Raw genomic sequence first — 288,358 nt, 5'->3', positions numbered from 1 at the left:
CAAGGTAACCCAGCCCCCCCTGCCAAGGTAACCCCCCCCCCCGCCAAGGTAACCCCCCCACCCTGCCAAGGTACCCCCCCTGCCAAGGTAACCCAGCCCCCCCCCAAGGTAACCCCCCCGCCAAGGTAACCCCCCACCCTGCCAAGGTACCCCCCTGCCAAGGTAACCCAGCCCCCCTCCTTCCTGCCAAGGTAACCCAGCCCTCCCCCCTGCCAAGGTAACCCAGCCCCCCCTGCCAAGGTAACCCAGCCCCCCTGCCAAGGTAACCCAGCCCCCCTGCCAAGGTAAGCCCCCCCTGCCAAGGTAACCCCCCGCCAAGGTAACCCAGCCCCCCCCCCCGCCAAGGTAACCCAGCCCTCCCCTGCCAAGGTAACCCAGCCCTTCCCCCCCCGCCAAGGTAACCCAGCCCTTCCCCCCTGCCAAGGTAACCCAGCCCCTCCCCCCCTGCCAAGGTAACCCAGCCCCCCACCCTGCCAAGGTAAACCCCCCTGCCAAGGTAACCCAGCCCCTCCCCCCCTGCCAAGGTAACCCAGCCCCTCCCCCCCTGCCAAGGTAACCCAGCTCCTCCCCCCCCCGCCAAGGTAATATGTTGTATTTTTTGTATACTCAAATCTTTATAGTTTTATCACAAAATAAAAAAATGTTTGTAGAATGCTGTGCCTCCTCGTGCCAGTAAGACTTCTTTATCAAAGGTATGCGTACAGCTCAGCCCCAACAACACTGAGTGAACGGCTTTTAATTCACAATCTGACTGCAGACAGTCAGAGAAACTACAAACAGATAGAGATATCCTTACTCTATATCTCCACCACCGGCAGGTAGTGGATGTCACTCACATTACAAAATCCTACCAGTGGTTGGAGGCAGGATTGAATGACAGCACTGAGGCACTAATCCTAGCAGCTAAGGAACAGGCACTCAGCACCAGATCAATAAAAGTGGGGATCTACCACACCAGCCAAGGCCCAAGGTACAGACTGTGCAAGGAGGCCTCTGAGACAATCCAGCACCTAGTAGCCGGATGCAAGATGTTGGTATGAACAGTATACACAGAGAGGCACAGCCAAGTGGCTGGGATTGTGTACTAAACAGGGCTCGAGTCCTGCAGGAACGCGTGGGAACGGCGTTCCTGCACTTTTCCCACAGCAGGAACGCCGTTCCCATTACTAGTCCTGCAGGACCCAGGGCTGGCACAAGCGGCTGCCAGAGCAGGGGGAGCACAAATCCGAATCCCCTGCCTCTGACTGGGGACTCGGATTTTTAAACTCACCTCTCCCCCTGCAGTCAGTGGAGTCGTCCGGCCTCTCCTGATGATGTCAGTAGGAGGGGGCGTGACTTTCTCTGCTCCTCACAGAGACCGCTGGGGAGCAGAGGAAGCCACGCCCCCTCCTCCTGACATCAGGCACTTTAGTTTTTTTTTTTTTGTCCCTTTCCCCAGTCCCTGTCCCCCTCTTCAGGCCCTGTCTCCCTCCTCAGTCCCTGTCTCCCTCCTCAGTCCTGTCTCCCTCCTCAGTCCCTGTCTCCCTCCTCAGTCCCTGTCTCCCTCCTCAGGCCCTGTCTCCCTCCCCAGTCCCTGTCTCCCTCCTCAGTCCCTGTCTCCCTCCTCAGTCCCTGTCTCCCTCCTCAGTCCCTGTCTCCCTCCTCAGTCCCTGTCTCCCTCCTCAGTCCCTGTCTCCCTCCTCAGGCCCTGTCTCCCTCCTCAGGCCCTGTCTCCCTCCTCAGGCCCTGTCTCCCTCCTCAGGCCCTGTCTCCCTCCTCAGGCCCTGTCTCCCTGTCCCCCTCCTCAGTCCCTGTCCCCCTCCTCAGTCCCTGTCTCCCTCCTCAGGCCCTGTCTCCCTCCTCAGGCCCTGTCTCCCTCCTCAGGCCCTGTCCCCCTCCTCAGGCCCTGTCCCCCTCCTCAGGCCCTGTCCCCCCTCCTCAGTCCCTGTCCCCCCTCCTCAGTCCCTGTCCCCCCTCCTCAGTCCCTGTCCCCCCTCCTCAGTCCCTGTCCCCCCTCCTCAGTCCCTGTCCCCCCTCCTCAGTCCCTGTCCCCCCTCCTCAGTCCCTGTCCCCCCTCCTCAGTCCCTGTCCCCCCTCCCAGTCCCTGTCTCCCACCTCAGTCCCTGTCTCCCACCTCAGTCCCTGTCTCCCACCTCAGTCCCTGTCTCCCACCTCAGTCCCTGTCCCCCTATTTAAGGCCCTGTCCCCCCTCCTCAGTCCCTGTCCCCCCTCCTCAGTCCCTGTCCCCCCTCCTCAGTCCCTGTCCCCCCTCCTCAGTCCCTGTCCCCCCTCCTCAGTCCCTGTCTCCCACCTCAGTCCCTGTCTCCCACCTCAGTCCCTGTCCCCCTATTTAAGGCCCTGTCCCCCCTCCTCAGTCCCTGTCTCCCTCCTTAGTCCCTTTCCCCAGTCCCTGTCCTCCTCCTCAAGCCCTATCCCCTTACTCGGTCCCTGTCCCCCTCCTCAGTCCCTGTCCCCGTATTTAAGGCCCTGTCCCCCCTCCTCAGTCCCTGTCCTCCCACCTCAGTCCCTGTCTCCCACCTCAGTCCCTGTCTCCCTCCTCAGTCCCTGTCCCCCTATTTAAGGTCCTGTCCCCCCTCCTCAGTCCCTGTCCCCCTCCTCAGTCCCTGTCCCCCTCCTCAGTCCCTGTCCCCCTCCTCAGTCCCTGTCCCCCCTCCTCAGTCCCTGTCCCCCATCTCCAGCCCCTGCTCCCCTCCTCAGCCTCTGTCCCCCTCCTCAGCCTCTGTCCCCCTCCTCAGCCTCTGTCCCCCTCCTCAGCCCCTGTCCCCCTCCTCAGCCCATGGCCCCTTCCTCAGCCCATGCCCCCCCTCCTCCTAAGCTCCTGTCCCTCTTCCTCAGCCCTGCCACCTTCCTCAGCCCATGGCCCCTTCCTCAGCCCCTGTCCACCTTACTCAGCCCCGTGCTCTTACTCAGCCCCTGCATACGAACATCAGCCCCTGTCCCTCTTCCTCAGCCCCTGTCCCTCTTCCTCAGCCCCTGTCCCACTTCCTCAGCCCCTGTCCCTCTTCCTCAGCCCCTGTCCACCTTACTCAGCCCCGTGCTCTTACTCAGCCCCTGCATACGAACATCAGCCCCTGTCCCTCTTCCTCAGCCCCTGTCCCTCTTCCTCAGCCCCTGTCCCTCTTCCTCAGCCTCTGTCCCTCTTCCTCAGCCCCTGTCCCTCTTCCTCAGCCCCTGTCCCTCTTCCTCAGCCCCTGTCCCTCTTCCTCAGCCCCTGTCCCTCTTCCTCAGCCCCTGTCCCTCTTCCTCAGCCCCTGTCCCTCTTCCTCAGCCCCTGTCCCTCTTCCTCAGCCCCTGTCCCTCTTCCTCAGCCCCTGTCCCCCTTCCTCAGCCCCTGTCCCCCTTCCTCAGCCCCTGTCCCCCTTCCTCAGCCCCTGTCCCCCTTCCTCAGCCCCTGTCCCCCTCGCGGGCCCATGCCCCCCTCCTCAGCCCCTGCCCCCATCCTCCCCCTCCTCAGCCCCTCAGTTCCTGTTCCTGTCCCTTTTCCTCCGCTCCTGTCCCTTTTCCTCCGCTCCTGTCCCTTTTCCTCCGCTCCTGTCCCTTTTCCTCCGCTCCTGTCCCTTTTCCTCCGCTCCTGTCCCTTTTCCTCCGCTCCTGTCCCTTTTCCTCCGCTCCTGTCCCTTTTCCTCCGCTCCTGTCCCTTTTCCTCCGCTCCTGTCCCTTTTCCTCCGCTCCTGTCCCTTTTCCTCCGCTCCTGTCCCTTTCCTCCGCTCCTGTCCCTTTCCTCCGCTCCTGTCCCTTTCCTCCGCTCCTGTCCCTTTCCTCCGCTCCTGTCCCTTACCTCAGCCCATGCCCCCCCTCTTCAGCCCCGTGCCCTTACTCAGCCCCTGCATACAAGCGTATCATTTTTGGGGGGGTGAGGGGGGGGGGGGGGCGGGGAGTGGATCTTGGGTGAGTTCCTGCACTTTTTTACCCAGGACTTGACCCCTGGTACTAAACCTTCTGCATCAAATATGGGCTGGTCCTGCCTCAGTCCAGATGTGGGATACCACAAAGGGTAGTGGAGAATGACAGGGCTAAGATACCGTTGGACTTTCAGCTAAGATACTGCGCAGAACCCTCAAACTCCCAGACAGAACCCGAGCGTGAGGAATACAAAATATATATATACCAGCCAGAAGGGGAGAGAAAATCTATCTATCATAAACAAATAGAAAAACATATGTATGTGAATGTAAAATATATAAACTGAAATCTTTATCTATATCTATAACCAGAGGGCTGCTCTCACCTGAACATGCATACATGTGGTGCTGCTGGGCCAATTAATACAATACACAAGACCCAGCACACTCACTCACCCGCTAAACAGCAACTTCAAAGCTCACAGATTTTATTAGGTTTTTTTTTTTTTTTTTAACACCTAATCTAGGCAGAAATAATGGGAATTTAGTTACGCTATATGATCATACATTGCATAAATCTGTGAGCGTTGAAGTTGCTGTTTAGTGAGTGCTCGCTGGATCTCGTATATTGTATGAATTGGCCCCAGGAGCCCCCATTTATACCAGAATTGGGCAGTATCTGCTAAACCAACAGAAAGCAATAAATAACATGGCGTATAACTGTGTGGATCATCGTACAATTCCAATGGAGTAAAATAATACCTTATATATAGTTCCCCTCAAAGGGTTTTGTCTTCTGGATATTTTCATGTCGGCTGAAGATAATCTCAAGAGAGGAAATAAAATTGTAGTGCAAATAGAGTAAGTAGTAAAAACAATTTATTGACTTACAGATAGGTTTAAAATAGTGGATGTAATAATTCAAAGTCACCACGAGGCGTCCTACGCGTTTCGATCGTGTTAAGGACTTCCTCAGGGACGTCACACTGTCAGGTTACAAACCTGACCGTGTGACATCCCCGAGGAAGTAACCTAACTGTGTCAAGTCCCCAAGGAAGTAACCTGACAGTGTGACGTCCCCGAGGAAGTAATCTGACAGTGTCAAGTCCCTGAGGAAGTAACCTGATTGTGTGGAGTCCCTTAGGAAGTAATCTGACAGTGTCAAGTCCCCGAGGAAGTAACCTGACAGTGTCAAGTCCCTGAGGAAGTAACCTGACAGTGTCAAGTCACTGAGGAAGTAACCTGACAGTGTCAAGTACCCGAGGAAGTAACCTGATAGTGTCAAGTACCCGAGGAAGTAACCTGACAGTGTCAAGTACCCGAGGAAGTAACCTGACAGTGTCAAGTCCCCGAGGAAGTAACCTGACAGTGTCAAGTACCCGAGGAAGTAACCTGACAGTGTCAAGTCCCCGAGGAAGTAACCTGACAGTGTCAAGTCCCCGAGGAAGTAACCTGACAGTGTCAAGTCCCCGAGGAAGTAACCTGACAGTGTCAAGTCCCCGAGGAAGTAACCTGACAGTGTCAAGTCCCCGAGGAAGTAACCTGACAGTGTCAAGTCCCCGAGGAAGTAACCTGACAGTGTCAAGTCCCCGAGGAAGTAACCTGACAGTGTCAAGTCCCCGAGGAAGTAACCTGACAGTGTCAAGTCACTGAGGAAGTAACCTGACAGTGTCAAGTCACTGAGGAAGTAACCTGACAGTGTCAAGTCACTGAGGAAGTAACCTGACAGTGTCAAGTCACTGAGGAAGTAACCTGACCGTGTCAAGTCCCTGAGGAAGTAACCTGACCGTGTCAAGTCCCTGAGGAAGTAACCTGACAGTGTCAAGTCCCTGAGGAAGTAACCTGACAGTGTCAAGTCCCTGAGGAAGTAACCTGACAGTGTCAAGTCACTGAGGAAGTAACCTGACAGTGTCAAGTCACTGAGGAAGTAACCTGACAGTGTCAAGTCACAGTGGAAGTAACCTGACAGTGTCAAGTCACTGAGGAAGTAACCTGACAGTGTCAAGTCACTGAGGAAGTAACCTGACAGTGTCAAGTCCCTGAGGAAGTAACCTGACAGTGTCAAGTCCCTGAGGAAGTAACCTGACAGTGTCAAGTCCCTGAGGAAGTAACCTGACAGTGTCAAGTCCCTGAGGAAGTAACCTGACAGTGTCAAGTCCCTGAGGAAGTAACCTGACAGTGTCAAGTCCCTGAGGAAGTAACCTGACAGTGTCAAGTCACTGAGGAAGTAACCTGATTGTGTGGAGTCCCTTAGGAAGTCCCTAACACAGACGAAATGAGTAGAACACCTAGTGGTGACTTTGAATTACTATTACACTACCATATTTATCTTTCTACAGTGTACCCAAAGGTGGGAGTGCGCCCAGTGTACCCAGAGCATAGGGTGCATCCAGTGTACCCAGAGCATAGGGTGCATCCAGTGTACCCAGAGCATAGGGGGTGCGCCCAGTGTACCCAGAGGAGGGAGTGAGCCTACTTTACCCAGAGGCATGGGGGTGCCCACTCTACCCAGAGGCATGGGGGTGCCCACTCTACCCAGATGCATGGGGGCACCCACTGTACCCAGAGGGGGGAGTGCGCCCACTGTACAAAGGGTGTGCCCTTTGTACCCAGAGGAGAGACTGTGCCTAGTGTACCCAGAGGTGGAGAGGTACCTAGTGTTCCCAGAGAAGGGGTGTGCTTTTTGTTCCCGAAGGAGGGAGGGCGCCCTTTGTACCCAGAGGAGGGTTCATGTCCAGTGTTCCCATGGTAATGGTCTGTCCAGTAGAGGGAGGGAGTGAGAATACCTACTGTATCCATAGGAGGAAGAGTACACAGTGTTTCCTAAGCAGGGACTGTGGCCAATGTATCCAGGGGAGGCATTGTGCCCAGTGTACCCAGGACAGGGTGTCCAAAGCCCAGAGTATCCAAAGCAAGCAGGGTGCCAGTGTGCCCAGAATAGGGAGTGTACCCCATGTAGCCACAGGAGGGAGTACGCCCAGTGATTCCTAGTATGTGTACTCTCTGGGATTATATAGCACAGTGTGTGACTTTACCTGGTGTTTGTGGCATGATGTTTGATGGAAAGCTCACTGATTATATATGTTGTGGAAAGCAGGAAGTGATTCTGTGTGTAATTAAAGTTCTATTCTATCCGATTTACTGGGGGAAGCAATGTGCATGGAAAGTTTCTCATTCTGTGTTTCCATTTCCAGCCAGTGTTTGATTACGATAATGTGGAGCACTGGATTAAGGTAAGTGACTATATAAACACTATTGTCTACCAATAAGCACCGTACAGGAGACTATGATGTAAAATGCAGATTTTATGCTCCCTTGTGGTTTGTCTTCCAGTTTTCTTTCAAGTGTATGGGCATTTTATGTTTTTTATGCCATCTGTTATTTTGAAGGGACGTTCCAGTCTCCTAAAACACCTAAGCTTGCTGAAATGCTTTACATGTGCAGAGTGTGACCTCTATTTTTCATTGTAGAAAAAGTGCAGATTTCAATACAAATTGCCACTGTTATAAATGAACCTGGTTACGCCCCATAGCTGTCAATCAGACAGCACGTCCTGTTACTTCCTGGTTTGGTTTGCTTAGTGTACATAAACTCAAGAGGCAGCAATTGCTCAGAACACCTGCTTTATAAAGACTTCTTCTTGAGCTGCATTACAAAGGCTGTAATTGGACGGCCACAGAAAGTGTGGGCGGGGTTAGAATGGGAGGGATTGCAAAGGCAGCAGACAAGAGATGTGCAGCTAATACAAGCTGTTTTTAGATATACCCCAATGAAAAAAATGCATAATTAAATATGTGCATGTTTTAGGTTGCATGGGGTATATCTACTAAATAGGGATTTTTATTTATTTTTATTTAAACAAGCCACATTTTTGGGCATGTCACCACAACTCTCCACATTAATGAATAAACCCACCTTAGCGCAGTACTTCCTACTGCAGTGCTGCTTCTCGTGATTTTACTTGTGACCTTTTCCTATGGGGAAAATTAGTGGGAGAATTAAAGTGACTTTGAACTGCATAACTTTAATCCTTGTCTTGCATTTTGTAAAATCCATGGAGTTTGAATTGACAACCAGCTTGCAAGGATAATGGAAAAAAAATAACTTGAAAAAATATATCCAGGTGACCTGGAGGTCATTTCCAGATGTCCATTAATTGCATACTTTGTGCCGTCCAGCTGTGAGCTCCAGATAAAATCCCTGTTTCTATAATGATGCCATGTTTACTTTGATTCACTGACTCTCTAATATCTCCATTTCCCTGCAGAGAGTTGAACAGGCCTCAGAGTTTGCCGTGTCTGAAGTATTCTCGGCTAAGAAGACTTTCCAGCGTGGGCAGAAAGCCATGCGTCCTGCCTTGGACCTCGAGTCAGTGGATCAGCTTCACGACCACGATGACGCTTATGCTGAAGGTACAGTGACGATAAATAGAGACTTCAGAACGTTCACTATTTGAGTATGTCCCCAGTTACCATTTCTTGGGGCGTCTAGGTCAGAGCTATTGTGTACATCGAATCATTTCACTTCTGCATTATCCACCCTGACGTGGCCAGCAATGATAGCCGCTATACAGGTTTCCATGGAACAGATGTATCTTATTATCTTAGCAGCAACTGAGGGATTGGATTTGGGAGTCAGGAGAACTGGAAATACTGCACCCAAATACTCATCTACCATAACCACTACACTAAGCTGCATTGGTAATCCTTAACATGTCACAAAATAGAAATCTCCCACCCTATTTGTCTGTCCCTCCCAGTATTCCGTGTTTCTATTATTGCTCAATATTACTGCTGTACACGATCTCTTGACTACAAGAGAAAGCTGAACGTTTCAAAAACTCCCACAAACCTTGCGGTGTCCAGAAAGCGATGTTTGCTTGATATGTTAAACAGTGCCATAAACAGTCAGTGAACAACAGACACTTCTACTACGAAAAGCATTAAATCGATCAACATCTGGCATTGGCACACTGATGCTGGTTATCAGATTGAATTATTAATCCATTTTATTAGTATTATTATTATTGTTATAATTTGATTTTATATAGCACCAGACACACGAGGTGAAGCAGGCCTTGCTGAAACAAGCTTGCAATCTGGAGCCCCTAGAAGCTCTCTGTCTGATAGTCACTGGAAGCATTGAAACTGCAAAATGTAAACAGCGACGTTTCTCCGAAATGACTCTGTTTACTAGGCTGCACATACGCTGCAAATTACTGCACCGACATAAAGGGATTTTGTTGCTTAGACTTTCCCCTTAAAAGCTATTCCGATGACAGACACTAGATGGTGCTAACATTCCACTATTAATTTTAGTAGACATGTTTTTCGATTTGTTTGATTACGCTAGTAACATTTTATATCTATTTATCTGATTCTTACTATTGTCGATCAACTCCATCTTTTATCCTCTATCACATTGGGGAAAAGTTATTATTATTTTTATTTACTCGATGGGCTGAGATCAGTCTTTTATTTTATGTAATGTTGATTGTACACCAGTCAGACTGTACCCCATACCTTTATATGTAATAGCAAAAAGATGGAGTACGGACTTTGGACATGCAGTAATCTGTCAGAAACGTGATCTGTGCGGCTTTTCTCTCTCAGCCCAGGACCTGCTGAGCGAATGGATGGGCACCAAGCTGAAGATGGAGTTGGTCAGTGAGGACGAGGAAGACTCTGACATTGTCCGTGCCCAGATAAACCCTCCTCAGCAACCCCAGCCAGACTTTGTCAAATACAACAGGTTTGACGGTAGGAACCCTCCAAGCACATGTAACGTAAACGACATGATGAGGCATCATGGGAAATGTAGATCCCTATACAAGCAATGCTAAAAGCCGATGCTCTATATTTAAAAAGAATAAGAAGTGCAGCGTAAGTTATGGGGTTTTGTTAATTAAGATAGAAATTGTGGATAATTTAATAGCCAAAGTGAAAGCATTGCCCATGTTGGAGATTTTACCGGCTCACATATTCTCTAGTGTTTCTCTAGGCACAATAACCACCCCAGCTTATTGAAGTGGTTATGGTGCTAGAATATTGTCCTCTTTGGATGGCTGCACATTTTGTACCTGTGGTTGTTTTGCTTCCTATCGATTACTGATTATATTTTGCCGATTTTATTCTAGATCTCTATGAATATCTGGAGCAGGAAGCAGAGAGTACAACGGCTCAGGATTTCCTGCAGGATCTACTCCAAAAACAAGTGGTGGATTCTGGGATCCTAGAAAACCTAATGAGAGACCAGAACTGCAAGAAGCAGCGAGACCCAAGACTTACGATAGAGTTGCGGCACCAACAGGTGTGTTCTTTGTTTTGTGTCACCATTCACAGGTAGAGAAGGTCTGTTAGAACTCATTGTATTGAATCCTCAGTCTGCTTATCATAATGGCGGTTGGGTTACAGGTATGAAAAGACCGGCTGAACTGCGAGATCTGATGGGACAGGATCTAATAACCTCAATATCACAGGATGTAAATGGAATCTAGCAAAGAGATACTGCTATTGGAGCAATGTGAGCAGGAGAAATATGTTAAACTACCTGGCACCTTGCTGCCATCTCCCACTTCCAAGGAGGGGTCATGTCTAAAGATAAAAGACCCCAGAAAGCCCGTTCCATGGTTTAAACACTGCCCTAGGTTTCCCTGGGAAGGTACATATCTGGCCGCACCATGTCACCTCTTATCATTCATCAAAAGATATTTAGAAGCACCCGCCTCTATTTGCTCATGCAAGCGTTTCTTGAGAAGTGGCTAAAGGTTGTGTTTACATGCATAGCTCACTTTATATATCCCATTAGTCTTTATGGGATAAGTATTTATCACATGCTCTGTAAATTGAGCTGTGAATTGAATCTGTATAGGGAATATAATTCAATCTAACATCACCCTTTCATCCTACTTATAGGTATAAAAGATACTCCTGTGTTCTCTAGAAATATTGTTATTCATATCTTACTAGCTCTTAGATTTCAGATAGTAAAAAGAAAACTGGAAAAAGAACATTAAAAAAAATGGTTTGTTCAATTGGAGTATCAGGCTCTTATAGAGAAATGTTTCTTCCTAAATAATGATATTAACCTAAAATGATATCACAATCTCTGGTCTCCATGGGGGGGGGGAGGGGGGGGGGGGGGGGGGGGAGGAGGACCAATATAGAAAACAAAGTTTTAGGAATATAGATCTGCTTGTTCCCCCTGGTTTGAATGCGATGAGTGAATGTAATTCATTGTGAAAAAATACACGTCATTAATTTAATGGGTTTATTTTTGTTAGTTTTTTTGTATGACATTTTGTCTTTGTATATTCTCTAAAATGTCAGAAATAAAGAATTTAAAAAAAGGAAGTTTAAAGTTTTTAATTATTTCTGAATAGTCTCTTTTATTGTGTGTGTGTGTCTATATATATATATAAATAAACCTGTGAAATATAGGTTCTTACAGAGTAAACCCGATACGATAGGTAGATTTTGCTCTATATATTATAGTCTGCTTTTCTACTGTCCTGTATCTGGCTATGAAACATTAAACTATGGGGGAGTTTCTAGATCTGTAATATTTAGGAATTCTTCATAGAGAAATCCAAGCATCGCTCATTGTGATCTCACTGGTTCCAAACCTCAGCATGTATCCCTGGTCAATGTCCATGTTTGGAGCCTTAACATCTATTTTATAGGTAAAGGAGAACCGGGACAAGCGTCAGAAAGAGCAGGAGAAGAAAAGGCAAGAAAAAGCCTTAAAGAAAGCTGCAATGGCCCAGGCTCAGGTGATGGTCCAGGAAGAATCCAAGCAGAAGGCCATGAAGATCAAGAAAGAAGAGGAGGAAATCCAGAAGATGGTGGTGAAGCTCCGGAAGGATATGACTGAGCGCAGGAAGGCCATGGATGAGGTTAGGAAAATGTAAGTGGGGAAGAGGCCATGGCCACTCAGAAATACCTGAACAAAACATGTCTTTAATGGGCAAAGCTGTATGAAGGGCTCGTTTTGTAGCTTGGGATTTAACAATGTCCGTTTATGATGGTACATCAAAAGCCAGGAGAATACCGCTTATACCACAACCACATTGTCACTGTTAATGAAAGGTGTGCTATCATTACTCTAGAATCTGGCAAAGTGTATTCTCACTGCTTCGGAATGTTGACACATATTATCATAGCTCCAACATTTAGTACATTGTCACCTCTACAGATTATTTTGATGCACACGATCAGCAATTCAGAGACTGGTGATGCACATTGTCACTGCCCCACAGTATGTATTGGCAGCATTGTTGTCAGGGATTGAAACATAACCTATTGCTTGGCTGCTGCAGATAAACTGTTAAAGAATCTTGCTGTCTCCTGTATTGTATCAATTATAGTGATTGACGAAGTCATGATTATATCAATAATTTTGATGATATTCAGTTATATTATTATGATGTTTCTCCTCTGGATTTTGATTCAGTGAGTGGAAGAAGAAGGAGATTGAAAGCAGCAGGAAGCTCCAGGAGAGGATGGAGACCCAGCGGGACACCCAGAAAGAGGAGGACGAGAGGAGAAAGCTGCAGAAACAGTCCAGGATTAAGGATCTGCTGGGTCAGGTGTACGCGGAGAACCGCAGGGTATGTTCTATTAAGACAGTGTTTAACCCCTTAAGGACCAAACTTCTGGAATAAAAGGGAATCATGACATGTCACACACGTCATGTGTCCTTAAGGGGTTAAAGTAAGTAACTGGCTGCCAGCAGGTTATAAAACGCCAGTAAGCATATTGATAGATGGATTTATTAAACATGGTATTGTGGAAAGTTGGAGAATTCCAGTTATGTCCATTGTCAACTGGTGTGAACTGGAGGCTCACATCCCCAAAAGGCAGACTGTGCTTACCACAGTCATTGAGAAATCTTTCACTTTGGGATGTGAACATGCTGCGTAGAACCTGTATCACAGAACAGTCGCACGTGATCCTGACGTTGTAGCTTCAGTCTGGTTTCAGCCTGTAGAAGGCAAGTCAACACATACAAACTCTGTAACCTACCCAACAAATATCCACCTCTCTCACTTATTATAAGAATTAATATGGAAAATCCATTGGTACTCTATGCCAGTCTTTGTTTTACATTGTTGGAGTTTACTAAATAACAAAATGATTTTGCATATATAGTAGACTGACCGCCTTGCTAAGGATCTGATAGATGCTTAAAATGGACCCGTCACTGTCTTGTTCATGCAATGCTGATGTGTTCTGTTCCCCCCTCAGTGCCTCCAAAAGAGTTTCTCTGGCTGGTATAAATTGGTCTTGGAGCGCCGGTTGAAGATGGGGAAATCCAGGGCTCTTGCTGACTGGAAGTGTCAGCTGCGAGTATTCAGAGCTTGGAGAGACTATGTGTGGGCCAAAAAGCTGGAAGCGGAGACCCAGAAGATGGAGATGGACCTGAGAGATCAGAATAGGTACTGCAAGGTGGTCATGTGGGCATGGGTCTTGGTGGGGTACGTTGGGATTGACATTGAGGCTCCCCGGTAGAACCCAAGGGTGAGTGTACTAGAGCAGAGCTCAGTGAAGGAATAGGACAATGTGAGGGCCTCCTTGCAGTGTGGGTTTCTTCTATGCAATATATTGAGGAACATATGTGGTTGGACATTGTTTACCTTGGTAGGGTTTTGGATTGCATGTTGGGGTGTGGGGAATGGTATTTACCTAAAAGACATGTGATTCCACCAGTTTCATTAGTGACCACTGTCATTGATTGTTTGTTCCAGGAAGCAGCAGCTGGCAGTGGAAAGCTACCGCAAGCGGATCCTGCGGCATTGCTTTGTGGATTGGCAGCTGTGGTGTCGAGCAGAGAAAGACAAGAGAGAACTGGAAGCTCAGAAAGAGGAGACAAAGCGGAAGATGGCGGCCTTGCTGGAAGCAGCCTCCTCTTTAGTGACTCCAAAAGACACCAGTGCAAATCAGAGGGATGTGGGGAGATCTTCATCCAGGGAGCTAAAGGTGAGGACAGAGCTGTGTAACAGTGTGATACGTCGTGACCCGTCACATTAGAGGAGGTCATGGGGTCACGGAGGATCATATCTGTCCCAAGCTTATACAGTAATGTTAATATTCTATAATAACAATTAGCTCCTGTTTCAGGGTGTCCGCTTTACTCATGGAGTGGAATCTGACGGAACTTTGGGATTTTATATCCTATGTAGTGTAATAGTTTGTGAAATTTGGAGCCATTAAAATAATCCTGCCTTATTACCCCCTCCCCATCATTAATACCGAGGCTGCCAGCGTCCTTAATGAGTGGAACTATTCCTGCAACATATCACCATCAGACAGAACTTCAAAGAACCAATGGTTTATAAATGGAAAAATTAAATGCACGTAGCAGTGGAGTGAAATGCGATGTTTATTTTTTATTTATGATACATGTTGTTTTATCCTGTACTCAGAGCTCGAGTGCACATCATGCAGGACATCTCTCACTGACACTCACTCTCATTATCCAATATAGGTTTCCATTGAATCATTTGCAAATGATTAAATGTTTTTGAATAAGCTTTTAAAAGGATATTTTTTTCGAAAATATAAAAAAATATAGCATATAATAAAATAACACATCAAAACATATTAAAATATTTTTCTATGGGGCGGGGCCGGACCCTGGAACTCAGCGGCAGCCATTTCTGAAAGCTCCTGCCCTGAGACCCGAAAAAGCACGAAAATCAGGCAATTTCCACCCACTCTTACTGATTTGCTCGACAGAAGCACGCAGAGGAATACCCCTGCTCTCCACCGACACCCGCCCGTTACTGATCTAACTCGGGTAAGGGCTACACAAGCACCCCAGGCCTACATCCCACGCCAACAATGGTAGACCTGGCCCAACTGGAGAACCTAGAAGGGGTCTGTATGCCCCAACGGAACCACCCTGACTACTGAGCAGTAACATAGATGTGACGCCGCAACAACCCTGAGTTGGCACGGATCTCGGCCCCGCTCCCCCCCTAGGCCGGTGGGGGGTTATCCCGGCCACCAGTTTAATACGCTCACTATGACCGACACACATTGCCCTCGTTGCTGGCCCTATATCCATCTTGAGCCTGTCAGCCCCATTCAGCAAGAAACGATCTGTACTACACCAGCACTCTGAGGACGAGGGGGGTGCCGGAGGCACTGCGCACGGGCAGCAGGGCCTGCCATGCAACTACCGCGACACCCAGGTGCTAGACTGCCATGAAGTCTGTGCTCCGGGTCTGTGCTGGGCTGGGACTGTGGAGCCGTCACATCCAGGTTTAGAGGGGGACCTGGAGAAACTTGTCCCCAAAGCCGTGAGCCATGGGGTGCCGGAAAGCGAAGGCCTCCGACAGACCGGTAGCCGTGAGGACCGCCGATGCCGGCCCTCAGCAGCCGGAGATGGGAGAGACACTCGACAACCCACATCTCACCCAGCTGGGGACCCTGGGCACAGTGGGGGTGCAGGGGACGACCGGTGCATGGACTTAAGTGGGGGGGGTCCTGTGGACTGGGAAGCTTCCGAGTGCCCGCTGGGCCAGGGGACCCTCGGCTGGAGGCCTGGCACAGCCAAGAGGGCCGCGGACGAGTGGCTGGTGGCCCTGGAGTGGCCCGTGGAGGTGGGTGAGTCTGGTACCCTGCCTGAGTGCGCCCCACCTGCTGCTCCCCCTGCTGAGCATGAACAGGACACAGGCACGAAGGAAAGATCACTGTACATACCATTTTAACACTTGTTTTAACTACCCTAGCCCCCCTTTTTTACTTTGGCGAGTCTGAACGCCTGGAGACACGTGCACTGGAACAGACCCAAGGGAGCATGGAGACAACTCACTCCGGAGCTCACACAAGGGCCTTCACGTACTCCCTACACCCTACTCTTGACTCAACCGAGAGTCCTGAACTTAACTTTACTTTCAAATTTTTATTTTTTTTTAGAGATCCACAGGTCACACTTCCTGAGGCGAGGCAATCCCAGGGCCTGAGTTGTTGGAATAATGTGTAGGAATAGAAGCTCTGTTAATATGTGTATCTATGTTGTTTTTTGTTTTTCTTTGTTGTTCCTGTTATCTAAGCCGCCATGACCCAGCTAATTCACCTACCAACACACTAATCTGTAACGTTGAACCATAAGGGCCCACATAGCCTTCTCACTTATACCTAAGCCCTACCACCCTAGGCCCTCACACACTAGCCGCCTTAACCTATCACTACACCAACTAGTAGGGCTATAAAGCACAGGAATGTACAGTCTCGCTTCCACTTTAAGAACATTATAGATTGGTAAGCTAGGACCATCAAACCTATATAATGCCTTCTCTTGCCATCCCGACACTGCTATACAGCTAGGCTGGGTCTCGAGCGATTGGATAGTACTACCTTTCCGCTGCATCACATGCAGAAACTGGAGAAGTATAATTACACTCTCTTAAGCTGTTTTATTATTTTAGCCATTACTTTTGATATATACCTGCTTCATTTATGTGTCTACCCTTTAGAAGATTAACTATAATATGTACGGCTTGTTTTGACATAACCAATTGCAGACGACTGTTATGGATCACTGAAATTAGTATATGCGTTAGTCGTGTCTAACTTGTTTTGGATAATTTTAGGCTACTACTGTCTAGCACAAGAATCTGAACCACACCTTAACCAGCTACTCCAGATGACATATATTTAGTCTACGCTCCATGATACTAGCTTACGTAACTTTGTGACATATCACTATGCTTCACCATGCAATTGTTCAGACCTATGTTATTCTAGGCCCAGGCCGTGTGTATGGAATCCAGGTAATGCTTGTCTCGTATTAGTGTAGCTGTGAGGATCTTTGAGGTCCCAGCATGTTACTAGCAGTTAAAGGAAAAGTACAGTATGACTGTAAGGCTCCTGGGAGAGCATGACTCTGTCCCTTTATTGATATAATGACTGTGTTCGTCATTGCACAACCCGGCCCAGTTATAGTGACACAGCTGTACACACCAGGGATTTCTCCATTTCATTCAGTTTAATTTGTAAAGAACTGAAAAAGGATTTGCACATTTAAGTATATTTTTCACTCTCCTATTTTTCTTGTTTGTTTGTTTTTTTGGGCATAAAACTTGCAATTCACTGTATCACAATCCCAGATGATGAATCAACACCATTTATTTAAACTATCCCTTGCTCCCCAATGATTACTTTGATAAGTACCTTTCTCAGTGCCGCCATGTGGTGGGATATCTGTAAAAAGTGAGTATTCAAATCGAGGCTCGCACTGAGCTAATCTAGTATCGGAATCACCGGGGGACATGTGTCAAGGGGACAAAGCTGTAAAAATGTGTCAATCAGTAATTGAATGTTCCTAGTATTCTGCTGGTGTCCGTGGCAATTGTTTCTCTCTTAGAATTTTGGACCACTTTGTTTATCATAGGACTGGGCTAAGTCTCCCACTTACTTCCTTGATCTATTGTGTTGAATATAAATTGTAACAGAGAGAAAAAAACGTCAACACTCTAATGTCTTTGTAGGTTGAAGAGAATAATGGATCAGAGAATGGGCAAAAAACCCCGGGAGACGTAAACAAGAACATACCTGGTCAATCACCCAACGTCCCTAAACATGCATGGCAAATCACACGGAAACATGCAGAACTGAGCTCCGAGGAGCTGGACCAACTCCCTCTACAATCCTCCAAGAACACCCCCGGGCTCCAGAGGGGCCCCAACAAAAAGGCCCCTAATTACGGTGAGTTTTTTGAGAACCGACATACCTTCCAGCAACAGCTGATAGAGGAACAGAGGCAGCAGCTCCAAGAGCAAAAGGACATGATCCTGGGGTTAATGGAGAACCAGAGACTGATTATATCGAGGCAGGAAGCTGCAAGAGCCACTACCTTCACCACAGAGCTGTCCAGTAAGGGGACCACCAGGAAAGGGAACAACCAGGGGGCAGAAGGACCCCCAGCCTTGAACCCAGGTCCTCCCAGGTACAGTTTGTGTTTCAGTTTATTTTCATTGTGACTGCAGCATCAACCAATCATCGGATTTAAATTATATATGGAAGATAATCGGGTATTTTAAAAAAAAAATGTATTTGTGGAGGTTTGGGTGAATAAGGCACGTGGCGGGGGGGTGAATAATCTATTGACTATTACAGTCTGACAATCACAGCTCAAAAAATTCTAAACCTGAAGTGCTTTAGAGGTTTGTTCTGTGGAGCAGGCACTTCATGTAAAATGAGGGAAGGATGAAAACCCTTCAAATCCAGGACAGAACTTCAAGAATCGGCTCCAATGGTTACGAGTCATTCACAATGACTCGTAACATTAACACCTTACCCAGATTTACCATGGAAAGAATGATGTTTTTAAATTAAAAAATGGTTGGGAGGAATCACTCGGCTAGCCAATACATTTCTAATTATTCTGACAGTACAGAGAGTTGACTGTCTCAGACCGTTTGTGATCCTGTGTATGAAGCCAGTTGGGTATCCCATCCAGCACCTCTCGGTGGGATGAGTGAGGGTGTGAGAAAGATACAGTTTTCAAAGATGGTTGTTTGACAAACAAGTCTTATTATTTGTGGCAGACATGTGGCATTCTCTTAATAATTGTGCCACCAAGAGTTTTGTTTAATGAGTGGTAGAATGAAGATGTATCTCCGTCAGTGCTCTGTTTTACTCCATTGGTGAATGTCCTGTATGTTTCATGATTGTGTTTTCACAGTGTTTCATGTCCGTCTGTCCATCTTGGAAAAACAAACACTAGGGCATCACCAAGCACCGTGTCTACAGCAAGGAGTTTCACTGTGCCCACAATATCCCCTCATCCCGCGGTCAAAGGTACAGCTTAGAGGGCGATTGCAATGTTACCTACAACAAGATAGAACTCATGTGAACCCTGGTTCTTAAAGGAGAAATAGAAGTGATTACAGAATCCAGGCTGACTCACATGCACTTTATTAAGGAGCTTTTTCTTAAATTGCAAGGGTTTAGTTTAGGTTACATAGAAAACCTTTGTCCTTTAGATTATTATTATTATTATTATTATTATTATTGGTATTTATATAGCGACAGCTTATTCCGCATCGCTTTACGATAAAAGGGGAATTTACCAAATTAGACAATAGGTTAAAGGGACTACAAGCTGGCTCATGTGCCTTATGTTTGTAGAGTGGGTCCTTTAGAAACAAAGTTCAGATTTCAATAGAAATAAATGATCTCGGTATAGGATTGGAAGGTAGGGCTCTCTGAGAGCTCATTAGATCACATTTGGAGATGTCCTTAGAAATAAAGATGCTTGGCTGTAGCTGAGCAGCTGTATTTACTTTATGTGGGTATATTGCATCCAGTCACGATTACATTCAGCCGTCATTTAGGGAATATGCCAGAAAATGCTGGTTTCCTTACAAACTGTTTGACCCTTTATATTCTGTTATATCCGCTGTGTTACAACAATGGTATTTGATCTCTACCCTATAATTACAGATAATTTATTAAGTATTTCAATGTGTACTGTAAATATTTTATTATATATATTCCCTACTATATCTTTATTATTTAGATAAACCTGAACAGCAATCTACAAGAGAAATTGCTAGTTTGCCCTAATTGTATTCAGTTGCTACACGTCCCAAATAAATATTACCTTTATTTTTTACTACAGAAGATTAGATACCTGATGTAGCGATGCCCACCGGACCTTGGTAGCTTAAAGCAATGACATATGGCAGAATTGCAATACTACAGAACTGGGAATATCTTGCATAAGAACTCTATGGGGGAGATTTATCAGAGTGTCCTAATTAGTAAAGTGGGGAAGAATTCTAAAAGTGGAAAAATCACCATGGAAACAAGTGAAGGAACCTTACAGTGGTGATTGCTCCACCTTTCAGATCACAACATAATACACTGTGAGAAGTCTTGTCTTTCTCTCTCGTTGATCCTAGATCCCAAGTTATTTAGTGGATTACACATATTTGGTCAATCTTCCCCGGGATTGAGAGTGCACTCAGTATTTGTATTTTACCCTTTTAGCAATGGAAGAGAGAGCAGCGCAGAGATTGGAAAGGAAGAGAGAACTTGAGGAAACAAGACGGCGACGGGAGGAGGAAAAACTGGTGAGAATCCTATCTCAGCCAGCACTACGTTTATAGGGACCTGCTATCAGGAGAGTTCTCAGCCTGGTGGTCCTACACATCCATGTCTTTTCTGTGTACTTTAACAGAATACCGCAGGTCATGGGGGTGGGGGGTGGAGTTATGGCAGAGGGACATTTTTCTTCTTCTTCTTCAAAAACCATTTAACCGTCAGGTTGGATCAGTATGTTTAATTGCCTGATGCTCCAGTAAGACGTATGGATTCCATTTTATTGGCTGATAAATCTCGAGCTATAAAATACACGTAATCCGTAAAAATATTTTATATGAAACAAAAGACAAGGAAAAAGGGAAAAGAATGGATTTTAGAGCTTGTAAAGAGGGATGTTAGCCTCCAGTGGACACAAAGAGAGTGCAAAGCACTTAACGTTTATTCACAATGACTCGTAACATTTCTAGTAAATATAAAAATAGAAATTCTTATTAAATGAAACATAGTCTAGCAATAACTAGATTTGATTATAAAAAAAACAAACTATCAGACGTCAAAAAGTAATAAATAAATAACCAGCACTACCTAATAATCTAATTGTATAGTGCTTCCAAATCTTCGCAACCGCTGTTAGCTGGTCATCCACCAGGGGGAGGCCTCACACCTTGACAAGTCTGAAATATAGGTTAGCCTTATAGTCTATACCTGTCTATTGGATTACGAGTGAGCTGCAGTTTACTGTTTTGCCACAAGATGGCTCACAAGATACTGTCTGGAACATCCCAAAGTACTGAAACAAAGTGCCAGATGGCCGTTACCTGTCAAACCCTATGTGAGACCAAAACTAAAGCTGGCCCTCTGTACTTGCTGGCTGCTTGCACCTTGAGAATGCAGGAGGTAATGCGGACCCCTGACGCACATTTCATGGAGTAACAGAGATCGTCAGGTGTAATGGCAGCTCTGGTCCTCGCTGAAAGCTAGAGTCGTATTGTGGGTCTCACATCTTATTTTGTAATTAAACTTGGAGTCTTGTTGAACATGACACGGGAAACAGACATATTTAAGACATAATAGCTGAATTTTCAAGTTTGAGCATTTTGGCCTTAAATTTACAATCCCGCCTGTTTTCCACAAATTTGCAGTTTTGTGAATAAACCCTGAAAATATGTACAGTGGGCCGATTTGGTAGCCAAGAGTGAGTTTGACCAGTATTTGTGTATTAAAAAATAAATAAATTAGAAAACCTAATACACTGCGAGAAGTTTTGTCTTACTCTCTCGTTGATCCCAAGTTATGTACTGAATTACACATCATCCTTATATATTATTGTGTCAGTTTTCACATTAATGTATTTGTGATAAATGATCGCAATAATTCTTATTTCCCGCAGGCCCAGCTTAAAGCGGCAGAAGAAGAGCGTCTGCAGAGGGAGGCCGATGAAAGGGAGGCCCAATTAGAAAGGAAAAAAGAAGAGAAAAGACTACAGAAACAGGTGCCATTTACTGCCCAGGAATTCTCAGCAAACCCATCACCCAGAGCTAATGGTGGTCACACACTCAGTAAATAAACAGAACTCCAGGGGAGATCCCCTGTAAGAAATGGTAGTGCCGAAACCCCGATCCAAAAGGGATCACCCCATCAAAATATAAAACCAGAGTCCCTTAGATGGTGACACTGTATCCATGGGCAGTAGATGGTGCTGGACTAATCCAATACGAAAATACCACATCACCCCACGTGCTGTCATCCATGAAATATCCACAACCTAAATCATAAATGGTGCATCTTTATTACATAAAGTTCCATATGACATCAAAACAGCAGAGAACCTCACAAATTGCCAAAATCCAGAATAAATAATTAACATCCCACAAAAAATAATCACCAGTCCAAAAATATAAGTTTCTGCAGTTTGAATTTATTGTATATTTTTTATTATTGTCCTGATCGCTCTGCAACGCCCTATTTACCGTCTGATTCCCCAGAGGGAGCAGGAGAAGCAGATGAGGCTGCAGAAGGAGCAGGGGATGCAGGAGAAAGCCAGGGCCCACTATGATAAGACCCTGCTGAGGCACAGAGGCTTGGAACCCTGGAAGAAGCTGATGGCAAAATCCCGACTGGCCATGGAGGTAATAATACAATCCAGCCAATTAACATATTATCAGCCATACTTGGCCGCCATCTTCCTTAGATGTAAACAATTTAACTTGATGTTTTACATGCAGCATGCGGAGGGACATCACAGCTCAGTAATTGTGAGAGGTTGTCTGGTGGGCTGGCATCAAGCAACGAAGGACATTTTGTCCAGTAAAGTCTCCCGTGCCGATGAATTGTGGACATCAATACTGTTACGGAGAAGCTTCCGACAATGGATTAAGGTGGGTTGGGTTTCAAACACAGTAATCGATAAAGATCTTATTCTGCCAGTCCTGAAGAAAGTTAGAAATAAACAAAACAATCTTTCTTTTCAGTCGTGAATTCTGTCCAATGTAGGTGTATTAGTGAGATAGCTCGTCAGATTGTGTCCCAGCATCTATTTCTCTCCATTCTCAGCAAGCAGAGCCTTGCATCCTACCAGGGTGGATATAATAAGTGATATTAAGCTGGGTAATAAAATTATCTAATCACCAGGACATATTGGAAAACTGACTGTTAAATTATACAGCATTATTGTTACTCTGATTCCAGTGAAACGTGTACTCAGGGGGTTCTAATAGATTTATTTTACCTTGTGTTTAACCTGTCCTGTTCTGGAATTCGGACGGCAATCTTCATATCAATGCATTATGGTGTCTGATGAATATTATACTAAAACCCAAGTAGAGGGAGATTGCAAAATCTTCTCCAGTTCAGCTTTATACGGGGGTAACACTTCTACATGTAACAGATTTTTCATAGATCCATTTTCTTAGATTTGTATTTCAGTAACAAGGGAGTCCTTCACACATCACTGAGGATTATCCACTAAACAATGAATGATAGTAAAGTGAAAAATAATTAGAAAATGTAACGCTAAAATAGCCAAGCTGTGGCTATACATGAGTTGGAGACTTTTTCCAAATCGTCTTTTTTCCTAGATTTGCAATTTGTTTTCCAATTCCCTGTAATTTGGTGAATAAAACCCAAAGAGGTTAACAAGGTTGTTTGGGGGTTTTGTATGAGAGTTAAAGGGTTCAGGAATCGTGTTTTGAGCAGCATGGAAGCCAGCCACCCTTGGTTCTGCAATGATAGTATTCATGTGTCCACAGTACAAGGACTACCTGTCCATCCTGGAAGACCGAGCAGAGAGGCACCATGTGACCATGCTCCGCAGGAAGGTTTTTGTGGCATGGCTGGACTTGGTCCAAGAAGAGAAGATGGCATTATGGGAAAAGCAGAGGATTGCAGCGGAGCATAACCAGAGGTAGGTACTTATTATCTACAGAAAGAGTTCATGGTTTATGCTCAAACGTTTCTTACATTTACACAAAATAAACAGATCTTAGAATTCTCTTTGAATTTGGATAAAACGCAAGAAACAAACTACATTGTTCAGTTTATGTTGACCCTACCTTGCATATGCTGTATTGTGATCTTATCATTGGTAGGCTTCTCAATACGTTTATATCAGAACATAAGGAATTTCTGCATAAGCAACAAATACATTTTAAAGGAACATACTAACATTGAAGGGACACTATAGGCACCAAAACAACTTAAGCCTAATGAAGCAGTTTTGGTGTATAGATCATGCCCCTGCAGTCTCACTTATTAGTCCTCTGCTATTTAGGAGTTAAATCACTTTGTTTATGCAGCCCTAGTCACACCTCCCTGCATTTGACTTACACAGCCTTCCTAAACACTTCCTGAAAAGAGTCATCTAATGTTTACACTTCCTTTATTGCATGGTATGTTTAATTTAGAATTTCTTGTAACCTGAACTGTTAATAGCTTCCAAGACCCTGCAGGAGCCTCCTGTATGTAATTAAAATTCAATTTACAGAACAGGAGATAAAAAAAAAAAAACCTTTTAAAGTAAATTCCATCTAATTGGAAAAACAAACAAACATTTTTTGTTCATGCAGGCTGTGTCAGAGAGGTGTGGATGGGACTACACAGACAGAAACAAAAGTGATTTAACTTTTAAATGGCAGAGAATTGAGTAGTGAGACTTCAGAGGCATGATCTATACACAAAAACTGCTTCTTTAAGCTAAAGTTGTTTTGGTGACTATAGTGTCACTTTATATACATGCTCCTCTACTAGCTACAAAACCATACAATACACAGTGACCAGGGCTAGATTCTACTGGCTGAGAAACTGTAGAGTACAAGGTGACCAGGGCAAGACTCTGTTGGTTGATAAACCATAGAGTACACAGTGACCAGGGCACGACTCTACCTTCTGAGAAATAATAGAGAACACAGTGATGAGGGCTAGACTCTACCTTCTGAGAAACCATAGGGTACATACTGACTAGGGCTAGACTCTACCTTCTGAGAAACCATAGGGTACACAGTGACCAGAGCTAGAGTCTACCTTCTGGGAAATAATAGAGAACACATTGACAAGTGCTAGACTCTACCTTCTGAGAAACCATAGACTACATACTGACCAGGGTTAGATTCTACCTTCTGAGAAACCATAGACTACATACTGACCAGGGCTAGACTCTACCATCTAAGAAATCATAGAGTACATACTGACAAGGGCTAGGCTCTACCTCTGAGAAACCATAGACTACATACTGACCAGGGCTAGACTCTACCTGCTGAGAAAGCATAGGCTACACAGTGACCAGAGCTAGACTCTACCTTCTGAGAAATAATAGAGAACACAGTGATGAGGGCTAGAACTCTACCATCTAAGAAATCATAGAGTACATACTGACCAGGGCTAGGCCCTACCTCTGAGAAACCATAGACTACATACTGACCAGGGCTAGACTCTACCTGCTGAGAAACCATAGAGTACACCGTGACCAGGGCTAGACTCTACCTGCTGAGAAACCATAGGGTACACAGTGTCCAGGGCTAGACTCTACCTGCTGAGAAACCATAGGGTACACTGTGACCAGGGCTAGACTCTACCTGCTGAGAAACCATAGACTACATGGTGACCAGGGTTAGACTCTGTTGGGGCTGTGAAACCTTAGAGTACACTGTGACCCGGGCTTAACTCTGCCTGCTGAAGATCTATAGAAAGGGTTAGACTCTGAGAAAGGGCTGAGAAACCATAGTGAGGTGCAATGAAGAGGGCTAAACCCTGGCCACTGAGGTACCATAGTGAAGTGCAGTAAACTGCATCCTACCTGCTGAGGAAACCTAGAGAGCTGCAGAGATCAGGGCGAGAATCAACCTGCTGAGGAACCATAGTGAGTTCAGGTGATCATGCCTGCCACTACAATCCCCTTATTTGTGAAGTCAGCACTGATTTACCCAATAGTTATTTTGATTGGCAAAACAACCTACGAGTGTACTGATCACGAATCATTGCTGTCTGCTCACTTATCTTTCAGGCGAATACTGCTGACAGCATTCAGAACATGGAGAAAGTTTCCAAAGTTAATGCGAGAACTGAAGTTGAAGGAGGAACGAAGAGAACTGTTAAGGAAGAAAGTGGCAGAAATTCTACCTGATTTTAGGGCATGAGCAGCAGTACCTGCCACGTAGTCTCTCGATAGGCCAAGGCAAGCTAAACCCCTTTCTCACTAGGACAAGGCAGGTTGGCCCTCTCTTTCTCTGCTGGTATGGGTTGGCATTCCCTTGCTTGGCCAGCTGAGCTGGGCCCTCTCTCCAGGCCAGTCCGTGAGAACTTCATTTCCTCTGGGCTATTTCAATATACAACAGCCCTTAATCTCTGGACATAGCACACTACATTTCCTATGTCTCTCTTATCTGAGAAGTAGAATATATGGTGGGGTATGGACTCGGCCTGTGAACCACAGCAGGATCTCTGATTAGATGGTTTTTTAAACCTTGCGGAAAGCCAGATATCCCTGGTATAGAATCCGTTGGTCTCACGGCAGGAGTACTTTGAATAGAAAAAATTTAAAACTCTAATTGTTCAGGGTGTAATGAGGGCTTTATAACCCATGTGTTTTTGTACAGGTGTCTGATATATTATAAGTAAACTCTTTATATTATTTCCTCTTTAATGGTTTTCCATTTTGTACACCTGTCAGATATGATATGATATGGATTGATTAATTAAGACCTAAACACAAAGCACTTTACAAAATATATTGTAAGAATGGACCGTTTTATAAAGGTGAACCGGATAGTGATCTGACACACTTTACATAGAAAACTCTTTGAGGTGGTAGTGGTGGGTATTAGGAATCCAATGTTATCACCCATAATACCGGTTCCTGTGTATTACTATGTGTAGAATGAGTTGTGCTTTTCACAGTTAATCTGCACTGAGCCCACCATGTCTGCTTTATCGTGGGATTTTATTTAAATTCACTATTATATAAAGTCTGTAAAGGGTCTAATGGGGGCACTATTGAATCACAAAATATTTATTTATTTTTTAGGTAACAGTAAGATACAGTATTTGATGATTTGTAACTAGAATAACAGCAGCCGTGCAAGTCTCCGCTAGATGTGAGCTTATCAAACAATCGTGTAAAGTTGCAGAGTGTTATGCGTATTACAGATCTGCACTGCAATACAATGCATTGTTACATGCAGAGTGTGATAGTATCACAGAGCTCCACAGCATTAAAACTCACAATGATATGCAGTGTGTATGCGTTTATCACAAAGAGCTACAGTAATAAAACTCACAGAAATATGCAGGGTGTATGCATTTATCACAGAGCTTCAGAGTAATAACACGAAGTATCACAGAGCTTCTCAGTAATATGCAGTGTGTATGAGTATCACAGAGCTTCACGGTAATACAACTCTCAGTAATATGCATGGGGTAGGAGTATCACAGAGCTTCTCAGTAATATGCAGTGTGTATGAGTATCACAGAGCTTCTCACTAATAAAACTCAGTAATATGCAAGGAGTAGGAGTATCACAGAGCTTCACAGTAATAAAACTCTCAGTAATATGCAGTGTGTATGAGTGTATCACAGAGCTCCACAGGAATAGAACAGGGGAGCATTTCCCCAGCACCTCCATATAGTACGGATCTTATTTTGTATCAAACAATATGTGCACCAGCATTCTCCTAGTCACCATGACTGCTGTTGTGAATCCGGTCATGTGATCAGTAACAAGGGATGGGATACAGATGGCTGAGTATTGGTTTCATGTTCAGGGGAATAGAATTTCTGTCCCGGATACACCGCCTGCCAGAATCCTAATATAGACTGGTAGCGGGTATCTGCAAAAATGAATCCAATGTAGACTAAAAATAAATCTCCTGTAAATATATCTTGCAAGATTTCAAAGCTAAGTCAGCAAGTGCACAGCTTGGTACATACTGGGATCTATAAAAATTTACTACTGAGCAAGAAATTACTAGTGTGCAGGATATCACTACTGAGCAAGAAATTACTAGTGTGCAGGATATCACTACTGAGCAAGAAATTACTAGTGCGCTGGATATCACTACTGAGCAAGAAATTACTAGGGCGCTGGATATCACTACTGAGCAAGAAATTACTAGTGTGCAGGATATCACTACTGAGCAAGAAATTACTAGGGCGCTGGATATCACTACTGAGCAAATAATTACTAGTGCGCAGGATATCACTACTGAGCAAGAAATTACTAGGGCGCTGGATATCACTACTGAGCAAGAAATTACTAGGGCGCTGGATATCACTACTGAGCAAATAATTACTAGGGCGCTGGATATCACTACTGAGCAAATAATTACTAGTGCGCTGGATATCACTACTGAGCAAGAAATTACTAGGGCGCTGGATATCACTACTGAGCAAATAATTACTAGTGCGCTGGATATCACTACTGAGCAAGAAATTACTAGTGCGCTGGATATCACTACTGAGCAAGAAATTACTAGTGCGCTGGATATCACTACTGAGCAAATAATTACTAGTGCGCTGGATATCACTACTGAGCAAGAAATTACTAGGGCGCTGGATATCACTACTGAGCAAGAAATTACTAGTGCGCTGGATATCACTACCGAGCAAATAATTACTAGTGCGCTGGATATCACTAGTGTGTAGGATATAACTACTGAGCAAGAAATCACTATTGTGCAGGATAACACTAATCCGCAGGATATCACTACTGAGCAAGAAATCACAACTGATCATTGTAAGGGTTGGACCAATTTGACTTCATGGAAAATGGCAGAACGAGGAAGCAAGGACAATGCTTGTGAAATGGTGGCCACTAAGAAGCTGCATTTTGGTGGCAATTTAATTACTATTGCCGTGATACTAAAACCATGTGTTCAGGAATTTGGGATTGTGCACAGGCAACTATATTTTTTGGTTTTGTAGATAGATTTCGGCTGATGAATACTTTAAGCTGATCAACATAAGTGCGGTGAATATTAAATTAATTCACCATAAATAGACCCTGATGTGTGCTTTTTTTTATAGTGAATCAATAAAATAGATTAGCATAGTACTTTAAAGGGACTCTATAGTCACCAAAACCTTAGCTAATGAAGCAGTTTTAGTGTATAGATCATTCCCCTGCAGTCTCACTGCTCTATTCTCTGCCATTTAGGAGTTAAATCACTTTGTTTCTGTTTATGCAGCCCTAGCCACACCTCCCCTGGCTGTGGCTCACACACCCTGCATGAAAACAAAATGGTTTAATTTTTAAGCACGTGGAACTTAAACATTTTATCTGCTGCTCTTTAAATTGAACTTTCATTACATACAAGAGGCTTCTGCAGTATCTAGCAAGCTATTAACAGAGCAGGAGATAAGAAATCCTAAGTCAAACAGAATCTGTAAAGTGTAAACATTAGATGACTCTTTACAGGGAGTAGTTAGGCAGGCTGAACAAGTCACATGCAGGGAGGTGTGGCTAGGGCTGTATAAACAAAGGGATTTAACTCCTAAACGGCAGAGAATTGAGCAGTGAAACCTGAGAGGCATGATCTATACACCAAAACTGCTTCATTAAGCTAAAGTTGTTCAGGTGACTATAGTGTCCCAAAACTACTTAATTAAGCTAAAGGTGTTTTAGTGACTAGTGTCCCTATAAGTAAAGTTTCTGAATATGTGACACATTGTCCACGAATGCTGTAATTCTCTCACATATAATCCCTCAAAGCATTAAGAACCCTTATGTATGATATTGTCCCATATCTAGTCACCGTCACCCTGTGTATTGCCCATATAAATACTGTTGTATTGCCCCCTTTGAACATACATACAGACACACAATCACGCTTCCCCTTTCTGCCTTTTTTTCCACAACTCCTACAATCACACACTGAATTCAGAAAGACCGTGTCCTCTGCTGGAGATCCTACTGCCAGTTTATCTATATCTGTTCAGACACTTAAAACAGAAAGTTGGTCTTTCTAACCATAAAACCATTTATTTGAGTTCAGTGCCAGGAAAGATGCGGACTACTACTTATAAGTGCTGTTTGTGCAGGTAGGACCTTCAGCAGAGACCCAGGAGCCAATCTGCCTGCATTCAACTCACACAGATTCCTGGACTGTAATTGCATCACCTGCTGCCAAGCCTTAGAAAGGCCACATATTCCCAATGCAAGTGGTTTGTACGTGTATTGTGTATCTATGAATCTGGGATGGAGCAGGGTACATTTTGCTATGAAGGTCTTAAATGGAGTGCAAACCAGACAAACCAGACACATACCACCTGGAAGGGAAGTCAAGGAAGGATTAATAAGTCCCTAGAACTGCAGTATACTCCAACACGGCATTAAATATTGAAGCCCAGAACAGACATTCCTTTCAACAAGATGCGTTAGTACAAAAAATTATTCATATAACGCAAACTGAATTAAAAATATATATAAATAAATATTGCACAAATAATTTGATTGATAATTTGATTTTATTACGCCAGCACAAAGCACCAGCTAGGCAACGTTTTGGCTCTTCATCAAGTGAAGTGATCTCATTGGCTGAGGACAATTTAGCAGTTTCTATATACACAACATGTGACAGGAAGGGACACAATGCAGCATAAATACAAACTCAGATTTCATAGATCAGGGTTTCCAGCTGGCCGTGTCGCAGTCAGTGTCTGGGTTTCAGGGACAGCGACTCGCCGGTATATTCACAAGACATTACAGTCCCCATTTCATGCTGCCGGTGCTGGGTCCAGACCTAGACCCCTTGGTACCACACGGCATCATGTCCTAGCTGAAATGTAGCATTATGACTTTATTCATGAGAAGCAGGTCTGGATTTAATGCTTAGTAGGAGCTCAGTGACCTGTATGCATTATACATACTATTCTCAAATACAAGCTAGATTAACCTTTTTATTTTTTTGTTGCTATGTTCCCATCCACAAATCTCTCTCTATAACTGTACCCCAATATACATGTCATGTCTAATAATTGTACACCCCAATCTATTTCACACTGACCTCATCTCATATTACGTGTCCTCTCGGACTCTGCAAACTCTTACTCTACACCTACTGTATATCTAATTTATATAAAATTAATAACATACAAATTATACCAATGACAATCTACTTTACCTGCTAGATAAAATGTACTCTAATTATACAGTACAATGAGCAGCAATCTAGCTCCATACAGAACCACTCATTGGGAGTATAACCTGGAGAGGAGACTGGCTGTGAAAGAGAATTTAATTATTTCATTTTGGGGGAGGGAGATGAATATAACATGGGATGTATGGCATAAATGGGGAGAATTTTTAACATTGGATTAAATTTGGCACATCTGGTCATTTTGAATTTGTGGGATCAAATTGTGCAAATTAGTTGAAAATTCATATGGGATTAAATTGCAAATGAAATGGCAGATATGGTAAAAGTACCAAATGAAACACGTAGAATGAGATGTGGCAAGGAGGGTAGCAGGCGGAGCTCGTATATTAAGATAGACGCACACACACAGTCTGAGTTTTCACGGATTCCAGGATGGAAAAAATAAATCAAACTTTTGGTCACCACCCTGCAAACCCTCATTATCTCTGGTTTCTGAATGCCTCTATTTACTATGTGGCTCATAGCATAGTAACTTTCCTAATATACCATCACCCAATACAGCAGCACTGTACATCTCTCCTTATGGTCACAATTATCCCTGGCTATCAGCGTAGGGGGTTTCACTTCCCAGGGCAGTGATAACTAGACTTGATACCAAAGATTTCTGGGGACAATGTGCAGCACAGTTCTGGGATCTCCTTGCACCATTGTGATATTTACCAGAGCCACCATATGCCATTATATACAGCTTGTCCTTTTACCGTCCTTGACACGACATAATGCATAATCCTGACTTTACCCCCCCAAGCATGGCTTACCTCCATTCAACTGTAGGATCCTAGCTGGGGGGCCCAAATGCCCTTCTCCTGTCCCCAAGAAAGATTCTAGTGAACAGTGTCACACAGTTATTCACTCCTGTGCGTGTGTAAACAGGAATGCAAAGCACAGTATACATTTCAGGTCAAAATAGCCCAAATGGACAAAGCCTGGGTTTTTCAATCCAATTAGTATGGCTGTTTGCTTAATAAATAAATGGCCGCAAAATCTTTGCAAGTGAAAAAACTAATATAAAATGTAGTCAGTTTGAAGAAACACATTTCACTCCTTTTTAAAAGAAGTCTTATGCGAAGTTTGGCAGTTATCAGCAGGAATAGGTTAAAAACAAAACCTCAAATATTACCACCCCCTTTTCCAGCAACAGAAATGTCTCTAGAGCAATAAAACTGATCCAATCTACATCTCCAGAGCTTCACACAAGGTGATCAGCTTTAACTCAAATAGTCTATGAAAATCAAAAGTATAAAGTTTTAATAAAAATTACAAAACTGGTTATTTATACAATGCGCAGTATAACGGTCTAAGACACAGAAGGTTTTGTCGCCTCATCCCATGTGAATAAGGCACTCTGATTCGGTTATGATAATGTGATTCACGCTCTATACAATGTCTGTCACGTCGTACCGCGCAGTGTGAGACTCAAGCGACAAGAAGTGCAGCCAGTTCTGGAAGAATCCATGATTGTATCTTCCTGTATCTACTACCAGGCCTCCCAATATCCGCCTCCCAGTCTTCTCCCGCAGGGCAATGCGAGCCTCCCTCTCTGTGATGTTGTAGCTGATGTTTAGTAGCTGAATAAGCAGAACGTAGGCCATGCCAGCCGTGACGATGGTACAGTACCACACACAGGTGAAGGCAAAAGAAGAGCTGGGTGGAAGCATACAGGCAGAAATTATAAACGGCCCGGTCAAATTAAAGGAATGGGACCAACATTTTAACACAGCAGAATCTATTTTATAAACTCCCAGTGCAGCAAATGTTCGTGATATCTCCCTGCTTACCTGCACTTATATTGAAATAGGTTTAATCCTTTCCCCACAGTTATATGCTGCATACGCTGTGCGTACTACCCCATCTCCTGCCATTATCTGTATTCTGCATACACTGTGCGTACTACCCCATCTCCTGCCATTATCTGTATTCTGCATACGCTGTGCGTACTACCCCATCTCCTGCCATTATCTGTATTCTGCATACGCTGTGCGTACTACCCCATCTCCTGCCATTATCTGTATTCTGCATACGCTGTGCGTACTACCCCATCTCCTGCCATTATCTGTATTCTGCATACGCTGTGCATACTACCCCATCTCCTGCCATTATCTGTATGCTGCATACGCTGTGCGTACTACCCCATCTCCTGCCATTATCTGTATTCTGCATACACTGTGCGTACTACCCCATCGCCTGCCATTATCTGTATGCTGCATACACTGTGCGTACTACCCCATCTCCTGCCATTATCTGTATTCTGCATACACTGTGCGTACTACCCCATTTCCTGCCATTATCTGTATTCTGCATACGCTGTGCGTACTACCCCATCTCCTGCCATTATCTGTATTCTGCATACACTGTGCGTACTACCCCATCTCCTGCCATTATCTGTATTCTGCATACACTGTGCGTACTACCCCATCTCCTGCCATTATCTGTATTCTGCATACACTGTGCGTACTACCCCATCTCCTGCCATTATCTGTATTCTGCATACACTGTGCGTACTACCCCATCTCCTGCCATTATCTGTATTCTGCATATACTGTGCGTACTACCCCATCTCCTGCCATTATCTGTATTCTGCATACGCTGTGCGTACTACCCCATCTCCTGCCATTATCTGTATTCTGCATACGCTGTGCGTACTACCCCATCTCCTGCCATTATCTGTATTCTGCATACGCTGTGCGTACTACTCCATCTCCTGCCATTATCTGTATGCTGCATACACTGTGCGTACTACCCCATCTCCTGCCATTATCTGTATTCTGCATACGCTGTGCGTACTACCCCATCTCCTGCCATTATCTGTATTCTGCATACGCTGTGCGTACTACCCCATCTCCTGCCATTATCTGTATTCTGCATACACTGTGCGTACTACCCCATCTCCTGCCATTATCTGTATTCTGCATAGATGACGTCCTGCCACTTACCTGTATTTTACTTGCAGTACACTAGCTCTCCTGCACCTTTATATTGCATATCCTGCATGCTGTATCCAAGCTCCTACCCTCTTACCTGTAGTCTGCATACAGTGCAGCTACTCTGCCTTGCCTGCATTCTGCATGCTATGTTCTAACTCCTCGCTGTCTTTATTCTGCATGCTATGTTCTAACTCCTCCCTGCCTATATTTTGCATGCAATGTTTTAGCTCCTCCCTGCCTATATTCTGCATACACTGCATGCAATATGTTCTAGCTCCTCCCCCTTGCCTGCATGCAATATCTTCTAGCTCCTCCCCTGCCTATATTCTGCATGCAATATGTTCTAGCTCCTCCCCCTTCCCCCGCATGCAATATGTTTTAGCTCCTCCCCCTTACCTGTATTCTCCATACACTGCAGGCCACATTCCAGCTCCCCCGCTACCTGTACTCTGCATGCCACAGTGCTTGGCCCATTTCCCACATAAACTATGTACAGTACAGTGTACCCCTTACCTGTTTTCCGCACACACAGTCTCCCATATTAGACACCTTCTTACCTGTATTCCGCATACACCCCTGGGCAGTATAACAGGGCAGTGAAAATACTCTGACCCCTGCAGATCATTCTCAGTGTCACTGTGATGCCGTATATGGAGGTGAACTGAAACAGGAGGAGAAGCAGGATGAAGAACTTGTGATTCTGTTCCCCGATGCAATTATTAATCCTGCAACATATAGAAGACAAGGCTTTTTTAATTCATAAAGTGGCTGTTTGTAAAGCTCTAGTTTGTGTTGTATGGTTGTGTGCGGATCCAACTGATGTACCCTCTGTTATGGTCAATATCAGCCAGACTTGCTCAGGTGTGTGTTACCTCATTTGGTGGGCTGGTATCCCTCTTTTAATTTAGTCAGCCTGACAGACTGGCCTTTAAAAGGGGGCCTCTCTCCCAGCCAATCAAAACAGCCCAGCAGTAAGAAACCCAGTCAATGCATTCATGGAGATGGGGATGGAGGTATACAGATATTACGGCCCGTGTAGAATGGCTTAGACACCCATGACAGATAGTTTATAATCACTCTATGTCTGAGCACAGAGAGAGGCAGTTCTCATCACACAGGCCATCCAATGCTCCCAGGGTAAACAACTGGTTAAAGTCAAATGCATGCTGGGAATAGTAGTTTCTAAAGGCAAGATACAGGATACCTAGCTACAAATGGTTTACTAAAAACAAATTGCTGAACCATTTAAAAAGAAACAAGTCTGAAAATCCCTCTCTTTTTCTTTGAAAGCTTTACTGGCGAGGACCTACCACACGCAGTGATGATCCATCCGGCGAACGCACGCTCCGCAGATCCTGCAATGGCCGCTGCGTGGGGGTTTTATGAGCTGGCAGGTGTTACACCAGTTCTTCTCAGGGATTTGACTCTCTCCATATAACAGAGCAATGTCTTCCTTCAAACTCGCGCTTCTAACTGACTGGAAGCCGTTGGCCAGTTCATGGCTAGCCTCAGGCTTTATTGAAGTGGTCTTTTCGCTTCTAATGAGGTAGCCAGGGTCTTGTTTCGCTTTAACTAGAAATAGAATGGTCAGCAGCAAGCCGCAGCTAATCACGGAGAAATGGCCCCATCCGATGTTACTTTTATAAAACATCTCCTGCACAAACGTGTAATACATGTATCCCAGAGAGAACAAGGCCAGGCTCAGGAACAGAAGGGTCTTGCCCTTACGCTGGTGAGTGAGGTGGTAATACCATATCACCAGCACCGGGAGGGAGGTCAGGATAACCACAGCCAGCAGAATATGGAGTGCGGCAATGTGCAGGCAGATCGGTAGCAGGAGCAGCGGGGGAATAAGGCTCACATCAACTTTCTTGGCCCCACGAATCCACGGAACTCGGAAACGGTCCGCTGCCGTCTCCACAGCACGGGCCCAGACCTGCGGCTCTGAGGGCTTGCACATAATCCATCTGTAAACAAAAGAATATTCCACAAATACTAATGGATAAAGAAAGGAAGAAAAAAAAATTCCCAGGATTCCCTGCTAAGTCACACAGCTGCCTACTCATTTATTCATTTTCCACAATGCTGACTTACCCGTCACAGGCTTCGTCCAGATCCGCGCAATCACACAGACAGGCTGCCAGGTGGCTCCGCTGCCCATTCTGGTTAATATACTCGCAGCAGCACAGGCCATCCTCGTGCTCACTCTCAGACCGCGACTTCCTCTTCGCTTTTCCGCCCATTTTCGCTCGGATTCTTACTATACGTGGACGGTCTCGATGAGTCCCCTGCCTCCTGCCATGTTTATCACAATAGCGTTTTCTTCCAGACACAGCCTAGAAGTGACAAAGAGAGAAGGCATAAAGTGCGCCACGCCACACGCAAGCGTGTCAGTCTCTGCAGGATTACAATATAGAAGAAAAAAACAACTTATGGAAAATCTACAAATTTGCCCTTTTTCCTGATCTACCTACTGTGTGTAGTTGGGTGAATCCAACGTTTATTTACTGCAATAGATAATAGCCAGGAAGAGTAAATTGCAGTAAGGATGAATATTTCTCTTATTACTATAGTTTAAAGAAACAATACTGTGATTTACAATATATACAAAGCCAGTCGGTCTCTAGAATAACTACCTCTTAATACATCATATCACATCCAGCTATACTGTATTCCTGGCTTCAGTATACTTCCAGGATCACTTCGGGTCAGTCGACACTCAATACTCTCCACTGTGGTTTAAGGACTGTGTGAAATAATTGTATTCACAAGGAGTGGGGAGGGAGGGGCAGGCGGAGAAATCATTAAGATAATGTTCTATAGACAGACAATTATGTAAACCTAGAAAAAGGGATATTCACTAAACTCTGAATTGTACTCAATTAAAGCACAGATTGCAAAATTGAGGCAAAAATAATTGAGCTGCCACTAGTGCTAGATTGGAGATTGTTTTTCTAGATTATCAATTTTTCCCATTTGAATTTCAGTTCCGTCCAATTCAGTGAATAGTTTTGTGAACACTATATTATACGGGCTTTGTGCAAACAGAAACCACCATTTATACAATATAGGTTCACTTTGACTCAAAAAACTTTAGCATTAATGGACGGAGAAGGACATTTACGTCAGGAAACCCCCCAAAGCCTCTGCATGTCCCCCTTAGGATCCAAAACTATCCAAGTAATATAAAGCATTGAACATCACTCAAATCAAACAGAAACAAACAGCCTTGTTCCTTGAGCTGATGGACAAAGACACTGAGATAAGGTCTTAAAGAGACACCTTATTGTCTACTCATAAACTCAGCCCCCCTGCCCCAAGTCTACCTCGGGTCTCTCTGTGCCCCTGCAACACCCGGCCTCTCTGCCCTAGTGCTACCCCCTGCCCTAATGCAACCCCCGGCCTCTTTGCCCCCCTACCCTAGTGCTACCCCCTTCCCTACTGCTACCCCCTGCATCCTTGCCCGCAGGTGACCACCCTGCCTTGCTCCTCCCCTGCCTCTCTCCCCCAGTGGGTACACTTCATCTCTCTCATCCCTTCCCCTGGGTTACTCCCTGACCATGTCCTTTATACCCCAACGTTCTCTTTGTCTCTCCACCCTCACCCTGGGTTACCCTATTCCCCTCAAAAGATACCCACTACTTACATGCACCCCATCTTTTTAATCTATACCTCTGTGGACCCCATGGCAACCCCCAGTCTATGTCCTACCTGTACCCCTGTGTCTGTCACCCAGCAGCCTGGTGTCTCTATGTTCCCTGTCAAACTAATCTCCTGCCCCCTAGGTACTTGCTGGCTCTGTCTCCCCTGGTTACCTGCTGGCTCTGTCTCCCCTGGTTACCTGCTGGCTCTGTCTCCCCTGGTTACCTGCTGGCTCTGTCTCCCCTGGTTACCTGCTGGCTCTGTCTCCCCTGGTTACCTGCTGGCTCTGTCTCCCCTGGTTACCTGCTGGCTCTGTCTCCCCTGGTTACCTGCTGGCTCTGTCTCCCCTGGTTACCTGCTGGCTCTGTCTCCCCTGGTTACCTGCTGGCTCTATGTCCCCTGGTTACCTGCTGGCTCTGTCTCCCCTGGTTACCTGCTGGCTCTGTCTCCCCTGGTTACCTGCTGGCTCTGTCTCCCCTGGTTACCTGCTGGCTCTGTCTCCCCTGGTTACCTGCTGGCTCTGTCTCCCCTGGTTACCTGCTGGCTCTGTCTCCCCTGGTTACCTGCTGGCTCTGTGTCCCCTGGTTACCTGCTGGCTCTATGTCTCCCAGTCCCCTGGTTACCATGGTTACCTGCTGGCTCTATGTCTCCCAGTCCCCTGGTTACCATGGTTACCTGCTGGCTCCATGTCTCTCTCCATGCTGCTCTCTGCTTTCCAGTGTTTTCCTGAATGAGAAGCTGGGAGTTTTTACTTCCTGCTTCTGGCCCCACCCCGTGACGTCATGAGCGTGCAGCCTGTTAACTCTGTGTTTACCAGCTTGTCCCCTGTCACACTGTGCCCCCAGTGCCCTGTCACACTGTGCCCCCTATCCCCCCCCCGTCACACTGTGCCCCCCTATCCCCCTGTGCCCCCTAACCCCTGTCACACTGTGCCCCCTATCCCCCTGTCACACTGTGCCCCCCTATCCCCCTGTGCCCCCTAACCCCTGTCACACTGTGCCCCCTATCCCCCTGTCACACTGTGCCCCCCTGTCACACTGTGCCCCCTATCCCCCCTGCCACACTGTGCCCCCCTATCCCCCTGTCACACTGTGCCCCCTATCACACTGTGCCCCCTATCCCCCTGTCACACTGTGCCCCCTCTCTCCCTGTTACACTGTGCCCCCTGTCACACTGTGCCCCCTATCCCCCCCCCGTCACACTGTGCCCCCATCCCCCCTGCCACACTGTGCCCCCTATCCCCCGTCACACTGTGCCCCCTATCACACTGTGCCCCCTATCCCCCTGTCACACTGTGCCCCCTCTCTCCCTGTCACACTGTGCCCCCTATCCCCCTGTCACACTGTGCCCCCTAACCCCCCCGTCACACTGTGCCCCCTATCCCCCTGTCACACTGTGCCCACTATCCCCTGTCAAACTGTGCCCCCTATCCCCCCCTGTCACACTGTGCCCCCTATCCCCCCTGTCACACTGTGCCCCCTACCCCCCTGTCACACTGTGCCCCCTATCCCCCCTGTCACACTGTGCCCCCTATCCCCCCTGTCACACTGTGCCCCCTATCCCCCTATCCCCCTGTCACACTGTGCCCCCTATCCCCCCTGTCACACTGTGCCCCCTATCCCCCTGTCACACTGTGCCCACTATCCCCTGTCACACTGCCCCCATTCCCTGTGCCCACTATCCCCTGTCACACTGTCCCCCATTCCCTGTGCCCACTATCCCCTGTCACACTGTCCCCCATTCCCTGTGCCCACTATCCCCTGTCACTGTCACACTGCCCCCCATCCCCTGTGCCCACTATCCCCTGTCACACTGTCCTCCATTCCCTGTGCCCACTATCCCCTGTCACACTGTCCCCCATCCCCTGTGCCCACTATCCCGTCACACTGTCCCCCATCCCCTGTGCCCACTACCCCTGTCACACTGCCCCCCCATTCCCTGTGCCCACTATCCCCTGTCACTGTCACACTGCCCCCCATTCCCTGTTCCCACTATACCCTGTCTTTGCCCTCCCTAAGCTCCTGTCTGGGCTTCACTTCCTGGGTGATGTGTTCGGTATCTGTGCCCACTGCCCCCAGCCCAGGCTGTCACAGTCACATACATGACAGCTCAGCCCTAACCTTGGGATACAGCACACCGCTGGCTGGCTAAGTATGATGGGAGCGGCGGCAGCACACGGCCGGCTGCCTACAATATATAACAGGACAGCCCTCGGTACTGAATGGGTTAAAATGGATTTTGCACATTGTAACCTGTAGGGGGAGGGTGTGAGCTCTAAAATGGGAAATTCTATAACTGCTGCAGTGGTTATGGTGCCAGGAATCCCCTGATACCATCCCATGGTAAGTAGTCAAACTGCATGGTATGGGATGACACTTACCTGAGCCCCTCAACAGGCACAGCTGTGTGGTTTTCTCATTCAATAGCTTCCAAGTGTCTCTAATTAGGAGAGACAGTCTCTATTTTAGACCCAAACCCCCCTGTCCCTTCTTTTCTAGGAGCTCCATCCCAGTAATGTGTCTGAGTGTATAACAGAGCTCCACAGCAATTATACTCCCAGTAATGTGTCTGAGTGTATAACAGAGCTCCACAGCAATAATACTCCCAGTAATGTGTCTGAGTGTATAACAGAGCTTCACAGTAATAATACTCCCAGTAATGTGTCTGAGTGTATAACAGAGCTCCACAGCAATAATACTCCCAGTAATGTGTCTGAGTGTATAACAGAGCTCCACAGCAATAATACTCCCAGTAATGTGTATGGATGTATAACAGAGCTCCACAGCAATAATACTCCCAGTAATGTGTATGAATGTATAACAGAGCTCCACAGCAATAATACTCCCAGTAATGTTGATACCGGAGAAACTGACGGAAGCCAAGCACAGAGAGATGGACACAGGTTTCTTCAGGAAGGAAGAGATTCTTTATTGGATCACCGATCGGGACTCAGAGGGACTAATGTCACCAAAATACAGCAAGTTCTGAGCCCCGGACAATAGTGCAGGCTCCTTATATAGGCACATAACTCCTCCCATATTAAGCTCCACCCGCACATTCTCTTGACCAATCAATACAAATAATAATTAACTTCCTGCTTGACCACATGGCCTGTCCAGCACAATGGAGGAGGGGAATACTATATCCTGTATTCTTGCACATGCTCCGTACACTACTGATCGTATCTTGCCTCGTGCAACCAACTGATCGATACGTCAGCATATGCACGTACACATGCCACGTGGTAATCTCGGCCTACTAAATTTATTTTTACCGAGATTCCACCACATTCCCCCCTTTGATGCCTCTTGATATTTCACAATTACTTGAGGCATCACTTAACCTTAGTTTGCATACACCACAAGTTACCTTGAACCAGACCAGACTTATCTTATGATGTGAATCTTCAACACTCATCTTCCTGCATTGGTTCTCCCTGATCTAGAGCCTTATATTTATAAATTGCCATTATCTGTGCAGCAGCCTTCCTTTCTGCTATATTTTCTATCAGGCTTTGCACAGACCTAACTACTAAGGGTATAAGACACGGCAGGAGTAGACACAACATTAAAATCAGTAGGACTCCACCTACCACTGCCTTAAGCCCTCCAAACCACTCATACCAGCTACCAAACCAACTGCTTGGATTATACCCTTTCCATACCAGAGTAGGCACATGCGCTAGTTTAACCATATGGCTAGTAAGCTCAGCTATTGCTTGCCCTTCGTCATCTATTTGAAGACAGCAATTGCTCAGGTTAAACTTCCCACATACACCTCCCTCTACTGCCAAAAGGTAATCCAAGGCTAATCTATTTTGGTATACTGCTGTCCTCATCCTGGTATTATGCTTCGCTAGAAGATTGAGCGCTTGTGATGTCTCGTTAGTAATGATCTCAACCACCGCCTGTAATCTTATAATACGGTTGAGCATATAAATTGGGGTTCTATAACCAAAGGTACCGTCCTCTGCCCACGTGGCTGGCCCATAGTAATCTCTAATACGCTGGGGAGGCCATTCATTATCTTCCCAGGCGCCTATCTCTATGGGTCCCCTTTTCTTCCTATGATTCACATCATACACTTTAACACCTAAAGTCTCACCTGTTTCAATAGGTAACAAGAAGAAGGATGGTTTGAGCATACCCAACACACATGCCCCTTCCCAGTCCTGTGGCAACTCCGAATAGGCTTTCTTACCACAGATCCAGTACAAATTTGCTGGGGCTCTCCAGGTAGATGTGATGGATAGGTCAAACCACACATCCTTTAAATTGGTGTAATTAGCAAACGGGTTAGATGGTTCTGAGACATTTGAAGCCGACCACCAAGTTGTATTCTTCGTATCATCATCATAAGCTTTTTGCCCTAGACAAGTTAATTCTCCTACAGAAGTATTATACATCATTCCTTTCCTTGCTATGCAAACATAACCTATGATGGAGGTCTTTAATCTCCACTCAGATTTACCTCTTACACTCATATGATAATCGGCTTGTGTAGATATTAATTGGTCAACTGCCTCAGAACCGGACATTACCTCCTTTGTTTCCCAAGGCCATTGGTCTCCCATGTTAGTACTTCCACACACATAGCAGTTGGTAACATTAAGACTACCGGCAATACTTTCGGCTAAATCAATGAACAGGTTTTTAGCATTATGGGGGATCTTATTATCTATGCTCATCTCTTCATAAAAGGAATGGTATACTTGATGAGTTTGGGAGGATACCGTATCAGTCTCTATCCCTATAAACAATACTGTCCCAGGATCTAAACCCGTCCCATATATTTGAAACCCAAATAAATTACCATATTTATCTAAGAACTTGTCGGGGTTATTTATAAGTATATGGACTGGATTGCATTCCATAGACTTACAATATGGGCTGGTAGGCAACTTAGTCACAATCATGTCCTTGTCTACTGTCTGTCCCCAAGTTGCCCACCCCACACAAGACCAATATGGGCAAAAGTTATAATCTCTATTTGGGCATCTAGGACTCACATATTTATTTTTACTACTGGGACAAATATATTTATCGTTAGACCCATACGTCCTCTCCCATCTAAGATCCCCACATACATTCCACGGCTTTCTACCACTTGATATCGCCTTACACGCATCAAATAGCAGAACACCCGAAGAATGTACGGATTCTAATACCGTCTTATTAATTAGGGTCCCCTGAGGATCTCCATTCCTGAGAGTCAACCAAATTGTACGAGGTTGATACTCTGGACTGAAGCACTTAGGTTCTCCTACTCCTAAATGGCACACACTATATTCTATATTTAGGTATCTACATCTTGATACATCTCCTTTACACTCGTATTGTGAATGCCAAATTAGGGTTTGGGAAATATGGTTACCTGTTCTTGTAGTCTTAATGCATACCTCACAGCTAGGAGTGTCGGTACCTCTACCTTCCTGAATATAAAAATACACATAAATAAACATTATCATAAACACATCTTTCGTCGTCATCCTCAGTCTTCGTCCGTGCGAAGGCACCTCAGCTTCCAGGATGTAAGGGCTGCAGGGAATGGAGTTCTGCTCGTCTTCACAGGGGTCCCTTCGAGACTTTTCCTGGCTTATACACTATACGTCGGTGAGCGGACAGGCTTTATTATGGCCTTCTCACTCACTTACCAAATCTCTGAAACAATAAAATTTGTTATCCACAAAGTTCCTCGTCACTCCGACTGAGTCGTGCGTTTTAACCGGATCTTGCAGGGATTCTCTGGATCTGCTGTAACTTGCCAAGAATCGACTGCTGCTGGTTTAACCCTGGAGTGATGTATCCACGGAGTCACTTCGGCTACTTTTATCGCTGTAGGGGTAGACAAAAGAACAACATAAGGACCTCTCCACTTGGGCCCTAACGGTACATTATTCCACTCTTTAATCCACACTTGGTCTCCTGGGTGGTAACTATGAACTGGGGGATAAATATTCACAGGTAATCTATCTTGTACCCATTTCTGTACCTCCTCCATAGTCTTACCCAACTCTACAATCTGCTGCCGAGTAATTCCTTCTCCCAACTGACTCAAATCCCCCCTTAAGTTACCAAGTACGGGAGGTGGTCGCCCATACATGATTTCAAAAGGAGAGAGGCCCATCCTTCTGGTAGGTGTACTGCGGATTCGCAATAGAGCTATGGGTAAGAGAACGTTCCACTTAAGTTGGGTTTCCTGACACATTTTAGCCAACTGATTCTTAATAGTTCTATTCATTCTCTCTACCTTACCAGAACTCTGGGGTCTATATGCCGTATGAAGCCTCCACTTTATACCAAGCATATGAGTCAGTTGTTGTAGGCACTGATGAACAAAAGCTGGACCATTGTCCGATCCTATAGAGCAGGGTAGTCCATATCGGGGTATTATTTCTCGTAACAGGAATCTCACAACTTCTCCTGCTTTCTCCGTACGAGTAGGACATGCTTCTACCCAGCCTGAATAGGTACACACAACTACCAGCAGGTAGCGATGTCCACCAGATTTAGGCATCACTGTATAGTCAATTTGTAAATCGGACATGGGGAGTCCCCCCATAAACTGGACTCCAGGTGGCTTTACTGGTCCTTGCCTTGCATTATTTTTAGCACACGTTACACATCTTCGTACAATGGCCTGAGTCAAGTTGGACAATCTTGGTATGTAGAAATGTTTTCTGAGAGATTCTTCTGTGCTGTCTCTCCCAGAATGTGTCCTGTTGTGATAGTTTTGGACAATTTCTACCGCTAGTGATGCTGGAATGACTATTCTTCCATCTTCTAACTGATACCATTGGTTCTCCAAATACTTTCCAGGTTCAGTCTTTAACCACTCCTCTTCTTGAGCTGTATGAACTGGAGTCCATTGAGACAGTGGAGTTGGTATAAGAGCAGCTATATGCCCCACATACTCCTGTCTTCCCGATTGAGCGGCACGCTTAGCTGCACTATCTGCCATCCGATTTCCTTTGGTTACATCACCATCTCCTCTCAGATGCGCTCGACAATGTATAATACCGACTTCTCTCGGCTCCCACACTGCTTCCAATAGTTGTAGGATTTCAGCTGCATACTTGATTTCTTTGCCTTCTGAATTCAATAGTCTCTTTCTTTATACAAAGCTCCGTGGGCATGAGTGGTTAAAAACGCATACTTGGGGGCGGAGCCAAGCAGCGGACCAGAGCAGACGCACTTACCCGCAGCTCCGAGGCACGCCACGACTAAATCGATAATACCGCGAAAACAAGTGCAGTAACCGGGATACAAACACCCCCAAAAGGTAGAGGAGGTGTACGCGAACAGGCGGATGCCATTCGTTTTTCCCGCGACCGACAAAACTCGGCGCCGAGGCCCTCGGGCCTACCAAGTAGGCGGCCTGCGCTTGCAAAGCGACCCGTACTGGCTCGGAGTGGGCCTGGAGAGGGAAACAGCCTTTGAGTGCAGCGGCCAAACTTCTCTGAACGGAGCTATGGTGCGCAAATCACAGAAAGCCAGCCAGCCCTCAAACAGGGACGGTCAGGACATCAGCCAGATGCTGACCCCCAGGACCAGGGAAGCAACCCCCCCAGGCCCCTCCGACCAACCTGCCGCAAAGCTCTTTATGCCGGAGGCCCCGGCGATTGCTGATGGACACGCTCCGTCTACTAAACAGGACATTTATAACCTACTAGTGCACATCCAGCAATCGTTTTCAACAGAGCTCAAATCTGTGCAGAATGAGGTCCAAGCAGTGACAACCAGGGTCTTACAGTCTGAAGGGGAAATCACATGCCTGAAACAAGGCATGGACACCATCAACGATTCTGTGCAACTCCTTCAAACAGCGCAAGTACATCAAGGCATCAGGCTGGCCCAACTGGAGGATAGAGAGCGGAACAGGAATATCAAAATCCGCTGAGTGGCGGACACACTCCCACCTGAGGAACTCCCCCACCTTGTCAGACGCCTAGTCTCCTCCATCTTGCCCGCAAAAGACGCGAAACTCATAGCCTTCGATGGTATGTACCGCATAGCGAAATCTTCACAAGCCCCAGCTAAGGCCCCGCGAGACATTATTCTTTGTTGCCAGACCCTTGCCGACAAGAACAGGCTCCTCAACGCAGTAAGGGGCAAGACCCCATTACAATTTGAACAACACACCCTTAAATTTTTCCAGGACCTCAGCAGGGCCACCCTGCTTTGGCGAAAATCGATGCAGTCAATCACGAAAACCCTGCAAGGGGCTGGACTCCCGTACAGGTGGTCTTTCCCCAGAGCCCTCACAGTCACCAAAAATGGACAGACTTTCAAGGCAACGGAACCCTCGGAGGAGGCAGCGTTTCTACAGGCGCTTGGACTACAGGCCCAGACTAGCACGGAGGGGGCAAACCACTCATGGGACGCCTCCAGAATACACCCTTTCGTACCCAGCGGCACCGGCGACTCGGTGGCCTGAACCGTACCGGGACTTAAATCTATGTTCCTTTTGATTTACTTTGACATTTACTGTTTTACACTGTTTACTGATACTACATCGACCGTTTAACTTTTAAGTATCTGAAAAGTGTAATGTCTTGCCTTCTTGCTGAATGTCACAATTAGAATACTAGAGCTGAGATCCCCTGGTTATATTACTGAACCGTACCGAGACTTAAATCTATGTTATATTCCTTTTGATTTACTTTAACATTTACTGTTTTACATTGTTTCCCGATACTACATCGACCGTTTAACTTTCAAGCATATGAAAAGTGTAACGTCTTGCCTTCTTGAAGAATGTCATAATTAGAATACTAGAGCTGAGATCCCCTGGTTATATTACTTTGAGACCCCCCACATACGCCACTAATCGACAACAGGGCTCAGACATACAAAGTGACGATCACGCCCACCCCCCCATGGCCCCAAAGGTTAGGGGGCACCTATACCACTAGTAGGAGTTACACCCTATACCCCTGAACAATCTCGGTCTGCCTAGACCATTTAGTAGACCTAGATATCTAACGTTGACAACCTACCACTCGAAACTCCTATATGAAACTAGCCATCACCTAGATGTATAAAATGAAAAAAGGGGCTACCTCCTAAAGGACAACACAACACATGTATAACCACATTGTTCAAAATACCTAATGTCTTTTACATTGTCTAACTGTAATGTATCACCCGAACAAAATAAAGAATTTTAAAAAAAAACAAAAAAAAAAACGCATACTTGGAGTCCGTGTAGATGTTCACTCTTAAACCTTCAGCCAATTGTAACGCTCGTGTCAGTGCTATCAATTCTGCCTTTTGTGCTGATGTTCCTTTTGCCAGTGGCCGAGCTTCTATCACCTTGTCTATTGTTGTTACTGCATATCCTGCATAGTGGATCCCTCCTTTCACATAACTACTGCCGTCGGTGTAATATTGAACATCGGGGTTCTGGATGGGAAAATCACGAAGATCGGGTCTACTTGAAAATACTTCATCCATTACTTCCAAACAATCATGTTGACTTTCAGTAGGTTGTGGCAAAAGGGTAGCTGGATTTAAGGTGTTTACAGTCTCTAAATGCACTCTTGGGTTTTCACACAACATTGCTTGATACTTGGTCATACGGCTGTTACTAAACCAATGATTTCCTTTGTAATCCAACAACGTCTGTACTGCATGTGGGACTCGTACATAAAGTTCTTGACCCAGAGTGAGTTTATCGGCTTCAGCTACTAGCAGGGCGGCTGCAGCTACAGCTCTTAGACAAGGTGGAAGTCCGCTGGCCACTGCATCCAGTTGCATAGACATGTAGGCAACAGGTCTTTGCCATGATCCCAAGTACTGTGTCAATACTCCCACAGCCATTCTTCTTTGCTCATGTACATACAGATAGAATGGTCGTGTGTGATCAGGTAGACCTAATGCTGGGGCACTCATCAAAGCCTTCTTCACATCTTCAAATGCCGTTTGCTGTTCTTGAGTCCATAAGAAGGGGTCGTGCTCTGTACCTTTGATAGCTGCATACAGAGGTTTTGCCAGTATCGCGTATCTGGGAATCCATATCCTACAGAAGCCTGCTGCCCCCAAGAATTCTCGCACTTGTCTTCTATTCTTGGGTATCGGTATTTGGCACACAGCTTCCTTTCTCTCTGGCCCCATAATTCTTTGACCTTCAGAGATATGGAATCCCAGATATTTGACAGTTGGCAAACACAACTGAGCCTTCTTTCTAGACACCTTGTATCCTGCCTTCCAGAGAATGTGTAGTAGATCGTGCGTTGCTTGCTGACATATTTCCTTTGTAACTGCTGCTATCAACAAGTCATCTACATATTGTAACAATACACACTCTCCTGGGATGGACTCGAAATCCAATAAATCTTGACTTAGAGCTGAACCAAATAGGGTAGGTGAATTTTTAAACCCTTGGGGCAGTCTTGTCCAGGTCATTTGGCGTTTTGAGCCCGTTACAGCGTTTTCCCATTGGAAAGCGAAGATACATTGACTTTCTGCGGCAATTCTGAGGCAAAAGAAGGCATCTTTGAGGTCCAAGACTGTAAAATAAGTAGCCCCGCCCGGAATTAAAGCAAGCAGGTTATATGGATTGGGCACAACTGGATGTATACTAACAACCGCATCATTGACTGCTCTCAAGTCCTGCACAGGTCGATACTCATCTGTACCGGGCTTTTGAACAGGCAGCAATGGGGTGTTCCAGGGGGAAGTACAGAATTTTAGGATACCATACCGTATGAACTTATCCAGATAAGATTGGATGTTCTTCTTAGCCTTCTGCGGGATGTGATATTGTCTTAGGCTCACTGGATAAACCCCAAGTTTTAGTTCGATTTTAATAGGTGGAATATTGCGGGCCAGTCCTGGTGGGTTGTTCTCTGCCCAAACTCCTGGTATGTTGAATAAGGATTCATCACTCCTAGGGTTTTGGCTAGTCAACGCTGTATAAAGTCGCCACTATTCTTCCTTTGGTACGGATAATGTCATAATACCTGAAGGTCCATTAAACTTTAAGGATGTTGTTCCATTTGGTAGGAACGTAATCTGCGCTTGTAACTTAGATAGCATATCACGTCCCAGCAATTGGACTGGACATTCAGGCATATAAAGGAATTTATGTTTTACTACGTGGCCTCCCAATGTACAGAGTCGACTTTTAAGAACCGGTTTTGCAGCACTTCTTCCAGTTGCTCCTATTACAGTAATAGTTCTTCCAGATGGAGGAGCAACTAGATCAGTCACCACCGAATGTTCAGCACCAGTGTCGATCATGAACACACTCCTTTTTCCCCCTATTGATACATCGACCATAGGCTCCGGGGGATGGAGCCCGGTCGGTATCAATAGTCCTCCATGACCGTGTCAGCCAATCCTACAAAGTCCCTTCCTTCTCTATCGCGGGACCTTTGCGCTGCTGGATAGTACCTATCTTCCCTTACACTTCCTCTGTTCCCATTACTCCCTCTATTACCATTGCTCCCTCCGGGGCCTCCTCTACCTCTCGCTCTGCCTCTAAAGTTTCCATAACCTCTCTCATACTGTTCTCTTCGCGGACACTCATTTCTCCAATGCCCTTCTTCCCTACAGTATGCGCACTGATTTCTACTCAGAGGTTCCTCATTCCACTTACTATCGCCTCTATCTGTTCCCCGTCTATCTACGCCTGCGATCGCTACCGCTAGCATATCTGCCTTTCTACGCATCTTGCGCTCTTCCTCTTTCTTTGTCTCTGTTTCCCTGTTCATATATACTTTATTCGCTACCTCCATTAGTTGGGTAATAGACATACCTGCGAACCCTTCTAACTTTTGTAGCTTGCGCTTAATATCTCCGTAAGCTTGGCTGACAAAGGCGGAGTTCACCATTCGGGAATTATCTGCGTCTTCCGGATTAAAGGGGGTATACAAGCGGTATGCCTCCAATAATCGGTCATAAAAGACACTGGGCGCTTCATCACTTTTCTGAATCACCTCAACTGTCTTCGACATGTTAATAGCTTTCTTCCCTCCGGCTTTCATGCCAGCAATTATAGCGTCTCTATAGGCTCTGAGTTGAACCATATCTGCGCCATTTACATTCCAATCGGGATCGGTATTAGGGTAATGTATTGCGGCCCATGCTGCTGGATTGGCTTGATTCAAAGCACGGGCTCTATCCTCTAGCGCTTTAATGGCCGCTTGATTAATCCTTGTCCTTTCCTCATTATTGAACAATGTCATTAATAACTGCTGGCAATCAGCCCATGTCGGGTTATGTGTCTGAACTATCGAGGTGAACAGATCGGTCATAGCTTGTGGTTTCTCAGTGTACGAGGAATTGTGGGTCTTCCAATTCAAGAGATCGGTAGTCGTGAACGGGACATATACGAAGACTGGGTCAGCATGTGCCATTTGACCTGCGGCATCGATATAGGCTGACCCAGGATTCAGACGAAGAGGCATCTGATAATGTTTTAATTGTTGGGTACCGGTCAGTTGTCGGGTTAGTATGGGGCTACGTGGAGGGGCGTCAGTTAGAGGTTCCAGTCGGGGGGAAATAGGGCATGAGGATGTGGGAGCTTGATTTGGGGAAAAGTTAGTAAATAGAATACTCCCAGCCGAGCTAGAAGAAGCTTGACCGGAAGTTTGAAGTGGCGCCAAATCAGGATATTTAGATCTAAGGGGGGTTGGTTCTGGTTCCGGAAGGGGAGGTTTAATACGAGGGGGGGTGGATTCTGTACTAGAGGAGGAAGCGGAAGTGGATGAGGGCAATGAGGGGAGGGGTATAGAACTTCCTGCATTCGCGTTACCTCTTCCTGTAGGGAAGTAAGGGGGCGGCAAAGGGATCTCGGACTCAGGGGGCGTGTCCAAAATGGGCCTAACCACCGTCCTAGTGGACAAACAAGTCCTGGCCACCATGAGGCGACATTGCTCCTCGTGGCATATCTGAATCCATTTTGGCGAGTCGTTTACGGCCTGTCTCCAACAATCAATATATGGAAACTGTCCGTAAAGTTCAGGCCTACCTGACACAGCCACGTATACACGCTGTATCAGGGTTGGATCCAAACTACCACGTGGCGGCCATGCCGCAACCAAAGTAGGCCACTCCCTAGTGCACAAAGTAACCAAACGTACAGGAGACATTTTAACCCCAAAATCACATGTTTTGAATCCCTTTTTAAAATTCTTTACCATACAACCTAAGGGATCCGGAATCGTTGACTCCGACGCGCCCATACTTATCAATGGAACGTTGTTGACAACGAATACTATGCACGCGTACTATTCAACAGTCACACCCGTTTCCTCTGGCAACAGCACCACGTGGTACGGTTACCAAGTGAAACGTACACAATAACACAATAAACACTCAGGGAATTCCCGTACACACACAGCTGTTACACCAGTCACTAGATAATCAATATTATGCCCTTTGGCGAAACTATACAGTCACCCACGCTATAATTCTCTATATATGAATTACCCATCTATAACACACCCCAGTAACATCGTCTTTTACAAATAGCGGTTACAGTACGGTTAGCATAGGTCAAAGCACAATTTAAGGTCACAATACAATTATTAGTGGTTATGGTGTTAAACATGCAATAGACGACAATGATTAGTACTTATATACAGTGTCAGTAAATATACAGGATTATGGTACCGTGCACTATGATACAGCAACACACTATTAACACTCTCGCTAGACGGCTGAGCTCGCGCTATCTAACAAGATATACACTTTACTAACAATCTTTAACACATTTACAATTCCCAACTAAACTATTGGCCAGTACCTTGAATGGACTACCTAAAACTATCTACATCCGTTTTGGTTAGCCACACTGCCCAAGCACCACATATAGCGAACTAGAGGACCGAATTTACACAGACGCCTCTTAGTCGATTACTCTATCAAAAATCTAGTGGGTTCCAAATTTACACGCCTTCCCACTTAGCCAAGATAGGTTGAGAGCTAGCGAACCGAATTTACACAGACGCCGCTTAGTCTCCCGGTCCCTCCGACCTAGCGAACAAAATATACACCCTAGAACGCTAGTCTAGACAAGACACCGGTGTCCGGCTAGGGCTATTTACACCAGAACCCCACCTGACTAACCAAATCAAACGGTCTTACTAAAGAGCGTTCGATTGAGCGGTGCGCCTTCGCTCCTTCCCTACGACAGAGGGGGCAGATTCCATACACAATTCAAACCCCTTATGGGCCTACCGCACAATCGGTATACCCCTAGTGGGTCTGCCGTCTAAAACAGCAGTTGTCTTACCTCCTCGTTCCTGAACCTGAGTTCACACTCATCGACGGGGACACCCCAGCACTTCTTACGTAGAGGCCGATGATCTCCTGGACAACAGACCAGTGGCGCCGAGACGAAGGGAGGTCCACGCAGAAGTTCAGGGGTGCAGCCGTAGAGAACGTGGGCAAAGATAGACCGTCTCACGCCTCTGCCTCTCAGCTACCGTTGAACGATGAGCTTCCCGGCCAATGCACCAAATGATACCGGAGAAACTGACGGAAGCCAAGCACAGAGAGATGGACACAGGTTTCTTCAGGAAGGAAGAGATTCTTTATTGGATCACCGATCGGGACTCAGAGGGACTAATGTCACCAAAATACAGCAAGTTCTGAGCCCCGGACAATAGTGCAGGCTCCTTATATAGGCACATAACTCCTCCCATATTAAGCTCCACCCGCACATTCTCTTGACCAATCAATACAAATAAGAATTAACTTCCTGCTTGACCACATGGCCTGTCCAGCACAATGGAGGAGGGGAATACTATATCCTGTATTCTTGCACATGCTCCGTACACTACTGATCGTATCTTGCCTCGTGCAACCAACTGATCGATACGTCAGCATATGCACGTACACATGCCACGTGGTAATCTCGGCCTACTAAATTTATTTTTACCGAGATTCCACCACAATGTGTCTGAGTGTGTAACAGAGCTCCACAGCAATAATACTCCCAGTAATGTGTCTGAGTGTATAACAGAGCTTCACAGCAATAATATTCCCAGTAATGTGTCTGAGTGTGTAACAGAGCTCCACAGCAATAATACTCCCAGTAATGTGTCTGAGTGTATAAGAGAGCTCCACAGCATTAATACTCCCAGTAATGTGTCTTTAAGGGCAGAGGCAATTGAACAAGTTCTGAACCAAAACAAAACCCAGAATTTGAGTAATACGATATGTCTGTTCAACAATAATTTCCCTCTTTTTTATTATATATCATTTTGTTCAGGAGAAAAAGAGCTTAAAATTCACATGAAATATTTATATATGAAACATAAAATATGAATAAACTCTAAAACAATTTCTGAGCAATTAAGATTAAGATTATCCATTAAGGCTCCACATATTGCTATTATGACATTATGTCACATTTAGGAGCCCCACAGGAGCCCGGATCCGGGTGCATTCTTAGGGAAATGGTCATTGTCGCCCCACGGGGTATATACGACACATCCCATGTGAATCCCAAATATTTCCAACATCCCCCCCTATCGGGCCCTGCCGTAACGGATTGAGTCCCACCATCCCCCACAGAGAGGCGCTTAGGTTTCGACTTGTGGACACGACTGAGTCTCCGTCAAGTGTAGCGCCAACTCCTTGTACATAAGATGTTACAACACTGTTTATATGTATATAGTTTGTGTTTTCTCCCTCCCACCTCAACCCTCACAACTGTTGACTACTTAACCAAGCAGACGCTCCTCCATACAAAAAAATGTTACCAATTACTCTACTATGATGGCGCCACTTAAACTAATGTCCTTTAATGTGAGGGGACTCAACACCCCTGAAAAACGCAGTATGCTTGCACAGGAAATAGCCAGACAGAAAGCCGACATTATCTTTATTCAGGAAACGCACTACAGGGGTGACATACAACCTAGGATTCGGTCTAAACATATTCAACAATCCTATCATAGCAACTATGGGAAAAGCAAATCTAGAGGGGTAGCGATTTTGGTAAACACTAGGGCAGCTCTCACTGACACTACCGTGAAAGCGGACCCGGGAGGGAGGTTCTTGTTCGTTAAGGGGAAGTGTCAAGGCACGCTATTAACATTGGCTAATATATACGCACCGAATACAGATCAGGGCTCCTTCGCTAGGTCATGCTTAAACAAACTAGAGGGCTTCGCAGAGGGAGTGGTGGTTGTGGGAGGTGACTGGAACATGGTAATAGACCACTCGATGGAAAGCTCCACCCACTCCACAGACAAACGACGACATCAACGTACCCTTCTAGCAAATGCATTGTATGCACACCAGCTAATGGACTGCTTGCGCATAACACATCCACAAGACAGGGAATAGTCCTTCTACTCCCACACCGCCCTAAGTTACTCCAGAATTGATATGTTCCACATTAACCACAAATCTCTTCCCATGTTAACGGAGGCGAGTATAGGTACATCACTTGGTCGGATCATGCTCCGATCTTCCTGACTCTCTCCCTGCACGACACCACTGACTGTAGCCCACAATGGCGACTCAATGAGACCCTCCTGGATGATCCGAGAGTACTCGAGGATCTACAGGTGTCCTTACGAAACTACTTCATTAGTTACTACTTAGGGGACTCCTGATCAAGTGGGGATCCAGAATCAAAAAAGAACGTGCACATACACTGACCACCCTAACGACAGCCATACAAAAGCAGGAAACACTACACAAACAGAACCCCACACCGGAAATCTTTCCTAGACTGACAGATCTCAGAATAGAACTTAGATCCCTTCTCTCCCTTTACGCATATAGGGCAACCCAGCTAACAAGAAGTTCCTTCTATGCCCACGTTAACAAGAGCGGTAAACTATTGGCAAAGGTGCTAAAATCCAAACACCAGAAATCCTTTATAGCCTATGTTAAAGACAGCCAGGGGACTCAATGCAACACCACTACTGACATAGCGAAAGCCTTTCGTGGATTCTATCATAATCTCTACAACCTCCCACCACCTACAGGTACAACTCTCGACCTGGCAAACATGCCAGCTCACAAAACTCTCCCCGACACACCATCCACTTATCCACAACACACTCCAAACCTGGAGCCTGGACATAGAGAGAACTGGGGACTGTCCCCAGGACTATCCCCGCTCTTCCCCTTGGCGAATAACCCAGACTTCCAGGATGGCCACGGCAGCAGTACCCTATCCCAACTCACTTGAAACCCATGCCCAGATTTAGCATTTTAGAATTCTGACAGCAGACAACCCGCCCACATTAAAGCCCTGCCCCAAGCCAGCCTGTCGACAGACAATGTTGGAAGTTATGGCTCGGGCCCAATTGACCCATTTCCTAACCCGCTCGGTTCTCCCGAACTGGACGCACAGACCCAAAACGCCATTTGAACTCCTATGCACACAGGGAAACAAAACCAAGAGACCCTCTCAGCCATTTATCGCCTCCTCCAATCTGAAACTGGTAACCTACCCACACATCCATTTCAGCGTAAATGGATGAAGGAGCTTCATATACACATGTCATCTGCAGACTGGACGCACATTATGGGATCAGGGATGAAAGCCCCACTTAGTATAGCCCGTAAAGAGACATTCTATAAAAGGATTACTAGGTGGTATAGAACCCCAGCACTACTGCATACCTACTGGCCCACAATCAGCGACCGATGCTGGAGATGTGAAGAGGCACAAGGGAACATGGAACATATGCGGTGGGGATGCAAGAAGATAGCTCCGTTCTGGACTCAAATCCTTACCGACATTAAGACACTAATACCCCTGAGGACACAATTATCTCCCTCACAAATCCTCCTAGGGTGGCCCTGGTCCCAATTAGACACTTATAAACAACGCCTACTGAACATCCTTCTAGGAGAGGCCAATGCCCTCATACCTAGACATTGGCGTCAAATTAGGATCCCCACAAGGGAACAGTGGGTTCAACAAGTAGAAAGGACCAGGGAAATGGAAGACGTACATTGGGCAACCCAGGGTAAGAGGGACAAGTACTCAAAAACCTGGGAACCATGGCTTCATTACTGGAGGATCTCCCCCACGACACCGCCACTCACGACCACCAGCGACTAGAGAACTAATTATACAGCGCTAAATTGTATGATAGGCCACACTGCATTGGTTAACGATCTCTACACACTTCCTAGCGTAGTAGCAACAGGTTTCCCCACGCCCTATCCCCTTACCCCTGCATCTACCCTCATACTCAAGTCTCTCCCCCCCGCCCCCCCTTCCGACAACCTTTGTAATGCTGAAACATGACGACGGTACACTGGGGATATGCTGACGCTGTTCTTTGATCATTTTAATAACAATGTATAAATCTGTGCAACCCCACTATGTACAACTTATTTATGTCCCTCCTTCTTCTGTACCCCTTGTTTTGATGATTCCACTTGGAACTTGAAAACTCAATAAAAACGAAATTAAACAAAAAAAGATTAAGATTATTCTGCGTGGCCTTTTAACAGTGCATGTCATAAGCTTTTACTACAAAAAAAAACGAATGTATTTGTATTAAGCAATGTCTCATGAATCCAGCTGTACCCCATGTATGGGCTTTATGGGGTTTTGGAAGGTTACAGGTCAAACATAGACATTTCAGTCTTCATATCTGGAAATTTGAGCGGGTGATTTTCTGTGGCCTTTTACGGAGTATGGCACCCTGGGTAATGACATTTCCACCATGATGTCATTCCAGAGTAACCCAAGGGACGTATTTTTAGATGTTTGGTCCAGAAACTCGATCACAAATGCCGGCCCCATTCAGTGGTCATGTTTTGTTTTGTGTGTGTTTTTTTTCACACATGAAATCCTTTTTAACAGGAAATTTCGTAATCCTGATTTTAAAAAATGTGACCATAAAGAAAAATATGAATAGTACCAAGGTACTTACCAGCCTTATCAGATGGATCCAGGGTCAATGCTGTCATCACCACTGAAAGGGTTACAATTGACTTTCTAATTTTCCAACACTTTTTGACCTTTTAGCGCAGTTTAGCAATGATCTTGTTGAGTCTCTCACTTCAGATCAAAGTGCGGAGAAGACAGAGTTAGAGACAATGTCTCAGCCAAAGTTACAAATCATTGGCTGAGACATTGTAGCAGCGACCGTGCAGACAGCCTGTGCAGTTTGGAAAAGGAAAGGCTAAAACGGTGCTACGCCACCTTAACGGCGTTTGAGGCCGCCACTACCTGCAGGGCAGTATTGCTCACCGTAACGACGTTAAAGGGTTAAACTATAATAAATGTGTATAGATATTAGTTTGTGTAAATACGATACATTGTTATTGTTCTAAATTACATTTTAGTTATATAGTTATTAGTAAGTCACCTACAATTTTCAGAACAGCCCCGCCCCTGGCCAACCCCTCCACTCACACCAAGAACAGCCCCACCACTGGCCAACCCCTCCACTCACACCAAGAACAGCCCACCACTGGCCAACCCCTCCACCCACACCAAGAACAGCCCCCCTTCCTGGCCAACCCCTCCACTCACACCAAGAACAGCCCACCACTGGCCAACCCCTCCACCCACACCAAGAACAGCCCCCCCCCCTGGACAACCCCTCCACTCACACCAAGAACAGCCCCACCACTGGCCAAACCCCACTCACACCAAGAACAGCCCCACCACTGGCCAACCCCCCACTCACACCAAGAACAGCCCCACCACTGGCCAACCCCCCACTCACACCAAGAACAGCCCCACCACTGGCCAACCCCCCACTCACACCAAGAAACGGCCCCGACCCTGGCCAACCCCTCCACTCACACCAAGAACAGCCCCACCACTGGCCAACCCCCCACTCACACCAAGAACAGCCCCACCCCTGGCAAACCCCCAACTCACACCAAGAACAGCCCCGCCCCTGGCCAACCCCCCCCTCACACCAAGAACAGCCCCGCCCCTGGCCAACCCCCCCCTCACACCAAGAATAGCTCCGCCCCTGGCCAACCCCCCCACTCACACCAAGAACAGCCCCGCCTCTGGCCAACCCCCCCACTCACACCCAGAACAGCCCCGCCCCTGGCAACACCCCCATGCACACCAACACCAGCCCCACCCTGTCACATATTCATCCGCTGATAGAAATGTGGTTAATGACATTTACTGTCCACACAGGAAAAGTTGTGCCGAGCAGCAACCTAATCCACAGAAGGGTTAATGCTGAGCAGCAATTATGCAAATGGGAACTTGGTAATGGACTTTGTGGTCAATGGCCGCTTACAGCCTATCAGATCTAGAGGAGGGGTATTTAGGCCCAAATCTCATCCTGCTCAGTGCCCTGTCGTGGTTTCCCTTGTGGTTGTCCGAGAGCGCGTTCCTGTTATTAGTTTTCTACCTGGTTTTTGACTTTGGCTTTGTTTATTGACTTCTCTATATTCTGGTATCCTGACTCCTGGCTTTCCTCATCGCTGCGTCCATTTCTGTGTTCCCTGACCTCGGCTAGTATTTTGACTATTCTATGTACGTTAAATCCAGCCATTCTAAGGACCGGCAATACGTTACTTATTTGTCATCCGTGCTATACAGTTCTACGTGCTGGATCAAACCGTAATCTTGACACACCCCTGGCCAACTCCCACCGAGAACAAGCCGCCCGTGACCCCACCCCCACACACACCAAGAACAACCCAACTCCTGGCTACACCCCCACAACAGCCACACCCCTGGTGACACCCCCATTCACACCCAGAACAACTCCACCCCTGGCCACACTGCCACTCACACTCAGAACAGCCCCACCTCTGGCCACACCGCCACTCACACTCAGAACAGCCCCGCCCCTGGCCACACCGCCACTCACACTCAGAAGAGCCCCGCCCCTGGCCACACCGCCACTCACACTCAGAAGAGCCCCGCCCCTGGCCACACCGCCACTCATACTCAAAACAGCCTCACCTCTGGTCAACCCCCACTCAGGTCCCTAAAATTAAAGTGTCCCTATTTGTCCAGTTGAGCTGTTGGGAGGTTTGGAATTATCTTTGCCTGTGTTATCATGCTGTGAGCAAACACCGAGCGTGAAAACGTTCATTAAAGCAGAGCTTCTTGGTGGATTGACAGCCAGTAGAAACACTTTGACTGAGAAACATTGATTGTTTAAACATTGATTACATTGTCCGACTGCAGGGTCACAAAACCACAACCACTACATGAAGATGGGTAGAGTTCCTTTAAGCAGGCAGAGGGTTACCAGGCCTTGGGTTAAACTTACTTTCAGACACAAATCACAATCGTCATATACTGCAGGATTGCAACCCATTCCTTTAACATACATGCCTCAGTTTTAAAATAAATAAATAATCATTTTCCTAAATGAACAATTTTTGCCTAAATTTCACAATTTGATTGTCAGTGCATTTGGGTGTTTAGCAAATAAATGTGTGTATGAGCGTGTATGTTTTCAAATGAGGGGTATGTTCTTATAAACAGGAAGGTGTATATATAGAACCACAGTGAAGAGACAATGTGCTCGCAAACCTGGGATTGCAAACTGATTTAGCGATGGGGTTAAAATTCATAAACAGGGGGCGGAGCCTGGACGCCAAGCCGAGCGGACGCATCTGCCGCGAGCTCCTGCTAGACGGGCCGCAAAAGCGGAGAAAAACGGCAAAGATATGGCACAACGACCCTTACAGGTGCACCACCCATGCCGGGGATGCACCGCCGATCAGGTGGATACTATCCAGAGGCCTGCCGATGCCGGGAGCGCGGGGATGCGGCTGCGGCCTACTGGGGCTGGAGCCGGGGGGAGACGGCCGCTCCCCTCGGCGACGGAGCCCACAAGCGACATCACCGCAACCTACCCCCCCCCCCTATGGACCGGTGGGGGATATCCCGGTCCCTGCCGGACCACCATGTCTAGGCGGAAAGCAGACAAGCGAGCCCCACGGTGCGCAGAGGCACCAGAATCTCAAGGCTCTCTTAAGATGGCCGCCCCACGCGGGCCCCAGCGGGGGATAGCCCAACCCAAGCTACCCACTCCTCAGCGAGAACACCTTGACTGGCTCTGCACACGGCTTGGGGACATACTACACAGCAGAGGCATACCATACTACAAGGCTGAAGCATTGGTGGCCTCGTGGATCCGACCGGCAGCAAGGCGCAGTCACTACAGGCGAATACCTCGAGCCTCCAGAGCTGCTGTTCGGCTATACAGGTACCGGCGAGCCTTAAAGAGAGACGGAGCACTAGGTTTATCGCATGCAAGCCTCCACCTAAAGTCACACAAAATTGGGATAAACACACAAGCTACTCTAGTGGGGCACTCATTGGACCGGTCTCATACGAGCCAGCGCAACTCAAACCAGCACTCACCCGCCATCACTACGACACAGGGATACGTGCGGCTGCACACCCCCAAAGCTACCACCGGGCAGAGTGTACACCTAACACATACAAAACCACCTCACACAAGCAGCGGAGTCCTGACCAGGCTCAAAGATGCGCCTCACGGTCCAGAGCTCTACCCACAACGACGGGGACGCAGTACTGAGGGCCGCCCACAATGCCTTCCCAGGCCGAAGACCACATGGAGTCAGACTCCAAGGCACCGACCACACCGCCGGAGGCTGACCCGCCGCTGGCGGCGGCAGAACATCCGAGCCCCACATGGCGCCCGAAGAAGGGACGACCCGGCCTCTCCGAGCAACCGAGTCGGTGGAATACAGGTGAAGGCCTTCACAGGGGCCTGGGGCTGGCAGACAGCTGCCACCAGTCTGCACCAAGTCGTACCCCTGTGGAATTTACCAGTTGCCGAGGCCGTCTTTCCCACCCCTCAGACACGCACGACAGCTCTACCCAGCAGCGGGATAGGCTGAACTAACCCCGCTAACAGACTGTCTCACTACCACCACCACCCCTGGTTAAGGACTGTTGGGACATAACCTGTTCAACTACACGACCTCCCTTTGCTGGACTTCCGTTTGTAACCTCACTCCTAAGTCACCTGTTGGTTTTGTAATTAGCTATAGCATGCATATTGATAAAGCGACTAGACGAAGCGTAATGTTGAATCCTTATTGCTCAATCGGTAGACGAATGGACAAGCTCTTTATTTTATTATCATTTACTTTCTCTTAACGTATAGCAGTCTTTCAAATGACACCCAGCATTATAGAATGGCAGGGCATGTAGACGGACGATTGCCTGCATAGTTTCACTAGCTGTGTAAGAACCTGTGCCTAGTATAAAGCGTCTAGAATTTTCACATACACGTGCAGCGAGTTATATATCAAAGGCTACGTCTTACTTCCGTGTGTTCACATTAACCGCTCTGCCACCTGCTTAACTTGCATTAATTGTTCAGTGGGTTTAGTCAGGCATGTAGGCCTAACTGTTTTTCCGAATTTGCTCCCCTTATGTAACATACGTGTACCGCTAGTTAACCAGTTTTTGTACATCTCGCTTTATTTATATTTATGTTTAGATCAATGTATATTGCCTGCCTTACTCACGTGTGACCTATAACACTCGACTTGTATCTTGCTTTTCATTAACTGTTTAGTTCGCAAACTTAACATATCCACTGTTGTCGCACCAGCTTAGACAACGTATTAATGCTTAGCCGAGATGGGATAATGTACCTCAGTTTGTGGAGCTTACCAATCTTGCTATTGACTTACTTTTACTTTTAAAAAAAAAAATGAGGCTGACGTACACTGGAGTTGATGTACCATTGCAGATGTAAATGTCATGTGCTTAACCTCCAACACTCCTTTTTCTTCTGTATTGTACCTTTATTGCCTCAATAAAAGAAAGATTGACTAAAAAAAAAAAAAAAAAAAAAAAAAATTCATAAACAGAAATACCATCCATTAATTCGAAGAGCGGTAAACATTTCCGAGAAGAAAAGAGTGGAGTCACATTTCCATCGATACGTAGAGATGTTCATAATAGAGGGAGTAATCAATACAGGCTATTTACAGTGTGTGCATCATATATAAAAGCCTTGGGTTTCCAAATATCTCTTCAGAGATCTCCTGTAAAAACGATAGATGGAGGCATCTTTATCGACTTTCATAACCAAATCCATGGCGTTTCTGGATGTCGTCGCTGTAATCAGCGATACATTATTTTTGTAGATCTTTCCAGCTCAGCCCATTGTGGAAAGAAGGCTCCGGGCACTTGGACCACCCTTCGAAACCTGAGGAACAGAATCATTAAAAATAGATTTTTTTTAATGGTATAGTTTTCCTTTAAATCGATAGGGATTCTAATACATTATCAAAAACAACACTCACGTAAGAGAAAATGTAACTAGCTTTGTAATTCCAAGCCATGAGCAGACACACGACTGGTTTTATTCACCACAGCCTCTTTATTAAGGGATTGTCCTCCAAGTGTGCATAAAAAAAAGGATTTTTTTCTTTTACATAAAGAAATAAAATAAGAAAACAAGGCAGAAATGGGCATATTCACCAAAATGGCCCTCCTTACCTTGCATTACATAAAGACAACCTTATAAAATACACCGTATAATTTATCCTTCTGGATTTACCAAATTTATTGCAGTTCTAAGACACAGTTTCCCTTATCCCAGAGCAAAGTTTCTGTACGAAGGCCAGTTTCTCGTTGTGCGATGGACACTGAATTCTTGACGTTCGGTCCTTTGTGAGAGTCCAGTCATATGCAAAGACGTCTTCTGGTAATGATTAGCCTGGTCGCTAAACCTTTGGCTAATTTGGGTTTCAATCTCCACATTGATCTTCTTAAACTACAGCGCTCTGGTGCTGGTGATTACTCTACAAGGAAACATAGGCTGGCACAAATATACCAGAAGTGGGAAAGTCTAAATGGTTGCGCAGCCAAATGTGTCCCTTCAGCATGTAGAAGATACGGATTACAGCAGGCCTAGCCCAGAATCATAAAACATTCAAAGTCCAATATTTTGTAGAATGAATGACTGGATAAAATACAATGTACACGTGGAATTTACATCTCACTTAGAACTGTGAGTTATTGGTATTCCCAAGAGAATTGCACATTTTAACCCATAATAATTGAGACATATAGCTGATCTGACATTTTCTTTCAATGTGTCTATTATGGTCTGAAATTTGTAATTCCCAGGCAATACCCACAAGCAACGATTTAGTGCAGGGGTGCAAAAGGTAGATCCTCATGTTTTAAAACTACAACTTCCATGATGCTTTGCCATTCTAAAGTTATGCAAGGTATCATGGGAGTTGCAGTCTTACAACAACTGTGGATCTACCTATTGGGCACCCCTGTTTCAGTGAATACATCAATGTACGAAACGGTGTGTGCACACAGTGTAGCGACAGGTAGATCATCAGTGGGGAAGTAAGTGGAAGGGGCTCCCATTATTCCAGAAATATTACAGCTTATTTTCTGGGGGTAACAAAGGTGCGAGCAACACATGGTTTACATTTTGAGCCCTCAGAAGAGTTAAATAGTAGAATCCATCAAAAAAAACCGAACAATTTATTTTTTCATAATTAAACAAAAACCTAAAAGACATTTAAATATAAAAAGCATCAAGTATAGTATAATAGAATATGTAGCTAGCTAACATCTTGCAGAACAAATAAATGAAACCCGTAAGGTTAATAAAATATTATTTCACAGCATACTGCATGGTTGTTTTGTTATTTGGAGAACGGATGAGATTTCTGGTTCAGGGCCAACGTCAGAATGTGTCTGCATTCTAAACATGTATAGATGGGGCCAGAAATAAACAACGATTCTGTTACTTCCGACAAGACGCCCAAGAAGCTCTGCCAAAAAATTCCCTGGAGGGTTCGTTGGACAGGAGACGTACAAACAGCTGATCAGCGCATCATTTCACTAAACCCTGAGAGTTCCGTGGTGAATTGAAACAACGAACTAGTAAAAATGTGATCAAGGCGAAAACAAAATCAAAACAAACTTTAAATAACCAACAGGATGAACACACAAGAGAAATTAGCAGCATCCTAAGAATACAAAAACAAGTTGACAGCTGCATTGTAAACTCCAGCTTCTATTATAGTGGCTTTTATTAGGACTGTGCCCCCTGCTTTGGGTCTCTGCTGATCAGTCACTTTGCAGGGAGCCTCAATGAACCACTCGAGTCTCTTCCGCTGGGGTTAGTTTAGCTAACTCCCAGAAGCCTCTTCACTCTTTGACTTGTTTATAAGATCAAAACTTTTCTGGAGCAAGAGAAGAGAGTTCTTGAGCTGAGGAAATAAAATGACAAATTAGTCATTAGCTGGCATTAAATTGGCAACATTTTAGATTAAAGCCCCTCGTCCCAAGAAGAAAAAAAAAAGTTAATGATTTAAGATATCTATGAGAAGCTTATGTTCAGCAAAAAGCAAAAGAAATAAAATTGGGATGGGAAAGAAGGAAAAACATCAAATAATGTGATTGCCGACATATACCATAGAGCTGTACAATATATAATATATGAGAGTGAACATGCTCATGTTGCTGTGTCTCCATCACGATTCCAGACAGACACTCGGCTAGTAAAGAGAGTACAACAATTATCTATTTATTAATAATAAACAAATAGACCGTAAGCTTGCAGGGTTTTCTTTTTTAGTAGCCCCCATGTGGAGATGTTTGAAGAATTTCTTGTACTGATTGCTGTAATATGGATTTAATTATATTAATGAAGTTAAGCGGTTAGATTTGCCTTAAATAAGGATCTCCTACAGGTATGTGACACAGCATCCACACAGAGCAGGCAGGAGAAATTACAATATATAGAAACATTTACCTGTTCAAGGGTGGTTATGGAATCTTGAAGGGCACCTCTTACTGCCGCCCCGGAGATGTGGTCTCGGTTGTCCATGTCGTTGGAGTGTAACCTGGAAGAAGCATGTCGAGTAATTAAGAAGGTATAGAAAATCCAGCAAGAAAATGCAATTTTGCACAACTTGGGGTTATTCCCAATCTCCACTTTTCTACCAACGGTCATTTGAAAATAAATGCAAAAAGCAAAGATGATATTTAAACGTTGAACACCCGCAATTCACACTATAGATTTCAAATGCGCTCAGTTCAAGAGTCCGAGCCCACGAATCGGTCCAGAAGGTGGCAGAATGTGGTCATTGGGATAGGATGTAAAATGTTGCAGGATTTATGCACTAGAATTAGATGGTGAATTAAACAACAAATTGTAACATTTACACTAAAATAGAATATGCATTTAAAAATTGACCATTTCAGCATTTTGTTCCCCGAACTTTAAATGATAGAATTTGATTTTTAGCTCACCACTATTCTTTTAGTTGTGATGATTTGCATATTGTTATTCTGCCTTTTGCAAGGGTTTTAGAAATATTTGAAATTTAGCAAACTACTGTGTTTAAAGTGCTTGTTTGTTAAAATCCATTTATCAAATTACAGATAATGTGTTTGCTTTTTGTCATTTTGGTTTTATTGCAGGCAATGTCTAGTAATTTCCAATCGTCCTACCTGGCCAATCTCTGTCTCTGGAGGTGCACATGGTAGAAAGACTGGGCTGCGTGTTCAATCTTCGACAGCTTTAAAAACAGAGTCACGTTCAATGCAACAAGAGCAAACAGACTGGGGAAGAGAGAGAAACGTGGTCAGTTCGTGGATTCTTAACCATAAAAAAAAAAAAAAAAATCAACAGGTGGAGAACATATAGAAATGGAAAATGCAGCAAATCACAATACATTACACTGCGCCACACTACACCACGACACACCGTGCCACGACACAACGTGACAAACTAAACCACGCCACCTACACCACGCCACACTACACGCCACACTACACGCCACACTACTCCACCGTGACACACTACACACCGCACCACGCCACCTATGCCACACCGCGCCACCTACACATGCTATTCCATCAAAACTACACGTGCAGTCTACCCCACATATTGTACCACACCAGTTAAACTACATCCACACGGTCCCAGTGAGTAAAAACCATACAGCAGATTACACAACACACATTGTACCACTTCACAGTGTAACACTAAAACAAGATAAAACACGCACAAGAATAGACTATTAACGAACCGCTGAGAGAACAAGTAGAACATTCTATCTTTTAAAGATATTCTGTGATCATTCAATCTGATAAAATGTATGGGATGTTGACATTGTATAGAAAAAGGATCCCACAAATCCATTATAATTAGTATTATCACCCACCACCATTATAATTAGTATTATCACCCACCACCATTAATTAGTATTAATCACCCACCACCAGTATAATTAGTATTATCACCCGCCAGCACAACCATTATAATTAGTATTAACAGCCCCGTTCTTATGCAAGATGTTACTAAGGAGCTTGTTCATGCTCTAGTAATCTCTCGCATGGACTATTGTAACTCTCTCCTAATTTGTAACTCTCTCCTAATTTGTAACTCTCTCCTAATTTGTCTTCCCAAAAACCGTATTGCCCCGCTACAGTCTATAATGAATGTTGCCACCAGACTGATTTTCCTATCTAGTCGGTCCTCTCACACCTCACCCCTCTGTCAGTCCTTATATTGGCTTCCTGTATCCTATAGGAGTCAATTCAAAGTGCTAACCCATACCTATAAAATATTGAGCAATTCTAGCCCCTCTTATATCTCTTCACTAATCCATAGGTATGCCCCTTCTCGGTTTTTCCGCTCTGCCTGTGAACTTCTCTTGTCCGCTGCTCGCACCCGTACGGCCAACTCACGCTTGCAGGACTTCTCGCGGGCGGCTCCCTTCCTATGGAATAGCCTGCCTACCGCCATCAGACTCGCCATCCCCTAGTCTTCAATCGTTTAAGAAGTGCCTTGAAACCCATCTCTTTCTTTAGGAAAGCTTATAGCCTCCCAGACGAACCACTAGCTCACATACATGTCTCTTGCCCTCTCCTAAAGGGCAGCACTCTACTCTCTCCTCCAGCACTGCTTCACTCCCACCCTATTTGATTTCTATTTCCTGCCCTAACATGTCTTATACTCCACCTCCTATAGACTGTAAGCGTCTTTTACAGGAACCATAGGTTGAAGAGGACCCTGCTCAGTTTTGTAATTGACCAATTTATGGTTCAATCCCCGGTCTCTTATAATATTCTTTTTTAATTCTTTATTTTGTATTGACACAACATGTTGCATACATGGGTTAACATAAGCATCCAATAGAAAGGCAGCTGGAACACTGGTAACATACTGTACAGACATGTCTTAGTTATAACGAACATGAGGTTTCAGTAAATGAACATTCGTATATCTCGCGCCTTCCTTAGCAACCAGAACAATTTCTTGTTCGTGTTCTATATGGTTTTGCTCTGCCTTTGGCAATTCGCCGGTGCTGATAGTGACTGTATAGCTGTTCACTGCTTCTGATGCTTCTGCTGCTTGCGTGCCACATGTGCCTATCATTATGGACGCCTTATGTTGGTCAATATTTTGCCTTATAATATTCTAAAGCGCTACGGAATATGCTGGTGCATATAATACTTATATTAATAATAATTCACACACACAATATCCTCCCATCCCAGTAACATTGACTTCACCATTAGTCTTACATAACCCTTAACCACATCCACATTGTACTGCGCTAAGGAATACGTTGGCGACTTATTAATGAAAGATAAGTCATACTCACAAGATACTCATAACGATAACAATCCCTTTGTTATTCCAGGCAGGATCTCTTCTTTTCCCTTCAATTAAAAGAAATATTATTATACGAAATAAACTAAAAGGAGTGTTTACAGACATACAGGGCTATTCACAGTGAATTTCACATTTAAGGCCAGAGTAGCCGAACTGGAAGCATCGCTCACTTAGAGAATGTTTCCAGCTTGGCTATTTTTACCTTGAATTAGAAATTCATTTTGAATATATGTAAAGAACCCTGACAATTATTCTCATCAAGAAAAAAAAATGTATTCATTGCATGGATTGAAGAGGAGAGAACTGACTGCACTGGATGTCGTTATGCCACGCGTGGAATAAACAGTGACATTACATGTGATCATTGTTTGCACGCAGTGTATGGCTCATTCTACCCGTGGAATAAACAGTGACATTACATGTGATCATTGTTTGCATGCAGTGTATGGCTCATTCTACCCGTGGAATAAACCGTGACATTACATGTGATCATTATTTGCATGCAGTGTGTGGCTCGTTCTACCCGTGGAATAAACAGTGACAGTACATGTGATCATTGTTTGCACGCAGTGTATGGCTCATTCTAACCGTGGAACAAACAGTGACATTACATGTGATCATTGTTTGCATGAAGTGTATGGCTCATTCTACCCGTGGAATAAACAGTGACATTACATGTGATCATTGTTTGCATGCAGTGTATGGCTCATTCTACCCGTGGAATAAACCGTGACATTACATGTGATCATTATTTGCATGCAGTGTGTGGCTCGTTCTACCCGTGGAATAAACAGTGACAGTACATGTGATCATTGTTTGCACGCAGTGTATGGCTCATTCTAACCGTGGAACAAACAGTGACATTACATGTGATCATTGTTTGCATGAAGTGTATGGCTCATTCTACCCGTGGAATAAACAGTGACATTACATGTGATCATTGTTTGCATGCAGTGTATGGCTCATTCTACCCGTGGAATAAACAGTGACATTACATGTGATCATTGTTTGCATGAAGTGTATGGCTCATTCTACCCGTGGAATAAACCGTGACATTACATGTGATCATTGTTTGCATGAAGTGTATGGCTCATTCTACCCGTGGAATAAACCGTGACATTACATGTGAACATTGTTTGCATGCAGTGTATGGCTCATTCTACCCGTGGAATAAACCGTGACATTACATGTGAACATTGTTTGCATGCAGTGTATGGCTCATTCTACCCGTGGAACAAACAGTGACATTACATGTGATCATTGTTTGCATGAAGTGTATGGCTCATTCTACCCGTGGAACAAACAGTGACATTACATGTGATCATTGTTTGCATGAAGTGTGTGGCTCATTCTAACCGTGGAATAAACAGTGACATTACATGTGATCATTGTTTGCATGCAGTGTATGGCTCATTCTACCCGGGGAATAAACAGTGACATTACATGTGATCATTATTTGCATGCAGTGTATGGCTCATTCTACCCGTGGAATAAACAGTGACATTACATGTGATCATTGTTTGCATGAAGTGTATGGCTCATTCTACCCGTGGAATAAACCGTGACATTACATGTGATCATTGTTTGCATGCAGTGTATGGCTCATTCTACCCGTGGAATAAACAGTGACATTACATGTGAACATTGTTTGCATGAAGTGTATGGCTCATTCTACCCGTGGAATAAACAGTGACATTACATGTGATCATTGTTTGCATGCAGTGTATGGCTCATTCTACCCGGGGAATAAACAGTGACATTACATGTGATCATTGTTTGCACGCAGTGTGTGGCTCATTCTAACCGTGGAATAAACAGTGACATTACATGTGATCATTGTTTGCACGCAGTGTATGGCTCATTCTACCCGTGGAATAAACAGTGACATTACATGTGATCATTATTTGCATGAAGTGTATGGCTCATTCTACCTGTGGAATAAACAGTGACATTACATGTGATCATTGTTTGCATGCAGTGTATGGCTCATTCTACCCGTGGAATAAACAGTGACATTACATGTGATCATTGTTTGCATGCAGTGTATGGCTCATTCTACCTGTGGAATAAACAGTGACATTACATGTGATCATTGTTTGCATGCAGTGTGTGGCTCATTCTACCCGTGGAATAAACCGTGACATTACATGTGATCATTGTTTGCATGCAGTGTATGGCTCATTCTACCCGTGGAATAAACAGTGACATTACATGTGATCATTGTTTGCACGCAGTGTATGGCTCATTCTACCCGTGGAATAAACAGTGACATTACATGTGATCATTGTTTGCATGCAGTGTATGGCTCATTCTACCCGTGGAATAAACCGTGACATTACATGTGATCATTATTTGCATGCAGTGTGTGGCTCGTTCTACCCGTGGAATAAACAGTGACAGTACATGTGATCATTGTTTGCACGCAGTGTATGGCTCATTCTAACCGTGGAACAAACAGTGACATTACATGTGATCATTGTTTGCATGAAGTGTATGGCTCATTCTACCCGTGGAATAAACAGTGACATTACATGTGATCATTGTTTGCATGAAGTGTATGGCTCATTCTACCCGTGGAATAAACCGTGACATTACATGTGATCATTGTTTGCATGAAGTGTATGGCTCATTCTACCCGGGGAATAAACCGTGACATTACATGTGATCATTGTTTGCATGCAGTGTATGGCTCATTCTACCCGTGGAATAAACAGTGACATTACATGTGAACATTGTTTGCATGAAGTGTATGGCTCATTCTACCCGTGGAATAAACAGTGACATTACATGTGATCATTGTTTGCATGCAGTGTATGGCTCATTCTACCCGGGGAATAAACAGTGACATTACATGTGATCATTGTTTGCACGCAGTGTGTGGCTCATTCTAACCGTGGAATAAACAGTGACATTACATGTGATCATTGTTTGCACGCAGTGTATGGCTCATTCTACCCGTGGAATAAACAGTGACATTACATGTGATCATTATTTGCATGAAGTGTATGGCTCATTCTACCTGTGGAATAAACAGTGACATTACATGTGATCATTGTTTGCATGCAGTGTATGGCTCATTCTACCCGTGGAATAAACAGTGACATTACATGTGATCATTGTTTGCATGCAGTGTATGGCTCATTCTACCCGTGGAACAAACAGTGACATTACATGTGATCATTGTTTGCATGCAGTGTATGGCTCATTCTACCCGTGGAATAAACAGTGACATTACATGTGATCATTGTTTGCATGCAGTGTATGGCTCATTCTACCCGGGGAATAAACAGTGACATTACATGTGATCATTGTTTGCACGCAGTGTATGGCTCATTCTACCCGTGGAATAAACCGTGACATTACATGTGATCATTGTTTGCATGCAGTGTATGGCTCATTCTACCCGTGGAATAAACAGTGACATTACATGTGATCATTGTTTGCACTGAGCACAGCTGAACATTATTAAGGCAGTATTTAAGTTTATGGTGAATATTTGGCTTAATTTATCTTCTTCCCCTCTTTTAAACACATCCATGGGAGATACAAACACAGATGTTGGTATAGATTTGAAGTTTGAATAGCTCTCCATTCAGAACTACATTTTAAGGGGTACAATAAAAGTAATATGTAGAATTTGTTCTCCTAGCAGTTGGTGTACAATCTACAAGATTCCCACCTAAGCGCTCGTCCCTCGCATAGAGTCCTAGATCAGAAAGGTCATGCTGAGTGCCATGTTTAATCAGGTGATCCCCTGTGCCGCGACTGTGATGCCTTCTCCTTCTTCGAATTGTGCTGGATTTGTTGACATCTGACGCAGATGTATTTGGGGTTTCTTCTATCTGCAGGTCAGTTTCTAAAAGCACATAAAGAAGTCATATTGTAAGTAAAGATGTTCCTAATTGTACATATAATCTGTGGAAAGTAAACGAAGATTTATTAGCAAGCGTTCTGTGCTATATTCTGGTGTCTTGCTAACCCCCATACTCCTCTGACAATTCAAAACGCAAAGCAGACTAAAAAATATGTTCTATACACTCTAGAAATGTGATTCGCTATTACTTATAAAGGCACCAACACATTCTGCAGCGCTGTACAATAGGCAGACTAACAAGTAGTTGGGCGTACAGGAAGCTAAGATGCTAGGACCGTGTTAAAGCCATGTGGTTTTATTTACACCATTAACAGATTGTGCGATTATTTGTCTGAACAGCATATTCTCCGCACTGCATTTCTAATTAATAGGGAGCTGTGGGCTGTCTCCAAGCATTCTGCTGGTACTTTAATATTAGATTATTTAAAATGAAGAGCATACAGAGTTTTTGTTAGGCAGTTTAGAAGATGTATTTAAAAGCAGACTACAATCCCACAGAAGGTCTGGCCACAGAAGGAATCCCTCATTGTTGGATACAGTCCAGACAGAGAATGTCAACTCTGATTGTGCTCCCACAATTCTAAACGGTGACTATGTATTACCCAGTTAATTAGATATTAATTAAGATGTACACATTGTTCATTATCCATGTTTTTGACTTTGCTAAAACTCCTCAATATTTCTGATTTTGGCAAAGGGAGCAACTTAATTTGCTGTCCCCATAACATTAACTGGTGTAGCCCGCTTTAGTTAAAGGAACACTGCAGACACATACACCATTCAGCTTGTGGAAGTTCTTCATGTGTCTGACGAGTTCGAAAGGTGGCAGCTTCCATAGAAAATCTGCATGTTTATCATTGGGAGCAGAAACCCCTTACTGGCTTTCAGACACTAGCAGTCACGTAGACATCCAGGGACGTTTTCTTCCGGTTCCGTTTGTCTACATACCGAATGGAAGTGACGAGCGTGCTAAACTAGAGAACGCCTCCTTTCCCCCAGTCTCTGTATTACGGCTCATTGGAAAGCCGCAATCGTGTCTGCGCCCACGGCTCCAGCATAGAGATTCTACTCAATGAGTCTGGGCTGGGGAAAGATGGGAGGATATACAAAGGCTGCAGAGAACAGGTCTGCAGCATTTGCAAGCTGTCTATTTCATATTCCTCCAAAGAAAACAAACATTCAGAAAAAAAATAGATGCATGTTTTATTTGGGATACATCTATTAAATACATTTTCCTTTAACAGAGACACATTGATAATTCATTTCTTCAGCAACCAATGCAGGTAACTACAGTCAGCCTCAGGAACCCACAAGAGTATCTTTCATGCAACACTAAGGTGACTGTACCTAAACCTGAAAGGCACCTGTACTCATGTTAGGCAATCCTCAACATGGACTGAAGGCAATAAGAATAGCAATAACAGTCAATTAATTTATCAATATGGAGCAGAATGACCCGTTGGTGGATCTAGAACATCCTAGATATAATCATAATTGAACAGCTGTGATGGAAGGACAGACCTAACTGTTTGAAGTATTCATCAAGCCCACTCCAGGAATTTCTCTCGATTAACGTTTTCACTATGCCCCATGGCTGCTTCTTGTACTTCAAATCTGAACAAACCCTGCAAAGGTGGAAGAGGACATTGATCATGGGGTTATTTTAATAGGTTTGCAAAAAGACTCAATGTACGATATTAGACACAGAGCTTGCTACGTTCAATCATGGATCCTGATTACAAGAGATCAGAAAACACAGGACATGGCAGGACATGGGAAAGTTGAAGAAACAAACCTTATTCTATTGATAATATTTGTGCTTCCCTCATTGCTGTATATTAAGTCACCATGGCTTGGTACTCATTTAATTTATCTCAGTAGAAGAGAAGGCATTCAAACCTATGTCCTCCAGATCTCTATATTGAACCTGACGATTAAATGCCACAGGGGATGAAACCTGTAAAATGCTTTCCTCCCAAAAGTGGGAGTTAATAAGAATATGGAGATATTTAACTTGTCTCTAGCGTGGGGTACATCCTGAGGTTCTGTTATTACCAAACTCCTCAGTTCTCATTTTATTATACACAAAAGATGGTGCAGACACTCAGGATGGGGCCACAAGCCGGTAAGTGGATATAATCTAGATTTCACTTGTATTTAGAGTTTTTGAGAATTCTTAGCAACTTTTAATATTCATGCAATTAATGGTAAATTATAATACAGACGCCTCTCACTACTTAAAGTTTTATTTAGGGGCTTACGGCATCCAAAGTTTCTGTGTTTGTAACCAAAGTAGATCTTTGTACAGTGTTTTTCTATGCGGATGACGGATCACTCGCCCAATGTACAGGTCACATTCGGCGCTCTTACCGTAGTTTACATTTGTGTCTGGACGTTCTGGCAATGATGTATTTATGCACGGAGTAAAAGTAATCATGATAGGGCACATCATGGGTCACAACCTCTCGCTGTACAATGTACAATTGGCCATCCTGGCTCTCTTTCAATAACGTCTGAAATATAAGGGAGAAACATTTTTATTATGACATTTTCAAGGTCAGATTTCAGGTCGTCAGGGAGACTCTAGCATGGGTTACTCACTAAAGTGTGAATAGTCAGGAATTCAAAGTGAATTTATAATAAGCCAAAATAGCCAAATTCGAAGCCTAGTTGCCCTGGAGACTTTTTCCAAATTGGCGGTTTTGTTCTTCTGTCCTGATATATTGCCACCATGGAAGGTCTGTCTCTTGTTCCATTATTGCCCAGTAAATTCCAGAACAAACCCAAGCAATACACAGGCTTTCCTGCACAGCAACGTCTACATATGGATTATCTTACAAACTTGCTCAAGGTGGAATTCAACACACTTTAAGAATTTATTTGTATAATGCATAATATACACTGGCAGCCACATTAAAACCACCTGCCTAATATTGTAGTATTGTAGGTCCCCCTTGTGATGCCAAAACAGCAATGATGCTTTAAGGCATCGACTCCACAGGATCTCTGAACGTATCCTGTTCAAGCCCTGCAATTTGGGAGGTGGGGCCTTCATGGATCTATTTGTTGTTCCAATCGGATTGAGATATGAGAAAATTTGGAGGCCACTGTAACAAGTTGAACTCTTTGTCATGCCCCTCTAACCATTCCTGAACAATTTTGCAGTGTGGCAGGGTGTATTATATTACTGCAAGAGGCCATTGCCACCAGGGAACACCATTGCCATGAAGACGTGCACATTGCCTGAAACAATCTCTAGGTATGCACCAACATAACACCCACATGAATGCCAGGACCCAAGGTTTCCCAGCAGAACATTGCCCAGAGCATAACACTGCCTCTGCCGGCCTTCGTTCATCTCATAGTACATCCTGCTGCCATCTCTTCCCCAGGTAAACACTGCACACACACTCGGCCAGCCACCTAATCGAAAAGAAATATGGATTCATCAGACCAGGCAACATTCTTCCATTGCTCAATGGACCAGTTCTGATGCTCATGTCTCCACTGAAGGTGCTTTTGGCGGTGGACAGGGGTCATTACTGGGACTCTGATCACTCTGTGGCAATGGAGCCCCATACATAGCAAACTGTGATGCCCTGTGTGGTCTGACACCTTTCTATCATGGGCAGCATTAGGTTTTTCAGCAATCTGAGCTACAGTAGCTCATCTGTGTGATTGGACCAGACAGGCTAGACTTTGCTACCAACGTTCATCAATGAGTCTTGGGCGCCCACGACCCTGATGCCAATTCTATGGTTCTTATTTTATTAACCACAGAAGGCGTTGTCCTTCCTTTCCCCACTTTTGGTAGGTACTAACCACTGCAAACTGGAAACGCCCCACAAGACCTGCCGTTTTGGAGATACCCTGACCCCTTGGTCTAGCCATCACTGTTTGACGTTTGTCAAGTCACTCAGATCGTTTCGCTTGCCCATTTTTCCTGCTTCCAACACATAAAATTCAAGAACTGACTTCACTTGTTGCCTAATATATCGCACCCCCTGACAGGTGCTATTGTAACTATATAATCAAGGTTATTCATCTCACCGGTCAGTGGTTTTAATGTTGTGGCTGATCAGTTCATGTACAGCTTCTTATTTAAGGGTCTATCCACAGGAAATATCTGGGCTCCAATTCGCTTCCAGTAACATCCCTTTATCATGTTAGAAACGGAGGAAGGCACGATCATCTCCCATTCATTCCCACGAAAGAAGTACGGTGTATACATGTCTCCACACGAAACTATGGCTCCTGGGTGTATTCTAACAGCTTCCCATTTGGTTCAATCACAATGACACAGTCATGTGAGCGTATCCGTTTATGCGCGAATAGTGCCCCCAGCAGGAATGAATGGAAGCTCTGTTTTTCTAGTTTGACACATTTACCAACAGGCAGACTCATCTTTCTTGCTTAATTCAGAGTTTCTCTACAGGTTGTTCCATTACCCCATTTTATTCAACACAACAAACAAGCACAATTTTCCCCCAAACAGATAAAACATCTGTCACATACCTGTTTCTCTGTAGCTGTGGTGAACTTTCCAATCAGTGGGTTGTTGAGCGTTATGGTGTAAGTCCCTATTCTGTGCTGATTTCCTGCATCATCCAATTGCCACGGTCCGTACTCGACATCTAAAAGGGAAAAGATGGTATGGTTACAAGTCTGTCACCCATACAATGGAATACAGGCCTGGGGGGCACCTGGTTGCACCCTCTAGCCCAGTGCGTCTGCCACGTCAGTAAACTCAGCGCATCTAACGAACATAGAAGAAAGCCTCCCCAGGTGTCTGAAAGGTGACGATCTGTGTGTTAAAAACGGCACTTTAATGAACTGTCAAATGAATAAAATATGGGAAAGACTCCAGCAAATTGGAGTGCTTTTATGTATTTAGAGTCTTTCTTCAAATTGTAAAACCAAAATAACTGAACTAGCGGCATAGTTGGCTTTTCTTTCAGCCTGCTACTCTATGTTTGCACTGAGCTGGTCTCTATTTGGGGAGCCTAGTGAACGAGCAGAAACGCTCTATATAAAACTAAAAACACACAGTTTTAAAGTGAATAAACACGTGAAGCTGAACACGTGCGTGGAATCCCCATTACCCACACACAAAACACAAAGAAATATACATACACCGGGAGGAGCTTTTAAGAAAATGGTAGACAGCAGTGAATAAAATATAAATAAATATAAATAGTGCAATATTGCCGATCCACACAAGTTAAAAAGTAAGACCCAGTTTATTTGCGCAGTACGATATTTTGGGGAGTCCTGGTCCCTCTTCTGTATAAGCTCCTGCAGTTATAGGGACAGAAATCGCAAAGTGTGTAGCCTGTAAAATGGCACAAATTTACACTCATACGGTCCCAATGGTAGGCTTGCTCATCTCAATGAGTGAAGAGGTCCACAGGGATTCCACGTAAAAGTAGTAAATCCGTTAACTAAAAATACTCTAATCAAACAGTTCATAGAATATTCAAATGAATCCTGCATATCGAGACACTGCTTCTATTGCTGTACAAACCTTACATTCATTTTTTTTTTATATATTTCTCTACCTATGAATTGAACCAAAAATAAAGAATTAAAAAAAGAAAATAATAAAAAATACTCTAATCCAAATCAAAGATAAAAACAATAAAATCAAAAGTTAATACCAAATAACGTTATGAGGAACTTTTACAGGAAGTAACACAGAAGAGGGGCCAGGACTCCCCATATATATCGTACTTCACTAGTATCTTGAGACAAGTATTTTAACTGGCTCTTATTTTCTACTTTTTAACTTGTATGGATCAACAATGTAGTCCCATTTTGCCTTATTTATATTTTATACACTGCTGCCTACCATTTTCTTAGAATCTCTCTATAATTGAAGCGAATCCAGGCTTACCCAACACCTTCCTCGAATCCAAGAACGTTTGCATGAAGGGGGACTCTGTGAAGTGCAGCTGGAACATGCGCTCAGCGCTTATGTGGAAGGTGCGATTGATGTACAGCCGGCCTTCTATCTGATTTTCAAGACCTTTGTCATAACCTGTAAAAACAAAAATAAACCTTCCATATGGCGAGTGCGCACTCCCACCTGCCAGCAACCTCCCACATGGCGAGTGCGCACTCCCGCCTGCCAGCAACCTCCCACATGGCGAGTGAGCACTCCCGCCTGCCAGCAACCTCCCACATGGCGAGTGAGCACTCCCGCCTGCCAGCAACCTCCCACATGGCGAGTGCGCACTCCCGCCTGCCAGCAACCTCCCACATGGCGAGTGCGCACTCCCGCCTGCCAGCAACCTCCCACATGGCGAGTGCGCACTCCCGCCTGCCAGCAACCTCCCACATGGCGAGTGAGCACTCCCGCCTGCCAGCAACCTCCCACATGGCGAGTGCGCACTCCCGCCAGCCAGCAACCTCCCACATGGCGAGTGCGCACTCCCGCCAGCCAGCAACCTCCCACATGGCGAGTGCGCACTCCCGCCTGCCAGCAACCTCCCACATGGCGAGTGCGCACTCCCGCCTGCCAGCAACTTCCCACATGGCGAGTGAGCACTCCCGCCTGCAAGCAACCTCCCACATGGCGAGTGCGCACTCCCGCCTGCAAGCAACCTCCCACATGGCGAGTGCGCACTCCCGCCTGCCAGCAACCTCCCACATGGCGAGTGCGCACTCCCGCCTGCCAGCAACCTCCCACATGGCGAGTGCGCACTCCCGCCTGCCAGCAACCTCCCACATGGCGAGTGCGCACTCCCGCCTGCCAGCAACCTCCCACATGGCGAGTGCGCACTCCCGCCTGCCAGCAACCTCCCACATGGCGAGTGCGCACTCCCGCCTGCCAGCAACCTCCCACATGGCGAGTGCGCACTCCCGCCTGCCAGCAACCTCCCACATGGTGAGTGCGCACTCCCGCCTGCCAGCAACCTCCCACATGGCGAGTGCGCACTCCCGCCTGCAAGCAACCTCCCACATGGCGAGTGTGCACTCCCGCCTGCCAGCAACCTCAGATACAGTGAATGTGCAATCCTACCTGTTATATGTGGAGTGTGAACTCCTGTCTGCCAATTATCTCAATACACAGGTGCTGGCCCATTTGGCTGTGTTCTGAATGTTTGTCTAGTTGCTGAATAAATAACATTCTATGTCTGTGTAAGCCATCCTCGGCAAGCTATCCCCCATACCTTCATCAGGGGTATCAGTGCAGCTACTTCCATCCTCATGCTGATTCTCATTCCCATTCAAATCGAGTGCGAGTGCCGGGGTCCCAATGCTCGCCCGGAGGTTACCCTTCCTTTCAGAGCCCAGGAGAGGACTCCCAGATTTCTCTCCTTCTTCAATCACAGCCTGAGTCGATAACTAGGCAAGAAAGAGTTAGTGTAGGATTCTCCCTATATGAAAGAACCGAACGAGTTCATAAAGAGTACAGGTTTTGTAGGAAGCTTGCAATCTATGGAAAATACCCTCTCTGTTCCTGTACGTCCAGTTGTCTGGTTACAATTACATGTATGTTAGTCCACCCATTGTACAGCGCTACGGAATCTGATGGCGCTATGTAAATAATAATAATAATAATAAGCTCCATTTGTAGAAGAAACCAAAAGCGACATTAGCTAGTGACTCTGTCGATGGGGTCCCTGCCTGTCTAACCATCATAGAACATTCAAATGGAATCTGTGTGTCATTTCCAGCATGTGAGCAGCTCACCAACTGTAAGTACTTCGAGAATGGCGTAGGGTGTTTAAATGTTTTTAGCACCCCTGGTGGTTATTAAATCATAGTATGTTTAACACAGAAAGACTGGCCAAAAAAAAAAAAAAAATGTAATACACCCTCCACCCTAAAAAAAATCCATGTAATAAAACAGATACTCTAGGGGAGGGTTACCCAAAACATACATTGCCAGCCGTAGTAAAATCCCCACGGTCAGCCCTCTATACCAGCAATAAATCATGGTAGTTGAAAAAATTGCCAGAGAAACAGCGTTCATAAGACACGAACAAGACGCGCAGGGAACCGGTCTCTGTACATTTATTTGTATCTCTGTCTTGTTCTCTGTATATTCCTGCTCTGAGAACAGGGCACAGTTTGTCATTAAAGACATTAAATGAGCCCGGGTGATCCAAACCAAAAGGAATTCTTACCATTTGTAGGAAGTTCATACTGGGACCATCAGCCTCTGTTTGAGAAATACTATCTCTAGTTAGGGAACTGCCCCTTGATGTCTTCTCCGTCCTCTCACCCACATCTTCACACGTTACCTTGGCCGCTGCCCTAGAACATAGAACACACAATCCACTCAGTGGCAGAGAACATATAAAATTAATACCAGGCCGCCCAGATCTTAATAGCTTGTCCCACGGGATAACGTCAACTTGGAATGGTCTATCACGCGTGATGGCTAAATATATCTGCAATAGGCAGGCAATAGCTATTATTAAATAAAAACAACAAAATGATGCCTGTAAAGGGATATATCATACGTGCATGATAGGCATACCTAAACTCACACACAATACAGGTGACAATCTGGCCACCTTAAAGGACATATAATACATCTTTCTGCCTATTTATGACATAGAAGTTAAAATAAATAAATACCATTATTTTCATACCCCTCAAGGGTGGTATTTTGTATATTTCTCATTCTCGGGTCCTCTACCAGAGTCTGAGGGTTCTTCGCAGTATCTTAGCTTTCCTAGAACTGCACAGCGATCTCAGATCCCACCTGGAATCTGCTGAAGTCACAGCCCCAAGTGCTCCTATCACAACTGGGACTACTACTGCCTTCACTTTCCACATCCTTTTCCATTAGTAACCTTGTAAGAGGAAAACTCTATCAGGCAGATGGGAAACTGGATCTCCAATACCTCTGTGCCAGTGGAAGTGGTGAGTCGAAGCAGGGATGTCCACGTACCTGAGCGGCCCATTGTCCTCTGAAGGCAAGGATACGGTTTCCATGTCTTCATTATTCAGACCCAACTCCGCGCCATAACTCTGCTGAACCAGCTGCCAGAATTCTTTCTTGGTCAGACTCTGGAGAAAGAACAGTTTGGTATGAATCAAGAACAGCCCCCGTGTATCCCACCAAACACGAACACCTTGCAACCATTTCTTACTGGAAACACCAAAACTTTCCCAGCATCACCCGACACACTGCATTTATATATATAAAATATATGTGGCCTGCCAATGCAAGCTCCATACTAATCCCTGCGAGGGACAGCAAAATAACCTGCCAGGGAGAGGGCAGTACTATTTACTTAAACGTCAGCTCTAATTCCTGTTTTTCCTGCTCTAAGAGGAGGAGATACTACAATGCTGCCATGGTTTGATGGAGACAGAGAGAGCATAAAATACAATACAGAGCCACTCAAACACAGGAAGTAATTATAGAGCACTAACGGTAACACTTTACCACTGATATGTATAGCAAGAGGTTTGAGAGTTAAATATCTGCTCCTCACATACAATAAATAGTAGCACGACTACAGGTTTGTGCATTCTTGGTTCTATGTTAATTTTTGTTTTTAATTTGCCTGTTAATTAGTGATTGCGAACAGGAAATAAAGAGATAACTGTAGAGGAACGATTCCCCCAATGGGTTAGTATAAAGTCAGACATTTTACAATCCAATCAGACACTGGCAACACTTTCTTCTAGTTTTTTTAAATTGGTTAAAATGTTAGGTCCTTGGGTTTCTAACCTGTGAATGAATCAGAACATGGAAGTATCTCCAATGAAAAAAACCAAACATTCATGTGGTCAAATGTTGAATTCACCCAATTTACTAGAACATTATTTGATGAGAATATGTACCAAAATTACTACATCTTTTGGTGCATATGCTCTTTTTGGGGGATAATGTAATACATTACGACCAAGACCGCACCTCTTGTAGAGGTTGGAATAGCAGTCACTAGAGACTGCTCCTCCAGGGATCTTCTCAAACTGTGAATTCACATAAGCTAAAACCAGAATTGATGTAAGAATGTTCTATGTCCATTTTCATTCTCATTTTGGTCTTTGTTGGTGTAAAGCTTTCATAATTTGCTGATTAGTGAATAAAGCACACAGTAACATCATGTCATTCACTGCACAGAGAGACAGTCTGTGAATACGTGGTCTTTTTCCTTTGGAATGGACGTGTTTAACCCTTTGCAGCTGACAATATGAAAAGTCGTGTTGTGTTTCACTTAATTGCACCCAGTAGGATTAGATAGATTGTATGGGATGGAATGCTTGTGTGAACAATGTGAAACTAATTGGTAATTATCACATTACCACCTGTACACAACAACTCAGGGGCATATCATTGTAATAAGCCAGCGATACAGACAGCGACCGGAGATCAGAAAGACGTCACCAAAAAGAGGGAGATTCTATTAAATTTATTAGACAAGAAAATTAACACAAAAATGAGCAGTAGCCATGGAACCCAAGTGAATTTCCACTGGAATCGTTTTGCCTCTATAGCGATTGAGCCACTATTGATCCCCCCCTTGCAGGATCATTCTAGTTCAGAAATATATTCTTAAATGATCTCCCTCGGACATTTATAAATGAAACCAGCTCACAGTTTTTTTCAGTAATAATCAAGTCTGGGGACGGCAAAAGCCATACAAAAACCCAACTCCTTTCCTTTGTAACTCAAAGTAGATTTTTAGGTGTGTTCTCCATTATCATGTTGGCTGTATTATATATCCGGGTTCACACTAGCAGCAATGAAGCCAATGTCTAACACTTCTTGCAGAGCAGGTTGGCGACAGACAGCCGATGGCAGCATGCCCCTCATGTGACGCCCATGTAACGTCCCTCAGCCCATCAGCAGAGGAGAAATCGGGCTGGGGGAGAACTTGGTCTCGGCTCTCGAAAGGAAGGAGTGTTTTAGGTATTTTATTTTTTAAAATAGTTTTAGAGGGGTGTGGGCCCAGTAAAACTGATTTTTTTTGGGTTAGAGAAACCCTTTCATTCCCAATATGGAACGAATATATCTAATGAGAATGTTTCCTTTAGTGTTATCTGCGTAGAGTTACTGGACTGACGATGCCAGGGCGAACCTGGTAAGTGTCAATCTCTTCAAACCGTAAAATCATTGCCCAAAATATAAAAACAACAAACAAAACAAACAACACCCATCCCTAGGGATACAAAACAAAGAATGTATACCTGACACCTTTAACAGGAGTAGTAATTTAATTAGGTTAATAAAATGGGATCTCTTTATTTGGCATACACAAAATAATTGGCGTACCTATTTATAGAAATAATTAAATGGACATCTCAAATAAACAAGCTGTAATAAAGTAAATGTAACGTATAACTAATTACCAATTAACAATCATTGTGAGAACCTGTTTGGCTGGTCCACGAGTGAAATCAGGACAGCAGTTTACTAGAGCTTCCCGTTTAGATTGAAAAAGTACGAACACTCGTAATTTACAGAAAGAAAAAGAACATTGTGGGTTGGAGACATCCAATAATAACGCCTGGCAAAGCATTGTGGGAGTCGCATTTAAGCCACATAACAGGATAACTGCGTGAATTAGCGCAGTACAGCCATATCCCATCCTAGATTTCAGGAAGGCTTTTGACACTGTTGCACATAGAAGGCTTATCAATAAACTGCAATCTTTAAGTTTGGATTCCAATATTGTTGAATGGGTAAGGCAGTGGCTGAGTGACAGGCAACAGAGGGTTGTAGTCAATGGAGTATATTCGAAGCTTGGGCTTGTCACCATTGGGGTACCTCAGGGATCTGTACTTGGATCCATTCTTTTTAATATTTTTATTAGTGATATTGCAGAAGGTCTTGAAGGTAAGGTATGTCTTTTTGCTGATGATACTAAGATATGTAACAGGGTTTATGTTCCAGGAGGGCTAAGCCAAATAGCAAATGATTTAGGTAAACTAGAAAAATTGTGGCAGCTGACATTTAATGTGGATAAGTGCAAGATAATGCATCTTGGACGTAAAAGCCCAAGGGCAGAGTACAGAATATTTGATAGAGTCCTAACCTCAACATCTGAGGAAAGGGATTTAGGGGTGATTATTTCTGATGACTTAAAGGTAGGCAGACAATGTAATAGAGCAGCAGGAAATGCTAGCAGAATGCTTGGTTGTATAGGGAGAGGTATTAGCAGTAGAAAGAGAGAAGTGCTCATGCCATTGTACAGAACACTGGTGAGACCTCACTTGGAGTACTGTACGCAGTACTGGAGACCGTATCTTCAGAAGGATATTGATACCTTAGAGAGAGTTCAGAGAAGGGCTACTAAACTGGTTCATGGATTGCAGGATAAAACTTACCAGGAAAGGTTAAAGGATCTTAACATGTATAGCTTGGAGGAAAGATGAGACAGGGGGATATGATAGAAACATTTAAATACATAAAGGGAATCAACACAGTAAAGGAGGAGACTATATTTAAAAGAAGAAAAACTACCACAACAAGAGGACATAGTCTTAAATTAAAGGGACAAAGGTTTAAAAATAATATCAGGAAGTATTACTTTACTGAGAGGGTAGTGGATGCATGGAATAGCCTTCCAGCTGAAGTGGTAGAGGGTAACACAGTAAAGGAGTTTAAGCGTCCTAACTATAAGATAAGGCCAGGGACTAATTATTATTTATAAAGCGCCAGCAAACTCCGTAGCACTGTACAATGGGTGGACTAACAGACGAGGTGAGCATCAGATGTGGGAGTACAGACAGAGGATAGACATAGATCTTTGGCAGAGTGCAGGGGCCTCGACGGGACATACTGGTGTATTAGAGAGGATAGGTAGGTTGGAGCAGCATTGTGTAGGGACTTTAAAGCAAGTACCAGAAGTTTAATGAAAGTATTTAGAAGAAGATGGGCCGAACGGATCTTATCTGCCGTCACACTCTATATTTCTATGTCCTGGCCACAAATACTTAGCCTTAGTTCCCAACCTGCCAACAACTAGCAGAACATTAAGGTCTGCAGCGATCCTATAAAAAACTACCAGCCATTGAGAAACAACAAACAATATATAGTAATTTCTGATTTTAGTAAAACTTGGGCAGTGCGGTGTACAGCTTTCGGCAGGCGATGCCATCATTGCTGGATTTTAACCGGGCACTGCAAGGCATATCTGTGGAACTCCGTAAATCAGAGGCTGCAGGACAGCAGAGATTCTCAAACCACCTGAGCTCTGGAGCTGAACCCAGGGACTAGCTCCAGACCCGTTTATGTCATACATAACGAGACATTCACTAACCTGGAAATGTACTGAAATGAAAACCAAACCGCAAAATTCAAAAAAGCCAAGCTGCCACTACAGCACAATTAGCTATTCCTACGTAAACGTTAAATTTTGATTTTTAGTTGACTTCAATTCATTATTTAATGATTAAACCCTTTTGCGTCACGCATGCTTAAGAAAAAAAATGTTTTTTAAAAGGTGAAGCAAGAATGAATGGCAGAACATTGCCTGCAGCGGTATCACCGAACATATTTAACATTTCAGAAGAAAGGCAGATGAGGGACTATCTACATCACTTTTAGCAGCCATTTTGTTTCTCCTTGCGGTACCATAATTGGTTCAAATTAATATTTAAATTCTAGGATCTTTATCTACAAATAAATCTACAGCCGTCGCAAACTCCTTTAAACATGGTAGTTAGATTAAAGCAATGTCACCTCACATAACACTCTGCCGAAGTCTGGCTTTGAACTTTTAATGACGCGCAGTGCTGTATGACTCCGTTATCACCCTCTTCATATCTTTATTCTCGATAAAGCTTGACTTCTGTTTCTTTATATCTTTTATATGTTTCTTTGTTACTGTAGGCCTGTTCAGCAGTTTCTATTTTTCCATTTGTGGAGCCAATATCAAGTTGGACACTTGGCACCTCTCCCTAGGCTCCTAGTAGTTGAAAAGCAAATATAGCCGAGGTCCCAACACCAAAGTACAAATAAATAGCTGAAACATCTCTGCAGCTTTAATAAGATATATTGCAAAAACAACGTTATACCACCTTCAAAGTGGACTTGGCAACCCAGTAGTTCCTGGTAGACAAAAAAAAAAAAAAGTGTTTTGTCTAAAAATTTATTTTTCTGAAAATCTTTGTTTCGGCAAATTATGTTTCTTCTATATGGTATTTGGGTTCAGACTAATTTAGTCCATGCAAACTTTTAGAGAAAAACAATTCAGGCCAACCAAAATAACAGGAAAATGTATGTACAATATAAATATCATGCACACTTTCACACACTCCAAAATCACAGAGCAAATGAAAAGGCTTGTGAATTGCACATTTCGTTTACGGAGTCTATATAGCGTTTTGTATTGTTGAAAATCAGATAAATGGTTGATCACCTAAACTGTGGATAAATCTTGATTCACAAGTCTAGTTCCTGGCCGGACAGAGGCCGTAACGTCTTAAATTTTACTGGGTCTACTTCTTTCATTGCTAGTTATTTTCCAAACTGAAAATTCTCAATAAACTCTGCTACTACGGACTTCCCTGTGAGAAAAGCTGTGTGTGGGTGTGAATTAAAGGCAGGTACACAAAGGTACTCCTACACAAAAACATATCCCCAGTTAGATTTTACAGGAACGGAGGTGGCCAAATGACACTGTATTAAACAGGGAGCTTGCAATGGGGTTTCTATAAAGGTTTTAAATGTAAATGCCATGAGCTCTTTGGCCCCAGGAGGCTTGGGGCTGTAATAAAAATACATTTTTAGAAAACAGATGGCAAAAAGCAAACTTATATGATTTCCACCTGACTCTTGGGCGTGGGAAAGAGTAACCTCGTGATTTTCGTATGGATTTCCCTGTATATTAAGATATAACACCTCACATGATAAGGCTAGTGAGCCAGCCAGATATCGCACACCTCTGCTACACAAGGAGCCCTCACTGTGTGAAAGGGGCAATTCTACTGATGTACAAAGCTCAGGAAGGTGGTTTGTTTTTTAAAGATTATACCAGTTACCCCCGGCAGCTCTTTAAATGGCAATTAATCAGATTGATAGCTGTACATGGGTTGGCTGTAAGAATTATGAAGGATTATATCACATCTTAAACTGAGGGGGGGGAAGTTTCAAGGTGTTACTTAATATGCCTGTGAAACAGGATTGGCTAAAAATAGAAAAAAAAAAAACTAACCTGTTGTGTGCCTCAGGGTAGGTAGAATTGTTTGTGTGTGACGGGGAACAAGGGGATGGTATGGATAAATAAAGTGCCAATTCCCAGAATATTCTGTTGGTGTGGACAAACTGAACGCGCTGCTGGTTTTCAATTGTCTGACACTCCAAGTGCCGTTCACTTTTCTCAGATGAGCCCTTGGGGTTAATATTGTTAAAATCAAGCATTCACATAGAAACCAGCAATGTGTACAGCAAACTCAGGGTAATTGGAGTGTGTCCCCTCCTAATAAACAATGCAGCTATTTATTGCAATGTGGAATGAAGTACTCCCTGCTCTGTTTCAGCTATTAACGGGATAATCCACGGATACATTAACCTGCATTAACCCATTTACAGGCAGTGGGGAAGTTCTTGGCACTGACAGGGTTAAAACAATGAGTAGATTAGTATCTTCAGCCCAAACTAGACCCTTCCCTCCCAAAATCAAAGTACAAAGAGTGTAGAATATTAGCCATGTGAGTGCCAATATCTACTGTCTGACCAGGAACCGGTACCAGTGTGATGGGGGGCACAGAGTGTTGAGCTATTTAAGGTGTGCCAGGTGCCATGTTCACTCACTGTTTGCAGATAGGACAGGTCTGTGTTCAGCTGCAGTCACACAGGCAGCTTTTGGGGAGATCTCCGCTGACACCCCCAGAATTCCCAGTCAGATCTCACTATCTCTCTTATTATTCCGTGACTTCCTAGTACGATTGAAGCATACTCTGCCAAACTGCACACAGTGCTTGGATCTAGCCAGGTCCCTCCCACAGGGGTGCTGCACAGGTGAGCAGTCTCTTAAAGGCACAGAGCTCCATAAAGTCAGAACAACGCTCTGGCAAGCTCTGGACTGGAAGCCCTGCGTTGTGTCATTATCATGGTCTATTAACTAAACAGAAACAACATTCTCCACTTAGTCTGAAATGGATTTTATGTTTCATCTCAGATATTGTAGACTATGTATCTCCTCTCTGTTTTAAAGCAGTAATTCCTAAACCCATTCATTTGGGGACAAATTACACGTCAGGTTTTCCTAAGCCTGGTTCTGAACGGGTTAGAGACGAACAGTCACTTGTGAGTTTTATGCGCAATCCAATAGCTACTAAAGATGATCTATTGGTTGGGATATTTCTTTTCTTTTTTTTTTTAATTGTCACAAATTGTTCCTTTCTTAATTTACTTGGAATGCCCAGCTCTCCGAAATGAAATCACCCTCTCCGGTGCCATACCTGCAGGTGGATGCCAACGCACAGCGTTCCTCTGTAAATCCCAAAGTATCAAGGCTTTTATCTACCTTAGCAGCAATATTACATCCCCCCCCCCCCCCCCCCCAGTAAATAAATAAAAAAGCAAATATAAAATGAACCATTATCAATGTCATACAGCATCTCAACATGTTGGATATGTGGTGTAATCACTAAACGGGGAATTGAAAGCCAAATTGCCAAATGTAGACAAAACGTTCAATCCAGAAGAATGTCCAATGTGGCCGTAGTCCCAGCTCGGCTATTTCTGGCTAATTTGGTGGTTTGGCTTTAAGCTCACTATAATTTGCTGAGTCGTGAATCGTTTTCAGTCTGTTATATTTTCATTTTATTTCACAGCGAGATGATAAATTCTGTCTATTTAGATGCATTTTGTTAGGTTTTCTCCCGCTCTGACAATAGATCTTTTACAAAAAGAACATTTTGCCAGAGCATTCTATTCGTTTCCATGGTGATTGTTCTACTGTTTTGGTGTAGCCTGTTTGGTTGGTTAAGAATAGGTAAACTAGGAATTATAATGAAACAAACTGCAAATTTTTAGGCCACATTACCCACATTGTAAAGCCGCTGGTTCTGAGAACTTCTTGAAGCAGCACTTTGGCCTAAAATCATTCCTCCGTACTTCCTCATCTATTGAACAGGGCTGCCATCAGAGGTGAAAGCCAGTATTCTGTTAAGGGGCTGGTCAAGCTGTGGGCTCTGCCCCCCATCTTTCCTGCTTATGAGCGATAGTTCCAAATGTAGATGCACGGCCCCTCTATGGCTCTTCGGTGTTTCTTTTTCTGCATGCACAGACTTATTAAATTATGCATTATCTGTGCACAGTTTGTTACGCAGTTGGTGGGCTTCTATTTGCTGTACACCCCCAGACCACACCAGCTAGAGATCAAGCAGCTATTATTAAAGCCAGAGGCTGTGACCATAATTCTGCCATTCACAAAGAAGATTACGCCAGACTGTATCCTCTGTCAGCTCTAATAAAAGCTTAGGATTGTGGCTTTGGTATGAACCACCAACGAAGATCATCCCGGCTAGCACCCTACAATGACAATTCCTGGGGGCTATGGGGTATTCCTACCCTGTGAAGCCAGTGCTGTAGCCAGAAAGCTCCTGAAAAAAATCAATTCTTGACTTCAGTCTAAGTACGCCTAAACCAAACTCAGAAACTGTCAGCTCACTGTAAAGCACAGTAGAAAACATTTTCAGATAGTTTTTTTTAAACTGCAAAAAAACGATCTCATGGTAAACACACTCTACATTTAGGTTAATCCGAGATCAAAGAAAACAGCAGGTTCAAAGGAAAAGGTGATGATATATAAGTAGGATGTGCAAAGCCAACCAACAAGTTATTAGTAAGCAGACATCTGTCCTGATGATTAACCGCTCACGCTGACCAGAAACAAACGTTTCACCCAACTCCAACACAGTCAAACGATGTCATAAGTCAAAACATGGACTATTTTGTATTATGATAAGTCTAAAATTAAGATAAGGCAGAACTACCACTGTAAAGTTTTGTCACTTACCCCAGATGTCACATGTGACGGCTGTGGGAATAAGGCACTATCTTTCTCAAAAAGACACAACATCTGTGGAGGCTTCCAAGGTCTCGAAGGAACCTCCATAGACATCATTGTTGTACTTTTACGCATTAAGATTGAAGATGGTGGCACGGGCTGGGGCAGCATCAAGTAACTACAACTCACCGGGTGCACCCCTGGGTCACTGCACCCCAAAAAGCAATGTCACCACTGGGTTAAAAATAGGGAAAGACCCCAGAAGACGATAGAGTTGCTTTAAATTAGAAATTTCCTTTGAAGTCACTCAGAATTCCTCACAATCCTTACTAGTCAATAACTGTGTATAAATAGCCAAACCGGAAAAAAGTCAGCTATACTGCTAGCTCAGCTACTCTGGCCTTAAATGGAACACTCACTTTGCATTCTCACTTTATTGAATAACCCTGTATGTTGTCAGTTCCACTACTGGGCCTAAAATTGGAAATTCGCTATAATTTCTGATCATTCACACGTTAGCGAATACTCCTGTCAGTATTTTTGTTTTTAGAATAGTTGAGATACCTATAAAAATCTGGTAGTGTACGTGTGATGTCATTATTGGATCAAACACTGCGTATACAGAGCGTATTATTTTCTATTAAAGCAGGTGATGTGCAGTATGCCTGGCGCTGAGCAGGAGGACGGCAGGTGAGCAGTATGCCTGGCGCTGAGCAGGAGGACGGCAGGTGAGCAGTATGCCTGGCGCTGAGCAGGAGGACGGCAGGTGAGCAGGAGGACGCCAGGTGAGCAGTATGCCTGGTGCTGAGCAGGGGGATGGCAGGTGAGCAGGAGGATGGTAGGTGAGCAGTATGCCTGGTGCTGAGCAGGAGGATGGTAAGTGAGCAGTATGCCTGGCGCTGAGCAGGAGGACGGCAGGTGAGCAGGAGGACGCCAGGTGAGCAGTATGCCTGGTGCTGAGCAGGGGGACGGCAGGTGAGCAGGAGGATGGTAGGTGAGCAGTATGCCTGGTGCTGACCAGGAGGACGGCAGGTGAGCAGTATGCCTGGCGCTGAGCAGGAGGACGGTAGGTGAGCAGTATGCCTGGCGCTGAGCAGTATGCCTGGTGCTGACCAGGAGTACGGCAGGTGAGCAGTATGCCTGGCGCTGAGCAGGAGGACGGTAGGTGAGCAGTATGCCTGGCGCTGAGCAGGAGGATGGTAGGTGAGCAGTATGCCTGGCGCTAAGCAGTATGCCTGGTGCTGAGCAAGAGGACGGCAGGTGAGCAGTATGCCTGGCGCTGAGCAGGAGCACGGCAGGTGAGAGCTATGCCTGGCGCTGAGCAGGAGGATGGCAGGTGAGCAGTATGCCTGGCGCTGAGCAGCATGCCTGGCGCTGAGTAAGAGGACGGCAGGTGAGCAGTATGCCTGGCGCTAAGCAGGAGGACGGTAGATGAGCAGTATGCCTGGCGCTAAGCAGGAGGACGGTAGGTGAGCAGTATGCCTGGCACTGAGCAGGAGGACGGTAGGTGAGCAGTATGCCTGGCACTGAGCAGTATGCCTGGCACTGAGCAGGCGGACGGCAGGTGAGCAGTATGCCTGGCACTGAGCAGTATGCCTGGCACTGAGCAGGCGGACGGCAGGTGAGTGCTCGTTAGAGCTAGCTTTAGCCAAGTGTAAGGATTCACTAATAATTTTAACCCTTTCATTGAGACTGGCCAATACCTTTTACCACCCATAACCTTATGAATAATGGCAATATTACATATTATCAGTTTAGCTTCAGAAAGACCAGCTTTAACTTTCCAGTCATCTTCTCTGTTACCTAAGGCTGTCCCACACCATTATCCCTACAATCGGCAGCTGTTTGATATATCGAGACAAGACAAGAAGTGTGAATACACACAGAACGCTAGACTGCAGAGTACACAAGTTGTGAATGCTCCAGACCTATAGTTTGCATATTATTTGCATGATCATTGCTACATGACAAAGAGGAGAAACCAAGATTTATTACTAAACAGAAACGGCAAAAGACTTGAATAATCGACCAGGATAGGAAAGAATCACTTTCTAATAAAATGTAGCAATCCGTTTTCTTTTAATATAACAATATCTTCATCAAATTCTGGTTGTATGTTGTATGTGTTTTTGAAAAGGTGTCCTGTTTGAAAGGTTTCAGGTGTAAAGGCTACTTTATCTTACGGACATTGTTTCTGAGAATCACCTAAAGCCCAGCTGTGATTACTGAACTTTTGAATGGTAAAAAAAAAAAAAAAAAGAAATACAATTAAATATGAAACGTAAAAAAAAATAAAAAAATAAAAAATCACGGCTTTGCAGATATAGCTCAAATGAAAAACGTACTGAATGATTTGTCTACGCAAGTCACCATTACAGTCTTTGGGAATGTTTATAGATAAATCATTCAAAAAGATTATCCAAAAATATTAACTCAAGGCCAAAGTCAGCAGTGTGAGGGTTAATTGTAGGTGGGGGAGGGGTGATCCACAAACCTGGTTTGCCACAAATGGTGTTTATTTAAGTCATGTGTTTAGATTACAGGTGACCTTTAAGGTGTAGATACCCTTGCAGGACCTTGAGATCAACTCTCCGAGGGACCAGTGGCTACCGCTGCTGTAACAAATTAACGGCAGGTATTCACAGAACTACACTCGGCTTGTATACGTATTATGTCAAACTACATGTAGGCAGACACGAACGTCCAGTTTTAGTTGGAGAATTCATTGTCATTATACATACTGTATACAGGATTAGCAGCAATGTTGATAATAAACAACCAAACACTGGGGTATGCCACCCAGGTCCAGCCTTGTTTCAGGTGTTTTTTTTTCAGGTAAGTGTCTGCCGTGGAAAACTCTATTCATGCTCTCTCACCGTGAGTCTGAGCAACCAAGTAACAGTCAACAAGGTAAGTGATCACAGTATTGTTTGAATCTGAAAAGAAATGTGAACAGCAAACAAAGCTCAAAAATGGTATCAGATTTCTGGGCTGAATGCAAACAATCTATTCAAGAAATAAAGAAACTTTTCAGGAACCCGGTGATAGCAATGGTGGTTGTATGGAGCAGACCCAGTTACTGCCCAGGTTTAAGGTAAGTGAATGTGGCAGCAAACAGAACATGTAGCGTGTCTCTCAGTTCTACATGGGATCACGGACAGTAGTTCTGGGTCATGAATGTTTCCCTGCTAGTTTTAGGACACAATGAGCACATGTGACCAACCGCGATCCTGGAGTGTTCCGTAAGGTGATGGAATGTGTCCGGTGGTTTGTCACACGCTCCTTCAGCTCCACAGGTTGAAGGTCTCGCAGGATTCAGTAACAATTGCAATATATGTTGAGACTCGCAGGTCTCCAAAGTGGACAGGAAGAATAACATTTACAATCAATTACATCAAAATTAGCAGCAGAGACCTCTTAAATGTAACCAGAGTAAAGAACCGAGTTAAACGTAAAGAAAAAGGGGAGCAAAATGGAAGAAGCAAAGGAGTAGGAAAGGGAAGAGAAAGACATGTTGGATCGTCCGATGGGGGCCCAGCACCAGATCCCAGATCCCCAGGCCTGGTTCGAATCTCCCCCTTGTAAGTGAGGGCGTTACTGTAGCATAAACTGGAAGCCCTCAGTACCGGTGGTAAGTAACCATGGGACCAAATATCCAGCCATTTCTGTGTCCTATAAGATGCTTCAAATATGAGCTCCTCTTTAGAGTTTAATTCCTCCATCCTAGTGAACCACAGGTTCAGTGGGAGGCTGGTTTGTTGTCTCCAAAAAAGGGGTTTTAGCTGTTAAGATACAAATTGTGAGCAGGTTCTTATAATGGGAGGTAGGAGTTTTGGTATCATGAAGGACCTTAGGTACCGGCTTCATAGGCGGCAGAGCGGCAGAATACTTAGTGAGCATTGTGTGGATACCGGTCCAGAATGGTAGCCGTCCCTGGGCCAGGCTCATGAGCCTTATGGGAGTTACTGGACTTATTACATTTTCCCATGTGGCTGGTTAATGGATGGGTACTAGAGCAGAGCCACAGGGGAGCATGAGGATTAGACGTCCATCTTCTCTGGCGCTCATGCCCATTGTTATTACACTTTATACATATGGAAACATTAAATATATCAGTAGTTACTAAACCAATTAAAATGCTACATGACAGAATGATAAAGGAAAAGATAACCGAATGTCAGATATGCATTGTAGCCTTTGGGGCGGTTATTAAATATAAATATATAGAGCCTGTACTTCTTGCAATACCCCCATACCTGGCAAGAGGGGGTCATACTGACATTGTCACTCGCTGTTCAAAAAGGTATTTGGTGATGTTCTATAAAAATATTATGAATGTGGCAAAACTAGCCACTTCTGAACTACATGCAGTACAGGTTGTCCGTAGGCTGAAAATATAATGTATAACGTTAACTGTATGTGTATTGCTCTATGGCCGTTCGCATGCTGGCAGCCGTATGCTGCCAGCATACAAAGTATTCGTACGACGAAACACGGCTATCCTGGCCGTTCGCCGTACGAATGTGGACTCCCCAGGTAGACCACACATTCACAGGTCGTGTGGCACCAATTAACCGATTGCAACATTGTTGCAATCGGTAATTAAGGGCTCTCCTAGGTGGCCGTCGTTCGACTACCGACCATGCGGCGGTCGGCCATCTTGGATCCCTTGTCTCTGCAGCGGTGTTCGGTCGTCGAGAGCCTGGAACGGAAAACGGCTACTCGATGATTTGAACACCGCTGGACTTCCAGAGCGTTCGGGAGTCCCGCGTTCGGTACATTATATGTCCCGTACTTATTCGGTACTTTTAAACCCTCTTTAATGTTTTATTGTATTATGTGCGGCGTTCGGTCAATTCAGCTGGGATCAGAGCGGTATTCTCACAAAGTGTGCGCTCCGACCCCAGCTATCTACCGAACGTTCAATTATTATAAAGTACCGAATATTGTGTGAATTGTGTATTTTAATGTCAATTGTCGGTTTTGCTGCACGAGGAGATAATCCACTTAAGCGTCCATTTTAGTGGGAGTATCTTTCTCGTGCAGCAAGGCCTGTTGGGAAAGTCACAGTGCATGTTGGGAGAAATCCCCTGGAATTACTGTCTGGAAACCCCTTGCATGGGGAACTGTATAAATATGCTGCCTGTGAATAAACCGAGTTAGTTGACTCCCAAACTGTGTTTCGTCCGGTTATTGGGAGGATTGGGAACATTGCCTTGCTTTCTATTCTGACTGTGGATTTCCTAGATGTACCAACGGATATCGTATGCTGTTACACTGCATTCCGTTACAATGAAAAAAGTCGGATAGGAAAGAAAGTAAAATAAAATAACAGACAGCAGCGCAGAGAACGTTCCTAAGGCCAGATGCTAGCTGTATGACGGAAGATTGTGATAGAGAAATAAACCCAACAACTATCTATTAAAAACGTGTCGGGAGAGTCAACCAAGAGCAAAAAAACACATGAATATGCAAAGCACTGTGGGAGATGTAGCACCCAGCAGGAACCCATGCTTTCACGCTGTCTGTTTGTACAATAATTGCTAACTGTGCAGCTTTCTGTTGTGGCGACCAAACAAACGTGACCCGTAACCCTGAGGTGAGTAACAGCGAGCTGCCCGAGACTAACACAGGCAATCTACGACCACAGGTAAATATAGAACAATGTGTCACAACTGGTTGTGCAACAAGTGATATCACTAGTGAGTTCTGTACAGAGAGTGCAGAGGGCATTCTACCAGTGGTTTAACCCATTAAGGACCAAACTTCTGGAATAAAAGGGAATCATGTCATGTCACACATGTCATGTGTCCTTAAGGGGTTAAAGGAACTCGGTCTCCCAAGCTCTGCTTATGAGAATGTACAGACTATCTGAAATAAAAATTTGATTCATGTACCCTTCTAAGACACGGCAGCTAATCCTGTCTAACTGGAGAATAGACATTTACTCCCAAATCACTAACTGCTTCTTCCTACCTTTCTGGGTTTAATCACAATGTCTAGGGTGTCACACAAAAACAGCCCAGTTAGTGCTCTTATTGAGAGTTTATGTTATACGTCACAAAACATGGAGGATTTTCATTAGCACAACCTGCAATTATATAGCATTTTGGGAGTTGGGTTAGGGGATTTCTGACTCCCTGGACCAGCAAGATGTTTCCTAACATGGTTGTATAAGTCTCTTACCTACTTACATAAAGGTTGGGGAATCTGCACAACGTTTTTCCTTTTATCAAATGTTAATTCATTGGATGGATCCACAAATGCTCCCACTAGATGGCGTTCATCTAACGACCACCCAGGGTCGGCACATGCCGAGGCTTCCTTTGCGGTTTGTGGTTTTGAACGTTCTAGGACAACATTCTAAATTAGGTTTGTGGTGGTCACCGTACGGGAGGTGAACAGAATTAATTTGTTCATATTGGCTCTCCCGAACGATGGAGCAGGTAAAACACAGGAATATAACACAATAGAGGGGAAAACACGGGGAATAACACTTAGTAATTCACGAACAAGCAGCGGTCCCGCCACACAGGTCAGGTGGAAAAGCTCCAGAAGGGCCCCAGTCAAGCCATGGCGACTGGGGCAGAAGTGCTGAGGTTTTCCCTGGTTCCAGCTAGGAAGCGGCCCTTGGCGGAGGTACCCAGTCGGGGTACAGGGAGCTCCGCTACATTATGGTATGTCATCACTGTTATACAGAGAGAGAATAGATTTTATAGTCTTATATGTCATCACCACTATCTCATCCTGTGCGTGGCTTTCACAATGACCTGTAATGGCACTCTCAGACTGTCTCATCCTGTGCGTGGCTTTCAAAATGACCTTTAATAACACTCTCAGACTGTCTCATCCTGTGTGGCTGTCACAATGACCTGTAATAACACTCTCAGACTTTCTCATCCTGTGTGGCTATCACAATGACCTCTAATGACACTCTCAGACTGTCTCATCCTGTGTGTGGCTGTCACAATGACCTGTAATGACACTCTCAGACTGTCTCATCCTGTGTGTGGCTGTCACAATGACCTGTATTAACACTCTCAGACTGTCTCATCCTGTGTGTGGCTGTCACAATGACCTGTATTAACACTCTCAGACTGTCTCATCCTGTGTGTGGCTGTCACAATGACCTGTAATGACACTCTCAGACTGTCTCATCTTGTATGTGGCTGTCACAATGACTTGTATGAACACTCTCAGACTGTCTCATTCTGTGTGGCTATCACAATGACCTGTATTAACACTCTCAGACTGTCTCATCCTGTGTGTGGCTGTCAATGACCTGTATTAACACTCTCAGACTGTCTCATCCTGTGTGTGGCTGTCAGTGACCTGTAATAACACTCTCAGACTGTCTCATTCTGTGTGGCTGTTACAAATCGCTATTTGTAACTGGCCCTTTAAATGGAAAATTGTCCTGCTTCCCCGGATTGTGGAGAAGCCTATTTGCCAGCCTCCTTCCTCATGACTATGGCCCCTGGAAGATTGTGCCCCTGAAAACTTATTAACTTTTATTGGGTGTGTATCGCCCTTTAAGAACCGTCTGGGGACATATTGTGACTTTGCTGAACAATACCCCTTTAAGACTATGTCCCCAGACCTGTAAAATAACTTGCCCCTGGCTTTCTCCCACTTGGTTCAGTAAATAGGGCTTACTGAACCAAGTACCACACAGGCGGACCACCCAGAAGTTAAAGTGTGCAGGCAATTTACCTCCCAGGCTGTGAGGTTACTGCAGGTTAATTGCCGAGCGCTGGGTGGCCGCCATTCGGCAGCGAACACGTGGCGGCGGCCATTTTAGTCATTCGAATGCGGTCAGCGGTGTATGCTAAAGATTCTGTGGAACCAAAATCGGCTACACATTTTGCCGAACACCGCTGACCCTTACCTTCTCCCATACTGAACTTGCAGCTCCAGGGAGCCGAAGGTGTCGTCCTTCCTCCCCAGCGGCAGTGTGTACCACAGGGGGCCGAAGGTGCCGTCCTTCCCCCCCCAGCAGCAGTGTGTCCTACAGAGAGCAGAGACAGTTGGTCCCTCTCTACAGCAACAGGACAATGGTAAGGGAGTGGAGACAGGCGGTCTCCCTCTCCAGCGGCAGTGTGTACCCCAGGGGGCCGAAGGTGTCGACCTTCCCCCCCAGCAGCAGTGTGTCCTACAGAGAGCAGAGACAGTTGGTCCCTCTCTACAGCAACAGGACAATGTTACGGGAGTGGAGACAGGTGGTCTCCCTCTCCAGCGGCAGCCTGTGTTTCCGGGAAAGGAGCACAGCACCCCCTCTCCCCAGCGGCAGCTTACCCTAACAAGGGGAGACACCAATCCCCCAGACGGCGCAGATGGGACCGTGGTCTCTGTGCCTGACCTACAGGGATGCTGGACAACCTGTCCAGATCCCCAACTGCTCTCACCGGGACAACAGGAGGAGGGGGTAAGTACAAATTCCCCTCCCCAGCTAACTCCTATCGTGGCACCAGGGTTAACAGAGGCGATGTTAACCCCTACTGACGTCCATGTTCCCTTGGCTACTGAGCCGGACTATGGTCTCAGTACCCCAGCAGACGAGCTTGCAGCTGGGCAGAGTGCAGTCGGCCTCTGCCCTACCTTTGTCCCTGGTCCAGAGCCTGATGTCCCGCAGGCTACCCCAGCAGAAGAGCTGGCAGCTGGGCAGAGTGCAGTCGGCCTCTGCCCTACCTTTGTCCCTGGTCCAGAGCCTGATGTCCTGCAGGCTACCCCAGCAGAAGAGCTGGCAGCTGGGCAGAGTGCAGTCGGCCTCTGCCCTACCTTTGTCCCTGGTCCAGAGCCTGATGTCCTGCAGGCTATCCCAGCAGAAGAGCTGGCAGCAGGGCAGAGTACAGTCGGCCTCTGCCCTCCCGCAAGTCCCCACAGCATGTTACCACATCACCACAGCAAAATACCCAGGTGCAGTAATTGTGTCTTGTGGGTGGGTCACCCTTGTACCTGTTTGTTGTGGGTGGGCTACTCTGGCATTTGGTTATTGTGGGTTGGTGGATCGACTAACGGAGGCACTGACCGACAGAAGGTCAGGTGCCTGGTTAGTCTTCCCCCCAAAGGGGAGATGTGTTACAAATCGCTATTTGTAACTGGCCCTTTAAATGGAAAATTGTCCTGCTTCCCCGGATTGTGGAGAAGCCTATTTGCCAGCCTCCTTCCTCATGACTATGGCCCCTGGAAGATTGTGCCCCTGAAAACTTATTAACTTTTATTGGGTGTGTATGGCCCTTTAAGAACCGTCTGGGGACATATTGTGACTTTGCTGAACAATACCCCTTTAAGACTATGTCCCCAGACCTGTAAAATAACTTGCCCCTGGCTTTCTCCCACTTGGTTCAGTAAATAGGGCTTACTGAACCAAGTACCACACAGGCGGACCACCCAGAAGTTAAAGTGTGCAGGCAATTTACCTCCCAGGCTGTGAGGTTACTGCAGGTTAATTGCCGAGCGCTGGGTGGCCGCCATTCGGCAGCCGAACACGTGGCGGCGGCCATTTTGGTCATTCGAATGCGGTCAGCGGTGTATGCTAAAGATTCTGTGGAACCAAAATCGGCTACACATTTTGCCGAACACCGCTGACCCTTACCTTCTCCCATACTGAACTTGCAGCTCCAGAGACTAAGTCCCGTTCGAAATGGGACTTAGTCGTTTTTCGGCATGAAATTGACCGGCCGCACAGCCCAAATCTATGGAACTGTTTTGGGCAGGAAATTGTGCTTGCGGTCGGTCATAAAGGACTTCCAGCTAACTTTTGATCCACTGGAGGGATTTGGCTGATTTTTGGAAGTGTTTATGTTTGATGTATGCTGAGTCTGAATATACAACTTTTATTGAAATTGAATGTATGGTTTTAAAGTTACAGTGTGTGTGTAAAAACTGTATTTTTATTGTATGTAATAATTGGTTTAACTGTTTATCTGAGGGGAGGAAATGTGTGGGCTGCACCAGATGTGTGATTGGTGATTTTATGCCTCCCCCTGGGAGTGTCCTATTTGCATGTAACCTCAATAAAAGCCAGGCTGGGTGTTCCAGCATCTCAGACCTCTTCTGACCCTCAATACGTAGCCTTGTCTCGTTATTGGAGGGAACTGCTATATCACACTGGGGATTGCTATGCGCTGCATATTCCCCTGAGCTCTTAATCACTTAGCTCTTGTAAGAGCTTGTTCCGGATACGCTCTCCTGGAGGAGAGGTCTTCCCCACACGGTCCTGGAGGACAGAAGCCGATCCAGGGTGGAAGGAAGACGGCGCAGCTCCAGTTAAGCTACGGCGGTTGTGGAGCCTGCGGTGGTTGTGGTGTCGTCTGCAGTGCTTGGAGTCCTCTGAGAGCGCTAGGAGCATCCATCAACGGAGGGTACTCGGTCGGAGCACACGTTACAGTGGCTATCACAATGACCTTAACACTCTCAGACTGTCATCCTGTGTGTGGTTGTCACAATGACCTGTATTAACACTCTCAGACTGTCTCATCCTGTGTGTGGTTGTCACAATGACCTGTATTAACACTCTCAGACTGTCTCATCCTGTGTGGCTGTCAGTGACCTGTATTAACACTCTCAGACTGTCTCATCCTGTGTTTGGTTCTCACAATGACCTGTATTAACACTCTCAGATTGTCTCATCCTGTGTGTGGCTGTCACAATGACTTGTATTAACACTCTCAGACTGTCTCATTCTGTGTGGCTGTCACAATGCCCTTTATTAACACTCTCAGACTGTCTCATCCTGTGTGTGGCTGTCAGTGACCTGTATTAACACTCTCAGACTGTCTCATCCTGTGTGTGGTTGTCACAATGACCTGTATTAACACTCTCAGATTGTCTCATCACAATAGCCTCTTGGTCTGTCATCCCCTCCATGGATTCTGACCTTTGACACGGGAAATTAGCTTTGCTTTAATTTAGGTGATTAACTGTTTCTGTGTTGAGTTACAATGCTTTTTCTTTTCTGTCAGAGGTGGAACTGATCTGTAACAATAAATATACCTTTACATGAATGCACTATTACTTGGCAAACTATGTTATGTTTGTTTATACAGAAAACAAGTGCTGCCTCCTACTCTATCTTCATCACCCTTCTACTGCCTCCTACTCTATCGTCATCATCCTTCCACTGCCTCCTACTCTATCGTCATCATCCTTCCACTGCCTCCTACTCTATCATCATCATCCTTCCACTGCCTCCTATTCTATCATCATCATCCTTTCACTGCCTCCTACTCTATTATAGTCATCCTTTTACTGCCACCTATTCTATCATCATCATTGTTCCACTGCCTCCTACTCTATTATAGTCATCCTTTTACTGCCACCTACTCTATCATCATCATCATTCTTCCACTGCCTCCTACTCTATCGTCACCACCCTTCCACTGCCCCCTACTTCCTCATCCTCATCCTCCCACTGCCTCCTACTTTATCATCATCCTTCCACTGCCTACTACTCTATCATCATCATCATCATCCTTCCACTGCCTCCTACTCTATCATCATCATCATCCTTCCACTGCCTCCTACTCTATTATAGTCATCCTTTTACTGCCTCCTACTCTATCATCATCCTTCCACTGTCTCCTACTCTATCATCATCATCATCATCCTTCCACTGTCTCCTACTCTATCATCATCATCATCCTTCCACTGTCTCCTACTCTATCATCATCATAATCATCCTTCCACTGCCTCCTACTCTATCATCATCATCATCATCATCTTTCCACTGTCTTCTACTCTATCATCATCATCCTTCCACTGCCTCCTACTCTATTATAGTCATCCTTTTACTGCCTCCTACTCTATCATCATCCTTCCACTGTCTCCTACTCTATCGTCATCACCCTTCCACTGCCTCCTACTCTATCATCATGATCCTTCCACTACCTCCTATTCTATCATCATCATCCTTTCACTGCCTCCTACTCTATTATAGTTATCCTTTTACTGCCACCTACTCTATCATCATCATCATCGTTCCACTGCCTCCTACTCTATTATAGTCATCCTTTTACTGCCACCTACTCTATTATAGTCATCCTTTTACTGCCACCTACTCTATCATCACCATCATTCTTCCACTGCCTCCTACTCTATCGTCATCACCCTTCCACTGTCCCCTACTTCCTCATCATCATCCTTCCACTGCCTCCTACTCTATCGTCTTCAACCTTCCACTGTCCCCTACTTCATCATCATCCTTCCACTGCCTCCTACTCTATCATCACCCTTCTACTGCCTCCTCCTCTACCATCATCCTTCCACTGTCCCCTCCTTCATCTTCATCCTTCTACTGCCTCCTACTCTATCATCACCCTTCCACTGTCGCCTACTTCATCATCAACATCCTTCCACTGCCTCCTACTTTATCATCATTATCCTTCCACTGCCTCCTACTCTATCATCCCACTGACTCCTACTTTATCATCATCATCATCCTTTCACTGCCTTCTACTCTATCATCATTACCCTTCTACTGCCTCCTACTCTATCGTCATCATCCTTACACTGCCTCCTACTCTATCATCATGATCCTTCCACTGCCTCCTATTCTATCATCTTCATCCTTTCACTGCCTCCTACTCTATTATAGTCATCCTTTTACTGCCACCTACTCTATCATCATCATTGTTCCACTGCCTCCTACTCTATTATAGTCATCCTTTTACTGCCACCTACTCTATCATCATCATCATTCTTCCACTGCCTCCTACTCTATCGTCATCACTCTTCCACTGTCCCCTACTTCCTCATCCTCTTCCTTCCACTGCCTCCTACTCTATCATTACCCTTCTACTGCCTCCTACTCTATCATCACCCTTCTACTGCCTCCTACTCTACTATCATCCTTCCACTGTCCCCTCCTTCATCATCATCCTTCTACTGCCTCCTAATCTATGCCTACTACTCTATCATCATCATCATCCTTCCACTGTCTCCTACTCTATCATCATCATTCTTCCACTGCCTCCTACTCTATCATCATCATCATCCTTCCACTGCCTACTACTCTATCATCATCATCATCCTTCTACTGTCTCCTACTCTATCATGATCATCATCCTTCCACTGTCTCCTACTCTATCATCATGATCCTTCCACTGCCTCCTATTCTATCATCATCATCATCATCATCCTTTTACTGCCACCTACTCTATTATAGTCATCCTTTTACTGCCACCTACTCTATTATAGTCATCCTTTTACTGCCACCTACTCTATCATCACCATCATTCTTCCACTGCCTCCTACTCTATCATCACCCTTCCACTGTCGCCTACTTCATCAACATCCTTCCACTGCCTCCTACTTTATCATCATTATCCTTCCACTGCCTCCTACTCTATCATCATCACCCTTCTACTGCCTCCTACTCTATCATCATCCTTCCACTGCCTCCTACTCTATCATCATGATCCTTCCACTGCCTCCTATTCTATCATCATCATCCTTTCACTGCCTCCTACTCTATTATAGTCATCCTTTTACTGCCACCTACTCTATCGTCATCATTGTTCCACTGCCTCCTACTCTATTATAGTCATCCATTTACTGCCACCTACTCTATCATCATCATCATTCTTCCACTGCCTCCTACTCTATCATCACCCTTCTACTGCCTCCTACTCTATCATCATCCTTCCACTGTCCCCTCCTTCATCATCATCCTTCTACTGCCTCCTACTCTATCGTCATCACCCTTCCACTGTCCCCTACTTCCTCATCCTCATCCTCCCACTGCCTCCTACTCTATCATCACCCTTCTACTGCCTCCTACTCTATCATCATCCTTCCACTGTCCCCTCCTTCATCATCATCCTTCTACTGCCTCCTACTATATCATCATCCTTCCACTGTCCCCTCCTTCATCATCATCCTTCTACTGCCTCCTAATCTATCATCACCCTTCCACTGTCGCCTACTTCATCATCATCCTTCCACTGCCCCTGCTTACCGTCATCATCCTTTCACTGCCTCCTACTCTATTATAGTCATCCTTTCACTGCCTCCTACTTTAACGTCATAACCCTTCCACTGCCTCTTACTCTATCATCATTAGCCTTCCTCTGCCTCCTACTCTATCGTTATCACCTTTCCAGTGTCCCCTACTTCATCATCATTCTTCCACTGCCCCCTACTCTATCATCATCATCCTTCCACTGCCTCCTACTCTATTATAGTCATCCTTCCACTGCTCCTTACTGCATCGTCATCATCATTCCACTGCCCTATACTCCACCTTTGTTATACTAACACATTCACGCCCTCTACCATCATTACCAATCATACTTCCACTGCCAATTCTCCATCATCCTTCTTCTGCTACTTCTCCAATGCTATCATCCTTCTAGTTTTTCTATTCATTCTTTAAAAGCTTTATCCTTCCTAATTCTCTCCCGTACATTATGTCAGTAATGGGTTACAGTAAGGTCATATCAGAAGCAGGAAATACCTATTTGTGAAACAATATCAAACTTGTTCAGAGATGATTTCTTGTCTCATCAAACTAATGGTTGATTTACCTTTCAACTGTTACTGAGTCAGAAATGGCTAAATTTTGTTCCCTCTCCTTATTGGTGAGATCTGTGAATGAATTGTACCCTTTGCCCGGGGTGGACACAGTACTCTATCAGCATACCTCACAACAAATTAAAAAGCCAAAGATTGTCATTTTCATTATAGGGGGTGTGCCTGGGGTGTGTGACTTTGGGCGAGGCAAGCAGTGGGGTATTCTAAAACATTTTAGGTGACTTTATGATTCACTGAAAATCTTTTATGGAACTGAAGATGTAATTTAGAACAAAATCAAAATATCTGACTGTTTCAGACTGAATTCTAAAGACATTTATTGCAGTTAAAAGGAACCCGCCAAGTACCATAACCACTGCCTTCCAAGTGAAAGTAGGTAAACTATTTTAGAATGTTTTGACTTGTTACCTGGGGTCCACCACTGACGACGGAGATCCAAAAACTCTCTTTTTGAGCTATGCCTGCATCGCAGAGCTTAGGTCACTGGCTGACAGTGACTAGTTGCACTGCAGGGCCTAGCACACTGACTGACAGTGATCAATTGCACTGCAGGGCTTAAGTCAAGAGAGCTAACTGAGGTGAAGTCCGTAGTAGAGGCAAGGATTGGTGCCTTCTCAGAAATATACTGATACAAACACAACCTGAGCTCTCTTATTCACAAAGAGATCTATTGTCACCCAATTCAGAGGTCCATCCACCTATCGAGATGGCAGCTTACCTCTGTCTATAATCTAGATGACAATGTATCTATGTTTAGAATCTAGATGCCCATTTTGTTGGCTTATAATCGAGATGTCCATGTAATTCTGTTTATTTTCTAGATGGCAATTTATGTCAGTGTATAATAAAAAAAAAGACAGTCTCCTGTCCCAATCTCCTTTCCCAATCTAGATGGCAGTTTATTTCCCTCATCAGTCTGGACGATGGTCTATCTAGATGACAATTTATGTCTTTAAACTAAATGGCAATCTATCTTTGTCTTTATTCTATCAAAGGAGATGCCACCACACTCAGACTCCAATTCCCAATTCAGAACTCCGTCTGGAGGGGACCGCTCGTTCCTCGAATATACAATAATCCAAAAAGAACGGGCTGCCAGATCTAGATATGGATTTGTTATTGAGATTGACTGCCATCTAGAATAAAGACAAAAACACATAAAGAATAGGCTGCCACGAATCAGTGAATAATAGAGTATTTATTCACGTCTCATAAAAAAATAATGTTATAATAATAACTTTAACGTTTTCTTAATGAGACATGAATAAATGTATAACTGTATAATTTACCGATTCTTGGCAGCCTGTTCTTTCTCTGTTTTTGTGTTTAAATAACAAATCCAAATCTAGATCCAGCAGCCCGTTCTTTTTAATTTATTGTATTTTCAAGGGGCGAAAATCTCTCCTCCAAGCTTAGTTGGAAGTCAATAACAAATCCAGATCTAGATGGCAATTTATCTGTGTCCAGGTACTGGGTAACCCAACATGCAGAACCTGAACCAACAACTAACCTTAAACATAATATATTCTACTGGATAGGAGGTGTCTTATTGGTCGTTATTGTGACCAGGCTTAATAGATAATTGACTGATAGACAAGATATAGTTAAGTACTAGCTGAATTCAAATACAGGAGGGACACAAATATGTAAGAGAGAGCTAAGTTAAGGAAACCAGAGAGCCGGATGGTCAATATAGAACCCCAGTTAAAATACCAAGAAAGCATCTTGGCTCTGACTACTCGTCTGCATGAGGTTATTATAGGCATTTTGAAATTACACCGATTGCGTCATTTTTACGAGCTCAGTGTTGAATGTGTGTTCGGTGATGCCCAGCTTCCTGCATCCTGACGCACGCTCGTTCTGCTATAAATAACGACATTAGATGCTTTCGTGATCACAATATATAATAAAATGGCGTGGGTAAGCATCGTTCTCGACGCGGGTGTAACATGCCGGTTTGATGGTGCAAGAATTGGCAGATATCGTAACAATCACCCTCCATAATTGAGACGGCTCTAATTACACTGAATCCACAGGTTTTACTTCGTCTATTTTGTAAACAAATAGAAACAAAACAGAAAAATCCAGCTTATGATAATGTTATATGATACGAGGAAAATACATGTATGGTTGATGTTGCCCTCTAGTGGTTCAGTTTGGTAGCCACTTTTAAATATCAAAGGATTATTCCAGGCACCGTGCCCACTTTGCTGATTTGTAGTGGTCATAGTGGTCATGGTGCTTGGCGTCTGTATGCAGCGTTTCGCTATGAAAATGTTTCCAAAATAACTAATTTAGCCTAGAATTCAGTTTAAATTTTAATTCAATACAATTTTGTGTGTAAATCTCTATATAAACGATATACATAAACCTTGATATATGTAATATTGAAACCCAGCTTAGATAAAGTTAGTTTGCTGCATCGGAGAACGCTACTGACTATAACGTGCCTGCAGTGGCAGTGGTTGCTTTAATTCTACCTTCACCTGCACATGCAGATTTCAGCAGATATTACTTACTTGTCTACAGTTTCCCTGAGAAACAGGAACCACAATAAATAATCTGAGAGTGTAAGCCCAGGGTTCCAAGTCAGATCAGACCCACGAATCGAGGAGTGCTGGCAGGTATGTAGGGTAGCTTCACAACCACTATCTTATGCGGACCTGGGTAGTTCGTTCCCAAGACGATTTCTGTGTTGATGTGACGTCTTTTCACAGCAGGTATTTCAGAATGTGGCAGGACAACATATTTAACATGCAAAGCAGCACAAAGAAACCTTGAGAAACGTTTCTTCTACTCATTGTACAACGCTGTGGTATATGTCAGAGCTTTATAGTGATAATAAAAGATGAATGGGGTAATCCTATCCCACATAAGAGAAGAGAATGTTAAGAGAATGTTAAAAAAAAAAAACCCTCAGGGCTTCAGATAGGTCACTGATTGCTGTAAGAGGCAGAACATAAACGAGGTGTTTTGAAAAGAAAAGGATTGTGGAGACTTAGCCTTATCTAGAAAGATGGATTTCAAACCCAGGCATTAGGACAGTATATGGACTTCACTACGACAAGAATAAAATGCTATTTTTATCAATATGGTTTTGGCCTTAAATGTAAAATTCCCCCTAAATTCTCACGTTAGTGAATAACCCTGACATTCCCTATTCTATGATTTTATATAAAGCTATATTAATAAATGGAGGCACGTTTAAAGCGGAAGAATTAAAGTTGAAGTTTATAAATAAATTGGGTAAAAATCACCCAAAATGTACAGTAAGCAGAGTATTTATCAGCATAATTTCCAATACTGAATGTTTTTCTTATGTTCTATTTGTTATTATTGTTTTTTTAGGTATTTTCCACAAAATAACACCAGGGCTCATAACTTTCACTAGCCCACTGCGTCACTTGCTGTAGGAGAGTGGGAAGTTAACCCTGCGAGCCGTTTTTCCCTGGCCATCATGCTATACGTGCTAGTACAGTTTAACATTCTAGCACAGGCCTATTTAGAAAGAGTGGAGTTCTCTCTCGCTGCAGCAGGCTAACCCGCCAGTGTAATGCAGGACACAGACTGAGCAGTGATCAACACCCATGATCCTCAGCAAGACGGTCATGTAGGCAAATTGAACAATGCTGAAAGGTGCTTTTCTGTATTTTCTCACTGACCTTATCCAGGAGAACATTTTGCCACATACGGAACAGGTTCAGGAAGCTTCTGTCTCTTGCAGCAAACGATGTAAAGAAATACTGTTTGGAATGAGAGGCATATGTCAGTGTTTTGCAAAATCCCTCAGAACTACATGTCATGTTTCTTTAAGATAGAGATTAGAACAACCTATTATTATAGATATATTTTTTATATTGCCCAAGGCAGTTCCTCATATTTCGGTCATTTTACTGAAAAGTAAGTATCGCCCCTTGGCTTATGCGTGGCTGTGTGCAGTGCATTGTGGGATAAGACAGGATTATTCAATGAACTGAGAAAAGTAAAGAACTACAAAACAGAATTACAAAACACCGGCCACAATACCTGAACAGAAAACAAACAGTTAATTCATCTGGTAAACATATAAAAAGACATGGAGGAGGGGGTACACAATGAAACAGTGTCAACAATCAATTGAAGAAACTCTACTTGTGGCGTGGAACACGTTGCACAATGCTTTTATTCTTTGTCCCCTTCTCGATGGCTTTCTCTCTTTTTACAATCTAAATGAAGTATGCGTTAGGACCACCACATATGGTAGAGATAATGATTTATGTTCAAAAAGTGGTCTGGAGAGAGTGTGTAGAACGTGGATAAGTTCTGAGGGCTGGAGAAGAGCCTATTCTAATTGCAAATTTTCATTATTCATTAATTTGGTATATGCAATTCCATATATCACCAAGTGGGGGAGCCTTTAATAAGACCATTCACAATGTGTATAGCTGTACTTAAGTCGGAAAATGTTAAGTTGTAGCTCAAACAATGGTGGGAGGGTAAACAAACCTTTTCGTTCTCTGTGCTGATCTGGATGGCATTGGGTATAAGTCGAGCAGTCTTTTCCTTTGTCATAGACGTTATATCTCTGAGATTCAAGCATATCTAGGGAGGAAGGATTATACAATCACCACTGGGCATGTAAAAGGTTCCAATACGGAATGCCTAATTCATTAACCTCCTCACTGCATTTACTTTAAAATAGAAATCTAGGGTGAATTTGTAGCACAATAAATGAAGATAACACAGCAAAAATAATCATAACTTTATTTTTTAACCTATCCTTTCATTCGTTATATTACATATATATATATATGGAATTTCTTAATCTACAATGCCCCCTAGGGTCTGGAGAAATAGCATAGAATGATCATTTTATCACACACCATGGGGGTGACATAAAGGAACAGATAATATATTTAAATTACTTGACAATGAGTATTTGTAAGACACCTGTTGCCATTTAGTTGGTAAAAGATGCTTGTTTGTGGGCATAATGTACACATACAGTAACTGCAAATGTCTGGATAAAACCAGCCATCTGTACTATTTTAGCTATTGCAGGCTGAAAATAAATCCTACAGTGTGATATTGTCACGCTGTCCGCTGGGTCCGCTCCTGCCAGAGTGTGGTATGGGTCCCGGCGGACGCGCATCGTTGCGGCGGCATTCCCACACATCAAGGGGAATGCCGCCAAATACCTACCCGGTCTGCAGGCACCCGCCGGGTCTGCTCGTGAGCATCTCGTTGTGGCGGCATTCCCACATGGTAATGGGAATGCCGCCTATCACTTACCTCCTCCCGAGATGCCTCTGGCCTCACTGACAGGAATTCCTCCCCCTCACACAGCGGCTGGGTCTGTAACCATTAGAGACGTTGGCCGCTGCAAGTTAGAACCTTTTAAGGGTTTTGTTATTAACCCTTAGAGTGCCAACCCTTTTGGAACGTGTGGGTGATGTCACACACACACACGTTCACTATCACATGCTTCTCTGCAGCCAATCAGGGAGCACCTTAGGCTATTGAAACCTTTTTTGTCCATATCTCTCTGCCCAGTCGTGGTTTCCATTCTGGTTATCCGAGAGCGCGTTTCTGATATTGATTCTTGAGTATTTTGACCTTTGGCTTTCCTACCAACTATCCGATCTCTGTATTCCTTGACCTTTGGCTTGGCTCCTGACTATTCTGACTTCTATATTCCTCGACCTTTGGCTTGTTATAGTTTCCATGATTTCTGTGTTCTTGTCCACAGCCTGTCTTGTGGTTTTTCCCCTTATACGTTACATCTGGCCATTCTAAGGCCTGGTTTTTAAGTTCTGCGTGTTGGGCATTAGTTTATCCTGACATATATTTACAGTAACCTCAGCAATGAAAGTTGTCTCTCTGTTTGGTAAATGTACAAAACTAAATTTAGCTTATGTATAAATATGGTTTGGATTGAAGGGGTTAATAAAATCAAAAGGTCCACAACTCAATTATACACAGCGCAGAATTATCTCTACCAAAAAAGAGAAGATAAGACTGCAAGATGTCCCAGTGAATAAAGTTACAGACTCTTACTGACCGATAGCTCAGCGAGAGGACACTGAGCGAGATGCCAAGTTATGCACCATTGTGAGTAAAAAATAAATAAACATCAGACAGAACTGCTGGTGGCTAAATTTAAACCAAACATTGCTCGCCATGGAAGACATTGTAAGAGACTGTAACTCTTAGTATGCTCAGTCAGCCCGACGGTGGCTCAATCACTCAGCATGCAGGACGTGGGATGTATAGCAGCATCTAATCTTACCGAGGTTTCCCATCGGAAGATGTTGCTGTGGAAACAGACGCAGTTTTCGGAGAGGTAAACACGCCCTTGAAGTAAGATGTCTTTCTGAAGGGCACAAGCATAATCTGGAGACAGAACACACAGGAAATTATTCAATAAATGAATGCTTGGAGGTTGCCACAAAGCAAAATAATGTCCTGTTACCTTCATTTCTGCTGGTAATACTTTAATACTTTATCAAGATTGGCCAAAATGTGTTAGCATTATTATGTTTGTAATTGTGTACCTTGTAAGTGTTAATAACTACATAAAAAATCCACAAGTTGTTAATCAGACATGTAAAACATTTGCTAAAAAAATATTAAAATTTAAATTGTAAAAAAAGAAAGAAACATATTAATAACACGACAGTGCAGGAGGGAACATACCAAGGGTTCAGCTGGTGCAACCATACCAGGGGCTATCACAGACACCGTGCGGCTCTTTCCAAGCCGCACCGAAAGTGGCCAAAACAGGTGCCATGAGGAAAGTATGTGTAAAGTGGGCATGGCAGTAGGGAGAACAGGGCTACGTGTGTGCATATGGGTCAGGGTTTGTAGAGCTATATGTGTGTCAGTGTGTGTATCTGTGCAAGTGTGTGTATATGCACATGTGTGTCAGAGTGTGTATCTGTGCATGTGTGTGTCAGTATAACTCTTCTTGTGTGTCAATCTCTGTGTGTCAGGTGTCAGTGTGTTTGTATCTGTGTTCATATGCATGTAGAAGACTGTGTGTGTGTGTGTTTGTGTGTGTGGCAATGTGTATATGTGAACACACACTTTTGTGTAAACACCAGCATCATACACAAACATACCATAGCATTTAAACACTGACACTACACAAACACACCCTTGTAGTCAAACCCCAACATTAAACAGAAATCCACCCCTGCATTCAAACACCAACACTGTACATAAAAAAGCTGTGTGTGAAAACAATAACACAACACACAAACACACCCCTGCATTTAAATACTAACGCTACAAAAACACAACTCTGAATTCAAACACCAACACAACACACAAATAGCCCCTATTCTTGCATTGGATGTATACACAAAATACACACATACACAAAATACACACTTACACACACACACTTTCACACACATACTCCATACAAACACTTTCCTACATTCACACACAGGCACTGCACACACATACAACCCTATACGAATGGATGAACGGTAGACTTACAGCAGACAAAACATCGTCAGAGTTATACAATATTTATCTTTTGGCCACGTCTGCTCTCACGTCAGGTGAATGAGAAAGTCTTGGAAATTAAATCTGTTCCCCACTGACAACAACAAATTGAGTTGTGAAACTATTTTACTTCCTGTGTTTACAAATACAAATAAATAATGTGGTTTCATTTTCCCCTCGAATTCCCCATTAAAGGAGTTATGTATTGTAGCTTGTGAATGCTGGATGTTCCCAGCACTATTTATTTATTTATTTATTTATTTATTTGAATGCTGGATGTTCCCAGAACTATTAATTTATTTGATAGTATTCATCAAGTATCACGTACAAAATATAGAATGACAAGAGGCAATCCACAATTCCCTAATATCAGATTCCATTCCCGTGACTTGTTCCATAGACCCTCTTACCTACTATCAGCTTGTCATTCTCTGGTAGCTCTTTAAACAGCCTTCGGAACTCCTCACTCCTCTGCTTGTAGGTGGAGCTCGAGACCTGGAAGAGGTAAACGGAGGGTTAAAGGTAGATGTAGTATATTATGCTTACATCATAACACATTGCAGTTTAATAAAAAATAGCGATATTGACTCATCCATAGGGTCACACGCTCCCCAGACAACTGTTACTGTAATTTAAAAAAAATCTATGTATTGCCAGAGGACAAAAGAGTTAACTACTGACATTGTTTGCCTTTGGGAACAGGTTAACTTGCAAACTATAAATGGTAGTCATACGCAATACATCCCTGCAGTACTATTATAATTTCCCCATCACGAATTTCACTACAGAACTAACTGACTCACGGATAATCAATGATCACTGACTGGATGATAGCTGCTTGGCATGTGTCTTATCTAGGTTGTTTGTAAAATACGTCCAGTCTAAGAGCATTTCAGACATGCTCAGTATGACCCTTAGAAGTGATTTCTCAATTGTTCCAGTTTGGCTATTTAGATCTTTGAAACCTAAGAGCACTTTTACTCCTCATAATGTCAATTCCTCAATTGAGATATTTACCAACTTAGTAAAGAGAGATGTGTGGAAACTTAGGAAAAAATATAATCATACAAACAGAGCTAAAAAAAGTAACATCAATTTCACACAACAAGATTGGTCAAATATTAACAACCTTAAAATGGATAAATCCATTATGATCAAACCGGCTGATAAGGGAGGTGCCCTGGTCATAATGGATCGTTCATATTACGTTAAGGAAATAGAAACACAGTTGAGGGATACTAATAACTACTTACCCATTACACAAGACCCTACACATACTTTGAAAAGTACATTAGATGTGTTGAACAAATGGGCATTATCCAAAGGCATCATCTCGGAGGGAGAGTACAGATACATGAATATTAAACATCCAATAATTCCGGTTTTTTATACCTTGCCCAAAATTCATAAAAATCCCTTATTTCCACCAGGCAGACCCATAGTCAGTGGGACAGGGTCCTTATTACAACAACCAGCCGAAATTTTAGACAAATTTCTCATTAAATATGTGTCAACACAAAGATCTTACATCAAGGACACTACGTCTTTCCTTAGAATGCTGGACAATATAGTAGTGCCTGAAGGAGACTTCTGGCTGGTGACAATGGATGTGCAATCGTTGTACACTTCGATTGACCATAAGAGAGGAGTGGAGGCCGTAAATTGGACATTAGATAAGGATTTGAGTCTTGCACAACAAGGAGACACCAGAAAATATATAACAGATTTATTGACATTTATCCTGACAGAGAATTATTTTACGTTTGGTGACAATTATTACAAACAGATTAAGGGTACGGCCATGGGTTCTAATGTCGCTCCAACATACGCCAACATCTATATGAACCATATGGAAGAGACGTGCATTTACAATCATCCTCTCTACACGAATTGTTTGGTGTGGAGACGTTATATTGACGATGTGTTCGTGTGTTGGAGCGGCACTAGAGCCCATCTACAGGATTTCTTTAATTCACTCAATGAACAAGACCCTTTTATTAAATTCACTATGGAGTGCGATAGGATAACAGTTCCATTCTTAGATGTCCAAGTTTATCGATTAGACAACCAGCTATGTAGCGACCTTTACATTAAACCTACCGATAGGAATAACTTACTACTACATGATAGCTATCACCCTACGCACCTAAAGAAAGGGTTACCATTCAGTCAGCTTCTGAGAGTGAGGAGAATAATCTCACAAGAGGAGAAAGTACCGACAGGATTGGATTTCATTTCCCAAAAATTTATTGATAGGGGCTACCCAATACAAAGTGTACAAGCACAAAAAGAAAAGGTCCAACTTCTTAACCGACAAGAGGTTCTATACTGTCCCTCTAGACAGAATAAGATGGACAGGATAGCTTTTATATCTCCTTACACCCCGATCAACAGAGATATACGAAAAGTAATTATGAAACACTGGCAACTTTTTGCGGGGGATAAACAACTCCCCCTAGAATTTCAGAATCCACCACTTTTTTCATATAAACGGGCTCCTAATTTAAGAGACCTACTAGTCAAATCTGACATTGGCAGCTCTAAGAGGCAGACCACATTCTTTTCGGCACCAAAGAAAGGTACTTTCCCCTGTCTAGGGTGCTCACATTGTAGCAGTGTGATTAAGGGTGAGTATTTTGTCCATCCCCGATCAGGGAGAAAATTTAATGTAAATGGCTATTACACCTGCAATTCAGACTTTGTGGTATATATCCTCAAATGTCCGTGTGGATATCTATATGTGGGGGAGACCATCAGACCCGTCAAAGAGCGGATAGGGGAGCACAAGAGAAGCATCAGGGTAGCCCTACAACGGGGGACCAGTGAGGCCCCAGTAGCGAGACACTTTAAGACACAGGGCCATGCGGTCAACCAATTAAGATTTCAAGTCATTGACAGAATACCCCCTCTGAGAAGAGGTGGGGACAGACAAAAAGTACTTATGCAAAGGGAGACTAAATGGATTAGTATCTTAGAAACACTGTCACCCTCAGGACTTAATGAGGATTATGACTTGAAACATTTTCTGTGAAGTTTACCAGTCTTCTTTATAAACTTTGGGCTAATGTATACCTTGTGCTCTCTACAGTGCTCCCAACAGACCATTTCGTTTGGTCCGATTCTCTTTCTCGGCTATCTTTTGACCCTGGTGGGTCCGCTACCTGGCTGTATTTTCCCAGGGTCCCTCACCTAGGATATCCCGAGACAAGGGGATACACCTCAAGGTCGGTGAGTATATACATTAAAAATATATTTTTTTATTTAAGTTAATTTAAAGATATCTCCACATTTTTATAAAATTTTCCAAAAATATAATTAATAAATAAAAAATTGTTCTGTCATGAATTCGTTTTTGAATATCACCCCTAACACTCTGCTACGTGTGTATAATTTAGCTATGGAATGTTACCAATTCAGTACAATAGTTCCCTGTTGCTTGCAAGAAGTTCCTTTAGGCATTCTGGTACAAATGGTTAATAGTTGTGTAATATTTTACATTGGAGTTAGTGAGGGTTTCCTCTCTTTACTCAATAACCTAGTATTTACAATACTTTCTATTTACTATCAGTGTTATATCAAAACACTACACATTGTGTCTTTTTTACACCAAGGTCAATAAAGTTCATTTTGAATTGTGTATGACGTTCCTAATTGACATTAGTGTTATAATTTACATGTTACATTTGGTGTTTGTTACACCGTTGTTACAAGGTCAATAAAGTTTATTTGGTATTTTGTATGACGTTTTGTATTAGGATGACGTCATCACGTCCACACGGAAGTGGACGCTGTGTTTTACCGCCGGATTCGGCATTTAAAAGTCTGACTCAGCAGAGAAACCAGGGCCATTGAAGGGATGGTTTGTCCCGAGCGCGCAGCCCGAGGAATTCAATCAGTGGACCGGTTACTTTATCCAGCTGATCGACACTTATCTTACTGTAGGAAACACCTTCATCACGTGGAATTCGTAACAGCTTCCAAAACAGAGAACTCTTCACTTCAATAGTATTTACCAGGACAGCTCATTACAACGCAGGAGTGACGGCAATACCACTGGGAGTTGGAAGTGTTAACACATTAAGCGGTGAGATCCATCCATAAGAATATTACACATGTGTATAGTGACTTTGCATAGGACTCTTTTTTCCTTATTTTTTCGTTCTTTCTTTTTTTAAAAAAATTATTTTCATTTTTTCAATGTGGTTTTTTTCTCCATATATTTTTTTTCATTTTTTTTCATTTTTTTCATCTTTTTCTTTTTTCATCCTTGCAAGGATCTGGATCCATCAGGACTGTGTGATGTTACAGAGCTATATACAGATCTATATGTTGTGATATAAGTCTCTGATCCATGGCATTGATTTAGGACTGACCTTTATGTTTAAACAGTACATTTATCTGTTTGTTCGTTTATAGATATGACAACTGACACTATTTCTATATTTACTTATTGGTTGATGTCTATACAGAGATCGGATTTATAGAATGATTCTCAAATGTGTACATATATGAATTTAGAGGCAGGTTCTGCGCTTGTTACTTTAACCCTATGAATTTCAAAGGATTGATTGTATAGTCTGTCCTTTATGCAGAGCTGTGATTGTGTATATATATGAATTTTGAGATATATTCTGGATTAGCAAAGGCACATGGGTATATACATGTATTCTGAGGTAGGTTCTGCTCCATTCAAGTAATCTCTAATTTGATACATTTCGTAGGACTGACTACTAGTACACATTGTTTTGTATAATGGTTGGAGCAGCAAACAGATGAATTTTCAAATTTTGGTTGAGATCATCAAACTTTTTTTGTATGAATAGATATCAATTTTTGATTGTATATATATCTTATTAAATTATTTTTTGGCATTACTATATTACTTCTACCTTTTTCATTTTTGGAAACTATATTGAGAGTGCGGTATTTTATTTATTTGTATTTTGGTTTTCACAATTTTGGAGGTTATAGTAGAGGGATACCTCTTAAATACCAGCACCACCGAGTAATTGAGTGCAAACACTACCCAGTATGTTGTATATTTAGATCTTTATTTGATCTAAAATTTGAAATTCAATTTAAATTCCCTTGGGATTCTCAATTTACAATACAATTACAAGTCTCACATTTGACATAAAATTAGTCAAACTAAAAAAATTCATTTTAGGTATTTTGAAACAGTAACAGTAAAATGTCTGTACGTGACTGCAATGCAATAAAAAATATTGTTTCTATAAAAATTCAGTCATCGCTTTATACAACTTATAGGTCAGCCTTAGCATATAATACTGCCATCAAACTCTACAGATCTAAGTACAGTAAGGAAATAATAAATCTTAGCGTTACCAGCAATATTAAAAAGATACAATACATTTTCAGAGCCGAGATATAGATCAAAGGTGGAGATAGACAGTTCCTGGTAGTGGAATTAAAACAATGGCCTGCAAGACTTTGAGGCAGCATATGATCATGTAAGGAAGGCTAGCTTAAAAAAGGTGAAGGACAGCATCTGGTAAGAGTTCCATGTAGTATTTACATGAAATGAAGAAATTATTTTATTGTATGATATGACTTTATTTAGAAAGCAAATAATGTAGCTATGTATGATAAGGAGACAACCCATACAGATATTAGACAGTTTAATAAATTTAGTTAGAACAAAAATAAAGACACCCGGTGGGGTCCTGATTAGACGAGTGAACATCAGGTGGATGTGAAATAAAGGACACCCGTACAAGCGGCACACGGTTCATTGTACACATTGTCTTAGGGGATGTTCTGTTTTGTTCTTGTGCAGCACATTACCAATGCCCGGCTGTTCACCAATTCGACTATTAGTATAGTGTTACGTTTATTTGCACTTTAGATGTAAATTATACAGCTTTACAGCTACAAGTAGATATCATCAAGAAACGAGATAGCACACACCGATAGGAATCTACTCCGTGTGTCACAGGCCTGGGATCATGTCACACACAGAAAACGTTCATTAAATAGGACATGGCATACACAAACTAGAGGGGGGAAAGTCTAATTAGCAGCATTATGGGAGATATTACACTGATCAGCCACAACAATAAAACCACCGACAGGTGAATAACATTGATTATATTGTTACAATAACCTGTCAAGTGGTGGGCTATATTAGGCAGAAAGTGAACAGTCAGTTCTTTAAAGGATCACTATAGGGTCAGGAACGCAAACATGTATTCCGGACCCTATAGTGTTAAAAACACCATCTAGTCCCCCTGGGTACCTCATGCCTCCATAAATATAGCAAAATCTTACTGTATTCAAGCCTGAAGCTGTAACTCTGCATGCTGTTTGCCTAAAAAAAACAAGCAGTCTGCTGACATCATCAGAAGTGGTGGCCTGATCCAATCCCAATGCTTCCCCATAGGATTGGCTGAGACTGTCAAGGAGGCAGATCAGGGGCAGAGCCAGCATGATTCAAACACAGCCCTGGCCAATCAGCATCTCCTCATAGAGATGAATTGAATCAATAGGAGGAAAGTTCAGTGTCTGCATGCAGAGGGAGGAGATACTGAATGTTTGGATGCATTTTAGGCAGCCATGACCCAGGAAGGATCTCTAACAGCCATTTGAGGAGTGGCCAGTGAAGTTATCACTAGGCTGTAATGTAAACACTGCATTTTCTCTGAAAAGACAGTGTTTACAGCAAAAAGCCTGAAGGGAATGATTTTACTCACCAGAACAAAGTCAATAAGCTGTAGTTGCTCTGGTGATTATAGTGTCCCTTTAATCTCTAATGAATCAGGTTTTCTTTTAGATCTGGTGGATGGTCTTGTGCATTGTTTACCAGGGGAAGAGATGGCAGCAGGATGCACTAAGGGAGGAAGGCAGTGTTATGCTCTGGACAATGTTCTGCAGAGAAACCTTGGGTCCAGACATACACGTGGATGTTACTTTAACATGTACCACCTATCTAGAGATTGTTGCAGACCATGTACAAACCTTCATGGCAATGATGTTCCCTGATGGCAGTGGTCTCATTTAACAGCATAATGCACCCTGCTACACTACAAAAAATCAGAGTTCAAGGTTTTACCTTGGCCTCCAAATTCCCAAGATCTAAATCCGATTGAGCATCTGTGGAATGTGCTGGAACAACAAACCAGATCCATGGTGGTCCCTACCTCAAAACTTGCAGGATTTAAAGAATCTGCTGCTAATGTCTTGATGCCAGGTACCACAGGACACGTTCAGAGGTCTTGTGGAGTCCATGCCTCAACACATCAGAGTTGTTCTGGCAACACAAAGGGGACCTATTCGATATTAGGAAGGTGTTTTTTATGTTGTAGCTGATCAGTGTACAGTATGTTAAACTAAGCTGAAATTTGCAAATGTCTCCAAGGCACTTCTCTAGAATAGATATATTAGCCAAAAACTAAATCTAAAAATAAATATAATCAATTATTTTCTAGCTCAATGTGCAGATCATGGGCAAATGACTCATAAAACACACAATGTTTGTTCTTGGAAGCTTTGTTATGAGCCATAAAAGCACTGCTGTGAGCAGGGGACAATCATGTCTACATTTTCCATGGAGACTGAGATTGTAGTAGATGTACCTGTACAGCAGAAGAGGCCATGATAACTGCGGATACTGGTACGGACCTTGTACTATAAAGCCCTCTAGGTCCCTTATAAATAATAATAAAAAATAATAATAATAATGTAATCGGTCTGCTGAATCGATGCAAAAATATGCAGAACTTTTTTATTTTTATGTTTTACTTAAGAGACATTAAACAAGATACAAAGCAGTGCAGTCTTCAACAACAATGCAATGCCAGGCTCAAAAAGTGTGTACCGTAAAGAACAGATAATAAGTGTGAAAAAGGAAAGAAAGTGAGAGAAATAGGGTAAAAACTACCATGCTAACTCAGTCACCCCAGTTAAAGGAGAGGGACAGGATATATCATGCCCACATTGCCCTATAATCCCCACAGGCCGCATAACCATAGAGTCAGCACGTCAGGGACAGGGCATTCCACCCCTGCTTAAATAGGCAGAGCAGCTGGTATGGCATGAGGGCAGCATGTGGCATTAAATAAAAAAAATAAAAACAAGGCAGGCACCTGTCTTAAAATAGAATGAGGGAGGGATGTAGAGATTGGATGTAGATACCATAGGAATATAATATGAAAGGACCGGCAACAGGAATGTATGTGTTCCTGACCCTATTGTGTTCATTTAAATAAAAGGAGATGAGGAAAGAGGAGGGGAGGGAAGGATGGAAGAATAGGAAGGGGGGGTGGGAATGAGATAGAAAGAGAGAGGGGAGGGGAGGAGGAAAGGAAGGGGGGAAGGGAGAAAAAAAATAAAATAATAATAAAACACGGGAGTAACGACATAGACAAGAGGAGGGGAAGACCCATAGACTATACACTCAAACGAGATATCCTCACATGACTTTAACGCAGACGTGAAATGCAACGAAAGGGATGAATACCTCTATCAGATACCGGCAGCACAGGGAGACACAATAACCGGGCATAGTGCTGACAATAACATATACACAACCATTAGTATTAGTGATGGCTACACACCAGATGTATCACAGTGGACGGACACGACAACCCCACTCGGATGCACATTCCTACACAGTTCAAAGTTTTACTAAACACCTACCCACACAATTAAAAGTTCTATTCCAAGCTCTACTAAGGAGCGTTAATACAACCAAAACTTTCTAACACATAGATACATTTGCCCCAACTGACCGGGGCCCAGTCACGCTACCCGACACTATCGGTGTGCACACTTGACACTGCGGGGGGCAGGTGGCGACCCACCAGGCTCTGCCACTGGGTGGCCGCCGACTGCTACCGCAGGCACACGAACTCCCTTTCCTCGGAGAGTCCCACTTTCACCCCTTCCCCACCCTACCTAGAGACACACACCCGATACACCCCAACACCCAACATCCACGCAACCTTACTACACCCCCCCTTCACGGGTCACAACGAGAACCCTACACACCTGACAGGGACTAAACAATAAACAGACAATACACCCCTCGACCACACAGAAACAAACACCTACACCCAACTCACGAACACTCGCCAGCCCGCACGCACATCCTCTACCCAACGACCCAACCGCATACCCCACTTCTCCCCCTTGCTCCCGGCCCCGCTGCCGCCCCTCCCCGGGAGGCTACATCCACCTGAAACACCACGCCGAACTGCCGAGGTGACCACAACCCTAGCCGCGGCTTTGGGCTTCCGCGGGCGCCTCCCACCCATACGCGAGGAGGACATCCGAAAGGACATCCCACCAGCGGATAGATCTCAACAAGATGACATACCGCCCGGACCCGCTAAAAATCATCACGCAAAATTGTCGAGGACTGAACCTACCTGAACGCAGAACCCACCTCCTTAGGGAACTCCAGAGAGAGAGAATAGCCATAGCTCTTCTACAAGAAACACACTTCTGGGAGGGATCGGCCCGACACTGAGGAACAAATATTACCCCACCAACTACTACAGCTACCACCCCACAGCTAAAAAAGCCCAGGTCGCAATCTTGATAGCAGCTAAGTTACAATTCAAGGAGCAGGAAAACCTCATAGACGAGAGCGGCAGATACGCCTTCATCAAAGGAGAGATATAAGGCCGACGCTACACATTCGCGACGATATACGTCCCTAATAACAATCAATCTCGGTTCCTCAAATGCACACTGAAGAAACTAGCAGATTTCACGGAGGGAACACTAATCACAGGGGGGGGGGGGGACTTCAATGACCCACTTGACCCTAAAATTAACTCCTCTACGGGACATAGCAGCATCCCACAAAGAGAAATAAAAAACATCCAGCAAACCTTAAAGACACTACGATTGATAGACTGCTGGAGAACCACGCACCCACTAGACAAAGAATACACCCACTACTCAATAATACACAAATATACTCCAGAGTAGACTTCCTGTTAGTGCAACAAGAGACTGTGACAAGACTTCAGAAAGCCTCAATACACGCCGTGACCTCGACCACGGACCACGGCCAGGTATCTATAGACCTCGAATACCCCTTCACAAGACCGACGAAGAGGACTTGGAGACTCAACGACTCCATACTAACTGATCTACCGCTGAGAGACCAAGTCACCCAAGCACTAACAACGTACTTCACTGAAAATGAGACGGATGACGTCTCATATATGACAGTATGGGAAGCTCACAAAAGCGTAATACGGGCCAGACTCATCCAACTTGCGTCGCAACGGGAAAAATAGGCGGGCAGACTCATATCCAACATCATTGATCAGATCCACACACTGGAAACACAACATAAACGCCACCAGGTAGAGGACACGTACAAAGAACTCTTAGAGGCGAGGAGACAGCTACACGCACTACTGCTCAAGAGACACCTGAGACAACTCCACAGATCCAAAAGATTATTTTACCTACACGCAAACAAAGGAGGCAAACTCCTAGCACAAATGCTCAGAGGACAACAACAATCCGCACAAGTACACAAACTAAAAATGCAAGGAGGTACAACCACCCAACACCCAAAGGAATTCGTCAACTACTACTCGTCCCTATACAACACACACAAACAAAGCAACGATGCAGATAGACGCATCAAACAAGACCGCATAGAACACTTCCTCAGGGAATACCTCCCCACAACCGTGACAGCCGCGGACGCAGAAACACTCAACCTAACGATTACCGAAGATGAAATTCGAGCAGCCATCAAAACAACGAAAACAGGCCATGCCCCTGATCCAGACGGGCTGACTCTAGACTACTACAAACGATTCCAAGACATCCTGGTCCCCAAGATCACAAAAGCCCTAAACGCAATCACCGACAGGCATGCATTCCACGCCGAATCACTGTCAGCCACGATTACAGTAATTCCAAAACCAGGTAAAGACCCGGAGATCTGTAGCAGCTACCGACCCATTGTAGCGGAATGTATTAAGCCTGTCCTGTAATATTCATATGTGACTGTATTTGTAATTGTATTCATGTGGTCGTTTCCCATTGCTATGGTACTTATAGGCATTAATTGTGTGTTTTCGGCCTGAGGCCTTAGGAGGCACTCGCGCCTTCTTGCCGACGGTCCCTTGTTGGGCCCGGGTTTCTTCAGGTCACAGAGGCCTCCCCGGTCGTACGGCTGACATTGGAGAGGAACCTCTGAGTGAGTGCCCAGCTCAGGTGAAGGGCAGGCGGTGCAGACTACCATGTTGTCTGATCGTGTGTTTGGGCCCGCCGACTCAACGGAGCCGGCCTCTGGGCTAGCTGTCATCGGGAGCTGCGAGGCAGGAGTGGTAGGTAGTCGCGTTTGTTCTGCACGGGTTTTAATCCGGCGCCAGAACGCTGTACATATCGCTTCAAATTTTGCATTAAATTTGCTTTCCCAGGTAGCTGCGTCATTTTCCCCTGCTCCGTCGGCCATGTTAAGTGCAGCGCGGGAGTGGGAGTCGGCAGTGGGGTTCGGTGAGGTACTTTCTCCTGCTTTTCCCCCATCAGGGACCGGGATGACCCCCACCGGTCCAGAGGGGGGGGGGGGAACGGGTCGTTTGCTGTAGCCTTGCAGCCCCAGGTTGAAGGATCGGCCGTTTCCTCCTCCCATGGGTTTCGCCGCGTGTGTAGGCCTCATAAGTGTCGCTTGATGCCGGATCAGCGGGTGAGTCTCTGGAGTCATCTATGAGCATACCCTTTTGTGCAGGTGCTGTGTACCGTCTCTTGAGTTGCAGTTTTGTGGGTACAAACTCATTTCTTGCCCTGTTTCGCTTGATTTGTGAGAGGAGCTCACCACATGTATGTCTGTCGGCCATGTTGGTCAGGCCCCGCCCCCCAACGAAAGCCTTTTGAAATCAGAGTGTAACATTGATTTTTTGTCATCTGAAATTGAAAACTTTTTGATTATTAATGATAATGGGGAAGTCCCCACGGCAATGGTATGGTGTACCTTTAAAAGTTATAAAGGGGATTATTGATTAAACTTGGTTCTGAATTTAAAAGGAAGAAGGGAGAATCTTTGCAAGAGTTAAGAATAAAATTGGCGAATAAGGAACGTCTAAATAAAAATATGGTGAATAAAGATTTAATTGAAGAAATAGCTAACTTAAGGGAAATTATCAAAGATAGAATTTATGACATGGTCAATAAAAATATATTATTTCTTAAGCAAAGATGGTACCATAATAACAATAAAATAAATAAAGATCTTTCTAATAAAATCAAAAATAACCTTAAAGATAAATCTATTAAAAAAATAGTTTTAGGCGATAAACATTTAACGTCACCAAATGACATTATAAATGCATTTGCAGACTTTTATAGATCCTTATATAACCTAGAGGAGGTAGGGAAGAGTAGAGAAGAAATTGATAAATTGTTGAGTAATCTTAAACTACCAAAAATTAATCAAAGGAAGTTGGAAATGCTGAATGCCCTTTTATTATCAGAAGTAACCGAAGCAATAGATAATTTAAAACTGAATAAGGCTCCGGGCCCAGATGGCTTCTCAGCAATGTTCTATGAAACTTTTTCTAGATTTATTTCCCCTATCCTTTTAGAGATGTGTACGAAGGTATCCGTGGACACCCCCTTCCCCAATGAGATGTTGTTAGCTTCAATCATTCCTATACCCAAAGTAGGGAAAGATATAACACTTATTGCTAACTATAGACCTATATCTCTTATTAATTTAGATATGAAAATATTTTCTCAAATATTGTCCAATCGATTTAAAGCGGTAATTGGCGAATTGATTGTTGTTGATCAGTCTGGATTTGTGAGAGGGAGAGGTACTACTGATAACACACGTAGGATATTTAATTTAATACACAGAATAAATGAGCATAAATGGGGATCTGTTATTATGGCCCTCGATGCTGAGAAGGCCTTTGACAGAGTCAATTAGAGATTCCTTGACTCTGTCATGGGCCAGTTTGGCCTAGAGGGTCAGTTTAGATATAAAACTATGCTGTTATATAGGAGTTCTACAGCTAAAATAGTTAATTCTTTTGTTGAGTCTGACCATTTTGAGGTTAAAAATGGTACTAGACAGGGTTGCCCTTTGACTCCCCTGTTATATATCCTTACAATTGAACCTTTGGCCACTTTGATCAGACAGAATACTAATGTAAAGGGGGTCAAGTCTCTCAACGGGGAAATCAAGGTTTCCCTCTTTGCAGATTATGTCCTCCTTATCTTGACGGATCCGATGGTTTCAATTCCATCGGTACTGGATGCTATATCTATCTATAGTAGTTTCTCTAACTATAAGGTTAATATGAAAAAAACACAAATCTTAGCCTCCTTTTTATCTGAGGCTCAGAAAGATCTTCTGACTGCACGTTTCCATCTTTTATGGGCAAAAGATACTATTGGCTACTTGGGGATTAAAATATCCGTTGATATAGAGAGGATGATACAAACGAACTATGATAGTCTATTAAAAGATTTGCAACAACAGGTAGACAAATGGAGGAAGATTGAGTCCTCATGGATAGGAAGATTAAATATGATCAAGGCATTCTTGATACCTAAATTTGTATACTATCTTAGGGCGATTCCTTATAGATTGGGGAAAGGTATTCTTAACCATTTTCAAAATCTGATTTCTAAATGTATTTGGGCAAATAAACCACCTAGGATAGCGTTTGACACTCTTCGAAGGAGTTATCAGAAGGGAGGAATAGCATTTCCAGATATTGATAAAATTCATGAAGCATGTATGGCGACTCACCTTTTACAGTGGCTAGACAGGGACCAGGGAAATAAGTCATGGCTTACTCTAGAACAGGAGGATAGCCCCAGATATAAATTGTTTGTTCTTTTTTGGATGGGTATTTTGAATTTAGGTGAACTGGATACCAAGCATTTTTCGAATAGAATCTGATAGATATGATTAATACCTCAAAAACCCTAAATAAAAAAATTAAGTTGGAAGACAAATTACTATATAGGGTTCCATTAGTGGTCCTACAACATGCAATAGATAATATAAATGTTCAATCTTGGACACACCTAGGCATATTGAAGATCTCTGACTTATGGGATGGATTTAAATCCATCCCATTTATACAAATGCAAGAAAAATATAATTTATATAAGAGACCTTTTTCAATATCTAAGGATTAAAAATGTTCTACTATCTTGGACTATACTTAAGGACCATAATGTTAATCCTCTTATTGTACTATATAAAAAGAAGGGAGGGATCTCTAGATGTATTACATTGCTAGAATCAATGGAACAAGACTCTCATGTTACCTCCTTTACTAAATGGGATTGAGATATTGGGGAATCTTTTCCACTTCTGGAATGGACTAAAGCTACACTCCTAGTTAAGCGCTGTATACATAGCGGCTCTCTCTATGAAACACATCTAAAGATAATATATAGATGGTATATGGTACCGGCTAGACTCTATAAAATATAATCTGTATATTCTAGGAATTGTTGGAGATGTGGGAATGAGGAGGGCACTATTTACCATATATGGTGGGAATGTCACGGTCTTAATAACGTAAAAATTCAAATGCTTGGTCTTGTTAATGCTATTTTCAAGGAGATAAAAGAAATTAGAACTCAACTTTTACTCTTTAACATTGGTTTTCCTTCGCAAGATAAATATCAAAAATATCTTCTGACCCATATTTTTTTTGCCATTAAAATATGCATAGCTAGGGATTGGAAATCTTCTATCCCATTATCATGGCATAATATTATGGAGCAAATAGACTATCAGCACAGGATGGAATCAAACCCCTTCTTTGGCACTAGGGATTTGGCCAAACTATGGTTACCCTGGACAAATAGACAGTATATAAGACAACAAAGATTGTGATCCCTTTTGAAGCCCCATGTTGAATCTCGGAAATCTAATTTATTTTTATTATAATTCTTTCTTTTTTTTGTGTTTTTTTTTTTGTTTGGCTTGATTATGTTTATCAATGTGACAGCTATACCATGGAAATCTTTGGTGTGAGTTTTTTGATAGCGGTTGGCATTGGACAAATCTAGTGTGATTGAAGGACACACCGTGTGTACGATGGTTTTCACCGAACATTGTATTCTGTGTGGAAACGTTCGGTGTTTAACGCTATACAGTGCCTCTATTGTAGTATATTGCCAGTATGTCCTTGCTTAAAGCAGTTATATTGATGTGTTTCTTTTTCTTTTTGGTTTATTTTGTCTTTTATTTTCCTTTTTTTTTCTTTTTTCTCTTTTTAAGTTAATGCTATGAATTGAATAAATAAAAGTTGATGCCCTAACGTTAATAACTTTATGGTATACTATAATAACACCTCAGGAATGTAAATCCATACTGTTTATAGCTTAATTAAAAAAAAAAGTGTTTGTTTTAACATATACGGTACCTCTATGTCTAATTGTTTTAATGCGCTGGAGGATTGCCTTTGGGGTACCTCACACGCGAATGTTATAAACTTTCACATAATAAAAGAAAGAAAGAAAAGAAAAAAAAAAGAGAAGGCTATGAGCTGATTGAGTGAAGACACATTTCTGGAATTTTTTCCTGCTCGGTACTGGAGTGTCCATGAGGTGAGTGAGCTCCAGGCAGGAGCAATTAAAGCCGTAACAAAATCTTTCTTGAAAGATTTAGACTGTCGGAACCTTTGGTGGCATAGCCACTGCCACTTCCATTGTAAGCCATGTGGACACGCTCTGGCAGTCACGCAGGATGATGTCACTCTAAGACACGTTTAGCCACTGTTGGAGTGTAACCATGTGGCACTGGCTGCCTGCCATCTGACCCCTCTCAGTGTCCGGTCACATGTGAACACAGACAGTAAACAGATCTGAACCATCACTGGAAGAAGAATTCACTATGGCTGGAGAGCTGATAAATGTCATTTTATGAGCTGACTCTCCTAGAGGACAGCAGCAGTGTCAGGAACAGAACAGTGGCCGAGGATAAGAGGAAGCCTGAGAGGCAATATCTGCGTTTATTTACTAAATAAATTAATAACGAATTCTCTCACTATTGTGGCTTAAAGTGTGTCATCGAATTGCTGCTCAGTGTTAGCTGAATTCCTAAATATCACTTCCAGGTCCAAGATCCTCTGTGTGTAATATCTGGAAGATATGTTGGAAGTAAAGCTTATTAATTACTGTACAGAAGCTTTATTCCACCAGTCCTAGATTCCCGTTAACCCAGCTCTGATACTGAGGTTCCTGTATAATGAGATAATATGCCACAGGCATTAAGCACTGTGGCATATATGTATGGTGGCAATAAAGGGTAAATTGTCCTGTTGGTACAGTTAAGGAAAGTTTAGTGAGAGTTCATGGCCCCTGGTTAGGTTGTTGGGCAGAGTGGGACAAGTAGCTGGGCTGAGGAGTGGCTGCTGGCCGCAAAATGTCATCCTCAGGTTCAAGTTCTGAGGAAGGATATGTGTTAAATGGTTGGATATAAAAGGCGGTCAGGTTAGCTATGACTGACTGGCAATTAAGTGATGGTGAAAGTTAAAAGTTTTGGAAGTAAAGTAAAAAGTTTATGTAAATATGTTACCGTTATAAAGTTATGGTGGTATGCCTCTGTTCAAGCTTTAATAAACACTACAGCCTAGCCCATTGAAATATAAATAAACTGTGTCTGTGTTTATTGTGTGGTCTAAGTTATTTATGAGACATATTGCTTACCATACATAAGAGGTTAGATGCTTTCTACCCAACTGTTCTTCTAAGGCGTCCTATTCCACCAAAGAGGATAAATTTCGTCAAACCCAAAGAACCTTATTCCACCAAATTATGGGATAAGAGATCTATTTGAGCAAACTAGCAGGTAAACTACCTCTAAGATAACTATTCTCTGTTACGAAGGCGCTAACTCCCAAACTAGTGGTTAAATGCCTACTAACCCAGCATCTTTAATACGAAGATAATGTTCCAGTTATTGGATAAATTACTGCTGAACAGCTGTTACAAAGAGTCCATTCCAGCAAGTGAGAGGTAAGACGCTGGCTAAACAACGGCTTTCATTTACACAGTTCTAGATCCAATACTGCTTCACACAAGTGAGGACAGAATAGCATAGAATAAACTCCAATTCTAGCCTTTCCTGTGCATTAGTATACTGCCCCATGTATCCTGGCAAAGCATATAAACATTGGAAATAATATATGGCATTGATTAATGGGACCCAACAACCTGCAGTGCACTGCCGGTACAGGAAAGGGTTAAAGGCCCGTAGGTATGGAAAACAAACATGTAACCCTCAGTAATTATGTACAGAACATTTGCCTGGGGTGTTTTATTTGCATCCATTAGAGCAGAACAACCGATCACAAAGCTATAAAACCACTGTGATACCATTATACAAGACACACACAATGAGAGCTTTGTGATGAGAAGAGACATCTTGTGAGCCAGGCGGGAGTATTACATGACTCTTTAAATTATATATTCGGTCACAGCTCACTCTGACTCCTTAAAGCAACAGGTAGTCACGTAAGACAACCTGGTTATCAGAACTTTCTATGTACTATCATTAAAATGAAAACTTGTCTGTACCACAGTCCGGGAATGGATACAGAACATGCAGGGAGCAAATCTACAGCATGACTGTGTAATACAGAGTGTGTACCTTCTATAACATGTCTGTGTAATAGAGAGTGTGTACCTTCTATAACATGGCTGTGTAATGGAGAGTGTACCTTCTATAACATGACTGTGTAATACAGAGAGTGTACCTTCTATAACATGACTGTGTAATACAGAGTGTGTACCTTCTATAACATGGCTCTGTAATACAGAGAGTGTACCTTCTATAACATGACTGTGTAATACAGAGAGTGTACCTTCTATAACATGACTGTGTAATACAGAGTGTGTACCTTCTATAACATGGCTCTGTAATACAGAGAGTGTACCTTCTATAACATGACTGTGTAATACAGAGAGTGTACCTTCTATAACATGACTGTGTAATACAGAGTGTGTACCTTCTATAACATGGCTCTGTAATACAGAGAGTGTACCTTCTATAACATGGCTGTGTAATAGAGAGTGTACCTTCTATAACATGGCTCTGTAATACAGAGAGTGTACCTTCTATAACATGGCTCTGTAATACAGAGAGTGTACCTTCTATAACATGGCTGTGTAATAGAGAGTGTGTACCTTCTATAGCATGGCTGTGTAATAGAGAGCGTGTACCTTCTATAGCATGGCTGTGTAATAGAGAGCGTGTACCTTCTATAGCATGGCTGTGTAATAGAGAGTGTACCTTCTATAGCATGGCTGTGTAATACAGAGCGTGTACCTGCTATAACATGGCTGTGTAATACAGAGCGTGTACCTGCTATAACATGGCTGTGTAATACAGAGCGTGTACCTTCGATAGCATGACTGTGTAATACAGAGCGTGTACCTTCGATAGCATGGCTGTGTAATACAGAGCGTGTACCTGCTATAACATGGCTGTGTAATACAGAGCGTGTACCTGCTATAACATGGCTGTGTAATACAGAGTGTGTACCTTCGATAGCATGGCTGTGTAATACAGAGCGTGTACCTTCGATAGCATGGCTGTGCAATAGAGAGTGTGTACCTTCTATAACATGGCTGTGTAATACAGAGTGTGTACCTTCTATAACATGTCTGTGTAATACAGAGCGTGTACCTTCGATAGCATGGCTGTGTAATACAGAGCGTGTACCTTCTATAGCATGGCTGTGTAATACAGAGTGTGTACCTTCTATAACATGGCTGTGTAATACAGAGTGTGTACCTTCTATAACATGGCTGTGTAATACAGAGCGTGTACCTTCGATAGCATGGCTGTGTAATACAGAGCGTGTACCTTCGATAGCATGGCTGTGCAATACAGACTGTGTACCTTCTATCATTTTCGCACCGGGGCCCCATGGTTTGTGTGTACGCCACTGAATGACAGTGTGCTTTAGAATCCACTCTGATTGTTCTTGCGAGTTAGGATTGCTGGATCCATCCACCTTGTTTTATTGGACAGATATAACTTTAACATGCTGACTGACTGAAAATGAAAAGTGCTGCCCTGAAGTTAATTGACTTAATATGGTACAAGAGGAAAATCAATTCATCCCTCCTTTGGCTTCCGTATTAAAAACAAATATTAAGTTTAACTAACCATTTAGCTTGCAGCTAGTTTCGAATCACATGCTGGAGGGTAGTTATTAGAGGTTATTATTACCCAACTAATACTATATTGACCTCAGAAGGATGAAAGGCTCAGTCAATCTTGCGGAGAAGTAAACATGTGACGCTGAGGTTGGAACCTCTCCCTGGATATATATTCATTCTTTATTTCTTTACGTACTGGCCATCTGTAATATCTTCCTGTGTGTTTATTTAGTTGAATAAGTCTTTTATATATATATATGTATATATAGTCTTGGGCCAAATGCTCGCCACAATAATATATGTCTATATTATTGAAAAGTATTAATACGCAATCTGACGTTCTTTATAAAAAATAAGTATTTATTCTACTTCAATAGCAAATCATAATATACTTAACAGATGGTATGTCTTAATGGTTACAGAGTCGTCTTTGTATCAGCAATTCAGGACATCGGATCGTAGCAGGAAAGGCAAGAGAACGTGGTCCTTTGTCCTCTGCCCTTTATAGCCCAAATTACGTCATAACCTGTAGTTTAGAATAGCCATATAAGGAAATTCCCCATATAAAGACCACCCCAAATCTCTTATACAGCAAATTCCAGAGACCTCATGGTACAGAATAGGAAACACCATCTGTTCTGTTTAACCCATTATACAGCCACACCTTAATATGTATTTGAATAGGAATATACAGAATATGCAATATTCTACACCATCAGTATGATGATGTCTTGTGTGGAGGAATACATGACAAATCTGGTGTTTTGGAGTATTCCGCGCACATGAAACAAGGTTCCAGTAGCCAGTTAAGACTGAGTCCATGTGCCATTAAAGCAGGAAACCAAAAAGGAGTCCCTATTCTTAACTTTATATATTCTGTTCTGTTTACTAGAACGTAACGCTTGTTTGGAGAACGATCTGATGGAAAATATAGAACTGTCACCAAAAAACAAACAAACTCCCCAGTGAGCATACACTATCCTCTTATAGTGTGTCAAAAGTTAAAATATACCATGTAAAGCAGCGCGGGCTCTTTTCATGCCAATAACATTATCACTCTAGACTGAGGACTGTGATTTACCGGGTGCAGTCTTTGATTAATTATTATATAAATATTCCTGATAGGTGCTGGGACATAATACAATTATTTTTCTTCCTCTAATGTTCAATAATTTAACCAGGGGCCAGGTACCATCATCCAGCGAATGTCTCCATGCTGGGTAGGTTCAGATCTGAGCCCACAGATGCCAATAACGTTAAAGGGGAACCACAAGACCTTTGCAGAGAAGGATTAGGATCACCGAGATGGTAAAGGGACGGTAACGGGAGCCAAACTTGGCCCAGTACATTCAGGGCACCGTTGGCAGCCTTACACCTCATGGTTAATCCTTCAGTGCCTACATGCACTGATCATAGTGACCATGTGTAATATCATTAAATATGCTTAAATTCTTGGCACACACAGGATTACGTGTATCATGGCACACAGAGAGACGAGTGCCTGATGCTATTAAACATATGAACTCCTGCTATTAAACATATAAAGCTAAATTAATGCAGTATAACCCAGAGGAACCACTACTGCTGCTACAATGTTTCATAAACTCAATATAAACATTAATAAATAGGGATGGCCCTCTTTCTAATTACATATTGAAGCCCTCATACCTCACGTGGGGCATTCATTACAAGGATAATATTTATCTTGGTGTGTCTGATGTCTTGTGGTTCTAAATTACAATATCAAGCCTTGTATTCTGAGCTTTATTCATCCTAGCAGCATGGTGGAATTAATGCTTCTAGGGAGGAAATATCAAGCATCTAGGGTTGCCAGGTCCAACAGTTTTCTTCTGGACACATACTTACATCATCACGGTTATAAAAAGATAAGAAATGTACTGCCCTGTAGTATGCAACATATGAATTCTACTTGTTACAGGGCAGCACAGCCAGAACTTTCCAGGTACACGTGATACATGTACAGGACGTCATAGGGAATCTGACAACAGTATACACACCGGCCGCAGAACCTTGAAACCTTCAACTTGAATATTGTATCTCAGCCACTGCAGCTAAGAAGCCACCTGATAGATGATAAATACGTTTGTTTGCCTTGGGTCTCCTGACTCAAAGTCTGTCTACAAACTCTTCATTTAAAACTAGTGGGGAAATAATTATGGTAAAGAATTGTTTCTGACCCAGTTGTATGTTACACTAAGAAACATACAATATTTTCTGTGATCCAGTCAGATTCCTAGAGAGTTGTTACACCATGACACCGTTGCCCCCAGGAATTGCAAAGATCATGTTTAAATGTAGGGAATGTTGGCTACATTAGTCCTAGAGTATAACTACAAACAAGTAGCTTATGTTGGGACCAAGCCAGCAAACAGCACTCCATTTAATTCTATTGTAAAAGATTTATCCCAAAGGACACTATTATGTCCCAAACTACCTATGCTCTTTTGAATAAACTACGGCAGAAAAACCCATTTAAAATACGTTTGTCTCCCACCTGTCAGTTAAATTGTCGTCATCTTAGACTATGCCGAAGAACTGGCTGACGAGGGAGCACTGAAATTACTATTATTATTATTTTATTATTTATATAGCGCCAGCAAATTCCGAATTGACCTCCCACAGGCAAGCTTTCTGCTCTCCACACACAGGAATCACAGCACACGCATTTCTGTATTTCTGTTACAGTATTCAATGTACGATAATTGGAGCCAATTTAAGGTACCGTATATACTCGAGTATAAGCCGAGTTTTTCAGCACATTTTTTGTGCTGAAAAACCCCAACTCGGCTTATACTCGAGTCATAGTCTGTATTATGGCAATTTACATTGCCATAATACAGACTGGGGGGAGAGGGGAGCTGGCAGAGCTGTACTTACCTTTCCTGCAGCTCCTGTCAGCTCTCTCCTCCTCCGCGCCGTCCGTTCAGCACCTCGGTCAGCTCCCAGTGTAAGTCTCGCGAGAGCCGCGGCTCTCGCGAGACTTACACTGGGAGCTGACAGAGGGAGCTGCACAGACCGCGCGGAGGAGGAGAGAGCTGACAGGAGCTGCAGGAAAGGTAAGTACAGCTCTGCCAGCTCCCCTCTCCCCCCCACTGAACTACCAATGACACTGGACCACCAGGGAAGGAGCCCCCCTCCCTGCCATGTATCAAGCAGGGAGGGGGGACGAAAAAAATATAATTAAAAAAATAAATAAAAATAATAATTAAATAATAATACAAAAAAAAATAATAATATAACAAAAATAAAAAAAATAATAATTAATAATATATTAAATGCCCACCCCCACCAACACATACACAAACACACACTGCATCACACACACACACACTGCATCACACACACACACACACTGCATCACACACACACACACTGCATCACACACACACACACTGCATCACACACACACACACACTGCACTCACACACACTGCACTCACACACACTGCACTCACACACACACTGCACTCACACACACTGCATTCATACACACTCACAGACACTGCACTCACAGACACTGCACTCACAGACACTGCACTCACAGACACTGCATTCATTATATGCACACACTGGAAATAAATATTCAATTAATATATACGCACACACACTGCACTCATACACGCACTGCACTCATACGCACTGCACTCATACGCACACACTGCATTCATTATATACACACACTGTAAATAAATATTCAATTAATATAATTTTTTTAGGATCTATTTTTATTTAGAAATTTTCCAGTAGCTGCTGCATTTCCCACCCTAGTCTTATACTCGAGTCAATAAGTTTTCCCAGTTTTTTTGGGTAAAATTAGGGGCCTCGGCTTATATTCGGGTCGGCTTATACTCGAGTATATACGGTAAGTAAAATGTTTGATTATAAGTTCACGTTAATAGTGCCCAAACTAGATTTAAAAAATAAAATAAAAGTTACATAATATAGTTTAATATTGTGCTGTGAGGCAGCAGTCCATAATCATCTCTATACTAGTGGCCTGGGGGGCCAACTGCTCCCCATTCCTCCTTGTCATCCCTCCCTTGCTCAAATGTTCCATCCATTTCCTATAGAATCTGTGGCTTGGAGAGAACATTTTCAGGATCTGCCCTGTTGGTTAGAGGAAGGTAGTATTATAGTTAGTGAGGTAGCCTGCTCTCAAGACGCGGCTGAGTGATGCAAAACACATAAGGTTGACATTACAGTTGTAAAATAAACAAAAGGTTCTTTGCGTTCTCTGAAGTAGACTTTCCCCATAATGACGTGGGAATTATATATTTGTATTTATGCGCTGTTTAAGATGTTTCCATCCCATTGCCAATCAATGAACTCAATAGGTACATCCTACTACATCATTAGACTGTAAGGTTCTCCACTTACAGCCACGGTAATTTACTCTAATGTATCCAACAACACAGACATCATGTTTCTCCAATTGAACAGACAGCACACAACTGTCAACAAGACCAGTGCTTCAAGAATAAACATTTCTCCACAATTGGAGATCATGGGCAAGAATAATGTTTGAGCAGATGGCAGGAGGCACACATGGCAGAACTCTCAAGGTAAAACAAAGTAACTTGGATGGAAGAAGTAGGCACAGAGAGGAGAAGAAGGCCTGTGTCACCACACCAATATCATACTTACATTAGATTTCTGTTCCTCTTCGATTACCCTGGGCTGCTCCAGAGAGGGTCTCCTGAGCATGGGACTATCTTCAGGTGGTCCATTAGCTAGAACAGGCCTATGCACCACTGCCATTACATCCCGTGTCTATGGACCAGCCCCACGCTTCATAAACCTGTTATTTCACGGGACTATCAGGAATAAAACAACTGAAAATAAAACAAACAAAAAGCATATATGTAATAACATGTTCAGTACTGATACACCCCACAAAGTCTGTCCAGTCAGATAATATGGTGCTATCATACAGCATGGGGATAACTTTTCAAACTAATAAATTCTATGTATTACTCATTATATGAGGCTGCGAGAATGAGAGCACCTTTTCACAGGTGCTTTTTTTTTTATCCATTATATAGGAAACAAATAATAATAGTTTAAAAAATAATAATAAACATAAAAAGTATTAATTTTTGAAGCTCTTACATTTGCTGAAAATCCTCAAAAGAGCACTTTATGGTCAGCAACACAAGCATGTTTTCCTGACCCTATAGGGTTAAAACCACCATCTAGCCATCCTGGTTCACTCATGTCTCCCTAAATATAGTAAATTCTTACTTGTATTCAAGTCTGCAGCTGCTTGCTTTGTCACTGTTTCCTTTTGACCTGCCCACTGCCTGCTGACATCATCAGATGCGGTAGCCTGATCCAATCACAATGCTCCACCTTAGGATTGGCTGAGACTGACAAAGAGGCAGATCAGGGGCAGAGCCAGTATGATTCAAACACAGCCCTGGCCAATCAGCATCTCCTCATAGAGATGAATTGAATCAATTAATTTCTATGAGGAAAGTTCAGTGTCTGCGTGCAGAGGGAGGAGATACTGAATGTTTGGGTGCATTTTAGGCAGCCATGACCCAGGAAGGATCTCTAACAGCCATGTAAGGAGTGGCCAGTGAAGTTATCACTAGGCTGTAATGTAAACACTGCATTTTCTCTACAGCGAAAAGCCTGAAGGTAATGATTCTACTCACCAGAACAATAAGCTGCAGTTGTTCTGGTGACCATAGTGTCCCTTTAAGATTTCAATGACCAGAAAGTGACTGAAACTGATCAGCCAGTGCACCAAGTTTTCAGAGTAGTGTAATTGGGCAATTCTAGAGTTGGAGTTCAATTTTCAATTTTTTTTACCTGGCCACAATTAACGTTGTTACATATATATTTATTTAATGTATATTTATTTCTTTAAAAGTCAGAAAATGTTTGCGTTTGTTGTTTATATATATATATATATATAAAGCAAATTACGGCTGAACCTGTCATGGGCTATTTTGGGTGGCAGACCTGACAGCAAATAGCTCCATTCATAAAAAGTAGGAATGAAGGTATTTTGAGAAGGGCATATAAGCCACAGGGAAGCTTGTGCATCCAGCTTCATTGAATGGGTCTGTAGTGTGTATTTAATGGAAGCCTGTCACCCCTAAACAACACGTGCTCTTTCTAAAGAGCCTGACATTTAATCTATACATTGTGCTAGTCGTTTTGTAACAAACATGCGATTAAGTAGGAATTAAAGAAATAATGACCAATAAAATACACCAAACATTAGGATAATCTCTTAAATATGAGCTGGCTTTAAAAGCAAATCGATTCAGTCACAAAACAGGGACTTACGGTGAACTAACAACCAGCTTTCAAGTAGATTAGATATAGGTTTGTAGAGCAATTTTACTTCCCAGTGATATAATTACTTTCTAGAGTGATTGTCCTTGCAGATTATAAAGTAACTATTTACACACCTATCCAGACTCCCTTACACACAGATACACACGGATCCAGACTCCCTTACACACAGATACACACGGATCCAGACTCCCTTACACGCAGACACACACCGATCCAGACTCCCTTACACGCAGATACACACCGATCCAGACTCCCTTACACGCAGACACACACCGATCCAGACTCCCTTACACGCAGACACACACCGATCCAGACTCCCCTACACACATATACACACCGATCCAGACTCCCTTACACGCAGACACACACCGATCCAGACTCCCTTACACACAGATACACACCGATCCAGACTCCCTTACACGCAGACACACACCGATCCAGACTCCCCTACACACATATACACACCGATCCAGACACCCTTACACACAGATACACGCCGATCCACACTTCCTTACACGCAGATACACACCGAAACAGACTCCCTTACACGCAGATACACACCGATCCAGACTCCCTTACACACAGATACACACCGATCCAGACTCCCTTACACGCAGATACACACCGATCCAGACTCCCTTACACACAGATACACACCGATCCAGACTCCTTTACACACAGATACACACCGATCCAGACTCCCTTACACGCAGACACACACTGATCCAGACATCCTTACACACTGATCCAGACTCCCTTACACACAGATACACACCGATCCAGACTCCCTTACACACAGATACACACCGATCCAGACTCCCTTACACACCGATACACACCGATCCAGACTCCCTTACACGCAGATACACACCGATCCAGACTCCCTTACACACAGATACACACCGATCCAGACTCCTTTACACACAGATACACACCGATCCAGACTCCCTTACACGCAGACACACACTGATCCAGACTCCCTTACACACAGATACACACCGATCCAGACTCCCTTACACACAGATACACACCGATCCAGACTCCTTTACACACAGATACACACCGATCCAGACTCCCTTACACGCAGACACACACTGATCCAGACTCCCTTACACACAGATACACACCGATCCAGACTCCCTTACACACAGATACACACCGATCCAGACTCCCTTACACGCAGACACACACTGATCCAGACTCCCTTACACGCAGACACACACTGATCCAGACTCCCTTACACACAGATACACAACGATTGATTTTCCTCAAAGTTACAAATTAGTATCTACTTGTTAGTTTAAGCATGCTTACATACATAAACACAAAAACAAGTCCTGCGCTCAAACTCCCACTACTCTTGGATGACAGCAAAGACCATACACATCAGAAATCAGAAAAAAAGTTACCTGCACGCTTCCAAAATCCCTATGCATAAAATTACAAATGGAGGTTATTTAGTTACTCCAATGGCCATGTGAGGGAATGCCCGCCTGCCACGTCAAGGCTAACCTACACTAACCATTCACCTTGCTTCCTTGAACTTCTGGCAAAGATATCTTTAATGAGACAGAGAGGGGTATTTTTTATATAAACCCCTACATACGTATTAACCCTTAATAGGGAACACATGGGATGGGTGGCAGCATTGTAACAGTTGTATGATACAAATGTGAATACAAATAAACAAAAATAAGTCCTGCGCTCAAACTTCCACTACTCTTGGGGGGCAGCAACGACCATAGTACATATCAGCCCCAATACATACAGTAAAAAACAAAGAAAGAAGTTATCTGCGCTCTTCCCAAATCCATGGAGGTGGCCACCTGGCCGCCCGCGGGAGCACTGTGGGCGGCACGTGAGGGAGCAGTACTCTTCCTCTGTTCCCTTGCGCTGTCTAATGATGCCGGGAGCCGGAATATGGCTTTATTTCGGCCCCAGCATCATTACAGAGCGCGAGGGAGAAGAGAGGAGTTAGAGGCAGAGTACTGCTCCTTCGCATACAGGAAGAGAGCAGCCCTCCTGGAAAGACCCACTCAGCTCTCCCAAAGGAAGGGAGGTTTCAATTAAAACAAAAATGAAAGTGTATGAGAGCCTGTCAGAGTAACTGTGCGTGTGTGTGTGCCTGTCAGAATGTGTGTGTGTGTGTGTGTGTGTGTGAGAGAGAGCCTATCCGAGTGTGTGTGTCTGTGAGAGAGCCTGTCAGAGTGTGTGTTTGAGCGTGAGCGAGCCTGTCAGAGTGTGTACGTGAGAAAGCCTGTCAGAGTGTGTGTGTGCGAGCCTGTCAGAGTGTGTGTGTGCGAGCCTGTCAGAGTGTGTGTTTGAGCGTGAGCGAGCCTGTCAGAGTGTGTACGTGAGAAAGCCTGTCAGAGTGTGTGTGTGCGAGCCTGTCAGAGTGTGTGTGTGCGAGTCTGTCAGAGTGTGTGCGTGCAAGCCTTTTGTCAGACTTTCTTTGAAATATTTCAATACATTAAATAATTATGCAGATTTTTTTAGATAACAGACAAATATGTTTTAACAAAGCACACATTTTTCTTAGATGCAGATTCTACATAGTGACAACAGGTTAGAAATTCACGCCGTGCATTGAAGGTGTGTATTTAAGGTGCCTATAATAAGGAGCGGCACGGGTGGGGGCTCGGGAGGGGGGACCTTTTTTTTTTTTTGACAGTAAGCAGCCACTGGCTACTTACTATTTAATAGACATGCTGTATAGCGAGTAGGGACAAAATGTACTAATACTAAGTAATTTTTACTTAGTATTAGTAAATTTGTCTGAAAGACCAATTTAGGTCTTTCAGCCTTTTGGTAGATAACTCCCTAATACCATGGGAATTAGGGAGTTATCTACTAAGCGGCTGCAAGATAAGTCCCGAAATTCCAAAATGCTGAAGTTCAGAAGTGTCGAAGTGCCGAGTTGCCGAAGTTCCGAAGTGTCGAAGTTCCGAAGTGTCGTAGTGCTGAACTGAACCAAAGTGCCGAAGTCGCGAATTGCCGAAATCCAAAATTGCCGAAGTCCCGAATTTCGGAACGCCGAACCGAACAGAAATTTTTTCCCATGCACATGCCTAGTGAGAAAGTGACAACAGTTGGTGCGATTATTCGCAAATGGAAGAAACACAAAATAACTGTCAGTCTTGGTCTGGTGCTCCATGCAAGATCTCACCTAGTGGAGTTTCAATGATCACGAGAATGGTGAGGAATCAGCCCAGAACTACATGGGAGGATCGTGTTAATGATCTCAAGGCAGCTGTGACCATAGTCACCAAGAAAACAATTGGTAACACACTATGCCGCGAAGGACTGAAATCCTGCAGCACCCGCAAGGTCCCCCTCAAGAAAGCACATGTACTGGTCCGTCTGAAGTTTGCCAATGAACATCTGAATGATTCAGAGGAGAACTGGGTGAAAGTGTTGTGGTCAACTGAGACCAAAATCAAGCTCTTTGTCATCAACTCAACTCGACGTGTTTGGAGGAGGAGGAATGCTGCCTATTACCCCAAGAACACCGTCCCCACCGTCAAACATGGAGGTGGAAACATTATGCTTTGGGGGTGTTTTTCTGCTAAGGGGACAAGACAACTGCACCGCATTAAAGGTATGATGGACGGGGCCATGTACTGTCAAATCTTGGGTGAGAACCTACTTCCCTCAGCCAGGGCATTGAAAATGGGTTGTGGATGAGTATTCCAGCATGACAATGACCCAAAACACACAGCCAAGGCAACAAAGGAGTGGCTCAAGAAGAAGCACATTAAGGTCCTGGAGTTGTCTAGCCAGTCTCCAGACCTTAATCCCATAGAAAATCTGAGGAGGGAAGTGAAGGTTTGAGTTGCCAAACGTCAGCGTCGAAACCTTAAATACTTGGAGAGGATTTGCAGAGAGGAGTGGTACAAAATCCCTCCTGAAATGTGCATGCAAACCTGGTGGCCAACTACAAGAAACGTCTGACCTCTATGATTGCCAACAAGGGTTTTGCCACCAAGGTACTAAGTCGAAGGGGTCAAATACTTATTTTACTCATTGACATGCAAATCAATTTATAAATTTTTTGACATGTGTTTTTCTGGATTTTCTTTTTTGTTATTCTATCTCTCACTGTTAAAAAATACCTACAATTAAAATTATAAACTGTTAATTCTTTGTCAGTGGGCAAACATTAAAAATCAGCAGGGGATCAACTATTTTTTTTTTCCTCATTGGAGAGAGAGAGGGAGAGAGAGAGGGAGAGAGAGAGAGAGAGAGAGAGAGAGAGAGAGAGAGAGAGAGAGAGAGAGAGAGAGAGAGAGAAAGAGAGACAAAGACACTGAAAAGAGGTAAAAGACAAAACAGGTAAAAGCTGATAGGATGAAAATAACAAGGAAAAGCTAAGAGATAAGCAGACAAACAAAATACAATATTGGGAATAACTTTAAGAGGAAATAGGATAAGGCTTATTGGAAAAAAGATGCTGTAAGTAAAACAAGAGAATGGAAAATAGGCTGAAAGGTGAGAAACATTACAAAACAATCTACAAATACAGGTTTGTGAGGCTGGCTGGTCCATCAAAATCTGCTTTTCAACACCACAAAGGCTGGACAAGCCTACATGACATAATGTGGTAGCAGTGCAATATATGAACTAAATCCAAATAAACACCAAACCAAGCACTCTGCGACCCATGGTCAATATGTGGCCTCTACATAATCTAATATAGACCAATATGGTGCCATAGGGAGCTTAACAGAACTCAACACGACTCATTTACTGTTCACTGAACTTCTGGCTTTTTCAAGGAATAAATGAATTTGAGTGGGATATAAATCGCCTCCTTGCTTAAAACCACAGACCAAAGTGAATCAAAAAGACAAGCAATAAAGAAGTCTAATTAATAATTAGCGGATCCATAAAATAAATCACAGTAAAGCACAACTACTACAACTAGGTACACGTATGCACTTACCCTAAAATCCCTACGGTCTGAATGCCCGGTCTCGACCCAGTGGGGCCCGAGGCCCTTTCTGCAGTGCTTCATTGAACAGTTGATTTGCTGTCAGTTGACAGAGTGGCTCCATTCACTCACTCCGTCCTGCACACATTTAACATTCTCCATCCTCAAACACAGAGCGTAAGAAAATGGCAAACTACCTTCTTCCAAACTTTTATATGAAACTATCGTGAACAACAACAAATGAAACAAAAACAAACTATATGTCACACCCCGTCACTGACATCTGAATTTAACTGTGAATTTGAGTCATTTAAAATTCATTCTGAAATACGTACTTTGCTATTTACTAAACTGCAAATAATGTGATAGTGCTGAAGTCACAATGTGTTGATGTATTAGATTAAATGATCTTTCAGTCTGTGTACAATCCTTACTGTCGGACTTGTTAACTCACGTAAGACAAACTGCACCATCCCCAAGGAGTAAAAATGAGGACAAATTATGTTCAAATCCATCATTACCCAATGGATACACACTGACGTTGATCTATTTCCAGCATACAAAGGCCTATTGAGACTCCAACCAATCTTATGCCCTACTCGGGTCCACTCAATTCATTTATGGTGGAGACAACGCCACCTCGATCACGTTCTACTCTTGGTATGTGAAAGGCCCCACCAGGACTCTCTTGGGTGCTAAAATTCCTATAGTGGTAAAATAAAGTATTTTAAAGAAAATCCTAAATCATCCTATTCCCACTGCGGTCCTATGTAAATCTCACCCTTCCTCAACGGATCAATGAATCAATCAATGAGTACATTCAGTGCAAACTGGCTGCATATTTAACCCTCTTTAGATGTTCCTCCAGTTCTAACAGGTTTGGAACTCAGAATGGAAGGGTTACTGGAACCCAGGATAGCACTTGTTAAATGGAGAGAGAGTGAGCGAGCTGTGTCTCACTCTGTTAACTAACAAGCCCTGTATTACCATATTACATATGTTACTTGAAGACAAATCTTGGGAGGCTGCTTCCCTTCCCTATAGCACACTGAAACCAAATCATTGTTGGTCTCTAGATGGAAAAAAGCACCCTATTAAAGCACCACTGATACTTATATGGACTCCAGCTAAAGGTATTGTTGTAAAGAACAGACTGCACAAAATCTTGGACACTCACAACAAGAGGTATAAAAGAAATTTAGACAATTAGAATATAGGTATACTCACTAAAATGAGAATCCAAAGTGAATGTCAAATTTAAGGCCACACTGGCCAAACTTCAGATAATCTTTCCAGTTCGGCTATCGTGCCTTAAATATTACATTCACTTTAAATTCTCTTTCATTTCCCACTTTAGTACCATAAACCTGATCGAACTTCATATTGATAAACTACCGCCCATATCCCATAGCTCTAACCCATACTATGCATCGGGCTAGGAAACAGACCTTGGAGAAATACAGTTTGTGCCATACAAGTGAATGGTAGTCACTGTGTATGGGAATGTAGTGTAGACATCTGCGTTAGAAATCTCAGTAATCTCGACATTCTGTTTGACTTACAATGTATCAGGTTTTTTTCTTACTAGATTTATACAACCTATCAGATTTCTTCACTATACTGGTGATTTAAGGAGAGAATTGCACGTTTTATTCCAGAATAACAAAAAGTGGGGAAAATGCCTGAGTTGAAGATGTGTCCAACTTGGCCATTTAGATCTACAGTATGCTGTTTTTATATCAATTCTCCCTAAATCCTTGTGTATAAACACCCAATGTGACCCTGAACAAGCCTGGTACTCCCCTGGTTAGAGACTGCTATAAGAAACAAATCGTTTTCTATATATTTGGGATGTTTAGTTCAACATTTGTCAATAGTTTCACGCGGGTATGAAACATCGCAATAGCTGGATTGCTGGTTTTACAGACCCTTTGACTTGCACGTTTTTCTTATGGAAAGGGATCAGCTCCCTGGGGGACCTACCTTCACATTTGATACGGCAGCTTAATGGTGTCAAGTCTTCTATGGAAGAGAGACAACAACCTCAGACAATTATACAATGACTTGGTCCTTCACAGGCCACATCGGTCACTGCCCGAATTATCATTACAAGATCCTAACAATATGTTTATTTATTTTACAATTCCTCCAGAGAGACCTTATCTTGGGTGCTTTATATCGATTAGAGATCATCGATCGATAAGGAAAGCGTAACTCTAACTAAAACCAGTGCTTTATGAAAACTAAACACAGCAAACAGGGCTCATTATCAATAATTGATTTAAATTTTATTTAGCTCTGCCATTAGAGAACAATATAATAGAACTAAAGGCAATAACTATGTAACGGATCGCCTGGCACCCCAACTGAGTACCTTCGTTGATGGATGCTCGTAGTGTTTCCTGTGGACTCCAAGCACTCTGGCAGACACCACAATCACCGAACCGAAGAAGCATATAAATCCTCTCAAGCATATAAATGCTGTAGACAGTTGAATAGGAAACCATACGAATAGGTTTACACTCCTAGCAGTCAAACTGGAACAGCATACAATAAATCCTCCCCCAAGAATGAGACAACACTTCACTTTGAGGGTTAAAACAGGAACTCTCTCATTTATTCACACAACCTCCTTTTAAGGCATTCTCCCATGCAAGGGAGGGATTTACCACAATTAGTACAGCCACCAATACAGTTTAAGGTACAACTCACACATCTCCTCCCTCTAACTTATCTGTTAACACAATTAAACAGTACACCATTTCCCCTAAGTTTCAGATGTACCCCAAATATATACACCTCTATATGGTATCCCCTGATAGCCCTGATCTGGGTGAGCAAATTACTCAAAAATCAACCAGATCGGACCAGGGGTTCGGGAGTTATGGGCAGGCAAAGATTTGACCGACCGCATGGGTAAAGTATCCGAAAATAGTTCCATGTATTTTGGCCCTGCGGTCGGTCACAGAAAAGGGAATAAAAACACATGAATTGCCTGGGTTATGGAGCCTGGGGAGGATTCAAATGATCCCCTAGTTCGTGGGGTTCTTTCCACCGAATGGCGGGCCGTTCGGTAGTTTCTACACGAAATACTGAAGTCTGGAGGTCTCAGCGGTGGCTGCCTAGTCGAGTGTCCGATTTCAGTTCCAGACACTCGACGGCAAAACACCGCTGTTCGGGAGTTTAAGATGGCCGCCGCCACGTGTTTGTTTCCCGAATGGCGGCCACCAGGAGGACAAAGAACACATTACATAGATTGCCAATTACCCGTTTGCAACATTGTTGCAAACGGTAATTGGGCACACTTATTCCTGGGTGGTCTGGCTGTTCGGTAGTTTCACTCAATATAATGAATGGAGTGATTCTACCGAACAATCAGTTGAATGCTGCATACACATATACAAGTTAACCGAACACATAATAACATACATATATAATTAAGACAGTATTACTGCAATATCTACAAAGTCTTAAAGGGACATTATTCCCAAAAGTCACAATATGTCCACGGATGATTCTAAAAGGGTCAGCAGCAATACAAAATACAACATGCCCAAATATAGTTCAAACGTACCAATTTTCCAGGGGCCATAGTCAGCAGGTAGGAGGCAGGCAGCCAGGCCCCTCCAATGCCCAGTGGCGAGGCGCGTTCCACCACAAACTAATTAAAGCACTGAATGTGATTTCCAAATCACAGCTAATTCTGCTGTAATATGACTGTAACGGACCGTTTCAGCAGACAAGGGGTTAAAATCCATTTAGGCGATATTCCCCTTTCAGATACAACGGCAGCTTCAGTAAAACACCAACCTCCCGAACTGGATACAAGGGAATGCATCAAACTCCCGAACTGCATAAAAGGGAATAAGGTAGCACTCCAAACTCCCGAACCGGAACCTCACGAATAGCTGCTAGCAGACGAACAGGAAAAGCTCCCAAGCGGCTTACACTCCTGGCAATCAGTCTCTAACAGCATACAGTGAATCCCCCCAAGAACGAGACAGAGCTCCGTGTTGAGGGTCAAGCAGTGGTCTGGTTTACGCAGGGCTACCCGCCCAGTATTTATGCAGGTCTCCCATCTGGTGGACACTCCCCTAGGGGACCAGATGGGAGACTGTAACAAAAGACAGACATACATTATTTTAGGACATACAGTCACCATACTTTCCCACAATGCATCCTGGCTTCCTCTCCTCTGCCCTGGAGATAATTGAGAAGTAATTCAATTATCTCCCAGGACAGAGGCAAATCGCCATTATACACGTGGGAACACAAAGACAGTAAAACACCATAAAATACACAAAGTAAAATTTTATACATTAAACACAGACATGTCACATATCCCCAGATAGCTGGGATCTGAGCGCAAAAAACTACCGAATAGCACTCAGATCCTATACACACAGTTCAATTGCCATGGAGCCAAAGTCTTTAACTACACGAATGGGCTCCATGGCATAGCTGTCTGGGTTAACACATTCACATAAAATAAAATACCGAATGGACATGTGTTCATTAAACTGTACGAACAGGAACCAGGCGGCGGACGGCTCAGCGGTGATCGTGCAAATAAGTGTCAGTTTTTAGTTCCATAGTTTAAGTGCCGAACACCGCTGGCCGTACGGGACTTTTAAAATGGCCACCGCCACGTGTTCGGTAAACAAACAAAGACCACCCTGCAATCGTCACTTAAGCTGCGGTTAACCGCAGCTTCAGGGTGGTCAATTGGCGGCACACTCCAGCTCCCGGGTGGTCGCGCCTTCGGTAGTTTGTTCGGTAGATAAAATCTACCGAACACCCTGGCAGAAAGGCACGAATAAGCCTTTCTGCAGGGAAAATAAGTCTTTTGAAAGTCTGGTCCATAGTCCAAAGGCAGCAGGCGGGCCACCAGGCTTCTCCAATGCAATGTGGCGAGATTGCTCTCGTCACAATGACAAACAATTCAAATGAATTCTGCAGAGGAGTATCATCAAACAGGAAATCCTGATTGAAGCTTTATTATATTACCATATGAGAATGCTATGATACTATGAACTGAGCATTAATTTGTTTAAAAACCTAGAAATGCCTGCGGCTGCACTCACAGATAATAGGTGCTAGAAATGATGTGTCAACAGGGACAACACCTAGAATGAGAAGCAGGTTTTTCTGGACAGGCAACCCATGAGGAAATGTGATGTGCTTTACCAGGATCTATACTTCACGGTTTAGAAACAAAAGTTTCAAACAAACATTAAGGCAGGTCCAGTAAAGTGACACTCCAGGCAGGTGTCCTATAGCACGGGCGTAAAACTATTTCTGAACATCACAACACGATGCTGTAACTGTTACATGAAGGTTTAAACAGGGACAGTAGTGCAAGCATCGATTAACTAATTGCCCTAATTCCAAATCCAATCCTTGTCTACGAACTCCTATTCACTAGCCCTAAGCAAGTATAACAGCGATGGAATAAAAATTGCAAATATGCTATTCTGACACTCGTCATTACACCATCACAAAATGCCATCACAACATACACATGGAATGCCATCACAACATACACATGAAATGCCATCACAGCAGCACATGGAATGCCATCACAGCATACACATGGAATGCCATCACAACATACACATGGAATGCCATCACAGCATACACATGGAATGCATTAACAAGATACACAAGGAATACCATCACAGCATACACATGGAATGCCATCACAACATACACATGGAATGCCATCACAACATACACATGGAATGCCATCACAACATACACATGAAATGCCATCACAACATACACATGGAATGCCATCACAACATACACATGGAATACCATCACAACATACACATGGAATGCCATCACAACATACACATGGAATGCATTAACAAGATACACAAGGAATACCATCACAGCATACCCATGGAATGCCATCACAACATACACATGGAATGCCATCACAAGATACACATGAAATGCCATCACAACATACACATGGAAATGCCATCACAGCAGCACATGGAATGCCATCACAACATACACATGGAATACCATCACAACATACACATGGAATGCCATCACAACATACACATGGAATGCCATCATAACATACACATGGAATGCCATCACAACATACACATGGAATGCCATCACAACATACACATGGAATGCCATCACAAGATACATACGGAATGCCATCACAACATACACATGATGACTTCCTGTGGAGATAATGTTAAAACCAATTGTCATAATGACATAAAGGAGTAAAACAACAATATAAACAAAAGTTTGTATCCATGTTTTTATATAATTCTTTATTTTTGGAGTGCAGTGTTTCATAGAACAATGGTTCATAACAGGGTATTTAGTTTGTTCACAAGATGCATGTAGGTATGCTTAGACAAAATATTCTGCACTTTAAAAAACCCAAAATAATTGTGAAAGAAAACCAGCAGTAGACATGCTTGAGTCAGTAGATGAATGGTCATTAATAGCTATATTTTCGAACTGCGGATAATCAGGGTTATGACATAAAGTATACACCTGCTAAGTGAAATGCCACCATATAGAACATTGGGTTCAGAGTATTGAGAAATCAGGCTAGTGTTGCCTATAAAGGCAAGTATAGCGATTGAGTAGTAAGTAAGCAGGCTATAATGCTTATCAGATACCAAGAAATTAAAACCACTGAAGCCCCTCAAGAATACAAACATATTATATATAACAGCTGCCTCAGAAGGTAATAAAATAATAATAAAACTAAACAAAAAAAAATAAAACGAGGAATATAATTCAGCATGTGCACAAGGTCCCATACGTTTATGTAGGGCACGTGTTAGAAATAGAGCATCCCCCAGGACTGTAGACTGGCGCCCTGATAAGTACTCTCATGATGTAGTTAGCCTACCCCCTGCATAGGGAATGCATAGTCCCGCATGGCACACTGAGGCCTATATTACTCCTGACCCTGGTCAAGCTGGCCTTCTGACTGCTTCCAACACCGTAACTCCGTTTGAGTCGATCCATTAGGGTAAGTCCCAGGTTGAGATGGTGTGCTGCGTGTGATGGTGATGTGACGGCTTGCACGGTTAGGCCGACAATAGGACCAGCTCCGGGGCTTCCGGACAAACCGAGAGGAACGGAGAGCCTTGTTGGGCGGCACAGGTCTTCGGCTCTGCTTTGGGCTATTTGCAGAACTCGATGACAGGCTCCTCCGTGGTACCGCTGGAGTTTGCAGTTGCCAAGGTAAGTCATTGGTTGGCAGTTCCAGTGTGTTGCTCTGCATTCTGCTGGTCAACTTGGCCAAGAATTCTTCAAAGATTCTGTCGAGCCTAGACTCAAGATCAAGTTGCTGGCCCAGTCAACACGAAGCATCCGCCATCTTAGGTGTAACAGCAAGCCCGACTTATGTTATGTAGTGCCGGGATATCCCTCACGGTGGTCACGGGGCAGTCCGCTGTGAGCACTCCTAAAACATGCAAAATAGGCTATAACGTTAGGAAAATTGCAATGTGCGATCTGTATCCATGATTTTATCATACTGTTTTCCACAAATTGCTTTATCATTATATTTTTTTCTGATGTAAGGTGGATTAAAATATGCTGACATTAGGGGGGCAGGGCCTGACTGCAGAAGGGAGCAGACGCATGTCACCGATGCTCCCGCAAATCAACTTGCCTAAAGCCGATTTTTGATTACCGGAGGCAGTAAACTGGACTCCCGGTGCTCCCAAGCGTTAAGGGACATCGGGACCAACATGTCGACACCACGCAAGTGGCTCCAAGTTCCAGACCCGACCCATACAGGTTTGCGGCCTACAAGCATGGTAGCGGTGGGGGGGACGGCCGCTCCCCCACTGCCGACTCACACGGCGAGGCACAGCTGGAAACCCCGTTCCCCCCCTATGGACCGGCGGGGGTTATCCCGGTCCCCACCGAAGCGATGCACAGGGTTACACGGAAGGCATCTGCCAAGCCGGGCTTGGGCCCCGGACGTTCCGGGCCTAGCAACACTGCAGAAGCCCCATGCCTCATGGCTCCTGTACCTGTACAAGCCACGAGCCTGGATTTAATCTTTCAGCAATTTCTAGAAAAACTGGACAGACTCTTTACATCTCCCCATGTGCCCACGTAGGTACAGCGAGTGGGAAGGGGAATCAGGGGCGGAACGGGCCTCCTATGGGCACTACTTACCCTTCAGCGTTACAGCCAAGCACCGACCGCCATCCTGGGCCAGGGGTCACCAGGAGGCTAACTCCTCGGCATCGGCCACATCGCCGGAAGCCTAACCGCCGCTGGCGGCGACGAACCACCGAGGCTCCCCGACGCGCCCTCACAGGGAAGAACTCGACCTCTCATGGCACCTGAGTTCGTGGATCCAGGATGCAGACCCCACACGGAGCCTGGGGCCAAGGGGAGACCCGAACGCCCTCACACCCCTCCCGCACTCAACGAACACAGCCCCTCGTCGGCAGCAGACATGAACGGAGGTTTTCGCCAGGATCTGTCGGAGAGGGCAACTCACCAAGGCAGCAACCCGACCTCAATGTCTGGCCTATCCATCCAGCACTCAGAGCTGGCATAGGCTGAGCAAACCGAACTGTCTAGGACTTAAGCATACCCGGTGCCCGACTACCAGCTTGGAACACAATAGGACTGGCGATGCTCTGATTGCCACTGCTAACATGCATACTTCACTGATGTCAGACATTTCCGTTTAGACTTTGTTTTATGTTGGACGTTTAAAATGTTGAGATAGGACATGCAACAATCCTTAGTTTAACCGTATAACTATTTTAAAGAACTACTGGGCCTTCCTAGCTGCCATGTTAGCCTGGACTGCACAACGACCTAGGGAAATGCAGTCGACAATAGTTTGCGTTCACTCTATAGCGACACTGTGGTTTATAGATTCCGTGTACACATCTTGACATAGTTCTCAGCTAGCATGTACTGATGTTACTGTCTCTAACACGTTTATTGTTTTCAGCTGGAATAAGTTGTACATATGTGAAGCGTCCCTTAATGTGACTACCCCCTTCGCCTGGCCGGCCAGTTCATGTTCAAGATAGGAAAGTCGTATGCTCAGTACAGTGTAAAACACTTAGATTCCTGTACATTAATGATCGTATTAAGCCTGTATGACCTACCTCTAACTAACATAGGATCACTAGCCTGTTATGTTCTAAGTCTTACTAAACAATCTATGGTTCAGCCTGTCTCTTTAAATCTTTAAATGGGAAAAAACGCAACAGTTTAATCTGTCATGGCATTACATGCGTAACTGATCTAGCACTGTTAAGCAACAAGTACCTTTATTATTATTTTTATTTTATTAACCAAGCTTGTATTAATCTGTTTACATGACGTTTCTAAAAACAAAAAATATGGCAGTCTTTCTTAGAGGTGTATTGTTCACTATCTTGTTATCGTCAACTCGTGTTACCCCACAATGCCTCCTCTTTCTTTTCTGTACCCCGTATCGCATATGCCATAATAAAAGAAATATTTACAGAAAATATGCTGACATTAATATTAAAATTCCTCCTTCCTACATACGAATGGATATTTAAAGGGACACTATAGTAACCATAGCAACTTCAGCTTAATGAAGCAGTTTTGGTGTATAGATTACGCCCCTGCAGTTTCAATGCTCAATTCTCTGCCATTTAGGAGTGAAATCACTATTGTGTACTTACACAGCCTGCATGAAATAAATGGTTTTATTTCCAATCACATGGCTTACTAACAGGTGGCGGGGTGGTCCGCCACAGGTGGCACTAGTTAGGGGGTTGTCATCTAGCCGCGGCCGAGCAGCTTTACAGTGCTACGCTCTCTGAGCCTCAGGCGTAGGGATCGACCGATTATCGGTTTTGCCAATATTTAGATTTTTTTTTAAGTATCGGCTGATAATCACCGGCAATAATGATAATGAATGGGTGGGCGTGCGTGTCCATAAGGCGGCACAAGCGGGCGCTAGATCGGAGTGACCGGAAAGAGGTGGGAGCACAGCGCTCCCCGCTGCCAGGCACTCTGTAAGTGTAAGAAATAGCTCTCCTAAAAGCTAGGCAGGACTCATTATTATTATTATTATTGCCATTTATATAGCGCCAACAGATTCCGTAGCGCTTTACAATGTTATGAGAGGGGGATTTAACTATAAATAGGACAATAACAAAAAACTTACAGGAATGATAGGTTGGAGATGACCCTGCTCGAACGAGCTTACATTCTACATGTGTCCAAAACAAAGGAAAGGGTCTTTTGATTAGCAAAGCGCTCCAATAAAATGTACTTGTCCATACAGCTGCCTTATTATAGCAGGATATGCCTTTATGCAGAGCAGAGATTGGTGCAGTCCATAAACACCCTGCCATAATAAAAATACAGGGAATATATCTGCAGGGCTCGGCTGTGTTTAATAAATATGACTAGGGGTCCCTGATTGGAGCTGGGTTTCACTTTCTCCCTGTTATACCAGATGGAGTATCAGCGTTACATCATATCGACCAGTATAGAAAGATACAAAAGGTTAATATCCTCTTAATGCTACACTTAAAAAATATAAATTTGTAAAATGCAGAACATTTTACTGAAAGAACTTGAAAATAGAAAATGTTTCTTTCCACAAATATTAGCTAGCCCCACACTGTGGATTTATCTGCACTGTGCTGGGGGTATCTTACATCTTTCAAACACAAAAAACCCAGCACTAAGCAGGTTACTGTCACACTATACCCAGCACTAAGCAGGTTACTGTCACACTATACCCAGCAGTAAGCAGGTTACTGTCACACTATACCCAGCACTAAGCAGGTTACTGTCACACTATACCCAGCAGTAAGCAGGTTACTGTTACACTATACCCAGCAGTAAGCAGGTTACTGTCACACTATACCCAGCAGTAAGCAGGTTACTGTCACACTGAACCCAGCAGTAAGCAGGTTACTGTCACACTGAACCCAGCAGTAAGCAGGTTACTGTCACACTATACCCAGCACTAAGCAGGTTACTGTCACACTGAACCCATCATTAAGCAGGTTACTGTCACACTATACCCAGCAGTAAGCAGGTTACTGTCACACTATACCCAGCAGTAAGCAGGTTACTGTCACACTGAACCCAGCAGTAAGCAGGTTACTGTCACACTGAACCCAGCAGTAAGCAGGTTACTGTCACACTATACCCAGCAGTAAGCAGGTTACTGTCACACTGAACCCAGCAGTAAGCAGGTTACTGTCACACTATACCCAGCACTAAGCAGGTTACTGTCACACTGAACCCATCATTAAGCAGGTTACTGTCACACTATACCCAGCAGTAAGCAGGTTACTGTCACACTATAACCAGCAGTAAGCAGGTTACTGTCACACTATACCCAGCAGTAAGCAGGTTACTGTCACACTATACCCAGCACTAAGCAGGTTACTGTCACACTATACCCAGCAGTAAGCAGGTTACTGTCACACTGAACCCAGCAGTAAGCAGGTTACTGTCACACTGAACCCAGCACTAAGCAGGTTACTGTCACACTATACCCAGCACTAAGCAGGTTACTGTCACACTATACCCAGCAGTAAGCAGGTTACTGTCACACTATAACCAGCAGTAAGCAGGTTACTGTCACACTATACCCAGCAGTAAGCAGGTTACTGTCACACTATACCCAGCACTAAGCAGGTTACTGTCACACTATACCCAGCAGTAAGCAGGTTACTGTCACACTGAACCCAGCAATAAGCAGGTTACTGGCACACTGAACCCAGCAGTAAGCAGGTTACTGGCACACTGAACCCAGAAGTAAGCAGGTTACTGTCACACTGAACTCAGCAATAAGAAGGTTACTGTCACACTGAACCCAGCAGTAAGCAGGTTACTGTCACACTGAACCCAGCAGTAAGCAGGTTACTGTCACACTGAACCCAGCACTAAGCAGGTTACTGTCACACTGAACCCAGCAATAAGCAGGTTACTGGCACACTGAACCCAGCAGTAAGCAGGTTACTGTCACACTGAACCCAGCAATAAGCAGGTTACTGGCACACTGAACCCAGCAGTAAGCAGGTTACTGTCACACTATAACCAGCAGTAAGCAGGTCACTGTCACGCTGAACCCAGCAGTAAGCAGGTTACTGTCACACTGAACCCAGCAGTAAGCAGGTTACTGTCACACTGAACCCAGCACTAAGCAGGTTACTGTCACACTGAACCCAGCAATAAGCAGGTTACTGGCACACTGAACCCAGCAGTAAACAGGTTACTGTCACACTATACCCAGCAGTAAGCAGGTTACTGTCACACTATACCCAGCAGTAAGCAGGTTACTGTCACACTGAACCCAGCACTAAGCAGGTTACTGTCACACTATACCCAGCAGTAAGCAGGTTACTGTCACACTGAACCCAGCACTAAGCAGGTTACTGTCACACTATACCCAGCACTAAGCAGGTTACTGTCACACTGAACCCATCATTAAGCAGGTTACTGTCACACTATACCCAGCAGTAAGCAGGTTACTGTCACACTATAACCAGCAGTAAGCAGGTTACTGTCACACTATACCCAGCAGTAAGCAGGTTACTGTCACACTATACCCAGCACTAAGCAGGTTACTGTCACACTATACCCAGCAGTAAGCAGGTTACTGTCACACTGAACCCAGCAGTAAGCAGGTTACTGTCACACTGAACCCAGCACTAAGCAGGTTACTGTCACACTATACCCAGCACTAAGCAGGTTACTGTCACACTATACCCAGCAGTAAGCAGGTTACTGTCACACTATAACCAGCAGTAAGCAGGTTACTGTCACACTATACCCAGCAGTAAGCAGGTTACTGTCACACTATACCCAGCACTAAGCAGGTTACTGTCACACTATACCCAGCAGTAAGCAGGTTACTGTCACACTGAACCCAGCAATAAGCAGGTTACTGGCACACTGAACCCAGCAGTAAGCAGGTTACTGGCACACTGAACCCAGAAGTAAGCAGGTTACTGTCACACTGAACTCAGCAATAAGAAGGTTACTGTCACACTGAACCCAGCAGTAAGCAGGTTACTGTCACACTGAACCCAGCAGTAAGCAGGTTACTGTCACACTGAACCCAGCACTAAGCAGGTTACTGTCACACTGAACCCAGCAATAAGCAGGTTACTGGCACACTGAACCCAGCAGTAAGCAGGTTACTGTCACACTGAACCCAGCAATAAGCAGGTTACTGGCACACTGAACCCAGCAGTAAGCAGGTTACTGTCACACTATAACCAGCAGTAAGCAGGTCACTGTCACGCTGAACCCAGCAGTAAGCAGGTTACTGTCACACTGAACCCAGCAGTAAGCAGGTTACTGTCACACTGAACCCAGCACTAAGCAGGTTACTGTCACACTGAACCCAGCAATAAGCAGGTTACTGGCACACTGAACCCAGCAGTAAACAGGTTACTGTCACACTATACCCAGCAGTAAGCAGGTTACTGTCACACTATACCCAGCAGTAAGCAGGTTACTGTCACACTGAACCCAGCACTAAGCAGGTTACTGTCACACTATACCCAGCAGTAAGCAGGTTACTGTCACACTGAACCCAGCACTAAGCAGGTTACTGTCACACTATACCCAGCACTAAGCAGGTTACTGTCACACTATACCCAGCAGTAAGCAGGTTACTGTCACACTATACCCAGCAGTAAGCAGGTTACTGTCACACTGAACCCAGCAATAAGCAGGTTACTGGCACACTGAACCCAGCAGTAAGCAGGTTACTGGCACACTGAACCCAGAAGTAAGCAGGTTACTGTCACACTGAACTCAGCAATAAGAAGGTTACTGTCACACTGAACCCAGCAGTAAGCAGGTTACTGTCACACTGAACCCAGCAGTAAGCAGGTTACTGTCACACTATAACCAGCAGTAAGCAGGTCACTGTCACGCTGAACCCAGCAGTAAGCAGGTTACTGTCACACTGAACCCAGCAGTAACCAGGTTACTGTCACACTGAACCCAGCACTAAGCAGGTTACTGTCACACTGAACCCAGCAATAAGCAGGTTACTGGCACACTGAACCCAGCAGTAAACAGGTTACTGTCACACTGTACCCAGCAGTAAGCAGGTTACTGTCACACTATAACCAGCAGTAAACAGGTTACTGTCACACTGAACTCAGCAATAAGAAGGTTACTGTCACACTATACCCAGCAGTAAGCAGGTTACTGTCACACTATACCCAGCAGTAAGCAGGTTACTGTCACACTGAACCCAGCAGTAAACAGGTTACTGTCACACTGTACCCAGCAGTAAGCAGGTTACTGTCACACTGAACCCAGAAGTAAGCAGGTTACTGTCACACTGAACTCAGCAGTAAGCAGGTTACTGTCACACTATAACCAGCAGTAAACAGGTTACTGTCACACTGAACTCAGCAATAAGAAGGTTACTGTCACACTATACCCAGCAGTAAGCAGGCTACTGTCACACTGAACCCAGAAGTAAGCAGGTTACTGTCACACTGAACTCAGCAATAAGAAGGTTACTGTCACACTATACCCAGCAGTAAGCAGGTTACTGTCACACTATACCCAGCAGTAAGCAGGCTACTGTCACACTGTACCCAGCAGTAAGCAGGTTACTGTCACACTGAACCCAGCAGTAAGCAGGTTACTGTTACAATGAACCCAGCAGTAAGCAGGTTACTGTCACACTGAACCCAGCAGTAAGCAGGTTACTGTCACACTGAACCCAGCACTAAGCAGGTTACTGTCACACTAAACCCAGCACTAAGCAGGTTACTGTCACACTGAATTCAGTAATAAGCAGGTTACTGTCACACTGAACTCAACAACAAGCAGGTTACTGTCACACTATACCCAGCAGTAAGCAGGTTACTGTCACACTGAACCCAGCAATAAGCAGGCTACTGTCACACTGAACCCAGCAGTAAGCAGGTTACTGTCACACTGAACCCAGCAGTAAGCAGGTTACTGTCACACTGAACCCAGCACTAAGCAGGTTACTGTCACACTGAACCCAGCAGTAAGCAGGTTACTGTCACACTGAACCCAGCAGTTAGCAGGTTACTGTCACACTGAACCCAGCAGTAAGCAGGTTACTGTCACACTGAACCCAGCAGTAAGCAGGTTACTGGCACACTGAACCCAGCAGTAAACAGGTTACTGTCACACTGTACCCAGCAGTAAGCAGGTTACTGTCACACTATAACCAGCAGTAAGCAGGTTACTGTCACACTGAACTCAGCAATAAGAAGGTTACTGTCACACTGAACCCAGCAGTAAGCAGGTTACTGTCACACTGAACCCAGCAGTAAGCAGGTTACTGTCACACTATAACCAGCAGTAAGCAGGTCACTGTCACGCTGAACCCAGCAGTAAGCAGGTTACTGTCACACTGAACCCAGCAGTAAGCAGGTTACTGTCACACTGAACCCAGCACTAAGCAGGTTACTGTCACACTGAACCCAGCAATAAGCAGGTTACTGGCACACTGAACCCAGCAGTAAACAGGTTACTGTCACACTGTACCCAGCAGTAAGCAGGTTACTGTCACACTATAACCAGCAGTAAACAGGTTACTGTCACACTGAACTCAGCAATAAGAAGGTTACTGTCACACTATACCCAGCAGTAAGCAGGTTACTGTCACACTATACCCAGCAGTAAGCAGGTTACTGTCACACTGAACCCAGCAGTAAACAGGTTACTGTCACACTGTACCCAGCAGTAAGCAGGTTACTGTCACACTGAACCCAGAAGTAAGCAGGTTACTGTCACACTGAACTCAGCAGTAAGCAGGTTACTGTCACACTATAACCAGCAGTAAACAGGTTACTGTCACACTGAACTCAGCAATAAGAAGGTTACTGTCACACTATACCCAGCAGTAAGCAGGCTACTGTCACACTGAACCCAGAAGTAAGCAGGTTACTGTCACACTGAACTCAGCAATAAGAAGGTTACTGTCACACTATACCCAGCAGTAAGCAGGTTACTGTCACACTATACCCAGCAGTAAGCAGGCTACTGTCACACTGTACCCAGCAGTAAGCAGGTTACTGTCACACTGAACCCAGCAGTAAGCAGGTTACTGTTACAATGAACCCAGCAGTAAGCAGGTTACTGTCACACTGAACCCAGCAGTAAGCAGGTTACTGTCACACTGAACCCAGCACTAAGCAGGTTACTGTCACACTAAACCCAGCACTAAGCAGGTTACTGTCACACTGAATTCAGTAATAAGCAGGTTACTGTCACACTGAACTCAACAACAAGCAGGTTACTGTCACACTATACCCAGCAGTAAGCAGGTTACTGTCACACTGAACCCAGCAATAAGCAGGCTACTGTCACACTGAACCCAGCAGTAAGCAGGTTACTGTCACACTGAACCCAGCAGTAAGCAGGTTACTGTCACACTGAACCCAGCACTAAGCAGGTTACTGTCACACTGAACCCAGCAGTAAGCAGGTTACTGTCACACTGAACCCAGCAGTTAGCAGGTTACTGTCACACTGAACCCAGCAGTAAGCAGGTTACTGTCACACTGAACCCAGCAGTAAGCAGGTTACTGTCACACTGAACCCAGCAGTAAACAGGTTACTGTCACATAGAACCCAGCAGTAAGCAGGTTATGTCACACTGAACCCAGCACTAAGCAGGTTACTGTCACACTGAACCCAGCACTAAGCAGGTTACTGTCACACTGAACCCAGCAGTAAGCAGGTTACTGTCACACTGAACCCAGCAGTAAGCAGGTTACTCTCACACTGAACTCAGTACTAAGCAGGTTACTGTCACACTGAACCCAGCAGTAAGCAGGTTACTGTCACACTAAACCCAGCAGTAAGCAGGTTACTGTCACACTGAACCCATCAGTAAGCAGGTTACTGTCACATTGAACCCAGCAGTAAGCAGGTTACTGTCACACTGAACTCAGCAATAAGCAGGCTACTGTCATACTGAACCCAGCAGTAAGCAGGTTACTGTCACACTGAACCCAGAAGTAAGCAGGTTACTGTCACAATGAACCCAGCAGTAAGCAGGTTACTGTCACACTTTACCCAGCAGTAAGCAGGTTTCTGTCACACTGAACCCAGCACTAAGCAGGTTACTGTCACACTGAACCCAGCAGTAAGCAGGTTACTGTCACACTGAACTCAGCAATAGGCAGGTTACTGTCACACTGTACCCAGCAGTAAGCAGGTAACTGTCACACTGTACCCAGCAGTAAACAGGTTACTGTCACACTGTACCCATCAGTAAGCAGGTAACTGTCACACTGAACCCAGCAGTAAACAGGTTACTGTCACACTATACCCAGCAGTAAGCAGGTTACTATCACACTGAACCCAGCAGTAAGCAGGTTACTGTCACACTAAACCCAGCAGTAAGCAGGCTACTGTCACACTATAACCAGCAGTAAGCAGGTTACTGTCACATTGAACCCAGCAGTAAGCAGGTTACTGTCACACTATACCCAGCAGTAAGCAGGTTACTGTCACACTGAACTCAGCAATAAGCAGGCTACTGTCACACTAAACCCAGCAGTAAGCAGGTTACTGTCACACTGAACCCAGCAGTAAGCAGGTTACTGTCACACTGAACCCAGCAGTAAGCAGGTTACTGTCACACTGAACCCAGCAGTAAGCAGGTTACTGTCACACTGAACCCAGCACTAAGCAGGTTACTGTCACACTGAACCCAGCAGTAAGCAGGTTACTGTCACACTGAACCCAGCAGTTAGCAGGTTACTGTCACACTGAACCCAGCAGTAAGCAGGTTACTGTCACACTGAACCCAGCAGTAAGCAGGTTACTGTCACACTGAACCCAGCAGTAAACAGGTTACTGTCACATAGAACCCAGCAGTAAGCAGGTTATGTCACACTGAACCCAGCACTAAGCAGGTTACTGTCACACTGAACCCAGCACTAAGCAGGTTACTGTCACACTGAACCCAGCAGTAAGCAGGTTACTGTCACACTGAACCCAGCAGTAAGCAGGTTACTCTCACACTGAACTCAGTACTAAGCAGGTTACTGTCACACTGAACCCAGCAGTAAGCAGGTTACTGTCACACTAAACCCAGCAGTAAGCAGGTTACTGTCACACTGAACCCATCAGTAAGCAGGTTACTGTCACATTGAACCCAGCAGTAAGCAGGTTACTGTCACACTGAACTCAGCAATAAGCAGGCTACTGTCATACTGAACCCAGCAGTAAGCAGGTTACTGTCACACTGAACCCAGAAGTAAGCAGGTTACTGTCACAATGAACCCAGCAGTAAGCAGGTTACTGTCACACTTTACCCAGCAGTAAGCAGGTTTCTGTCACACTGAACCCAGCACTAAGCAGGTTACTGTCACACTGAACCCAGCAGTAAGCAGGTTACTGTCACACTGAACTCAGCAATAGGCAGGTTACTGTCACACTGTACCCAGCAGTAAGCAGGTAACTGTCACACTGTACCCAGCAGTAAACAGGTTACTGTCACACTGTACCCATCAGTAAGCAGGTAACTGTCACACTGAACCCAGCAGTAAACAGGTTACTGTCACACTATACCCAGCAGTAAGCAGGTTACTATCACACTGAACCCAGCAGTAAGCAGGTTACTGTCACACTAAACCCAGCAGTAAGCAGGCTACTGTCACACTATAACCAGCAGTAAGCAGGTTACTGTCACATTGAACCCAGCAGTAAGCAGGTTACTGTCACACTATACCCAGCAGTAAGCAGGTTACTGTCACACTGAACTCAGCAATAAGCAGGCTACTGTCACACTAAACCCAGCAGTAAGCAGGTTACTGTCACACTGAACCCAGCAGTAAGCAGGTTACTGTCACACTGAACCCAGCAGTAAGCAGGTTACTGTCACACTGAACCCAGCAGTAAGCAGGTTACTGTCACACTGAACTCAGCAATAAGCAGGCTACTGTCACACTGAACCCAGCAGTAAGCAGGTTACTGTCACACTGAACCCAGCAGTAAGCAGGTTACTGTCACACTGAACCCAGCAGTAAGCAGGTTACTGTCACACTGAACCCAGCAGTAAGCAGCTTACTGTCACACTTTACCCAGCAGTAAGCAGGTTTCTGTCACACTGAACCCAGCACTAAGCAGGTTACTGTCACACTGAACCCAGCAGTAAGCAGGTTACTGTCACACTGAACTCAGCAATAGGCAGGTTACTGTCACACTGTATCCAGCAGTAAGCAGGTAACTGTCACACTGTACCCAGCAGTAAACAGGTTACTGTCACACTGTATCCATCAGTAAGCAGGTTACTGTCACACTATACCCAGCAATAAGCAGGTTACTGTCACACTGAACTCAGCAGTAAGCAGGTTACTGTGACACTGAACTCAGCAATAAGCAGGTTACTGTCACACTGAACCCAGCAGTAAGCAGGTTACTGTCACACTGAACCCAGCAGTAAGCAGGTTACTGTCACACTGAACCCAGCAGTAAGCAGGTTACTGTCACACTATACCCAGCAGTAAGCAGGTTACTGTCACACTGAACTCAGCAATAAGCAGGCTACTGTCACACTAAACCAAGCAGTAAGCAGGTTACTGTCACACTGAACCCAGCAGTAAGCACGTTACTATCACACTATACCCAGCAGTAAGCAGGTTATGTCACACTATAACCAGCAGTAAGATGTCAGTCTCAGTGCTAATCTGGATATGAGTCAGTCTCAGTCCTAACCTGGATAGATGTCAGTCTCAGTCGTAACCTGGATAGGTGTCAGTCTCAGTGCTAATCTGGATAGATGTCAGTCTCAGTCCTAACCTGGATAGGTGTCAGTCTCAATCCTAACCTGGACAGATGTCAGTCTTAGTGCTAATCTGGATATGAGTCAGTCTCAGTCCTAACCTGGATAGATGTCAGTCTCAGTCGTAACCTGGATAGGTGTCACTCTCAATACTAACCTGGAAAGATGTCAGTCTCAGTCCTAACCTGGATAGGTGTCAGTCTCAATCCTAACCTGGACAGATGTCAGTCTCAGTGCTATTCTGGATATGAGTCAGTCTCAGTCCTAACCTGGATAGATGTCAGTCTCAGTCGTAACCTGGATAGGTGTCAGTCTCAGTGCTAATCTGGCCAGATGTCAGTCTCAAACCTAACCTGGATAGTTTTCAGTCTCAGTCCCAGTCTCAGTGATAACCTAAATATAATTCGTACTCTCAGTTCTAACCTGTAGACATGTGCAATTCGTTTCGGTCCGAATAGGAATTCGGACGAATTTCGAACAATTCGGACATTCGGGTACTTCCGAATGTCCGAAGTGCCGATGTCCCGAAGTTCCGAAATTACCGAAGTGTCGAAGTTCCGAAGTGCCGAAGTTCTGAAGTGTCAAAGTGCCGAAGTTCCGAAGCACAGTATTGCCTAAGTACTAATATACTTACCCAGTGAAAGAAGAAAAATGTTACATTGTATACAATTTTAAATAAAAAGTATACAAACATAGTGTTGCGGTCACCGGCCCGCCGAGCCTCACGGCCGTGCCCGACTGGCACGGCCGCGCCGACAACATGAGCTTACCTGCTCGTCGGCGAGCCGGGAACCGCTCCTTCCGTTCTTCTGGGCATCACGCCCGAATCAAACATGGCGCCGACCACGTGGTCGCGCCTAAGAGTAGCTCCGCCCCCGAGAATTATACCAACGTGTGCGTGACGTCACGACGTCAACGCACACGCACGTTTTGGGGTCAGAGGTCGCCCTCTGACCAATCATAGCCTAGAGAGGGGTATTTAAACCCCTAGCTTTTCCCAGAACTTTGCCCTGTCGTGTTTCTGATTTCCTGGTATCCTGATCCTTGGCTTTTCCCTGGTTATTCTGATCTCTGGTTTCCCTGACTTGGCTTGTTTAATCGGTATTGAGTATTTTCTGGCTTCCTTGACCTCGGCTTTCCCTTTGACCATTCTCTGTCTCTAGCGTATTAGTCCGGCCATTCTAAGGTCCGGTTTACGCTCTATCCTGTTATTTTCCTTTTCTTACTTATGTATATGTTTACATAGTTTCTGCGTGCTGGACCACATTACTAGCCGTGACACATAGCCAGGATTCACCTGTAAGCATCTGCAACACTTACAACAATCAAGTAACATACATTCATATAAAATGTAAGTTACTTGGCCAGTCAGTTTAATGACAGGAATGAATAAGTAGATAACTCCCTAATTCCCACGGTATTAGGGAGCTATCTACTAAAAGGCTGAAAGACCTAAATTGGTCTTTCAGCCAAATTTACTAATACTAAGTAAAGATTACTTAGTATTAGTAAATTATGCCCCTATTCGCTATACACGCGAGTAGGGGCATGTCTATTAAACAGTGAGCAGCCTGTGGCTGCTCACTGTAACCAAAAAAAAGATAAGCACCTCCCGGCCCCCACCCCTGAGCGTCGGGTGGGGGCCCTTATGTAAAATAATGGGGGGGGGGACCTATTCTCCTCCCCCCGGGCCCCCACCCTTGAGCGGTGGGTGGGGGTCCTAAATCAGAATAAGGGGGGGACCTAATGTCCTCCCCCCTGGCCCCCACCCCTGAGCGTTGGGTGGGGGCCCTAAATCAGAATAAGGGGGGGGCCTAATGTCCTCCCCCCTGGCCCCCATCCTTGAGCGGTGGGTGGGGGCCCTAAACTAGAATAAGGGGGGGACCCAATGTCCTCCCCCTGGCCCCCACCCCTGAGCGGTGGGTGGAGGCCCTAAACAAGAATAAGGGGGGGACCTAATGTGCTCCCCACTGGCCCCCACCCCTGAACGGCGGGTGGGGGCCCTAAATTGGAATAGGGGGGGACCTATTGTCCTCCCCCCTGTCCTCCACCCCTCAGCGGCGGGTGGGGGCCCTAAATACTAATAAGGAGGGTGACCTAAGGTCCTAACCCCTGGCCCCCACCCTTGAGCGGCGGGTGGGGGCCCTAAAAAATGTCCCCTCCCCACCCAGGTGACTAGGGGTCCCCAAACCCCTAGTCACCCCCTCCCCCCCAATAAAAATTATCCCCCTACCTACCCTCCTCACCCTAAAAATAATGAAGGGGGGGGACCTTTAACTAAGAACCTATAAAAAACTTACCATTCAATGTTTTCTTTCTTCTAAAATCTTCTTTTTTCAGCCCCAAAAAAGGGCAAATAAAAATCCATAATATCCGACGCAATTATAAAAAAAAAAATCCATCTTCACCCGTGGAGGGCTCCGCGCAGACTGAGCTCTGCAGGGCAGGGGAAGGCTTATAAAGCCTTGCCCCGCCCTGCAATTAGGCTCAGAGCACTCTGATTGGTGGGTTTAAGCCATCCAATCAGAGTGCTCTGACAGGTAAATGAAGAGACTGACAGGTAAGTCTCTACATTTACCTGTCACAGCACTCTGCTTGGTTGGTTTGAAATCCACCAATCAGAGTGCTCTGTGTCATTTTACACAGCGTGGGAAAGTTCTTTGGAATTTTCCCACGCTGTGTAATTTGACTCATAACTCTCTGATTGGATTACACAGCGTGGGAAAATTCTAAAGAACTTTCCCACGCTGTGTAAAATGACATAGAGCACTCTGATTGGTGGATTTCAAACCAACCAATCAGAGTGCTGTGACAGGTAAATGTAGAGACTTACCTGTCAGTCTCTTCATTTACCTGTCAGAGCACTCTGATTGGATGGCTTAAACCCACCAATCAGAATGCTCTGAGCCTAATTGCAGGGCAGGGCAAGGCTTTATAAGCCTTCCCCCGCCCTGCAGAGCTCAGTCTGCGCGGAGCCCTCCATGGGTGAAGATGGATTTGTTTTTTTTGCGCTCGTTTTTTGGGGGGGGGTTTTTTATAATTGCGTCGGTTATTATGGTTTTTTATATGGCCTTTGTTGGGGCTGAAAAAAGAAGATTTTAGAAGAAAGAAAACATTGAATGGTAAGTTTTTTTTTTTTTTTTTTTTACAGGTACTTAGTTAAAGGTCCCCCCCTCATTCGTTGAAGTGCCGAAGTTCCGAAGTTGCCGAAGTTCCGAAGTGCCGAATTGTGAAAATCCCGAATTTCGGAATGCCGCACCGAACCAAATTTTTTCCCCATGCACATGCCTAGTAACCTGGGATAATTCTCAGTCTCTGCGCAATACTGGGATAATTCTCAGAGTCAGCAAAATCCTGGGATAATTCACACTCAGTACAATCCTGGGAGAATTCTAAATCTCAGTTCTAACCTGGGATATTTCACAGTCTCAGTACAATACTGGGATAACTCTCAGTACAATACTGGGATAGTTCTCAGTCTAAGTACAATACTGGGATAATTCTCAGTACAATTCTGGGATAATTCTCAGTCTCAGTACAATACTGGGATAACTCTCAGTACAATACTGGGATAATTCTCAGTACAATACTGGGATAGTTCTCAGTCCAAGTACAATACTGGGATAATTCTCAGTACAATTCTGGGATAATTCTCAGTCTCAGTACAATACTGAGATAATTCTCAGTATCAGTACAATATTGGGATAATTCTCTCAGTACAATACTGGGATAATTCTCACTCTCAGTCATAATCTGGGATAATTATCACTGTCAGTCCTAACCTGGGATTATTTCCATTCTCAGTCCTAACCTGGGATAATTTTCACTCTCAGTCCTAACCTGGGATTATTTCCAGTCTCAGTCCTTACCTGGGATAATTTTTACTCCCAGTCCTAACCTGGGATATTTCTCAGTCTCAGTACAATACTGGGATAATTCTCAGTACAATACTGTGATATTTCTCAGTCTCAGTACAATACTGGGATAATTCTCAGTACAATACTGGGATATTTCTCAGTCTCAGTACAATACTGGGATAATTCTCAGTACAATATTTGGATAATTATCAGTACAATACTGGGATAATTCTCAGTCTCAATATAATACTGGGATAATTCTCACTCTCAGTCCTAACCTGGGATTATTGCCAGTCTCAGTACAATACGTGGATAACTGTCAGTACAATACTGGGATAATTCTTAGTCTCAGTACAATACTGGGATAATATTCTCAGTCTCAGTACAATACTGGGATAATTTTCACTCTCAGTCCTAACCTGGGATTATTGCCAGTCTCAGTACAATACATGGATAATTCTTAGTACAATACTGGGATAGTTCTCAGTCTCAGTACAATACTGGGGTAATTCTCACTCTCAGTCCTAACCTGGGATTATTCTCACTCTCAGTCCTAACCTGGGATAATTATCACTCTCAGTCCTAACCTGGGATAATTATCACTCTCAGTCCTAACCTGGGATTATTTCCAGTATCAGTCCTTACCTGGGATAATTCTAACTCTCAGTCCTAGCCTGGGATATTTCTCAGTCTCAGTACAATACTCGGATAATTCTCAGTCTCAGTACAATACTGGGATAATTCTCAGTACAATACTGGGATAATTCTCAGTCTCAGTACAATACTGGGGTAATTCTCACTCTCAGTCCTAACCTAGGATTATTCTCACTCTCAGTCCTAACCTGGGATAATTATCAATCTCAGTCCTAACCTGGGATTATTTCCAGTATCAGTCCTTACCTGGGATATTTCTCAGTCTCAGTACAATACTGGGATATTTCTAAGGTTCAGTACAATACTGGGATATTTCTCAGTGTCAGTACAATACTGGGATAATATTCTCAGTCTCAGTACAATACTGGGATAATTCTCAGTACAATACTGGGATAATTCTCAGTCTCAGTACAATACTGGGGTAATTCTCACTCTCAGTCCTAACCTAGGATGATTCTCACTCTCAGTCCTAACCTGGGATAATTATCACTCTCAGTCCTAACCTGGGATTATTTCCAGTATCAGTCCTTACCTGGGATAATTCTAACTCTCAGTCCTAGCCTGGGATAATTCTCAGTCTCAGTACAATACTGGGATAATTCTCAGTCTCAGTACAATACTGGTATAATTCTCAGTACAATACTGGTATAATTCTCAGTACAATACTGGGATAATTCTCAGTCTCAATACAATACTGGGGTAATTCTCACTCTCAGTCCTAACCTAGGATTATTCTCACTCTCAGTCCTAACCTGGGATAATTATCACTCTCAGTCCTAACCTGGGATTATTTCCAGTATCAGTCCTTACCTGGGATAATCCTAACTCTCAGTCCTAGCCTGGGATATTTCTCAGTCTCAGTACAATACTGGGATATTTCTAAGGTTCAGTACAATACTGGGATATTTCTCAGTCTCAGTACAATACTGGGATAATATTCTCAGTCTCAGTACAATACTGGGATAATTCTCACTCTCAGTCCTAACCTGGGATTATTGCCAGTCTCAGTACAATACGTGGATAATTCTTAGTACAATACTGGGATAGTTCTTAGTCTCAGTACAATACTGGGATAATTCTCACTCTCAGTCCTAACCTGGGATTATTCTCACTCTCAGTCCTAACCTGGGATAATTATCACTCTCAGTCCTAACCTGGGATAATTCTAACTCTCAGTCCTAGCCTGGGATATTGCTCAGTCTCAGTACAATACTGGGATATTTCTCAGTCTCAGTACAATACTGGGATAATTCTCAGTACAATATTGGGATAATTCTCAGTCTCAGTAAAATACTGGGATATTTCTAAGGCTCAGTACAATTCTGGGATAATTCTCAGTCTCAGTACAATACTGGGATAATTCTCAGTCTCAGTACAATACTGGGATAATTCTCACTCTCAGTACAATACTGGGATAGTTCTCAGTCTCAGTACAATACTGGGGTAATTCTCACTCTCAGTCCTAACCTGGGATTATTCTCACTCGCAGTCATAACCTGGGATAATTATCACTCTCAGTCCTAACCTGGGATTATTTCCAGTATCAATCCTTACCTGGGATAATTCTAACTCTCAGTCCTAGCCTGGGATATTTCTCAGTCTCAGTACAATACTGGGATATTTCTAAGGCTCAGTACAATACTGTGATAATTCTCAGTACAATACTGGGATAATTCTCAGTCTCAGTACAATACTGGGATCATTCTCAGTCTCAGTACAATACTGGGATAATTCTCAGTCTCAGTACAATACTGGGATAATTCTCACTCTCAGTCCTAACCTGGGATAATTCTCACTCTCAGTCCTAACCTGGGATTCTTTCCAGTCTCAGTCCTTAACTGGGATAATTTTCACTCTCAGTCCTAACCTGGGATATTTCTCACTCTCTGTACAATATGTGGATAATTCTCAGTACAATACTGGGATAATATTCTCAGTCTCAGTCCTAACCTGGGATAATTCTTACTCTCAGTCCTAACCTGGGATTATTGCCAGTCTCAGTACAATACGTGGATAATTCTTAGTACAATACTGGGATAGTTCTTAGTCTCAGTACAATACTGGGATAATTCTCACTCTCAGTCCTAACCTGGGATAATTCTCACTCTCAGTCCTAACCTGGGATTATTCTCACTCTCAGTCCTAACCTGGGATAATTATCACTCTCAGTCCTAACCTGGGATAATTCTAACTCTCAGTCCTAGCCTGGGATATTGCTCAGTCTCAGTACAATACTGGGATATTTCTCAGTCTCAGTACAATACTGGGATAATTCTCAGTACAATATTGGGATAATTCTCAGTCTCAGTAAAATACTGGGATATTTCTAAGGCTCAGTACAATTCTGGGATAATTCTCAGTCTCAGTACAATACTGGGATAATTCTCAGTCTCAGTACAATACTGGGATAATTCTCACTCTCAGTACAATACTGGGATAGTTCTCAGTCTCAGTACAATACTGGGGTAATTCTCACTCTCAGTCCTAACCTGGGATTATTCTCACTCGCAGTCATAACCTGGGATAATTATCACTCTCAGTCCTAACCTGGGATTATTTCCAGTATCAATCCTTACCTGGGATAATTCTAACTCTCAGTCCTAGCCTGGGATATTTCTCAGTCTCAGTACAATACTGGGATATTTCTAAGGCTCAGTACAATACTGTGATAATTCTCAGTACAATACTGGGATAATTCTCAGTCTCAGTACAATACTGGGATCATTCTCAGTCTCAGTACAATACTGGGATAATTCTCAGTCTCAGTACAATACTGGGATAATTCTCACTCTCAGTCCTAACCTGGGATAATTCTCACTCTCAGTCCTAACCTGGGATTCTTTCCAGTCTCAGTCCTTAACTGGGATAATTTTCACTCTCAGTCCTAACCTGGGATATTTCTCACTCTCTGTACAATATGTGGATAATTCTCAGTACAATACTGGGATAATATTCTCAGTCTCAGTCCTAACCTGGGATAATTCTTACTCTCATTCCTAAACAGGGATATTTCTCAGTCTCAGTACAATACTGGGATAATTCTCACTCTCAGTCCTAACCTGGGATAATTCTTAGTCTCAGTGCAATACTGGGATAATTCTTAGTCTCAGTGCAATACTGGGATAATTCTTAGTCTCAGTGCAATACTGGGATAATTCTCACTCTCAGTGCAATACTGGGATAATTCTTAGTCTCAGTGCAATACTGGGATAATTCTTAGTCTCAGTGCAATACTGGGATAATTCTTAGTCTCATTGCAATACTGGTATAATTCTTAGTCTCAGTGCAATACTGGGATAATTCTTAGTCTCATTGCAATACTGGGATAATTCTTAGTCTCAGTGCAATACTGGGATAATTCTTAGTCTCAGTGCAATACTGGGATAATTCTTAGTCTCAGTGCAATACTGGGATAATTCTTAGTCTCAGTACAATACTGGGATAATTCTTAGTCTCAGTGCAATACTGGGATAATTCTCACTCTCGGTGCAATACTGGGATAATTCTCACTCTCAGTGCAATACTGGGATAATTCTTAGTCTCAGTGCAATACTGGGATAATTCTTAGTCTCAGTGCAATACTGGGATAATTCTCACTCTCAGTACAATACTGGGATAATTCTCACTCTCCGTACAATACTGGGATAATTCTTAGTCTCAGTGCAATACTGGGATAATTCTCACTCTCAGTACAATACTGGGATAATTCTCACTCTCATTACAATACTGGGATAATTCTCACTCTCAGTGCAATACTGGGATAATTCTTAGTCTCAGTGCAATACTGGGATAATTCTTAGTCTCAGTGCAATACTGGGATAATTCTTAGTCTCAGTGCAATACTGGGATAATTCTCAGTACAATTCTGGGATAATTCTCACTCTCAGTGCAATACTGGGATAATTCTCAGTACAATTCTAGGATATTTCTCAGTCTCAGTACAATACTGGGATAATTCTCACTCTCAGTCCTAAACTGGGATAATTCTTACTCATTCCTAACCTGGGATATTTCTCAGTCCCAGTACATTCCTGGAAAAGGTCACTTTAAATAACACCATGTCTACCTGCTTAGATGTGACAAACCCTTCCAGCTGTACACAAGACTCTTTAAATGTCTATAAAGGGTAGTGGGCACAGGGCATCTTACCTGTACTGGCAGAAGGTTTCCAGGCAATGCTGGAGTCAGAAGTGAGATATTGACGGATCAGTAAACACAAAAGCGGTGACACCATAGACAGACGTTCGCTCTAACCCGTCTTACCTGACAGCTCACTGCTTGAGAAAGAGAACAGCTCACCTGGAACAAACCACTGGGAAACGGAGGAGGGGCGGTGCACAACACTCACTTATAAAACATGTCAACAACTTCACTATAAGTATGAAATAGAAATAAAACTCATATAATCCACTTACTCTGCTAAACGAGTCTATTTGTAAAACTCTATATCAGCGAAGCATGATGAATAAGAGAGCTTCCATTTTCTGTTCCCCCTCCTACTCTCATGTTTCTATGTCAATGATTGGAATTGTTTCCTCTTTTAGGAGTTAAAGTCCCTGTATAAACATGTATTTTTCTCTCCTGAAAGCAGTAAATCATCAAACACAGTGACAAGCTTTGCTTTATGAAAAGATTGTACCATTAAAGCTCGAATAATCAAATGTCTGTTTAAAACACGTCCCCTATAAAACATGCTATATTTTTAAAGCCGCACTATCACTTGTGGATATTCAGCCCCGGCAGGGAATCCACCAAGCGCTGCTTCATCTTTGCAATCTTACACATGCGCAACGCAAATATACAAAATGGCATCTAAGGAAGGTCGTGTGAGACATCCACGGATTATAAGGCATCTACTGCATGCAATACGAGAAAATGCCTGTTCACGTCGGACAGTGGACACGATGGCTTATGGGAAACGGTAAGGAACAGCGAACACAAGCTGGTTGAAGCTGAACTGTCAGTCCTGAGACTTTAGCACAAACTGATAGCTAACTAAAAACCAGCTAGGTGTTGTGCTATTAAAAATGATAATAATAATAAATCTGCACCGTGTTTATATTTTTATTTACATTGCATGCTAGACTAACGTGGCATTGCCAGAACATACGAGAAAATTAATTTCACCAGCATGATGCCGAGGGCATGTGTGTGTGAATGCAGTGTGGAAGGAACGTACGGTTTTAATACATACTGCAGTGTGCGTCTTTGATGATGTCATCACACTAGGCACAGAACGCCCCCCAGTAAGTGTCTCATTAAAGTTTACTAAATCATTCTGTACATAATACAGAGCAGTTTATATGAATATACTTTCAGTAAAATCCCAATGAAATTATTCAGATTCATGGTTTATAAATGTATATGTTAATTTAGCTGTAAATATACCGGCTTATTCACTAAACTTGTAATTAGCTATGGCATGTTCAGAGAAGATTCGGTGCACGTCAGAAGAAACACATCTGAAGCAGTTTGCTAAATGTACTATCTTCAAACATTTCCAAATCCACCTCTCTCTTGATCCAGATAAACTCTAGTTAGCAGACTGAATTATCCCTTCACCCGCTAATAACAGGAGACACTTAAAGACAAAGTTCTTTGTTTTCCCTAAGGTGTAAGAATTATTAAAACAAAACCCCAGGTTTACCCTCACTCCTCATACACCCTGTTTCAAATTATTATGCAAATTCTATTTAAGTGTCACAAAGATTAAATATTTTGTTTTTCAGTTTAACTCATGGATGGCATTGTGTCTCAGGGCTCTTTTGACCACTGAAAACAATCTCGGACACCTGTGATAATTAGATTGCCAGTTGAGCCCAATTTAAGGAAAAACTACTAAAGGAGGGTGTTCCACATTATTAAGCAGAGCACCATTTTCATGCAATATGGGGAAGAATAAGGATCTCTCTGCTGCCGAAAAGAGTGAAATAGTTCAATGCCTTAGACGAGGTATGAAAACAGTAGATATTTCACGAAAACTTAAGCGTGATCATCGCACTATTAAGATATATGTGGCTGATTCAGAGCACAGATGGGTTCATGCAGATAAAGGCACATTGAGGAAGATTTCTGCCAGATCCATGCATCGGATCAAGAGAGCAGCTGCTAAAATAGCATTACATAGCAGCAAACAGATATTTGAAGCTACTGGAGCCTCTGGAGTCCCACGGACATCAAGGTGTAGAGTCCTCCAGAGTCTTGCAACTGTGCATAAACCTTCTATTCGGTTACCACTAACCAATGCTCACAAGCAGAAACGGCTGCATTGGGCAGAAAAATACCTGAAGACTAATTTTCAAACAGTCCTGTTCACTGATGAGTGCCATGCAACCCTGGATGGTCCAGACGGATGGAGTAGTGGATGGTTGGTGGACGGCCACCCTGTTCCAACAAGGCTGCAACGTCAGCAAGGTGTTGGTGGAGTCATGTTTTGAGCCGGAATCATGGGAAGAGAGCTGGTCGGCCCCTTTAGGGTCCCCGAAGATGTAAAGATGACCTCTGCAAAGTATGTGGAGTTTCTGACTGACCGCTTTCTTCCCTGGTACAGAAGGAAGAACAATGCTTTCCATAATAAAATCATCCTCATGCATGACAATGCACCATCTCATGCTGCAAAGAATACCTCTGCATCAATGGCTGCTATGGGGATAAAAGGAGACAAAGTCATGGTGTGGCCTCCATCCTCCCCTGACCTCAATCCTATTGAGAACCTTTGGAGCATCCTCAAGCAAAAGATCTATGAGGGTGGGAGGTAGTTTACATCCAAACAGCAGCTCTGGGAGGCTATTCTGACATCTTGCAAACAAATTCAAGCAGAAACTGTCCAAAACCTCATACGTTCAATGGATGCAAGACTTGTGAAGCTCCTATCAAATAAGGGGTCCTATGTTAAAATGTAACGTGACCTGTTAAAATGTTTAAAAAGTTAAAATGTTGTTATAGGTTTGATTGAAATAGCTTTTGATTTCAGTAAATATGCTGCAAACACAACAAATGACAATTTTCAGTTCTTTACAACCTATAAAGTGTTTTGAAACTTACTGTGCGTAATAATTTGGAACAGTGCATTGTAAGTTTTTTTATGTTTAAAAAAAAATACTATCATTAGGAGGTTTGTTCAATACAATTTTAATTGTACTCCTAACAGTTGTTAACATGAGAATTATGCTGACTGTTATTTACATTAATTATTTAGGGTTTACTTCAGGGAGATCATGCCAAACTAATCTTATTGATTTTTTTTGATTGGGAAACTAAAATAATAGATCAGGGTGGTGCAGTAGACATTGCTTACCTAGATTTCAGTAAGGCTTTTGACACTGTTGCACATAGAAGGCTTATCAATAAACTGCAATCTTTAAGTTTGGATTCCCCTGGAGTCCCCTTCCTGTCGTGCGCTCGGCGGGCGGCATCCTCCCAGCCACGGATGCCGCCCGCGTCTTCCTTTACGTCCCCCAGCGGCAGCATGCATGACGCTGCAGGCTGGGAGACCGTCCATTTTAATAAACGCCGGGGTCAGCCACCTGACCCGGCGTTAAAGGCACAGTGCCTCAATCACAGTGGGAGGTCTAGATATCTCCCACGTGTGATTGCTAATTCTGATTGGAAATTATCCAATCAGAATTAACCTATGGATTTAAATACTTACCATTCCTGTTCCTCTCTGCCCTGTTGTGGTCTTTGCTTGCTAGTATTGCTACTGAACTTGTGTTTCTGGTTACGTACTCTCTGGCTTGTTTATCTGACTTTGTGACTTTCTCCTACCCTTTGACCTCGGCTTGTTTCTCGTTATTCTGTCTTCTGGTTCCCCTTACTCGGCTTGTCTCCTGACTATTCTTTGTGTGCTTAGCCCGGCCACTCTAAGGTCCGGTACTGCACCTTTTCTGTGTGTGTGTTAGCGTGTTTGGTTCCTGGAATCGTGACATTACAACAGGGCCAAAATGGAACCTGCTGACATTTCACAGTTATTGGTTAATCAGGAAGCTAGAATGGATGGTCTAGACCACCGTATGGACCAATTTGCTCAGGCTTTACCAACCATACTGGCTCGTACTGCTCACTTGCAGCCTGGTGTCCAAGAAGCAGTTACTACGACGCCAGTACCTGTTCCTGCTCATGTAGTGCATATGACGCCACCACAGCGTTATAATGGTGATCCGGCATTATGTTGTGGTTTCCTCAACCAAACTGATATCCATTTGGTGATGAATCCTCGTTCCTATCCCACTGATAGAACTAAGATTGCTTTCCTTATTAACCATCTTTCCGGGAGAGCTTTAGCATGGGCTAATCCCATATAGGGAGAATACGTCCCCTACCTGAGTTTGCTGAGTTTGTGACAGCCTTTAACCCCTTAAGGACCAAACTTCTGGAATAAAAGGGAATCATGACATGTCACACATGTCATGTGTCCTTAAGGGGTTAAACGTACTTTCGATCTACCCGGTAGGGCTGCTTCTGCTGGCAAAGCTCTGCTTAGGGTTCGACAAGGGAACAGATCGGTAGCGGATTACACTATTGAATTCCGCACTTTAGCTGCTGAAGTGGTTTGGTATAATGACGCTCTAGTAACAGCATTCCAGGAGGGTTTGGCCGCTTACATCCTGGATGAAATAGCGTCCAGGGAATTGCCTGTCCTCCTGGATGATCTTATTGATTATATCATCCGTATTGATAATCGTATTAGAGAGAGACGTAGTCAGAGGCGTATGAATACACAGGTGGTACCTGCTTTGACCAATACTGCGCTACTAGCATTACCCCCTTCTAGCCAACCTCCCACTGAACCCATGCAGTTGGGTGCTACTGGGTTAACTGAGGTTGAAAAATCATATCGAAGAAGGGAAGGGTTATGCTTTTACTGTGGGAAAAGTATGGATCCTGCTAAATTGGAAGCCATACTGTCCTGGCCACTTCCCCAAGGACTTAAGGCTATCCAGCGTTTTATAGGATTTGCTAACTATTATAGGAAATGTATAAAAAACTTTTCACCGCACCGTTTGGACTCCTGAAGCCCTTAAGGCCTTCAAAACCCTCAAGAAGACATTTGCCTCTGCTCCAGTGCTACACCACCCTAATCCTTCTCTACCCTTTGTTATGGAAGTAGACGCTTCTGAGTCGGGTGTGAGAGCAGTACTGTCACAGAGGTTGTCGTATGACAAACCCCTCCATCCCTGTTGTTACTTTTCAAAAAGGTTGTCTGATCCAGAAAAGAATTAGGATGTTGGGAACAGGGAACTATTAGCTATTGTGTTAGCTTTTAAGGAATGGAGGTACTTATTAGAGGGCTCTAGACACAAAATTATGGTTATAACAGATCATAAGAACCTCTCCTATATAGCTGATGCTAGAAGGTTGTCCGCCCGGCAGGCTAGATGGTCTCTATTTCTTTTGCGCTTCCAATACGTTATTACCTATAGACCTGGTTGCCGTAATGCCAAAGCTGACGCTATATCTCGACAGTATGAACCTTTAGAATTTGTTAACCCGACTCCTGAACCTATTGTACCTGCATCTCAGATAATAGCTGCTACCCGTTTGGTTGTTTTGTCTCCTTTCCTTGATAATATTAAGACATACCAAACCCAAGCACCCCCCTGAGACGCCTGTTAGTAAACTATATGTTAAAGTAAATGACAGAAAAAAGTTGTTAACTTTATTTCAAACCGCCAAAACTGCTGGTCATCCGGGGGTTACCAAGACTTATAAGGGCCTCCTTCAACAGTTCTGGTGGCCTTCACTTAAGCGAGATGTAGTGGATTTTGTACAGGCTTGTCGGGTCTTTACGCAGTGTAAGTCTCCTAATGTGAGACCCCAGGGTCTACTGATGCCTCTATCTGTACCCAAGAAACCATGGACCCACTTATCCATGGATTTTATTGTAGACCTTCCTCCTTCTGATGGTCAGACAGTGATATTGACTGTGACGGATAGGTTCTCTAAAATGGCGCACTTTATTCCGCTTAAGAAACTGCCTTCTGCGATTCAGCTTGCTCAGGTGTTTGCCAAGGAAGTGTTCCGCTTGCATGGGGTACCTCAGGATATCGTATCTGACAGGGGCCCTCAATTTGTCTCTCGGTTTTGGAGGGGGTTTTGTGCTGAGATGGGGGTCTCCTTGTCGTTCACTTCCTCCTATCACCCACAATCTAATGGTGCAGCCGAACGTGCTAATCAGTCTGTGGAATTGTATTTGCGCTGCTTCACTAATGCGCACCAGGACGACTGGTCTCGCCTCCTTCCGTGGGCTGAATTTGCCAGGAATACGGTGTCTCATTCGTCTACTGGCTTAAGTCCTTTTGAGGTTGCTTATGGGTTTCAGCCTTCTGTCCTTCCCGGTGCGTTCTCCGACAAGGGAATGCCCGCCTTGGACCAGCACCTCGCCTCTTTGCGGAAGATGTGGGATCAGGTCCATATTGCGCTGTCTCGTTCAGCAGCTACTCAGAAGAAGTTATCTGATCACCGTAGGGGTACGGCCCCTTCCTATGCTCTGGGTGATAGGGTATGGTTGTCCTCCAGTAACCTCCGTCTCAAGGTTCCCTCGATGAAGTTTGCTCCCAGATTTCTTGGTCCCTACAAGGTGTTACGTAGGATTAACCCCGTTTTCTACTCCCTGGACTTGCCTCCTTCCATGCGTGTTCTGAACACGTTTCACGTCTCGCTTTTGAAGCCCTTGCTGTGTAACCGGTTCTCTCGTCCCCTCGGAAGGCCCATTTCCCCTCGCACTGTCTCTAGTGACGTGTACGAAATGGCTGCCCTTCTCGACTCTCGTGTTTCTAGGGGTCGGCTGCAATATCTGGTGGATTGGAAGGGTTACGGCCCTGAGGAGCGGTCTTGGGTTTCGAGCTCTGATTTGCACGCTCCCTCTTTGGTCCGCTCCTTTCATGCCCGGTTTCCTTTGAAGCCTTCTGCTTCCCGCCCTCGGTGCGGTCTTCGAGGGGGGGGGTAATGTCAGGATCCCGCGGGCGGCTGCGAGGGGAGGCTGCAGTCCGCTCGCAGCACTCACCCTCCAGCCGTCCGCGGTTCCCTTCCTGGCGTGCGCTCGGCGGGTGGCATCCTCCCAGCCACGGATGCCGCCCGCGCCTTCCTTTACGTCCCCCAGCGGCAGCATGCATGACGCTGCACGCTGGGAGGCCGCCCATTTTAATAAGCGCCAGAGTCAGCCACCTGACCCGGTGTTAAAGGCACAGTGCCTCAATCACAGTGGGAGGTCTAGATATCTCCCACGTGTGATTGTTAATTCTGATTGGAAATTATCCAATCAGAATTAACCTATGGATTTAAATACTTACCTTTCCTGTTCCTCTCTGCCCTGTTGTGGTCTTTGCTTGCTAGTATTGCTACTGAACTTGTGTTTCTGGTTACGTACTCTCTGGCTTGTTTATCTGACTTTGTGACTTTCTCCTACCCTTTGACCTCGGCTTGTTTCTCGTTATTCTGTCTTCTGGTTCCCCTTACTCGGCTTGTCTCCTGACTATTCTTTGTGTGCTTAGCCCGGCCACTTTAAGGTCCGGTACTGCGTGACTTGGGGTACCTCAGGGATCTGTACTTGGACCCATTCTCTTTAATATTTTTATTAGTGATATTGCAGAAGGTCTTGATGGTAAGGTATGTCTTTTTGCTGATGACACTAAGATATGTAACAGGGTTGATGTTCCCGGAGGGATAAGCCAAATGGAAAATGATTTAGGTAAACTAGAAAAATGGTCAGAGTTGTGGCAACTGACATTTAATGTGGATAAGTGCAAGATAATGCATCTTAGACGTAAAAACCCAAGGGCAGAGTACAGAATATTTGAAAGAGTCCTAACCTCAACATCTGAGGAAAGGGATTTAGGGGTGATTATTTCTGATGACTTGAAGGTAGGCAGACAATGTAATAGAGCAGCAGGAAATGCTAGCAGAATGCTTGGTTGTATAGGGAGAGGTATTAGCAGTAGAAAGAGGGAGGTGCTCATGCCATTGTACAGAACACTGGTGAGACCTCACTTGGAGTATTGTACACAGTACTGGAGACTGTATCTTCAGAAGGATATTGATACCTTAGAGAGAGTTCAGAGAAGGGCTTCTAAACTGGTTCATGGATTGCAGGATAAAACTTACCAGGAAAGGTTAAAGGATCTTAACATGTATAGCTTGGAGGAAAGACGAGACAGGGGGGATATGATAGAAACATTTAAATACATAAAGGGAATCAACACAATAAAGGAGGAGACTATATTTAAAAGAAGAAAAACTACCACAGCAAGAGGACATAGTCTAAAATTAGAGGGACAAAGGTTTAAAAATAATATCAGGAAGTATTACTTTACTGAGAGGGTAGTGGATGCATGGAATAGCCTTCCAGCTGAAGTGGTAGAGGTTAACACAGTAAAGGAGTTTAAGCATGCGTGGGATAGGCATAAGGCTATCCTAACTATAAGATAAGGCCAGGGACTAATGAAAGTATTTAGAAAATTGGGCAGACTAGATGGGACTAACAATGAGCTCGTAAAAATGACGCAATCGGTGTAATTTCAAAATACCTATAATAACCTCATGCAGTCCAGTAGTCAGAGCCAAGATGCCGTCTCTACCCAATGTGTGTTCCACACTATCAGTGATTTCTTGGTATTTTAACTGGGGTTCTATATTGACCATCCGGCTCTCTGGTTTCCTTAACTCAGCTCTCTCTTACATATTTGTGTCCCTCCTGTCCTTGAATTCAGCTAGTACTTAACTATATCTTGTCTATCAGTCAATTATCTATTAAGCCTGATCACAATAACGACCAATAAAACACCTCCTATCCAGTAGAATATATTATGTTTAAGGTTAGTTGTTGGTTAAGGTGGGTTTGTGGTGCACTACATCCCCATAATCAATAACCGGCATTAGCATTTGTTGCACTATCTGTTTCCTTACTGTAGGGCGTAGGCAGGATTTGTTTCTGTACAGGGCACCTAGTTTTGGGTAAAGCTTTGAAGAGATTTTTTCAATGTGGAGGCCAAAAGATAGATTGGGGTCTAGTAACATACCTTGATATTTAAAAGAACAGACTGCTGTCACTGTGGTATTTGAATTTGTTCTGATACACAGCTGTTGATTGTGTAGTTTACGTAATTTAGGTAAAGTTCCAAAGATCATTGTAACGGTTTTGTCAGTTTTTAGGAAGAGTTTCTTATCCACTATCCACTTTTCTACCTCTGTGAATTGGTTTTGGAGCACAGCCTCAAGCTGCGGTAGCTAGGGTTTACTAGCGTAGATTACAGTGTCGTCTCCATACATGTGTACAGTTGAGGATTTGCAGACGTTAGGCAGATCATTTATAAATAATGTGAATAGCAGGGGGCAGAGTATGGAGCCTTGGGGAACACCACACATGACTGGAAAAGGGAGGGAGGCGCTATCAGAAATGGCCACATATTGCAATCGGTCAGAAACGTACGATCAAAACCAGGTTAGCGGACGATCACCAATGCCTGAGTTTTTAAGTTTTTGCAAAAGAATGCCATGGTCTCCTGTGTCAAAGGCCTTGGCAAAATCAAGGAAAATAGCTCCAGTTAAGTCTCCTTGTTCCATGTCAATTTGGATGTCATTGCAAACTTTTAAGAGGGCCGTCGAAGTTGAGTGATTTGGACGAACGCCTGATTGATCAGGGGTCAGATAATTTGATAGTTAATAATATTCACATAGTTGCGTGTGGAAACATTTTTACAAGATTTTTGACAATACAGGGAGCAATGATATCGGGGATAGTTAGATACCAAAGTATTGTCACCACTTTTATGGACAAGTACATTTTTGGCTTATCTTAGTATCAGCAGAAAGACACACCTTACCATCAAGACCTTCTGCAATATCACTAATAAAAATATTAAAGAGAATGGGTCCAAGTACAGATCCCTGAGGTACCCCACTGGTGACAAGCCCAAGCTTCGAATATACTCCATTGACTACAACCCTCTGTTGCCTGTCACTCAGCCACTGCCTTACCCATTCAACAATATTGGAATGCAAACTCCAAAAATGAAAACTGAATTGCAAAATCTAAGCAAAAACAGGTGATTTGCTAAATCATTCTGATACAGTCACATCTTGGCTATTTTATGCAGAATTTTTCAGTTTGTTTTTCCCTTCACTACAATACAATGTTTAGTGAAAAAGCCAAAAGTCCTTCTGAATAGTCACATAGTGATCACTTGAGAAAGCCCAAGGGCGAAACCGGTTGTGACTATTCAGAAGGAATTTTTCATTTGCTTTTTTTTTCGTTTTGTGTGGTATGTGGAAGGCATATGCCTGAATTTGTGGGAGGGGTTATTTTCCTATTTAAATCCCCAGTAACCCCCAGCTTACCTATCATCGCCGTCTGGAAGGTCTCTGATCACTTCCGGTTCCGGTTTCGCCAGAAGAACTCCCCACGTGGTTTCCAAGAAACTGTCTGGCAATTCAGCAGGCCCTCGGACCTCGGACTACCGTCCCCAGCCTCAACCGTTCGAACGTGGTTGGTCTCACCTATACTAAACTCCCGGGGGAACTTGAACTTCCGGTCAGCTGACAGCACCCGGCAACAGTGAGTACAGGGAACATGTGTCAAACTACCAAACGGGGGTCGCGCTTACACGAACACCAAATACACTTGTAAGTCATTCAGCTATTCCAACGCAATATTCAGTTTATACGTTATCCGTCTAAAAATCTCCTTTCGTACATTTTAGTCGTCCGGCTACCTAGTGTCTTACATTCATTCAAACATACGAACGACATTTTGTCTCAAGCCACGTTCGCATTTCTGCTTTGTAGTCGGAGGCCGTCAGAATACTGCAGCACTATATGGTACATTTTTAGTATGTTAATCTGTTCACATGTTCTTACTCACATATTGTACTGCAATCATTCTGTATTATTACCGAACAGTTAAAGGGATAAAATCCTGGTGAAAGCAGGTTTGTTGTATTGCAATTAGAGTGTGTGTAAATTTCCTTCTTACGACTTCTTGATTGTACATTCGTACGGAGAACTGTGATATACAAACGTGCGCATGCCTGTTAGATTGTTGCAAATTGTTTCACAATAAATGTCACTTTAAACAGAAGTCCTGTTTAGATGCTAATATGTACAATCTTGCAAACCCCTGACCTGTTTATTACAGCAGGGTACTAAATTCTGGTTTGGTTTGATACAAATGAAAATGGTGATCAATAGATTTGCATAGCCAATGGTGCGCAGCTAGTTGTAAATTATGGACATATAGCGCTTGTTGCTATCTGGTCAGTTTTTCTCATCCTGAGATAGCATTTCACTCCCAGATAACGATTCCATGATGCTCATTGTGGATCAGGGCTATGGCTTGAACAGAATCTGAACGGAACAAAACAGGGGCAGGAATCGGCAGAGCAGGAATAGCTCTGATAAGAAAGCATTTCTACCTTACATCTAAAGGTTTCCATTTCCTACCTTACTGTTTGAAGGTTAATAAGTGTTCAAACTAAACAGCAAAGACATAAATCATTTGCACAACGGTTCTTTTTTTTTTTTTTTTTTTTCTCTTGAAAATATGCTTTCTCTTGAAGATATTAACATTTCGTCCCAAAATAATTGGAAATCTATCTAAACATGTTCAATTTATCTAATTATCTTAATCTGAAACATTTTATACGAATCAATGCGCAAAGAAAAAAAAAAGAAAAAAGTTACTTATAAATTTGCAGAGTATGTTATATATTTTGTTTGTATATTGGTACTAATATGTTAAATCTTTGGATTTACCTTGTGAAATTGTTCTCCTTCCATTTCCAGGAATAACAATTCGGAATATAAATATCAATTACACTAAGTTACAATTTACGGTTCGGTTAGTAAATACATAAAAATCTCTGACTTATTCAGCTTTGCATAGACTACCTACATTTAAGACCTATCAAAGCCTGATTACCTTGACCTGTACGCCTCTGCTCAGACAAGCACATGTGAGTCTAAACAAAGTGCATTAAGCTCGCACTCACGTTATCTGCAGTTCTGATAAGCAAGCCTCGGCAAAGGCGATTGCGCGTGGTAATAGTAATATGAACAAGATCCGCATCTATATTGAAACGGAAAAAAAAGAAAAAAAAAGAAAAAAACCTTATGAGCCCAGAGGGCCATACACACACACATACATACATACATACATACACACATTCTAGTTCATACGTACTGACCATCTGGACCCGACGTACTCACAGGGCACTCCAGTTACGGTCAGCCTTACGATTCTATCTCATTACCCCTCATGTTTTCGTCCCATGGTATGTCCTCTCTCTCAATAACTAACCTTCCCTCTTAGTTAGCAGTGGCTGGCTGTCAGGTTCCTAGGTGTCCACTAGTTATTATTCCACCCTGGCATTTTCGCCTTAGGTAAGTGGTCCCGAGAGGCCAACACCCATCCTCATACTCGGAGGTACTACGCCCCTCGGGTCAAATCATAGTTAATCGCCTCGCATTGTGGCATAGAGAGGGCCTCACCTGTCACTCCCATTCTATCTTTTGTTTAACTGTCACCGAGAGGCCGACACCCCGCCACAACATTCAGTGGCCACGCTATCCCCTCGCGCCAACGCATAGATAGAGCCTCTCAAGCCGATTGGCAATTAGCAGGGCCTCACCTGTCACCAACCTAGAGTAATTGTTTGCCGCATTGCGGCACTAGCTAGTCAGCCAGCACACACACGTAGTACTTGGGGGGGCGGCACCTGCAGACCCCGTCATGCATACTCACTATGTTTCAAATCCGATAATCAGATCAGGTATCCTAGCGGATTATTTCCCGCCTCGTTATAGCTTTAGTTTCGATTGTGAGTTCATATACCCTTATAGTAATACAAACAGTATGCCGGAACTATCATACAAGGCTAATCCATGCTTTCAATATGTCAATCACTTACGGGCTAAGGGTCTACTAGATAATTAGATATAGCAGTACAAGGATGATACCCAAATATATATATTTCCCCAACTTGTCACTCACTTGTGATCCTATTATACCACATACACTAGGTGCCCATATCAATTGAGTAGAAACCAAGATCAGCGGTTTCCTCCAACAATTTGTTTCAGGCATTTTATTTCTTACATATATTTTCAGTTAAATACGTATATTGGGCCTCATGCTGCCTTTTATGTTTACACGTTGTACATATTTAGGCCTTATATCGGACCATTGTCCGGTCCTCAATACGCTTACGTACATATAGTGACTGCTTCCAGATTTATTCATTACAGATACACTATTTATTACTTGGCAGCCCATAAGGGGCATTTCAGTACATTGAGTTCTAAATTACCATAAGTTGACTCATACTATCGCTTAATTATCACGTCTACGTCAATTATACAAGGCAATGCAGGTTAAAGCATTAGCAATCTAATAAAGACAGGGTAAACCAGAATTCCCACTTGTTTCATATCAAACATCGAGGCATCACTTGGCCTTTATTACGACCAAACGAATACAATTCAAATCCTTAACAGCTAATAGGGACTTGTCTCTGCATGCTTGACATTCGCAAGGCTTTCCATGCGCATTCAATCATTTGTTACGCTATTTAATATTACATACATTTCACTATGTTATTTACGTTCAAGAAGTCCATCAGGATTGACTTTCGGTCATGCTATCTGTTTCTGTCTAAGAAGTTACACCTATAGGCATCTTATAATACAGACAATTACGATCCCAAGCCTATCAAGTAAACAATTATAGGGTATTTATTATACAACACATATCATCTTTAAGCTTAAACCACAATCAAAGCTCCTTTTCAGGTTCCTCTCTTAAGAGCACACAATTTTCCCTACTGTTAGTCACGGTATTTCATTCTATTCTTCGGTTCGCATCACAACAGATAGTTTTGTCAGATGTCTTTTACAGTCCTTTTTCTCTGTGGTTCTATCCAGTTACTCACACATGTAAGGTTATGTTAACGTTCATCCACAAGAAGGTAAGAAGTTCTGAGCTTAGTCAAATAAATTTTGCACGAGGCCAACTACTCACCTCAACACGGAGGTTCCACCCAGGGGCCCAACTCTGAGTTAGTACCTCGCATATTCTTCTGCGAGGTCTAGGGTAGGGCCTCACATGTCACGGCCACAAGTAGTGTCTCTTTACCGCCACCAACAAGTGAACACCCCGCTGCGCGTAGTAGGTACAAGTCCACATGGCCCAAATCAAAGGTAGGGCCTTTCTCAGCCACGGGGCAAATGGCAGGGCCTCACCTCTCACGGGATAGTCAATATCATCACCTATCAGTACTCGTTAGCAAGCAGCTCTACTACATGAGATATTTCAATTGGCATCAAAGTTTTGTATAGTTAAAACATATATATATATATATATTTTTTTTTTTTCTTTTCCTCCCTCCTTACAGCATGCTACAAGAAATAGCTCCAGGTGACGTTCTATCTTTAATAAACACTCTAACCCTGTCATCCCAAGTCCCCTGCAGTATCCCCCGCCCTGGCCACTGAAAGAGTCCTAAATGCCTGAATTTGTGGGAGGGGTTATTTTCCTATTTAAATCCCCACTAACCCCCAGCTTACCTATCGTCGCCGTCTGGAAGTTCCCCTCCCACCTCACTCTTTATTATTTACATCAATATACCAGATGGGCCCTCTTTTGCAGGCCTGACCTCTCGTCGGTTTCGGCACACCTCAACCGAATTTGGTCCTTATCGAACTACATGCTTTTAATTGTACGTCCTCTAATTACCCCGTACACAGATTACAATAAATATTGTTTTTACCCTCAAAATTTTATATTTTTTATTTTTCTATCCTGCATTTATTTTATCAGATTCAAGGAGCCTCGCCAGGGACTATCACAACATCTACCTCTACTCATATAGCTGATATCATTGAACATAATGCTTAAAATTGTGAGTAATGTTCATACTTTTCCACACACTTCTATTGGTTGGAAACAGTGAGCACTATATCCTGTTTTTATTCTTTCATATGCCGCTTCCACTGTGGACACTCAAAGAGAAAAATGCCAGTTCCATCCCTTAATGTACCACTCAGAGCCTTATCTAAGAGATAATTGGAGGCTCTATCCTTGTGAGTGTATTCTTTTTCTGCACATTATTGAGATATTGAACATTGTTAGCACTCATTTCCCTGGAACTGTTTTGGGCATGGGGCCATGCTTGCGGTTGGTCAAAACTAGGACTTGCAGGAAATTCTTGAACTCCAGAACCGATCTGGGGTTTTGTTTGTTTTTAAGGTACTTTTTGGGGTTTCATAAAATTGTTTGTTTTTTCTGTGCTTGGAGATAATTAGGTTAGATTAGTACAGTTAAAAAAGTTTTTAACGTTTTTATTTTTAATTTAAAAAAAAATATATTTTTTTTTATATATTTTATATTTTTTGAGAGATATTGTGTTCCAACCCTATCTGTAGGATATCTGTTGAATATATTAATACTCTGCCTTCCTTTCTCTGTTTGCCTTTCAAAGACTTGACTAGTTTCTATAGATTCAGGATTTCATGTTATACCTGTTATAAAATAATTGTTCTTTTGGGTTCCCCACCTGTATTATGGGAACACTATTTTATATATATGTATTCTATAATTATATTCATGTCTATGAATTACTTTGCCTTTTGAACATAATTAGAAGACTCTTATTTTAAAAATATTTTATTACAGTATTTGGTGTCTAACGGAGATAGCTTGGTCCTACTCCGTTGGCACCTAGTAATTTGTAATAGTCTATTTATTAGGTATGTGTTCCTTTAAAGATTTAAGGTCTTAGTTTTATATAGATTTAATTAGGGTTAATTTAAGGTGAATTGGAGGTTTTCTTTAACAATTTGTATGAAAATCCAATTCGGGTCTTAGTGCCTGCTCTCTGACTTTGATCAGAGACGATATTTAAACCCTGGGTATGTAGTATATTGTTGTCTTGATAACGTTTCAGAAGTGAAACGAAACGCGTAGATCTACATACATACCTGCTTTGGCTGTTTCCTTGTCTCCAGCTCTGTACCCCATCTGGCACCCTGTCCCTTCTGGCTGATTGCCGCGGTCTTTTGTGAAGATCTCGACCACGGCGTTTCAACGAAAGGTTAATTCATTCTGGGCAGCAAATCCTTTTGCACAGCTTCTTTCACCTGTGTTCACCCAGCCAGAGGTACAGGGAGCTCCGTCACAAGGACTTTAGACTGATCTACACTAAGGCATCACCTCCTCAAAGGCTTATAGAAAAAAGACCATATTTTAATTCCTCTAGGACTTTTTAAGGATATCTACGCACGTTATTTCTATCACTACTTGGTTTTACTGTATCTATCTACATATAAATCCATAATTATTTCAATTTATACATGGCGCAAATCAGTTGTTTCTTGTTTTCTACCTATGGTTTTCCCTTGGATTGTTAGGGTATCCAATTAACAAAATCTGCTGCCATTTGAGTGAGCGTTGTATCTCCCCCTCTCTTTGTTAGGAATATACCACTGATCTGACAAAAAGGAAAAACTATTGTAAAGTTTATCAATATATATATATATTCTAAGGCTGTATTTTATATATATCATGCAGCCTTATTATGCATATTTTATTGAAAAACATCTAGTTTACATATTCAGTTTACCCACTAAGTAACCTTTTGGCTGCTGCAGTGGCTGGATATTTGTATATTTGTTTACTTAAACTACTTCATTGTTCTTTTATTTTACTGTAAAAAGGAGAGATGCTATCTGTGCCAGGTTTAAAATGTCCAATCTTCACTGTTACTCAGCTGTCTGCTACCCCCCTTCCATCCCTCCCCCACCAACCCCATCCCCCAATGTGCATCACAATAAAAAGCTTAATTACAGAAATATATAAATATATGAGGCAACCCCAAGCTTACTACACTTCCATTTCCCTGATCTTACTACGCTCACATTGTCATGAGCTTAAAGGGACAGTATAGTCGCCCAAACCATTTCACCTGAATGAAGTGATGTTGGTGCAGTGTCCGTGTCCCCTTCACCCAGCGATGTAAAACACAGGAATTGTAAAGTCCACCTCTAGTGGCTGTCAGTTGGCTAGCAATGGCTGGCCAGCCTCTATATAATTAACCCTCCCAGATTTTTTTATTTTTTTTTACCTATTTGCGCACTGGCTGCTAGCGCTGTCAGTGGGAAAATAGTATTTCAAATTCTTGCTCGCTTTAAGAAGCCTGTGAACGATAATTTGCGAACGTGCATCCTGCTATAAGAATTCTGTCTGTAATTATTTAAAATATGTGCCTTATAAATATACCAAAGTCTATAATTCCTATAGGGTTCGGATTTGAAAAGCACTGATTTTAATCTGGACATTGAAGGCATCTGGTTAACTGCTGCACGTTTGTTCGGGCTGGCCGAATTCCGATCAGATTTGGCTCTGGTAAATATGAGGAATTTGGACATTTTCACTGGATTTTGCTCACTATGGCAGAATCCGATGTCTAGTGAATATAGTTAGTGCTCAAGTCAAATACCAGTTTTTACACAATGCTGAGTTCAAGCACCTATTTTTAAGCAATCCTTCGTTCAGAAACCTAATTCTGCACAATGTTGAGTTCAAACATTTCATTTTATGGATTTCTGTGTTCACAAGCCTAGTGCTGCACAATCCCGAGTTCTTACTGTTAGATTTACCCAGTGATGAGCTGAATTCTAATACCTATCTAAGGGATTACATCTAACTACGTGGAGAGACACACATTGTTCAGTGGTAACCGCTTATTGTTCAGTTACTAATTCTTACACCTTCTATCCCACAGGGCTGTGTCAGGATCCTTCAAATGGTCCTTGTTACAATAGATAATTGTTTGATTACTGAAACCAGCCTAATACAATGAGGCACATTAACATTTCAACACATACGTGCTGCTCCAGCTTTGGACTGGGTGATGGCCTGAATTCTGAGAGATCACACGAGACGCAGATATCTTGTTTCAGAGCTAGAAAAGACAAACCAAATGATCTCTGTCCACAAGATACTCTGGGAAACAGACGGGAATGAAAGATGTTTTTTCAATATTTTATAGGAAAATAATATCCTACACGCAAGGCATTTTCTGCTGGTTTCAGTTCTCTCTGAGCTCCCCATCTGCTCTCATGTTTTAGAACTTAACTTGACTAATGCCAGCAGACCTGCAGCAAATCCAGGTTTATTCACCAACCAGGAACTGCAGAGAATGAATAAAGAAACAGCAAGCATTATGGGAAATAGCAAAGGAGACAAATGTTCCCAATCTAGCTAGTTTAACTTACAATGTTCTAATTAGTCAATAAAGCCCAATATTGAATAATGTATAGTGTAACACACCCAGCAAAACACCAGCCTTGTACAAACCGGGGCGAGTACAATCAGTTTTTCTCACACAGTTTATGCAAACACATTCAATTTACGGATAAGAAAAGATGTTTCCATATTGAGCAGGAATGGCATTAAACAGCATACAAACCAATGTAAAACATTTACACTAAACACATCCACTGCAAAATGAGATATAAACCATGAATGTGTGAGCCTTGTTAATTAATTAGTTACAGGGTTACATTTTAAATGCCGTACGGGATACCTATTACCTCCCCTCCCCATAAAGTCCTGCAAAAAAAAAGGTTTTAACTTACATTAATCTGGGGCGTGGTTTGGCCGTGAACGAAGATGGGCGCGTAAAGGACGAGCTCCGACCCACTAAGCAAATAAAGCAGGCTTACCCATCAGCACGGCACGAAAATGGGGCGCACTAAACGCCCTGACGGCTCCCAAACACCCAGGCATCCAGCGACTGCCACACACACGGGTCCCATGGATGGGTACCTGGCCCCGGCACCCGCCGAGTACCACGAGGCTGCGGGCGCAAACATGGCCGACTCCCCGGCCTGCTCACCAATACCGGAGACGGCTGCACCCACGCTGGCGGAGATCAGTGCAGACATAAAGGCAATTAAAGCCCTGGCAGCAGCAATGGTCACCAAATCTGACATGCAGACCCTCTCTGATAACCTACACACGGCGATCCGCACAGAGGTAAACTCAATTAAGGCCGAACTCTCCACACAGGCCTCCAGGATACAGGCAGCTGAGGCTTCAGTGCAGGCTGTTGGGGAGAGGGTTGAGGCTTCAAATCTGGCTATACATAGGCAAGGCAATATTCTTCTACACCTGAGACACCAAACTGAAGATCTTGATAACAGGGGCAGCAGATCAAACATTAGGGTCCGCGGCCTACCAGAACCCGAAGGGGCGGAGGCCGTGGAAGCAACACTACAGACGCTGTTCCGCGACATACTGGGCTCAGAAGCGCCAGACTCCATAACGTTTGACAGGGCGCATAGGGCTAACAGAGCACGCACATCTGATAACACACCGAGAGACATTATATGTTGCCTACACTCCTATAAGCTGAAGGAGAAAATAATGAACAAAGCCCGCGCAAGGCCCACCTGGCGTTTCAATGGCGCAGAAGTTGCCCTTTATCAAGACCTATCTCCCCTCACGCTTGAGGCTCGTAGGGCCCTGAGACCCATCACAGCGCTACTCAGAGATAGGGGGATCCCATACAAATGGGGTTTCCCCTTTATGCTATTGGCCAGACACCATGACGACTGGTTCCCGCTACGCTGGCCAGAAGAAGTGCCCAGGTTCCTACAGCGCCTCAACCTCCCGCCTACAGAGGTCACCGACTGGATCCTGGGGCCAATAGACCAGAGGCAGGGAATCCACACCCCGAACTTGCAGCGAAGGAGACAAGACGTCACACCTAGGCGCCCGCAGGCCCGCAGGCAACTGATACCCACGGACCCGGAGGAATAAAGTTCTGCTCCCCACTTATATCCACCAGGCAAGGAAGACCGACCATGACACACCAACATACCACGGCCCGCAGACAACCACAGATGACAACGCCATCCCGTGTACAACAGACGTCAGATAAGTACTGTTCACGCATACACATGTATGGGGTCTTACTCATGACCGGGTGTTGCAACACTCTCCTAATACGCCCTTGGGTAAGGAAGGCTACCCCGAGTTGAATGGGGAGGGGGGCCTGACGGGGGGGGGACGCACCGCTTGGCCTGCCCGTGGGTTGGGGTACTTGCAGGGAATATCCCACATATGCACGTAGGACACAAACTATGTCGCTATACGGGACTGTTGACATGCTGTATACACGTGCACATATATGGAAACTTACGCATGGCCGGGTGTTCCCACACATTCCTAGCACGCCCCTGGGGAAGGGAGGCTGCCCTGAGTTGCTTGGGGAGGGGGGCCTGATGGGGATGGGACGCACCGCCTAGCTTGCCCGCGGGGTGGGACTCTTGCAAGGAATGCCCCACTTATGCACGCGGAACACGAACTGTGTCGCTTTCTGAGACTGTTGGTTACTCACGGGACGCTTAAGCACTTGATATATTGTGGTTTTACTGATGCTACAAGAGTGATTTGGTCTGGTCATATTAATAACTTACAACTGCCTAAAGCACTATAAGAGGGATGGATAGAGGGAGGTGGGAAACGAATGGGGGATTTCTATGTGTATGTAGATCTTATTTCGTTGATACTGATATGCCGGGCTATAATGGGTGGGATAGCTTTATGGGTGGGAGAATGGCGGGGATGCTATAGAGCCCTAGAGCTACGAAGGAGATAGGGGACACGCAGTGAGTTTAACTGGGACTACACCTATGAATACGCTAGTAGCACCAGATTTCTAGGGTTAGGGGGGTGCGGGTGGGTCAGGCTGGGAGGGGGGGCGGTCGGTTTCTGAATGGTACTAAGGTGTGATGTTATATGTTTACTACGTAGCATTGTTAGTTCCTTGCACTGTACGATAGGAACCAATTGAGACGTTCACCCATGGCGGACAAACACACACATACCCATGCCACCTAGCGCCTCCCCCTCCTCCCCCACGGACGGCCAGCTCCGCTTCCTATCCCCGGAATAGGGGACCAGGGACGGAGCCCGCTATGGGAGTCGGGGAGACTCAGATCGAACTCCCTGCGCGGCCGGCCCGGCCAGACACGACCCACAATCCGAACTACCTTAAGACAGCAATGGGCTACCCGCCCCGACATAGGGTAGGACCAGCAGCCACTCGCACCGTATATCCCTACAGTTGTTGACCCATACCCCCATATTACGTGACCGTACTAATCGATATTCTCACAAGTATTAGCCATTGAATTCAAATTAGGAACACGTGGGACACGGACACTCCTCTGAGAGTACACACACTACTACACCACTGGACACTGTGCCTCTACTACCGACTGGACAGTGACACTGGACTTCTTCGGCCTCACCACCACCCCGACATACACCTGTGTAGACCACATTACTGGGGGCCCCAACACCGTGGCTGCCCTAGCTTGCTATGGAACGGTACGGTCTTGTAATCCACCCAGCTACACAGGACACCCTCGTGTTGAGGGGATAATTCTAATTCTTATTGACATCATACCACTGAGCACTCACACCAGGGGCCTCCTGGGACGGGCTGAACTGGGCGTGGGCCGAGCCGCCCCCAACTCGTGGGACTTGTAACTTACGAAGGTTCTACCTTCCCTCTTCTTTAACTGCACTTGTATCCTTCTTCCCCATCCATCCCACCCCCCCCCCCCTCCCTCCCCCACAGGCAGTTAGCGTGCGCGAGGGCCACTGGACCCAGAACACCTGAACACGACTACGGAGACACCAGCGACTTCGCCCGCACTCTCTCCATGGCGTACACAGCAGCACCTCTACATGTCCTCACGCAGAACTGCCGAGGCCTTAACTCACCTGAGAAGCGCACACACCTCCTACGAGAACTTCATCGCAAACGGATCTCGGTAGCAATGTTACAAGAAACGCATCTCAAATCCTCGGATACCCATAGACTGAAAGACAGAGGTTACCCAATCAACTACCACAGCACTCATCCCGAAGCCCGCAAGGTAGGAGTTGCGATACTGTTGGCCGCTAATCTTGCCTTCACTTTGCTGGACCAAAAGACAGACCCCAACGGTAGGTTTCTTTTTATCAAAGGCACGATTACGGGGAAGACATACACCTTTGCCTCTATCTATGCGCCAAACGCAAAACAGGCGATGTTCTTGTGCAAAACATTCCGCCAACTGGCAGCATTCACGGAAGGCTCTCTCATCATAGGGGGAGATTTTAACGCACCACTTGATCCGTTGCTGTACTCCTCGACAGGACACAGTAGTATCCCACAAACCGCGATCAGGGCCATCAAGAAGACCATGCGGGACTCGAGATTGGTGGATGCGTGGCGGACCATTCATCCAACAACCCGAGATTATACGCACTACTCAGCCATACATAGGAGATACTCTCGCATTGATTATGTTCTTATACAACAAGAAGGCCTACAACACCTACAGTCGGCAACGATCGCGCCTACACCGTGGTCGGATCACAGTACAGTGTCCGTGAAGCTGGACTCCCCGCTGTTCAGGCCCACCAAGACGGAGTGGAGACTAAATGAGTCGCTCCTGTCGGACCCAGGTGTGCTGGCTGACCTAACAGAACACCTCACTAATTACTTCAGGGAAAACGACACGGAAGAGGTGTCAAAAGTGACGCTATGGGAGGCACATAAGAGTGTACTTCGAGGTCACCTCATTAGGATTGCTTCTCGTAAGAAGAGGGAATCGCAGCGACGTATGTTGGAGCTCACCGACCAGATCTCCCGACTGGAAGCACAACACAAACGATCACAACTCGAAGAACACTACCGCTCACTTTTGGATGCTCGCCGACAACTGGCGGACCTAATTGCCAGCAAACACCATAGGGTGACACAACGATCCAAGGCCTTCTTCTACATCCACGCGAACAAGGGTGGGAGACTCCTGGCCCGCATGATCCGACCCCAACAAGCGAGGGCGCAGGTCCATGAACTCCGGAAGACTGATGGCACACTTACTCAATTCCCGGAAGCAATTGCCACTGAATTCTGTAACTACTACAGACAATTATACAATTCCACGCCATCACTCCCCGACGCCCACGGAGCGGACCTACAAGACGCAACATGGCGTTACCTACAAGGTTTCCAACCTGACGCTCTAACACCAGAAGAAGCGGAACTGCTGGAGGCCCCGATCACCACGGAAGAGGTACAGGCGGCGATTAAGGCAGCGAAGAGCGGGAAAGCTCCGGGACCGGACGGACTCTCGGCGGGATACTACAAGTCATTCAGAGACATTCTCGCGCCACATCTAATGGCAGCCCTCAATCGACTCCAGCAGGGGGACACATTCCATCAGGAGACGTTGGCAGCCACCATCACGGTAATTCCTAAACCTGGCAAAAACCCCGAAAACTGCAGTAGTTACCGGCCGATCTCGCTTCTCAACGCGGATGTGAAACTCTTCACCAAGATCATTGCCACCAGAATACAACAGTATGTACCACGCTTGATACACCCGGATCAAACGGGTTTTGTTCCGGGACGGGAAGCCAGAGATTGCACGCTCCGGGCGTTTTCCATACAAGCATTAGCCCTTAGGGAGAAACCGGGCCTACTAATGCTCTCAACGGATGCCGAAAAGGCTTTTGACCGGGTAAACTGGAGCTTCATGATGGCGACACTACGAAAAGTGGGACTAGGAAGAGGGATGATGGCTTGGATAGAAGCGCTCTATACAGACCCCTGCGCTAAAGTAAGGGTGAATGGCGCGCTTACGGACACCTTCACCATCCACAATGGCACGCGACAGGGTTGCCCATTATCGCCACTCTTGTTTGCCATCTCGCTGGAACCGTTCTTGGATAGGGTGAGGCATACCCCAGAGATCAGAGGGTTTAGGCATGGGACCCAGGAACACAAGGTAGCTGCATACGCAGACGACATGCTCTTCTTCGTGAACGACCCAGCTGATTCCCTGCCGGCCTTGATGCGAGAATTCGATACGTATGGCCAGTTATCGGGACTGAAGCTCAATTTAACTAAATGCGAAATATTAGACGTCTCGACCCCGACGAACGTAGGAGAGCGAATTCAACGTGAGTACCCCTTTCATTGGTGCCAGGACCAGATGCGATACCTGGGAATCTGGATACCCAGGAACCCGAAAGAAATGTATGCCAAGAATTACATCCCCCTTTTGCGCACAATACTAAACGACCTCAAGAGCTGGAACTACGACCACATCTCCTGGCAGGGACGTATATCGGTAATAAAAATGAACATTCTCCCGCGGCTACTTTACTATTTTCACACCATCCCCTGGCACATCCCGACAGGATTTTTTACATCTCTTAAGTCAGCGGTGATACAATACGTCTGGAAGGGAGAAAGGGCTCGACTCAGCTTTGACAAGCTATGCCTACCCAAGAATTGGGGGGGCCTGGCTTTACCAGATATCCGCAAATACTTTCATGCCACGGTACTGCAGCGGATCAGGGACTGGCATGTGGCACCTGACACCAAATTGTGGGTAGCATTGAATAGAGAAGGCATAAACAAAGCCCTCCACAGACTCACGTGGCATACCTCGGCGGACGTAACGTCAAAGCTGGGCGCTGAATCACCCGTCACTCAAACGTTAAAGACATGGTCTCACCTGAGACGAAACCAACGTATCTCCCCACAGCCGAGCCCCCTGATACCGATCACCTACAATTCGGAAATAGGCGGAGGACTTCACCGTTCTTCCTGGCCAATAGAAGGAAATGGAGACTTTGTCCCGATATCCGAGGTCCTCAGTAATGCGGGAATACGGAACCTTCGGGAATGGAGTGGAATACCACATCCGACACTAATGCATAGATTTCATTATGCGCAACTACGACATTTTTACTACAACCTCCCCAACAGGGTAGCGGTACATAGAGAACAAACGTGGTTTGAACGCTCCTGCATGACCGGCTCCGCTGCCGATGGCAGTGTCTCAGTCATCTATCAACAGCTAATAACGGGAGAACGCTCACGGAACACGGCGTTCAAGAGAAGATGGGAAGAGCTGACGGATAGGACGTTTACTGACACACAATGGGAACAGATATTGATTGTGCAGCACAAGAGCTCCATCAGTACCAACTACCAGGAGGTCAACTTCAAGCTGCTTTCCCACTGGTACAGGACTCCATCCCTACTACATAGAATATTCCCGGGATCTTCAGACACATGTTGGAGATGCGAAACCCACACAGGCACAATAAGACACATCTGGTGGGAATGCGCACGGATTAAGCCGTTTTGGGAGGATATACAACGGGAGATGACGACCATCCTGGGAGATCTACCTGACTTCACCATAGAAATGGCCCTACTCCATCACACGGAAAGCTCAATAGCCCAATACAAGAGATCGATAGTCCGACACCTACTAAATGCGGCCAAAGCATCCATACCCGCTAAATGGAAGCAAACACAACCACCGACTGTGACGGACTGGCTTCAGAGGGTAGAGGACATACACACGGCCGAGGCGCGATATGCAGAACTGCTAGGAAGGAGCACCAAACATGTCGATACCTGGACCCCGTGGTATGTATACCTCCCACGACCGGGAGCAGGGAGACCATAAAGCACACCATTTTACACGGTCCAGGAGTGCCCGGGCCTGCGCTGACATGTGGTGCCACCTATAAACCCAACCCCCCCCCACATCTGCCCCCCCACCCCCACCCCCCCCCCCCCCTCTTTCTCCTTTCCACAACGTACAAGGTTTCTACTCAACCCCACGCGACCTATTTCTGGGACACAGTGGCGGCGGCTCGGACTGGCCCGGGGAGGCCGGATCGGGGGTACCCGACTGTGAGGATGCGTGAGCTATAGGCGAATTATGCAGTAGATCCCAGGGAGGCGCTCCAGTGCCATCACCAAAAACTGACTAAAGGGACAACTAGGGAACTGACCGAACTGAGCAATGACTCCAAAGTATGACATACTAGACCGACGAGAGGAAGGGAATATAACATACGCCCTGCGACACTCCAAGGCACCTCATCAGGCGTCTGACTGACGGACTACTGAAGTAGACAGACACACCCAAACCACTCCTGTAACACGGGTGACTACTGGAAGTTTCACCTTCAGGAGATCCCAGATTAGGATGCGGATTTGGGGGTGACACCCTTAGTGGTGCATTGTATGTGCTTGGAACTCACAATCTCGCCTGCTACACAATGTACTTAGCTCACCAATAAATACCTACATGTCTTCGACACCACTCCCACTTGGGGTTGCGCAGGGTCCCTCAGCCATATATGTCACATCTAACCATGACTGTGACTGTAGCTATTACCTACTCTCTCGGCTATTAGGTTTATATACCGGGTCACCTGGAGGGGCCACGGAACGGGGGCTCTGAGATATCCCATTGTTTAGCTTTACTTGAGTGGTTATTGATGTTACTGGAACTGTTTTAGCTTTTAAAGATGCATCTATCTATATTCGTTCAATTGTTTAATTTGCTCATATTGCCTACGCTTTATTGGTTGTTTAACAGCCATATGACGCTTGCTGCATATTAGATGATCAGAAGACAATAATGCTTATTTTTGATGTTGATTTACGAACTGACTTACCGTATATACACTGTTGTGGTGTATGAATATATGTGTTTCTGTACTCACCTGTTCGTCATAATAAAGAATTTACAAAACTTACATTAATCTAGCGCTGGGCAATTCTCTGATATCCACGCCCCTCCAGGGCGTCACCAGGCATTTGCATGATCCAATCACAGGCTTTTCTATGAGATTGGACCGATTCGCTTGTTTAGAGGTCATGTGCGCGTTCTGGGCCTAGGGGTGTTCTGGGGAGGATTTCTCCCACTTTTGAAATGTGGGTGGTGGGAGGAACCCCAGAGAGGGAGGGAAGAGTTAGTTTCCCCTTGCAGGCATGCTATGCGTGCTGATGACATACAAAATATGCACAGAATTGACATTAGGCAGCTCAGAACAGATTGTGGGGGCCAATGTCACGTGTGCTCTGGGTGCACCAACCCCCAGCACAAAAGTGCCAATAACTCTGTATGTGGAGTGTGTCAAACAGAAACACTCCACATACATACTGCTACCACCATGACCACTTCACATGTCTGAAGTTGTCATGGTGGTTGGAGTAAACCTTTAAGAATTTCTACAAGGGGAACTTTGACATCTCTGGATTTTTAATATTATGTTTTCTTATCCTGAGTTGTATCTGTGAGGTGTGAGAGTTTAAATTGAGCGTAGAAATCCACATCTCTTTATCCTGTAATTATCCGACCATCTCAGCAGAGGATCATTTAAACAAAGTGTTTATTTCTCCTCCATTTGCAATGTCTACCCTGGTTTCACTTGCCTCAATTGGATTATGATGTAATTTGCTAGATATTTAATTTAAATGTAAAAGAAAATGGTGCATGACAAAGTTTAACACAAGTTTAGGTGATTTTCAATGTTTTATCCCATGGTGTAAATTCCAGAGAAGTGACAGTTCCCTTTAAGAATGATCTATTTATTCAGATGGATTCCTGGTAATTCTCTCTTTCTCTGTATAAATTAAGCTGATGTTCTCACTCCTTCAGGTGGTATTTTGTGTATTCCTCATTCTCGGGTCCTCTACCAGAGGCCGAGTGTCTGAGGGTTCTGCCCAGTATCTTAGCTGCTCCTGGAACTGAACTCTTCTGGACAGCGATATCAGATCTCCCACCTGGAATCTGCTGAAGCAACTTTACCAGTTTAAGTTTCAGAGCCCTGCAACCCATGGGCTACAACTATCCACACCCGTTCTAGCTTCTCTTTCAGCCCTTGGCTTTTCATGTTCCTTATTCCTAAAGTTATGGTCACTGGGCTTCCGTTTCGTGCCCATCATCATTTGCTTGGTTGGCCAGTACAGTACTTGTTTGTCCATCTGAATGTGACTGTCCAGCGGGGTCTTTGTGGCACCTACTATCTGGACTTGAGTCAGTAATTTCTATACACAATCCCAGCAACTTGGTTGTGCCTTTCAGTGCACACAGGGACATAGGGGGCTTGTGGGCCACAGCCTCGCGGCACTTTTCTTCTGCTAAAAATGCAATGGAAGATGGGTTTGGATGTCAGCTGACAGAGTACTATAGGAGTGAGACAGGCAGGATTTTGTTAGGACCATAACTAGTCCAGCACTGTGTGAGTTTGTGATCCCCGGGCCTGGACTGGCCAATTGGCATATTTCCACAGAAACTGCAGTATTTAGAGCTGACTAGGCTGCCAGATTATGATGCATATGTACAGTCTCTGGAGATGCTTGCAGGTGGATTAATTTTGAGATGAGACAGTCCTCAGACTCTCACTACTTGTGCATGTCCTCACTGGTGGCAAAGGAGTCACAGGAAACAGAGTCTACATCTATTAGACAGACACAGATCTCTGTGTAGGTCATACTGAAAGAGGATGCATACGGTGTTCCACTCCCACATGCCCTTCCCCACGTGTCCCACTCCCCCCATGTCTTTTTCCCACATGTCCCACTCCCCATATCCGCCTACTTGTGTCCTTCTTCCCATGTTCTCCCTTCTACCTTGTGTCCATAACCACATATCTTCTCCTTATGTCACAAGGTGTCACACCAGCTCCAGGCTCCAGCAGCTCAATGGGTCAAGCGTTCACTGCATGCTCCACACAGAAATATGCGCGGATTGTACAGAAATAAAGTCTCTCTGATTGCACTTTCCATTTAGATGAACAGTAGCCAGCGCTCCCCTCTACAAGTGAGTGACATTATTTCTTCTGTTTAGGAACTATACCCTCCAATTAATAAGCTTTCCTAATGATTTATCTACAGACGTCACCATTAAAGTCTATGGTAATTTTTGTAGATAAATTATTTGGAAGATTTTTCTAAAGTACTGAATTATTTGGAAAGCTTATTAAATCATGTCCACATTAGCAATCAGATAAGATGCTGCCACTAAGCTTTTCTTTAAAAATACATTTACCAATTTCTTGTTAAAACAAGTCAGGTGTAAAATGTGTACCTGATTCCTGGGATCTTGCCCAGCCCTGGGTAAAAATGGCCTAAAGTGTCTAAAATGTTTAAAGCCTTACTACAGAGAGCAACTCTGTGCTTGAGCCAGATTAGTCTACAAACAAATCATCATTTATGTGCAGCTCAGAATAAACATTGTCCGTGAATTATCCGTGAATTATCTGTGAACGAACCCTTTCCTTTAGCAGACAGGGAGAGACCGAGCATTGGAGGTATGGAAATCCACGGAAATCTGCTGTGATGATATCAAAATGCAGTCAAAATAATCTCCTAATTAGATTCATACTGAACATCCACTCGCATGAAATGGCCTGGCCTTTAAATAGATTATAAACCAGAGACTATTGAAGGTGAAATCACTGAATATACTACCTTAACCAGCAAAGTATTCCATATTCCAGATGCACACTCACTATATGGAAACTGACTTTTGTAACAAAACATGCCTATTACAATTTAAAAAGCAAATAGTTCTAAAGTCACTGCTCACCACTTATGGCAGTTTGAAATTGGGGTCTGGCTTCATTGAACGCTGTGATAAAGCACAATACAACAAATATAGAGACATACCCAAAAGCTCCAGTCTGAGCCCCAGTGAGTAAGAAGCTTCTCTGGTCCAGAGTTCAGAGATTCATCCACATGGTCTTTGCCGACATCATCTGAGCCTTCTTCGTGTGTGTCCTTTAAAAAGAAAAATCATCTGAAGTTGTGCACTATTTTTATATTTATAATAATACATAATTGTAACCAGACGAGTTAGACGTACAGGAACAGAGGGGGTGAGGGCCCTGCTCAATGAGCTTACGTGCTAGAGGGAGTGGGGTAAAGTGACACAAAAGGTAAGGGTAGAGAAGTAGGTTGGTAGAATAGTATTCACTAAAGACAGTGTATTTATTTATTTAAGCGAGGAATCAGGATTGGGGTGGGGGGCTATTGCCAGTTTAATTAATACGCTTTCCTGAAAAAGTTAATTTTTTATGATTTTTTTGAAGAAGTGGGTACTGGGTGAAAGAAAGGAAAGGAGTTCCACAGGAATACAAAACACTTTTACAAAACACTTTGCTTTAGTTTATCGTCAATAAAAAGATCAGAAAATATTGCCCATAAATAATTAGAACAGTTAACTTGACGTGCATGTTAATACGCAGAGTTTGCAATCTAAACAACCTAACCTTGAGCAGCAATTATTGTCGAATATTGTTGAGTGTCTTCTTAGCGTAAGGTTTGGGTTAAAGTTAAAGTTTGCTTAAACTAATAATTTTAATTTCACCCTTGACATTAAAGGGACACTATAGTCACCAGAACAGCTACAGCTTAATGTATTTGTTCTGGTGAGTAGAATTATTTCCTTCTGGCTTTTTAAAGCAAACACTGTTTTTTATAGAAAATTCCTCAGATGGCTACTACAGGTGCTTCCTGGGACAGTACTGCACAGTGTGACTGACATTCAGTGTCTCCACCCTCTTCATGGAGACACTGATCTTTCCTCATTGTTCTACATTGATTCAATGTATCTCTATGAGGAGATGCTGATTGGCCAGGGCTGTGTTTGGCTTGTGTTGGCTCTGCCCCTGATCTGCCTACTTGACATTCTCAGCGAATTCAATGCTTTCCTTTGGGAAGGCATTGTGATTGGCTGAGATCACCACTTCTGATGGTGTCAGCCAAGCAGGCAGATCAGGGGAAGAGCCAGCAACAGCAGACTGGAATAAAAGTAAAATTTTACTATATTTAGAGACGCAAGGGGAGGTCAGGGGGACTAGATGGTGTTATAACATGTTTGTGTTCCCGACCCTATCGTGTTCCTTTAATTTGTATTTTGTTTTTCATTTAGTTTCCTTTTCTTATTCCCCTTTTATCTTCATGAGTATTCTGCTCCCATTGCTACTGGCCTCTTTGTTTACATTTATTATATTTTTCTCCTTGTGCAGGATCTCGATACCTGGCTGCCCCCATTTGTTCTACTCTGTCCATGATGTCTAGAGTCTGCCCTTTTGTGCATTTTTTTGACTGATGCATTGCGGGTAAATTAGATTAGCAACTGAAATGAAACTTTGTTTAAGCTCCACTCATTGCCAAAACTTGCCAAAGATTACACCCCCATAAGGGAAAAGCAGTCGCTACTCTATCTTATGTACTACTAAAAAACTACGGTGAATTTAAAAAAATATATAAAAAGGAGAAATAGAGGGACAAAAAATGATGAATTGAAAAGCAAAACCTGCGCTTTAAATAGTCACTGCTTAGTTTAATAACGCTACATGGCCAAAGCTCACTTCAATAATGTAATCAACATAAAAAGTGAGTGAAATTATTGAGGTGATTTTTATTTTTATAACAATTTCTACACAATTTTCTGATGAAGGTGAAATTATCAGCATCATTACTACACAATATAAATTGTTTTTATTGCTAATAAAAAAAAAATGTTGATGGGAAAATAGGTCTTCTAAAGATTCTAATAGTAACGATATGTTGTATTCAATAAGTTATACAAAGGTTAAAAAAGGTTATCTATTCATAGTCATAATTGCTTATAAATCAAAGGGGAAATAGCCTTTAGTTAGACGTACTTCTAAAGCAGGAGACTACGAAGCCATTGTCTGTTTAGTAGGAAGAAGAAGAAGACAATTGGTATTTTAATTCTAAATTCAGGCGCATATGCGTTGCGTCTTGATGAGTTACAGTTTCTGTGTTGGAGAGGTTCTATCATTTTAATCCTACTGAATGTTTGTTCTTTATGTTTTGGACCACTAACCTTGGTCCAAAACTGGAAGGGGGATTTTAGGGACCCAACACGTCTCACGATTATTTCATTCTTCTGCCATGTGTGTCATTTACTACTGATGTGGGATTATTTAAAAAACCTTATTGTTCTTGTATTCAATTATTGCACTAACTCCATTTTAACTTTATACCGTGACAATCCTCCATTTTGTCCTCCTAACCTGACTTCTTCAATCCTCCATTTTGTCCTCCTAACCTGACTTCTTCAATCCTCCATTTTGTCCTCCTAACCTGACTTCTTCAATCCTCCATTTTGTCCTCATAACCTAACTTGTTCATTTTAAAACTACCTTACATGACAGAATTTCCCAGCACATCTAATACAATAGAACAAAGACTGTATTTTCTATAAAGACATGATTAACACAGGAATTGCTGACTTTTCCTTAAGATTTGCAACATAGTATAGTTTGAAGGCCATGAGAACACAGTAGTAATGAAATGTTCTATTTATAAGAGACCTTGCACCTGGCCACGAGGCCTGAGATCACCGACCGTGTAAAATGACGCTCAAGACCCCTTGTCCCCCACCCGTGTCCAGAACAATCCCACCTCTTGGTGGGTGGACACGGGACTAACCACTTAGGTTTTTGAACCAATTAATAATATTGATAGGAGGACACTAATCCCGACACTTAACAATTAATCCAATTAATGATGTTTATTTGCTGATATTCTAATAATCAATGATGACGTAAAATGTCTCTTAAAAGGACCTGCGCGTCCGCTTTTTAATCACTTGCCAATAAATTTTCTCGAAGTTATTTTAACCTGAACCTTGTGTGTCAGACTTAATTACTTCAGCGTATATACGCAATTTATTTTATTAATTCGGACAGGAACAGATAGACATTTAAACATTTTGGTTTACTGCTAAAAAGTACCATAACAACTTGGCGCCCAACGTGGGGCATCGGGCTATGTCCGGCCGGTGAGCCGTCCTAAGGAAGATAAGGGTGGACGGAGGAATCCAGGGGGAAGGAAAGGAGACTGATCACCTCCAGGTACACGGTAGAGACTTCTGCAGAGCCACCGGTATGTTCCGGCCCCTTTGATTGACCCGTCCACGTGTCTGTGACTGCTTCCCGGGAGGACATCAAAGACAGGTAATATCTTGCCCGGTGTCTCGTTACTCATTTGTTTACCTGCATTTTAGTCTATCTGTTGCCTGGGTGTGTTTGAATTGTGTTTGAATTGTTTGCCTGTTTCCCCATTTTGAGATAAAGGGGGGGTGGACCTGCAGGGGATTTGCCTGGGGTTCTGTCTTGCTTGTTTTCCCCTTTTTGGGATAAAGGGGGGTGGACCTGAGGGGATTTGCCTGGGTCTTCGGTTTGTCTGTTTATCTGTTTGTATTTTGCCCCTTTTTGGGATTAAGGGGGGTGGACCTGTGGATGCGTTCCTGGGGGTCCTCTGTTACCTGTTTTACTCCTTTTAGGAACCACGGTGCTGTGGTTGTAGGGAAAAAGGGGGGTTGACCTGTGGATGCGTTCCTGGGGGGTCTTCTTTGCCTGTTTACCTCTTTTAGGAGCCTCGTGGCTGTGGCTGTAAGGAAAAAGGGGATTGTTGGAACTGTGGATTTTGTGTAGACTCATAATTTCCTGTGATCCTTCTGGTGACACTCTGAGAGCTCAGCTAGCCTCATTGTGCACGTGGTAACCCACAGTTTCGAGTACTGGGGCTAGTGGAATTCCAAGTTTGGTAACCACTGTCCCGAGTACCGAGGCTGGGGGGATTCCAGTTTTGGTAAACCTCAGCTTCGGCTGGGGGGATTCCAGTTTTCTTTTGGTAACCACAGCCCTGAGCGCTGGGGCTGGTGGAATTCCAGTTTTTCTGTTTATTTGTGGTAGTGAGACTTATAAGTGGGTTTTATAAGAGACACTACGGGGTTGAGGGAGGTGACTTTGGAGTAAGCACACGAGTAAAGGAAAGGAATTACTGTTGATTTCATTTGAACTGTGATGCATGCACTGTATTTCAACTGTATTGTTGTCTTGTTTGTTTAACGAGGAGTCTCATGTACTCCTGTGTCTGTCTCTAAGGATTTTTCCTTGCCTTTCATCTTTTCTACACTTTCTATATTATTATACTATCCACTCCCATTCCTCTTAAAAGAGAAGTGATTGGTCACACACTTCTCACCTCGCTCCAATCCGTGTCTACCACCCCGGGTAGGCGGATTCAGTGACTAGTCTACGTTTTGGGAAGACGCACCTGAGAAAGTCCCACGATTCTCGGGTGGCAGTCGAGCATTGTAGACGTTCCTGTTCAATTTTCCTTCTCTCTCTCTATATCTAGGACGCTGGTATAGGGGTAAAGGGACTATGGGACAGGATTTAGATAAGCCCAGCAAGGGCTGGTTAGCATGTGATTTGGTAGAGAACAGAGAGGGTGAAGAGATGGTTAAAGGTGTTGAAAAGATTGCAAAAGTATGTAAAATTGCTGTACCGACATGTGGGAGATTGCAACCAGAAAGTTGGCGCAAGTTACTAGCAGAAATGAAAGGCAAGCTTACAGATAATGGTTTATTAAAGACTGCTGAAGCATGGTACAGAGTAGCGAAGGCTATTCAGTTAGAAGGTTGGGTTGAGGAAGAAATAAATCACAAAGGTGTGAAATTGTTTGTGTATCATAAAAATTGTGTTGCTGGGGTTTTCCCTCAGCCAGCGCCCCAAAATGGCGCCCAGGGGATGTCTATCCCCAAGGTTCAGTCAGCAATAGGTGATGGCCAGCTGACTATGTTCCCCGCTCCCAATCCTCCCGAATCCCATCCCATCACCTCCCCTGTCTGCCCGGTCCTGAATTCTGATGGATCTTTCTTTACCCCTTCCCCTTCTCTAACGGTCCCATCATCCTCAGCCATCCCCACGCTCCCTTCTATGCCTAATCCTAACATCTCATCTGCCACCTCCTCCCTGCAATCCCTCTCTATGGTTAATCCCCTTCCGTCAGCACCCGCCCAACTAACTACCCCTCCCTCCCATGCTACGACTCCTCTTTCTGCATCCATCCCTACTAATCCCGTCCTGTCTCCTCCCATAACCAGCTCCGCCCCAGTCCAATACCCTACCTCCTTAACCGTACCTGCCCACCCTACTCTTTTGCCCTCCCCTGCCTGGCCCTACCCCTTCCCATATCCCATGGCCTTGCCCTACCCCGGTTACCCTCCCTTTCCCCAAGCCACTCCCCAGGTTCCGGTCATGCCCAGTCCGGCCCAATCTGCCCCGGAAGTGCCCATATCAAATATGGCCGCCGCTTCTTCCCTTAATCCTGAAGCAACTCCTTTCCCCGCCTCCAATATGGCGGCCCCCAGTTCAGCCCTGATGCCAGTAATCCCCGGTGACTACCTGTCCCCAGGTTACGACTCGCTAGCCACCCCTGCATCTGGGGCTCATTCCCAACCACCGATCCTTTCACCTCACGCGGGCCCTGCACCGCGTAGAAGAGTCAATATCATAGAATTCGATGATGACGAGGAGGACAGGGTGTCCCATGTCTCATCGGAGCTTGCTGCGGGAGCCCCAACTCATCGTTCTATCGATGATCCCTTCGGCCACAAGGGTCGGGGAGAACAGGCCCCTCCTAAGTATGTTGCTTTTAACCCCACTCAAGCTAGTGCTCTGATAAAATCACTCCCTGACCCAGAAAAACAGCCTATGCCCTTCTACCGAGGGATAGTTCAAATTCAAAAGACTTATTCAGCCGCATGGCGTGATCTGCTGAGCATTTGTGCTATTAAAGCAGGGGATGCATATTGGCCAAGCATGGCCCGACACCTCAGTACAGATCTGCTCAACAGTGATGTTGATTACCCCTCCGGAGTAACTTTTTGCACCCAATTAAGAGAATGGGCTAAGGACAAACTTGCAGATCAGGCTGCTGGCCTTACTGATGTTATTCAAGATAAAGGAGAATCAGTGGAAAGGTTTCATGCAAGACTGTATCAAATGTTTACAGATTTGGGTTTTGATCTTACTGACAAGATTCATTCACAAATGCTGTCAGGTGCGTTTGTCCAAGGTGTTAAAGACTCTATACGCAAGGGAATCATTGCTGCACGCCCTGAATATAAGGTTGTTCCCCTGGACACCCTACTTTTAGTTGCTAGAGGTTTGGAATCCGCTCAGACCACAAGAAGATCCACTTCAGCTCCTCTCATGGTATCTCGCTCCACCCCAGTCCCAAAAGGTACTAGACCGGAGGAGGGGTTTGTAAAATTTTGCCCGACACCTTGACATGTTGTACCTATATCCCAGAAAACACAGGCCCTAATGGTAAAGTTACATTAGCCATTGAGAAATTAAATGACCTGTCTATAGAGTTGAAAAGGAATTCTGGGATACAAGATCCCTGGGAAAGATGGTTTGGTTGGATGACAGGATGGCAAAAGGCTTTAATGCATATTGGTATGGCTATACTAATTTTTCTTTTTATCTTTGCTCTTCTCTTTTGTTGTATCCTCCCATGTCTGAGAAAATCCCTCATGAAGACTGTTGACCAAGCGGCACCCACTTTCACCCATCTCGAAGTTGATGACCAAGATCTCCAAGACATCAACTCACCCTGTCTGCCGCTGCAAACAATCCCTTTTGTTGATAAAGTGCAGGAATTCTAGGAAGGGACTAGCTCAGGTGATACCGGAGAAACTGACGGAAGCCAAGCACAGAGAGATGGACACAGGTTTCTTCAGGAAGGAAGAGATTCTTTATTGGATCACCGATCGGGACTCAGAGGGACTAGCGTCACCAAAATACAGCAAATTCTGAGCCCCGGACAATAGTGCAGGCTCCTTATATAGGCATATAACTCCTCCCATATTAAGCTCCACCCGCACATTCTCTTAACCAATCAATACAAATAAGAATTAACTTCCTGTTTGACCGCATGGCTTGTCCAGCACAATGGAGGAGGGGGAATACTATATCCTGTATTCTTGCACATGCTCCGTACACTACTGATCGTATCTTGCCTCGTGCAACCAACTGATCGATACGTCAGCATATGCACGTACACATGCCACGTGGTAATCTCGGCCTACTAAATTTATTTTTACCGAGATTCCACCACATTCCCCCCTTTGATGCCTCTTGATATTTTACAATTACTTGAGGCATCACTTAACCTTGGTTTGCTTACACCGCAAGTTACCTTGAACCAGACCAGACTTATCTTATGATGTGAATCTTCAACATTCATCTTCTTGCATTGGTTCTCCCTGATCTAGAGCCTTATATTTATATATCGCCATTATCTGTGCAGCAGCCTTCCTCTCTGCTATACTTCCTATCAGGCTTTGCACAGACCTAACTACTAAGGGTATAAGACACGGTAGGAGTAGACACAACAGTAAAATCAGTAGGACTCCACCTACCACTGCCTTAAGCCCTCCAAACCACTCATACCAGCTACCAAACCAACTACTTGGATTGTACCCTTTCCATACCTGAGTAGGCACATGCGCTAGTTTAACCATATGGCTAGTAAGCTCAGCTATTGCTTGCCCTTCGTCATCTATTTGAAGACAGCAATTGCTTAGGTTAAACTTCCCACATACACCTCCCTCTACTGCCAAAAGGTAATCCAAGGCTAATCTATTCTGGTATACTGCTGTCCTCATCCTGGTATTATGTTTCACTAGGAGATTGAGCGCTTGTGATGTTTCATTAGTGATAATCTCAACCACCGCCTGTAATCTTATAATACGGTTGAGCATATAAATAGGGGTTCTATAACCAAAGGTACCATCCTCAGCCCACGTGGCTGGCCCATAATAATCTATGATACGCTGGGGAGGCCATTCATTATCTTCCCAGGTACCTATCTCTAAGGGCCCCCTTTTCTTCCTATGATTCACATCATACACTTTAACACCTAAAGTCTCACCTGTTTCAATCGGTAACAAGAAGAAGGATGGTTTGAGCATACCCAACACACATGCCCCTTCCCAGTCCTGTGGCAGCTCCGAATAGGCTTTCTTACCACAGATCCAGTACAAATTTGCTGGGGCTCTCCAGGTTGATGTGATGGATAGATCAAACCACACGTCCTTTAAATTGGCGTATCTAGCAAACGGGTTAGATGGTTCCGAGACATTTGAAGCCGACCACCAAGTTGTATTCTTTGTATCATCATCATAAGCTTTTTGCCCTAGACAAGTTAATTCTCCTACAGAAGTATTATACATTATTCCTTTCCTTGCTATGCAAACATAACCTATGATGGAGGTCTTTAATCTCCACTCAGATTTACCTCTAACACTCAAATGATAATCAGCTGGTGCAGATATTAGTTGGTCAACTGCCTCAGAACCGGACATTACCTCCTTTGCTTCCCAAGGCCATTGGTCTCCCATGTTAGTACCTCCACACACATAGCAGTTGGTAACATTAAGACTACCGGCAATACTTTCAGCTAAATCGATGAACAGGTTTTTAGCATTATGGGGGATCTTATTATCTATGCTCATCTCTTCATAAAAGGAATGGTATACTTGATGAGTCTGGGAGGATACCGTATCAGTCTCTATCCCTATAAACAATAATGTCCCAGGATCTAAACCCGTCCCGTATATCTGAAACCCAAATAAATTTCCATACTTATCTAAGAACTTGTCGGGGTTATTAATAAGTATATGGACTGGGTTGCATTCCATAGACTTACAATATGGGCTAGTCGGCAACTTAGTCACTATCATGTCTTTATCTACTGTCTGTCCCCAAGTCGCCCACCCCACACAAGACCAATATGGACAAAAGTTATAGTCTTTATTTGGGCATCTAGGACTCACATATTTATTTTTACTACTGGGACAAATATATTTATCGTTAGATCCATACGTCCTCTCCCATCTAAGATCCCCACATACATTCCACGGCTTTCTACCACTTGATATCGCCTTACATGCATCAAATAGCAGAACACCCGAAGAATATACGGATTCTAACACCGTCTTATTAATTAGGGTCCCCTGAGGATCTCCATTCCTGAGAGTCAACCAAATTGTACGAGGCTGATACTCCGGACTGAAGCACTTAGGTTCTCCTACTCCTAAATGGCATACACTATAGTCTATATTTAAGTATCTACATCTTGATACATCTCCTTTACATTCGTATTGTGAATGCCAAATTAGGGTTTGGGAAATATGGTTACCTGTTCTCGTAGTCTTAATGCATACCTCACAGCTAGGAGTGTCGGTACCTCTACCTTCCTGAATATAAAAACACATGTAAATAAACACAATCAAAAGCACATCTTTCGCCGTCATCCTCAGTCTTCGTCCGTGCGATGGAACCTCAGCTTCCAGGATGTGAGGGCTGCAGGGAATGGAGTTCTGCTCGTCTTCACAGGTGTCCCTTCGGGACTTTCCTGGCTTATACACTATGTGATGGTAAGAGGACAGGCTTTATTATGGCCTTCTCACTTACACCTGTAACAATAAAATTTGTAATCCACAATAATTCCTCGTTACTCCGACTGAGTAGTGCGTTTCAACCGGATCTTGCAGGGATTCTCTGGATCTGCTGTAACTTGCCAAGAATCGACTGCTGCTGGTTTAACCCTGGAGTGATGTATCCACGGAGTCACTTCTGCTACTTTTATCGCTGTAGGGGTAGACAAAAGAACAACATAAGGACCTCTCCACTTGGGCCCTAACGGTACATTATTCCACTCTTTAATCCACACTTGGTCTCCTGGATGATAATTATGAACAGGGGGATAAATATTCACAGGTAATCTATCTTGTACCCATTTCTGTACCTCCTCCATAGTCTTACCCAACTCTACAACCTGCTGCCGAGTAATTCCTTCTCCCAACTGACTCAAATCCCCCCTTAAGTTACCAAGTACGGGAGGTGGTCGCCCATACATGATTTCAAAAGGAGAGAGGCCCATCCTTCTGGTAGGGGTACTGCGGATTCGCAATAGAGCTATAGGTAAGAGAACGTTCCACTTAAGTTGGGTTTCCTGACACATTTTAGCCAACTGGTTCTTTATAGTTCTATTCATTCTCTCTACCTTACCAGAACTCTGGGGTCTATATGCAGTATGAAGCCTCCACTTTATACCAAGCATATGAGTCAGTTGTTGTAGGCACTGGTGAACAAAAGCTGGACCATTGTCCGATCCTATAGAACAGGGTAGTCCATATCGGGGTATTATTTCTCGTAGCAGGAATCTCACAACTTCTCCTGCTTTCTCGGTACGAGTAGGACATGCTTCTACCCAGCCTGAATAGGTGCACACAATTACCAGCAGGTAACGATGTCCACCCGATTTAGGCATCACTGTAAAGTCTATTTGTAGATCGGACATGGGGAGTCCCCCCATAAACTGGACTCCTGGTGGCTTTACTGGTCCTTGTCTTGCATTATTCTTAGCACACGTTACACATCTGCGTACAATGGCCTGAGTCAAGTTGGACAATCTTGGTATGTAGAAATGTTTTCTAAGAGATTCTTCAGTACTGTCTCTCCCAGAATGTGTCCCGTTATGATAATTTTGGATAATTTCTACCGCTAGCGATGCTGGTATAACTATTCTTCCATCTTCTAGCTGATACCACTTGTTCTCCAGATACTTTCCCGGTTCAGTCTTTAACCACTCCTCTTCTTGAGTTGTATAAACTGGAGTCCATTGAGACAGTGGGGTTGGTATTAGAGCAGCTATATGCCCCACATACTCCTGTCTTCCTGATTCAGCAGCACGCTTAGCTGCACTATCTGCCATCCGATTTCCCTTGGTTACATCACCATCTCCTCTCAGATGCGCTCGACAATGTATAATACCGACTTCTTTCGGCTCCCACACTGCTTCCAATAGTTGTAGGATTTCAGCTGCGTACTTGATTTCTTTGCCTTCTGAATTCAGTAGTCCTCTTTCTTTATACAGAGCTCCGTGGGCATGAGTGGTTAAAAACGCATACTTAGAGTCCGTATAGATATTTACTCTTAAACCTTCAGCCAATTGTAACGCTCGTGTTAGTGCTATTAATTCTGCCTTTTGTGCTGATGTTCCTTTCGCCAGTGGCCGGGCTTCTATCACCTTGTCTATTGTTGTTACTGCATATCCTGCATAGCGGATCCCTTCTTTCACATAACTACTGCCATCGGTATAATATTGAACATCGGGGTTCTGGATGGGAAAATCACGAAGATCTGGTCTACTTGAGAATACTTCATCCATTACTTCCAAACAATTATGTTGACTTTCAGTAGGTTGTGGCAAAAGGGTAGCTGGATTTAAGGTGTTTACAGTCTCTAAATGCACTCTTGGGTTTTCACACAACATTGCTTGATACTTGGTCATACGGCTGTTACTAAACCAATGATTTCCTTTGTAATCCAACAACGTCTGTACTGCATGTGGAACTCGTACATAAAGTTCTTGACCCAGAGTGAGTTTATCGGCTTCAGCTACTAGCAGGGCGGCTGCAGCTACGGCTCTTAGACAAGGTGGAAGTCCGCTGGCCACTGCATCCAATTGCTTAGACATGTAGGCAACAGGTCTTTGCCATGATCCCAAGTACTGTGTCAATACTCCCACAGCCATTCTTCTTTGCTCGTGTACATATAAGTAGAATGGTCGTGTGTGATCAGGTAGACCTAATGCTGGGGCACTCATCAAAGCCTTCTTCACATCTTCAAATGCCGTTTGCTGTTCTTGGGTCCATAAGAAGGGGTCGTGCTCTGTACCTTTGATGGCTGCGTACAGAGGTTTTGCTAGTATCGCATAGCTGGGAATCCATATCCTACAGAAGCCCGCTGCCCCCAAGAATTCTCGCACTTGTCTTCTATTCTTGGGTATTGGTATTTGGCAGACAGCTTCTTTTCTCTCTGGCCCCATAATCCTTTGACCTTCAGAGATATGGAATCCCAGATACTTGACAGTTGGCAAACACAACTGAGCCTTCTTTCTAGACACCTTGTATCCTGCCTTCCAGAGAATATGTAGTAGATCGTGCGTTGCTTGCTGACATTTTTCTTTTGTAACTGCTGCTATCAACAAGTCATCTACATATTGTAACAATACACATTCTCCTGGGATAGACTCGAAATCCAATAAATCTTGACTTAGGGCTGAACCAAATAGGGTAGGTGAATTTTTAAACCCTTGGGGCAGTCTTGTCCAAGTCATTTGGCGTTTTGAGCCCGTTACAGCGTTCTCCCATTGGAAAGCGAAAATACATTGACTTTCTGCGGCAATTCGGAGGCAAAAGAAGGCATCTTTGAGATCTAAGACTGTGAAGTAAGTAGCCCCGCCCGGAATTAAAGCAAGCAGGTTATATGGATTGGGTACAACTGGATGTATACTAACAACCGCATCATTGACTGCTCTTAAGTCCTGTACAGGTCGATACTCATCTGTACCGGGCTTTTGAACAGGCAGCAATGGGGTGTTCCAGGGGGAAGTACAGAATTTTAGGATACCATACCGTATGAACTTATCCAGATAGGATTGGATGTTCTTCTTAGCCTTCTGTGGGATGTGGTATTGTCTTAGGCTTACTGGATAAACCCCAAGTTTCAGTTCAATTTTTATAGGTGGAATATTACGGGCCAGTCCTGGTGGGTTGTTCTCTGCCCAAACTCCTGGTATGTTAAACAATGTCTCATCACTCCTAGGGTTTTGGCTAGTCAACACTGTATAAAGTCGCCACTCTTCTTCCTTTGGTACGGATAAAGTCATAATACCTGAAGGTCCATTAAACTTTAAAGATGTTGTTCCATTTGGTAGGAACGTAATCTGCGCTTGTAATTTTGATAGCATATCACGTCCCAGCAATTGGACTGGACATTCAGGCATATAAAGGAATTGGTGTTTTACTACGTGGCCTCCCAATGTACAGAGTCGACTTTTAAGAACCGGTCTTTCAGCACTTCTTCCAGTTGCTCCTATCACAGTAATAGTCCTTCCAGATGGAGGAGCAACTAGATTAGTCACCACTGAATGTTCAGCACCAGTGTCGATCATGAACGCACTCCTTTTCCCCCCTATTGATACATCGACCATAGGCTCCGCTCGACCAAGGGGGATGGAGCCCGGTCGGTATCAATAGTCCTCCATGACCGTGTCAGCCAATCCTACGAAGTCCCTACCTTCTCTATCGCGGGACCTTTGCGCTGCTGGAATATACCTGTCTTCCCTAACACTTCCTCTGTTCCCATTACTCCCTCTATAACCATTACTCCCTCCGGGGCCTCCTCTACCTCTCGCTCTGCCTCTAAAATTTCCGTAGCCTGCCCTGGGTTGGTCTCTCTCGTACTGCTCTCTTTGCGGACATTCGTTCCTCCAATGCCCTTCTTCCTTGCAATACGCGCACTGATCCCTACTCAAAGGCTCCCTACTCCATCTATTATTGCCTCTATCTGGGCCCCGTTTATCTACGCCTGCGATTGCTACCGCTAGCATATCAGCCTTTTTACGCATCTTGCGCTCTTCCTCTTTCTTATTTTCTGTATCCCTGTTCATATAGACCTTATTTGCTACCTCCATTAGTTGGGTGATGGACATACCTGCAAACCCTTCTAACTTTTGTAGCTTGCGCTTAATATCTCCGTATGCTTGGCTGACAAAGGCGGAGTTAACCATTCGGGAATTGTCTGCGTCTTCCGGATTAAAGGGGGTATACAAGCGGTATGCCTCCAATAATCGGTCATAAAAGACACTGGGTGCTTCATCGCTTTTCTGAATCACCTCAACTGTCTTCGACATGTTAATGGCTTTCTTTCCTCCTGCTTTCATGCCAGCAATTATAGCGTCTCTATAGGCTCTGAGTTGAACCATATCAGCACCATTTACATTCCAATCAGGATCAGTGTTGGGATAATGTGTTGCGGCCCATGCTGCTGGATTAGCTTGGTTCAAAGCACGGGCTCTATCTTCTAATGCTTTAATGGCTGCTTGATTTATTCTTGTCCTTTCCTCATTGTTAAATAAAGTCATTAGTAACTGCTGGCAATCAGCCCATGTCGGATTATGCGTCTGTACTATTGAGGTGAACAGATCAGTCATGGCTTGTGGTTTCTCAGTATACGAGGAATTATGGGTCTTCCAGTTTAAAAGGTCGGTAGTGGTAAATGGGACATATACGAAGACTGGGTCAGCGTGTGCCATTTGACCTGCGGCATCGATATAAGCTGACCCGGGATTTAGGCGAAGAGGCATCTGATAGTGCTTTAATTGTTGGGCACCAGTCAACTGTCGGGTTTGGATGGGGCTACGTAGGGAGGCGTCAGTCATGGGTTCCGGTCGGGGAGAGATAGGGTATGGGGATGTGGGAGGTTGGTTTTGGGAAAAGGTCGTAAATAAAACACTTCGGGCCGAGCTAGATGAAGCTTGACCGGAAGTCTGAAGTGGCGCCAAATCAGGATATTCGTTTTTAATGGGGGTGGGTTCTGGTTCCGGAAGGGGAGATTTAGTACGAGGGGGGGTGGATCCTGTACTGGAGGAGGAAGCGGAAGTGGATGGAGGTAATGAGGGGAGGGGTGCAGGACTTCCTGCGTTTGCGTCACTTCCTCTTAACGGAAAGTAAGGGGGCGGCAAAGGGATCTCGGACTCAGGGGGCGTGTCCAAAATGGGCCTAACACCAGTCCTAGTGGACGAACAAGTCCTAGCTACCATGAGGCGACACTGCTCCTCGTGGCATGTCTGGAGCCATTTTGGCGAGTCATTTACGGCCTGTCTCCAACAGTCAATATAAGGAAACTGGCCGTAAAGTTCAGGCCTACCTGATACAGCCACGTGTAAGCGCTGTACCAGAGTTAGATCCAAACTGCCACGTGGCGGCCATGCCGCAACCAAAGTAGGCCACTCCCTAGTGCACAAAGTAACTAAACGCACAGAAGACATCTTAACCCCAAAATCACAGGTTTTGAATCCCTTTTTAAAATTCTTAACCATACATCCTAAGGGATCCGGAATCGTTGACTGCGACGCACCCATTTTTAACAATGGAACGTCGTCGACAACGATTACTATACACGCGTACTATTCAACAGTCACACCCGTTTCCTTTGGCAACAGCACCACGTGGTACGGTTACCAAGTGAAACGTACACAATAACACAATAAACACTCAGGGAATTCCCGTACACACACAGCTGCTACACCAGTCACTATATAATCAATATTATGCCCTTTGGCGTAACTATACAGTCACCCACGCTATAATTCTCTATATACGAATTACCCGTCTATAACACACCCCAGTAACATCGTCTTTTACAAATAGCGGTTACAGTACGGTTAGCATAGGTCAAAGCACAAGTTAAGGTCACAATACAATTATTAGTGGTTATGGTGTTAAACATGCAATGGACGACAATGATTAGTACTTATTATGCAATGTCAGTAAATATACAGGGTTATGGTACCGTGCACTATGATACAGCAACACACTATTAACACTCTCGCTAGACGGCTGAGCTCGCGCTATCTAACAAGATATACACTTTACTAAAACAATCGTTAACACATTTACAATTCCCAACTAAACTATTGGCCAGTACCTTGAATGGACTACCTAAAAACAATCTACATACGTTTTGGTTAGCCACACTGCCCAATCACCACATATATAGCGAGCTAGAGAACCGAATTTACACAGGCGCCTCTTAGTCGCACTATACAACGAGCTAGAGAACCGAATTTACACAGGCGCCTCTTAGTCGCACTATACAACGAGCTAGAGAACCGAATTTACACAGGCGCCTCTTAGTCGTACTATCAAAAGTCTAGTGGGTTCCAAATTTACACGCCTTCCCACTTAGCCCAGATAGGATGAGAACTAGCGAACCGAATTTACACAGGCGCCGCTTAGTCTCCCGGTCCCTCCGACCTAGCGAACGTAATATACACCCTAGAACGCTAGTCTAGACAAGACACCGGTGTCCGGCTAGGGCTTATTTTACACCAGAGCGCCCTGCCTGACTAACAGAATCAAACGGTCTGACTAAAGAGCGTTCGATCGAGCGGTGCGCCTTCGCTCCTTCCCTCCGACAGAGGGGGCAGATACAGATTCAAAAACCCCTTTGGGCCTACCGCACAATCGGTATACCCCTAGCGGGTCCTGCCGTCTAAAACAGCAGTTGTCTTACCTCCTCGTTCCTGAACCTGAGTTCACACTCATCGACGGGGACACCCCAGCACTTCTCACGTAGAGGCCGATGATCTCCTGGACAACAGACCAGTGGCGCCGAGACGAAGGGAGGTCCACGCAGAAGTTCAGGGGTGCAGCCGTAGAGAACGTGGGCAAAGATAGACCGTCTCACGCCTCTGCCTCTCAGCTACCGTTGAACGATGAGCTTCCCGGCCAATGCACCAAATGATACCGGAGAAACTGACGGAAGCCAAGCACAGAGAGATGGACACAGGTTTCTTCAGGAAGGAAGAGATTCTTTATTGGATCACCGATCGGGACTCAGAGGGACTAGCGTCACCAAAATACAGCAAATTCTGAGCCCCGGACAATAGTGCAGGCTCCTTATATAGGCATATAACTCCTCCCATATTAAGCTCCACCCGAACATTCTCTTAACCAATCAATACAAATAAGAATTAACTTCCTGTTTGACCGCATGGCTTGTCCAGCACAATGGAGGAGGGGGAATACTATATCCTGTATTCTTGCACATGCTCCGTACACTACTGATCGTATCTTGCCTCGTGCAACCAACTGATCGATACGTCAGCATATGCACGTACACATGCCACGTGGTAATCTCGGCCTACTAAATTTATTTTTACCGAGATTCCACCACACAGGGACAGCATCTGTCAGTGAATGGTAAAGGCCCCGTGTGGAGAAGTGGTGGGTTAGCTGCCATGGGATACCCGTGGGTGTGAAGTGCTCGAGAGCCATACTGACGGATGAGTTAGCCTATTAGGGTCAGATCTAGGGACAGTCTTGCACTTTGCATTAACACCTAGCTAGCGGCCACGGGGTTTCTGTGCCTTTGGGTTAACACGTCTTCCTGGTACTAACTTAATAAAGTTTTATCTCTTAGAATCTAACATTTCATAGGGGGGACTGATGTGGGATTATTTAAAAAACCTTATTGTTCTTGTATTCAATTATTGCACTAACTCCATTTTAACTTTATACCGTGACAATCCTCCATTTTGTCCTCCTAACCTGACTTCTTCAATCCTCCATTTTGTCCTCCTAACCTGACTTCTTCAATCCTCCATTTTGTCCTCCTAACCTGACTTCTTCAATCCTCCATTTTGTCCTCATAACCTAACTTGTTCATTTTAAAACTACCTTACATGACAGAATTTCCCAGCACATCTAATACAATAGAACAAAGACTGTATTTTCTATAAAGACATGATTAACACAGGAATTGCTGACTTTTCCTTAAGATTTGCAACATAGTATAGTTTGAAGGCCATGAGAACACAGTAGTAATGAAATGTTCTATTCATAAGAGACCTTGCACCTGGCCACGAGGCCTGAGATCACCGACCGTGTAAAATGACGCTCAAGACCCCTTGTCCCCCACCCGTGTCCAGAACAATCCCACCTCTTGGTGGGTGGACACGGGACTAACCACTTAGGTTTTTGAACCAATTAATAATATTGATAGGAGGACACTAATCCCGACACTTAACAATTAATCCAATTAATGATGTTTATTTGCTGATATTCTAATAATCAATGATGACGTAAAATGTCTCTTAAAAGGACCTGCGCGTCCGCTTTTTAATCACTTGCCAATAAATTTTCTCGAAGTTATTTTAACCTGAACCTTGTGTGTCAGACTTAATTACTTCAGCGTATATACGCAATTTATTTTATTAATTCGGACAGGAACAGATAGACATTTAAACATTTTGGTTTACTGCTAAAAAGTACCATAACAACTATAATACCTCTCCAACAGTGTATATTGTGGCCATTCTAAGCCCATTCATGCTGCAAATAGATTATTCCAAAGATTTCTGACTTCCTATATTCATTTTGATATTTATCATTTTAGTGTGATTTTTGAGCCATAACAGAGTAATGCGTTGACAAATGGAGCTGCATCATTCTCTATTTGATAGCACCCCAGTAATGTTTTATAACTTGTAGCCAGGAATAGTCCAGTGGCATTTTTATAATATTATGTGGGGGCATAGACTCATTGTGAATTAGGGCCATAATACTTGTCCTCTCCTTTTCTCTACATTGATAGAACTATACGTAGCCTATTAGATGAGATCTGTGTATCTCTTACAAGTTAACATCAAATTCCTTTTTGACTTTTGTAAAATAATGATTGGTAAATGCTGTTCATTTACAAAAGATACAATAATCTAGCCCATAATGTAAAATCGTTTTGTCAATATATTTTTTAAATGTATATTTCACCTTTTTTTTTTTCTTTTTAACGCTCCCAGATATCCCACTAATATGGGTAAACGCACAAAATTAAATTTAGAGGAAACATTCTAAATCGAATACGGGAAATTCTTGGAATCACAAAGACTTTTCTTTTATATAGTGGATATAGTGGAGTGACGGCTTGCATTCTCCATTACTGCTATAGGTGTCTTTGTGTTTTTTATTACATTGAATAATAACAGAGGGTGGTTTTCTGTCGCTATTTCATACCGTAACAGTTTCCTTTCATTTTATATCTCTGCTTGTTACACGGCAATCGCCATTGCTTGAGATTTTTTTAATAAAAGTAATTGCGAGGTGTCATGCCAAAAGCATGAGTTGGTGTTTGATGTGTGTTTATATATGTTAAGAGTTGTTTTTTTTTTTTTGTAAACCTTGGGATGACATTTATTGTGGTCTTTGATCTTGCACCAGGCCTAGACCATAAAACATCTAGATAGCCATCACCAGAGCTGGACACAAGGAATTTCATAAAGTGGGCAATAGACTGCCAGACCAACCCCCTCTGATCCCCCCCAGGGGTCTGCCCACTGAGAAATAACTAGTTTAGATATATAATGAGGGTGCTGGACTATCCAGGGAGTTCAGTTATTCATTTTTCTTTAGTCAGTAACTTCTAGGAGATCAATACCATCTAAGACTCCCACAAGAATTCTATATGGGGTAAATATATGTAAGGAATTTCTTGTGTTTTCTCCTATTTTATTTTATGTACTGTTTTGCAATTTGTTATCTGTATGTCATTTATTTGTGTATTTTGTACTCGGCACTGTGAATCTTTAAGTAAATATTTAATCTGACAATAAATCAGTTTGTGTCTCTGTTCTATAAGAGCTTCACTCTCCAGAGAGCTCAGGTAAACACATTACCAAAAAGGGTTAATTATAAGTGTTTGATTAGAAAAAGTAGAACTGTGATTCTATAATTCTCCTGTGTGTGGGGTAACCTAAGACGCCCGTGTTTAAAAGTCTTGGTGGTGGCAGTAAAGTGTGTACTAGGGGGTTAGTGTAGAAGGGATTGCAGGGGTTAATTGAGTGGTTGCTGGGACTAGCAACCGGTAACCAGGGGTCTGGTGTCATTAACCCTGTCACTTCCACACTCTCCCCACTGTCTTGGCTGGGCCTATAGCCCACGCTCGTGACACGAGGCGTGACAGATTTTAATTTCCTTGGAGTCTATATCTTGCAGAGTTAAAGCAATATTGTCATCCTAGATAATAATTCTTTGTGATTCCTTGAACTAGGGGAATTCTCTGTTGGCAGGAGACCATTAGAGAGTACTCCCTGACATGGCTGAGTTCCAGGTTTAATGAGTGGGGTTTATTTACTAAAAGAAAAATGACACAAATTAGGAGAGGACTTGCAAATGTAGATCAAAATAGCCAACGCTGAAACATTCTCTAATGTTGGCCAAAAGTTTATAAATTGTGAACTGAAATCCCAATTGCAATATTTAGGCAAAAATAAGTGATGTGGAAAAAAAAATCCAACTCATGTGTAGTCAGTTTGGCTTTTCCACAATTTACTTGTGAATGTTTATTCAGCAAATTGTAGTGAATTGAAAAACAAACTGTAAAAGTTAGGCTAAAAGAGAAAATTTGCAAACATCTAAATGTTGCAATTTGGTTGTCAATACCTATCTATCTATCTATCTATCTATCCTATCTATCTATCTATCCTAACTATTCTATCTATCTATCCTAACTATTCTATCTATCTATCTATCTATCTATCCTAACTATTCTATCTATCTATCTATCTATCTATCCTAACTATTCTATCTATCTATCTATCTATCCTAACTATTCTATCTATCTATCTATCTATCCTAACTATTCTATCTATCTATCCTAACTATTCTATCTATCTATCTATCTATCTATCTATCCTAACTATTCTATCTATCTATCTATCTATCCTAACTATTCTATCTATCTATCTATCCTAACTATTCTATCTATCTATCTATCCTAACTATTCTATCTATCTATCCTAACTATTCTATCTATCTATCCTAACTATTCTATCTATCTATCCTAACTATTCTATCTATCTATCTATCCGAACTATTCTATCTATCTATGTATGTATCTATCTCTCTCTCTCTATCTATGAATGTATCTATCTCTCTCTATCTATATATCTATCTATCCATCTCTCTCTATCTATGTGTGTGTATCTCTCTCTCTCTCTCTCTCTCTCTCTCGCTATCTATGTATCTCTCTCGCTATCTATGTATCTATATCTATATCTCTCTCTCTCTCTCTCTCTCGCTATCTATGTATCTATCTATCTCACATACCTGTCTCTTGCTCTCTCCTAAAGGCCAGCACTCTACTCTCTCCTCCAGCTCTGCTTCACTCTCACCTTATTTGATTGCTATTTCCTGTTCTAACCTGTCTTATACCCCACCTCCTATAGACTGTAAGCTTGTTTGAGCAGGGTCTCTTCAACCTATCGTTCCTGTAAGTTTTCTTGTAATTGTCCTATTTATAGCTAAATCCCCCCTCTTATAATATTGTAAAGCGCTACGGAATCTGTTGGCGCTATATAAATGGCAATAATAATAATTATCTATATATATCTATCTCTATATCTATCTACGTATCTATCTATCTATCACTGACTACTTATATATCATTTTGTCTATCACGATTTAAGAGACAGAGAATGAGATAGACGTACTGTAAAGTCCCCACAATGTCTCTATATATTGAGCTTATAATGACTGTGAGAAGCAGGGGCCTCATGTTCTTAATATAAGCAAAACCATAACAGAGAGACGGCGAGGCAACAACATTATAACACAAAGATTAATGTGTTTCCTGTACTTTGCTGCATGTCTGGCTAGGCTCAATAAAAAGCTAAATGGAGAAACGATGTATTAGTGTATTATACACGATACATATACATCTTGAACAGGCACAAAAAGTGTCTATGAGGGGGAGGTGATGGGAGTTGTAGTCCATGGCTGAGTGTGTCTATGAGGGGGAGGTGATGGGAGTTGTAGTCTATGGCTGAGTGTGTTTATGAGGGGGAGGTGATGGGAGTTGTAGTCCATGGCTGAGTGTGTCTATGAGGGGGAGGTGATGGGGGTTGTAGTCCATGGCTGAGTGGGTCTACGAGGTGGAGGTGATGGGGGTTGTAGTCCATGGCTGAGTGTGTCTATGAGGGGGAGGTGATGGGAGTTGTAGTCCATGGCTGAGTGTGTTTATGAGGGGGAGGTGATGGGAGTTGTAGTCCATGGCTGAGTGTGTCTATGAGGGGGAGGTGATGGGAGTTGTAGTCCATGGCTGAGTGTGTTTATGAGGGGGAAGTGATGGGAGTTGTAGTCCATGGCTGAGTGTGTCTATGAGGGGGAGGTGATGGGGGTTGTAGTCCATGGCTGAGTGTGTCTATGAGGGGGAGGTGATGGGAGTTGTAGTCCATGGCTGAGTGTGTCTATGAGGGGGAGGTGATGGGGGTTGTAGTTCATAGCTGAGTGTGTCTATGAGGGGGAGGTGATGAGGGTTGTAGTCCATGGCTGAGTGTGTCCATGAGGGGAGGTGATGGGGGTTGTAGTCCATGGCTGAGTGTGTCTATGAGGGGGAGGTGATGGGGGTTGTAGTTCATAGCTGAGTGTGTCCATGAGGGGGAGGTGATGGGGGTTGTAGTTCATGGCTGAGTGTGTCCATGAGGGGGAGGTGATGGGGGTTGTAGTCCATGGCTGAGTGTGTCTATGAGGGGGAGGTGATGGGAGTTGTAGTCCATGGCTGAGTGTGTCTATGAGGGGGAGGTGATGGGAGTTGTAGTCCATGGCTGAGTGTGTCTATGAAGGGGAGGTGATGGGAGTTGTAGTCCATGGCTGAGTGTGTCTATGAGGGGGAGGTGATGGGGGTTGTAGCCCATGGCTGAGTGTGTCTGTGAGGGGGGGGGGTGATGGGGGTTGTAGCCCATGGCTGAGTGTGTCTGTGAGGGGGAGGTGATGGGGGTTGTAGTCCATGGCTGAGTGTGTCTGTGAGGGGGAGGTGATGGGAGTTGTAGCCCATGGCTGAGTGTGTCTATGAGGGGGAGGTGATGGGAGTTGTAGTCCATGGCTGAGTGTCTGTGAGGGGGAGGTGATGGGAGTTGTAGTCCATGGCTGAGTGTCTGTGAGGGGGAGGTGATGGGAGTTGTAGTCCATGGCTGAGTGTCTGTGAGGGGGAGGTGATGGGGGTTGTAGTCCATGGCTGAGTGTCTGTGAGGGGGAGGTGATGGGAGTTGTAGTCCATGGCTGAGTGTGTCTATGGGGGGGAGGTGATGGGAGTTGTAGCCCATGGCTGAGTGTGTCTATGAGGGGGAGGTGATGGGAGTTGTAGTCCATGGCTGAGTGTCTGTGAGGGGGAGGTGATGGGAGTTGTAGTCCAAGGCTGAGTGTCTGTGAGGGGGAGGTGATGGGAGTTGTAGTCCATGGCTGAGTGTCTGTGAGGGGGAGGTGATGGGGGTTGTAGTCCATGGCTGAGTGTCTGCGAGGGGGAGGTGATGGGGGTTGTAGTCCATGGCTGAGTGTCTGTGAGGGGGGGTGATGGGAGTTGTAGTCCATGGCTGAGTGTGTCTATGGGGGGGAGGTGATGGGAGTTGTAGTCCATGGCTGAGTGTCTGCGAGGGGGAGGTGATGGGGGTTGTAGTCCATGGCTGAGTGTCTGTGAGGGGGAGGTGATGGGGGTTGTAGTCCATGGCTGAGTGTCTGTGAGGGGGAGGTGATGGGGGTTGTAGTCCATGGCTGAGTGTGTCTATGAGAGGGAGGTGATGGGAGTTGTAGTCCATGGCTGAGTGTGTCCATGAGGGGGAGGTGATGGGGGTTGTAGTCCATGGCTGAGTGTCTATGAGGGGGAGGTGATGGGAGTTGTAGTCCATGGCTGAGTGTGTCTATAAGGGGGAGGTGATGGGAGTTGTAGTCCATGGCTGAGTGTGTCCATGAGGGGGAGGTGATGGGGGTTGTAGTCCATGGCTGAGTGTCTGTGAGGGGGAGGTGATGGTATAATATTATTATTGGGTCTCCTCACCTGCCGCCCCCCGCTCCCCCCGCTCTCTGCTGTTATTTGCATCTCATTTCCCGCCAGCTGCTCGGCCTCCTCCATGGTCGGAGAAGAAGAGGATGCTGGTTGCCAGGTAACGCATCCCAATCTCCATAGCAACGGCAAGCAGCTTCCAGCTCAGCGGTCTCCATGGTAACCATGACAGAGGATGGGATACCCGGAGCATGCGCAGACACCGGAAGTGGGACTCATGGACCATCACGTGACCCGCAGGGAGGGGGCGGTTGTTCTATTAAATTTCCCTACCCGTGAAAATCCCCTAACCTCGTCACTTCCGGTGAGGGGAATCAGCTGGATCCTGTACTACACATACTACTCCTCCACAGCAAGGTCCTGGAAGGTAAGTAACACAACCAGGTCCTGGAAGGTAAATAACACAACCGGGTCCTGGAAGTTAAGTAACACAGCCGGGTCCTGGAAGGTAAGTAACACAACCGGGTCCTGGAAGTTAAGTAACACAGCCGGGTCCTGGAAGTTAAGTAACACAGCCGGGTCCTGGAAGGTAAGTAACACAGCCGGGTCCTGGAAGTTAAGTAACACAGCCGGGTCCTGGAAGTTAAGTAACACAGCCGGGTCCTGGAAGGTAAGTACCACAGCCGGGTCCTGGAAGGTAAGTACCACAGCCGGGTCCTGGAAGTTAAGTAACACAGCCGGGTCCTGGAAGTTAAGTAACACAGCCGGGTCCTGGAAGGTAAGTACCACAGCCGGGTTCTGGAAGGTCAGTACCACAGCCGGGTCCTGGAAGGTCAGTACCACAGCCGGGTCCTGGAAGGTCAGTACCACAGCCGGGTCCTGGAAGGTCAGTACCACAGCCGGGTCCTGGAAGGTCAGTACCACAGCCGGGTCCTGGAAGGTCAGTACCACAGCCGGGTCCTGGAAGGTCAGTACCACAGCCGGGTCCTGGAAGGTCAGTACCACAGCCGGGTCCTGGAAGGTCAGTACCACAGCCGGGTCCTGGAAGGTAAGTAACACAGCCGGGTCCTGGAAGGTAAGTAACACAGCCGGGTCCTGGAAGGTAAGTAACACAGCCGGGTCCTGGAAGGTAAGTACCACAGCCGGGTCCTGGAAGGTAAGTACCACAGCCGGGTCCTGGAAGGTAAGTACCACAGCCGGGTCCTGGAAGGTAAGTACCACAGCCGGGTCCTGGAAGGTAAGTACCACAGCCGGGTCCTGGAAGGTAAGTACCACAGCCGGGTCCTGGAAGGTAAGTACCACAGCCGGGTCCTGGAAGGTCAGTAACACAGCCGGGTCCTGGAAGGTCAGTAACACAGCCAGGTCCTATTTTTATATATATTTTTACGTTGTTAATAAACTGTTTTTTATCTTTACCCAGTTTTTATTATTATTCAAGTGGTTTTTAGCGATACTCAGTATTGCATTGCAAAATTTTTTTTCTAAATACTGTTTTCTCCTGCTTTGAAAGGTTTATATCTTTTACTTAAAAGTATATAACTTGGCGTCTCTTCCATTTATTCTGCCTATAGCAGATTTAAAGGTATACACCCCATACATAGTGGTTGCACTGGAATACAGTTTTATATCGTTTTATTACAGTGACTATTATTGATCATCACCTTTTTTATTATCTCTAGTTTTATCATCTCCATATTTACAGTCTGATTTTACTGACTGCTTCAATACTTAAGCCATTTGGGTCAGTTAGCTCCTGGAACACATACACCATATTGTGGGTGTTACCCTCCATATTATCTTTGGATAGGTTTTGGTGAATCCCTATTTTTATCCAGTATGAGCGACATACCAAGAGTCCGACTCCCTCATCCTTGTGTGTTGCAAAAGGCACACCTGATCTTCTTGGAAATTGATGGACGCACGTCTCTTTTCAGCCTTTGTAACTATGCAACCCATGCAGAAAATTAGTTTTTTTTCCCCATAACAGTATAATGCAACACTTCAACCTAAATATCGACATTTGTTTAAAACTTAAAGGAAAAAGAAAAAAAAAATACAAAAAAACTTTTATTTAAAATATTGGAAGCACATACACAGACCAGGGATAGGCAACCTTCAGCACTCTGGATGTCCTGGACTACACCCCCCATAATCCTCTTACACACAAAATGCTGACAAAGCATCATGGGAAGTGTAGTCCAAAATATTTGGAGTGCCGAAGGATGCCTATGCCTGCGCTAGACTCTCCTTAAAGAGTTACTGTCGCTTCTCTGGAATTTACATGCATTAATTAAACAATCATTTGTTTTCACTTTTTTAGGAAATGCTCCGTTTACTCTTAAATGTATCATTACAATCCGGTTCAGACAAGGCTGACAGGACAAATATTACAAATGAAAAATACTGTTTACGGTTTCCTCTTTTCAGTAGGATTTTTCTATCCTGATGGCCAGGTGGTCAAGGCAGAATTTGTAATAACGATTGACAGGGAAATACGATTGAGGGGCCCAGTAGCAGGATGACGAGTTATGGATTTCTAAACTTATTTTTTTTTTTACATCACAAAAACATATTTGATAAATACAGGGAAAAGTAAATGTAACATTAAAAAGTATTTTTAAAAGCTTTACATCCAATGTAGTTGTTTTTTGCAAAGTAAAAATACTCATAGCATTGTAAATTTAAATTCATATTTTATTTTGAAGAATTTAAACAACTTTACACATATTTCAAGTCATAAAATCACAGAGCTTTATGTAATATTCTTTCATCCCTTTCACAAGTCTGGAAGAAAGAACCAATACAGTGAACAGAATTTCAATAACGTGGAACAAGAACACCAAAACAAAACATAACAAAAAATAGAATCTGTTTTAACCAGCGGCCTCTGCTCGCCAAGGTACAGTACAATAAATACATCTGCATCGAGCTTTAATAAACCCTATGGTTTTAAAGACTTGAATTTTACAACACGAACTACAAATGTCTTAACACAGCATGAAGGGTAATTACAGTGAATTAATCAGAATTTATTCCAAACACCACCTCTTACATGGAGCAGAGATTCTCGGCCAGAAAGTCGGAGTTCTGACTGGTTTTTATTTTATTCCCTGGCACGTTACTAAGCTTTGTCATGTTCTACTAATAAAGCAAATGCAATCATGTTCTTACCTAGTGGAGTACGATGGACTGATGGCTGACCCCAGGGCTGGTAAATATGATGGTGTTAAAGTTCTGCAATAAATGGGATCTACCTTTTGGCTACCCTCGCCTTAGGGAATCAATGCACTTTTGGGAACCTGAGGCCTACACTGGTACAATAAGGGGGAAAACAGCACTTTAAAGAATATGGATTTTAAATGTATGGAGTCAAATGAAGGATCTTAAAGAAATGTATAACGCATAGAAATTAAAATAGCATTGAGCCCCTGATTGGAATCACAGATCAGTTTAAGCCAATTTAAAGAAACAAAAGGCTGGAATAATACTCTGATTGTAAAATGTACCATCTATTTACACATTACCAAGGTCAGACTAGCAATATAGCTGTGACTAATGGAGCAGAATGGGCAGAATTGGATTACCGCAACACAGACCATACCAAGAACAGCAGGTGGGGATCCTGAATCTGGGGACAGGAAAATATAGTTTGAACTTTGAAGCCTAATTCAGTATTATCAATATTTATTCCCTTTTAGATTTATAAAACCACTTTCCTTCCTGAAAGCTACCAGCACAGACCTCAGGCAGAAAAGATCACCGGCCAATGGAAAAACAAGGGTAACCAGCCATAAGGCAATGCATCATGGGAGTGGTAGTCCTGCAGCAGTTGTGCATCTACCTTTCAGCTATCTCTGACAGAGGAGGAGAATTATTCCAGGTCAGCTCTTTCGGCCTAAAACGTGGCGTTCTCTTCTCACCACACATGACAACCGATGCATTTCTCTCATTACAATGTGACGTTAACTCCTTCGATGCCAGACACGGCAAGACACATTGTGTATGTATTGTATTTGTAGGCTGTCAAAGAACCAACGATTTAAAAAATATATATAATCAAAATGGGTAAGAGTAGGGTTAATCTCTGTAAACGAAGAATAAGCACTAGGCAGAAAAGCTAACATTCTATCAGAGCCCAGAAAGCACCATCTCTATCAATATATACAATGATCGTACGCAGAGCTCATAGAAGCACAGCTTGGAATGTGTTACTAAGAGGTCTTCTCACTGGGACTGGGGAGAATGGATAAGGAAGTGGACATTTTCAGGTAAAATCGCTCTACTCGAAAAAAAATTACCCTTTTCCACTGTTTTTGTGGCTCTGCGTTTTAACTTGGAATTGCAATTCTTTCGTCAATTCTTCATAATTCTTTATATAATGAATAAATCTTTAAGACATTGCACCCACTAGTGTTACCCGTCAGCCTGTCTTCTAATCTGGTAAACATTAACACCATGTGTGCCAGATAGATGCCAAGATCAGTAATTGAAGGCACTCTCCCTGGGACGCAAAGCGTTAATACCCGATAGAAGATGTAAAGTATAAAGAGGTTAAAAGTTAGCAGAAATTGGCGTTGTACCCTTAAAATTGCTACATGTACCGCATAGCAGGCAAAACTAGTTTAACCCTTCTGGTGCTAATGGACTCCTGCTGCATTCTGCTGGACACACCTGATGTAAAGTAGACCCGTACCCGTGAATCTCTCTCCCATGTAAGCTCCATCTGCTCAGCAAGTCAGCTTTCACTAAGCACATTCACCACATCAATGAGAAAACAGCTACAGGGAAATCGGGCAAAACACTGGAATGGACACAACTGGATTCTGTGATCAACTAAATGTGGAAAGGGGGCATAGGGTAGATCACTGCTGGAAATATACAGAAGCCCCCGCTTCGATGCAGGATCTGGAGGTCTGGTACAGAGGAAGGAATGGATGTGTCTTCTAATCCTCCAGGCTGCGGAAAGCGTTCTGCATGTCTTCCAGCAGCTGGGCATTGTCTGCCTTAATTTTAGCTTCACCATCTTTCACCGGGTCCTAGGAATAAAAAAACAGCATGAGGAAAGGATGGGGGGGGGGGGGGGGGGGGAGAGGACTGCATCAGGAAATAAAAACATAAATAAATAAAGACAGCATCAGGAAATAAAAATAAAGACCAAAATAAAGAAAAATAAATAAAAAGTAAAGACAGCATCAGGAAATAAAAAATAAAAAAAAATAAAGACATCATAAGGAAAGGAAAAAAAAGAAAATAAGACCGCATCAGGAAATTTTAAAAAATAAAGACCGCATCAGAAAAAATAAATTAAAAAAAGACCACATAAGGAAAGAAACCCCCCCCAAAAAACAAAATGAAAGAAAAAAAAAAACATGTCCCTCACATGGAAATGTGCACAAACCTTGAATTTCATGGAAGTCAGTCTATACATGATTTCTCCCATTTGCTCCTTGATAATGGACCATGTAATCTTGTTGTCGCTTTGGGCTGTGGTCTCCACTGCACGCCGCGCCATGTCATAAAACGCAATCATATTGGACAGCATTCCCACAGTTTTGTAGAATGGGCAGAACCTGCAGGGATGAAGGAAGGTGATCAGGGTTTAAACACATTACCCGCTGCCCTAGCAAACAGTCCCACCAATGCAACAGAACAACCTGAGCTGGATCGGTTTAAACTGAAAGCGTGCTTAAAACAAGGCACTCTATTTTCACAGATTTGGGAGAAGCTGGCAGCTCAGCACGGGCACATTAAATACTGGAGTATTGATGGCAGCTCAGCACGGTCACATTAAATACTGGAGTATTGATGGCAGCTCAGCACTGTCCCATTAAATACTGGAGTACTGATGGCAGCTCAGCACGGTCACATTAAATACTGGAGTACTGATGGCAGCTCAGCACGGGCACATTAAATACTGGAGTACTGATGGCAGCTCAGCACGGGCACATTAAATACTGGAGTACTGATGGCAGCTCAGCACGGGCACATTAAATACTGGAGTACTGATGGCAGCTCAGCACGGGCACATTAAATACTGGAGTACTGATGGCAGCTCAGCACGGGCACATTAAATACTGGAGTACTGATGGCAGCTCAGCACGGGCACATTAAATACTGGAGTATGGATGGCAGCTCAGCACGGGCACATTAAATACTGGAGTATTGATGGCAGCTCAGCACTGTCACATTAAATACTGGAGTACTGATGGCAGCTCAGCACGGGCACATTAAATACTGGAGTACTGATGGCAGCTCAGCACGGTCACATTAAATACTGGAGTATTGATGGCAGCTCAGCACGGCACATTAAATACTGGAGTATTGATGGCAGCTCAGCACGGGCACATTAAATACTGGAGTATTGATGGCAGCTCAGCCCGGGCACATTAAATACTGGAGTATTGATGGCAGCTCAGCACGGTCACATTAAATACTGGAGTATTGATGGCAGCTCAGCACGGTCACATTAAATACTGGAGTATGGATGGCAGCTCAGCACGGGCACATTAAATACTGGAGTATGGATGGCAGCTCAGCACGGGCACATTAAATACTGGAGTATTGATGGCAGCTCAGCACGGGCACATTAAATACTGGAGTACTGATGGCAGCTCAGCACGGTCACATTAAATACTGGAGTACTGATGGCAGCTCACCACGGTCACATTAAATACTGGAGTATTGATGGCAGCTCAGCACGGGCACATTAAATACTGGAGTATTGATGGCAGCTCAGCACGGGCACATTAAATACTGGAGTATTAATGGCAGCTCAGCACGCGCACATTAAATACTGGAGTACTGATGGCAGCTCAGCACGGGCACATTAAATACTGGAGTATTAATGGCAGCTCAGCACGGGCACATTAAATACTGGAGTATTAATGGCAGCTCAGCACGGGCACATTAAATACTGGAGTACTGATGGCAGCTCAGCACGGTCACATTAAATACTGGAGTACTGATGGCAGCTCAGCACGGTCACATTAAATACTGGAGTATTGATGGCAGCTCAGCACGGGCACATTAAATACTGGAGTATTGATGGCAGCTCAGCACGGTCACATTAAATACTGGAGTACTGATGGCAGCTCAGCACGGTCACATTAAATACTGGAGTATTGATGGCAGCTTGGTCACATTAAATACTGGAGTACTGATGGCAGCTCGTTCACACTGATTACTGGAGTAGTGACGGCAGCTCAGCACGGGCACATTAAATACTGGAGTATTGATGGCAACTCTGTCACACTGATTACAGGAGTATTGACGGCAGCTCGGTCACACTGATTACTGGAGTAGTGACGGCAGCTCAGCACGGGCACATTAAATACTGGAGTATTGATGGCAGCTCAGCACGGGCACATTAAATACTGGAGTATTGATGGCAGCTCAGCACGGGCACATTAAATACTGGAGTATTAATGGCAGCTCAGCACGCGCACATTAAATACTGGAGTATTGATGGCAGCTCAGCACAGCACATTAAATACTGGAGTATTAATGGCAGCTCAGCACGGGCACATTAAATACTGGAGTATTAATGGCAGCTCAGCACGGGCACATTAAATACTGGAGTACTGATGGCAGCTCAGCACGGTCACATTAAATACTGGAGTACTGATGGCAGCTCAGCACGGTCACATTAAATACTGGAGTATTGATGGCAGCTCAGCACGGGCACATTAAATACTGGAGTATTGATGGCAGCTCAGCACGGTCACATTAAATACTGGAGTATTGATGGCAGCTCAGCACGGTCACATTAAATACTGGAGTACTGATGGCAGCTCAGCACGGTCACATTAAATACTGGAGTACTGATGGCAGCTCAGCACGGTCACATTAAATACTGGAGTATTGATGGCAGCTCAGCACGGTCACATTAAATACTGGAGTATTGATGGCAGCTCAGCACGGGCACATTAAATACTGGAGTACTGATGGCAGCTCAGCGCGGTCACATTAAATACTGGAGTACTGATGGCAGCTCAGCACGGTCACATTAAATACTGGAGTATTGATGGCAGCTTGGTCACATTAAATACTGGAGTACTGATGGCAGCTCGTTCACACTGATTACAGGAGTATTGAGGGCAACTCTGTCACACTGATTACAGGAGTATTGACGGCAGCTCGGTCACACTGATTACAGGAGTATTGACGGCAGCTCGGTCACACTGATTACTGGAGTAGTGACGGCAGCTCGGTCACACTGATTACAGGAGTATTGACAGCAGCTCGGTCACACTGATTACAGGAGTATTGACGGCAGCTCGGTCACACTGATTACAGGAGTATTGACGGCAGCTCGGTCACACTGATTACAGGAGTATTGACGGCAGCTCGGTCACACTGATTACAGGAGTATTGACGGCAGCTCGGTCACACTGATTACAGGAGTATTGACGGCAGCTCGGTCACACTGATTACAGGAGTATTGACGGCAGCTCGGTCACACTGATTACAGGAGTATTGACGGCAGCTCGGTCACACTGATTACTGGAGTAGTGACGGCAGCTCGGTCACACTGATTACTGGAGTAGTGACGGCAGCTCGGTCACACTGATTACTGGAGTAGTGACGGCAGCTCGGTCACACTGATTACTGGAGTAGTGACGGCAGCTCGGTCACACTGATTACTGGAGTAGTGACGGCAGCTCGGTCACACTGATTACTGGAGTAGTGACGGCAGCTCGGTCACACTGATTACTGGAGTAGTGACGGCAGCTCGGTCACACTGATTACTGGAGTAGTGACGGCAGCTCGGTCACACTGATTACTGGAGTAGTGACGGCAGCTCGGTCACACTGATTACTGGAGTAGTGACGGCAGCTCGGTCACACTGATTACAGGAGTATTGAGGGCAGCTCGGTCACACTGATTACTGGAGTATTGAGGGCAGCTCGGTCACACTGATTACTGGAGTATTGACGGCAGCTCGGTCACACTGATTACTGGATTAGTGACGGCAGCTCGGTCACACTGATTACTGGATTACCTCTACAAGAGAAGGCCCAGCATAGAAAACCATCTGTCTCCCACCAAGCCATCGTGGTTCTTGTGATTCACACTGATTGTATCAGGGTACAAGCACTGAAATGCACACACTTTCCTCCAATAATCAGACAATGCTGGGTGCAGAATCTGACACAACCTTCACATTACACAGTGAATATACAGTTATTATGTCCTATCTGCTGCCTGGGAGAAATGGTTAATTGAAGTGATATTTGTGTTGAGCCATTCCATAGAAAGCCAGGTTTGCACTAACACCCTGGATGGTTTGATGCATCTGAGGATAACCCTTTGTTAAAGCATAAAGCCAATGGTGGGATGGAAAAGCTGTAATATCTGACCTGTCATAGGGAGTGTATCCATTCTGCTGGAGGAAATCATCTTTGATCAGCTTGGCCACTTCCAGCGTGATCTTATCGGTTTCTGCCAAAGATGCCTGGGAAAAGAAGACACATGCTATTACTGGGGGGTTTATAATCACGAAATAAACATAACTTTATTATTTTTATTAAACATTACATTAGAAATCAACAGACTAGGTCTACTCCGCCAACTTTCAGGAGTAATAAGTTGGCCTTAGCTTGTATAGCGAGCAGACACACAAAATCCTGGAGTGACATCATCAGTGACCACATTGGACATTGCTTGGGTAATGGATTTACCTTTCCAACCAGCTGCACAATCTCTGCCAGGTCCTCCTCTTCCTGTAGGATCTCCTTGGCTTTGGTTCTCAGTGGGACGAACTCTTGGAAGTGTTTGTCATAGTACTCATCCAACGCCCGTGTGTACTTGCTGTAACTGATCAGCCAGTTTACAGAAGGGAAGTGTTTCCTCTGTGCCAGTTTTTTGTCCAAACCCCAGAACACCTTCACAAAAAAGAGAGAGAAAGAGAACATGAGCTCTTTCAAATGTGACAAACAAGCAGCTGGCCCTGTGACCTGCAGCAAGGCAATCAGCTACTTAAGCATTAAAAAAAAAAATTAAAATAAATGTTAAGAATTCTCAATTTTTTAATTCCCTTTGTCTTGATCTACTTCTCCCCACGTTATTTAAGTCAGTGGACGTGGCGGCTGAGCGCTACAAGTACCATTCAGAGAGGACACAGTCAGTGGAGACAGCGCCACTAACCACACACGAAAGCAATCGGGGCTGGGGGTGGCCAGTAGAGGTGGGATTTATTTTATGATTAAACCCAAATTGGAGAATGGAAGGTAATTAGTCTGTAGATGGAGAGGATGCACTAGCAATTAATAAAATGAAATCCAGCAGAGCCTCTATCTGATTATTTATACAGGGAATCGAAGCAGATGGGTGCAGTAGTTTCTGCCTCAAAATTTTTATAGAGCGCACAGACAGTTAAATTTATATGGAGAGCGATGCAAAGTGCAGAAACAGAAATTGTAAACATTAACGTACATAGAACTCTTCAACTGCCAAACTTCCGGAGTCTACAAAACAATACATTTATTCTGAAGGAAAGAGGGCACTTGCTAACTATACTTCTGCCAGGCAGACCAGCAAATTCTCACACTGTCTGTCGGAGTCATTTTCATTCTGCCAGTAACCTTCAGCACAGCGTCCGCTGCTGGTAATTTTCATGTATATTTTACTATTTGTAAATCTCCTTTTTAGAGCACACTCACTTTCCATACAGAACATGGAACGTCTCGTTTAAAAAAGAAAAGAAAAAATAATGAAATGCACACCTACCTGCACAATGCCCAAAGTGGCAGATGTGACGGGATCTGAGAAATCACCACCAGGGGGAGACACGCTGAGGAGGAAGCACAGGAGAACACGTCAAAAAGGAGATTCTATTCGCCGCCTGGCTTTGATAGTTTGTGATGTAGCCCATGGATCCCGAGTGCAAATCACACACAGATGTGGAATAAGCAGCACAATTCACGCATTATGGCTGCATATTTAACCCTTAGGTGCCAGAACTCAGACCTCTATTTAGATGGAGAGCCCACTAACCACTTGGCTTCAGCCAGTTATTATTGCTGGAATAATGGTCAGGACGTCACACCCGCCATGCTGGCTGCCTTTTTATTTCATCGCAGGCGAGTTAGTCTTGGCATCGGCGCAGAAGCATTGGCCGCCCATCAAATCTATCACTTGATCTGGATTTAATTAACGCAATTGGGGGTGGGGGGGAGCAAGGTTAGTTAAGGCTGTGGGTTTTTTTTTCCATTAAATCTCTGGATGAGAAACAGCTCGGACGTACATCTGGTCCTCAAAGGGTTACCTTAAATATTTTGCTCCATTTGTGCAAAAACGGTTTTCATAGAGTTCCCATAAACCTCAGAATTTAAACTTTTATTCCAAAAATAGCAGTTGGGAGTCGATCTTCTAAAATACCGCCACAATCACACAGGTTACATGTTTTACGGCCTCAGTTTTATGCGGTGAATTTCGCAATCCGCGCTTGCAGGGCTAACTTAAAGAAGCAGCGAGCGTTCAGATTTCAAACTAATCTCTTTTAGTGAAGTAACTGAAGCAGAGCAGCAAAGCCTCTGCTATGCTAATAATACATGCAGTGGCAGGACTCTCACACAGGAAAATTAACTCCCTAATAAATAACATCAATTGGTGCACTGGAGGAAAAAAAAAAACCCTTTCTGCTATGTTTACATATGGGTTAATCCAGCCTCTAGTGGCGGTCTCATGGACAGTCGCTAGAGGCGCTTCCACGCTTCTCACTGTGATTTTCACAGTGAGAAGACGCCAGCGTCCATAGGAAAGCATTGAGAATGCTTTCCTATGGACTGGCTGAATGCGTGCGCGGCTCTTGCCGTGCATGCACATTCAGCCGATGACGGGAAAGGAGGAGGAGAGTCTCCACCACCGAGGGAGCCCGGCACTGGAGAAAGGTAAGCCTTTAACCCCCTTCCTCTCCATCTAGCCTGGCGGTAGGGGGTCCCTAAGGGTGGGGGCACCCTCAGGGCACTATAGTGGTCCTTTAATTTGAGTGCAACAGGTTACCTGCACCTGTTGGGCCACAACCTCCTATGATGCTCCGTGAGATTCTGAGTGACTAAAAGTCAAATTAACCTCATTCAATGGCTGACTGAGCCGGATACATTTATTCCATAAAAGCTCTATATTACAAGCAAGCTATTAATTTAATGGACACACAAGAATTAATAATTAAAAATGGCCACTGAACGAATACATTTTGATTTGACAATCCCAGCACTAAACAAGAAATCTTAATTAGTTTCAAAGGTGAGTTCTGTAGCTTATGAAACAAAAGAGACACTATACGCAAAAAAATAACTTTAGTTTAATGAAGCAGTTTTGGTGTATAGATGATGCCCCTGCAGTCACACTGTTCAATTCTCTTACAATTAGGTGTTAAATCACTTTAATTTCTGTTTATGAAGCCCTAGTCACACCTCATCTGTCTGTGACTGACACAGCCTGCATGGAAATAAATAGTTTAATTTTCAAATTTTAACTTTCTTTAGACGTTTTTATCTCCTGCTCTGCAAACCGAACTGATACTAGCAAGCCATTAACAGAGCAGGAGATAAATTCTAAATTAAACATAATTTGTAATAAAGGAAGTGTAAACATTAGATGTCTCTTTACAGGAAGTGTTTAGGAAGGCTGTGTAAGTCACATGCAGGGAGGTGTGACTAAAGCTGTAATTTAACGCCTAAATGGCAGATAATTTAGCAGAGAGACTGCAGGGACATGAACTATACACCTAAACTGCTTCATTACGTATCCCATTAAGGTTTTAGTGATTGGGAAATATTTGTGTAAAATGTAATAAATCAGTTTTGTTGGTTTTTTGCAACAATTAATTCTATGTTGCATAGGGTGTCACTTCCCTCCCTCAAACAGAAAGTAAAAATGATAGTGAAGTGTCAGGAGCAGAGGTAGCTGACAGAGCACAGTTCTGGCAGTGAAAGTGCTCAGATTACACAGGATCCACCTGCACACACAGTATTTTCCTGTCCGAGAGCACTGATACACTGAGAGCTGTCTGCACACACAGTATGTTCATGTCTAAGAGCACTGATACACTGAGGGCTGTCTGCACACACAGTTTGTTCATGTCTGAGAGCACTGCTACACTGAGAGCTGTCTGCACACACAGTTTGTTCATGTCTGAGAGCACTGCTACACTGAGAGCTGTCTGCACACACAGTTTGTTCATGTCTGAGAGCACTGCTACACTGAGAGCTGTCTGCACACACAGTATTTTCCTGTCCGTGAGCACTGCTACACTGAGGGCTGTCTGCACACACAGTTTGTTCCTGTCTGTCTGAGAGCACTGCTACACTGAGGGCTGTCTGCACACACAGTTTGTTCCCTGTCTGTCTGAGAGCACTGCTACACTGAGGGCTGTCTGCACACACAGTTTGTTCCGGTCTGTCTGAGAGCACTGCTACACTGAGGGCTGTCTGCACACACAGTTTGTTCCGGTCTGTCTGAGAGCACTGCTACACTGAGAGCTGTCTGCACACACAGTTTGTTCCCTGTCTGTCTGAGAGCACTGCTACACTGAGAGCTGTCTGTACACACAGTTTGATCCCTGTCTGTCTGAGAGCACTGCTACACTGAGGGCTGTCTGCACACACAGTTTGTTCCTGTCTGTCTGATAGCACTGCTACACTGAGAGCTGTCTGCACACAATTTGTTCCTGTCTGTCTGAGAGCACTGCTACACTGAGAGCTGTCTGTACACACAGTTTGATCCCTGTCTGTCTGAGAGCACTGCTACACTTAGGGATGTCTGCACACACAATTTGTTCCTGTCTGTCTGAGAGCACTGCTACACTGAGGGCTGTCTGCACACACAGTTTGATCCTGTCTGTCTGAGAGCACTGATACACTGAGAGCTGTCTGCACACACAGTTTGTTCCTGTCTGTCTGAGAGCACTGCTATACTGAGGGCTGTCTGCACACAATTTGTTCCTGTCTGTCTGAGAGCACTGCTACACTGAGAGCTGTCTGTACACACAGTTTGATCCCTGTCTGTCTGAGAGCACTGCTACACTTAGGGATGTCTGCACACACAATTTGTTCCTGTCTGTCTGAGAGCACTGCTACACTGAGAGCTGTCTGCACACACAGTTTGTTCCTGTTTGTCTGAGAGCACTGCTACACTGAGAGCTGTCTGCACACAATTTGTTCCTGTCTGTCTGAGAGCACTGCTACACTGAGAGCTGTCTGTACACACAGTTTGATCCCTGTCTGTCTGAGAGCACTGCTACACTTAGGGATGTCTGCACACACAATTTGTTCCTGTCTGTCTGAGAGCACTGCTACACTGAGAGCTGTCTGCACACACAGTTTGTTCCTGTTTGTCTGAGAGCACTGCTATACTGAGGGCTGTCTGCACACAGTTCGTTCCTGTCTGTCTGAGAGCACTGCTACACTGAGAGCTGTCTGCACACACAGTTTGTTCTGGCTACAGAAGAGATCCACATAGCTGATCTTTGAATGTATCCTATTAAAATGTATCCTATTTTCTTGTTAGTGCTGGTCACTGTCTAATCAATTTGTCCTCATAGAGCAGCATTGAGGACAGATCTTCAGTCCAAAGCTTCACATAGACGTTTATTGAGATTTATGGAATTATATAAAAAAAAAAAAAAAAAAAAATCCTACTTAAGGAACAGATGAGTTCAGTAGTCATTTTTACTTATTAATTCTTGTGTGTCCATTAAAATAATACCTCACTTGCAATAGGAAGGTTTGTGGAATTCATTTAACAGGCTCAGGCAGCCGTTGGATGAGGTTAATTGGACGTCTAGTCCATCTCAGTTATTTCAAGTAAGACTCTCACTGAGCATCATAGGAGTTGTGGTCCAACAGGGGCGGACAATCTGTATAATGTACAAACACAAAGATAAAGCACCGCGCTTACAGCAGCAGTAGCTTAGTATCCAACAGCTTAAAATACATAGTAAGAACAAAGAGAACGTTACCTGCGCTCTGGCCTAAATCCCCATGTACATTTAAACAAAATGGAGGCTCTTTAGTTTTATTCCAATGGCCATTTGAATATAAAAGCTCACCTGACACGTCAAGGTAAGCCCCAAAAGGTGAGTCCTACTCGCTGATATCAGCCAAGAATCTCTAATAAGACAGGAAGGGGTATTTTATAAACCCTTTCACATTAAACCCTTTATAGGGCTTCTACACATACAATAAACTTTGCTGGTATCAGACAAAGTGTAAACATCTCTAATGAGACATGCAGGGGACACCAGTTGTCCTATAATAAATCTATTCTGGTGAGTGGTACCGGCTACAATTCTTTCATACAGCTGCCAGCAATGTAACCTACTTAGTGTGTAGATAAATATTAATGTCATAAAGCACCGTTATGCCAAAGAAGGGCATATTAAGGGGAGTTCCCCTTTAACCCCTTAAGGACCAAACTTCTGGAATAAAAAGGAATCATGACGTGTCACACACGTCATGTGTCCTTAAGGGGTTAAGAGCTTACAAACACATTGTGCGCAGTGGAATATTAATGTGATTTAACCACAAACTGCCTTTCTTGTTTCTAGACTCTAGTAACGGATTACCGGGAACCCATGTGACCCCCATAATTTATGGTGTTTATTCAGGACTAGGGATTTAATAACAGATGGTGATGAGATCATTTGAGGTTACATAGTAATAACTCTAAAACATGTGAATTGAGTAAATAGAAGGGTGGAAACGTTAACCTGGGGACATTATTCAGAATTCGGCTTTTATCCCACATACACAGAGCAAGCCAATTCCAGCACAATGGACACCATCCAGACTAACCATCTGTTAGATTAATTTAATAATTTCAACTAGACACTTTCTCTTTTAAAACATGCTTGAAGGGAGAACTAAAACGACTTTTTCATGTTGCATTATATATGAATATATACTACTTTGTATTACTGTAATGGCCGTATCTGTTTAGTGTAAAAGACATTGTGCTATTTATTCAATCCTCCAGCCCCAGTCAGTGAGTGAGGGTTCGTGTCCTCCTCTAAGCGTTGCATATCAGATTGCTGCCACTGATCCAAACAGTTAGACAGACTGACGGCTGTCTGTACAATACTCCGGAACCACACTGGAGGAACGACAACCAAAACGAAAATATCCCTTTCTGGTTAATAAAAAATAAAAAAGCAATGCTGCTCTACCACTTGTATAATGGGTAATTGGCTATGGCCCTGTATTTTATGTGCAGCAATAAATAAAGAATAAAAATAAATATTTTATACTAAAGTGATAGGGACATTACGACTTAAAGGAGACTTGTCCCATTAGGAGTCTCCAGAACCGCCATTCTCTGAGGGTCTGTGGCCTTTTGTAAAACCCAGCCTCTGCTGCTGTCCCCTCTCTGCATGATTGGCCTTACTTGGGGACACTACTTGAATAGCACAATCCTTCCCAATGACCCAGACATGCTGGCTTCATTGACAACACTGCGTGTGTAAGGAACGCTAGGGCAATATCGGAGACAGGGAACAGAACAATCACCTGTAGGACCTCCTCCAGCTCTAAGCTTTCACTGAATCCTCGACTTAGACCTGTGTGTGGCCAGCATAGAGAGGATTGTACCAGTTCAGAGACCAATGGACCAAGAGACCACATTTTTAAAGAGCACTAAGGGGACACTCCAGACCCCTAATTCATTTCAGTTTGGTCAAGTGGTTTAAGGTTAAATAATGTTTCCCCCCCTTGAGCCAACTCATAAAAAGTGTTGATTTTGAGACATATGTAGTTTTCTGATTCATTTTAGGAACACATTCTGGCAAAGCAAACTGACAACCAGGAGGATTTCCTAAATTCACTGACTAGTCAAATGCTTCCCTAGAAGAATTCTATGGGGTGACTTGTGCTTTGGTGTTAATGTTAAGTGTGAGCTTTGAATGGACAGGAAGGGAGACTTCCATCACTGAGCGGACTCGTCACTGGAGAAAAAGGTGAGTAAACTTAAACTTATTGTTTTATCATTTCAGTGTGTTCCTTTAAAAGACCACTATAGGCACCCAGACCACTTCAGCTCAATGAAGTGGTCTGGGTGCCAGGTCCACCTAGGATTAACCCTGCCTGCTGTAAACATAGCAGTTTCAGAGAAACTGATATGTTTACATATGGGTTAATCCAGCCTCTAGTGGCTGTCTCATTGACAGCCGCTAGAGGCGCTTCTGCGCTTCTCACAGTAAGAAGACGCCAGCGTCAATAGGAAAGCATTGAGAATGCTTTCCTATGGACTGTCTGAATGCGCGCGCGGCTCTTGCTGCGCATGCGCATTCAGCCGATGACGGAAGAAGAGGGAGGAGAGTCCCCGGCGCTGGAGAAAAGTGAGTGTTTAACCCCCTTCCTTCCCCTTCAACCCAGCAGGAGGGGGGCCATGAGGGCAGGGGCACCCTCAGGGCACTATAGTGCCAGGAAAACGAGTTTGTTTTCCTGGCACTATAGTGGTCCTTTAAATGATAGACTATTCATTTGCTAGCGTTTGTAATGGAACAATGTACAGATGAGATGCAATGCCCTTTCTATGACAGGTACACTTTAGATGTGAATTTTGGTATAACTTCAAGAAGAAAAAGACTGTATTATGATTAGAATAATGTTTGTAATCATTCAAATCTGTCACAGTTTGGAGAGTAAAATGCTATGTTTCAAGCTGAATAAAGCTGGTCAGTGATGAAGGGATGTGACCTTCATTAACCTGGTATTAGAACAACTCAAACCATTGTAAAACACCTACACCTTATGGAGAAAGAGCTGAACCCTGTACACTCCAGCAATCTGGCCCATACAGCAAGCGATCAGCCCAGGGATATTCACTGCTGTCTATGGACAGAGGTGGTCAGTATAGACACCATCATTTTGTTGGTTTGAAAAAAATATGAGACTTGTCCATTAACCCTTTGAGAGCCAGAGGTGTGTTGAGCAAATTGCACGGCAAAAATAGTGCAGTGAGCATTCACGCAGTTCAGAGACCGGGTTAGATGCTGTATAGGCACTCTTATATAGGCAGGGAACAGAGGAAATGTCTGAATGTGCTGGCGTGGTTTAACTGAAGCTGGGTATCCCAGGTTTTACTATAGAAGCCCCCCCATAGCAGAATACGACGCACATTCTCCTAATGACCAGGTGATTGCAGTAACTGGAATACTCACGCTCCAACAATGCTCACGCTCCCTTCTCGCTCTGGATTTCCCAGACACTTCACTCTGCCGGCTCGCTCGTAGAAAGAGGCCAGACGGGCACCAAGGTATGCTGGGTAACCACTATCTGTAAAGAACAAATAAAAAATAGTTATTGCATGAGCATTACTGATGTATGAACACATTGGACCTACATCAATTAGTATACTCTAAATGTTTAGTCTGGCTGATGGCTGGATAGCAAACTCCACTTAAATGAATGGTCAGTCCGTATTGGCCACAGCTAGAGAAAGAGAAGGTGTCTGGGTAATGTCATTGGACGGTACAGAAAATATCAGCTATCTCACCATGGTAGAAAGCCAGTGGTGTTACAATGGCTCTGCATATGAACTACTAGAAAGACATCTTCAGAGAGGCCATTCATAATGTGCGCAAGACATGGGGCAATAGAACAGACAAGACTAGTTCAGTTATTGCTAACCAGCCTTTTGTGTGGTTCCTAAACTACATTCCCCATGATGCTTAGCAACCCTATGGAAATCTGGTCAGATAAGACTACATGCTAAGGCATCCAGGGGGCAGGATATAAAGTGAACCTTTATGTTTCTATTCTCACCAGCAGGCATTTCAGCCAGACGCCCAGAGATTTCTCGGAGAGCCTCTGCCCATCGAGATGTAGAGTCGGCCATCATACTGACGTGGTATCCCATGTCTCGAAAATATTCTGACAGTGTGATCCCTGAGGAGGAAGCATGATATACATTAGAAAGGTCTCCAGGTATGGAGGACATAAGAAAAAAAAAAACTAGAGGGGCTTCCAGAAACGGTGACCAGATAAGACCAGCTTTTACCTGTATAAATAGAGGCCTCTCTGGCTGCCACCGGCATGTTTGAAGTGTTGGCTACAAGTGACGTTCTTTTCATGATGCTCTCAACTTTCCCATCCACTTCCATGGTGAGCTACAAAATAATAAGGGAAGCTCTGACATCAATATCACAATATACATATATATATATATATATATATATATATAATAAAAAAATAATAGTAATTTGTTGCACATACTAAAGTTCAATAAACCAAAAAAAAAAAAAAAAGAAAATACTGGCACAAATCCCCAGTCGAGGACTTTGAGAGAGCGATGTGGTGGAGATCTCTTCTGGTTTGGGAAAACGTAAATGTTTGAACTAGGGCTTAGGCCAAGACTGACCAGAAGGGGCAGATCGTCTGCTGTGTTTGGTTACAAACTGAAATTAGGTTCACGTTCCTGACTCACTAACAAGGTTTATACACTCAATTTACTTATAACACTTGGTTGGTGGAAGGAGCAAAAAATTTTTTATCTTATTCAAATCAACAACATTGTGTATCCCAAGTTTGAGACATCAACTGGAGTTGACCACCAGACTAGCCTCTCTTAACCCATTACTCAAGGCCAAAACAGTCTCCCCATGCTACTGCTGAGGGAGGGGAAAGCCCCACAATAAAGGGATTACTACAACAACAACGCCTTCCCCAGTGCAACCGACACTGATCAAACTGATTTACAAAAGCAAATAGATGATATTAGAAGTGAAGAACGGGTGCGAAGGTTAATGCCACGTACATAGCCTGGGGTCATAAAGTAAAGAACCATTGATATTTAACTCTTGAATTTCGTAAAGGACCACTATAGTGCCAGGAAAACATACTTGTTTTCCTGGCTATATAGGGTCTTTGGGACCCCTCACCCTCTGGGTCCCCCTCACGCCGGGCTCTAGGGTGAGGAAGGGGTTAATCACTTGCCTTTCTCCAGCGCTGGGCTCCCTCGGTGCTGGAGACTCTCCTCCTCCTTTTCCTGTTATGCACATGCACGGCACGAGTCGCGCGTGAATCCAGCCAGTCCATATAGACGCTGGCGACTTCTCACTGTGAAAATCACAGAGAGAAGCGCGGAAGTGCCTCTAGCGGCTGTCAATGAGACAGCCACTAGAGGCTGGATTAACCCATAGGTAAACCTAGCAGTTTCTCTGAAACTGCTATGTTTACAGCAGAAAGGGTTAATCCTAGGTGGACCTGGCACCCAGACCACTTCATTAAGCTGAAGTGGTCTGGGTGCCTATAGTGGTCCTTTAAACGTTTCCCCAAGTCTTAATTTTTTGCATTTCTAAAATCATATCAAGAGAAAAGAAGAGTTGAGTGCTGACCTCTGGAAAGTCCCGTAGTACTTCAGACATCTCGTTCCCTCTCTCCCCACAACCCACGTAGATGATGACATCACTATTAGAGTATTTGGAGAGAGACTGTGAAATCACAGTTTTACCGCAGCCAAAAGCACCAGGGATAGCTGTGGTTCCTCCTTGTACGCACCTGCAGGTGAAGATACAAACGGCAGAGCGTGAACAAAAACTGTGAAGTTTTATGTACATATTCAAATCATTTAATCACAGACGGTGTGATAACATTTAGTAAAGAGGAACTGTCGCCTACATAGAAATTACAACATTGAGAAACACACGGAAAATCTCTCATAACTTCTGTTGGTCCTTTTTCATCAGATTCTCCATTTTATTATATTTTGTATTAAAGATTCGGAATGTGACATTATAATCCAGTTCAGACAAGGCACAGCCAGGGCAAACTTTGTAAATTAAGGAAAATAACAGATACATTGTTTAATTTCTCCTTTTCTCTGTCTGTTCTGCCTATGCGGATTGTAAAGTGCAAAGGACAGAAATTATAACAAGGACTGTCCTTGGAAGTTTTTTTATGTAAACACTGCCTTATCAGGGAAACACTGAACACATCTCTAGGAGGAGATGCTGATTGGCCAGGGTGGCATTTGGCTCCACCCCCCGCCTTCTCTTCTTTACTGAGATGATCAGAATTGACTATCTCTGCCAATCCAATGCTTTCCAATGGGAAAGCATTGTGAGACCAATTCTAAAAATAAAGAAGATTTTCTTATTATTTAACCCCTTAAGGACACATGACATGGGTTAAGCGTGACAACGAAGGGCAGGGACCCTACATGTCTTTTTACCACTATAGGGTCAGGAATCTATGTTTGTGTTCCTGTCCCCATAGTGTTCCTTAAAATACAGGGTTGAGAAAACATCATATAAAATCCTGAAAAGTAAGTGATAGAAATGAACGGATTCTGCCAATGGATACATCCTTTGGATTAGACACGACAGTCCAATTATCTATCGACCAGTGAAGGTGCAGCCACTGTATGTAACTGTGACCGCCATGCAGCAACTCACGGGAACAAGGCATCGAGCACCCTCTGGCCAGTAAGTAGAGGATGATTTGCTGGTAGTTTCTCAGTGACCGGTCGGACAGTTCTCACAGGCCACACCTGGACCATTGTGAACTTCTCCTTCACACCCTCAAACTCCAGCTCCAGTACAACGTCCTGTGAGAGAGAAGCAGATATGAGCAGGTTACGGATTGGATGAACAGTCATTGCTAAATCTCTCATGCAGAGGGAACTGGCCGGGGTATGGCTTTCCCTAATGGGTGGGATCAGCCCGCTATGGAAATGGTACACGTGTGACCTGAATGGGGACTAACCTGTTCTCAGTGTACTCCAATCCTCTGTTTTGCTTGAATACTGATGGGATTTAAGGTCAAAATGGCCAAAGTGTAAACATTCTCTAACCCAAATAGGCATAAAATGCGGCTACTTTGGACTTAAATCTAAAATTCACTTTTTATCTATGTATATTATGTATTTATTTTATAATTTATTTATTACTGGCATTTATAAAGCGCCAACAAATTCCTCAGCGCTGAAAAAAGACAAAACGCAATAAGAACAGACCGATACAACAGGTAGTGGGCCCTGCCCGTGAGCTTACAATCTAAAGATTTAACTGGGAGATGAGACAAGAGGTAGCAGAGGGATTTGTATGTGATGGCATAGAGAGTTAATGGTATAACTGCAGCAGCTGATAACATGTGAAGGTAATAGGGAGGTGATTGGCTGTGGTTCCAAACAGCTGGAAGAGCGTGCTATAAAGTTAGAAGGAACCAGGGTGGGCGAAAGGAGGGGAGGGTGGGCAAAAGGAGGGGAGGGTGGGCGGGTAGCGCCAAGTAAAATTAAAAGGCCTTCATGCAGGGATGTATGATGACTTGGGTATATTTGCAGACCTCTATGCAGTGAGTCATGAACAATTGCCTATATACCGCTGCGCAAAAAAGGAAACTTACCGATGTGTCGTAATGCCCTGGAGGAGCCACATAGGTGACTGTACCACGGTTTCGGGGAGGCAACATTAGCTTGTGTTTGATCAGAGAATTCTCAAACACTGATCCATAAATGTCTCCACCGGTGATATGACTTCCAACCTGCAGGAATGAGAAGGACATCGTAAAGGAAACCTCCAAGTAGGATGCCTGGTTGACGGGTTTAACTGAACTAGGTTATAATCCTTGCAAATATAAAGGTAATGTGCTGGGATAGACAAACTAATAGGTCTTTTCAGATCTAAAAAGTTAACATCAGCAATAAAAACAAAGTCTGAATAATGGCCATTCATGGTGTCCATCTTCATACAGGAGATCAGGCAGCAAAATAAAAAGAACTATAAATCTCCAAGACAATAATTACATTTTTTTATACCATTGGATAGTGGATGTTTTAATGGTGTGATACCAGGTAAAAAAAAAAAGCAACGTTTCAGTCACACAACCTTCGTCAGGCTGTAATCTTTAAGCTAGTGACCCTGTTGGCTCTTTATGTAGTCCAGAAGTGGATCACCTGACAGGAAGTACATGCAATCACGATAGAAACCATACAAAATCCACAAGACCTGCAGAAATCAAGACCAAAGGGTCCTTCCAAACTTCTAACATAGATTTATAACCACATTTCAAAGAGGAACCTGGCGTCATTAACAATGAAAGAGGGAACATCAGCAATTCTGCAAACAGAGCTTTACGCAAAAACACAAACAGGGGATTTAAATTGTATCTCTAACCATTCCGTGAATGAGCAGTCTGGAGATATGGAACGTGTTTGAACTAAGTTGCATTTAGTTGCTCTGTAAGAGTATGAGAAACCTTATAAAATACTTTGTCCGGGGCCGTTTGGGGTAAACTGTAGTCGGCAGTGTTTAGGTCCTTTGTACCAAATACAGCCATGAAGTATGTATATTTCTAAGAATCTCTGATTAACTATAACATGGTAAGCCTAACTCCATTGCAGGAAATCTTTCTTCTATCTGTGGAATATAAGCTTGAAGCAACCCGGTCACCTCACATTAACCTTTAAATAGACCAGTTTTAAATGACATTCCTTTCGATTTATATTATTTTAATGTAATCAAAATATAGTACATTTAGCTGCAATTACCACTTGGATTTGACTGTTTTAGCGTGGAGGTTTGCAACATCATGTGTACCCCTCACTGACATTTACATATTAAAACAATTGATTACTGCCGAGGGCGTGTTAGGCCAGCGTCCACACATGACAGGGGATATTAACAACTGAGCTGATTAACACCACACAGGGACTATGCAATATACTGTGCCCACAGGAAGTCTAGGTTAGTCAGAAACCTTTTACTTTTTCATATGAACAAAATGTTTACAAAAAGCAATCTGATCCCGCAAAGAGTAAAACATTTTGATATCAATTTGCACCCCAATGCTACTTACCCTGAGATTCTTAGAAGGGGTGAAATCCCACTTAATGTCTTTGCTCAGGGCAGACACGTTGACTCCCCTGGGGATGTAGATGCTCTGTGTGGAGTCGCTGATATCCTTCAAAGGTCTTTGAATACCATCAAAAATGGATCCCATTATACCAGGTCCTAGCTCCACAGACAAAGGTTTGCCAGTGCGCAGTACTGGATCACCAACAGATACACCGGCTTTATAGGATATGCTAAGGAAACTGGACTTTATACGGAATGTAACTCCTATGAGGCACATATTCTTATGACAACAATAACTGCTGCTAAACATCCAAATGATATTTTAAAGTGACACAACTGCCAAAATATATTAAAAAAATATAAAAAATATATATATTTATATAAATAACAAATATATCAATATTCAGTACCAAGGAAAACATGTTTGCATTTATTATCCATTTTTTCATGGGGGATATAACTAAAAACTGCTTGTAAAAACGGCAGATCTCTTGTCTGTATTGTTTGCAAGCCCTCCCCTTCTAACCCCGCCCAGACTTTCTGTGGCTGTCCAATCACAGACTGCCCAATGCAGCTCAATGAGAAGTCTTTGCAAGGCAGGTGCTCTGGGCAATTGCTGCCTCTTGAATTTAGCTCCACTGAGCTAAACAAACCAGGAAGTAACAGGTAAGGTTGCTGTCAGCCAGGAGGTGTAACAAGGTTAATTTATAAAAGTGCCAGTTTCTGTTCAAATATGCATTTTTTTGAAAAATTAAGAGGAAAAAAAAAAAAACAGGACATAATCTTTACATATTTACATTTAACAGTAAAATCACAGCAAGCGCTGGATTGGAACGTCTTCCTGGAGGAATAGGTGGCAGCGCCGAGGGAGACACAGCGCTGGAGAAAAGGTCAGTAAAATATATATTTGTATTAAATTATTTTGCTGTGCACATGGGAGGGGCTGCCGAAAAACATTCCTAACACTCTAGTATTACAGTTAGAAACCCCGGGAGTACAAAGGATGAACAGAATACAGAGATCTGTGTTTAGTAGAAAATATAAAACTCAGGAGCAATCACCATAGAAACGACTAGGATCAACAGCACCATTCCATTGTTTCCATGAAGACTGCCCCACAGTCACTTGTTATGCATCTCCCATGGGGATAGTATATTGATGTAAAAGTATTGGAAGAAACTGAGCACAGAGTTTGAATAATATGCTGCTAATACGATCCTTACACAAATTACCCTGAAGGTTCTCAGACAAAGGATACAGGTCTCTTCGTAGACTTGGATGGTGGCCATATCGCCTTCTAAACGGATGATTTCCCCGACCAACTCGCTGTGTCCCACACGCACCAGCTCATACATAGCGGCTCCGGACATACTGGAAGCCGTGACCACTGTGGGAGAAGCCAGACTAGTTAAATGAAGTGTTATTTATTTACCATACAGGACTGAACCTGTCTATTTGGCAGTCACACTTTGGGGTCTCATTCTTTCCATTCCCGTGATGGTCTATCACAGTCTGTGAGTTGCAATGGAATGCAATGGCTGTGTTTGAATTGTGCTGGCTCTGCCCCTGATCTGCCTCTTTGTCAGCCTCAGCAAATCCTATGGGGAAGCATTGTGATTGGATCAGGCTACCACTTCTGATGATGTCAGCAGGCAGTAGGCAGGTCTAAAGGAAATAGTGACAAAGCAAGCAGCTCCAGACTTGAATACAAGTAAGATTTTGCTATATTTAGGGAGGCATGAGGGGGCCAGGGGGGCTCGATGGTGGTTTTAACCCTATAGGGTAAGGAAAACATGTTTGTGTACCTGACCCTATAGTGCTCCTTTAAATATCGTTCTAACTGCTCGGTACAGAGTGTTTATAGAATTCTCTACAATAATCACAGAACACTTACCGGGTCCTGAAACACCGTGGACATAACCAAACTTGCTTTCTCTTTCTTCATCACGGATCCTCGGCAATTTGGAAAAATCCATCTTTCAAGTCTAATGGTCAAAAAAATATAAATAGTTAATGTGACAGAGGACCTTTCACAGGAAAAGCAAACACAATGCATTCCTAGGAGTCAGAGGAGCATTTAGAAGCAAACACATTGCAAGGAGTCAAACAAGAGTTGGTGGTGCAGTAAATCTCACAGTGTCAATGGGGACTAACTGCTGTCGGGCATTGCACTACCTCAGGTCTGGGAGGTAACATACATTGGGTACACAATGTGCACAGGAAGTTTTTTTTTGTCCAACAGATCTGTTTGCGGACTCCTAATTCCGACTGGTCGTGCATCAACAAACCCTAAGCAGGTTCTACAGGAATTAGAAAATGTGATTATTAATGAAGAGTTCTTTGCACTGACCCAGTGTGGGTTTCTGGATTTCATGTTTCGTTTTTTTTTTTTTTTACAGAGGTTAACACTATATCCATACATCGCAATGTGGTGGAATCTCGGTAAAAATAAATTTAGTAGGCCGAGATTACCACGTGGCATGTGTACGTGCATATGCTGACGTATCGATCAGTTGGTTGCACGTGGCAAGATACGATCAGTAGTGTACGGAGCATGTGCAAGAATACAGGATATAGTATTCCCCCTCCTCCATTGTGCTGGACAAGCCATGCGGTCAAACAGGAAGTTAATTCTTATTTGTGTTGATTGGTTAAGAGAATGTGCGGGTGGAGCTTAATATGGGAGGAGTTATATGCCTATATAAGGAGCCTGCACTATTGTCCGGGACTCAGAATTTGCTGTATTTTGGTGACGCTAGTCCCTCTGAGTCCCGATCGGTGATCCAATAAAGAATCTCTTCCTTCCTGAAGAAACCTGTGTCCATCTCTCTGTGCTTGGCTTCCGTCAGTTTCTCCGGTATCATTTGGTGCATTGGCCGGGAAGCTCATCGTTCAACGGTAGCTGAGAGGCAGAGGCGTGAGACGGTCTATCTTTGCCCACGTTCTCTACGGCTGCACCCCTGAACTTCTGCGTGGACCTCCCTTCGTCTCGGCGCCACTGGTCTGTTGTCCAGGAGATCATCGGCCTCTACGTGAGAAGTGCTGGGGTGTCCCCGTCGATGAGTGTGAACTCAGGTTCAGGAACGAGGAGGTAAGACAACTGCTGTTTTAGACGGCAGGACCCGCTAGGGGTATACCGATTGTGCGGTAGGCCCAAAGGGGTTTTTGAATCTGTATCTGCCCCCTCTGTCGGAGGGAAGGAGCGAAGGCGCACCGCTCGATCGAACGCTCTTTAGTCAGACCGTTTGATTCTGTTAGTCAGGCAGGGCGCTCTGGTGTAAAATAAGCCCTAGCCGGACACCGGTGTCTTGTCTAGACTAGCGTTCTAGGGTGTATATTTTGTTCGCTAGGTCGGAGGGACCGGGAGACTAAGCGGCGTCTGTGTAAATCCGGTTCGCTAGTTCTCATCCTATCTGGGCTAAGTGGGAAGGCGTGTAAATTTGGAACCCACTAGACTTTTGATAGTACGACTAAGAGGCGTCTGTGTAAATTCGGTCCTCTAGCTCGTTGTATAGTGCGACTAAGAGGCGTCTGTGTAAATTCGGTTCTCTAGCTCGCTATATATGTGGTGATTGGGCAGTGTGGCTAACCAAAACGTATGTAGATTGTTTTTAGGTAGTCCATTCAAGGTACTGGCCAATAGTTTAGTTGGGAATTGTAAATGTGTTAACGATTGTTTTAGTAAAGTGTATATCTTGTTAGATAGCGCGAGCTCAGCCGTCTAGCGAGAGTGTTAATAGTGTGTTGCTGTATTATAGTGCACGGTACCATAACCCTGTATATTTACTGACATTGTATAATAAGTACTAATCATTGTCGTCCATTGCATGTTTAACACCATAACCACTAATAATTGTATTGTGACCTTAACTTGTGCTTTGACCTATGCTAACCGTACTGTAACCGCTATTTGTAAAAGACGATGTTACTGGGGTGTGTTATAGACGGGTAATTCGTATATAGAGAATTATAGCGTGGGTGACTGTATAGTTACGCCAAAGGGCATAATATTGATTATATAGTGACTGGTGTAGCAGCTGTGTGTGTACGGGAATTCCCTGAGTGTTTATTGTGTTATTGTGTACGTTTCACTTGGTAACCGTACCACGTGGTGCTGTTGCCAAAGGAAACGGGTGTGACTGTTGAATAGTACGCGTGTATAGTAATCGTTGTCGACGACGTTCCATTGTTAAAAATGGGTGCGTCGCAGTCAACGATTCCGGATCCCTTAGGATGTATGGTTAAGAATTTTAAAAAGGGATTCAAAACCTGTGATTTTGGGGTTAAGATGTCTTCTGTGCGTTTAGTTACTTTGTGCACTAGGGAGTGGCCTACTTTGGTTGCGGCATGGCCGCCACGTGGCAGTTTGGATCTAACTCTGGTACAGCGCTTACACGTGGCTGTATCAGGTAGGCCTGAACTTTACGGCCAGTTTCCTTATATTGACTGTTGGAGACAGGCCGTAAATGACTCGCCAAAATGGCTCCAGACATGCCACGAGGAGCAGTGTCGCCTCATGGTAGCTAGGACTTGTTCGTCCACTAGGACTGGTGTTAGGCCCATTTTGGACACGCCCCCTGAGTCCGAGATCCCTTTACCGCCCCCTTACTTTCCGTTAAGAGGAAGTGACGCAAACGCAGGAAGTCCTGCACCCCTCCCCTCATTACCCTCATCCACTTCCGCTTCCTCCTCCAGTACAGGATCCACCCCCCCTCGTACTAAATCTCCCCTTCCGGAACCAGAACCCACCCCCATTAGAAACGAATATCCTGATTTGGCGCCACTTCAGACTTCCGGTCAAGCTTCATCTAGCTCGGCTCGAAGTGTTCTATTTACTACCTTTTCCCAAAACCAACCTCCCACATCCCCATACCCTATCTCTCCCCGACCGGAACCCATGACTGACGCTTCCCTACGTAGCCCCATCCAAACCCGACAGTTGACTGGTGCCCAACAATTAAAGCACTATCAGATGCCTCTTCGCTTAAATCCCGGGTCAGCTTATATCGATGCCGCAGGACAAATGGCACACGCTGACCCAGTCTTCGTATATGTCCCATTTACCACTACCGACCTTTTAAACTGGAAGACCCATAATTCCTCGTATACTGAGAAACCACAAGCCATGACTGATCTGTTCACCTCAATAGTACAGACGCATAATCCGACATGGGCTGATTGCCAGCAGTTACTAATGACTTTATTTAACAATGAGGAAAGGACAAGAATAAATCAAGCAGCCATTAAAGCATTAGAAGATAGAGCCCGTGCTTTGAACCAAGCTAATCCAGCAGCATGGGCCGCAACACACTATCCCAACACTGATCCCGATTGGAACGTAAATGGTGCTGATATGGTTCAACTCAGAGCCTATAGAGACGCTATAATTGCTGGCATGAAAGCCGGAGGAAAGAAAGCCATTAACATGTCGAAGACAGTTGAGGTGATTCAGAAAAGCGATGAAGCGCCCAGTGTCTTTTATGACCGATTATTGGAGGCGTACCGCTTGTACACCCCCTTTAATCCGGAAGACGCAGACAATTCCCGAATGGTTAACTCCGCCTTTGTCAGCCAAGCATACGGAGATATTAAGCGCAAGCTACAAAAGTTAGAAGGGTTTGCAGGTATGTCCATCACCCAACTAATGGAGGTAGCAAATAAGGTCTATATGAACAGGGATACAGAAAGTAAGAAAGAGGAAGAGCGCAAGATGCGTAGAAAGGCTGATATGCTAGCGGTAGCGATCGCAGGCGTAGATAGACGGGGCCCAGATAGAGGCGATAGTAAGTGGAATGAGGAACCTCTAAGTAGAAATCAGTGCGCTTACTGTAGGGAAGAAGGGCATTGGAGAAATGAGTGTCCGCGAAGAGAACAGTCTGAGAGAGACAGACCTAGGTCAGGTTACGGAAACTTTAGAGGCAGAGCGAGAGGTAGAGGAGGCCCCGGAGGGAGTAATGGTTATAGAGGGAGTAATGGGAACAGAGGAAGTGTTAGGGAAGATAGATATATTCCAGCAGCGCAAAGGTCCCGCGATAGAGAAGGTAGGGACTTCGTAGGATTGGCTGACACGGTCATGGAGGACTATTGATACCAACCGGGCTCCATCCCCCTTGGTCGAGCGGAGCCTATGGTCGATGTATCAATAGGGGGGAAAAGGAGTGCGTTCATGATCGACACTGGTGCTGAACATTCAGTGGTGACTAATCTAGTTGCTCCTCCATCTGGAAGGACTATTACTGTGATAGGAGCAACTGGAAGAAGTGCTGAAAGACCGGTTCTTAAAAGTCGACTCTGTACATTGGGAGGCCACGTAGTAAAACACCAATTCCTTTATATGCCTGAATGTCCAGTCCAATTGCTGGGACGTGATATGCTATCAAAATTACAAGCGCAGATTACGTTCCTACCAAATGGAACAACATCTTTAAAGTTTAATGGACCTTCAGGTATTATGACTTTATCCGTACCAAAGGAAGAAGAGTGGCGACTTTATACAGTGTTGACTAGCCAAAACCCTAGGAGTGATGAGACATTGTTTAACATACCAGGAGTTTGGGCAGAGAACAACCCACCAGGACTGGCCCGCAATATTCCACCAATAAAAATTGAACTGAAACATGGGGTTTATCCAGTGAGCCTAAGACAATATCACATTCCGCAGAAGGCTAAGAAGAACATCCAATCCTATCTGGATAAGTTCATACGGTATGGTATCCTAAAATTCTGTACTTCCCCCTGGAACACCCCATTGCTGCCTGTTCAAAAGCCCGGTACAGATGAGTATCGACCTGTGCAGGACTTAAGAGCAGTCAATGATGCGATTGTTAGTATACATCCAGTTGTACCCAATCCATATAACCTGCTTGCTTTAATTCCGGGCGGGGCTACTTACTTCACAGTCTTAGATCTCAAAGATGCCTTCTTTTGCCTCCGAATTGCCGCAGAAAGTCAATGTATTTTCGCTTTCCAATGGGAGAACGCTGTAACGGGCTCAAAACGCCAAATGACTTGGACAAGACTGCCCCAAGGGTTTAAAAATTCACCTACCCTATTTGGTTCAGCCCTAAGTCAAGATCTATTGGATTTCGAGTCCATCCCAGGAGAGTGTGTCTTGTTACAATATGTAGATGACTTGTTGATAGCAGCAGTTACAAAAGAAATCTGTCAGCAAGCAACGCACGATCTACTACACATTCTCTGGAAGGCAGGATACAAGGTGTCTAGAAAGAAGGCTCAGTTGTGTTTGCCAACTGTCAAGTATCTGGGATTCCATATCTCTGAAGGTCAAAGGATTATGGGGCCAGAGAGAAAAGAAGCTGTCTGCCAAATACCAATACCCAAGAATAGAAGACAAGTGCGAGAATTCTTGGGGGCAGCAGGCTTCTGTAGGATATGGATTCCCAGCTATGCGATACTAGCAAAACCTCTGTACGCAGCCATCAAAGGTACAGAGCACGACCCCTTCTTATGGACCCAAGAACAGCAAACGGCATTTGAAGATGTGAAGAAGGCTTTGATGAGTGCCCCAGCATTAGGTCTACCTGATCACACACGACCATTCTACTTATATGTACACGAGCAAAGAAGAATGGCTGTGGGAGTATTGACACAGTACTTGGGATCATGGCAAAGACCTGTTGCCTACATGTCTAAGCAACTGGATGCAGTGGCCAGCGGACTTCCACCTTGTCTAAGAGCCGTAGCTGCAGCCGCCCTGCTAGTAGCTGAAGCCGATAAACTCACTCTGGGTCAAGAACTTTATGTACGAGTTCCACATGCAGTACAGACGTTGTTGGATTACAAAGGAAATCATTGGTTTAGTAACAGCCGTATGACCAAGTATCAAGCAATGTTGTGTGAAAACCCAAGAGTGCATTTAGAGACTGTAAACACCTTAAATCCAGCTACCCTTTTGCCACAACCTACTGAAAGTCAACATGATTGTTTGGAAGTAATGGATGAAGTATTTTCAAGTAGACCAGATCTTCGTGATTTTCCCATCCAGAACCCCGATGTTCAATATTACACCGACGGCAGTAGTTATGTGAAAGAAGGGATCCGCTATGCAGGATATGCAGTAACAACAATAGACAAGGTGATAGAAGCTCGGCCACTGGCGAAAGGAACATCAGCACAAAAGGCAGAATTGATAGCACTAACACGAGCGTTACAATTGGCTGAAGGTTTAAGAGTAAATATCTATACGGACTCTAAGTATGCGTTTTTAACCACTCATGCCCACGGAGCTTTGTATAAAGAAAGAGGACTACTGAATTCAGAAGGCAAAGAAATCAAGTACGCAGCTGAAATCCTACAACTATTGGAAGCAGTGTGGGAGCCGAAAGAAGTCGGTATCATACATTGTCGAGCGCATCTGAGAGGAGATGGTGATGTAACCAAAGGAAATCGGATGGCAGATAGTGCAGCTAAGCGTGCTGCTGAATCAGGAAGACAGGAGTATGTGGGGCATATAGCTGCTCTAATACCAACTCCACTGTCCCAATGGACTCCAGTTTATACAGCTCAAGAAGAGGAGTGGTTAAAGACTGAACCGGGAAAGTATTTGGAGAACAAGTGGTATCAGCTAGAAGATGGGAGAATAGTTATACCAGCATCGCTAGCGGTAGAAATTGTCCAAAATTATCATAACGGGACACATTCTGGGAGAGACAGTACTGAAGAATCTCTCCGGAAACATTTCTACATACCAAGATTGTCCAACTTGACTCAGGCCATTGTACGCAGATGTGTAACGTGTGCTAAGAATAATGCAAGACAAGGACCAGTAAAACCACCAGGAGTCCAGTTTATGGGGGGACTCCCCATGTCCGATCTACAAATAGACTTTACAGTGATGCCTAAATCGGGTGGACATCGTTACCTGCTGGTAATTGTGTGCACCTATTCAGGCTGGGTAGAAGCATGTCCTACTCGTACAGAGAAAGCAGGAGAAGTTGTGAGATTCCTGCTACGAGAAATAATACCCCGATATGGACTACCCTGTTCTATAGGATCGGACAATGGTCCAGCTTTTGTTCACCAGTGCCTACAACAACTGACTCATATGCTTGGTATAAAGTGGAGGCTTCATACTGCATATAGACCCCAGAGTTCTGGTAAGGTAGAGAGAATGAATAGAACTATAAAGAACCAGTTGGCTAAAATGTGTCAGGAAACCCAACTTAAGTGGAACGTTCTCTTACCTATAGCCCTATTGCGAATCCGCAGTACCCCTACCAGAAGGATGGGTCTCTCTCCTTTTGAAATTATGTATGGGCGACCACCTCCCGTACTTGGTAACTTAAGGGGGGACTTGAGTCAGTTGGGAGAAGGAATTACTCGGCAGCAGGTTGTAGAGTTGGGTAAGACTATGGAGGAGGTACAGAAATGGGTACAAGATAGATTACCTGTGAATATTTATCCCCCTGTTCATAATTATCATCCAGGAGACCAAGTGTGGATTAAAGAGTGGAATAATGTACCGTTAGGGCCCAAGTGGAGAGGTCCTTATGTTGTTCTTTTGTCTACCCCTACAGCGATAAAAGTAGCAGAAGTGACTCCGTGGATACATCACTCCAGGGTTAAACCAGCAGCAGTCGATTCTTGGCAAGTTACAGCAGATCCAGAGAATCCCTGCAAGATCCGGTTGAAACGCACTACTCAGTCGGAGTAACGAGGAATTATTGTGGATTACAAATTTTATTGTTACAGGTGTGAGTGAGAAGGCCATAATAAAGCCTGTCCGCTTACCATCACATAGTGTATAAGCCAGGAAAGTCTCGAAGGGACACCTGTGAAGACGAGCAGAACTCCATTCCCTGCAGCCCTCACATCCTGGAAGCTGAGGTTCCATCGCACGGACGAAGACTGAGGATGACGGCGAAAGATGTGCTTTTGATTGTGTTTATTTACATGTGTTTTTATATTCAGGAAGGTAGAGGTACCGACACTCCTAGCTGTGAGGTATGCATTAAGACTACGAGAACAGGTAACCATATTTCCCAAACCCTAATCTGGCATTCACAATACGAGTGTAAAGGAGATGTATCGAGATGTAGATACTTAAATATAGAATATAGTGTGTGCCATTTAGGAGTAGGAGAACCTAAGTGCTTCAGTCCGGAGTATCAACCTCGTACAATTTGGTTGACTCTCAGGAATGGAGATCCTCAGGGGACCCTAATTAACAAGACGGTGTTAGAATCCGTACATTCTTCGGGTGTTCTGCTATTTGATGCGTGCAAAGCGATATCGAGTGGTAGAAAGCCGTGGAATGTATGTGGGGATCTTAGATGGGAGAGGACGTATGGATCTAACGATAAATATATTTGTCCCAGTAGTAAAAATAAATATGTGAGTCCTAGATGCCCAAATAAAGACTATAACTTTTGCCCATATTGGTCTTGTGTGGGGTGGGCGACTTGGGGACAGACAGTAGATAAAGACATGATAGTGACTAAGTTGCCGACTAGCCCATATTGTAAGTCTATGGAATGCAACCCAGTCCATATACTTATTAATAATCCCGACAAGTTCCTAGATAAGTATGGCAATTTATTTGGGTTTCAGATATATGGGACGGGTTTAGATCCTGGGACATTATTGTTTATAGGGATAGAGACTGATACGGTATCCTCCCAGACTCATCAAGTATATCATTCCTTTTATGAAGAGATGAGTATAGATAATAAGATCCCCCATAATGCTAAAAACCTGTTCATTGACCTAGCTGAAAGTATTGCCGGTAGTCTTAATGTTACCAACTGCTATGTGTGTGGAGGTACTAACATGGGAGACCAATGGCCTTGGGAAGCAAAGGAGGTAATGTCCGGTTCTGAGGCAGTTGACCAACTAATATCTGCACCAGCCGATTATCATTTGAGTGTTAGAGGTAAATCTGAGTGGAGATTAAAGACCTCCATCATAGGTTATGTTTGCATAGCAAGGAAAGGAATAATGTATAATACTTCTGTAGGAGAATTAACTTGTCTAGGGCAAAAAGCTTATGATGATGATACAAAGAATACAACTTGGTGGTCGGCTTCAAATGTCTCAGAACCATCAAACCCGTTTGCTAGATACGCCAATTTAAAGGATGTGTGGTTTGATCTATCTATCACATCTACCTGGAGAGCCCCAGCAAATTTGTACTGGATCTGTGGTAAGAAAGCCTATTCGGAGCTGCCACAGGACTGGGAAGGGGCATGTGTGTTGGGTATGCTCAAACCATCCTTCTTCTTGTTACCGATTGAAACAGGTGAGACTTTAGGTGTTAAAGTGTATGATGTGAATCATAGGAAGAAAAGGGGGCCCTTAGAGATAGGTACCTGGGAAGATAATGAATGGCCTCCCCAGCGTATCATAGATTATTATGGGCCAGCCACGTGGGCTGAGGATGGTACCTTTGGTTATAGAACCCCTATTTATATGCTCAACCGTATTATAAGATTACAGGCGGTGGTTGAGATTATCACAAATGAGACATCACAAGCGCTCAATCTTCTAGTGAAGCATAACACCAGGATGAGGACAGCAGTCTACCAAAATAGATTAGCCTTGGATTACCTTTTGGCAGTAGAGGGAGGTGTATGTGGGAAGTTTAACCTAAGCAATTGCTGTCTTCAAATAGACGACGAAGGGCAAGCAATAGCTGAGCTTACTAGCCATATGGTTAAACTAGCGCATGTGCCTACTCAGGTATGGAAAGGGTACAATCCAAGTAGTTGGTTTGGTAGCTGGTATGAATGGTTTGGAGGGCTTAAGGCAGTGGTAGGTGGAGTCCTACTGATTTTACTGTTGTGTCTACTCCTGCCGTGTCTTATACCCTTAGTAGTTAGGTCTGTGCAAAGCCTGATAGGAAGTATAGCAGAGAGGAAGGCTGCTGCACAGATAATGGCGGTATATAAATATAAGGCTCTAGATCAGGGAGAACCAATGCAAGAAGATGAATGTTGAAGATTCACATCATAAGATAAGTCTGGTCTGGTTCAAGGTAACTTGCGGTGTAAGCAAAACTAAGGTTATGTGATGCCTCAAGTAATTGTAAAATATCAAGAGGCATCAAAGGGGGGAATGTGGTGGAATCTCGGTAAAAATAAATTTAGTAGGCCGAGATTACCACGTGGCATGTGTACGTGCATATGCTGACGTATCGATCAGTTGGTTGCACGTGGCAAGATACGATCAGTAGTGTACGGAGCATGTGCAAGAATACAGGATATAGTATTCCCCCTCCTCCATTGTGCTGGACAAGCCATGCGGTCAAACAGGAAGTTAATTCTTATTTGTGTTGATTGGTTAAGAGAATGTGCGGGTGGAGCTTAATATGGGAGGAGTTATATGCCTATATAAGGAGCCTGCACTATTGTCCGGGACTCAGAATTTGCTGTATTTTGGTGACGCTAGTCCCTCTGAGTCCCGATCGGTGATCCAATAAAGAATCTCTTCCTTCCTGAAGAAACCTGTGTCCATCTCTCTGTGCTTGGCTTCCGTCAGTTTCTCCGGTATCAGCAAAGGAGATTTTATTTTTATGTATACTAAAATATGTAATCAAGCCTCTGTATACAGGTAAACATTTCGTTTCATCTCATCTCCTGGCTTACCCTCGCTCTGTGCAGGCAGCCATCTTGTCCTCTTGAAGAGCCTACCCAGTCATGCAGGTAATCAAGACTTATTGCCCTCAGGTACAAACGCTGGGCATATCAAACTGAGCGCGGGCTTTGGTCAGATAATAGCCACTTCTTTTAAAAGAGAACTTGGCTGCCCCCTCAGAGTACAAGTAAGCAAAGAGATGCCATGAAAGAGGTACTTAAAATGTACACATTGCGGAATAATACAGGAAGATATAACACATGGAATGAAACCCTTGAAAATAATAACAATAATTACAAAGGACAGTTTTCCATTAACCAGAATATTCATGAGAATGGTTTAAATTCAGATGTCGGCCCTTACCAGCTGTGGATAAAGTTAAATAATTAGTGGAGATCAAATCTTACCGAAGAGACACAGCCCCTTGACGCTACTGTTGCGTATCAATGCAGGTGGGTTCCTGGAATAATCTGCGGGGAGAAACAGCGTTTTAACATAAGGCACAGAGCCCCTAGATCTTCATACTCAATTTAATATCATTTTAACATCGCTGGAGTTTTTAACTCAGAAATTCATATTAGTTTGCAGGCAGCGCATGGTAATCAGATCACCTATACCAAGATTCTCCAAGAGTCAGAAAAAAATTATCCAGCACTAATGCTTTTACTTCCCAGAACACATCACTTTGTGTTTGAGTTTAAACCACTGTTTGTCAAAAAGTACACCACCTAGTGTTATAAAACTACAACTCCCATGATGCTTTACAAGCTGCATGTAAGTCCATGGTCTACGAGAACCTGAAGCAGAGGCTGGAGCTGTGCTTGCTTGTCGGACTCCACGTAAGTTATACCATTCTAAAACAGTTAAACAAATGGCACACTTGACACCATAAAAACTACAGCAGGCAACAGAGGTTATGGTGCGTGGAGTGTTCCCTTAAAAATAATGAAAAATAAAACAAAATATTCACGTTTGAAGTTCCTGCATTTACTGCAAATCCCAAGCTTTGGAGCTTCTGCTAGGATCTCTGCCCGTAATATCGATATGGCAGTGCTGTCCCACAATTACCAGCACAGCAATTTCTGGGTGTTGTAGTTCAGATGTCATGTTTCTATAAAAGAAAGACAATAGTTGAACTACAACCCCACAGACCTCTGCGGCGCAGTCTCTGGAAATAGCGCAAGTACCTGTATGGGCAAGAGGAAGCACAGAAATGAAGGGCTGATGTGGAGGACCTCATAGCGACAGTGATTTGGCAAACTTCAGCAGTGATAAAAGACACTGTGAAGAACCTACTTGCACTATACTATGTGCATTAAATCAACATTATCATGGTAGGTGAAGGGATCCTCTAAGAATTGTAATTACATTCATAGATGTGCTTTACTTAAATAAGATCAGAGCGACCCTATAGTCACCAAAACAACTTTAGGGGCCTCTTGTGTGTGATTAAAGTACAATTAACAGAGCAGGAGATAAGAACTGCTAAAGTAAACACACTGTGCTGTAAGATGTAATTGAAAATGAAACCATTTTGTTTTCATGCAGGCTGTGTGAGTCACATCTGGGGAGGTGCGGCTTGGGCTCCATAAACAGAAACTAAAGTGAATTGTCTCCAAAATGGCAGAAAATTGAGCAGTAAGACTGCAGAGAAATGATCTAAAAACTTAATCTGCTAAAGTTGTTTTGGTGCATAGAGTATCCCTTTAAAGGAACATTATAGTGTTAGAAATATAATCATGTATTCCTATCCCTATAGTGTCCTGCTCGCCGTTTAGGTGGTCATTCACGCCCACCTGCCTGGCTGCCCATTCAGTGCTTTCAGATTTGGAGACTAATGCGCATGCACAGCAAAATGCCAAACAGATGGTTTAAAGTCAGCTATTTTTGTGGAAGTGCCACTGGTGGCTGCCAGTTTTAGTCCTGCAATGTAAACATGGTTATGCCTGCAAAATGGCAATAGTTTCAGTTGCAGGGCTAAAACAGGGGCATTGAGATGAAATGCTCTGGTTGTCTGTCCCTTTAGCAAACACAGAGCTAAATTAATCTTTCTGAGCTCTCTGGATTGTTCATTTTAATAGAAAATAGTAAGTTATTGTGATCCGGTCACGGTCGCTGCACTAGCACAGCTTGCACAATGGAATCATTCACGTGCAGGTATACTGAGAGAACGCAGGGAAACTGTATTTTCTTGGTAAAGTGATTGGCACACAGAAAATTACACGTTAAAGGGGAGATTGCAGAACTATCAGATGGAACTTTCTGGAGCGGAGTAAAAATACACAATAAACAGTTTACCCCCGCCAATTATCCTGATGCCCAAACAGACCTACGGAGGCAGGTAACCTGCGGCAAAGCACATCGCTGGAATAGATCTGTAAACATTAGGCAGGGATCGACCAGGTTCCATTCAATCATCGTCACATGCTGTTAGAGATGTCAATAGCCAGATTTTCCGAGCAGTATTTAGGGGAGAGGAAAGGGTTGCTCCATAACTAATAAGACAATGTTGCCAGGAATCTCACAGTCATATTCTAATTTACAGAGGGGCATAGGCCGGGAGTGGGACTGATACCCCTGCCTCTCTGAGTGAGGAAAGCCAGCATTGTGAAATACTAATAGGACATGAGAACCAGAACTCTGCAGGGTAGCATAGATTAAAGGGACAGTCCACTGCCAAAAGACAAAACAAATCACTGTTTAGTCATTTTATATCACTAACAGTGCTTGTTTTTTTGGTGGTTGGCCTGCTGTCAAAGGATATTTACTTATTAAAGAAATTTGATAAAAATTAAGTTTCATATAGACAGCCAGGGAGATTTGCTTCTTCCTTCTGCGCAAGTTCCCCTGAGCTAACGGAAGAGACAGGCACGCTCTACTTCTCCCTATTCCTCCTCACTGACCTCACATCCGACCTGTGTTCTTAATGGGACACTATAGTCACCAGAACAACTACAGCTAATGTGTATAGTATGTCCCTGCAGGCATTTAAATGTTTAAAGGACCACTCTAGGCACCCAGACCACTTCAGCTTAATGAAGTGGTCTGGGTGCCAGGTCCAGCTAGGGTTAACTAATTGTTTTATAAACATAGCAGTTTCAGAGAAACTGCTATGTTTATCAATTAGTTAAGCCTTCCCCTATTTCCTCTAGTGGCTGTCTCACTGACAGCCGCTAGAGGCGCTTGCGTGATTCTCACTGTGAAAATCACAGTGAGAGCACGCAAGCGTCCATAGGAAAGCATTATGAATGCTTTCCTATGCGACCGGCTGAATGCGCGCGCAGCTCTTGCTGCGCGTGCGCATTCAGCCGACGGGGAGGAACGGAGGCGGAGAGGAGGAGGAGAGCTCCCCGCCCAGCGCTGGAAAAAGGTAAGTTTTACCCCTTTTCCCCTTTCCAGAGCCGGGCGGGAGGGGGTCCCTGAGGGTGGGGGCACCCTCAGGGCACTCTAGTGCCAGGAAAACGAGTATGCTTTCCTGGCACTAGAGTGGTCCTTTAATTCTTTCAGAAAAAAAAACGCAGTGTTTACGTTACTACCTAGGAACACCTCTAATAGCCGTCACTCAGACGGCCACTAGAAGTACTTCCTGTGTGACGTTTAGTGTGTTGAGCATTCACTGAGTAAACTACCTTTATCACAGGAGGAGAGGGGGCCTGGCACCTAAGCCATGTTTAGTATCAGGAATACAGATTTGCATTCCTGACACTATAGGGGTCCTTTAAGAACTGCAGCTTTTTCAAGCTGTTTTTAGAGATGACAAACGCATTTTTCTTTGAGGGTATATCTTTTGATTTTTGGAGTGTGGTGTTCCATTTAAAACATTAAAAAATGCATTCTTATTACTTCCCGTTGGAAATGCTATAGCATTTCACTTATTTTTATGTGCGTTGTTATCGTTTTTGTACAATTTTCTACATTTAATCCTGATCATCATCTGATCATGAATATAATCATTGTCCCCTTTAAAATTGTATTTTTCTAAAAGGAACAGCTTGCCGTATTTTATCTGCCACAATTCAAAGGAAAATGATTTCATTTCCAGTGAACCGAACCTGTCGTTATACCCAGCAGGAAGGGAGAGAGGTCTGATAGGCAACAGACCAGCGAGAGCAGAGATACCGAAACAGGACTTTCATTTTAAATCGAGCATCTAAAATTAGAATGATATGTGGGTGTCTGTCGTTGTATAAAAAATAAGAGCGGATCTTTACCATATATTTAAATTACTGGACAAATGTCCAGCTTTTCCAAAATGGTTACACGATCTGTGGGAACAATGTAAATCTTCCACAGTTGTTGTACCACATCCCCACGATGCACGTCTCCAAGGCCGCAGACTGCATGTTGCACAGGATTGGGTAATCACAGAACTGATTTCAGGAACTCCACTAAGGACACGCTCGCTGCAAGTTTATTACACAACAAATGGAGAGCCCTAAATCGCTCATCCAGGGATTACAACAAAATAGCAGTTGGCTTGTGAATCAGTGATTGTCAATCGATTTATATCCTTAAATGATGGCAGTAACATTGTGACAGCAGTCGTGGCTCAATCTGACAATTTTCAAGCCCAAGATTTCATTTACTCTTCATGTTAACTAATGGCTACCACCTCTCCTGAAGGACTATACCATGCATCTATGACTAAGAAATTGAAAACAATTTACTTTTACTGCAGCACTCTAAGAGTTTAGACGGAGTAAGGAGTGTACCTTATTGTTAATGTGGGCAAAATGCATCTATGTTAAATGCAATGCAGCCTCTGTGCAATTTAAGGCACATCATCACTCTCTGAATACAAAAAGCACACAATCAATGTTGTGTCTACACACACACACACAATGAAAGACACGGCCCGCTGGCAGGGATAACCTTACCGTTCTTATTGTAGAGATTCAGTTCTATGAATTTGATGACAGCCCCTGTCTGAGAATGATTCGGCACGAGAGAAAGACACAATCCAGTCTCCTGATCCTGTGACTCACCAAGTTTCCAGTTTAAATCACAAAAAAGGAACTACTGCTGTATTCTACATACTGCAATATCACTGCAGGCACCCAGCACAGCTATCTCAAGGGCAAGCTGGGAGCCAACATCCTGCATCCTCTCCACACCGCCTGGAGTGCAGGTTAAGAAGTCACAGGGTTTATCTACTAAGAAGTGCATTGCGGTGAACTGAGGAAAAAAATGCACAATGTAAAACAAAACAGAAAAGGGTGAACTAAAAACTCGCATACACCCAACGGACCCTGTAAGCCACGAACAGTACACGGTAAGCCAAGCAGAAGCTCTGTGCTGCCAGACGTCCCTTTGACATCATGAATCCTGAATAGTCACGAATACTATAAACGGCCATTTAGAGGAATATAAGATTTAAAGGGACAGCTACACATCCAGAAAGTGGTCTATATATGTTTAAATCGTGTGCACAATACCTCTTTTTTACAGTCATTAAAGGAGCACCGTAGGACCCAGAGCACTTTATCTAAATAAGGTCATCTGGGTGCAGAGTCCATGTTGTCTTCAACCTCCAATGTAAAACACTGCCGGTTAGTAAATACGGCAATGTTTACATTACAGGGTTAAAACCATATCTAGTGCGTCTTCCTGAAGGTACTTCCGTTGGTACGACGGCAGTCAAGCCCGGTCATGTGACGTTCTACATCCTCACGCATTGCATAGGGAAGTTGAATGTCCTCCATAGGGAAGCTCCTGTCTGTGAGAAGCATTTGATTGAGGGCTTGCAGCGCATGTGCATTTTGTAGTGGGTGGGACAAGAAGACGAAGAAGATATTATATACATATACGATTGAATATTCCCAATTGAAAGACACAGCACATTTAGATCTGTATATATGCGCAATTCACGTTTTAGAACACCTTTAAAGTGTACAAACGGGAGATATTGGGTCGATTACCATTAATGCTTACACTGCAAATGACCTAAGAAACGCGAGGACCGAGGAATTATCAGATAGCGCTCCAACTGACGGCACAACAATATATCTGAGCAAGTCACAGTAGTTAGGAGAGATCTTTGTGTCCAAACAATCTGGTAAAGTCTTATCTGGGCAATCGGAAGTCATAGCAAAGGGACTTAGGGCAATAAAGTAGAATGAACTGATATCTCCTAAGCTTAAACTGAATTGCGTATGAAAAAAGGACCTTACCTGAAATCGCTCCCACATGCATGGAATACACCATTTATCACAAAGATACACAATAAATTAAATGGAAAATAAAAAGATATTCTCACGTTTCCTCTGTTCCAGGAACTGAGGAACTCTTGGTGTAACGCTCACCTAATGGACGTCTCCTCTGATTTGTCCTGCGTGAGACGCATCCCAGAGCAGGACAAAATCTTGCCAGTGACGTCACTCCATTCCTATACTCCATGTCCAATTCTAGAAGCGCCAGGTAGGGCGTTTCCATAGCAACTACAGCGCATGCCATAGATTAGAGAGCAGAGAGACCTCTGAGGCATTGATTGACAGCTGGGGGAAAAAAACTATTTTGAAATAGGTTTTTCTCTTAATCTATACATTTCCTAGCAAAGCTGCTAGCACAATGTGTAGATAAAGCTGTATGCTTATTCTAACAAACATGAGTGGTTTGGGACCCCTTTAAGGTATAGGGCAGGGCTGCTCATAGAATTGGCTGAGACTGACAAAGAGGCAGATCAGGGGCAGAGCCAGCATGATTCAAACACAGCCCTGGCCAATCAGCATCTCCTCATAGAGATTAATTGAATCAATGAACCTCTATGAGGAAAGTTCAGTGTCTGCATGCAGAGGGAGGAGATACTGAATGTTTGGGTGCATTTTAGGCAGCCATGACCCAGGAAGGATCTCTAACAGCCATCTGAGGAGTGGCCAGTGAAGTTATCACTAGGCTGTAATGTAAACACTGCATTTTCTCTGAAAAGACCGTGTTTACAGCAAAAGGCCTGAAGGTAATGATTCTACTCACCAGAACATATTCAATGAGCTGTAGTTGTTCTGGTGACTATAGTGTCCCTTTAAATTAACTTGGGATGTGGGTATGGTCAGATGGGATCCTTGTGTCCACATGTGACTAATGGTAAAAGAGCATAAAGCATGACAGAATACTGAATAACATTACCACGGCTATAGTGTTTACAGCGCTATGGAATTTGTTGGCGCTATATAAATAATAATAATAATAATAATAATTAGGGTTGTACTGTGAATGAACCACGTTTCTATAAACCAGATATGTTTCCACCGTGGATGCAATTTTCTGCAATTCTTGTTTTAATGAATGAATATTACTTGGTGAGATTTTGTGTTTCACAGCTTTTAGCACACAATGAGTTAAATGCTAGTAATGCAATAGGGAAGCAGCAGGATGACAGTCTCTTCCCCCTTCTGTGGTAGTGAGTAGGTGTCACATGACAGACACATTGCAATCAGCTGACCGTCACCTGACTCTCGTGCACACAGTTCCCTGGCCATTCAAACAAGGAATGCATTGCACATCAGACACCCAAAATCACTCAAACTGGGTTATTTACCAGGGAATAGCAAAGCAGCCATAACTAAACTGGATAAATCTTTAATTTGGCAATCGTAGCCTAAAGTTTGTGTTTCACAGTTTAGTGACTTAGCTGCCAATATGTAAAGCAGACATAAATCTGGCTGAACATCCTGAATTAGATCGTGAAATGCAGCGTAAACCACTGGTTTATTGTGTCACGGTGATGCAGAGTGTGTGTAAAATATGTATAAATAGTTACAAGACATGAAGACTTGTTCTGAACGACACATGGTTTCATTAAATCAGTCATGTCAGATCTCGCCACAGTAATACCACTTTCTTAAATACATGCCTACTCGGACACATTAAAATCGTGCACAAGGCCAGGTCATTCGCTCAGCTATTCCTAAACCCCAGATAATAACGCAATAAATGCACAGCTAAACAACACAATCACCAGCAATAACACACGCGATGTCAGTGGTAGCTTTGGCACTGTATATGCAAATCAATCGCTGTTCTACGTCCATTAGAGACGTTTCTAGTTCCCAGAGATGTGATAGGATGGACCCTATGTGCCCCACAGACAGTGAGCCCTATTTCTCCCAGTGAAACGCGTCAGACTGCTTATACAGATGGGTTTTATATGATCCCGTTTATAAATGCACATAGGGGAAGTTTTATATATGGCAGCAATGTTTAGTTAACTAGTGTCAGACTCATGATCTAAACACAAGAATCCAGAATTGCCAATTCATGTTTCATAATGGGGCCCATGGATCCTTTTCAGCTCTAAGCCCCCAATCAAGCACCAGCAATCTCGTATTGTACTACAACTCCCAGCATACACAGCAAAGGCACACATCCATCTCCAACTCACAGACCCTATGACTAGCTGGTAATAAACCAGGTCACCTGGAAAAATATGTGAACTCTGGCAATAGAAGGTCTTAGAAGTCACAGTCAGTGAGCATTTTATTTGCTTCGGGGTCAGTTCTACAAACACACGAGCCAGTAAAACCAGTACACCCGAAAAATATACTTCTCAGAATTGAAATTAGGAGGAATTTTAATGAACTGGAACGTTTTGTATTGCAGACTTGTGAAATCCTAACACCTAATATTACTTCATTTGGAGAAGTAACCAAGCTTTCAGTTTCTGTTGCTATTGCACACAATTGCTGAATAAAGTGCAAATCTATTAAGTAAATGGGATAAAACGACTTCCAGCTTCGTTCAGTGACCCTACAGCATACAAATCCATTGGAAAGAGGAAAGAAATTACTTTAAAATACGTTTTCTTAAATATTTAAACTGAGGGATCTATTAATAAAACAGCGCGCTGTGGCCGCAGGAACTCGGAAAACTTGCTCTGAAATATCAAAGCCAAGTAAACCCTCCAGTTCGGCATATTTGAGGAGTTTCTCCAAACTCTGCTCTTGTGTCCTTTAATTCTTCAGGCCATTAGAACTTGCGGTCCTTTAAATACCCCCCATGACTTTTCGATGAGCAGAATGACTAAATATTAATGTATAATGGTAAATAGCAATTGTAACCGTATGTTCTGATATAAAGCAGTGGTTCCCACCCCAGTCTCCATGTACCCACTACCAGTCCAGGATTAAGGGATTACCCAGTCCTGTCTAAGGTTCTTTTAGAAAGAAAAAACCATGACAGGTAATCCCTAAATCCTGGACTTGAGGACTGGGTTGGGAAACCCTGACATAGAGCAATTTCCTAACCCCTGATTTCTAAAGGGATATAAAATGTCACAATCTGTATGTGACTCATTGAAGCCAAGTACCCCAAAGGAAACTTGTTACTAGATTTTTTATAACACTGACTTGGGTACCTTTATTAATGAGCCAACAATTAAAGCCACCAGCGGGGTTATTAATTAAATTCAGATTTGAACTGAAATCCAAACGGTATGATTGCAGCTAAAAAAATAATTAAATTAATCGAGTTAAGCTCCTGATCATCTATTTGTACCTAACTTTTGTAAATCGGCTTTCGATTCTGATTCCGAAGTTAATGAATAAAGACCAAGAGTTTGTAAAGCACTGTATTGCCTCTTTAGAGATAAACAACCACAGGGTCCATAGGGTGCACTCACTAAACACTTACCCTCTCTGCTTGCAGGGGTCCATAGGGTGCACTCACTAAACATTTTATCAGGGAACTGAAAACCAAAATGTACAAATTCAGGCTAAATTAGCCACGCTGTATCTACAGCTGATATGGAGAACTAATTGGTTTCTAAAGCAGGGGCTGCCAACCTTTGGCACTCCAGATGATGTGGACTACATCTCCCATAATGCTATTACTGCCCTAATGCTGGCAATGCATTAAGGGAGATGTAGTTCACAATATCTGGAGTGCCAAAGGTTGGCTGTTCCTGGTTTGGAGAATGACCCTGGTGTGTCAGATCCTCCCCAATTTCTGTGGAAACAGATGGTCACACTAAACATGTGTAATATGTCACTGGAGGAGATCCTCGTTCACAAAACTAAGAATGAAGATCAATCAATAATGGAATCATACATTAGAAGCCAAAAAGGGGAGGGGAGTTTGCATTTACTATCCCCCCACATACATAGATAAATAAGACAGTGAAAACCCTGGTTGGATTCTAATTAGTGATTATGGCCTACAGATAAACAGATCTAGAAAATAGTGCCCAGTTACACAGTGACAGCAGAATGTTTATCGTATTGCATTATATATTAAAGAATACAGTTTAACAATATAAAAACTGCCCCGCACTCAAAGGCTATAGTATATAACATATCCTCTCCCAGGAATATAAAGGCAAATAGCAATTATCTGAATGAACCCCATCATAAACACAGTTAATCACCAAAGTGAGAGTTATGTTTCTGGCACTAAAACGGTGGATGCCCCACGTGCGGGACTGAATGTCCCCGGCATTGAATTATTGATACCCCATTTGAGGGATGCATGTCCCTGGCAGTAAATGGTGGATGCCAAAGGAAGTTGGTGGATGTCCCTGGAATTATATGGTAGATGTCTCATCCGCATCGATAGCTATGATGAAGGTTGACTCAGTATGTAGATGGGTATCATTGCATTGAATGGAGGATGATAGGGGGAGATACCTGACAGTAAATGGAGAATGACCCAGTTGGTGAGGTGGGTGTCCCTGGCATTGAATGGAGGATTCCCCAGTAGGTAGGTGGGTGTCATTGAATGGAGGATGCCCCAGTAGGTAGGTGGGTGTCATTGAATGGAGGATGCCCCAGTAGGTAGGTGGGTGTCATTGAATGGAGGATGCCCCAGTAGGTAGGTGGGTGTCATTGAATGGAGGATGCCCCAGTAGGTAGGTGGGTGTCATTGAATGGAGGATGCCCCAGTAGGTAGGTGGGTGTCATTGAATGGAGGATGCCCCAGTAGGTAGGTGGGAGTCATTGAATGGAGGATGCCCAGTAGGTAGGTGGGTGTCATTGAATGGAGGATCCCCAGTAGGTAGGTGGGTGTCATTGAATGGAGGATGCCCCAGTAGGTAGGTGGGTGTCATTGAATGGAGGATGCCCCAGTAGGTAGGTGGGAGTCATTGAATGGAGGATGCCCCAGTAGGTAGGTGGGAGTCATTGAATGGAGGATGCCCCAGTAGGTAGGTGGGAGTCATTGAATGGAGGATCCCATGTAGGTAGGTGGGTGTCATTGAATGGGGGATGTCCAGTAGGTAGGTGGGTGTCATTGAATGGGGGAATCCCCAGTAGGTAGGTGGGTGTCATTGAATGGGGGAATCCCCAGTAGGTAGGTGGGTGTCATTGAATGGGGGATCCCCAGTAGGTAGGTGGGTGTCATTGAATGGAGGAATCCCCAGTAGGTAGTTGGGTGTCATTGAATGGAGGAATCCCCAGTAGGTAGGTGGGTGTCATTGAATGGAGGAATCCCCATTAGGTAGGTGGGTGTCATTGAATGGAGGAATCCCCATTAGGTAGGTGGGTGTCATTGAATGGAGGATTCCCCATTAGGTAGGTGGGTGTCATTGAATGGAGGATGCCCAGTAGGTAGGTGGGTGTCATTGAATGGGGGAATCCCCAGTAGGTAGGTGGGTGTCATTGAATGGGGGATCCCCAGTAGGTAGGTGGGTGTCATTGAATGGAGGAATCCCCAGGAGGTAGGTGGGTGTCATTGAATGGAGGAATCCCCATTAGGTAGGTGGGTGTCATTGAATGGATGATCCCCATTAGGTAGGTGGGTGTCATTGAATGGGGGAATCCCCAGTAGGTAGGTGGGTGTCATTGAATGGAGGATTCCCCAGTAGGTAGGTGGATGTCATTGAATGGAGGATCCCCCAGTAGGTAGGTGGGTGTCATTGAATGGAGGAATCCCCATTAGGTAGGTGGGTGTCATTGAATGGATGATCCCCATTAGGTAGGTGGGTGTCATTGAATGGGGGAATCCCCAGTAGGTAGGTGGGTGTCATTGAATGGAGGATTCCCCAGTAGGTAGGTGGATGTCATTGAATGGAGGATCCCCCAGTAGGTAGGTGGATGTCATTGAATGGAGGATCCCCCAGTAGGTAGGTGGGTGTCATTGAATGGAGGATCCCCATTAGGTAGGTGGGTGTCATTGAATGGGGGATCCCCAGTAGGTAGGTGGGTGTCATTGAATGGAGGATCCCCATTAGGTAGGTGGGTGTCATTGAATGGGGGATCCCCATTAGGTAGGTGGGTGTCATTGAATGGGGGAATCCCCATTAGGTAGGTGGGTGTCATTGAATGGGGGATGCCCAGTAGGTAGGTGGGTGGGTGGGTGTCATTGGATGTGGGTGAAGGCCCCAGGCGTGCCTGCCTACCTGCTCAGGGTTGGTTGTTGCTGGGCGAGGAGCCGGCTCCGTGTTACAGGCCCGGCCACAGAGTGCGCTGCTACTGCAGGATCCACCGTCCGTCACCGATCAGCTGACTGCAACACCCAGCGCCACCCCCAGCACGGCCTCGCGAGAGCCGCCCAGAGCTGCCGCCGCCATCTTTACTGAGGGCAACTGTGCCCTTACCACCGCCATAGCTCACATTCATATTATATAAATTATATCATCATAAAAATTATAAATTATCATTATATAACACCGACATATTCTTTACTATTATAGAAAGTGAATATTTCGAGATATAGAAGACCCTGGTCCAAGGAGCTTACAATCTATGAGATTTGTATGGGGTTCCAGTCCCACCAGGTCTTCCTGGACATTGTTATGTTGATTAGGGTACCCTATAGCCTGCCCCAGTTTAAAGGGCTACTCCAAGCACCAATTTCAGTAATTTAAAGTGGTCATGGTGGTAGGAGTCTTGCACGCTGCACATACTGAGTTATTGGCACTTGTGTGCCACGGGCTGGTTGCTCCCCCAGCACACGTGGCATAGGCAGCCCAAAATTATTTTTAGGGTTACCTAATGTCAATTCTGTGCATAAATATGTCTGACGTCAGCACGTACTGCATGCTGCTGACAGACTTAACAGCATCTCCCTTGCACCTGGTCACCTCTCCCTCCCACACTGAAGGAAGCACTCCCCACTCCCAATCCCATTGGCAATTTATTTTTGAAATACACATCCTCCCTCCTCCTCCTTAACTCCCTTTCTACCTTTGACAGCTCAGAGCGCGTGCATGCACCCTGAGCCGGTAAAATTACTTAAGGTAAGTAAATTCTATTTGAAAACGCAGTGTTTTTCTAGGGAGGACTGTAGAAAGGATTCATAGAAAATAGAGCATTAATCTACACTACATGAAAAGGGATTGGAGAAATCCGTAAAACTGGAAATTCGCTTTGAATTCACCCTGTAGTAAATAACCCTGTGTATGCGTGGAGCTTCACCATGAAGCGCTTTACATATGACACTTACCCTCTCTGCTTGCAGAGGTGTGACTCCAACGATGGCAGCATCAATGGGGTATCATGTCAATTCTGTAATATTCCTATGCAAAATTGCATTCATTGGCTGGGAGCGGTCAGCTGACGCCACCAGCCACCGAGAGTATCAGAGCGTTAGGGGAACCCAGGTCCCAACCCGTTGCACAGCGCTAAGGAATCTGATGGCGCTATATTAATAATAAAATAACAATTACCGTGACACAAGGCCTGGGTACTCTTGACGTCATAACCACTCTAGTGGTTATGGTGCTTGTAGCAATAATTTAATGTCAAGGACCATTTTGGGGCAGTTTATTATAAATTGGTGCTATTTCTGATGCCCTGAGATCACTCACTTCTCGGCCACGGTTATTATGATTAATAATAAACACATCCCCTTTATCAGTGTTAGTTTTTGTCCAATTTTGAGAGTGGTTGAGAGTACAGGGAGCAATTTATTGGGGGGTGGGTTAGCCTGGACTCTCAGCCAATCGCTGCCATCCAAGTTGGACAAAAGTGACATTAATAACAAGGAAATGCTAGACCTGCATTATTCCTGTTTTCAAGGAAGGGGGGAGCAACGGATTATATCTACACTATTCCTAAACGGTTTTATATTTACCAGGGGATCAGTGCCAGGACACTCTAGAGCAGGGCTCAAAATGTCCACTTACCAAAAGGAAAATGTGAAAATATAAATGAATTTCAAAGTAAAAGTGAAAATACATGAACTGGAGAGTTGGCTTTCCATTTAGCTGCTCTGGCCCTAAATCTGAAATTCACTTAGAATTCTAACGTTAGAAAATAACTCTGGCTGAGAAAAAACAGCAAAACAACAATCCGGGGGCTCTATGCATTGGCTTTTTCAATGTTTTGTTTTTTTTTTTTACGTTTTACGTTTTATAGTTGTAGGTTTCTAATTGCTATAAATCTATCAGTAACATCACATATTTCACTTACTGAGCTGATTTGAGTTTTCAATATATCTATTTATGTATGGATTCATACAGCAAGTCCGAGCATTAAAAAAGAAATTAAATCCAGGCAGTAAATTTGGTGTTTGCCAACCGGTTGTGGGCACTTGGAAGGGATGGTGGCATCTGCTGAAGACTAAGGATGGCCTATCTGAATTCAAGCTGTAAGTAAGGTTCGTTATTTTATGTAGTCCAATAGGTTAAAGTCAGCACCAGTAAGTCATCATTCAATAAAGGGGTGGTGAGTTCAAACATACTTTAAAGGGACACTATAGTCACCCAGACCACATCAGCTCAATGAAGTGGTCTGGGTGCCAGGTCCCAGAGGTTTTAACCCTTCACATGTAAACATAGCAGTTTCAGAGAAATTATGTTTACACTGCAGGGTTAATCCAGCCTCTAGTGGCTGTCTTCCTGACAGCCGCTAGAGGCGCTTCTGCGACTCTGGATGCGAAAATCGCATTCAGCGTGCAGAACGTCCATAGGAAAGCATTGAGAAATGCATTCCTATGGACTGTTTGAATGCGCGTGCGGCTCTTGCCTGGGCAGACTAGATGGGCCGAATGGTTCTTATCTGCCGTCACATTCTATGTTTCTATGTTTCTACATGCGCATTCCACTCCACTCGGGAGTCGACGTCGAAGTGGGAGGAGAGGTCACCAGTGTCGAGGGAGCCCGGCGCTGGATTACAGTAAGTAACTGAAGGGGTTGTATATAACAATATATAACAAGCACAATAAAGAAAAAGAGAGATTATACCCAAGCTGATAACTGGACATAAATGTATGTAATGTCCCCTTCAGCGAAACCAAGCACCGGAAATTAAACTAAATATATCATTGTTGGTTGCAGGCAGAATTCTTCCAATCTTCTACCATCCAACTTTGGTGAGTCTCAGCTCATTGGATCTTCGGTTGCTTGTTCGTAGCTCACAGCAGTAGAATCAAGAGTACTGGCTCAATGTTCCAACTCCATCTATTGCTTCTAAGGATTCTGGATGCAGCTATTGTTAGAAAGGACTTTGGACATTGCCTGGACCAGGGGTAGGCAACCTTCAGCACTTCAGATGTTATGGACCACATCTCCCATAATGCTCTTACATCCATTATGCTGGAAAAGTATCTAGAAAGACATAGTCCACAACATCTGGATTGTTGAAGGTGTCAGGATTCCGCCATATTGTCTCGGAACTCCTCCATGTTGGCTTCATCCCAGTCGGCATTACCGTTTTTATATCCGGGTTTCACCAATCAGTCTCTGCCCATGCGTCTGACGAAACGCGCTTCCCTTCAAAAGGAAGCTGCGACTGCATCTAAGGTGCTCAATCAATTTCTTGTGTTTGATGTGCTCTCGCTACACGATACATTGTTTCCGCTTCGCTACAGAACTCTGCTAATCTGAATTCCTGGGTACCGAACCTCTGGCTTTAATCCTGGCAATGCTCTACTCCTCTTTCCCACTCGAGTAACAGACTTAACCTCGGATTCCTGCATGTCTTCACTTACTTCATTTGGGGGTGACTAGGGGGTCAGTTAGATGTAGTGGAGTCGGGGGGGAGGGGGTTAAAAAAAAACGGGATTCGGCCATGACAGTGCTGCTTTAAGTTAACTGGGAAGCATAAGGGATACCAAAGTCAGCCCTCTGGGATTCTACTTACTATCTCTATTTAAATATACCATTTGCCAAACCACTCAATGATATGATTTATTATTATTATATTTGGACTCTATTAACTACAACTACTTCTCAAACCAGGATATGTTTCATTACCAAGATTAATTCTCCATATCATAGTGATACTTTGTACTACAGGATTCACCTGCTCTGGCTACTTTATTGACGTCATATGGACTATACTGCTTACTGCTAATAAAGCATTCCTTATTTGAAGTCTATTGGACTATACTAATTGTTGCTAATTAAACATTTCCTTATTTTCTATAAATGCTATATTCTTGTGTTGCAATTCTAAAACAAGTTTACAAGCATTCATGCATTATTATTTCAAAACCTTATTCCTGCAGTTAGACTGCCAAAGTTAATTTCCTTTATTTAAATAAATTATATTTTCTTAAAGTGACAGTATCAAAATTATTATTTCATCTGCAGTTGAGTTCCAAATAAATTTTCTCCTGAGAGTATTACAGAAGGTTGCCTACCCCTAGACTGTGAAAGTTCTGACTGCAGCTTCTGTTACAACAGACTCCAAACTGTGCCAAACCTGGCTGCGGCTATTGTTACAAAGCAGTACAACAGCTGGTTTGAGGTTAACAAAATGGATACATTTATTAAAAATAGCTTTTAGGCAAATGTATAGCCATATACAGCTCTATGCTCTATTACATGTCAATATGGTTTGCTAATATTGCATCACTGCCATAACTACCCCTCTCCCCTTCTTCATTCATTATCCCTTTGTGTATTTTCTGAAATTAATATTCTCTTAATCTTAACAAAAAAAACTTAAAAAGTACCGATTGACTTAGAATTAAATTCCTCAATCATTAAGCAGGACGGGGAGAAATTCACCGCACTTTAGAAGACTTCAGATGAAGCAGTCGGTACTTTCTTTATGACTAAAATATAATACATTCTGGAACACAGGCAATACAGAAAGGAAAGGGGGCACAAAAAAAAGGGGAAAAAGAACTTTCAGTAAATAGAATGCATTTCGCATCTGCCAAGAGACGCTTCCTCAGCCATGGCTAAGGAAGCTCACTTGGCAGACGCAAAACGCGTCTAAATTAATGAAAGTTCTTTATTTATATTTTGTGGTGTGAAAATTTCATAAAACCAATGTTTACATTTCATTATCTCATAATAATATTCAAATTTTTAATAATATTTAGTTAGAATTCTCAATTTATTATAATCTAAAGCTCCCAGAAAATATTAAATATTAAAAAAAACAGATCAATAAAAATATCGGGGGGCGGGGCCTGACCGCCATGCTGACCGGTCGCATGCTACTGAGGCTCCTGCTGAATCCACACTAAAATCAGCAGAAACCATGGACCCACCACAGGCAAACGTGAGCAGAGATCCATTAATGTGCACAGGAGATGGTGGACGCCACTGCAGACTCCGAGATCGGGAGTTTTGGGGCCTTTGCGGTGCAAAACTTCGGAGCCTGCGGCCTACTTGGGTGAGACGCGGGGCAGACGGCCGCTGCCCTGCCGACAAGCCTGGCTATCCCGCCAAAACCCTGTGACACCTCTAGCGGGCCCCGTTCTCCCCCCCTTGGACCGGGGGGGGGAACTGACTCTCTGCAACAGCCCCCCCCCCCCGTGGGGAATAAACAACATCAGGGGCCCTGCCTGGCGGTCTCGAGGCCCACACCGGGCGTGACTCTGCCAATCACCCACCACTCACAGGCAGCCCAGCAACAGAAAGCATTTCATACTCGCCTGAGGATTAAGCGGTGAATCCCTACTGTCTCACCTCCGCACCATGAACTTGGGCGTGGTCTCCACGACAGCCTTCCTGGGTCCTGAGCCCTAGAGGTCACCCCTCCAACCGCAGCCCAACGCCTGGACTGAGCACACTTACCGGGAAATCCGTTGCCGGCCTTTCATGGAATCGGAACCGAGGGCACAGATGGTTGGCTCATACAGAGCCCGGGGCTGGCAGCGTGGCACACACCGGACCCACGCCAATAGCTGGACGCAACTACTGCCCACACGGATCGGAGGCACAGGAACAACATGTCCGGCAGACCTTGCACACCTGACAACTTGCCAACGGGGAGCGGAGAGACTTTCCCAAAGAAACCCAGTGGAGCCTTTCAGTTTGTTGTTTTGTTTTTAGTTCGAAAGCTTATTATTACCTTTACCTCACCTTAACCCCTTAAGGACCAAACTTCTGGAATAAAAGGGAAACATGACATGTCACACATGTCATGTGTCCTTAAGGGGTTAAGCAAGACCGTATTAATGCTATGCGATAAGGGCTTGGTGCTGCCTTCAGTGAACCTTACCAGTTATGCTATGCACCATGTGGACATATAATGACTGCCTGATCATCAGATGCAATGCTGTACACACTCCTGTCGTATTAGTTTTGACATAGTACAGCTTGAACAGTGTAGCATCTTAACGTTTTTATCAGTGTTATCATTGTTCCACTTATATTATTTTGCAAACGGTAGACAGTGAGCGAATGTATCTGCCAATATATGACCTGTATACACTGCAGCATGCTACAGCAGCGCAAGCCCTTTGCAGTTAAACCGAGCGCCAGACTTAGAACCAGGCTACCATATAAGGATAGCTTACCTGCTTATAGTCGCATGTTATGCCATGCAACCTAATTTTCAACTAATGTAGCGCCACCATGCGCCAAAATCTACACTATGCTTGACTACGGCTATAAGCTTACACCTGATGTCACTACAGAAAACGTACGGTTAGCCAAACCAATATCTAGTCTGTATACTCTTGACCCCTCAGTAATTGTATGTTTTGAACTGTAACTCTTACCCTGACGTAACCTCACGCGACTTAACTTGATTATATAATGTGTGCACAGAGCATGTAACCTGAAGCGATTAAGCTATAATTTTAGACTTTGGAAAAACAGACTTTTCTAAAATTAGAATATGTGTAAAGGAGTCATTATCAGACTGGAGCAATTTAAATGGAGTCCAAAAGAAATGGGATTATTTAAAAGTTGCACTACTGAAGGCAACAGAAAATTGCATTAGGCTTGTCAGTAAAAGCAAAAAAATTCAAGAAACCACTGTGGTACTCCGCAGATGTGGCCAAAATAGTAAAAAACAAAAAGTTAGCATTTAGTAATTATAAAAAAAACAGAGTGAGGAAGACAGAATGACCTATAAGATTAGGCAGAAAGAGGCTAAGCAAGTTATAAGAGCCTCCAAAGCACAAACAGAAGAGAAAATAGCACAGTCCGTAAAAAAGGGGGACAAAACTTTTTTTAGATACATAAATGAGAAAAGAAAAGTAAAACAAGGATTAGTTAGATTAAAAACAAAAGAAGGAAGGTATGTAGATGAGGATAAAGCTGACTGCCTCAATGAATATTTTTTTTTTTTTAAATTCTTTATTTTTGTTTGTGCATGAGACAACAATAGAGCATGCAGCGCCACGACAGTGTCTGCTAGCGTTTTGTCAGCATTTCAACATGTGGCAGTTTAAACGGCACAATATTTTAGTTTTAAAACATGAAGGTAACAAGACAAGAAAGTAACGTTTCTTTTCTGTGAGATTCAATACTTATAACAAAGTGGTATATAATGTATGGTATATGTGGCTAAGTGACTATTTGGTAGCGTTTTCAGTGCCTGTGTGGTAGGTTACTATAATCTATGAAAGAGTTGATGCGCCCTAGTGAGATTCATGTTGTGAGGGCTTGCTAGCCGTGTATGATACGTCTAAAATGTGCTGCGGTGTCTAACTTCGAGGCGCAAAGTCTCGCATGGCTTCGTCGTCTGAGGGCATACACGTCATATTTAGATCAGTTGCGAATTCAAGCGACAAACATATGGAATCAGTTGTTGGCATTTGAGAATACTGCACAGTTTTTTGTTTTTTTAACGTATATAATACAAGAGGGTATAACTTGCCCTGACTTATCGTGTTGCATACATCTGATGAAATTCGACAGAGTGTATGGCTAGGCTATGTAGTGATGAGGTGTCCCTTTAGGGGACCTGTCCACTGGTTTGCGCATTAGGTGCTTTCGCTATGTGCTTTGAGTATACAGACATTATAATAATGAAAAGCTCCTCTAGCGAAAGATGGAGCCTAGTTAGCGTTAAATGTGCGTCTGTGTGATATAGGCATACTGAAAAGTGGCTAAGTGTATTACAAGATAGTGAAACATGATAGTTTATAACAAGTGACACATTGCTAAATAATATTAACTAATAAAAATAATGTGAAGTACAGGAAAGAATGTCTATATGACTTGTCAGTCAGCTGATATGTGTGCCACTGAAAACGAAGCCGGGGTGATTGATGCAGGCAGGGGGTAACGTAACTCCGTGATGCCAGGCAGCAAGGTTGTCCTTCAGCCTACACCTCGCAGCGGTTCTGGCGGCTTTGAAGGATAGTCCTTCCTTGAGGCAGACAGGGTGCCATAATCTTCCACCTTGGGACCCGACCGGAGACACAGGTACTCCTGACAGGTAGCTCGGTGTGGGGGTAGGTGCCGAGTTTCTTCTGCTGCTCGTGGAGCTCGGGCTATGGCGAGAGCCATCACGCTGCATCTGTGGGTCCCTCTGCTGTATGTGGTAGGACTCGGGGCCTCCCCTTGGGTGCGGTGAGTGATCGGGAGTGGGTGGGGGCGGTTGGTACCTTGGTGCCCTCGTGGGGTTGTCCCTGTGGCTGCGGGTGTCTGGAGCGGGCCCTTGCTTGATTTCTGCAGTGGGATTGCTCTGTACGGGTGAGGTACACGCTTTCCTCTCCGGCGCCATTTTTTCTTTGTTGTGCGTTTCGCTGGCTCAGCTCCCCGCCGTGGAGGGTCAGGGGGTGACTGTCGAGGTGGATGGTTTGAGCTGGGTGGACGAGTATCGTTTAGTTGCAGTACTTGTTCGAGTTTCAACCAGAAGTCCGTGAAGATGCGGTCCAGATTGGACTCAGAGACGGGCCTGGTCCCCTGATTGCCTGGGGAACTCGTGTTCTCCGCCATTGTGGGTGGGCCCTTCGTCTCTCCGGTCGTTCTCACCGGCATAAGCGCTGTGTCGGGGGGGACCCCCTGGGGTGGACCGGGATCACCCCCACCGGTCCAAGGGGGGGGGTTACGGGGTGCCCGTTCGTAGCTTGTAGTCTCCGGATGGCTCCAGGTTGGGAGGTCGGCCGCCTCTCCCGCCCGGCACATACCAGGCCGCATGCCCTCGCGGGTATATTCTGCTGCCCAACGTCCTCTCACGGGCCGCTTTACCGGTTCACCGTGGGAACTTGGAGGTGGTAAGTCGCTTGGGGTCTCGTGTGGTGAGTTAAAGAGTGCCTTTGTAGCCATTTTTCCGATTTTCACAGGGAGCTCTAGTCAGGCACGTCTTCCCTCCATGGCAGTCAGGCCCCGCCCCGTCAACCAGTTTTTTTTTCATGCAGGCTCTGTCAGTCATAGCCAGGGGAGGTGTGGCTAGGGCTTCCTGCAGCTCCCTTCTCCTCCGTGCAGCTCCTCTCCTCAATGAATATTTTTGTTCGGTATTTACAGATGAAAATGAAGGAAAGGGACCTCAGTTAAGAAAAAGGATAAATGAGTCATTTATTACATGTGAGTTTACAGAGGAAGAGGTTCTATTTCAACTGTCAAAAGTAAAGACAAATAAGTCAATGGGACCTGATGGAATACACCCAAAGCTATTAAAACCATTAACAGATTTATTTAACCAATCATTGTTAACAGGAGTAGTCCCAGAAGATTGGAAGTTAGCGAATGTTGTGCCCATTCACAAGAAAGGTAATAGGGAGGAATCGGGCAACTATAGGCCAGTAAGCCTTACTTCAGTAGTGGGGAAAGTGATGGAAACCATGTTAAAGGATAGGATTGTTGAACATCTAAAAACACATGGATTTCAAGATCAGAGACAACATGGGTTTACTTCAGGGAGATCATGCCAAACTAATCTTATTGATTTTTTTGATTGGGTAACTAAAATTATAGATCAGGGTGGTGCAGTAGACATTGCTTACCTAGATTTCAGTAAGGCTTTTGACACTGTTGCACATAGAAGGCTTATGTCAGGATCGGGACAGGGATCCAACACGCAGAGTACAAACAGGTACAGGATACGTATACCGGACCTTAGAATGGCCGGACTAACGTACGGAGAATATAGAGAATAGTCAGAGACAAGCCGAGGTCGAGGGAACGAGAGGACAGGTAAGCGAGGAACAAGCCGGGTCAAGGATAACAGAGGTAAACAGAGTAAGTCAAACAAGCCGGGTCGGAACCAAAGGGATAACTGAAAATACCAGAGCACTGTGTGACTAGGCAGGCTAGAACCACGACAGGGCAATGAGCAAATGAGAGAAGCACTGTTAAATACCCTGGCTCAGAAGGGTAGACACGCCTCCGACGAGTGTCCTGATTAGTCTCCAAACAATTGAGTGACAGGTCGTTCCGGGTTGGCGTCATGACGTCGACTTCCGGACGTCATGCTACAAAAGGAAGTGACTCCCTCGCGGCCGGCGTTTATGTGACCGGGTGGACCGCGAGGAACAGGGGAAACAGACCGTCCGGATGGATAGACGTCTAAGTCTCTACCTCTCCCAGAGGTAGAGACTTCAGGTACCCTGACAGTACCCCCCCTCTCAGATACGCCCACCGGGCGGAATGAACCGGGACGAGATGGGAAGCGGAAGTGAAACGCCCTGCGGAGACGAGGAGCATGAACATCCTCTTGAGGCACCCAACTCCTCTCTTCAGGACCATATCCCTTCCAATCGACCAGATATTGTACTCTCCCCTGGGAGATTCGAGAATCGATGATAGCGTTAACCTCATACTCCTCCTGACCCTCCACCTGAACAGGGCGAGGGGAGGAGACCGTGGAGGAAAATCTGTTACAGACTAGTGGTTTCAGCAATGAAACATGAAATGAATTAGGGATGCGTAAGGCAGATGGAAGAGCTAGACGATACGCAACTGGGTTAATTCGAGTCAGCACCCTGTAAGGTCCAATATAACGAGGAGCGAACTTCATGGAAGGCACTTTTAAACGAATGTTTCTTGTACTCAACCATACTCTATCACCTGGAACAAACACCGGAGCCGCCCTTCTACGTTTATCAGCGTGTTTCTTAACCAGCATAGAATTGTGCAGAAGAATTTGTCGAGTCTGATCCCACAACTTCCTCAAATTGGCAACATGAACATCAACCGACGGTAACCCTTGGGAAGGAGAAGCCGAGGGAAGAATAGATGGATGAAAGCCATAATTCATGAAGAAGGGGCTTGAATGAGTAGAATCACAAACGAGATTGTTGTGTGCAAACTCCGCCCAAGGAATCAAACCAACCCAATCGTCCTGGTGTTCAGAAACAAAACAACGTAAATATTGTTCAATCTTTTGGTTGGTGCGTTCAGCAGCTCCGTTAGACTGAGGATGATAGGCAGAAGAGAAATTCAATTTGATACCCAGTTGAGAGCAGAAGGACCTCCAAAAACGGGAAACAAATTGGGAACCTCTGTCAGACACAATTTGGGAGGGTATCCCATGTAAACGAAAAATCTCCCTTGCGAATATCTCTGCCAATTTGGGGGAAGACGGGAGTTTAGGCAGAGGAACGAAGTGAGCCATCTTGGTGAATCTGTCAACCACGGTGAGGATAACAGTCTGTTTTTTAGAGATAGGTAAATCGACAATGAAGTCCATAGCTAAACAGGACCATGGCTTCTCTGGAACCTCTAAGGGATGCAGAAATCCACATGGGAGCATATGAGGTTGCTTAGTCTTAGTACAGACCTCACACGTACCGATGAAATCCTTAACATCCTTACGTAAAGCAGGCCACCAGAAATCTTTGGAGATTAAAGCATACGTCTTGCGAATGCCAGGATGCCCAGCTACCTTGCTGTTGTGGAAACACCGTAACACTTCCAGTTGGAGAGCAGGAGGAACGAAGTGTCTATCCCCAGGAGTCTGTTTAGGAGCTAGATGTTGTAACTTCATGATCTCAGCAAGCAACGGAGAATGAATCCTGAGATTCGTGTTAGCGATGATATTACATTTAGGAACTATCGAGGAAAGAACTGGCTCAGCTATAGTGGACGGTTCATATTGGCGAGATAAAGCATCGGCTTTAGAGTTCTTAGAACCAGGTCTATAAGTAAGCACATAATTGAAGTGAGTCAGGAATAAGGACAAACGAGCTTGCCTGGCGGATAGGCGCTTAGCCTCCCCAATATAGGACAAGTTCTTGTGGTCCGTTAGAATCGTAACAGGATGTAAGGTCCCTTCTAATAAATGTCTCCACTCCTTTAGAGCCATAATGACCGCTAACAGTTCCCTGTCACCGATGTCATATCTGCTTTCAGGGCCAGATAGTTTCTTAGAGAAAAAACCACCAGGGTGTAACGGTTTGTCCACCCCTAACCTTTGTGACAGAACAGCACCTACTCCCGTCTCAGAGGCATCGACCTCGAGTAGGAACGGCAGAGTCGTATCAGGATGGACTAAAATTGGGGCAGAAGCAAAAAGTTCCTTGAGAGTCTTGAAAGCAACAAGGGCCTCAGTAGACCAGGTCTTAGTATCAGCCCCTTGTTTGGTCATATTGGTAATAGGCGCAATAATAGAAGAGTATCCCTTAATAAAGCGCCTATAATAATTAGAGAAACCAATAAACCTCTGAATCGCCTTGAGTCCCTTAGGCAATGGCCAATCTAAAATAGATTGGAGTTTGTCAGGATCCATCTTAAAGCCTTCCCCAGAAATCACGTAACCAAGAAAGTCTATCTGAGACTGGTCAAAACTGCATTTCTCCAATTTACAGTATAAGCCATGTTGCAGAAGTTTGTGCAATACCTTTCTGACTTGTCTGTGCTGGGTCTCAATCTCCCTAGAGTGTATAAGTATGTCATCCAGGTATACAATAACACAATCATGTTGAAACTCCCTAAGAACTTCATTAATCAAATCCTGAAATACTGCCGGAGCATTACAAAGACCAAATGGCATAACCGTGTATTCATAGTGACCATAACGGGTATTGAACGCTGTCATCCACTCGTGTCCATGCTGGATTCTCACCAAGTTATACGCCCCTCTGAGATCTAACTTGGTGAAAATTTTAGAGCCCTTTAAACGATCAAACAGCTCGGTAATCAAAGGAATCGGATAGGCATTTCTGATGGTTATCTTATTCAAACCTCGGTAATCAATACAAGGTCTCAGAGTACCATCCTTCTTTTTAACGAAAAAAAAACCAGCCCCGGCGGGAGAAGAGGATCTCCTAATGAATCCTTTTTCTAGATTCTCACGAATATATTCCTCTAGAACTGAGTTCTCTTGAGTGGATAGAGGATATACATTGCCCCTCGGAGGCATAGTACCAGGTAGAAGCTTAATTTTACAATCAAATGACCTGTGTGGAGGTAAGGTATCAGCATTCTTCTTGTCGAATACTGCTTTTAAGTCCTGGTAGAGAGACGGTATCTGTCTCTCTGTAGACTGAGTGGAAGTACCTGGTGTGTTTATTACAGCCAATGGAGAAACCCTGCGTAAACACCTCTCCTGGCAGCCCTGACCCCATGAGAGTATCTCCCCTAACTCCCAATCGATAATAGGGTTATGTCTTTTTAACCAAGGGTACCCCAGGACTATGGGGACAGAAGGGGATGAAATGAGCATAAGTGATAACTTTTCCTCGTGTAAGATACCAACAGTTAAGTTAACGGGTATGGTCTCACGGGAGATAACAGGCTCAAGTAAAGGTCTACCATCTATGGCCTCAACGGCCAAGGGTGTATCCCTTAACTGGGATGGGATAGTGTGTTTAGTAGCAAAGGCTTGGTCGATAAAATTCTCAGCAGCTCCGGAATCTATCAAAGCCATAGTCTTTAGTACTCCCTTCTCCCAAGTTAAAGAAACTGGTAGCAGAAGCCTGTGATCTTTATAATTATGAGTAGAGGACAAAATAGAAACACCCAAGGCCTGTCCTCTAGAGAAACTTAGGTGCGAGCGTTTCCCGAGCGATTAGGACAATTCAGGCGTAAGTGACCTCTGACTCCACAATACATGCATAATCCCTCTCTTCTCCTGTACTGTCTCTCTTCTTCTGAGAGGCGAGTATTGCCTATCTGCATAGGTTCAGGAAACAGTGAGGTAGTGGAATCAGGACTTTGAAATGCGGGAGCTAATTTAAAGGAAGGTCTAAGGTTCCTCTCTCGAGTGTTTTGTCTCTCTCTTAAACGCTCATCAATACGAGAAATGAACGAAATTAAATCTTCCAAATTTTCAGGGAGTTCTCTAGTAGCAACCTCATCAAGGATTACGTCTGATAGCCCGTTCAAAAATACATCTATATAAGCCTGCTCATTCCACTTAACTTCTGACGCCAGAGACCTGAACTCTAGTGCATAATCCACAAGTGTTCGGTTCTCCTGTCTCAGGCGCAACAGTAATCTGGCTGCATTGACCTTTCTACCAGGGGGGTCAAAAGTTCTTCTAAAGGCAGCTACAAAGGCATTATAATTATATACTAACGGGTTATCGTTCTCCCATAGTGGGTTGGCCCATCTCAGAGCTTTCTCAATGAGTAAGGTGATAATAAATCCAACCTTTGCCCTATCTGTAGGATAGGAACGAGGTTGCAATTCAAAGTGGATACTAATCTGGTTTAAAAAACCACGACACTTCTCAGGTGAACCACCATAACGTACTGGTGGGGTAATGCGGGAGGAGGCACCTACAGTGGCTACCTCTAGGCCAGAACTTACAGGGGAGATAGAAGTAGTACGTGTCTCTTCTGGTGGATTATTGGCACGAGATAATAACGCCTGTAGCGCTAGGGCCATTTGATCCATTCTGTGTTCCATGGCTTCGAACCTAGGATCAGAGGGACCAAGCTGACTGTTTGTACTTGCAGGATCCATTGGCCCTGTCGTAATGTCAGGATCGGGACAGGGATCCAACACGCAGAGTACAAACAGGTACAGGATACGTATACCGGACCTTAGAATGTCCGGACTAACGTACGGAGAATATAGAGAATAGTCAGAGACAAGCCGAGGTCGAGGGAACGAGAGGACAGGTAAGCGAGGAACAAGCCGGGTCAAGGATAACAGGGGTAAACAGAGTAAGTCAAACAAGCTGGGTCGGAACCAAAGGGATAACTGAAAATACCAGAGCACTGTGTGACTAGGCAGGCTAGAACCACGACAGGGCAATGAGCAAATGAGAGAAGCACTGTTAAATACCCTGGCTCAGAAGGGTAGACACGCCTCCGACGAGTCCTGATTAGTCTCCAAACAATTGAGTGACAGGTCGTTCCGGGTTGGCGTCATGACGTCGACTTCCGGACGTCATGCTACAAAAGGAAGTGACTCCCTCGTGGCCGGCGTTTATGTGACCGGGTGGACCGCGAGGAACAGGGGAAACAGACCATCCGGATGGATAGACGTCTAAGTCTCTACCTCTCCCAGAGGTAGAGACTTCAGGTACCCTGACAGCTTATCAATAAACTACAATTTTTGAGTTTGGATTCCAATATTGTTGAATGGGTAAGGCAGTGGCTGAGTGACAGGCAACAGAGGGTTGTAGTCAATGGAGTATATTCGAAGCTTGGGCTTGTCACCAGTGGGGTACCTCAGGGATCTGTACTTGGACCCATTCTCTTTAATATTTTTATTAGTGATATTGCAGAAGGTCTTGATGGTAAGGTGTGTCTTTTTGCGGATGATACTAAGATATGTAATAGGGTTGATGTTCCAGGAGGGATAAGCCAAATGGCAAATGATTTAGGTAAACTAGAAAAATGGTCAGCGTTGTGGCAACTGACATTTAATGTGGATAAGTGCAAGATAATGCATCTTGGACGTAAAAACCCAAGGGCAGAGTACAAAATATTTGATAGACTCCTAACCTCAACATCTGAGGAAAGGGATTTAGGGGTGATTATTTCTGATGACTTAAAGGTAGGCAGACAATGTAATAGAGCAGTAGGAAATGCTAGCAGAATGCTTGGTTGTATAGGGAGAGGTATTAGCAGTAGAAAGAGGGAAGTGCTCATGCCATTGTACAGAACACTGGTGAGACCTCACTTAGAGTATTGTACGCAGTACTGGAGACCGTATCTCCAGAAGGATATTGATACTTTAGAGAGAGTTCAGAGAAGGGCTACTAAACTGGTTCATGTATTGCAGGATAAAACTTACCAGGAAAGGTTAAAGGATCTTAACATGTATAGCTTGGAGGAAAGACGAGACAGGGGGGATATGATAGAAACATTTAAATACATAAAGGGAATCAACACAGTAAAGGAGGAGACTATATTTAAAAGAAGAAAAACTACCACAACAAGAGGACATAGTCTTAAATTAGAGGGACAAAGGTTTAAAAATAATACCAGGAAGTATTACTTTACTGAGAGGGTAGTGGATGCATGGAATAGCCTTCCATCTGAAGTGGTAGAGGTTAACACAGTAAAGGAGTTTAAACATGTGTGGGATAGGCATAAGGCTATCCTAACTATAAGATAAGGCCAGGGACTAATGAAAGTATTTAGAAAACTGGGCAGACTAGATGGGCCGAATGGTTCTTATCTGCCGTCACATTCTATGTTTCTATGTTTCTATAATTGTTCTATAACCTGATTGATGAGCCAGCTTTTAGTTCAGATGCATACTTTGCAATTGTTCATGTTAACGATTTTTTGGCAAGGTACTAGAAGGTCTGTATTTCTTTGTCTAGCAAAGTAATCTATGCACTAACATCTTATATAGCGGATTAATTTTGCATGAAAAATAACAAAACTTGTGCTGTTTTAACTGCATGCCATAGCAACTTGATGTTCAAAATACGCCTGCAGTCGCTGTTGTGGCACTGCAAGAATTCATGTAACCTGTTTTCACATGCACAAACAAAAATAAAGAATATAAAAAAATATATATATATCGAAGAATATAAAAAAATGCTCTATTTGCTATAATAAAATGCTCTTAGAAAATATAAAATATTCAAGAAACAGATCAATACAAATCCATTATAACAAAAAAAAAATATATAGAAACTAAATAAAAATAAAAACATGTACCCCGGCAATTTTAATATGTCTAGATGGTCATATATAAAAAAATATACAAAAATAATAACAATATAAGAACAGAAGTCATAAGCATCAATTTATGAACAAAAAAAGCATATATCCAGGCAATTTAAGTATGTGTGAAGATCATAATTAATGATATTCACAATATAAGATTAGAAACCATAGGTACCTAAGGATCTTAATAATAAAAAAACCAAAAAAATCTATCAATGCTATAATGTCTAAGTCGGTATTTAGACCTAAGGGTAATTTTACCTAAGGGTAAAAAATCTATTCTGTTTCCTTCTTGGCTAAGGCTTTTACAGTGTCTCCTCCACTCCAGTGTGGAACTATCCTATCTATTCCAATACAAATAAAATGGTTAAAGGGACACTGTAGGCACCCAGACTATTAAGCTCATTGAAGTGGTCTGGGTACAGTGACCCTATTGCCCTTAGTGCTGCAAGGAGAAACTGCACTATCAGCCTCTAGTGGCTGTTTACCAGACAGCCACTAGAGGGCTTTCTGGTTTGAAATGGACCTTTGATCCGGTATCCGTGGCTGAACATCATCACGCTCTGCATGAAGGCATACAGTGTCAGATTT

At 44.0% G+C, this 288,358-nt stretch overlaps 5 protein-coding genes across 9 annotated transcripts in view; 1 reads left to right on the top strand and 4 right to left on the bottom strand.

The window, feature by feature from the left end:
* Positions 1 to 4,655, bottom strand: part of QTRT2 (queuine tRNA-ribosyltransferase accessory subunit 2) — a 28,052-nt gene extending 23,397 nt beyond the window's left edge. The window contains exon 1 of the mRNA XM_063446383.1: positions 4,605 to 4,655. The gene's annotated coding sequence lies outside the window, so the exon portion shown is untranslated. The remainder of the gene's footprint in view (positions 1 to 4,604) is intronic.
* CCDC191 (coiled-coil domain containing 191) overlaps positions 1 to 25,701 on the top strand; it is a 27,511-nt gene extending 1,810 nt beyond the window's left edge. Inside the window, exons 2-17 of the mRNA XM_063453217.1 lie at positions 7,037 to 7,075; positions 8,110 to 8,254; positions 9,455 to 9,601; positions 9,979 to 10,151; positions 11,524 to 11,747; positions 12,294 to 12,450; positions 13,088 to 13,278; positions 13,588 to 13,819; positions 17,338 to 17,795; positions 18,534 to 18,649; positions 19,844 to 19,926; positions 21,288 to 21,389; positions 21,883 to 22,026; positions 22,123 to 22,275; positions 23,146 to 23,300; positions 25,395 to 25,701. Of these exons, the coding sequence (XP_063309287.1) occupies positions 7,037 to 7,075; positions 8,110 to 8,254; positions 9,455 to 9,601; positions 9,979 to 10,151; positions 11,524 to 11,747; positions 12,294 to 12,450; positions 13,088 to 13,278; positions 13,588 to 13,819; positions 17,338 to 17,795; positions 18,534 to 18,649; positions 19,844 to 19,926; positions 21,288 to 21,389; positions 21,883 to 22,026; positions 22,123 to 22,275; positions 23,146 to 23,300; positions 25,395 to 25,527 (2,652 nt within the window). The 3' untranslated portion in view covers positions 25,528 to 25,701. The remainder of the gene's footprint in view (positions 1 to 7,036; positions 7,076 to 8,109; positions 8,255 to 9,454; positions 9,602 to 9,978; positions 10,152 to 11,523; positions 11,748 to 12,293; positions 12,451 to 13,087; positions 13,279 to 13,587; positions 13,820 to 17,337; positions 17,796 to 18,533; positions 18,650 to 19,843; positions 19,927 to 21,287; positions 21,390 to 21,882; positions 22,027 to 22,122; positions 22,276 to 23,145; positions 23,301 to 25,394) is intronic.
* A 6,073-nt stretch (positions 25,702 to 31,774) lies between these two features.
* On the bottom strand, positions 31,775 to 37,877 carry ZDHHC23 (zinc finger DHHC-type palmitoyltransferase 23). 3 transcript variants are annotated; one of them, XM_063446375.1, is made up of 5 exons: positions 37,785 to 37,877; positions 35,562 to 35,803; positions 34,778 to 35,434; positions 34,025 to 34,192; positions 31,775 to 32,187 (listed from the first exon to the last, which is right to left on the bottom strand). In XM_063446375.1, exons 2-5 carry the CDS (start codon positions 35,708 to 35,710, stop codon positions 31,920 to 31,922), a joined length of 1,242 nt encoding a protein of 413 aa, XP_063302445.1. In that variant the 5' UTR covers positions 35,711 to 35,803; positions 37,785 to 37,877; the 3' UTR covers positions 31,775 to 31,919. The 3 variants fall into 3 exon arrangements, with proteins under 3 accessions (XP_063302445.1, XP_063302439.1, XP_063302442.1); XM_063446369.1 differs by lacking the exon at positions 37,785 to 37,877 and adding an exon at positions 36,104 to 36,214; XM_063446372.1 differs by lacking the exon at positions 37,785 to 37,877 and adding an exon at positions 35,938 to 35,957.
* Positions 37,878 to 62,508: 24,631 nt separating this feature from the next.
* On the bottom strand, positions 62,509 to 222,453 carry GRAMD1C (GRAM domain containing 1C). 2 transcript variants are annotated; one of them, XM_063446395.1, is made up of 18 exons: positions 222,355 to 222,453; positions 198,728 to 198,838; positions 110,922 to 111,006; positions 109,289 to 109,392; positions 107,506 to 107,601; positions 106,683 to 106,763; positions 79,464 to 79,582; positions 78,691 to 78,820; positions 77,731 to 77,905; positions 76,452 to 76,595; positions 75,074 to 75,192; positions 72,929 to 73,071; positions 72,080 to 72,183; positions 70,364 to 70,540; positions 66,674 to 66,731; positions 64,512 to 64,622; positions 63,811 to 63,901; positions 62,509 to 63,265 (listed from the first exon to the last, which is right to left on the bottom strand). In XM_063446395.1, exons 1-18 carry the CDS (start codon positions 222,427 to 222,429, stop codon positions 63,185 to 63,187), a joined length of 2,004 nt encoding a protein of 667 aa, XP_063302465.1. In that variant the 5' UTR covers positions 222,430 to 222,453; the 3' UTR covers positions 62,509 to 63,184. The 2 variants fall into 2 exon arrangements, with proteins under 2 accessions (XP_063302465.1, XP_063302471.1); XM_063446401.1 differs by lacking the exons at positions 198,728 to 198,838; positions 222,355 to 222,453 and adding exons at positions 134,304 to 134,491; positions 169,332 to 169,444.
* Positions 222,454 to 224,973: 2,520 nt separating this feature from the next.
* ATP6V1A (ATPase H+ transporting V1 subunit A) lies at positions 224,974 to 271,132 on the bottom strand. 2 transcript variants are annotated; one of them, XM_063446358.1, is made up of 16 exons: positions 271,011 to 271,132; positions 259,093 to 259,155; positions 247,989 to 248,079; positions 247,353 to 247,481; positions 246,096 to 246,310; positions 244,644 to 244,781; positions 243,695 to 243,846; positions 242,636 to 242,798; positions 241,300 to 241,408; positions 241,065 to 241,187; positions 240,461 to 240,575; positions 233,029 to 233,092; positions 231,981 to 232,184; positions 231,660 to 231,754; positions 227,699 to 227,870; positions 224,974 to 227,336 (listed from the first exon to the last, which is right to left on the bottom strand). In XM_063446358.1, the coding sequence occupies exons 3-16, from the start codon at positions 248,068 to 248,070 to the stop codon at positions 227,244 to 227,246; spliced, it is 1,854 nt and encodes a 617-aa protein (XP_063302428.1). In that variant the 5' UTR covers positions 248,071 to 248,079; positions 259,093 to 259,155; positions 271,011 to 271,132; the 3' UTR covers positions 224,974 to 227,243. The 2 variants fall into 2 exon arrangements, with proteins under 2 accessions (XP_063302428.1, XP_063302433.1); XM_063446363.1 differs by lacking the exon at positions 271,011 to 271,132 and adding an exon at positions 263,563 to 263,654.
* Positions 271,133 to 288,358: the final 17,226 nt, after the last annotated feature.

Source organism: Pelobates fuscus, chromosome 1 (assembly GCF_036172605.1).
Source record: "Pelobates fuscus isolate aPelFus1 chromosome 1, aPelFus1.pri, whole genome shotgun sequence".
Taxonomy (NCBI): domain Eukaryota; kingdom Metazoa; phylum Chordata; class Amphibia; order Anura; family Pelobatidae; genus Pelobates; species Pelobates fuscus.
The sequence above is the reverse complement of the archived record's forward strand: the minus strand, read 5'-3'. Positions and strand labels throughout refer to the sequence as shown.

Bases quoted from the DNA above. Each gene is read 5' to 3' on its own strand.
- ZDHHC23 (XM_063446375.1), bottom strand. From the start codon at position 35,710: ATGGGCGGAAAAGCGAAGAGGAAGTCGCGGTCTGAGAGTGAGCACGAG. The intron at 35,435-35,561 runs GTAAGTCAGCAT...TTTTGTTTACAG, and splicing joins CTGGACGAAGCCTGTGACGG to ATGGATTATGTGCAAGCCCT. The intron at 34,193-34,777 runs GTAGGTCCTCGC...TATATGTTGCAG, and splicing joins ATGGATCATCACTGCGTGTG to GATTAATAATTGCATCGGGG.
- GRAMD1C (XM_063446395.1), bottom strand. From the start codon at position 222,429: ATGGAGGAGGCCGAGCAGCTGGCGGGAAATGAGATGCAAATAACAGCA. The intron at 106,764-107,505 runs GTTTGTTTACCC...CATTCCAAACAG, and splicing joins TCAGCACAGAGAACGAAAAG to TATTTCTTTACATCGTTTGC. The intron at 64,623-66,673 runs GTGAGTATGACT...TCTCTTCCCCAG, and splicing joins GTTATCGTTATGAGTATCTT to TCTGTTTGCTCTTGTTGCAT.
- ATP6V1A (XM_063446358.1), bottom strand. From the start codon at position 248,070: ATGGATTTTTCCAAATTGCCGAGGATCCGTGATGAAGAAAGAGAAAGC. The intron at 242,799-243,694 runs GTGAGTTGCTGC...CTTCACCTGCAG, and splicing joins GTGCTCGATGCCTTGTTCCC to GTGCGTACAAGGAGGAACCA. The intron at 241,188-241,299 runs GTAAAAGCTGGT...CTTCCTCCTCAG, and splicing joins AGAGGCCTCTATTTATACAG to GGATCACACTGTCAGAATAT.